Source organism: Ahaetulla prasina, chromosome 2 (genome assembly GCF_028640845.1).
Source record: "Ahaetulla prasina isolate Xishuangbanna chromosome 2, ASM2864084v1, whole genome shotgun sequence".
NCBI lineage: Eukaryota > Metazoa > Chordata > Lepidosauria > Squamata > Colubridae > Ahaetulla > Ahaetulla prasina.
Window position 1 is genome coordinate 61798030 of NC_080540.1, and position 288358 is coordinate 62086387.

General features: G+C 40.9%; 2 protein-coding genes and 2 long non-coding RNA genes across 12 annotated transcripts; 1 reads left to right on the top strand and 3 right to left on the bottom strand.

Annotated features, from left to right (window-relative positions):
- Nucleotides 1-21816: 21816 nt before the first annotated feature.
- NCKIPSD (NCK interacting protein with SH3 domain) lies at nt 21817-170260 on the bottom strand. 8 transcript variants are annotated; one of them, XM_058170187.1, is made up of 13 exons: nt 170150-170260; nt 74055-74167; nt 72855-73050; nt 64756-64843; nt 59675-60273; nt 47817-47987; nt 47073-47159; nt 44019-44157; nt 36168-36248; nt 34257-34385; nt 29818-29910; nt 26387-26559; nt 21817-23501 (listed from the first exon to the last, which is right to left on the bottom strand). In XM_058170187.1, the coding sequence occupies exons 2-13, from the start codon at nt 74099-74101 to the stop codon at nt 23298-23300; spliced, it is 2007 nt and encodes a 668-aa protein (XP_058026170.1). In that variant the 5' UTR covers nt 74102-74167; nt 170150-170260; the 3' UTR covers nt 21817-23297. The 8 variants fall into 8 exon arrangements, with proteins under 8 accessions (XP_058026170.1, XP_058026173.1, XP_058026174.1 ...); XM_058170190.1 differs by having other exon boundaries at nt 170155-170256; XM_058170191.1 differs by lacking the exon at nt 170150-170260 and adding an exon at nt 141900-141917.
- Nucleotides 170261-178308: 8048 nt separating this feature from the next.
- On the bottom strand, nt 178309-184296 carry LOC131191746 (uncharacterized). Its single transcript, XR_009153572.1, has 4 exons — nt 184172-184296; nt 183055-183098; nt 180806-180888; nt 178309-178884 (listed from the first exon to the last, which is right to left on the bottom strand). It is a non-coding gene; the product is annotated as an uncharacterized LOC131191746 (long non-coding RNA).
- Nucleotides 182307-197061, top strand: LOC131191745 (uncharacterized). Its single transcript, XR_009153571.1, has 3 exons — nt 182307-182772; nt 194788-194914; nt 196105-197061. It is a non-coding gene; the product is annotated as an uncharacterized LOC131191745 (long non-coding RNA).
- Nucleotides 197062-240807: 43746 nt separating this feature from the next.
- IP6K2 (inositol hexakisphosphate kinase 2) lies at nt 240808-259953 on the bottom strand. Of its 2 annotated transcripts, XM_058167240.1 has the most exons (7): nt 259821-259900; nt 258132-258200; nt 248059-248356; nt 245711-245933; nt 244928-245103; nt 243011-243186; nt 240808-241598 (listed from the first exon to the last, which is right to left on the bottom strand). In XM_058167240.1, exons 3-7 carry the CDS (start codon nt 248258-248260, stop codon nt 241101-241103), a joined length of 1275 nt encoding a protein of 424 aa, XP_058023223.1. In that variant the 5' UTR covers nt 248261-248356; nt 258132-258200; nt 259821-259900; the 3' UTR covers nt 240808-241100. The 2 variants fall into 2 exon arrangements, with proteins under 2 accessions (XP_058023223.1, XP_058023224.1); XM_058167241.1 differs by lacking the exon at nt 258132-258200 and having other exon boundaries at nt 259821-259953.
- Between the last annotated feature and the right edge of the window lie 28405 nt (nt 259954-288358).

A 288358-nucleotide genomic window follows, 5' to 3' on the forward strand; every position in this document is an offset into this window, starting at 1 on the left:
CTTTTAGTTTTTAAATCTTCAACATGTTTTTTTTTGTATATCCAGTGAACTGTCCTTTTCCAAATCATTCTCTTGCCCTGTCATTTATAGTTCCATATTCTGTAGTTTCTCTATCTTGTCATATAAAATTTATTTCACAACTATCATTCCTTCATTAACAACTTTTAAACATAGTCTATCCATAGAAGCCGATATCACTACTGACAACAGTAACTGATTCTGTAATACTGATTGATATTGCAGCTGTTAACTTCTGGCTTCATTCTTCAAACATGCTTTTTTAATATTTCTGATGTTATAACATTTTGTGTCGTTTTGTAAATCCAAGTATTAACTGACATCCAAATCGTGCTATATTTTCTTATGCTTAAAATCTTTAGTCTCCTTTAGCATACAAGTTCTTAAGCTTCTGATTATTTTGTCTTTTCTTCAGAGTTGAAGATAAACTTACTTGATGAAGATTTTTCCAACAAACAAGAATTTCTCTTGTTTCAAACAATCTTTCTTGTTTCATCTGCTAAAACACCTTGGAAAACCAGAAGCCACCCAGGATCAACATACAATGAGAGGTCACAGAGAAGCATTCTGATCTAAGATCTGTGTAACCATTCATTAAGACCTCAATTAAGCTCTCCAATAGATTCTTGGGGGGGGGGAAACACAAGGTCTCTGAAACCCTTCTGAGACTATTTAGTCACCTATAGCAGACTGTCTCATCTTCCTGTAGAGAGCGAGGAAGCAGCACTGATAAGCCAATAAGCAATCAGAGCATGATGTGATTGTGATAAAGGACTGAGGATTGTGTCCTTCACTTTCAGATCATGTCAAAGTTACACTAAGATATTTTATTTCATTGTATTTATTTATTACATAAATGTACAGTATATAGCCACTCAACTCACACATAGGTGACTCGATGTACCATTTCCATGATTTGTAGGAATCAGCTCTCAATAGTCTGTGACAGGACCATAGTGCCTACGAACTCCAGAACATCACATGAGGACAAATGGAAGTCTTCCAGAACTAACCACATGATGGATTAGCAGGGGGCAGGCAGAGATATTTCCTCACAGTAGGGAGATTGGTTTAACAACAACCCCATCTGCTCTTTAAAACTGAACTTCCATCACAAGAATTCACATCTAGTTATTTTTCGGGGACAGTGCCACTGAAAGCTGTTAAAACTTCCTGATTGACAACTGCTGCTCTGTCACCCCTGCCTTATAGTTGCAGCTGGTACCATGCTTAAAACCTTAGTGGGCATATTTCATAGAGGGGAAAACCCCTCTTCTGGTTCCACCAGGTCTTGGTTATAGACACCAGGTTAGCTCTCTCAGCAACAATGAGATAGTGAATTACAACAAATCTCAGATTCAGCTCCACCACCTCCTGTGATGCTCACCAAGGCTGTGTTCACATGCTGTGATTAGTCACAGTTTACTGAACCAACGTTTGCTCAATTAACCAATTTCCTGAGTTTATACAACATACACCATGTCAAATCTTAAGCACAGACTCTGGTTTCAAATAGCACTCTTGGTTAAAATAGTTGACTAGTTTGTGGTTTAACGTGCTGTGAGAACACAGAGTTATCTTTTGCCATCTTAAAATGCCCAACCTAGAGTTTGAGTGTATGATTGTGGTGGTGTAGTAGGGTATATGAGGTGAGGTGAGAAAACCTTGGAGGTAAAATATAATAAAGGGGCTTCAAACAAATTCTTGTTGCACATAATTAATAAATGTTGCTCAGTAAAGATCTAGATCTGGAAAGACATCAGACAGTTTTGTGCTTTCCAGATGTATTGGTTAACATCTTCAACCATCGTGATGTGGATGATGGTGGAGGTTATCCTGCTTTTCCTGCATATTTCGCATATTTTGTATTCCATCCTTCAATTTTTCCCTACAACCATAATCTAAAGTCTCTCAATAGGCTTCAGTATCTGAAGGTGGATTTGAATGGCTAGTCTAGTGAAGAGAAGGACCAGGGGAGACATGATAGCAGTCTTCCAATATTTGAGGGGCTGCCATAGAGAAGAGGGAGTCAAGCTATTTTCCAAAGCAACTGAAGGCCAGACAAGGAATAATGGATGGAAACTGAACAAGGAGAGATTCGACCTGGAAATAAGACAGTGAGAGCAATCAACCAATGGAACAGCTTGCCTTCAGAAGTTGTGGAAGCTTCATCATTGGAGGCTTTCAAGAAGAGGCTGGACTGCCATCTGTCAGAAATGGTATAGGGTCTGCTTTGGTGGTGGTGGTGAGGTTGGACCAGATGACCTATAAGGTGCCTTCCAACTCTCTTAATCTGTACCTGTATCTGAACCTGGGGTCTCCGGATCCTTATCCCACATCTTAACCACTACATCACACGGCCTCTCTCCCAGCACATTTCAAGACCCCTAACCTGAGGAAGACAGGCATGAAATATCCTGATGAAACTTTGGCATCCTTAATCTGTCTTGAGTGCCTGCATGCTGCCCAGTTTGTTCATTCCTCTCCACTGCTCTTTATACTTACGTTCTGGCAAGCTAGCATGCAAGGAAGATGCCAGCCACTTCCAGGCAAACAATGCGGGTTTAGCTGGAGCTTCTCATTTTATAGTGCTGCAGTTGGAGTTCTCTTCAAAATAGATTTTAATATCATCAGAAGAGATGGGAATGGGTAAACATTAACTTTCCAGGAAGCTCGTTTTTAAATTAAAATAGTGAGAAAATTGCATTTAGAATGACAGTGTTGATTGAACATAGGAGGCACAGTGTTTATTTTTACTTTATTCCTTTTTGCTCACTAAAATTTATATTCAAAAGTAGACTGAATTCAACTCCTTTGGCGTGGTTTTTTTTATGTGGATTCTACAGTTAAGTATTCTCTCCATCCAGAATGATGAAGGGAAAGATAAATACCTGTGCATTTGGAGCACTGAAGATGCAAACAATTTCTGGAGCTTTGCTTATGGCTTACCTGTGTCCAGTATTTCTTATCCCAGGTAAGCCTGGTGCACATGCAAGATTGTAAATTAATGTATACTTTAAACCCCAAAATGAGGAAAATCAATTAAGATGGAAAGAGAATAGAGAACAAATCAGTTACAAAACAGAAATGGGATATCAACCAATTCAATGAGCAAGTGTTCTTGCACACTTAGACACTAATTAGAAAGCAAGAAAATGATCTTCAAAGTGCTTATCATTTTATTTAGCTTGACCAACATTTTTGGACATATATTCCTTTTTTATAGGGTCATTTCCAAAGACAAATGCTTCCTTCTTTTTTTGTTTGAGAACTGGACTCTTATCTTTTTTCATCTATGACATTTTTCATATTGAAACAAGAGCAAGGAGATTCCTCAGCATGGCTGGTGCATTCTACCTAAACTGCCTGGTTCAATCAGCTAAATGGGAAAGGTCTATCTATATATATTGGTCTATATTCGTCTAAGATCCATCCTATCCATACTGGCAATTGAATCTTCCTTTAGTTCTTATAATGCCTTCATTGCTTTGGTGGGCATCAGATAACCAAGAAAACAAGAGGGAAACTAGATGTTTCTGTCCTGTATTTTGGAACTTCTTTTTGTCCTTAGCTTTTCCTCTCATCTTACACCTCTCTCGGTAAAATATAGGATCATTTTTTAAAAAATGTCAATAACAGTTATGGGGGAGCTCTATCTTGGTCAAGACGCGGTGAAGGGGGAAGAAGTTAACTGTTTGGAATCTCAGTACAAATAAACCTCCAGCTACTTTTGACTCTGTGTGTGTGTGTGTGTGTGTGTTTGTGTGTGTGTGTGTGTGTGTAGAATACACTTGCAATCGGTACACCCTCTTATCATTTAGCCAACCAAGTTCTATTCCAATAACTTGGTTGTTAAGTAAAATGGTTGAATACATCTTTGTCTCTGTCTCCGTGTCTCTCTCTCTCTCTGTCTCTCCCTCTGTCTGTCTCTGTTCTGTCTCTCTGTCTCTGTGTTTCTCTTTCTCTCTCTATCTCTGTCTCTCTGTCTCTGTCTCTGTCTCTGTCTCTGTCTCTGTCTCTCTGTCTCTCTTTCTCTTTCTCTGTCTCTGTCTCTCTTTCTCTCACACACACAAACACACACAGACTTATGAAGATCACTGGTAACTGCTCTCTCATTCGGCTACAAAAAGCATTACTCTCATTCTCCTGTCCATTTTTGTTAGGCATAAACAATTTAGTCATGTATTGGTCAGAAAATGATTTTTATTACCCATTGTATTTGCGGATCTAGGGGGGATGGGTGACATACAAGTCTAATAAAGAAACAAATAAATAAAACCTGGAATCACATCTATATCTTATAGCTAATAATAATTAAATTATTATTATTATTATTATTATTATTATTATTATTATTATTATTATTATTATTATTATTAATAATAATAATTACCCAAAATAGCTGGGTCCAGGGAGGGCTTCTTAAGGAGGGGTCTCACCACCGCCTCTTTCAAGGCGGCAGGGAAAACTCCTTCCAACAAAGAAGCGTTGATAATCCTCTGGAGCCAGCCTCGTGTCACCGCCTGAGTGGCCAGTACCAGCCAGGAAGGGCACGGGTCCAGTAAACATGTCGTGCCGTGAAGCCTCCCCAACAACCTGTCGACGTCCTCGGGAGCCACAGGGTCAAACTCATCCCAAATGGGCTCAACAAGACGTGCCTCCTCTCCCTCGCCTGGATCATCCCAAATTCGGTCCAGACCGTCCCTCAGCTGAGCGATTTTATCGTATAGATAACCACTAAACTCCTCGGCTCGTCCCTGCAAAGGGTCATCCCGCACCTCCTGATGTAGGAGAGAGCGGGTCACCCGAAACAGGGCGGCCGGGCGGTTATCTGCCGACGCAATGAGGGTGGAGGCGTAAGAACGCCTCGCTTCCCTCATTGCCACTAGGTAGGTCCTAGAATAGGATCTAACTAGTGTCCAATCAGCTTCGGAGCGACTGGACCTCCAGGTGCTCTCCAGGCGTCTTCTCCGGCGTTTCATCTCCCTCAGCCCCTCGGAGAACCAAGGGGCCGGACGAGACCTACGCCGGGTCAGAGGCCGCAAAGGCGCGACACGGTCCAAGGCCCCGGCCGCGGCCTGTTCCCAGGCCACGACCAGTTCCTCAGCCGTGCCGTGGGCCAGTTCCTCAGGGAATGGCCCAAGCTCCGTCAGGAACCTCTCGGGGTCCATCAGGCGCCTGGGACGGAACCACCGTATAGGTTCCGTCTCCCTGCGGTGGTGAATGGCGGTTCGGAAGTCTAGGCGAAGGAGAAAATGATCCGACCATGACATTGGTTCTGTTACTAAATCATCTAACACCAGATCATTTAACCACTGTCCAGAGATATAAATCAGATCCAGCGTGCCTCCCCCCGTGTGCGTAGGGCCATCATTTACTCGAATCAGGTCCAAGGCCGTCATGGAAGCCAGGAACTCCCGAGCTGCCGTCGATGACAAGCCGACTGATGGCAGGTTAAAATCCCCCATGACTATGAGTCTGGGGGTCTCAACCGCCACAGCCGCGAGTACCTCCAACAGCTCGGGCAGGGCTGTGGTCACGCAGCAAGGAGCCAGGTACGCGATCACCAAGCCCAACTGATTCCTATAGCCCCACCGCACATAGAGGGATTCACAGCCGGCAATCTGAGGAACAGTGGTCTCCCTCGGCTCTAGATCCTCCTTAATAACAACCGCCACCCCCCACCCAACTTGTCCAATTTAAGGACAAGTTTATTGATCACAGTGGGACTTACTTTGGAATCCTCAAATAACTACTCAACATAAAACAGATTTTGAAGCTACCTCTTCAAAAACATTCCTGGTGGTGTGGTGACTGACAAAATTTTTGAGTTTTGGATTTCCCATTCAGATCCCTGTGGGAAGGATTTTGGGTTGGGGCAATCAAGAGAGAAACCAGAAGGTGTTCTTCACCGTATATCAGGGGTGAAATCTAAAAATTTTCCCTATGGTTCTGTGGGCGTGGCTTAATTGGTGAGCATGGCTTGATGGTCAGGTGACTTGGTGGGCATGGCCAAAAACAATAAATAATAAAAATAATCAACAAAGTACACAAAAGAATAAGAGGTACCAAAAACCAACTTTCACACTTTACACACACACAACACAAGACAACATAACAGAACTGACTCACACACAATATAAAAGCAGCTGCACTTCACCCAAAATGGTCCCTGCAACAAGCAGGAACCTCACACAGCCACAAAAAGCTCAAAAACCAACTTTCACACTTTACACACACACAACACAATACAACTGACTCACACACAATGTAAAAGCAGCTGCACCTCACTCAAAATGGCCCCTGCAACAAGCAGGAACCTTACACAGCCACAAAAAGCTCAAAAGCCAACTTTCACACTTTACACACACACAACACAACAGACTCTCTCACACACACAAAATGCCACATACAGCTTTGTGAGATTTTGTGTGTTTCTGTAATTAGAGTGAAACACTATAGAAACACACCAAATCTCATAAAGCTGCACAAATATTTTATTTTATTATTTTATTTTATTTATATTTTAGAGAAAAGCAGCTAAATTTAAAACTTCCTTAACTTTAAATTGCTATCTTAAAAAAATAAAATAAAACTCCTTAAAAAAATCCCAATTAACTTTTTTTTTAAAGCTTCCCCTCCCCCAGTTACTTGCCCAATTGGAGGTGGGCAGATTGAGTTGCTCACCGATAAGATGGATTGCAGGCAGGCAGATTCAGTTGCTAGCTGATGCAATTGATTGCAACAGCTGAAGCAAGGCTTAGCGAGCCCGAAAGAAGCAGCAAGTAGGCAAGTGGGGACCAGGCGATTGGGTGAGCATGGGCAGCGGGGAAAGGGATTTTTGCTACCGGTTCTCCAAGCTACCCGCTGCCATCGCTACTGGATTACCCAATCCGGTCCGAACCAGGAGCATTTCACCTCTGCCGTATATGCTCATCCAATGGTTAGAAACAATGTATAATATTGCTCTAAATGCCTCCAACCTGTAGTTGAGTTGCAGAACTGCAGAACTTTGATTTTTAATCAATTTAATTAAGAGGGGGAAAAATGTGATCATTAGAAACCAAGTGATTTTTCCTTCACTTCTGACTTAGACTAAATTTTTAATCATTCAGTTAAATAGACTATTTGGAAATATATTAAGAATAGGTATAACTAATTCACCATTTTTTCCCCCTAATGTTTTGTCACAAGTGCAAAATGTGTCCACCCACTCTCACCCCCAGATCAACGGAGTGTTGACCCATTGGTTGAAACAGGAATTGACTGACCAGCTTGTTGCTGAGTGTTGTGAGCTGAGAGAGAGAAATTGACTGGCCCAAAGTCACCCAGTCAGCTTTCATATCCAAGGAGGGACTAGAACTTACAGCCTCCTGGTTTCTAGACTGGTGCCTTAAACACTAGGCCACATAAGCTCTCCTTGAATAATTCACTGCGTATTTTTTTAAAAAAACTTATTTGCCTATAGGCTTCAAACCAGGGTGAAATGCTCCTGGTTCGGACCGGATCGCCTGATCCGGTAGTGATGTGGGCGGGTGGTTCGGAGAACTGGTAACAAAAATCCCTTCCCCCCCCCACCCAGCTGTGCCACGTGATCATCAGAGGTTTTTTTTTCTTTTAAAAGCATTTTTTCTTCAGCCCAAAAAAAAAATGCTTTTAAAAGTAAAAAAAAAAAGCTTATGATGATGGCGCGGCTCAGCTGGGATCGCCAGAGCCTTTTAAAAGCATTTTTTTCTGCAAACTCTTCCGCCGAAGAGGTTGTAGAAAAAATGCTTTTAAAAGTAAACAAAAAAAAAGTTGACCACAGTCACATTACCCCCACCCCACCGCACCAAGCCAAGTCCACAGAACCGGTAGTAACAAATTTAGATTTCACCCCTGCTTCAAACATTGATCTCGTCCAAGTCTGTATTCAGTGGAACATGATTTAGATCAGGGGAATCGAATTTGTGGTGTCACGCTGTCATGTGATGTATGGTGACTTTGCCCCCTTTACTAAAATGGGGGTGGGGGTGGCCAGTGCGTGACACATCCAGCCTGTGGGCCATAAGTTTGACACCCCTGGTTTAGATGGTCACAGAATCACCATCGTAAGGAATCTAAGGCTTAGAAGAACATAAAACTGTAGACCAAAAAGCGATTTCTTCCTTTTTTTTTAAATTTACATTTATATCCCGCCCTTCTCTGAAGACTCAGGGCGGCTTACATTGTGTAAGGCAATAGTCTCATCCTATTTGTATATTTATATAGAAAGTCAACTTATTGCCCCCCCAACAATCTGGGTCCTCATTTTACCTACCTTATAAAGGATGGAAGGCTGAATCAACCTTGGGCCTGGTGGGACTCGAGCCTGCAGTAATTGCAGGCAGCTGTGTTAATAACAGGCTATCTTACAGCCTGAGCCACACTGCGGCCCTTTTGACTAAGAAGTCTCCCTCATTTGAACAGAAGCAGTCAAAGCCCCTCCAGATATGCTAAGTTACAAATCTGATCATCTTTTTTATTGATGGTAATGGAAGCTACAACTATTTAAAGGGCACCAGAATGGGAAACGTTACACCTGCAGCTAAATAACAGAAAATCAGAAGAGAGTTCAGACATTCTAAGTCTTAGGCACTGGTTCCTGGATCCTTTTATAACCTCAATGTTCCTGTCCCTTTCTGGCTAAAGCAGCTGATGAAATTGGATTCTGCTGTGCATGAGAGGGTTAATATTCCATTGCCAGTTCCAATGATGGCTTCCAGTGGTACAGCCCTGACCACCCCTGGTTATGGCATGTGGATGGCATGAGCCAGTGCTCAGCTGGCTAATCAGATGCTGCTACAATGATTTAATAGAAGCTGAGCTTATAAGAGAATTCCAAGCAAAGGTTTATTGTCCCCATTATGACTGTGGAAGGGCAACTCTGAGATGCTCATTGTCTGCAAAACTGGGATTGTTCAGTTTAAGGCTGGCTATTATTGCAGACACCCAATCTTGTGAAAAGGCTTGCAAGTTAATTCTCTATCATGGTCACAGACGGGGAGAAAACAAGCCTTCTTCTGAGTGGCATGTGAACACTACAAAACCAGGCAAGCTTTCAACTTTGCCGCAGTGGCAGTAAAACCTAATTATTTGCTCAAGTGAGATAATATTTAACAGGTCTCCAGCCTATTTAATCCTAGTTGTCACTGTTACTTTGCATTTAGAGTTCCATGTTTGAATAATGGGGCGATCTTGTCAACTTACAAAAATCCAATTATAGGACCCCCGATAGAGATTGCTCTGCCAAAGGCCAGCCAATTAACACCACACAAAGTTTAGCACCTGTTTAAGCAGTGGGTCATTCAGAAGAGCAGAAGTCTACTGGAACTTTTCAAATGAGAGACAAGAGCTGCTTTCATTATTTCAAACAAGAGGAGAGAAAACTAATCCACAGAAGCAACTTCCCAAGTAGAACGTGATGGAAATACGTTTTGGCACCAGTCTGACCAAATGGAAATAAGATTAAAGATGTCCAAAAATTACCCCCAACCTCATCAGCTGATAACACAACAAATGTTAACTAGAGCTTATTTAGCTTTCAGTGCCTTGTGCCTTGCTTACAGCTAGCTGCTGGCAGAAGTGAAGCAATTACATGATGATAAGACAAGGAACAGACCTTACTGTTAAGTGATGATCAGAAAAGCAGGACAGAATAGATTATTAGGAGTTGGGAAGAATTAGCTAAGAAAAACCTGGAATGGGAATTCAGAAACTATAGGCTGCTGCTAAGGAAGAGCTAACACAAATGGAAGACAGACTGGTGACCTATTTATTTCGTATGGCTGGACTGGCTTGATTTTTAAAATTTTAATTTAATTTAATGGGTTTTAAATTTCTGTAATTTTATAGGGTGTAATTTGTATTTTAAATTTTCTGACTAATTGAATAAGTTTTTTAAGGGTTGTTTTTAATATTGTATGTGCCTGTGTTTGTATTTTATTTGGTTGTTCCCGCCCTGAGTCCTTCGGGAGAAGGGCGGTATACAAATTAAAATATTATTATTATTATTATTATTATTATTATTATTATTATTATTATTATTATTATTATTATTATTATTGTTGTTGTTGTTGTTGTTGTTGTTATTGTTATTATTATTATTATTATTATTATTATTATTATTATTATTATTATTAATAATAATATTAATATTATTATTATTATTATTGTTATTGTTATTGTTATTGTTGTATTATTATTATATAGGTGAGAGAGGAGAAATGACGAACGTAGGAAATGAAGATCAAAAGCATCTGGGATGGGATTGGAGAGTGGATGTATAGGGTGAGGGAGCTGTGGCTTTCCAGAACTTCAATTTTCATTACTTTCAGCCCATGTACCCAATAGCAAGAAATACCGGGCACTTAAAAAACCATACCAGATGGCTTTGTTTTCCAATAGCAGAAGGTTACAGCTTCCCCATCCTAATCATTACCCCCACTAGTCATATCAATGACAAAACGTTTCTGTTGTAAACCACCCAGTCATTTAGATGAGATGGGCAGTGTAGAACAAACAAACAAAGGAACCAAAATAGCAAGCAGTAGTTGAATTAATGTAATAGTTTTATCTACATGTATAGAGAATCAGTTTGGTGAAGTGGTTAAGGCATCAAGATAGAAACTGGGAGACCTAGTCTTGCCTTAGACACAAAGGCCATCTAGGTCAGCGGTCACCAACTGGTGGTCCGTAGACCACTGGCGGTCTGTGAGAAAATTTTGGTGGTTTGCAAAAAAATTATTTGCATTTTTTATATTGCACTAAATCAGGGGACCTCAAACTATGGCCCCCGGGCTGGATATGTGCAATGAATGTTTGTGTTGCTGCAGAGAATCTCCCCCTTCTGGGTCTTTTTGTGTGGGTTGGAGGGGGGCAGAAATTCCAACTTGGGGTCTGCTTCAGGCTCCAGGGTGGGGCTTTGGACGAAGGCTGGAGGGAAGTGCCGCTGGTGGCAAAGAGCTGGAGGGCCTTATTCCAGTGGGACAGCATCATGGCCAGGAACTGGCTGACCATCTCAGCCTGTTGAGCCTCCAGGCACCAGCACCTGGCTTTGCACTCCTGCAGGTCTTCCCTCTGCTTGGAAAGCTTATGCTTGAAATCCTTAGTGAGGTGCTTCTGCTGAGCTTTGTTCTTGGTTAGATCCAATTTCAACTGAGCCAGCTGTTTTGTCAATTCTTTCTCATGGTGGCTGCTTAGCTCTAGCAACTGCTTCCTATTGGGGTCCTAAGGAGGCTGGGTGGGCAGGCGAGGAGTAGCGAGAAAAGGCTGGCAAGGCACCTCTCAACGTGAGTGACATTGAGTTGGCCATGCCCACCCAGTCACAGGACCACTTTGCCACACCCACCCAGCTGGTTATTAGGCAGATCATATTAGTGGTCCACGGGATTTAAAATTATGAATTTAGTGGTCCCTGAGGTCCAAAAGATTGGTGACTCCTGATCTAGGTGACCTTGGACCAGTCACTCTCTCAGCCCTGAGAAGGAGGCATGGTAAACCACTTCTGAAATCTTGCCAAGAAAAATGCAGGGTTAGGGTTAGGTCCAGATAGTTGCCAGATGTCAACATTGGCTTCAAAGCACTAATTAACCAACTAAAAATCTCTACATTTAGAAGTCAGTCGTTTTCAAGCTGAGACATTCTTCATCACCACCTGATGAAGAACTAAATATTTAACATTTAGTTCTCTACTCTTGAAAGGTATAGATATTTCTTAAACTTCTTAAAGTTTCAAGTTTCAACTAGGTCTTGGCTATTACTTTAAAACTAAAGGTAACTTTCAACTTCTTGGCCGATCAACAATACTATGGTCTGCTTATCTAGGGAACGTTTTGATTTGCAGATTGAGTTTTATGTTATTAGACAGCTGATGGTAAAGACAAGAATATCTGTTTGCTGTCAGTCACATGAAGCAAAAGCCTCATTCAAGCAGAAGCCTTGTTCTCTTGAGAAAGGAAAAAGATGCCAAATCTTAAGGATCTGTCAGCTTTCTCTGCCACTGGCAATTGTAGCTCCATTTTAAACAGTGAGATAGGTATGTGCACATTCATATAATTGGCTTTATAACTTTACACTTTTGATGGAATATCAATTGTAGAAGCACTTAATAGCATCTCTCTTTAGGTTTATCCATGTTTTCTTTTATATGGATTTTATCTCACTTGTAATTGCTGCTCTAGCCATTTTTGTAGCAGGTTATATTTGCAGATAATAGTTGTGTTTGTGCTATTACTTACATTTCTTAATTGTGTTTATGCAATTAATCAAATATTCTGGATTCACATAACCTAACTATATGGACTAAATATGGCAACAAGACTGGATTAAAATGTCATTGCTTAGTATAGTGTGATCAGAGCCAAAATGTTAAAAACTGTAGACATACAAAGTCCCTGGAATATCAGTCTCTTTCAAAAGCTCATGGAAAGAAGATGTTCAAAATACAACTAAATTGATACAGACATGGATTGAATTCTATGTACCTTTTCCTTCTCCTGCCACTTATCTTTTGTTTTAACCATCATGCCTGGTGAATGCTTCTTGGTAGTTCAGCAAAAAAAGAATCTGCTTTCAGGTGACTACAAAAGATACTGCCTTAATTTGAATTCTGGAAAGGATGTAATGCAGCATTTCTTAAGATGGGGAAAATTACCAATTTGCATCATTTAGTTTAAAAAAAGCAAGCCAGATGACAGCCCTATATGAAGATTTTTTTCCCCACTGTCCAGCAAACTTTTGTCATTAGAGATATATTATTTGGCTTCCCATTGTATCAGGTTAGAGAGTTAGAGAAAATGACTGCTTTTTATGGAACAAATGAGACTGTGAAGTCTGTTATGCATGATCAACCCCTGCCCATCAAACCACTTGAATTGGAAAAATGAATTTTAAAAATTCAAATATTTATCTCTATTAAGATGCATGTTCAGTCCACTAGTCTCCTTTTGTTCAACTCTATTTGTCCTCTGAACTGTAAAGATCAGCAATTATGACAAAAATGTTTCTATTTTTTTTTAAATGCCAGAATATTATGGTGCTGTTGTAGAAAAGAAGAGATCATTTGATTAATCACACAGTTTTATAAATAATGCTGCTGTTTGCACATGGATAACCTGTGTGTGTGTCATTTAAGACACACATTAACCAGGCTCACATTACTATATTTTGGCCTTATTATGTGAAGAACATGCTCTCTTGAGAAGTCTATGATGATGGGAAAAGTGAGAGCAAAAGGATAACCAGCAGCAAGGTGAATGGCCTATATTGGAGCAGCACTGGCTCTCCCATTGGAAGAATCAAAGGACTAGGTTGGGGTCAAAGAAAATGTATATATGTGGTTGCTAAGAGCTGACATTGATTTGATGACACCTAATAGCAACAGCACTTAGACTTTATATAGCACTTCACTGTGCTTTATAGCCCTTTGTAAATGATTTACAGAGTCAGCATATTGCCCCCAACAGTCTGAGTCCTCATTTTACCGACTTCAGAAGACTGGAAGGCTGAGTCAACCTGGTAAGGATCAAACTGCTGGCAGTCGGCAGAATTAGCCTGCAATTCTATATTCTACCTAACCACTGTGCCATGGCACCAATCAATCAATCAGCCAAGGCTGGAGGGAGCAATTTTTGTTTTGTTTGTTTGTTTGTTTGTTTCTGTTGTGAGCAGAAACCATTAAAACCCTGAATGGCTTTTTAATGGTCAAGGTTCAAAGGGTCCCTTTACAACATATTCCTATTATCCATTCTGTTGGTCAACCAGGTGTCCAAGCATTTTATTCTGCTATATCAGGGGTCCCCAACCCTTAGTCTGTGGACCAGCACAAGTCCATGGCAGTGTTGTGTCTGCGCCCCCCGAGCCGGGCCTTCTTCTAGAAAGTGACTTGGAAAGTGAGGGGGAAGGGCCATCAGGACTTACCTCGGGAGCACCGGCTTCCCTGGCTCAGCTCCAGGAACCAGAGGCAGGCCAGGTGGAAGAGATAATGAGGCCTCCGTCCCCTGACTCTTTCCCCCCAGGCCACGCCTCCAGACCCAGCTGATGGCAATCAGGCCTGGCTGGACCCTAGGTTTCATAGGCAGGAGAGGCAGGAACAACAGAAGCAGGGGTGGGGCAGGCCTAGGAAGTGCTGAGTCATGGATCCACACCCCACAGGATATAAAGGCAGCAAGAGCTGCTGTGCCTCTTCGTAGCAGGCAAATTAACTGCTTAACTGAGAGCTGAAGTACTGTTTGTTCCTGGGTGACTCATCGGTGTCGAGGGAGATAACAGAGACACTTGGCAGACACTCGCTATTTTGTTGCCAGAGCTGATAGAGCCGGCTAATTAAGCCATCACTCAGACGGAGGCGAGGGGGGACAGAACAGGCAGTCAAAAAACGGTCTGTGCAAACAAGTGAAGCCCCATCCGCAGGATGCGGCAGCACACAAAACTATGCTCCCTCCATTCCACAGAAAAACCTGTCTCCACGGAACCGGTATCTGACACCCCAAAAGTTCGGGTGGGTGTTGATCTATACCCTTTACCACTTTGACATTATCCAGTGAAAATGGGAAAAGGGGCCTTGCTGTTCGTTTAAATGGATGGCATTTCATCAAGGTAAAATGCTCGGGATAGCACAACTTCATTCTCAAGGAGAGATTATAGCTGTATTCAGGTCCCTGAAGTTAATGGTGCGCTAGTGGAAAACCTTTACATTCCCTTACATTCATAGGAATTTAAAGAAAACACTCCACTTGGATTCAAATCAATGCACATCTCTGCATTGTGGTCCCTGCAGTGTCAGGGCATGTTGGCCGAGACTAGGGGGAAAACGCAGATCCACTCTATTTGAAAGGTATAGATTCTTCATACTTTTCCAAGATTTGGGGATATTTTCTATAAACCTGCTTCCTGACTGCAGTTTTGAAAGACAAACACATGATTTCTACAAGCCTTAAAGCTGTAGGGTCTAGATACAGAAGCTCACAGATTATAAATACGGTATACGTACAGGAAAAGTACAGTGATGGAAAATGATTATGTGTTTGGTTGTGCTGTATCCTTAGGGACAAGTGTGGGTAAAACTTTTTTTTAATGAAACCGACATGCTTGGCAATACTCTCTACTGGCCTATTCCAATTTACTTCTCTTCCCTGTATTTTCCCCTACCTCCTCCCAAGTTCTGGACAGATCAATAACTTTCCACTGTAGTTGCTTCAGGTTAATTCTATTTTAGGATTAAGCTGGATATATCCTAGAAAGATGCAGGAATATTTACTTCCATCAGCTCAGAGTCTATACTTGCAAGATAATTATCTTTATATCTTTAAGATAATTATAATTATTAGTTCTGCATCATATCAGCTGCCTTGAAATGGATGTTTATTGCCATCAGGAGCTGGGGTTGGGCAGAACTTGTGCATTTTCTCTTCTTCCAGCTGTTATGAAGAAGCACCTGGTATTTAGCAGCCTAATCTTAGGAGAATACTTCTTTAAAAAGATAAGTTGGTCCTTGTGGCTTTCACCTCCACACCCAGGAGCATTCGGAATATTTCCACGTGAAGAAACGCAGATCCAAAGTCCTTCTGTGATAAATCCAAAGCAAGATTAACCGAAGAAGAGGAATGTTAATACAGACTCTTGGCGTCCTTGCCATGCACGATTTGGCTTATATGAATGCAGAGCCTTGATTTTTAATTTGATTTATCCTCTCCAGGGAAAATAACATCCACATACAGTATATTACAACAGTATCTTCAACTATCCTAGACCTTAGGGAAGAGTGAAATAGCACAAATTTTTCCAATTCTTAATTTGGGGGTTGGAAAGGAAACAGCAACATTTTTCAGTAGTTGAGGTGAATGACAATGTTCTCATGACATAAAGCTAGTTCAGTATCTTTCCACAATAGGGTTAAGAAAAACAGGAGCTTACAGCCTTATTAAGATTCAGTATTAGGTATCAGAAGACAGTATACTATCCAAGCCCTTAATAAAATTATTAATAATAATAATAAAAGGAATAATCCGTGACAGGACAATTGGCTAATCTGTGAAGCAATACTGATAGAAAATCTAGGAAAAGCTATGAGGTGAGAAACATGGAGGAAAGCTAACTATGTAGGAATGGGAAGGTATTACAAAAGAAAGCATTTTGTCGTTGTAGCAGCATGAAACAAAGGCATGTTAGAGGAAAGTAACCAAGCTGGTGTGAGGCTTGTAAGTGGATGGGAGTCTAAGTTCCTGGTTGCTTCTTGCTTTCCTTTCTAAAAGGCAGGACATTTGGAACTGCCAGCTGGGATAATAGCGATAGCTCTGATTACCCTTTCTATTCCCATCTTTTTACAGTCAGCACTCGCTTTTTCCTAATAACAGGCAAGCTTTGCCTTTGTCTGAAATGCTGGGCAATGGGTGAGCTTCAGCTAAAAAAACCCCACCAGCTCCAAAATATGCAGCAATTTCAGTGAGAAAAAAAACAACCAAGGGATTGTGATCAACTTTTTTTTCCAGAGGCTGATTATATCTTATGGTCTATTAATTAGTTTAACGATTTTCAGACTCAATGGGAAGATGAATATATATAGAAGATCTAGCAGAAATAGTTCTTAAAAACAAGATTTTTTGGGGGGGAAAATCAGATTTGATATATTACATTAAAAAGATAAGCTGCTACAAAGATGAAAATGTAAATATACTCTGTTAAAAATAATTATTTAAAATTCTGCCATGTAACTTCATAGAAATCAAGGTCCCTTCATTAAAGAATATGAATGAATCTGAACACAGTTCAGCATTGAAGAGGTTTTACAAATGTAACAGAGAAAAATGCAGCTCTTAGTTACTAATTCTACCTCAGAAGCAATTTGGATCCTGATAATTGCTTTTTTTTAAAAAAAGGCCACTATACAATTTGGAGAGGAAAAATACAAATCGGTGTCAATGATTTACACTGGAACCAGGACTAGAGATGATGATACTACAGCAATTGGGGTCAGAATTCCTGTCACTAAGTGATGAGGTTGTTATCCAAGGACCCACACCTATCCAAGTCATTCTATGCTTGGTTCCTCCCAGCCCTGAGCTTCAGTTCTTCCAAGGTAAGGAATTGCCTCCCCTCAATTCCCCCCAACTCCCTATTCTCCCGCCCCCATCTCTGTCCTTTTGGCCACCCAGAACCATGCCTTGTGGGATGGCAAGCAGCCCCACAACCGGAGCTCTGGGATTGCTTGTCACACTATAGCTCAGGGGCTTTTTGATGCACCCTGGCTCAGGGGCTACAAGAAGGTCCCAAGCCGCAACACAAATCTACGGCTGGTCTTGGAAGCCTCAGCTGCCCCAGACTGGCTCAGAAACATGGTGCAAAGGAGCTTCTTGGAACACCATGGCTCTGGGCTTCAGAAGCTCCTAGGTTGCAGCACAGTGTAAAAAGCAAGAGATGAGGGGAGGGGAGGGAAGTTGAAATGCCCATGTGGTTGTTTAGTGCCAAGCACCCAAACTCTGAATACAAACTGTGAGAACCGCAATGGCTGTAACCCTGGGGAGTAGTTGTAAGTCCCTTCATTCAGTATTGTCATAACTTTGAATGATTGCCGAAACAAATGATTGTAAGTTGAGGACTACCCATATACATCCTTGAGAAAAGGTATCCAACTCATCTATAAATGTCAATCCAAGTACAAATTGTTCTGGAGACTCAGATAACAGAGCAGACTCCGTCTGTTAATTACTAATGTATTAAAAACTTCAAAGTGATAAATTCCTTTCAGATAAAATCCCTTCATTTTGTACATTTCAACAAATGTTGTCTGTGCTGATTTAGCACTTCAAGAAATAGCCAGCGTATAAAAGGTACAATTTTGCAATGACAAAAAGGAAGTCAAGATGTAGTGATATGTGTGTGAATGACCTTGGGAGACAGGAGGAAAAGCTGCAGACTGGACAACCAGCATGTAAAATGTATCTCTGCCCACAGAAGGAGGGAAAGTGTAGGAAGCATTTCAGAAGGGCCTTCCCATTGTTTCCCAGAAAGGAAAAGGGGAGAGAAATGCTTCAATCTTGCATTGGTGTTGTTGATTTTGTTAATGTAATCTTACAATAGAGGTAGAGTTGGTACTCATTGTTCTGCTTCTTGTTTGAACATCCCCAAACAGCTAATACCAAATGACATAAAATGGCTAAATTGCACATTTGTAGGCTCAATGGTGGCTGAAAAACCCTCAATCTATGTATACAAAAATATATAAAGACACCTTTATGTGGACAGTACTTAGGTTTCCTATAGGAAATTCATTGATCCAGTTCAAGAGTTAACAGCATCTCATGAAATGCTGGGCCTGCTCTATTCCAATCAAATTGTTTGGCAAGTTGTCTCCTTTGCTTTCTAACAGTTACAAAGTCATTTATCAATATATAAGCACTTGGCTAAACCTTTTCGTTCTCCTGTACAATATCCTGGAGGAGCCTTATCAGGCACTTCTGCAGCAATATTCATTCTTTCTCAACTTATTGAAAATATTTCGCAGACACAGGAACCATGGTCGGCAGACAAGCACTGCAGGTCTTAGCCAATTTTAAGTGCTAAAACAGAATAAAGGTAGGGAAAGGGAAGATAGTAGTTGCTAGCTATTTAGTATTTTATTTATTCAACAAATTTATACTGTCACCCAACACACACAGTGATTCTGGGTGGCATACACCAATGAAAAGTTTAAAACCCCAATACCTCATCTTGTCCCCTTCCTATGATGTCAAACACAATCAAACAAGCCACTTGATTGGCTCTGTTTCAATCCAGAGTCCCTAAGCCCACTGACAGAACCATATCTTCAGGACCATTTGAAAAGGTAACAAAGTAGAGACCAATCTTAGGTCTGGGAGAATGTTTTATAGGGAGAGAACTACTAGAGCTTTTCTTCTTGGACCAGAAATGTATTTTCTTAATAGATGGGATCCACAACATCAGGGGTGAAATGCTACTGATCGGACCGGATCACGTGATCCGGTAGTGATTGCAGCCAGTAGCAATCACAGCCAGTAGTTTGGCGATCTGGTAGCGATGGCTTCACTCTGCCTGGGTGTCATTACTTCCTGGTTTTAACCAGGAAGCAATGTGTTTTTTACCTTCTGTGCATGCAGAAGTCCCCGAGCTGTTAAGGAAGGTAAGTAGATTTCACCCTGCACATGTCCTGTACTCTGGTGGGCTGGGCAGAGGCAACTGAGGATAGGCTGTCCTTCAAATAATCTGGTCCCAAGACATGCAGGGCTTTAAAGATGATAACCAGCAGCTTGAATTGCACCCAGAAGCAAAATGGCAGCTCCTGCAAGAGGCAACACATGCGCAAATTTGGGCTTTTGGCAAAACTATGTGAGCCACTCCAATTTAAGTCAGCATTTGTGCCATCTGGATACCATGTAGCCCCATGTAGCCCCAGCGTGGGTGACTGTGAGAAGAAATGTGCACTACACAGTTGTGCAAAAACCCTCCTGGCCATGACTGTCACCTGCTCCTTGAACAGGAGTTGGGAGTCCAGGAGAACCCCGATTATGCACATCTGTCTGAGGCAGTGCAACCCCATCCATGATCAAAGATGAAAATTCCCCACGAGCCAGAGCCTCAGCACCCAAAGCCACTCTGTCTTCCTAGGTTCAGCTTTAACCTTTGCTCCCCATCCATACCTCAACAGACTTCAAGCACAGAGAGAGGGCGACTGTAGTATCGCTTAACTTACCTGGATAGAGATGTACAATTGAGTATCGTCAGTGTACAAATGATATATCTCACCCCAGGATGATGGATGATCTCAACCAGCAGTTTCATGCAGTAAACACTGATCCCCATGAGTCTTTTGCTTCTGATCAATACCTACTGGAAACAGCCTTGGAGAAAGGAACTAAACTGGGACAAGAGTGTGCCCTCACTGGGCCCCTGAAGCTGTTCCAGAAAGATACCATAGTTGACAGTATCAAAAGCCAGTGAGCAGTCAAGTAGACCAATGACCCCCATCTTGCTCCCACCAGTTAGTTGCAGCTAACATTGTGAACCAATTTCTTAAATGGAAGAACTGGTACAACAGCAATGGAAAACTGGTCTGGAAGGCAAATGCCTGAAATATTATATTTTGAGCAACCAAAATTCAAAGGCAACAGGTGTACTTATAGCTTTATTTCAGCATGTTGAGATTGTCATCAGTATATCTAAAATAAATTTGGGAGGAAAGGCAAGGAATGGAGTACTTCATTAGTATAGTAACCTCTTGCAGATCTAAGCAGTTCCACAAGGATCTAGATTAATTTCTGCCAGGCAAAACACTGGATAGGTCATTAGTTTGATTCATGGCCATTCCTTCCTTGCACGCATTAAATCTGTGCAAAGGAAATGAGGAATTCTTTGGACTGGAACAAAATAGTATTCAGGATACATTATGCTACTCATACAATATTGGTATTATGCTGTCCTAAAAATGTACAGTTTGTTCATTCGTTCACTTGAAGAACCACTTAACAAGTGGTTAAGGCATTAGGATAGACACTGGGATACTTGACAAAGCACAAAGCTAGTTGGTTGACTTTAGGCCAGTTACTTTCTTTCAGCCCAAGGAAGTAGGCAATGGCAAACTGCTTACAAAAATCTTGCCCTAAAATTGCAAGGACTAGTCGAGGCTGTTGCCAGGAGTCAATAACTGACTCAATGACACACAAACTCACATTCAGTAACAGATCTTTTCTGAATTGATTGCTATACACTGTCCAAAATCAGTCTGTGCTGGATGGCCTAGAAATCCATTATATAACTAAATAAGCTGTCATCTTTAGCTATATATGATGTATCAAATATAACTCATCAATTTCGAAGAGTGGGTGGTTTTCTTGCTGCATTCACACATTTTATACCTGCCAAACTGCTCGGTGTTTTCAAGAGTAAATTTAGAAAGACGGTAAACCACATGGAAATCAGCCTTATCTTCCAGACTCAAAAATTATTGCTTTGCTATCACCAATTACATAGCCACACAACATGGGACAATTCTATTTCACCTTCTACATTGATAGTATGTTTTGAAGTGCAAATTCAAAGCACATCACATTTTTTGCCTGGATATGCAATGTTTAAAAAACCCCACACAACATTTCCATGAGTTTTTGCATTCAGTTTTCTAACCAGGTTGGATTGTCCGGTAGGACATTGTTATTCCACACTCATTTTTGCCCAGGCCATGCTGAATGAATCTTCATATTGTTATTTCTGGATCAGAATTCTAACCGAATGACAAACTGGCCCTTCACTATTTCGCTCCTCTTTGTACAAACGTTGCTGGGGATGGGAAGAAGAGAACAAAGAGAGGATTACCACAGAGTGTTTCTTTTCCTAGGATGAAATAAGTCTAGGCTGCAGTCTCCATTCACAAAGACAGCTGCCCTCAAAATAAACAGTGCTTGTGTGAAACTTGTTACAAGGCCGGCTCTTCTTAAAGTTTGCCATCCCACATTTCTGTTTAAAAAGAATTCTGTGTCACGAATTCCCATTTTTTAGGTGGCTTAAAAATATAGCTACATGGCCTAAACACACTTTTAAACAGGACGAACATGAAAGGGAGAGTAAGGAGATGGCCTGCATCTAAATAAGTAGCACTTCTGTTTTCCTCTTGCTACCTGAAGGTCCAAATAAAAGTCTAAATCCACAATGCTGATGCATTTAGGCTAGCCAGACGGTAGTATTGTAGTGGAATGCAGCCATTCATAATGCACACTCACAACACCCTGCAACACAGAAACGCTCTTGAATGAGACAAGAACGAGAAAATGTTTTTCTCCATGGACTACGTTTATTTAATTCTATGAAAATACAATTCCCTTTCAACATTCACAAGGAATTTGATTCTATGAAAATACAAGTCCCTTTCAACATATAGGCTGTTCTTTTATTTTGGATGGCACATGTATTGATTCTCTACTTGAAAGACAGAAAATGGCAGAAGCTCCCTAGATGGACATGGTTGTCAAACAGATGCCCTAGCCTAAGAAACTGTTTCAAATTTATTTCTGCATCCATTAGATTTATAGAGGTTATCCAAATGTTTCCAGTTTAAATTCAGGCTACTGCTACAGCAACGATTGCAAAGCTCTTATTTACCCACTATGAAGAGCTGTGGCAGCATGCATGTTTATTGAGATATTACAGCCCCAGTCCGTCAAAGGCTCTCAGTGGGAAAGGGAGCAAATAATCCACTTTGCAGCAGATCTGGAGGAATTAGATAAAGAGGACTTCTCCCAACTTGTGCATATTAAGGAGCAGCAGTAGCAGACATCAGGCTCAGGTAGCTTTTCGAACATAAAACAAGGTAAAGCTAGGCAGAACCAATTGCTACTAAGCTCAAGGCAAAAAACACCCGCAGGCTGATCGCGCACTGTGCGTTGCCACTTACAGACACACAGTACTCATACGTGCAGTGCCAGAGGCAAAAATAGTAGCATACACCAGGAAAGAAGCAGTGTTTTTCAAAGAGGGTGCGCCTTTAACGGTAAGTCTAAGTAGCAGGCTGTTTGAAGGATCTCTTGCTGCAGTGCCTGGACAATCAGTATTCTTGTCCTTGTTCGGCGTGCAAGAAACTCAAACGTAAACGCCACTGCATTAAGCATTTAAGACGAGCGGGTGCTTGGTCGGATCGGGGTCATGAATGGAGCTTGGCATGTTGAACCCACATAGGTATACATGGATCAGAAAACTCACTGGGCACGTTAGGAGAAGCAAGTCGTTTTCCCCTCACTAGCACTGTAGCAACTTTGCACTAGATGTTGCGGACACAAAATTACCCAAGCATGTTGTTCAGATCATTGGCCTGCTGCATTTTGTAGCTAGCTGCAGGACAACAACTGTGTGGAGAGACAAATAATTATAACGGGGACTTCTTGCTTTGCGATCCTAAGGACAGCATAAAGTTATTTAGATTACCCTTGTCTTTTTTTTTTTTAGTGCAAAGATCACCGGGGAGATAATAATAATATTCTCCTGCTTTCAGTCAAATCATGCCGATGGTGCTAAAAAGCCAAATCCCCCTCTAATTTGTGAGGTCTCCCCCAACCCCAGTCACAGACCTGGAAATGCCATTTTTAATGCACTTCACACTGGTGGGCATCTATGTGAAAACTTTCTTTGTCATATTTCCTTGAAACTCCAGGGCTCACCTGCAGGTCTAATAAGGCAGGAGCTCTAGTGGAAAGGATGGGAAAGACATAACCACAAGAGGTATTGTTGATTCCACGCTATTTCTCTCCTTCGATCAATTAGCTGGCTCCGGGAGCTATCTCTCGAAACTCTTTATAAATCTCTTGGATTATCATTTTGTCCATCTGGCACTGCTGACTGTCCTCTGCTTCCACCATGATGCGTTGCAAGGTCCCCTGCAGGTCAGTTAAACGGTGTTTATGCTGTAGGTATGGGGTAGTCCGCATGATGGCGTGCATCAGAGACAGGTACTCCATCCGCAGCTGTAAGAGCAGAAGACAGTGGGGAAAAAATTGAGAAAGAGAAGAAATCGAGGTGGGGGAGGGGGCAGCCTTTTGGAAAGACAAATGCCTTGGGAAGAGTCAATCCTTGTGAAGTACAGGAACTCCCTCAGAAGCCATTAGAATAAACTTGAAAGAGTTCTTGAGCTGTTCTTGTTTTCATGTTCATCTAGATAAGTGGTTTTTTCCCTTCAAAGTACCGTATTTTTTTTGTGTGTTTACATTTATACCCCGCCCTTCTCCGAAGACTCAGGGCGGCTTACAGTGTATTAGGCAATAGTCTCATTCTATTTGTATATTTTTACAAAGTCAACTTATTGCCCCCCCAACAATCTGGGTCCTCATTTTACCTACCTTATAAAGGATGGAAGGCTGAGTCAACCTTGGGCCGGGCTCGAACCTGCAGTAATTGCAGGCTACTGTGTTCTTAATAACAGGCTTTACCAGCGTGAGACTATAAGATGCACCGGAGTATAAGACATACCAAGAGTTCAAAGAGGTAAACAAGAAAATAAAGTTTTTGCCTTTCCTGGCCCCCAGGAGCACTCTGCAGGCCTCCCAAACCCTCTGCGCATCCCGTTTTTGCGAAAAACTGAATGCGCAAAGGGTTTGGGAGGCCTGCAGAGTGCTCCTGGGAGTTGGGGAGGGCAAAAACGTGATGCGTGGGGGGTTTGGGAGGCCAAAAATGGCTGTATTCAGTGTATAAGACGCACCAATATTTCCACCTCCTTTTAGGGGGGGAAGTGCATCTTATACTCTGAAAAGTATGGTAGTTTGAGCTGTCTGGCTGGATAGTTTTTCATAATACTTACTTACTGTATGATAAAAAAGGAATCTAAAAGTTATATTAAGATTTCCCTTTCAAGTCCTTCTCTCTCTTTGAAGGAAAAATATGTGGGCTCAATGTCAACTCCCCACTCCCACCCAAGTCCAGTTTTTGGGGCCAGCTGCAATCTTCATGATTCTCCTGTCATAATTGTAGAGTGAGCTCTCAAAACATAGCAATTAGTTGCTTGCATTTATTAGATCCGAAATGTAGACCTTAAAACATTGGAGCTGAATCTGTCAGTTAGAATGTACATTCTTCAAACACATTTTTTTTAAAAAAATATTCCACATAATTTTATTTATGATGCACTCTCTATCATGGAGAGACTGAGAACCAAACAAATCTGTACCCATTTAAGATTTGTTTTGCATGTGCTATGAAAAATTTGAGTGATTTCAAATGCAGCATTCTGAGCTTTAATCCATCTTTAAATCCATCATGACTTCATATTTCAGTGGTGACATCTTGAATTGGCTTTTGGAGGCAATGCAGAATCTATAGCAGGAGTCTCCAATCTTGGCAACTTTAAGCCTGGAGGACTTCAACTCCCAGAATTCTGGGAGTTGAAGTCCTCCAGGCTTAAAGTTGCCAAAGTTGGAGACCCCTGATCTATAGCATTAACATAATGTGCTTCTACATGCCATTACTACCAGAAAAGGTATCTCTGATACCCAGGAAGTGTAACCCTTACAGTAAAACTGTTTCTAGGCAGCAATCATTGCAACTGTGCTAGATTTTTACTCTGAAATCAGAACAGAGTACAACAGGGTTCAGAGGTATTTCACGAGAAGAGTACTCCACTCCGCTACTCACAATAGAATTCCCTATGCCACCAGGTTTAAAATTTTGGGCTTGGACAATTTAGAATCGTGCCGCCTGCAGTCCAATCTAAGCATAGTACACAAAATTGTCTGCTACAACGTCTTACCTGTCAACAACTTCTTCAGTTTTAACCACAATAATACAAGGGGAAACAAGCAATACAAACTCAAGGTAAACCGCTTCAAATTTGACTGCAGGGAATATGATTTCAGCAACAGAGTGGTCAACTCTTGGAGTGCTCTACCCGACTCCGTTGTTACAGCCACAAACCCTCACAGTTTCAACTTCAAACTGTTTACCGTGGACCTCACCCCATTCCTAAGAGCCTGTAAAGGGGGCATGCATAAGTGCAACAGCGTGCCTACCATCCCTGTCTCACTGTTCCCATTTATTTGCATTTACTTCCTTTGTTTATGTTTATGTTCATACCTATACTTGTTATCTTGTACATGTTTGACAAACAAACAAACAATGTATAAGCAATGTATAAAATAATGTAAAAGCCCTTAAAGTTGCTTTATTATATAAATTTGCATTGTCTTTAAATAATGTTTTGAAAAGGGAAGAAAAAAAGAAAGAACAGTTGCCTTATAAGTTCAGCAAGAAATGTTACGACCTGTATCCCAACCACGCCTTCATTGAGAAAAGAAAAAATCTTCTACTGACACTGAAGGAAGCCTCCTTATTCTTTTTAATCCCTCTATCTCAGCTGCATGGGAAAAGTTCAAGAACGGGAGCAAGCAATTTAAACTTCCTCTCCATGTGCAAAGTGGTCTTAATTTGAATCAAAATCCTGTGCTTGTCACTTTAGGTAATTAGGCACATAATTAATGCAATTTGTAGCTTGACTATTACCTACCATAGACATCTAATTTAATTTAAATCTAAATGAGATCTTATTAATCTACTCAACTCTGTAGATATGAGACTACTGTACATGCTTTAGAACAGCCTCTGGCTCTCCAGATGTTCCTAAACCACAATTCCCCCCCCCCTTTTTTTTCATCACTGATTGTGTTGACTGGGAAGCTGGAGTTGTCATTTAGTGATATGGGAGACCATTGATTCCTTTCCTCATTCTATAGCAATAAGACCAGAGACGAGAGAGAAGCTTCTTCTACCATTCTAGCTCATTTATGCCCCAAATATTCATCTCATAATGTTTCCCCTCTTGAGGAGAAAAATCTAGAACTACCTTTCCTCCTGTAGCTTTTACCTTTTCTCCAGGAGAGAGATCCGAAATCTGCCGCACAATTATGTCGATCATTACCATCATGTCTGTGTGGTAGAAGATGCTCGCAGTGTCCTTGCAAGCAAAGATGTCTTGAAGAAATTTCAACACAGAATGTGGAGGCTGGGGCTGATGTTTAAAGATGCACACAGGATCATCTGGTATATATAAAAAAAAAGATAGACAGGGGATATTCTGTCATGCACTGCCATTCCTCATTTAGGTAAAAGGCAATCATTTACTCCATGTAACACGGTACAGGCATTAGGGTAGCATTTGTTCAGAGCAAGCCAGCAAGGATTTTGAAGGAAGTGTGTGCATGAATGAGCAATGCAGGCAGATCAAATACTTCCAAGCCACAGCTTACATTCTTTTATTAAAGAAAATTATTCCAGCGAGGAAACATTAGATAGAGTGAACTGACTCCAACTATAATGACAGCAGATGTATCAATAAAGCATAAAATTTTGTGTGCTTTTTAATTATCCAGGTTAATTGTCTGAAAGAGACTATTTCGGCTCATGAAACTCTTCCGATATTAAAATATTCTGGTGGAAGAAGCTACGTTTACTCAAGTTTCTTCTTGTGCAACATCTCCTTTTTCTATCAGAATCTCTTTGAGATCTTTGACAATTTCTGGGGTATTTACTGATAGCTAGAAGGTGGGCTGAAAAGGGAGGGTTTTGTTGTTTGTAGGACTAGGTTTTGGAGCAACTAAAGAAAATGTATTTGGTGTTGTTTTTGCTGCTTGTATTAAGCTATAATATGAACAATAAATAAATTTAATACGTATTTCATAAATAAAGTAAATAAACTATCATTTTATGTGGTTGGCGAGTCAAATTTTGGCTATGAAACCTGCCTTTGCTTCCTAGCACATAGATTAGGGCAATGGTTAAATCCAATTTTTTTTACTACGGGTTCAATGGGCGTGGCTTGGTGGGTGTGGCAGGGGAAGGATACTGCAAAATCTCCATTCCTACCCCACTCTGGGGCCAGCCAGAGGTGGTATTTGCCGGTTCTCTGAACTACTCAAAATTTCCGCTACCAATTCTCCAGAACCTGTCAGAACCTGCTGGATTTCACCCCTGGATCAGGGGCAGTTTAGAAGTGCAGTGAGAAAATAAGAGTTCTAGGCAAGCCCAGGGTTTTCATTTTTCCTGGCTTTGTTCTCATAGGCTTTTGTGTCCCCTCACAGACATGGAGATCCTTTTATAATTTGTATTTTCTTTTTCTTCAAAATTAAACCATGATCCAATTAATTCAAGATTATCTCTAAAGAATCTGCTGTTTTATGTCACTACCAAAACCCTCTTGATTTCAAAATTATTTGGCTTTCTTCTCTATTTTTTTATATAGGTCTCTGGTAACACGACTTGGTGAAATATGGAGAAGGTACAGAACAGCACGATGGCTTTGTATACTCTTAGGCAAAGAACTGAAGAGCCAGTTTGGTGTAGTGCTTAAGGCACAAGGCTAGAAAACTGGGAGACTGTGAGTTCTAGACCATGATAGGCATGAAGTTAGCTGTGTGACCTTGGGCCAGTCATTCTCTCTCAATCCTAAGAAGGTGGCAATGGCAAATCACTTTTGAAATCTTGCCAAGGCCTTGTCCAGGGAGTCACCAGGAATCAACCTTGATTCTAAAGTATATACACTTGAAATAATTTCTTTTAAATAATTTTAAATAGGTCATAGGATCCCTTAATTCAAATTTATAGTAATACAAAGGATTTATAGGCTGTCAATCCTTGCCTTCCCTGTCAATAAAACTATATTCATTAACCTCTCTCTCTGATACATAATTTTCTACAGCCAGGGCCCTGAGCTTCCCCTCAAATCTGTCCTTCAATTCACATTTCTGAAACACTTTTCTCCTCAATTCCCTTTTCCATTTGAAGCATAAATTGGAGATGCCCTGAGTTTTCAACGTCAGTTCTAGAGTACGATAATCATGTAGGGTGCTTGGTTGTTTCACAGAACCTGCTTTAGAACTAAGGTATTTTTCTTTTTCCTACCTAAAATGATGGAAATCCACAGTACTGGATTAGTGTAATTTTGGCCACTGAAATCTAATGTCAAAATTCTCTTTTTCACTGAACAATATTGGTGCACGTGGACTACTAAGATGTGTAAATGGGCAAAAAGTGGCTACCTGGCCCTTGACTGCAGTAAACCAGTATATGTTTTAATGTATGAACAGATGTAACATTTTATTTGACCAGTAATTGTTTTTCAAAAATAGGTTTTTTTTGCTTTCTATATGAAGAAATATGGTATGAAACCAATGCATATATTCTACGATGTTAAAAAACACGAATTCTTTTCTACTGGGGAAGCAGCACATATCTCTAAGGAGGCTTCTATCGAAAATTTTAATTTGCTACTCAATATTCAGTGGATTCTTCAAAGAACGGACATTTCGGCAATGGAATAAGTTAAAATTCTATCGAGTAATATAAAACTAAAACCAGCTCTTGGCTGGCAATATGAAAAGAACACAATTTTCATATGGAAAAAAAACTTAAACCAGAAATAAAAGAACCTATTAATCTTCAAACAAAATAATTTGATTTAATTTTTCCTTTGTTTCAAAATGAATACACACTTATCTCTTCACACACAAACAAATATAGCCTTTCTGCTCCTAAAGGCATTAAACTGCACAAAGCTTTGTGAGGAAAGCATGGATACAATGGTATTAGGCTGTCTAGAAATAAGGCTTTCCAGATTTTAAATGAAGTGCTTTTCTATAGGCTCTGTAGATTCAGGAGATTTAACACAGGGCTCACTGCTGGAAAAAGTAATCCGTGGTTAAACTAATTGAAAGATGGAAGAGGAAGATTTTTTGGGGTGGGCGTGGGGGGAGAAAAGGATTCCCTAAGAAGCCTAACTGTAGCCTTCTTGTGGCATACAAAGCAGACATAGGGAAATAAATTAAACTATCTGCTGCTCATATCCTGGACTGGGAAATTTCACTGGGTGTGGAGCATTAACTTCATTGGAAGTCAATGACCAAACTTGTCTGATAAAACTTATGAAGGAAGAAAGCAGAATGCGGCTGATTTTCATAACCATTAGGGATGGGTGTTCATGAAGACAAGATAGTCCTCTTTTTGGTTATATTAGGAACCATGATCCCAGTGTTGCTGGGTTGAATTCTACACGGACAAACGATTTAGGAAGCCGTTTAATAGCAGGCCATTTGAATGGAAACCAAGCCAACATTTCAGCAGGTCAATGTCTTGAATGCAGATGTTGGACACATTTTCCTAACCCAGACCTTTTAAAAAGCAGACACCTCCTGGAATTGAGAGGCTGTTTACCAATCGTTCTCTGCCTCTGGTTTCCTAGATCAATTCTCCCATTAGTTCTGTCTCAAATTGGATAAATAATAAAATAGCAAGAGACCTTACCTCCACGATTCAGAAGCAATAGCAGCTTCTCTGTAAATATTTTGATGTTAGAGTGCTTCTTCACAGTAACCATGATCACATTATGCTCTGGAACTAAGAAACAAGAAGAGGGTTATTAGAGATATCTACCTGTCTGCCTGCTTCATTATTTCAGATCCCATCTATTGACTGAAGCACCTCCTGGGCTGAGTTTGAGTCTGAGGTTGTTATTCTGAAGGAAGTGGACAGGTTTCTTGGGTCATCTCAATATCAGATCCTTATCACTCCAGGCTAGCCCAAGTTGCCTGGTGCCTGGTAAGACCTGTGATTTGGTCTAGTTGGCAGTCTTTGAGATCTACCAACTAATCTTTGAGAAGGATCAGTTTTGCTATCCCTTAAGGAGTCAGCAGTCTGTTCTGTCCTCAAGAAGCCATTCCTAGAGTCAACCATTTTGGACTATTTGCACCCTGTTTATAACCATTCCTTTTTAGAGAAAGTGATTGCCTTGTAGCTTCAGAAGGCCCTGTTTCAAATTACCTGGACTCTTTTCAGTAAGGTAGAACTGAAAGTGCATTATTTGTACTTATAGATGACATCTGAAGGGAGCAGAATGGGAGTAGTGGCCTCAGTCAGGTCAGCTTCAGGGTTGACACATTCATTCTCGCTCTCTTTGATCTCCTATCATGATTTCCCATCATGAACCATGGTATAATTGTGGACTGACTCAGAGTAGGTGGGGGTAGGAGTTGGGAATACGGAATTATGCTAGTTCTCCTCCTTCCTCCAAGATCTAACCCATAAATGATCTTATGTGGGATGCTTCATGGCTTGATGAAGCCATGGCTTCATTCTTATTTAACGTCTACATGAAGTCACCAGGTGAAGTCATTCAATAATGTAGGGTGAGATATCACCAATAGGCCAATGATACTCAGCTATGTATGTCCATCTCTGGCCAGTCAAGAGATGCTGCTGAGTGTCTGTCTCAGCGCCTGGAAGTTGTGGGGGTCTGAATGAGGAAGAACAGGCTTCATTTCAACCCTAGCAGGAATGTGAAGTGCTTTGGGGGTTAGCTTCCTCCTGGATCAATGATTTTCCATCTTTAGTTATGGATGGGGTTGCATTATTCCAAACAGAAAACTGTTATACAATTTGGAGAATCTTCTTGACTCCTGTTTGAAGAGCAGATGGCAGCCATGGCCAGGGGTCCTTTATAGTATTTTATGTTGTGTACAGATGGTACTCTTTCTTGGATCAGTTGGTTGTTCATATCCACCTCCCAAGTGGATATGTACTGTATATGGTTCTTTAAAAACCAATCAACGTAATTATGACTACGTTTGAAGATCTCTCAAAACTGCACCTATTCTTTATTTGTACAGCTTTACAAAACAGCATTACTTTTAAAATGTGCATTTTGCCATTATTGCTTCCATACTGATTTTGTTTATTGATACATACCTGAGCATTTTGTTTATTGATAGAACCTGAGCTTTATTCATTCTCAAAAAACAGAAATAGGTAATTGTAAGTTGGAAATGAGATGAATTATAATATTATAAAATAAATTTCATAATAAATAAATTAAAAATAACTTTTATTTTAAGAGTCATAGAACAAAGCACAGGAATCTAAACTACAGAAGCTTTGATAAATTAATGCAAAGTACTTGGGTTTCATTACTGTTTTAATTTCAGAACAGGCTGGTTGTACAATGTTCATCAGGACTTACTCCACACTTCTCCAATCTGAATATGCTCCAGTCAGACTATTTAGAAATTATGGGAATTTTGTACTAATATATCCTTTAAAAATGCTGTTTTGGCAAAGATTGGCTTATGCTATGGAATTGTACTCAAAGACTTAATGTATATTATGACAAACAAGCTGAAATTTCTCTTAACTTTTCAATCCGCAAATGGCATCTAATTAACGAAAGAGTCAAAGTTATTCCCACATATTTTTTAAAAAACTAAGCTCACCTACTCTTTTTTTTTATTGCAGCTGGTAAGAGTTCAACCAATGCCCCACAGTGGTGACCAACTGGTATTGCTTCTCCCTTTGGAATCTATGTTATTATGTCATACATCATGGTTTTCCACTGTATCCCAAAAAGAAAAAAATATTTCCCAAAGCTGGGTAGTCCTGCAGATGTGATTGGCTAATTTCTAATTAAGCCACATAATGAAGGAAGGAAAATAATGACTAAAAGAGCAAAGAAAGTGGACTTGATCACATGATTAATCCTGTGTCTCAGGAAAAAAGACCTACATCACCATCCAAATACTAATGATGTTTTTCCTTATCTATATGACAAGATGCTGATTATAATAAGTGTTTATTTTATTCCTTCCTCCATCAAAATTATGCATTGTGGGATGGCATCATTTATAAATGCATTAAGCAATTAAGATATGACAGCTACCATGTGACAGTATAAGAACTTGCCAAATTGCTCGGAATTAAGAGGCAAAGCGACATCACAGGGTATTCTGTGTCTTGCTTTATTATTATTTTTTTAAAGCTTGCAATCACTACCAGCCAGAATAAGTTAAGCTGCCTCCCAAAAGGTTTTCAGCTTGGCCAGAATATGAAAGAGCAGGCATTCCAGAAGAAAGTACTATCCAATAGAGTATCTTTGGAAAAGAGACTCCAATGCTTCTACAGTTAATGAGATTCACAGGGCACAGCAAGGGATAAGCAGAAAATCTGCCACTCGCAAAAGGAGGAAGATGCCTAGTTAACTGCAGAATTACACTGACAAGAGTCCTGTGAAGTGCTCTCTCCTTGAAAGCAGAGGGTTACTGAAGTTTTAACCCATGCAACCCAGGCTTTTTACACAGCAGCAGGACTGTGAAGTGGTATTATAAAATGGAAGGCGGTCCCGTTATAAGCAAAGCTGAAATCTTATCTCGCTATTACAACTCTTGCATTTCTAGCTGCAAAATGAATGATTATGGGACCCACACGTGCTTTAGTCACAGGGGAAAGCAGCAGAAGCAAGGGGACATCTGATTCAAGATGAATCACTCCTAGGGGTTGAAGTGAAATGAATGCACTGTAATACGTTAATGAGGTTACCATAGTACACGATAGCCTGTCAAAAGGCTAATTGAGAGGTGACATGAGGCTTATAAATAATCATGTGTACAATTAAAATAGAAAATGCTTCTTCGCCCTGCCCTCAAAATATTAGAATATAAATTTATTCCATGAATGTTGGAAAGATTCAGATTAAAGATATGGTTCTTAATTTACAATATAGTTAACTGTAGGATGCGGTGGCTGCCATAGACTTTTAACAGATGCAGGCAAAGTCATGAGGAATGCATCTCCCTAGTTATGATAGTTATGTAATCAAATGCCAGGATTAAAGGCAGTGTGCTTCTTGGGCTCCTTTTACTCCATAAATTTTGTTTTAATTCTGAAGCCTGAGGTAAGCTATACATGTACATCCTTTGCATGAGGAGAAAGTTTTAATGAGAAATTCCCTTAAGAAACAATTTTATATCTCTGGATAAAAATATTTATCTTTGGTAGAAAAGAGATATTTAGGAATAGGAGAGGATGGCAATAATACAGTGTCTGGACTTTGTTCGGGTCTGAGTGGGGGGAAGGAACAGACTCAACAGGCCTGTACTGAGTGCTGTGGCTGTTTGGATCCCTTGGATCTGGGATTTTTTCCCTTTTTGTCTTGGATGGAGTGAGGCTTCACCCAGGGGTGGGATTCAGCCACTTCAGACAAACCAGCAACTCAGTCGATCAGCTGAGAGAGAACCAGTTTGTTCCGACAATCAGCTGGGGCCCCCTCCCCCCTCCTCTGTATTTCTTATCAGCTGGGCCTGCCAGCCTACCCGCCCTGAAACCTACCTACCTTTTGTTTTAAGCTTAGCTGATTGGCGCGGCAGAACGGATTGCCACACCTCAGCTGTTTTATTCACTCTGGATTCGGTAGAAGCAATTTTCGATCATATTGAGCATGTGCAGTAGTGCGTGCGCAGCGAACCGGTTGTTACAAACAGTGAATCCCACCACTGGATTCCCCATTCAAGTCTAGCATGCAACTTGAGGGTCTTCCTGAAGTCACAGCTATTGTTTCAATAGCATTACAAAGGTGCAGTTTTACCTTTGTAGAAATAGGATTACATGGGAGAGGGTCTTTTAGGAAACAATCACAACCTTGCTCAACATTGGAACAATCATCAGTTGTTCTTGGGGCACTGTGCTGCCATACCAAGGTTAGCTGTTTAAGGATTGGCTGGTAAATTCAGGAGAAAAGATTAGCCTTCCTTAAGAATATCTGCCATCTTACTTTCAGAATTCTGAAGCATAGAATATACTTTATTCTACACATGTGCAAATTGAGGCTGTTTTCAAGTTAGTATATGACAATGAAAAGAAGTCCCACATTAATTGAAACCCCAATATAATCTCAATTGGGAAAAACTTCCAGTACTGACCTGGAATGTGAAGATTAAAAGCCAGAAGAACATTAATGAACAGATCAGGCAGCTGGTCTGTGCTATCTGAGGGCAATCCATCTTCAATCACATGTAATAGGAACTGAATAAATTGGGAATTGAGATGCTCTGTGGAAAAAAATAAAGGACAGAGACATTGCATTTTTACATGGAAAGGATTAACTCTAACATGAGATGGGTATTAGCCTTACTGGTTAAAACCAGCCAAACTTGAAGCTAGTTGGCACTTAAGATGGTGAGCTATGTAGGAGAGAAATTCCAATTTATTTGTAGACTTATACCATGAACTCAGATCTCCTGTGGAAGATTTTTAAAGTAGCGGGTGGGGAGAGCATAGTTTGGAAGGGAGAATGATATGCTCTAGAGCAGGGGTCCTCAACCTGTGGGTTGGGGTCCACTACAGGTCATGGTCTATTCGCAACCGGGCTGAATGAGTGATGGGCTGGCTTGTGTGCGCAACCCCACTCGTACAAGTGGCAGGCGCCAGCACTCGCAGCCACACTTGCACAAGCAGTGGGTGTGCATACCCACCACTCACACAAATGAAGCTGTGTGTGTGCCTGCCCCTCACACAAAACCATCCTCCCTTCCCCCCTCACCAGGCCGCCATTCCAGAAAGGTTGGGGAATGCTGCTCTAGAGGGAAGACTAAACAGAGACCACTATTGCTTTTCTTGTATCCCCCATGCGCAGCTGCAATTCCCAGTATCTATTTTTCAATTTGAGAGGAAAAGGATTTGGGGAGATTGAAGGCTAAGTGAGTTTTCCCACTGTCTGCCTGAAGGCCACATTCTAATCTTGTTACTGAAGATTCAGCAAAGACTCCCACTCCAAAATCAAACCCTTCACCACCAAACAGACTTCTTGAAAGCTATCTCTATGTCAGGGATAACTCTCTTTACCTACAACTTCACAAACGCATTTGGACTTATTTACCTGTCCTACAATAGTTTGTCTAGTTACAATTAAGCCTAAACATTAGCCACCCATGTTTGTTTGCTATATCTATTATGAAAGTTCTATAGCTTATGGGAATAAACTGATATTTACAAAAACAATTGTAGGATCACACCAAGATGATGCAGCAAAGTCAATAAAATCAGAGGTCTTTGTTTGCTCTCTAATATTGTCCAGCTTGGCACATGTTGCTCCCAAAATTCCAAGGGAATTGACATCTTCTTTAATACTTTCCTGTTGCCCTAAAGCTGCTATCTGTTCTCCTAGACAAACAATAGTTTGAAGAAACAGGGTTATCTGAATCAGTGCAGGAAGATAAACTGGTGATTTATTACTTTTTACTTGTTGGGTGAAAAAACAAAAAGAAATGCAATCCAGATACTGCATCAGTTTCTAGTTTGGCCTTAAAAAAACCCTCTTATTTCTTTTAGCAAGTTGCCCTACCACACTATAAGCTACCCTTTGCTCTTTCTAAAGTATCCTCCAAATCTATCAGGGTCTTTTTATATCTATTCAATAAAGTAAAAAAACTTTTAGTTCTAATACAACATTAGACATTTATTTTATTTAAAGTTCTTCTGCACTGCTTGATTCTCTTAATGTTTTATATAAATATGTTTATTATATTGATAGATTAAAAATAACACATATATTTGACATACAATGCAAAAAGTTTGAAGAATATTGGGATCTAGTCTATGGCTTGTTCTAGAATCCCTGAAGCCTACCAGATAACCAAGTGCTATCACAACTTTGTATGCTTTCTGTTAAGGACTTCAGTAATTTTATCATACTTTGGGTACTTTCCCAATTAGTTAAGAGATCTGGAAATACAAGAGAGTTAAGAGTAAGAGAGATCTAGAAGTACATGAATTCAGTCCTCTTAAGTGGCTGCTTGCCATCTATTTCTCCCTATGTTCGAAATCATTCTCACCATAGTGATGGTATGGTAGAGGTTCTCCCATACAAAATATCATTGCCAGCACCAGTGCAGAGTAACACATCTTCTGATGGTCTAGGGGGAAAAAATCATTAGCTCTAACAATATTGCCATGGTAAAGTATCATGCATTTATAGTCTCAGAATTCACTGTATTTTTTGTACAGAATTATCTTCTCTGATGGACATCTATACAGCCAAAACAGAAAAGTATATGTAACAAATACGTTAAAAAACCAAACCACATATGGGCATTTTAAATTAATACATATCTTAGTATGAGGAGATAATGTATACTAGCCCACAACAACCACAAAGAAGCCTTGAGTGTAAATGTTCTACAAGTATCATTTTAAAGTTAGTGTATATCAGCATCTTCTCCTAATTTGGTTAAAGCTTCAAAGACATTTACTCTGCTTGTAGCTCCCTTCTGATATATTAGGAAACACTACTCATTCTAGGAACTAGCAATGTCTCTGAGGGATTGACACTAGCTTATGCTATAAAACCAATTATTGAGTGCCTTTTTCTGACACTCTTTCCTGAAGCATTCAGATGGCATATTTCTGTTTTCAGAAAATTGGAAATCCAAAAACTGACAAGACTGGTTAATCTGTAAAATAAGTAGACAGATTTATGACATGGCTAAGCAACTAGGTCATATTCTGCAAATACAGAATAATTAACTTCTTAGCTACTTGTTGGCTGGGCTGAAATTGTGGCCAGTTGGATGGTTGCCTGTTTCCAGATGTATCTTAAAGCTAAAACCCTTATGAATTTATGCACAATCCCATTATAAATAAGATGGGATAGGTGGGGGAAGTTAATGCTCTGGACTGCACTCCTGAGGACAGTATGTTTTATGGCAACAGATGAAAACCTGGCCCTTTAAGAGGTGATTCTGAGCATAGGTTATGGGTTTTTATTTCACTCCTGCTGACAAACCCACCCCCCCTTAGTTCCCACTAACATGGATTGTTGTTGTAGCACATTGACTAGTATTGCCTATTTTTAAACTTAACTTCCAACAGGAAGAAAAGCACAATATTTAAAAATAAATAAAAGTTTAAAATAGATCTCCATATAAAGTACATTTAATATAATACGTACATATCCTCTAGCTATAATTTAAGTGCCTTCCCTAAAACAAGGGAAAGATTTTCTGTAGGAAAGATCAGTCTAAGCAAATGTGAGTGGAAACCTTCTGAGATTCAGTAACATTCCAGGTGTGCAGTTTTGCTTCCCTTCCAAAGCACATACGGATCTCATGCATCAACCTGTCCCAGAGTCTCCTACTGCAGCATAATTTTCACTTGCAGCGTCTATACATGAATGCTCCACAGAATCCCAGCCGCTGCCTTTCCTGAATCTTAATTAGTTGGCATGTTCCAACAGGGGTTTATGTGAGAAATGCTGCATAAGAGGCACATGGACACCAGAAAACACACTTTGTCCTATTTATAATAGATCATCAAGCCATGCAGAAATGTACAAAGTTGTGGTATTATATGCAATAATGAATAATCCAATGAAAGTCATTTAAAAGAGGACTGATGCTTAGGTTATCCATCTTGCAAAAAACAACTAGCATAAATGTATTTGGTACTAGAATAAATTTGTTCGTTTCCTAACCACTGTGTCATTTTATTTCACTCTGGCATGACTATCAACTATCTCCATCAGTTGGCACTACCAGTCACACAAACATATACTAATTGGAAATTAATTAGACTAATTGGACTTTGGAAAAAGTGCAAAGAAGAGCAACTGAGATAATTAAAGGACACAAAAACATATCAAAAACGGCTGCAAGAATTGGTCTAGACTCTAGACAAAGGAAGGACTAGGGGTGACATGATAGCAATATTCCAGTATTTGAAGGGCTTCCACAAAGAAGAGGGAATCAACTTATTCTCCAAAGCACCAGAAGGCAAGACAAGGAACAATGGATGGAAATGAATCATGGAGAGAAGCAACCCGAAATTAAGGAGAAACTTTCTAACAGTGAGAAAAAATTAATCAGTGGAACAGCTGTTGTCAGAAGTTACAGGTGCTTCATCACTGGGGGTTTTTAAGAAAAGGCTGGACAACCACCTGTCTGAAATGGTATAGGGCAGGGGTGTCCAAACTTGGTCCCTTTAAGACTTGTGGACTTCAACTCCCAGAGTCCCTCAGCCAGCAAAGCTGGCTGAGGAACTCTGGGAGTTGAAGTCCACAAGTCTTAAAGGGACCAAGTTTGGACACCCCTGGTATAGGGTCTCCTGCTTGAGCAGGGGGTTGGACTAGAAGACCTCCAAGCTCCATTCCAGCTCAATTCAGATTGATTGAATCAGGATTGGCAGGATTGACCTATGTTTCTTGAAAATGTGAAAAGAGGGCAGAGAGGTCCATGCTTTGGATGCATTCCCTTTGCTTCTATATAAAATAGAATAAGGAAACATGCTCTATAGCAGCATTTTTCAAGCTAGACAGCTTTAAGATGTGTGGACCAACTCCTAGAACACCCCAGCAGCATGCGGCCTTGGGGACTCTGGAAGTTGGAAGTCCACACATTTTGAAGTTGCGGAGCTTGAAAACCACTGTACATCATTCACCCACTCAGTACAGGGTATGCAAGCCATTTTTTAATTGTGACTCACAGGCTGAGAGAAGGGTTGGCCCAAAGTCACCCAGCCTGTTTTTAAGCCTAAAGTTGGACTAGAACTCACTGCCTCCTGGTTTCTAGCCTGGTGCCTTAACCACTAGACCAAACTGGTAACCAACTTTCTGGAAGACTGTGTCATTCTTCCCTCTTCCCCCCTCCATTTGTGCTGAATTTGTTTTCCAGCTTTAGCCCTACAGACTTATCACTGTAGCAGGTGTAACTGTTTTTCAAAGGGAATGGATGACAACTGGCAGCTGACAGACCACATCTGGTTCTTCCTGACATCTTCTCTGAGTCCATTACCTTATGTTCATCTCTACAGGCAAATTACTGTAGAGATGAAAAACCAGGAGTAACTTTGAATTCTAGTCATTTACTCTCCTGGCAGAGGAATGGATGTAGGAGCCTTTGGGCAGTTAAAACATTGCCAGGATTTTTACCTATGGAGTTCATGCTTTGTTTGGAACAAGTCAGGCCTCCATGAACAAATATCCCATGCTACAAAAAGGCTAATTGATGGACAGGTCAACCCCATCATCCTGACTGCCGTTTCTCACCGGAGTGAAGAAAGGCTAATTTTCTCCAATGTAGAGCTTCATGCTTACTGCTTCCAATGTAAGGCAATTCAAGTATAAAATAAAATAAAATTATATTTTGCTACTATTTTACAAACAGTAGCTGTTACTTGCTGAAGAGGGAAAGACCAGGAATAATTAAAGATCTACAAGAATTACATCAAATTCAAAAGATAGACAGCAGATAAGTCAAGCAGATATAAAATTACAAGATTTGTTTCAGTTACTTCAACTAAAGGAAATAAGAGTCTCCCAAGTAAACCATTCTACAAAAAAGGCCATTGTTGCACCACAGGCGTATTTTTTTTAAAAAAGGGGGATTACAAACAATTTTATGGAGAAAGCAACAATCAACTGTATTCCCTTCTGAAGTAATAATACTGCCTGTCTTACCAGGGGACTCTGCAGCCGATGGCAACACACACATAGTAAGCCAGTTTTCAGAAGTGTCTCAAAAAATGCTTTTCCTACAGTTTTGGGTCAACATCAACATTTTCTGAACTTGACATTAAGGTACATCTTATTTTACTTTAATACTGCAAAAGAAAGCCGCAAGGAGGGGAAAGGTGATGTTCAGCAAAGCAGGATTAACACTAAAGCTGTGTGTGTAACTTGCGCCTGTTGATGTAGAGACCAGATTACAACTGTTCTAGTTAACTGGGCCTTGCTGTATCTTATAGAAAGCTTTCCAGAAGGATACTTCAAAGCACTACAGCCAGATGTGTGACAGCAAAGAAACACTGTGGGGCAAATTAAATCATAAAGGAAAACCGGGCAGCAGCCACAATGCCAGCGTCAGCGGAGGTGTTGTATTATTTCATCAAACTTATTTAGAATCTAGTGTTTTAGCATCCTATGTTTCTCTTTGAAATTGGGAAGCTAAAATTGGGACGCTATGGAATAGCTACTGCAGGCTTGGCACCAATCTGAGTTGCTTGAGAGTCAGCAAGGATTACCCGGATCTCTGCCAACCACAGAAAAGGATTAGACACTCTGCAATCTATCAGAAGATGGATCAGCCTCAATTCCCAAGTTGCTAGCACCAGAATAAGCTTCCATCACTATACCATGCAAAGTCATTTTTCATGAGAAATTCTGTTTACAATTCTTTGACAGCAACAGGGAAAAAATATCATCCAAGCACTGAGTTACAAAATAGCTCTCAGAAAGGAATGAAAGCAGTGCAACGTGCTCGCCATCTTTTGCCACTTATTCGTTCCTATAGCGTCCTCCTTTTCCAATGGTTATTTGAAATAAACTGCCATTTGAACATCAGTGAAAAAGGCATGCTAGTTTGGCCAACAAAGAGTACATGTCAATCAATGAAGACTCTCTAACACATTGGCAGTGACACGCATGCAAGATAGATGTAACTCATAGCCATGAAAAAGACAAGCTTTGCTGAGAAAACATGGCAAGAAGCAAACAGATCAGACATTTTTCTGAAACTGATACCTCATTAGCTGGACATGTACAGGGTTCCTATTCTAACTTCATGTGCTCTTCTGCTGATAGAATTGACTTGTTGGACATTGAAAAATGGAATTAAATGTAAGAGTAATAGCAATAGTAAGAAGGTGGAGGTGCTTATAGTGCCGCTCTAAGTTCATGCCATTTAAAAAAGAAATACCAACCACAAAGCCAGCGTTTGACACCAAATAGATAGAAAGTCCTACCTCAAGAGACAACACAATTGCAAAAAAACAACACAACATGCCTATTTTTGTGTGAGTTTAACTGGAAATGCAGGTAGACTTGGAAAGACAGGTAAAGGGCGAAGATAAAGACACAATGAGACTCCCTACTCATCTGGCTGCCAACAAATATAATGGCAAAAGAATATATACATTGAATGAATGACAGCAGGAATTTCTTAGAGGAAATGACTGAATATAGCAGAATGTAACAGACTGACATTAGTGAGGAATGGAAATGAATCCTGCTGTTTAGAGGATGGCAAGCCAGCACCCCTCTTGAAGCAGAGGCAAACATCCTGCTAACATGAAGTGTCAGCATCATTTTTAATCTCCACTATCAAGCTGCAGAAAGAAATAGCTTCCCAAAAGGTCTGCAAACAAATGTAGAAATATTTGGTCTTCTGACATGGCAGACAATCAATAAACTCCTGTGATAAAAAGGAAACTAGTGAGTGAGTATATGTACACAGCCAAATCTCAAAAGGACAGGCATACAAAATTTCATATCCAGTACTTGGATCAGAATGTATTCCTAGAGCAATTGCATTGTTATGTGTAAAGGTGGTTATTACAGCTGCATAGAATTTCATATTCAAAGGATGTATCACATTTGGCTGAGAATTCTTCAACCCAACAAATTTTGCAGAAAAAGGTATAACTATTTCAAACAATTGTAGGAAGGTGCTATATTCATATTTATACCGCAAAAGCACCTTTAAGTCTTTGAACAGGATACACTGCATATCCCTACTAATGATTTTCAACATGACTTTGACACTTATTCAGGATTTCCCTTTTCATTTTGTTAAGGTTGCCTGCCAGTTGCAGAGGAGAACAGTCTTGATGGTCAGATTCAGACCCAAATAGAGCAGGGCTTTGATCAAATGTAAAATGTTCTCTAGCTCAGCCTCTGCTTCTATCGTATTTTTTCTGTTTGCAATGGAGAAAGATCATTTTAGTGTCTTATCAACTTCTTTGATATTTAGGGCAAATATACTGCAACATATTCTCTTAGAAGTTTTTCATCTTAAAGCTTTTTCTTAAAAGGAAAATATACTAAAGCGGTTGATCATGTTTATTAATATGATCTATTTAAATCCTAGATAGAAGTGTCTTTCCTACTAAATCAAATTTTTTTTAGTGATATTTTTTTTTAATTTGAATTTATATCCCGCCCTTCTCCGAAGACTCAGGGTGGCTTACAATATGTCATTTAAAATAAAGGTAATATATCTAATTATAAGATTGAGGGCTTTTTTTTTGTCCTGTCAATAAGCAAATGTTCCATGGGGGGGGGGGAAGGAAGGAGGGAGGGAGGGAGGGAGGGAGGGAGGGAGGGGGAGAGAGAGAGAGAGAGAGAGAGAGAGAGAGAGAGAGAGAGAGAGAGAGAGAAGTTGTGTTCTAACCAATTTCATCTTCATTTCTCCATAACAGTACATAATTGTCATGCACCACAAGGAAAATAGAAATTCCCTTTGAAAATTGCTGCTAAAACTTATTACTACCAAAAAATTAATAGAACCATTGAGTTGGAAAGGGCCATTTAGGGGATCAAGTCAAATCTGCTGTCCAGTTTTGGAATCCAAAACAAAGCCTTTCCAACAGATGTCTTCAGCGACTCTGGGTCATTGGTTTCATTGTCAAATTCTCTTAATATTAAGGGTTTTTTTCTAACATTCTACCAGAATCTATCTTCTTTTAATGTGACTTAATTCAGTCTCCTGTATCCTCAAATGTTAGATAATAGATCTTGACCTTCTATGAGATATCTTTCCAGATATTTGGACGGTGGTTTCATTTCCTTCCTCTCTCTCTTTTTAAAAAAATATTAAACATATTACCAATAGAGCTGCTCTTTGAGGGAGATAGGCAGTTTAGAAATATTAAATATAAATAAATAGTCTTAGTTTGCAGTTGCCAGTCATCCTCATTGCTTTTTTCCAAATCTATGCAAGTTTTTCTGTATCATGGTATCCAACATGAGACATGATCTTCAAGGTAGGATCTGACCAAAGCAGAATAAAGTGAAAACATTACTTCTTATAATTGTACTTCTGTTGGTGCAGCCAACATTAGTATTTTCCTTTTTGCAGCCATATTAAACTAGTGGCTGATACTCAGTTTATTACTCCAATAATTTTTGCCATGTAATAGTATCCACTTAGGTATTCCCAATCCTATATTTACACATTTGATTTTTATTTCTTAAGTGAACCCTGTACTTCTCTCTGTTAAATTTTGTTGTTACTTTCTGTTCATTTCTCTAACTCATCAATATTGTTTTAATTTTTATTTCTGTCTTCTAGGATACTAGCTAGTTTGCTCAAATTTATATAATTCAAAAATCTGTTATATAGTCCACCCACTTCGTTTCCAATTCATTAATGGAACCTTGAAGAATAGAAGACCCAGAACTGAACCTTAGGATACCCCAGTCAATACTTCTCCCCAAACTGATGAGAAATCATTTAGTAAGTAGCCTTGTCTTTGGGAATGAATTTCAAACCAGCTGTATATCTTTTACATTTTCATCCTCCAGTTCAACCTTTACACAGTTTGCCATCAACACATTATGAGGTAACTTGTCAAATACTTCCAGATTTATTACATCTACAGCATTCCTATATTCTATTAAAGAAGTTACTATAATAGTCTTCAGTGTAATTTTCCCCTCTTACTACCTGTATCAGGGATTCTCAATGAAAAGGAAGAAGTTATGATCCGTAACTTTATTACTACATATTAGTTAAATCTATATCCAGATTTTCCACAACATCATGTTCAACACAGACCATCACTTCAATTACTGCAATAAAGCTTTGGAATATATTCCTTAAGAGCCTCACAATGTAGTGACATATCATCAGGAGAAGAAAAATTTGTATTCTGTCTGAGCTATAGGAAGATTTACTGTATAAAATATGCCTCACCTTGGGTATGAGTTTGCATATCTCGGGCTAGCTCCATTGGCAGAACAGAATTAACCAGAGCAGAAATAATAGCAGCATCCAAATTGCACATTGCTCCAAAACATTTCAGAAGCAGCAGGCGTAATGGAACTCTGTGCTCCTTAAGAAGAAAATTGTTTTTAATTAACAAAATACCCAACTATAAATAATGCATGTTTCTTTTACTTGCTATTCAGAAAGTGAAGTATTCCAGGTACACTTCAGAAAATAATTATTCTATGCTGACCACAATAATTTCAATAGGCAAATTATTTTATTTATTTAAAACATTTATACTGTATGGCTGCTCACCTTATATCAAATTCCAGATGACTCTCAATCAACAATTAAAACAACATAAAAATCATATTAAACGATTAAAACTGCAAACATTAAAATAACAGCTGACATTAAGATAGGCTCCTGACAGTCCCCTGATGCTATCCCAGTGCTTTGGGGTAAAGTCAGATCTTTGGTACTTTTCAGAAAGCTAGAAGGAAAGAGGCCTGCCAACTTCAGGGGTAATAATGTTTTGTAGGGCTGTGGCTGCCACCAGAAAAGGCCTGCTTCCTAGCTCTGGTTAAGGAAAGGGATTAGGAGCGTGCCCACCCTATCTAACCTGGTAGGATGGGGAGATGTCCTTAGGGCACGGGTGTCAATAGAATAGAATAATAGAATTTTTATTGGCCAAGTGTGATTGGACACACAAGGAATTTGTCTTGGTGCATATGCTCTCAGTGTACATAAAACTCACAGTGTCACATTGCCGTCATGTGACATATCGCTACATTTTTTTCCCTTCGTGGAACTGGGGTGGGCATGGCCTGCGAGTCATGCATCTGGCCCGCGGGCCACCAGTTTGATGTCCCTGCCTTAGGGAAATGCACTCCTGCAGATAACCTACCAACATAGGGCTTTAAAAGTGATAACACTTTGAACTGTACTCTGAAGTAAATTGTAAACCAGTGCATCTCATACAATAGAGGTTTATATGGGTAAACCTAGGGACACTCATCACTATGCATGCTGCCTCATTCTGGACCGGATGAAGATTCTGGATGGTCTTCGAAGGCAGCCCCACGTAGAACCCTCTGCAGTAATCTAAATGGGAGATGATCAAGCCATCAGTGACCCTGAGTCAGGTCTCCCAGTCCAGGAAAGGGTGCAATTGGCACAACAGACAAATCTGTGCAAACATCAGAAATTGTAAAGATGCCAACGTTTTATCACTGCATGTTTTGCCCTATTTTTTTGTGCTCCCTAGATAAAGATGAAGTGCTTCCAAGAATCATGTCACAGTTAACTTGCCTTACAGTAGTTTTCTTCAGTTTTCTAGTATTCCTTCTAGTATTACTCTAATATTCCTTACAGTTACAGCTTAGCCTATATTCCAGTCTGTTACCCGAAACAGCCCAAGTCACAATTGTCAATGATTCCTAAATGTCGTTCTTTCTTATGCAAACTCAGTGGTGAAGCCAGCAGGGAAGATTGCAAGCAAAGGGGATGGAGGATTTGATGGGCTTGGTGGGCTTCAGGAATGAACCTCAAACCTTTTGGATTTCTGAAGGCAAGAAAAATGTTCTAGGCTAAAAAGCCTAGGAAGGTGAAGAATGGTATCATTCTCATGATCGTTTGGAAGGTCCCGTTTCCAAATTGTGTGATTTTTGAGAAGGACCCTTCCAATGATTGTGAGAATCAGGCCAGCTTGCAGAAGGATGTGAAGTGGCCTTGATAGAAAGCTGCAGAAAAAGGCAAATATAAGTGGACCATAGGTGTGATGGAGTGAGGAGACAGAGCCCTCTCTCCAGTGCTCTGCTAAATGACCTACACAATCACTTAACTACCCCAACTGGTTTATGATTGATGAGCAAAGCGGTCATATAGCCATCTCGCTTTATGACAGCTTCCCTCAATGACCAAGATTCCAATCCCAAATGTAGTTGCAAGTTGAGGACTACCTGTAGCCTAATTTCCAATCCAATACACAGATGTATCTCAATTAACCAAGAAATGGGAACAACCTGCTAATGTTTCAAGACACTTGTGGAAATCCTTCCAATGACAGTAAGGCTGCTACTTCTCTTCCTTAACGCTGCTTTTTAAAAATAGGGAAGGGGAAGCTACATTTAGCTTTCAAATTGCTAGGAAGGACTCTGGTAGTCATTATTTCTACTTTTTTGGGGGAAACAAAGCTGTCAAACGTAGGAAAATTAGGAAGTCCAGGCAGTTTAAAATGAATATAAAGGCTTATTGCCTTTTTATGCTTTATTTATTTTATTTTATTTATTTATTAAATTTTTATACCGCCCTTCTCCCGAAGGACTCAGCCAAAAGGACTCAGCCAAAAGATAAAAACATAAGAAATATACAAGTAAAACAACAATTTAAAACCGAGCATATTAGAAAAAGGCCAAATAAAAAATTTAAAATTTAAAATTAGAAACCCTAAAATGATAAAACCCAGTTAAAAGAATTTTAAAAAATTTAAAAATATTAAAAATATTAAGCCAGATCATAAACTCATGGTCTCTACAAGAATCTGAACTATTAACAGTCAAAGCAAATTGGTAGATAAGAGTCAAAGGAATTCAAGGTAGACTGGACTTAGATCTCTTATGGGCATGAAGGGGCTTAAGTCTAATGACGTGTTTGACCCCTCCCTCAGGCTCAGCCTGATCATCTCTTACAAAAATGTATATTACCCCCAATATAGACAATCCAAAGCAAACTTTGAGAATATCCTATTGTTTTAATGTGCTGACATCAGACTTCCTAATTCAGCCACCGCTGTTATACTTGCGCCACTGGTTGATACTTTAGCATAGGGCTGCTTTGCCTGCTATTTTTACTAATTAGCCAAACTGATTGAAGATACACCTAACATAAGGGAACCTAGAGATTGAGGGTGGGGGTGGAAGAAGAGCATCATTATAGCGATGCTATGTTACTGCTATGTTCAAATTTATTAACATACTAGGAAGAATTAAACTATTTAAGATTTGGTCAAACTTATATGTCCTAAATGCAATGTCATACCATCTGGTAATATGTCACAAGAGATAATACTGATTCAAACTCATTCCTCCTGCACATCTTCTTGCATACTTCTGGATCTGCATCGGTCTGTAAAAATGAATGGGGGAAAAATAATGTTCAGAATAGAGCAATAAAGGCAGAGTTATTCCAAAATCTAGTCTATTTCCAATGTTGGTAGTACTAAAACTGTATGTCCATTAAAACAGACTTTGCCCACAAGAATGTTTCTCTCCCTCCCTCCCTCTGTCTCTTAGGTAACACTTCTATTTTATATACATTCTTACAGGAAGAAATACCTAAGAGCTTTTGCAATAAACTCATAAACAACTTATTTGAAAAAGAGCCAAACCCAGATGAAAGATGAATGTTATTATTCACTTGGAGAGGAGTAAAAATTGTCTAATGAGCTCGACAATTACTGAAACGTTTATTCTGACTACACCTGAGATGAGTTAGCCCAAGAGGCAACAACATAATATTTAGGATCTCATCTAACTTGACTACAGTGTTAGGAATGTTATTATAATCTTAGCTAGAAGGTAACATTTATTGTTCCATTTGAGAATTTTAATCATTTGGTTGGCACCAAAAATTTGAGCGTCTCTTGATTCCAAGGGCCTCTGTTTTGTGAACCGCCCATCCAGGCATTAAGCTATCTTATCACTCACTTTCCATTTATAATAATCAAAGTGCTGAACAAATAAACTTTATAAAGAGCCTGTCTCTGCCAAAGCAACGAATTACCAGAATCTGAAGCAGTTCTTCCAAATAACAACAAATGACATTTTCATCTTCATAGAGGGCCCAGCTGCGCTGTTGGGCATCATCTTTGTGCCGAGCCAGATCTGTAAATATCACCTTCAGTCTCTCTTCATCATGACAAATCTGTCCAGAAGGCAAACCTGAACAAAGATCCTGCAAGAAAAAGAAATAATGCACCATCTTAATAGGAAGTACTACTGCAGATGCTCCAGTTTTCAAATACTTTTCAAATAGTTGCTAATATCTGATGTATGTTCTATACTATCTAGTAATCAGCTGCATCCATTTTTTTTCTTTATGGAAGCAAATTTCTTTCAAACAATATATAGATTTCTACACTTACAGGTTTTCTGAAATATTTAGATGAATAACTTTATATGGAAATCTTAAATTTGCCTTTTTGAAATAAGGCCCATTTCTACAGTTGCTAGGAGAAACAACAGTTTATGAATTTCTATCCCTGCAATACAGGCAGTCTTTGAGTTATGACCATTTTGTTCAGTGACTGTTTAAAGTTGCATATGTATTGAATGGACTTACCACTGGTCCTTGAAGTTCTGGCATTTACAACACCTCCCACCTTCCCCCCTTTGCTCACTCTCAGCCAATAGCATCTTCCATCCTGGGGCCTCTGTGTGAACCAAGAAAAATGATCCTAACAATTAACTAAGCCTTTTTTGGCATTAACTATAGTTTTTTTCCATTTGCATGACATCATTGAAATTAATTTAGAAGATCTTGCAAAATAGCCTTCAAGCAGTTTGCTTGCACAGAAGCTCCTCATTTAGTGACTGCTTCACTTAGCAACCAGTCACAGTTATGACAGTGATGAAAAAGTAACTTTATGTCCAATTCTCACATTCATGACTTTCAAAGGTTTGCAAAACAAAGGAAACCTGAAGCAAGATTATAAGGAATGTCACAGTTTCACTTAGTGACTGCTTTGCTGAACAACTGAGAAGTCAGCCACAATTGTGGTTGCTAAATTGTCAAGTGCAAAAGATCAAGTCCACACGTGAAGATTCAATTAAACTGATTTACTGCTAAAGCCTATAGACAGGAATCTTCTCATCTAATGATAAACACCTGATTAGAGTTACCGTAGATAAGGGACACTCAAGAGGGGTTGGACTTAATTTGCTTGTGGCTATGCAAGGATTCTAGGCCAATCCCTCTTTTCACTCCATCCTCAGGTTTTGCCAATCATTCTCCTACATAAACAAATATTATCTCTACTATAATAAGTGTTCTGCTTTGGAGTTTCTTCATATTACTGTATTAGAGAAGCAATAACCTTATTGTGATTTGGCATTATATTTTGCACAGCAGTTATTATCTTTTTCTCCTTATGTTTGGTTTTCAATAAGTTTAATATTTGGAGGTGCGAGGGGATAATGTTTTGCATTCCAATTAATTCACCTTGCAAAAATACTTTGCATTTGCCTTCTGAGAATGCTTATAATCTACTAAATCTTTTCTGGAATTACCTGTAGTTGGTATGATATTTCAGGCAGAACCAACTCAAATAAAAAAAAACAAACCTTCAAATACAATGCCTGCTTTACAAACATCCCCCCTCCCTTCTAGCCACTCCTTTTGTATTTTTTTTCTTATTTGTATCCTACCTTTATTATTTTTACAAATAGGTGACAAACATGTCCAACCATCTTTCTCCTGCTATTTTTTTGGTTTACAAAGATTTCAAATACTTTCTTTAAAAAAATATCTGCAAATATGCTAATTTAGAACACAGGAGATCAGAACTGCATCTTGAGCTGTAAAAAGCTGTGTCAAATCCACTTGGATTACTGTATGGTGATGACTACTATTACCACCGTATGCACCTTGCCTTTCTGCACGATATAAAAATCAAAGTAGTTGATCTTTTTTCTCATCACTCACAGTTATCACTAGAGGCTGAATGAGGTTAATATCACTTACAGAATACAACAAGAAATATCATTTATAGTAATATCCTGAAAACAAAAATGCCTATTCTATTCAGATTCCTGAAAACAGAAGGCAAATAGGTTTAACAATTAGTTAAGTTATTACAGGGGTATCAAACTCAAGGCCCAGGGGACAGATCTGGCATGTGGGGTACTTAGATCAGGCCTGCAGGGGGGGCCAGCCCACAGTGCCTCTGACAGCAAAAACAGAGCTTGTGAGGACCGCCCGCAGCCCTCATGAGCTCCATTTTCGCTGGCAGAGGGTTGCAGGAGGTCGTCACAGCCGGAAAACGGCGCTCGGGAGCCCATTTTCACTGGCAGAGCTTTCGGGCCGCCACAGGCGCCCCTGACACGAGTGAGGTCAAGCTGGCCACGCCTACCCTAGCCAGACCCACCCCATCCCTCCAAGGTCAAACACAATCCTGGTGCGTCCCTCAATGAAATCAAGTTTGACACCCTTGAGTTATTACATACAAAAGCACTTTCCTTGAAGATCTGTACACCCAAGGTAGTGAAAATAACAGCATAAAATACCTTTTTGTACAGTAATTCCTGTAAGAAAGATGGCAATTCAAAAACCTTAAAACTGATAGCCAGTTACTGACTAACAGCTTTATTTATAACATGACTGATTGAATGAATTCACAATTATAGAAGAATTGTGAACCCATTATTAAATTCTTGTGATTAGGTCACCCTGGAATCTCTTTTTCCCAAGTTTGGGTACTTCCTGTTCTCTCATAAAGTTTCAAACACCAGACTGATTTTGCTCAGCTTGCACAATGTGTTAACAAAGTGCCTGAAAATCTAACTAGAAAAAGGTGCAAACATTTTGCTGGGTTTTTTTTTAAAGGTTTAATGATAATAAGAACCCTTTCCTCTCATCACTCTAGTCATTATAATATGCAAAGTAAACAAGACACTGTTATCTCTATATTTGCTTCCTACCTCCTCCATTTGTTAGGAAAGAGACACTATACTTGAGATGCTGAACTGGAACAGCACTGTCATTACTTAAGAGAAGATAATAGTTTTTCTTCTCGATGACAAATAATGCCTCCTATTTAGGGGCGGGGGAAGGAAGTACTATGCGTGCCACCTTGAGTTCCTGACAGAAATCTGGGATAAAAACGGCTATCTGCTACGCATTTTAACCCTGTCCTAATAAAAATATGATCTTTTAGCAGAAAGAGCAACACATTCTTGCTGTTTTCCATAAATGTCTTGGAAACCACCACCCGAAGAATGAATCCTGCACTCTAATAAGGAACAAGTCATAGGTTATGGTTCTTAATGGCTCTGTTTACGATGGGCAGAAGGTGTATCTCTGGCTGACTTGTAGTCAATCCTGCGAGCCTTTTTGCCTCTCTTTTTTCAGAATCAGAATAATAAAGGTGAGTTTGACTTCTGGTGATTTCATGGAAGCATCCTGGTAACTTTCTTGAAAATAACATGGAGATTGTCACTTTCTGAGGTGTTTCCCAATCTAGCACACAGATCCGGGATTTGCTGTTGTTCTGCGATTTGCTGTTAGTTCTGATATCCTATTAAATCCAAGCATTGTTAGTTTTTAAGCATCTGTTAACGTTACAGTATTCTGATAGCAGCAATGGAAGGAACCAGCCCATTATCCTAAATTATATTGCTGAAATGAAAAAAAAAATGGTATTCAATATAACCAATTTAGGGATGTTTTTGCACAGAAGGGCAGTGAGTTCCATTTAATTCCAATCCTCAAATAACTGCGACCTAATAATTCTTTTCTTAAAATCAGAATTTTCTGCCAATTGTCACTCTATACTCTGAATAATGGATTCCAAAACACAAGATATTCTGCAACCTTGAAATCAGCCTACTTTTGATTTACTAGGAAAAAACCCTGCTGCTTTCAGTCTTAATAACCAAATTGGCTTATTTCCTTTAACATTCCCTTCCTCATTTGCTATTATTCCAAGGATTAAATTAAGCCTGATTTATAAATAAAAACATATGCCAAATACTTGGACTTTGTCAAAACCTTGAATTTTATAATCAACCTTCATGGCTTGCTGAAAAAGACCTAATAGAATTTTACAACATGAAGATTCAATCTGATAGCATTTAAAGTATCCATATTCACTTTTTAACCTAGGATGGTGTTTTATTTATACATTCATCTATATAAAACATTTACACATAGCTAAGGAATGATGGCCAGATGTTAGTTTTACAAACTGCCATGTAGCAATTTTTCAGCCAAAGCAATTTACCATACTTTTAAATAACAGTCGATCACTGACATATTTGCTACAGGAATTGAATTTATTTCTCCAGCTCCATCAATTTATATGCATTAGGAAAAATGAATGATAAGCTAACTGCAGGATTCATTGTGAAGGCCTGCTAGATGAGTCTGCTTCTCAATTTCTTCAGATGTTTGTTCCAAAAAGAATGATTATTTGGGCACTGCCACCAAATAATAATAACCTGCCAATTTGCTTATAACCTCATTAACACTATCACAAAAAGTTTTGATTTCATATAAGGGAAGTTTTGTGGAAAAGAGTGCTCAGGATTATCTTCATGGCCAATTTCTGATGATTTGCTGTGACAGGTTTTCAAAATAATTGTGTGCCATATGAAATACATTTGATTCAATCCCAAATCATCATCCCAGAGTTGTTTTGGGTTTGTTTTTTTTTTTAAAGATTTTCAGGAGTTCTCTTAATAGAAGAGTTTTAAATATTACCAGAGAGATTCTTTCGCTTTTAGCTTTATATATTAATAGCTTCCCACAAGATCTGGCAGGTTCTTCCCTCAGGAACCTTGGGTCAGGTTGAGAATTGAAACATGCCCATCTATATTCGGAATAGTACTCTTAAAGCGCCTTGCAATAGGGGTTTGGGTTTTTTTGCATTTTTGCCTGTTGGTATTATGAGTTTATGCTAAGGTTATGTTATATAATGGATCAGCCATACAAATCTTTAATTTAACTTCTATCCTGCTACAATGTAAACAGATTCCCAGTGATCTATATCATGTGATAAAATAGCAACAATCAAAGGTACAGAAACTTCCAATCAAACATAAAATCTGATATCCCAGCTCAGTAGTGGGATTCAAATTTTTTTACTACCAATTCTGTGGGTGTGGCTTTGTGGGTGTGGCATGGCTTTGTGGGCGTGGCAGAGGAAGGATATTATAAAATCTCCATTCCCTCCCCACTCCAGGGGAAGGTCACTGCAAAATCCCCATTTCCTCCCAATCAGCTGGGACTCAGGAGGCAAAGAATAGAGGCCAGTCAGAGGTGGTATTTACCGGTTCTCTGAACTACTCAAAATTTCCGCTACCAGTTCTCCAGAACTAGTCAGAACCTACTGAAACCCACCTCTGTCCCAGGTAGCATATAGCATCCGACCCCAAATGCCCCCCAGAAAAGCTCCATTTTCATCTCCTTCTGTAAGGAGACTAAAATTGGAGCCCAAAGCTCCAATTCCCACAGGGAGCAATTGCAGAGAGTCTGCCTGACCACAGAGAAACAATACTTCTCCTGGAGCTCCCCCAAATGGGGCACGACCATCATTCTTCACATACTTTTTAGCTTTTTAAGACATCCTGTGGTATTTAATATAAGAACCCTGTGTTGTGTTTGTAGATATTCCTCCAACTTTAAATTAAGCAGATATCTATCCCTTTTAAACCCTAATCGTAAAAATGAAAGAGTCAGTTGTAGACTTACATAGTAAATTATGTAATTAGAATGTTTTAATTTCTCACTATCAGTTAGCTTCCTTTGCTGACATTTCTGGGAGGTGGGGGGAATTATAGTATCTTTCTGTGCCACTTCTACATTGCTGGAATTCCTGGGGAACAGAATACATATGTCAGAACAGGAAAAACATAAAATATGATTTAAAGATGCACTGAAAATGCTTCATCTCTATATGAAGCCCAAGAGATCATAAAAGCCAATATTTTCCAGGAGTATGGCAGAAAGTACAATTTTACACATCTCTGCAAGTAATTTTAGGAATCTAAGAAAGGATATTTGAAAGCTGTCTGCCAGCAGCAATACTTAAAAAGTAGGAAAACTAGGATATTTTAAGGAAACATGTTGGGCTTTTAAAATCAACCTTAAAACTTTTATTAATATGTATGAACCTTAAATGCTCATCAAACATTCAGCATCAAAATTAGTTAGCATACGGTTCTGATGTTTATTATTTAGAGGGAATTAAAGATGAATTTGAATGTAATAACTTCATTTATAATTAATTAATTAATTAAAACCTGAAATAACATTTTAAGTAAGGTTCGTTGCTTTGCTAGTTTTGGGATGATTATTCTCATTCAAATCTATTTTCTTGCTATCCCTCATCCACCAGTTTTCTAAAACAAACTCACCCAAAAACAGTCTTAAACAATATTATTCTATTAGCATGCTTTCTTTTCTGTCTAACTGCTGACATATTATGGCTCAGAGCAGTGGTTCTCAATCTGTGGTCTGTAGACCCTTGGGAGGGGGGGGCACAATGGCATCACACGGGGTCCGTGAAGGCTTGAAAAAATGTTATGATTTAAATCTTGAGTTAAGCCTTGGGAGTCTGTGGCTATGCTATATGGCCATAAAAGTTATTTAAAGGAGGTCCGTGGTGAAGGAAAGGGCTTTCCTTAGGGCTTTGTTTCCCAACCTTAAAAACTTTTAAGATATCTGGACTTTGACTCTCAGAATTCCCGAGGTAGTTGGGATCAGATCTAGCAGCTGGCAGCTATTTACAGTTGCAAAACCACCTGATATGGAGGATCCCAGGAATCATAATATGCCTTTGGAAGTATATTTAAAGTATCTAGTTAAGGCACCGGGTTAGAAAGGAGGAGGCATAAATTCAAATCCCACATTAGGTATGAAAGCCAGCTGGATGGCTTTGGGCCTGTCATTCTCTCTCAGCCCAATCCAGCCCAAAGGGTTATTGTTTGTTGCCTTGAGTTATTTGTAAGAATAACAAAGGTGGGATACAAGCAAAACAACAAACTAAAATAGACTCCACAACATTTGAAAGATCTGTTTTGGGGTTGTTGTTGGTTTTTTTTGTAATAAGGAGTTACTTAGAGAAAATATTTTAATAACAACAACTACAACTACTACGACTACTACAACTTGAATGGATTGATTACAGGAAGGCATCTGACCCTCTGCCACGTGATTGGATAATCACGTGCCTAGAAACGACAAGAGTCAGTAGATATGGAGTCAGAATCAACACTTGGGCAATTGCAGTCATTCAATACACAACTGGAATAGTGGGCTGGATTCAAGTTGAACTAAAAGCCACGGATAGGAAGACCAGAAAAATAATGACAATGAATCATGCCCTTCATCTACACAGCAATGTTGACAGACTCTGCTTACCAAGGAAAATGGATGCACATGGAATGTTGCAAGTAGATCAGATGGTTGAAGAAGAAAAAAGGGCATTGGAAAAATACCTGAAGGATAGTGAAGAAGATGTACTGAAACTAGTATACCAGGAAAGCCTCCTGAGTATTGGAGAGACCACACTGGCCTACAACAAAGACCAAATGAAGACCAGAAAAGAAGAATGGGAAGACAAAGCATTATATGGTCAATACATAAAAAAAATAGCAGGAGAAGCAAATGATAACAAGACCCAGTAATGGCGAATAGCAGGAAAATTGAAGAAAGAAACAGAAGGGCTAATTCTGGCTGCACAAGACCAAGCCATAAGAACAAATGCATACAAAGCTAGAATTGAGAAGTCAGCAACATATGGCAAGTGCTGCCTATACCAAGATTGCACAGACTTACCTACAAACAACGGCAGGACAAAGTAGCAACAATGGTGCATTGGAAGATCTGCAAGAAACACCATTTGCATGCAAGCAAGAACTGGTGGGACCATACAATAGATAAAGTAATAGAAATGGAAAAGCTAAATTGCTCTGGGACTTTTAGACTTCAAACAGACACACACCTGCCACACAAGACTTAACAAGTGTCTATAAGAATGACAAAAAAGAAATTTTTTGTCTGGATAGAGGACTGGAGAAGATAACAAAATACAACAACCTGCAAATAGAAATACAACTGTGGCAAAAGAAAGCAAAGTAGTACCAATAGTAATAGGTTGCTATAGATTGCTTTGGGTGCAATCCCGAAACAACTTGAACCCGATTGGCATTGACAACTTCCCCATCAATCAATTACAAAAGGTAGCTTTACTGGAAACAGTTAACATTCTGTGATGATACCTCTAACATCATCAAACATTCACACCTGCCAATCCCAGGTGTTTGGGAAGGACTCCATAGGTGGACAAAAATGCCAAATCCAGTGTGAACATCTGGCTGACTGTCCGACAAACAATAACAGGTAAAAACCAAAATCTGTCTTCAGCAATTTTGGGTATGACATGTTTCATTTGGAGGGGAACACAATATGCTGAAAACAATCCATCTTATTCCCCCACCCTGAAAATATGATTATTTAGGGAACATTCTCTCTTTTCATTTTCAGTACTAACAGATGGAATGCTTCTACCATTGTGCCAAGTTGGCTGTACTCCTGCAGAAGTTTTTCTACATGTTTTTCTCGATCTTCTTTCTCATTACTCCAGGAGGCAAAGGACCATTTTAAACACGAGCATCATTTTACAACTCTGTAGGAAGGTACGTACAACAACTGGAGTCACTTCCAACCAGAGGAATTAAGAATGGGCAGCATATGATTTCCTTCTTTCTCTCTCTCTGCTGACACTCACATCACCAATGTGTATGATTAAAGTAAGAAAAAGTGTCTTCATCTCATTCCAACCTCAAGCCTGTAGCACAGTTTAACAGTGCCAAGACAGATAGACAGACACTTAATTCAATTTACTGAGCTTCTCTCTAAGGTCATTTCTTTGAAAATTGTATGCAAACAGGATGGAGTAATTACAGGATGTTTTTCTCTTCTACTCTGGAATTATAACTATTACTGAGTAGCAGACATGCTTTATAGAACAATGCCGCAAATGCTTGCAGAAAACAGCAGAATTTGAAAGAATGATATCCTCCTTGCCTGCCACTATTTTGCTACCTTACTATGCTTTCTTGATTTTCAAGCATTTCTACCATCTTTGGGGCTAGCAATCAAACTTTCCCCCAGGTTTATTGGGCAATAATCACTCTTTGTTTATTCCAATCCTATATCAATGACTTACAAATACATAGAGGTTTTTTCCCCTTCCTTGAAGGACAAAGTATCTGCAGGTAAGAGAAGTTCAATTGGGTATTAATGATTACTAAGCCCAAATGTTTATTGCTTCTGTTTCAAATGTGGCAGCCCTGACAACCCTCCTTATTTAGAGTGGCAGCCTGTAACAGGTACCTCTTAACATGTTGCTTGTTCAGTTCCAGGTCTGGTTTATTCCCTTCCATGCAGGCAGTGATGCTCAAAAGAATTCTAGCAGGAATATTTCATATGCACAGAATAGTGCATGAGCTATAACAAGGAAAGTCTGCCTACACTGTATTATTATGACTTTCCATTCAGCTCCACACAGAATTCATAAATCTAAATATTGCATAGAAATAGAACATTAAAGACTTTCTCAAAAGAGAGTTTTGATGCAATTTCTGCATAATTTATTCCCCAACTGAGATCACAGCAAGTGAATTCTAAATTTTAAAGGAAAGCAGAGTCTACTGGGCTTAAGACAAATTTGGGCTCTGCCTTCCATGCCAGTCTGGATAGCAACCAACTTTCCTGAGATGAAGAAGGCAACAGACATTGCAAGCAAAGGGACTGTTGGAATTATACAGAGGAAAAATGACCAAACTTAGAAAATAGGAAAGAGGAGGCAAAAGGATTAACATGAAATTGGAGAGGTGAACATTTCAAACTCCATTCAAACATTCAATGAATACTAGTTTCTGAAGATACATTTCCAAATGCTAAGCATTCCATGCAGCTGTATAAAAGGGATAATCTAAAAGTGTATTGATTAAATGAGGGATGGATGCACGCCTGACATGTTTAGCTATTGGTTGATGGAAGATCCCTGCTTACCTATCTGCCACATTTCTATGTTAATATGAAATGTTAACATTTCTATGTTAACATGCACACAATGACACCTATTCCATGGCTTTACGATCCCAATAATTTATTCCACGTGTTATTAGGCCTTTAGCCACTGGTCATAATGTGGAATGCTATTTTCCTTACATCAGCCACTTGAACTAAAATGTTACTGTAAAAATCAGTGAAAGAGATAAATAGAAGCCCAAAGCACTGGGGAAAGCTGGTGTGCTGGAATTTTGTTCCTATATTCTTGCCATACATAAGAATGATCCCGAACTATCTTGGCTAGCTCATCTCCATTCTTGCTGCATTGAGGTGATGTACGTAAATTAGAGAAGTAGAAATAATAATTCCACTACAAAATGTATGCTAAGGTACCCTAACAGGCTACACACAGCATTAGAGATTGGAATGTATTTTGTCCCCTTTTATCTTTCTAATGCATGCACAGAACCACCAGGCAAATCTCGAGCAATTCATCCTTCAAAAGAGCACACTGGGAATAAGTCTGTAGTAATGGATTTTAAAATTGATTTTGTAAAGTAGTGCTTTGACTTTAAATTTAAAGTAGGAGGACAGAATAAAGGGATACAAGTAATTAAAGAATATAATATGATTCTCCAACATAAGGTGAGAGATTTAGTTCAGAGCAGAGAAAAGCTTTAATCAATGATGATCTCTTATTTCACTTGGAAAAAAAAAGATTAGCTACATTTTGGCTTCCATTCTGCCCAGGGGCAGATTTAACTTACCTGTAAGAAAAAAGTATTCTAGGATGACTATCCACACATTGCATGAATTTGTCAAAAAAAAAAAATCCTCTGGCCAATGTCAGAAATTTGCTTCATTCAAATCTTGTTTCCTATTTGCTATTTAAAAATTGGAGGATCTTCATGACAATGAACTGGCACCACTGGAGCCTTTGTGATCATACAACACTGCTAAGCCCTGATCAATGATGTAATTATGAGAGATATCTCGTAGTATGTGCTTCTATAGGTAACCTAGGAACAGCACCGTATACACCCCCATATACCTGGCCCTGCCATCTCTATTGAGTTGATCAGATGGGAGGCAGAGGGCTGGCTAAAAAAAGGGAATATCTCTTATAAATCTCATATAAAGTTTCAGAGAGATTATAGGCACTATATAATGTTTTACACTGAATTAACAGCCTCCAAAATCCCCTTAAGCACTGAAGATCTTTTCTATTATGACTTCCTTTTTTCTTCCTGCAAAACAAAAACCAGAGTACCTTTTCTCTTCCCCAAACCATTAAGTGAAAATCTTTTTCAACTCATTTCATATCAGCTGAGGAAAGCAAAACAAAACAGAAACCTTTTCTAGACTATAATGTGGAATTACATATTAAGGTCACCCAAATATTCTTTATACTAAGAAAAATGCCTCTTTTCTTTCTTTAGATAGTGAGCATACAAAAAAAAAAAGCAGAAAACAACATATTAGGAGCCACATTTTCTACGTCTACAATATCATATATTCCATTCTTTTTCTTAAGCAACACATTTGTTTCTCTTTCCAAGTTGCAGAGCAATTCCTAAACCATCCAAATTGGTAGTGCTTTATTTATTTGTACATTTATACATTCATTCATTCAATTTCTATAGCCACCCATCTCACTTAATGACTTACAATTCAAAATTGTAATTGGGCCGTGGAAGCGGCGGGTGAGCACACGCACATGTGTGTGTGTGTGATGTGCATGTGCTTGTGCTCACTTGGAACCATCCCCTCTATCCCCCTGGAAAGGTTATGGAAAGTTGCCTTAACATATATTCTATGGAGGCAAAAAGAATCATGTCTCCTACCTTGCTTTCCACCAGTGAGATGAGAATCTGCTCCATGATGCTATTAAGGGCTGGAACAGATGTCTGAATATGCCCAATTACTACCCCTATGGCAACTCTGGAGAGCTCATAGCTGAGATTTGTGTTCCTGCGGATCAACTCTATCAACTCAGCCCCTATCGTCTTTGGCACGGTGGTCACTAGGCCAGAAGATTCTTGCTCCACCTCCTCTGTATTGGCTGCCTTCTCATCTTCCAGGCAAAGAGAACCAAAGTTTTCCACCCCTGTAGATGTGGCTGGTGTGGTCTTCTTTGCTTCTAAGATCTTTTCACCACCCGCATCTGAAACCTCCATTTGGGCAGGAGGTTGTGGAGCAGCCCGTTTGGTCTGGGGGGATCTGCTGGCACTCATGTGCTTTCTTTGTACTACAGGACTAATATCTAAGCTGGAGGATGCCATGGTGAGGGCACCTCTGCTAGGAACAGGGGGAGGAGTGTTGTTTGGGCTGGGTGTAGCAGTAGGGAGACCTGACTCTGTTGAACCTGTGTACAAGGTATCCAGTGAAGTTGTGCTTTCGGTAGAAGTGCTAGAAACTGACCCAGAAGTGAGTCCAGCTGCATCTGAAAGGAAACAATTGACATAACTTAGCAACAAAATCAAAGGAAAAGTGAGTGGTTAAAAAAAATACAACTGCAAGAGAAGAATTCATTAAGAATCTTATTGTGGAAGCTTTCAGAGTAGTTAAACTATTTTTCTTGGTTCATTTATCTCAAAGCGAAACTGTATTAACTGTCCCTTGAGTATTCCTGATCGCCAATCTTTTTGTAGCAAGGGGGAAGTCTGTTCTACAGAAAGGTGTTTTCGTGTTTTTATAGGAAAGTATCCATGCAGGAGTGGAGTATTTTAGGCAATATTTTTTATTCTATGTATACAGATGTTATTTTTGAACAATGCATCATTTATTTGACATTAAAAGAGAGAAAAGAAGCCTACTGCTAAAAAAAAATAACTTGATTCTTTATGCAACTGCTTTCACATCTGGCTGAAAACAATTGGCTCCTCTTCCTTACTCACATGGCCTTAAGACTTGAAGTCTATGTATTCCCTGACAGCTATGGCTCAGATGCTGATGACCCATTTACTCCCAGGAGAGAGAAATAGTAACTCCAAATTCTTCAGCACTAAGGGATCAAGTACAGATGAGGTGTCTTGTGAATGTAACTGAAACATAAACTCATGCTGACTTGTAGCATTGTTTTAATTACATAGTCCAGTTAGCCAACCAATGCATTTTCAACAAGAGTAAACTTTGGCTACAGCAATGATTGCTGCAAAGACTAACCATAGAATACATCTGGGAAGAGCTTCGTTGAGATCTGGCTGTCAGTTCTCTGAGATAGACCAGACAGGAAACACAGCCGGACAAGCTAACTCTACTTTATCATAAAGTTACATTAACAGAATCTTGCAAGTATGACCTTCCCTTGGCTGTGTCTCTTTGGAAGAGGAGTCAATAGTCTCCGAAGGTCATTTCTGCTCACCATTAAACAAAAGGGAATGATATTTTACAGGCTTCCCAGATGCTTCTCCATTATTACCGAGCCACAACTGCCAATACTACCCCAAATTCATTCTTTTCTTTCTGTAAATGTTTACATTAACATGGCCAGCATTGTTAAGGAATGGAAATAATCAGTGAGGACTTTTGCAGTGCATGGACAGTGTGCCTAATAAATCAAAAGTTAATGAATTAAACTTGTACAATCTATTTCTCTCAGCCAACCTGAGGAATATTTTTTTCTTATTTTATATTGTAACAATAAATTGCCATACTTGCCAAACTCTAAGTAAGCAATGCTTATTTGTGAAAACAATCTAAATGCTGAACTGCCTTATTTAAGATTCTGTCTGTGTTTCCCGTGTTTTATTCCTTATCTTCCCATCCCACCGAATACTCAGTTTCTCTCAGCCAGTCTTATGACAAGGGAGATTATTTGAGACAGCAAAAAAGATAGTTTGTTCATCTGCAGGAAAAAAAACACCTCTGCATTCAAATGCCAACAATACTGATACTAACACTTGATTAACTTTGGACTCATTCTCATGTCTTCCTGCCTGCAACATGAACGTGCCCCTGTACAATAACTGTTTATATGACATATCCTGAAGATATTATCTGAATCTCATCCTAAACCAAAGGCTGCTTATATTTAGCTGATCAAACGTTAGTGTTCTCCATCTTCCCCCAATTCAGTTTTTATTGTGAACGTGATGCAGGACACCTTGTTAATAAGGTGGATAATGTGGACAAGATCTGCTCAGTTTCTATTGTCTACTTTTGGCAGATGCTGGAATATCCCCTGCTCTCCAGATGTAGGCACTATACTCTAGTCTATGGCACTTTGCAGCTGGGCTATAGGAGAGGCCCAACATCTGGCTCCTGCAGAGGAATCTGTTCAAGAACAAACTTACGAGTCTGTTCTGAAGCACATGCCAGATCTTACAGGATTTAGCAAGTTTTTGAAAAAGCACTCAACGCATTTTTAAAAAAAAAATGAAGTAGAACTCTGAGCATGTACTATTCCTGAGCTTCACAGATCAATTTAAGATGAAAACAGAGAAGGATTCTCCCACCAATGAGTGTATTGCAAGTGTTCCATTGCTTCTGTCAAAAATGGGTTTCACGTGACAATCTACTATTTTGTCAACTGTGTCATTGAGAGAGAACAGGACTTGGTAATTAGGGCAGCATAACTTTATATACCAGCATACTTTTCTGCCAGTTCATGGACGGAAGGGAAGCATTTTAACAAAGCCATATGCAGTGAGGCCCTTAGGGCAGAAATGGATAGCAATCCCTGGAGATTTTCCTTGTCTCTTTCCTGGGCTCCCTGTCCACATAATTTTTATTTTTAATAAGAAGGAAAAATTAAATGGGAAATTGGCTTCTGCAAATCAAAATACCAGCCCCTAGCATCATCTTTACCCCAGGATCTTTATAATCCAAAATAAACCCTCTCACCACCAGCCCAAAAATTAGCTGGATATAGATTATAAGGAAGGAAAGATACCAGGGAAAGAGATGGTTGGAAGCATTTTACCTATTGGTAAAAGGATGTTTTATGAGTGTCCCTTTAGACCAAGGCAATGTTTTTCTAAATAGGAATTCTCCACCCACAGCAACTCCAGCCCCAGCAGCCATTTGCAAGTCGGGTACATGTCCTCAAAACTCTAAATGTACCAAACAGTTCCAAATGACTACTTATGCTTACCTAGACCACTCTTGTTTCTTGGTGCTTAAAGTATAAAAAAGTAAAGTATAAAGACTACGGTTTCTTAGCTTCAGAAAACGGCCTTTTCATTTTGCGATCTATTTTAAAGGGAGCAATAGAAATCTCTACCTGTAATCTGGTTTTTTGCATGGAAGAACTAAAGAAATAAATAGTATTATGGAACATTCTCTTCCTACTTTGTTCAGTCCCAAAATACAGTGATTAAACATAGACAATTTTGAATGGTCTCTACCCAGAACAAAACAGACGTGGTTTTTCCAGGCATGGACCAAACCATGTATATTTGGCAGAGATGTTCATGGTTGGAGATAGTGGAACATAAGGAAGATTAGCAGAAGAAATGCCCAGGGAAAATTGGGTGGGTAAGGGGATATACAAGTAGTCCTCAACACAACTGAGCCCCAAAATTTGGTTGCTTAGCAAGACAGTTGTTAAGTGAATTTTGCCCCATTTTATGACCTTATTTGCCATAGTTGTTAAGTGAATCACTGCAGTTAAGTTAGTAACATGATTGTTAAGTGAATCTGGCTTCCCCATTGACTTTTTTGTCAGAAGGTGACAAAAAGCGATCACATGACCCCTGGATACTTCAACTGTCATAAATATGAGTTGCCAAGTGTTTGAATTTTGATCTCATAACAGCAGGGATGCTGCAACGGTCATAAGGGTGAAAAACAGTCGTAACTTGCTTTTTTTCAGTGAAGCTGCAACTTTGAATGGTCACTAAATGAGTAGTTGCAAGAATTCAGGTGTGACAAAGGAGGGGCAAGAGGAAGAAAGATGGTGGGAATGTGATTGCATAGGAGCTGGGGGACAGTGTATTAAGATCTATCAACTTTGTCTCACTGTCCCTGCAAGATTGTTCTGGACTCTGCCTTGACGGAAATCCAGAATAATCAAAAAGTTCTGAGTTTCAGTTCAGTTGAACCATGACCTGCCTACAATGGTTTGGTCAAATTTGCACTTTTAATTTCATGCAAGAATATGAATGTTTCACCTCAGATGAAATCATACAAGCATCTGTATCAAGTTCCTTGTCTGTGGTAGTTTGATGCTGTGGGCTTTTTTCCTATTTGCTTTCTCCTGTGTGCCAGAAGGCCACGTTAATTGAAAGTTGGAACAGCAGCAGTCCCTTCCATCATTTATCTTTGAAGAGGAAATAGAAAATTGTGTTTTTTAATGACATTTCCTCTCAGAAACCTGCTCCTAGATATGCTGTGACCAGTTTTAGATCGTGAAAACAAATTTCAGGAGTGCATTATCAGGTTGTGCATGTAAATAGAAATTTCTATTTCCAGAAGAAAAGTTTAGATGTTTCACCTGATGAGCAAATGTACAAAATAAAATGGGAGCTTCAGCCTGACAGTCTGAGTTTATTTGGAATATTACATATTACTGGTCAGACTGCAATTGAATTTAATTAGAACAATTGTAATTCCAAAAAACTCCACTCTGCATGTGCTATTTTTGAAGTACAAATTTTAAGAATTGTGAACTTTTCTGCTGGAGTTCAGTAACCTCTGAAAGGCCACAGGTGGCCCATCTCTGATGAAGTTCCATTTCCTGTCAATTCACTAGTATTTTCTTTTTTATCCTCAAGAGCAGGGGTCTCCAACCTTGGCAACTTTAAGACTTGTGGACTTCAACTCCTAGAATTCCTCAGCCAGCAAAGCTTAAGTCTTAAAGTTGTCAAGGTTGGAGACCCCTGCTCAAGAGCACAAGGAGCCACTTACTGCCAAGCCAGTAAAGCTGATAAAATTTAGCATTCTTTCATCCTCAATAGCACCAACTTGCAGGACAATTTCTTACTTTTAATGGGTGCAGTTGTCTGAACATTCTTGCGTTTCTCTGGTGGTGGAGGAATAAGAGGAGTGGCACGGCATGGCTGTGCAGAAATCTAGAAGAAAGCATTTTAGAACAATCCATGTCATCAGCGAGAGCAATGGTAATGTGTCAGAAACATTTCTTTTCTAGGCAACAGCAAACTTGTCCTAATAGTGCTCTTTTTCATTCAAAAAGATGCCTCTAGAGGATAGCGTTAATAATCAGCCTCCTGTATGAGCCTAGCAGAACCTCGGAATGTGTGCAGCCTCCCTCCCTCCTTTAAGTCAGAAAAAGCTGCATATTTAATTGCTATGTTCAACAAAGTGCCAGACTCTTGTTGCACTGACCTGTCAAACACATACACTCTCTATCGTTCTCAGCCCCTTCGCAGAGGCAGCAAGCCATGTGCACATTACAGGCATTGGGAGTGATCCATGCAACAAATTATCCTTGTAAAAGGATAAAGACAAAAGCTCAAGCCATGCAGGCTTCCTTCTTGTTAATGCATCCAGAGCTTTTTTTTTTTTTACTTAGACTAGGAAAAGCATCTCACGAGCTCTAGTTTTACTGGCAGAGGTACCGAGGCCTGGTCCTTCGCTGTTGGCCTGGTGGGCCAGATTTAAGCACACACACACACACACCCCGGGCCGAATCCGGCCCCCGGGCCTGGAGTTTGATATCCCTGCCCTGCTCTATCATATCCCTGCCCTGCTCTACAAAAGAGATGGATTGCATCCATCAAAGAAAGGGACTGAGTTACTTAGCAATACATTCACAGATTTTCTGGATAAACATTTAAACCGAACAGTGGGGACAGAGAATTAACTGATATAGAAAATTTCTGTCCCCAGCAATCGAAAACTAAAAGGGTTATCAGTGCATGTAACATAGATGTCTGTATGGGTAAGACTATCAACCATGCTATCAAGCAAAACCAAGCATTTAACAGTGAGTGCCATACCATGTGCACTAAACCAACAGGTGGCATGAAAGTAGGGGCAGTCAACACAGGTTATGTAGACAGTAAACACAAGATCAATCCAAATGGACTCAAATGTCTATACACCAATGCACAGAGTATGAGGAATAAACAGGGTGAATTAGAAATCCAAGTAAATGAGGGTAGATATGATATTGTTGCCATTACGGAAACTTGGTGGGATGAAACTGACAAATGGAACATACAGCTAGAGGATATAAATTATTTAAAAGAAATAGACCAAATAAAGAGGAGGTGGAGTTGCACTATATATAAGAAATAACTACATCTCTACAGAAATAGAGCACAACAATGATGAAAATCATCTTGAATGTATTTGGGTCAATATAAAAGGGTGAAAAACGATATTGCCATAGGTCTATACTATAGGCCACCCAACCAAACAGAGGAAGTAGATGAACTTTTGCTAGTCAGCTAACTAAGGTATGTAGGAAGCACATCACAGTAGTAATGGGGATTTTAACTACCCTGACATCAACTGGGAAACAAACTCTGCACCAAGTGGAAGATCCAACAGGTTCCTAACAAACCTAGCAGACAACTTTGTTTCCCAAAAATAGAGAAGGCGACAAGGGATCAGCCATATTGGACTTAATTCTCACTAACAGAGATGAAATGATAGAAGGTGTTGAAGCTACAGGAACCTTGGGGCAAGTGACCACGCAATATTGGAATTCAACATTAAGCAAATACAAGTAGTAGAACAAAGTCAAACTAGAGTCTTGGACTTTAAGAGCTAATTTCAATAAACTTAGAGATCTGGAGAAGGATTCAATGGATGAGAATCCTCAGGGGGAAAACAACTCAAGAAGCTTGGGAAATTTTGAAAAGTGAGATTATAAAAGCACAGTCTAACACAATACCAATGAAGAAGAAAAATAGTAGATCTCAAAAGAAACCAGCATGGATGCATAAAGAACTATCTGACAAATTGAAAGACAAAAGGACAAATATAAAAAGTGGAAAGAGGGCAAATAACTAAGGCAGAATATCAGCAAATAGCCGAGCCTGTAAAGATGAAGTGAGGAAAGCTAAGGCTCACAATGAACAAAGGCTAGCGACAAAAGTAAAAATAATAAAAAGCTTCTTCCAACATGTTAAAAACAAGAAAAAGTCAAGGAAACAATTGGCCCATTGCTGGGAGAAAGTGGCAAGAAGATGACAAGCAACAGGAGAAAGCAGATCTACTTAACTCATATTTTGCATCTGTCTTTACACAAAAGGAAAAACAATCCAACCTATCAAAACAGCACTACAAAAACAGATTAGAAACACAAGTTAAAATAGGGAAGAAAATGGTAAGTGAACACCTGTCTACCCTAGACGAGTTCAAATCACCAGGACGGATGGATTACACCCCAAGGTTCTGAAGGAACTGGCAGGCGTGATCTCAGAACCACTGAACTATATCTTTCAAAGATCCTGGAGCACAGGGAGCTGCCAGAGGACTGGAAAAGAGCTGATGTAGTTCCCATCTTCAAAAAGGAAAAAAACAGATCCAGGAAACTACAGACCTATCAGTCTGACCTCAATACCGGGAAGATTCTGGAAAAGATAATCAAGCAACGAATCACGAACACCTAGAAGCAAACAAAGTAATAACCAAAAGCCAACATGGGTTTGTCAAAAACAGATCATGCCAGACTAATCTTATCGCATTCTTTGACAAAATGACAAAATTAGTAGACCAGAGGAATGTGATTGCATAGGAGCTGGGGGACAGTGTATTAAGATCTATCAACTTTGTCTCACTGTCCCTGCAAGATTGTTCTGGACTCTGCCTTGACGGAAATCCAGAATAATCAAAAAGTTCTGAGTTTCAGTTCAGTTGAACCATGACCTGCCTACAATGGTTTGGTCAAATTTGCACTTTTAATTTCATGCAAGAATATGAATGTTTCACCTCAGATGAAATCATACAAGCATCTGTATCAAGTTCCTTGTCTGTGGTAGTTTGATGCTGTGGGCTTTTTTCCTATTTGCTTTCTCCTGTGTGCCAGAAGGCCACGTTAATTGAAAGTTGGAACAGCAGCAGTCCCTTCCATCATTTATCTTTGAAGAGGAAATAGAAAATTGTGTTTTTTAATGACATTTCCTCTCAGAAACCTGCTCCTAGATATGCTGTGACCAGTTTTAGATCGTGAAAACAAATTTCAGGAGTGCATTATCAGGTTGTGCATGTAAATAGAAATTTCTATTTCCAGAAGAAAAGTTTAGATGTTTCACCTGATGAGCAAATGTACAAAATAAAATGGGAGCTTCAGCCTGACAGTCTGAGTTTATTTGGAATATTACATATTACTGGTCAGACTGCAATTGAATTTAATTAGAACAATTGTAATTCCAAAAAACTCCACTCTGCATGTGCTATTTTTGAAGTACAAATTTTAAGAATTGTGAACTTTTCTGCTGGAGTTCAGTAACCTCTGAAAGACCACAGGTGGCCCATCTCTGATGAAGTTCCATTTCCTGTCAATTCACTAGTATTTTCTTTTTTGTCCTCAAGAGCAGGGGTCTCCAACCTTGGCAACTTTAAGACTTGTGGACTTCAACTCCTAGAATTCCTCAGCCAGCAAAGCTTAAGTCTTAAAGTTGTCAAGGTTGAGACCCCTGCTCAAGAGCACAAGGAGCCACTTACTGCCAAGCCAGTAAAGCTGATAAAATTTAGCATTCTTTCATCCTCAATAGCACCAACTTGCAGGACAATTTCTTACTTTTAATGGGTGCAGTTGTCTGAACATTCTTGCGTTTCTCTGGTGGTGGAGGAATAAGAGGAGTGGCACGGCATGGCTGTGTAGAAATCTAGAAGAAAGCATTTTAGAACAAGCCATGTCATCAGCGAGAGCAATGGTAATGTGTCAGAAACATTTCTTTTCTAGGCAACAGCAAACTTGTCCTAATAGTGCTCTTTTTCATTTCTTAAAAGATGCCTCTAGAGAATAGCGTTAATAATCAGCCTCCTGTATGAGCCTAGCAGAACCTCGGAATGTGTGCAGCCTCCCTCCCTCCTTTAAGTCAGAAAAAGCTGCATATTTAATTGCTATGTTCAACAAAGTGCCAGACTCTTGTTGCACCGACCTGTCAAACACATACACTCTCTATCGTTCTCAGCCCCTTCGCAGAGGCAGCAAGCCATGTGCATATTACAGGCATTGGGAGTGATCCATGCAACAAATTATCCTTGTAAAAGGATAAAGACAAAAGCTCAAGCCATGCAGGCTTCCTTCTTGCATCCAGAGCTTTTTTTTTTTTTACTTAGACTAGGAAAAGCATCTCTAGTTTTACTGGCAGAGGTACCGAGGCCTGGTCCTTCGCTGTTTCCAGGGTGGCCTGGTGGGCCAGATTTAAGCACACTCCCTCCCCCCGGGCCGAATCCGGCCCCCGGGCCTTGAGTTTGATACTCCTGCCCTGCTCTATCATATCTTCTTGTTCAACATCTACCGAAAACCATTGGTGAGATTATTTTGGAATTTATTTAGAACTTTAGAATGGAGTGCCATCACTATGCTTGTGCCACCCAGCTCTTCTTTTATTTAATTCCACATCACCCTTCAACAATGTGAGCTTGATAATGGGCAGGATGAAGGAGAACAATATTCAGACTAAGAGTGGTGCTGTTGGTAAGGAGGAAACTGGATTCAGGGATGGATGTGAGGCTTACTTTGGATGGAGCAAAATGTCTCCCATAAGAGCAGCTCTGCATTTTGGGACTTCTTCTTGACTCTGGCTGTCAAGATATACAAATGATGACTGGATCAAAAAAAAAAAAAGCTATCTACAAAACTATAGCCAACTGGGAGACTCTCTTCTTGAGCCAGTTGGATTTAGTGATTTCGACCTGTTTTCTCAGAAACAGAGTATTAGGTCACAGTATATACTAATGTAACATTTATTTATTATTATACAGTATATATTTGGACTGGGCATGTTTAGTTTGAATCTTTCCTATAAATGTATTTCATGTCTAGAAAAGGATGATGTGTGGCTGCACTAATTATTGGAAAGGGATAGTGGATGCAGATGTAATTTTTCTTCATGGCCTTATTTTAATGTTGGATTTTTATTGCTTTTAATCCTCAGAAGTTACAGCTGGTCCAGAATGCAGTGGTGCAAACAGCAATGAGCAAGCCACAGTATATCCATGGGTTCCCAATGCTTTATGAACCATACTGGTTGATGACTGGCTTCCATATACAATTCAGTGTTTCTATAAGGCCTTCATGGCATAGGGCCTAGTTATTTGTGGGACCACCTGTCTCCAATAGTCTCTAACTGTCCAGTAACATTGGACAGAATGGGTATGCTCCAGGTGCCTTTGATTAAACAGGGTCATCTATCAGCTACCTTCTCTATTGAAGCACCTGCCTTCTGAAACAGCTTCCCCCAGAGGTGCATATGGTTGTCACTCTGCTGATATTTTGAATGTCCTTGAAAACCTGGCTGTTCTCCTAGGTCTTGAGGTAGAATGGTTCAACTGAGTCCATGTTGGTTATTTTTTGCTTGTGTGCACGTTTGTTTTTTCCTGATTCTTTTTCTAAATTTGTTGCTTAAACTGCCCATAATCATCTGGAGTCTAAATTTAAATTTAATAAAATAAATTAATAAAAAGAGAAGCATTAGAGTCAGACAGCATTTCCTCCTGTCCATTTTCTTCTCCTTTAATCAACCCAGTCCAAAAACCCAGATTAGCAGTCATATTTTCAAATGGTTGCAATCTTAAGAACGTGTAATCTCAGGTTGATCGTGTCCCTGTGAGCTAGAAAGGCCTTTTGGGGAGAAAGTGTGTATGTGCGTGGGGGAGGGGATGCCCAAAGGTACCCGGATATCCAAATTGTATTTTGCCTGAATGCATGCTGGTCAAAAGTATATGCATTTTAAACCTATTTCCACAGCAGCTCTTTCTTACCTGAGAAAACTGCCCTGTGTTATCAAAGCATCTGGAAACAAGCATGTGCTTACACATTCTCTAAGCGCTCAAAATTCTTCAATTCTACTACCCTGTCTCAATGATTTTAATAGAAAGAAGGGATTTGTTGTCCTTATTCTTTTCCCAGAAGCAAACAATACTTAATCAATTTAATCAGAAACAGGCTATTTAGAAAGCAACCACAAAGATTAAACCTAAAGCTAGGAAGTCACTTTTCAAATTAGAGGGAAGAGAGTGAAGTTTAAAAATTATATCATCAACAAACACACCCACTCACCCACACTAAATACAAATATATTTCATCCTGATTCTGAGTACATCATCTATTTATCAAAGTGCAAAGCACATTCTATTTGGAATACACTGAAAAGAGATTGGCCATAAATCCTTCACAAACTGGATTATAGGAAATTGTCTTCCCATTATTTGTCAATGCACTGATGCTTTGCTGGAGCTTCACTGATACAAAAGGATCATAACAGGGAATAGAGATGGGCAGAGGAGTTTTGCCTTTCATTTTTCTTCCCGTGAAGAAATCTATCTAGCTTTTATCTTCTTTCCGAAAAAAATGCCCAAAGGCTAAAGAAGTTTATTTCTCTTGGGTGCAGATGTCAACACTCAAAAAGAAGTTATTTTGGAAAGCGACAGGTCCTGTTCTATCAATTTCCATCAGCATTAATTTCCCATTCTCCTGTACCTCCAATCATACGAGCTTGCCTTCATTTAACTAAGGCGTAAGCTTGCCCCTTGGAGAGACTTATTTTCATGCTATATCATTAATTTCAGAACTAACAAATACATATATGGAAAATAATGTTCACATAAAGTTCTGACATTGTCACCCATCTTATCAAAGGCAACTGGATGGGACACAACTGGATGGGACACAACTGGATGGGACACAACAACCATTATAAACAGATAAAAATCTAAAAAAAAAATCACAGCAGTAAATAATAATAAAAACAAAAACACTAACCCTGAGTGAAGGAAGGATAGAAATGCCCCCCTCAGTAGTGGAGCTGACAAGGCCTCGCAGTGTAACCAGGTTTTGAGGGCCTTTTGAAAAATCAAAAGGGATGGGGCCAATCTAATTTCAGGAGGAAGGATGTTTCATAAGACAGGAGCTATAGCAAAGAAGGAAAGTCTCCTGGGATCTATCAGGGACAGATCCCTAGCCAATGGTACTCTCAGCATGCCTTGTCTGTGAGATCTAATGGGACCAGATGATGTAACTGGGGAGAGATGGTTTCTGTCTCACCATTTTTGCATTCAGTTTTTAGTTTAAGTTTAGTTTACATTAGCAACAAAACGTATGTAAGACAGCCTTTCCCAATCAGGTGTTCACAGATGGGTTGAAATTATTGCATTCAGAATTCCCACTCAGTCAGCCATACAGTTATCCCAATGAAGAGTTGATAATCAGTTAAATTCTTCACATTTAACTAAGGCTCGGAGAGTACTGGCAGAAGAGAATGAGATAATAAGCAGTAGCATACTAAAATATTTATTCCTGCAACACAGTCAACTCTTTAAAAGTGTGTTGTGATACTGATGAATATCTTGACAAATACCACTCCTAGAGATATTTACAAAGCAGTAAACAAAATTTTAGATCATCCCAGACTAATCTAACATAGAACAGGCATTTTGCAAAACTCATCTTCTTCAATAATCAAAACATAAGAAGACATCATTGCTGCCATTCATTTTTGACTGGTCTTAGACTGTAAGACTAATGAAAACACTCCAATGGACTGCAAGATATACAAAATTTAGAATAGAACAGAACAGAACAGAACAGAATAGAACAGAATAGATTTTTTTTTAATGGCCAAGTGTGATTGGACACACAAGGAATTTGTCCTGGTGCATATGCTGTCAGTGTACATAAAAGAAAAGATACATTCATCAAGAATCATAAAGTACAACACTTAATGATAGTCATAGGGAACAAATAAGCAATCAGGAAATTTATTTATTAACAGATGTTCACTCTACTAGGTAAAATGCAGCTTTTTACTCATTCCTTTTCCCTATTCAGGATCGATATACAGAGTCAACTAGAAAAGAATGCATCTTAACACCAGCCAAGTCATTGGTCCTGGATGCCTAGGACATGCTGGAGAAAACTTACAAATATGGCAAAGGCCCTACCTGGTAAAGGTCACCTTCTTCCTCCTGGATGTCTTTGTTAGGTAAACTGTGGTGTCGTTCATATCCTGTTCTGCAGACACCATTGGGTTGCCTGGCTAGGTCCAGATGGTGATCACTGGTGGATGGGGTCATTCCTTGAGTGGATGGTGAATGTCCTTTGCGGGAAACTGTTTCCTTTCGATGATGGATCAATTTTCTGATAACATAGCAAAGAACCACATTGAGAAGGTATATGTCAGGAACGTCCAACATATCAGCGATACAACGAGCTAAAATCTGTATATATAATGTGCGTCTTTTTTAAAAAATCAAGGAATAAATCAAGATTTTTTCCTTTACCTATATGGAGTAAGGTATAGGAAACTAAGAAACTCCTTATAATTACCCCTATGCGGAAATTCGACTACAAAAGATTAATGCTACAGGGATGGAGACAATCTGATCTTTTTTCAAATGTTACTGGATTCAGTCTCAATCAGCATGGCTAATGGTGAGGATTGATGAAAACTGGACTTTAAAAGCATTTATGGATTACAGATTCTTTTAGCTTTAGAGTACTACTTTTAGTTTAGATTACAGAGCATCTAGCTCCACTGTAAGTCATCATGTTGTCAGTTAAGAGGATTTTTGAATTAGTGATATTATAATTTGAACAGTCATCGGAGAAATTTGTTTACATCAAATGTGATTCTGGAAAAACTTCACAATCTTCTGCTCTATCAATACATCCTTTCTTTAATTTGACTTTTCCTACAGTCCACTTTTCCTTTTCTTCTATACCTAGCCTTTAATCTCATTTATCCAGCATACTATTGCTTTCTCTCTTAGATTCATTCATTCATTCATTCATTCATCTTGATGTTCAATCATTCACTTCCGCTTTTCAAATAACTCTTTCAAATGATGCTATGCTTTCACAAACCTTCATACTAGTCTGCAAATCAGTATTCAATTCTTTGGAAACAAAGGCACTCTAAGGCACTTTAACCAGATGTTAAAAAATAGAGACATCACCATACCATATGGCTTAAATAAAGTGCTACATGGAGAAAAGATGAATAAAAGAAAGAGAGAGCCAGCTCACTATCTCTTATATTACCCAACATGATTCTAATTATGACAATGTGAAGTTTAATTGCCTTTTCTTTCAGATAACCATATTTTCACACTGTGCTGAATGTTCTTGTTTGTTTTACTTACTGGAGGACATCCCTTTGTTCCAAGTTGTATTTTCCTCCATTCTTCATTGCCTCATTATGAATGGCTTCAATAGCTCTATCAATAGATTGCAGAACCACATCTTGTTCTAGCACCTAAGAAACACAACATATGCCACATTAAGCATATTCATCTTCCCATCAAGGTTTATAAATAACAATATGGAATTGACAAATGTAGCCATCTTAAATCTGTCACACAGGTAGCCTCTGAAATATGCTCAATCCTTTTGTAGTTATAACCTACAGTATTCGTTTATAACAAAATCCATTTCCATTTACTATTGATAAAAGTATTTGTTGGAAATTCTTTTGAAATAAACCGAATGAACCGGGTGGGTTTTTTCCCCCTGGTATACAAAATGGCTTTTGTCTGTGTAAGATTTATTGGTAGAATAGAAAAAACATTTGTTCTGACAGCAATGGAATATACATCATAGTTCTACTCACACATCCTAGGCCCTGGAGTTCCTGCAATTCATTACATGAAGATCAATACCAAAACTTCAGAGCAGCTCTTCAGATCAATTTCACATTCAAATTGCCATAGTGACTCTTCTACATTCATTGTAAGATGGGTGATAATTTTATATTTATTTCTTTTTGCTATCACTGCTCATTTTTGGAAAAACCAAAGGGCTAGATTCCATCCATATCCTAGCAATGAAAAAAATCTAGCAACTAGAATTGTACATACTGTATTTTCCTTCAGGCATTGGAGAGTGTAATAACTATTCTCCAAAGTAAACCATTCAGCTAATGTAAAGTTTATGCAACAGGTGTTGTACAAAATTATTATTTACACTCCAAATTTATATTGAAATAATGAACAGTAATTCTTCTTTGTATTGCCTTCAAGTAATATTGCAAATCTTAATCGCTGAACTTCCTAAAGTGACCCAGCTATAGCCTATCATCAGCCTTCCCTAGTTTGGTTTCACCTAGATAGGTTCAACCTCCACTATTTCTAGACAGTAGGGTTTTATGAGAGTTACAGTTCAGTATATCTTGAACTGAATTAACATCAGTCCTGTATACTCTTTCTTAGGCTAACTGTAAATGTTACTGCTTTGAACTTGAAGATAAGGTTGAAAAGAAACAATGTACAGTAAACAATATTTGGAATATTTGAAAGAAATTATCTAAAACAACTTTCATGGAAAATATACAAATAAAATATTATTGATATGTCATTTTATCTAAACAAAACTTCTCACACTGCTTATAAATCATCTTTCAACTGCATAATGAGATACCATAATTGTTCCATGAAGACCAAGATTAATTTATATGCATGTTTGTGAGTTTATCAGCTAAAATAAACAATATTCAAAATATCTGTGTTAGTGATCGGTTCATCTAGGTTTTCCTTGTTCTCCTACAATCTCACCTGTATTTAATTCATTCATTAAATACTTCAACTGAAATTTCCTTGAGCTGAGTTTCTGTGACACATTGCAAAACAATATGCACACAAAATACTTCCAAACTACTATTACCAGATTAACACAGTGCATCTTTTTAAAAGGTATTATCCTTTCTCTTAAAATTTAATCAACGCTAGATAACCCTGCAACCTGCTGTGTCATCTTTTGACCGAAAAGTAGTACAGTCTGATATGACTGAGATTTGAAGTTGCCATTTGTTTGACCATTTGGACACATAATCAAGGTCTTTTTGAAGGACAGCAGCATTGTTTGGTGGTGTTGAATAGTTTTACATCATCAGCGAAGAGAACGCAGTTGCTTTTAATATGATCAAAAAAGTCATTTATGTAAAGTATAAAGAGAGTTGGTCCTAGAACGCTACCTTGAGGGACGCTGCTGTTAACAGGTACAGGATTTGATAGGGCGCTCCCTATTTTGACCATTTGTTGCCTGTTTGACAGGAACGCAGCTACCCAATTATTCAGGGGTCCAGAAATGCCATAAGATTTTAGAAGTAGTTTGTTGTGTACCACTGAATCAAAGGCTTTACAGAAGTCTATGTAAATTGTGTCTATTGCTTTGCCCTGTTCGAGTTGTGTAGTCCATATGTTTTTGCAGTGTAGGAGTTGCAGATTACAGGATAATTTTTTCCTGAAACCAAATTGTTTGTTAGAGATTAGGTTGTTTGTCTCTAAGTGGAGAGTAATGGATTCGTTTATGATTGATTCCATGACTTTGCAGGTGATGCAACATAAAGAGATAAATTTTGATACGGTTCAGGAAAATACTGTATTTTCTTGAAGGGAAGATTCCCCCCACCCATTACCTTTTAAATGGAAAAAAATTGTCCCAGATTTGCTGACAATATAGTAAGGAAGGCAGGGGCAACTCAACCTAAATTAGAGCTGTCTTGCTTCATCGCACGTATGCTATTTATCAATAGCAAAATCTTTTCTACAACCCAGCCCCCAACCATTTTTCTTTTTTATTCCCGCCCTCCTGTCAATACACATTTTAAAAAATCACTCCTGCAGAGTACTTCTCTAAATGTCATTCTTCAAAACACCATGGTTTTTTAAATGCCAGTCAGATCAGAGAACTTGTTCAGCAGTCTAGAATAATCACATCTTTCAGAAAAGCATTCTTCTAGACAAATGGGATCTTATGGGCTATGCTGACAGAACCAAAGATGGATACAGGCATGCGCTCTGCATGTAATTTACATAGTTAAGGAAATGGGCCTATTACAGATATGACAAATCCCTGAAAAAAATACCTTTCAAACCAAGCTTTTCTTTTCCTTTGGGAAGGCCAGATAAAATGCAATAATATTCCACTTCTTCCTTGTCTCTCCCAATTTAGAGGAAACAGCCCAGACCCAAAGCCATTTCATTTCAAAGGTCACGTAATGAATTAAAAGCAAGATGCTTCTTATGTTGAGGAAAAGGCTTTGCAATAACGTGCCACACATGTCAAGAACAATTTGAATGTTTTCCCTGGCTAGCTAAGAAACAAAAACAGCAAGCGAATATCTGGATTTTTTTTTTAACATGTGCAGACATAATATTTAACCATTATCTGCTCTAAACTTGCTTTGCTGTCTTAACCCCAATTAAAATTTAAATCAAAGTGGCAACTATTAAATGAAACATCCCATTTACTGCACATCACAAAAAATGGTGCTTTATCCTCTTAAATGCCACTTCCTTCAGTGCTTCCAGTTAAAAGGTTCCAGAATTAGGTCATTAGGCCACAGCAGATCAAACGATGAGAATTTTGCCAAAATCACATTAGCCTGATAGAAGTTTCACCCTTTTTATTCTTAATGTAAAACATGGTCCCTTGAATTCATGATTCTGAAACAAAAAGGATTTCCATTCTCCTAACTTGCCTGAGAAAAAAGTTGATAAGAAATTAGTAGTACACAGAGGGAGCCAGCACTTATCTTCATGCATGAAATTCTACTTCTTTCCTGTAGCCATAACCTCAACAGAGAGGGCAATATGAACATGTATTCAGAAGAGAGAGTAAGAGTAATACACTCAAGCTTCTTCTCTTGTGGGGAAATATATCATTGCAGTGAACAATTATTAAACATTAATTAAAATTAATCAGAATATATTAGATTAAAATACCAAATTGTCCCTACTCACTATTATGATAAACTGGAGGCAGAAAGTGCACCAAAGTACAAAGGACACCAAAACTTTTCCAATAAACTGGATTAAATATATTTTACTTTTCCTTTGATAAGTTGATGGTTCATTTATGTAGTTTACATTATTGGGTTTTATGAGAGCCATACATGCATAACCTCTCAGTTATGGTAGTGAGGTCAAGTAGATATTTTACCTTGCTAATCCTGACTGATAGTAAACAATTTTTTTCAAAAACTCTGCCTTGAAATAAATCTAGATAAATGGTGACATTTTGTCTCAGTGAAGTTTTTTCTTTCTGTGGCTATCTGGGTAAGACCAGGTAGAACCATATCGCCAATAGCAAGGATGACATTTTAGTTGAAAATTCACTTTTCAACTGATTATACATAAACTGAAGCTAAAAGAAATGAGTAATACGACCTCCATTCAAAGACAGAAATGCTTTTAAATCAAGATGATGTAAATAAAAATCCCAACATGATTCCCATCAGCCCTTCTAAAAAAATGGATTACTTACATACTTCTTAAACAGCATATTTAAACAGGGTACAGAAAAGCAATTTAAATATTATTTCAACACACAGATCCCAGTTCCTGGAAGAATTAATCTTAGTAAATGGTAAATAGTAATAGCAAACCTGTTACTTAACTAAAACATTTATACTGCCTTCTACTCATGTTAACTAAAAGAGAAAATTATTCATTTGTTAGATTTACATTCATCCTTTCCTTCAGGACATCTTCAATGCAGATTACCATTTCATATAATGGAACAACTTCTATGAAACCTATTAAAAACTAGCATTCTGCACTGAGATTAAATCAGATGATTTATATAAAGCCTCTTACAGCTTCCTTATAAAGCCACGCCTTCTTTTTCTATTCCATCATTGCATGCAAATTAAGACTACGGATGGATACACAGTAAAGCAGAAGCGTGTATTATTTTTCATTTTTAGCAAAAAGAGGAAGGATGCAAAAGGCCATACTTGCAGAAAACATTTCTTTGCAGAACTGTGGTATTTGCCCTAGATTCTTAGATACATGCATGGACTTGACAGGAAAGGAAATGAGAGGAAGAATAAAATGACCTCACTCCCAAGCTGAAACTTGGCTCATTGCTTGATCGATAGCCAACATCAACACATAGTTATGAAAGAAAAGCTGCCCGCCATCACACAATCCCCTGTCAGCAACCAAAATGACCAGCTGCAAAGAGGCAGGCATTGGAGAGAAAGGGATCAATGAAACCAGCGGCGAGGCTGGGTACTTATGAAGACTCCCACATGAAGAAAGCAGCAAAATATCATTTGCAAGTGATGAGGTACATAGGTAAATCTATGTGTATTTTAATAAAATACTAATGATGGAAAGGTACTTATTTGTCACTCAGGAGACAAACAGAAAAGAAAGTGTCACTAGTTACATTTTTTTTCCTAGCTAGCTGTGAGAAAAAATGTACAAAGAGAATGGTAAACTAGAGATCCAAATCCCAAGGATTCTCTTCGCAGCAAGCGGAAGAGAATTGAAGGGCTCAACAGAGCAGTCTGCACGTCTTCCCACAAAGCTGTCATTGTAAAATGTAAAGATATCAGCACAAACTTTAAAGAAACCTTGAGATGTTCTCTGAATGCATTTCATTCTGATCTAAAGGGCCCAGCTTTGCCTTCTCCTATAAGACATGACTATGTTAACCACAGAAATTTGTGGGGTTATTCCCTAAAATGGATATTATTCTGGGACTATTGCTTTCTGATCAAAATGGATGAAAATGAATTATTCTTGAAAGTAATTTCAAAATGCATTTAGAAATAAATCTTAAATCACAATCCCCATGGGTCTGTAGCAAGAGATTTGGGGTATCAATTTTTTTTTGCCCTAAGTGTGCACAGAAGCAGAACAGCTATTGGGGGGGGAAGATTGTATTTGCAAAAAATAGGCATATTGGGGATGTTTTATACCAGACATAAGCCAAAATAGACTGTTTTATTTCAGGTGCAGATGGAAACATAGTTGTTCTGCATAATTCAAAATGTTCTTGTGTAGTTGTTTTGATCAGAAATTGTCTTTTATTACAGGAGGAATTTTATCTTTTGAATCTTCTTATCTGGTGTAATGGGGGAGAAGCCTAGTCATTCCCTTATCTTTTACTTGTCTGACTGTCTGTTAATCTCTCTCTCTCTCTCTCTCTCCTGAATATCAACAGATCAGCTCCAGAATTTTGGCAGTTTGCAATAACATTTATAAATAAAACATCCATCATATACAGTCATAACATAGAAGGTGATCTCCAGGATATTAATAAGTGGCATTGTGTAAAAACATTATTTTCTTTCCTAATAAACCAATCCTATGCATTTATGTATCTTTCTCTCAATACTGCATATGCACATGGGTATAAGCCTGTATTAGAGAACTGGAGCTAAAATGATTACAGTACAGAGGTGAAATTCAGCAAGTTCTGACCAGTTCTGGAGAACCGGTAGTGAAAATTTTGAGTAGTTCGGAGAACCGGTAAATACCACCTCTGGCTGGCCCTGCCCCCATCTAGTCTCTGCCTCCCGAGTCCCAGCTGATCAGGAAGAAATGGGGATTTTGCTGTATTCTTCCCCTGCCTCGCCCAAGCCACGCCCACCAAGCCACGCCATGCCCACAGAACCGGTAAAGTAAAAATTTTTGAATCCCACCACTTTTACAGCGATATGGTATAACTGCTCATTTTAAATGTCTATTTCTGAAACATATGAGTGAACCTCAAAAAGAAGATATGTCCTTTTACAGAAAAATAAGACACAGAAGCCACTTCCATAACTCAGCATAAGACAGAAGCAATTCTTTTTATTAAATACTAAGCTAGCATATTTCTGTTTTTTTAAAGCTTGAAAAGTAATTTTCTACTCATCCATTTTCCTATCCCATTTATTACATTATTGATTTCTTTAATCTATTCTCCTGAGCCCCATATTTCTCAAACAGGCCACTTATCCTTTCCTTGCAGTTAGTCCATATTTGAAAATACATATGATTTGACTTCCGGAGAAGAAAAGTGAAACTGAAGAAGCATAGCCGATGACTGTGCTGAAGGAAAAACCAGAGATTAGGTGGGCTCTTCATAATTCTTCTCCAGACAAGAATTCAGAAATTGCCCACAAGGCAGTGGTGAAATCTGAACCGGTTTGCTGGCTGCGCATACGTGCTGTGCACCAAACACATGATGCATGTGCATGGCACACCAAATGTGCACTGCACACTCGTGTGTGCAGTACACGCCAAAAGGAAGCTTGAGAAGGTAAGTAGAACAGCAAGGGGGGGATCAGTTGTGCTGTGCTATTTAGCTTTGCTAGAAAGCAGGAAATCCTGCTTTCTAGCAAAGCTAAACCATGAGGCACAGCTGATCATCGGAAATACCAGTTCGGAAGAAATGGTAGCTTTAACTACTGGTTCACCCGAACCATTAGCTAATTACCAGTTTGCCCAAACTGGTAGTTTTTAAACTGCTGGTTCAACCGAACTGGTAGCTAACTACCGGTTCGCCTGAACCAGTAGCTTTTTTATGGTAGGTTTTTTTTTACTACCAGTTCGTCTGAACTGGTAGTTTTTATTGCTACTGGTTCACCCGAACCTGAGCGAACCAGTAGCATTTCACCCCTGCCACAAGGGAGCTATACAATTTGCTCCTGGCAAGGAACAACAATGCAAAACAGCATGCTTTGCATTCTCCCTTTTCCCATCACTTTTAGATATTGCTTGTTAATGACTTTTCAACTATGGTGAAACTTTGGATTCACAGGTTTTACAACATGGGGATGCAGATTCTTCAATTCTTAGCCAAAAAAAAAACAAACTGAAAAGTATAAGCATGCATATGTATTCAATACTTGGTTTGGGCCCCTTTTGCATCACTTACTGCTTCAATGCGGCGTGGCATGGATGCCATCAGCCTGTGGCACTGTTGAGGTGTTATGAAAGACCAGGATGCTTCAATAGTGGCCTTCAGCTCTTATGCATTGTTCATTTTCATGTCTCTCATCTTTACAGTTGGGCAGGTGCCAGGTCCTGCTGGAAAATGAAGTCTCCTGGGAGACGGCTGCGTCGACCCTGGACTTAATGAAGCACAGTGGACCAACACCAGCAGATGACATGGCTTCCCAAATTAACACAGACTGTGGAAACTTCACACTGGACTTCAAGCATCTTGCAGTGTGTGCCTCTCCATTCTTCCTCCAGACTCTGGGTCCTTGGTTTCCAAATGAGATGCAAAAGTTGCTCTCATCAGAAAAGAGGACTTTGGACCACTGAGCAACAGGGGCCCAAACCAAGTATTGAGTACATATGCATGCTTATACTTTTCAGAGGTCCGATATTGTTCTATCTATAATCCTTGTTTTATTGATTTCATGTATTCTAATTTTCTGAGATTGTGAATTTGGGGTTTTTATGAGCTGTAAGCCATAATCATCAAAATTATGATAAATCAAGGCTTGAACTATCTCGTCTGCATGTAACGAGACTATCTCATATATTAGTTTCACCTTTTAAGTTGCATTACTGAAATAAAATAAATAAATAGAGAGGGTCTTCTCAGGGTGCCGTCCGCCAAACAATGCCGGCTGGCGGCCCCCAGGGGCAGGGCCTTCTCTGTGGGAGCTCCTACGCTCTGGAACGAACTTCCCCCTGGATTACGTCAAGTGCCTGATCTTCGGACCTTTCGCCGTGAGCTGAAAACACACTTATTTATTCAAGCGGGACTGGCCTAATATTTTTAAATTTTAACTGAGGTTTTATCATTTTAGGGTTTGAAATTTTAAATTTTAAATTTTTTAATACTGGCCATTTTTTCTAATTTGCTTGGTTTTAAATTGTTGTTTTAATTGTATATTTTTTATATTTCTTATCTTTTGGCTGTACACCTGAGTCCCTCGGGAGAAGGGCGGTATAAAAATTTAATAAATAAAATAAATAAATAAATAAATAAATGAACTTTTGCACGATATTCTAATTTTTCGAGTTTCACCTGTATAGATCTTTACAGTACTAACACCGATTTTGAGATACTGTAGATTAATATAATATAGGATTCCTCCTGTAAATATCTTTGGGTGATTTAATTTTCTCAAGTTCACAACAGCCACTTGAAGTTGAGGTGACATTGACTTCCTTCATAGCTAAGGATCCAGATAAAGGTCAGGGTGGACTGTACAAATCTGTTGAATAGTACATATTTCTTTGGGATCCTAATTTATTCTGGATCTTTTTTATGAAATATTCCTTTCCCCCTAACAAGTGGTGTGTGTTAATTTTTCTGTCTGTTCCCAGGAAATGTGATACATTTCTACTAATTTTTAAACCACATTGTTGATAATGATTCAACTCTTCCATCTCATTTCTCATCAAACAATATAAAGACATGTGACATCTTGGAAGGAAAAAGTGAAATTGGGATAGAATTACAAAATGCAGTGATTACCACTGAGTCATCTACTTGAGAAGGGGCAGGAACTACATCTATTCAGCTTCCAAACTGTTAATGAGCTTTCTGTAGCCTTCCCTCCCAGGTGACCAACAAATTCAATCAGGCCCTGTGATTTCCAGCTAGCATGGCCTTTGGTACTAGTTTAGGGAAGGCCACTTTAGAGAAGACAAAAGATACTTGCTTCATTTGAAACTTGACAGCAATTATTATTGCTGTTCTTTGTACTGTTGATTAAGCTGCCTCACCAAATGTATGTTTAATGGAAGGAGGCAAGTCCTACAATTGTAAAGCTACAGCCCTCTCTATAATTATTCCAAACTCCTATATTTCTTTTCCTTTTAGTGGTATAAGACCTTTGCCTTATACAAAGGGTTGCAGTAATAGAAATAAACATGGAAGAAAAACTTGAAATGAGTAATATATGAGAGATTATTATATGTCATAAGTATTAATTGGCTTTCCCACATGGAATGATTCACAGTGAATTTATTCATAAAATGTGTGAGGTGTTATGTATGAACAACCAAAATATAATTGTGCAAGCTCACAATTAAATCCACCAAATTCAATGGAGGAAATGCCTTTTAAAATTCTTTTTTTTAGGCTTATAAAATCAGCCGTAGAGTGTAGCAATTAATTAGAGGAATTATTTAAATGTACATAAATGTTTCTTCATTTATGATTTCAACTCATAATTGTGATTAACTTAATGATTATGTTCTACTGATAGCAATACATAGCAAGCAGTAACTGAATATATTCAAAACATAGATGTTTGACTAACCAAAACATTGCAGCAGTCTTTTACAGCATCTAGGCACATTTGTTTAGGCAAATATTTCACAAGAACTAAACATCTGCAGTTCAATTATATAGCATACTTTAGGTTCTATACAGAGGTGAAATCTACTTACCTTCCATACCAGTTAGGAAGTACACCCACCACACGCATGCAGATCCTCTGCGCATGTGCAAACCCTTCTGCGCATGCAGAGGGTAAAAAACAGGTTACTTCCTGGCTAAAACCACGACTGAGTGGGTGCGTGGAGCCTCGCGCTGCTGTCACTACCGGTTCTCTGAACCACCCACCACCATCGCTACCGGTTCGGCCGACCCACTCAGAACCAGTAGCCTTTCACCCCTGGTTCTATACCTACAGACTCTGGTTCTAAAGAAGTAAAATAAGATCAGATACATATTCACAATAAATTAATACAAATCCTCAAAGCCCCTCTTATTTTTTAGCAATCCAAATTTGTGTGAAGACTGCACCACAGACTCATGTCCTATCTGCTCTGGCAGAGGAGACAGGAAAAGGCAAGGATACAGGTAACTGAGAGAAGAGATAAATATAGTCTAGCCCAGGGGTCATCAACCTTTCAGACCTCAGGGACCACTAAATTCATAATATTAAATTCTGCGGACCACTAATATGATCTGCCTAATGACCAGCTGGATGGGCATGGCTAGGTGGTCATGTGACTGGATAGACGTGGCTAATTTGATGTCACTCAGGACAAGGGGTTCCTCAACAGCCTCTACTCTCCCCTCCCCTCCCCTCCCACCCACTCATCGCCTGCCCACCCGGGCTCCTTAGGGTCCCCACAAGAAGCAGTTGTTGCAGCTGAGCAGCCACCATGAGAAAAGAGTTGGCAAAACAGCTTAGTTCAAATTGAATCTGACTGAGAAGGAGTCTCAGCAGAAGCACCTCACTTAGGACTAGGAGCATAGGCTTTCCAAGCAGAGAGAAGACCTGCAGGAGTGCAAGGCCAGGTACCGGCAGCTGGAGGCTCAGCAGGCTGAGATGGTCAGCCAGTTCCAGGCCATGATGCTGTCCCACTGGAATGAGGCCCTCCGGGTCTTTTCCACCAGCGGTGCTTCCCTCCAGCCTTAGCCCAAAGCCCCACACCAGGAGGCTGAAGCAGATCCCAAATTGGGATTTCTGCCTCCCCTCCGACCCACAAAAAAAGACCCCGAAGGGGGAGACTCTCTGTAGCAACACAAACGTTCATTGTATGTAACTGGCCCAGGGGCCATAGTTTGAGGACCCCTGATTTAGGGCAATATAAAAAATGCAAATATTTTTTCTGTGGACCACCAAATTTTTCTCACAGACCAGTTGGTGACTGCTGGTCCAGCCAACCACATCTAGCTTCTCAGTGTTAATCTCCATAAATGCCACATAATAGAGAGAGAGAGAGCAAAGACTGTTTACTCCAATGACAGATAAAGAAAAATGTATGGGGGAAAAAGAAAATTTTCACAAACAACACGGCCAAAAGGATAAATGTAATACATTCCACTCATTGAAAAGTGGTATCAAACATAACATTGCTCTTGTCCCTTCCCTGATAATCATTTCACACCATTTGTTTAAAACAGGGAGGAAAAAGTAATGTTTGCCTCATGAACAATGCCACCTTCTGTTCTCTTAGAAACTATTTTACAGTTCCACCTTCAATACAAACAAAAGGGGGGGGGGAAAGAAACATAAAGAGATTGTAACTATTTAGGCAAAAGAAAAAGAAAGCCCGACATTTCCTAACTATGCTCATGCATAGGAAGGGCTGGAATAGCTCAGGCTGTAAGGAGCCTGTTATTAGAACACAGTAGCCTACAATTACTGCAGGTTCAAGCCCGGCCCAAGGTTGACTCAGCCTTCCATCCTTTATAAGGTAGGTAAAATGAGGACCCAGATTGTTGGGGGGGCAATAAGTTGACTTTGTAAATATACAATGAGACTATTGCCTTATACACTGTAAGCCGCCCTGAGTCTTCGGAGAAGGGCGGGATATAAATGTAAAAAAAAAAATTAAAAAAAATGCTCAAGTCTTCCTTGATCATACCTGAAATACTTGATTTTACTTAATTGATTTTGCTTCCTCACAAACCAACTTTCCCGCTTAAACAATGCAAAGGACTTTCTTGCGCCTATTTGGCTGCAGAGCCCATTAAAGCAAGGAAGCAAGTCAAAAGATGTTTAGCACATTGTTATATAAAAGGAAGCCCTCTTCACAGATGTGTAATAAGTGGTAGTAGCAAGTCTGGTGTGAACATAATTCACCAATATAATCTGATGATGCCTGAAAAGAAAAAGGGAGTCACATGGACTCAGAAGGTAAGAATAATTAAACTATGCCAGATACAGAAGGGAACAAGAGATGAGTGAATGTATTGAGTAACTTTGAGAAATAGGAGATTATTAGAGTTGGAAAAATATACGACTTGACATTTTGGGTGGCTATTTATGGTATGATAAAGATTAATGTAGATTTTAATAATCACTTCTTTAGGTGGCAATACTGAGTTTGAAATAGGTATAAAGCAAGATTGACTCCCAAGATTCCTTTATGGTTATCACCCTAAAAAGCTTTTTTTAGAAAAGATAGTTACACAAACTTGGTTGACCTATGCTGACTTACAGTATTGACCATTTTTGAAGGAAAACCTAAATTAAAATCAATAAAAATCAAGAGAACAAATAGAAATGGAAGGTCATGCATGTCAATGATTTGATCATGTTCAGTTGACAGAAAAGTTTAAATTGGAAAAGAAGAATTATGATTTTAGAGAAGAAAACTGACTTTGAATTGGATTTGTGAACTAGTGGTGAACATGTTATTGATAATATGCAGCAGCCAACCAGTAATTGTGAGATGGGTGGCATATAAATGTAATAAATAAATAAAAAGATTAAACACTTTTATTGAAAATGAATATGGAAGATAAACATATTAAAAACTGCATGATCAAATGGGCCCAAATTTTGGGATACAATACAGTGCTTTATCAATGGGAGATATAATCCTCAACCAACCTTTATTGCAGGAGTAGGCAATTAATTTTTCTAAGGAGTCACATGAGAAACCAGGATTGTGGTGGAAGGTCAAATCAATAGGCTGTGAAGGCATGTAGGCATGCATGCACATACATACATAAATTGGAAAAAAAAATAGCAGTCACCTTCAAAATAAAAGCTATGCAGCGATATTGTATGTATGGCATACACTTATTAATGTTTGATTTCCAATTTCTGATTGACTTCATGTGGGCTGGAAAGGGCCGGATGTGGCCCAGGGGCCTTAAATGCTTTAATGGAATTTGCTTTTTCAAGTGCCATATTTTTAAATAAAATATTGACAAGTGTAGTCTTATTTTCATTTTACTTTTACAACGTAGGACATCCTTAAGACATGACCGTAATGGAGCATGTCCATCAGTCGTGGGTTTCAATTTTGGCCACTACCTGTTTGCTCGTGCACGCAAGGCTTCTGTAAATGTGCAGAGACGTCTGGGCGGATGGGCAGTGCCTCCCACCACTGCTGCCTCTGTTACCAGTTCACTCGATCTGGGGCGAACCAGTAGCAACCCACCACTGCCATTATGGTTAAATGCTGTGATGGTTGTTACAGGACTCATCTGACCTAATGACTCCCCCCATCCTTGGTCTCCTGAATGAATTATTAAACAAATTCTCGGATCATAAAGTGGAGCAGAGGGAGCCTCAGGGGTGGAGGGGGGCCTTGAAGGCCTAGCATAGGCCCAGGACCACCTGCTATGGCCCTCCCAAGGCCTTCCCCCACCCCACCCTGAAATGCCCTAATCTCTGCTTTCTGCCACTTGGGTCTCCCCCACAAGCCTTTTACCATTTCCACCAGATCCCCACAGGCTTTTTCCAACACCCACCAGATCCTACCAGCCCTAAGGCCCGATTCCCACCCACTAGGTCAAATACAGCCGCCTCCTCAAATTTTGAAGAGCTCCAAGGCCTTTCAGAGCACTGGAATTGATTAGTTTTTTGTGTGCCCACATGGTGCGGTTCTGGAAGTGCCCACACTTCCACACTTTTGTCCTACCTACAAAATGGTGCCTGCATTGGGGTTGGAATGAAATGGCAGCTCCCAGACAAACTGCTTTGTTATGCTGTCTTAACAGGGCCTACACAGCATTGTAAAATTTTTCTGCAGCATTCAGAAATTTCTGCAGCACTTGCAGACCTCATTAAGGCAGCCAAATGAACCAGTTTGTCTAGAAGATGCCATTTTGTCCCTGCCCACAAGGAGGTGAGACAAAATGGCGGCTGCATTTGGGTTGCCTCTGCTCAGCCCAGGTGATGTGGCCTGCCCTCATTCCCCAATATGAAGTCCAGAGAGCTTCAAAAGATAAGTGCGATGGTGACGCATATGGCATGTGGGGCATACAGGAAGAAGGACCAAGCACTGCAGGATGGGGGAGAGACGCAGGGGTTTTGCAGTATCCCTGTGGTCAGTCATAAGGGCAAAAACTACAGGGTGCTACAGCTATCATAATTTTGAAATAGTCATATGCAATTTTGGTGTGTCTGCTGTAACTTTGAACATTTGTTAAGTGACCTGTTTTATCTTGAGAGCTACAGTAGCTGCAATTACATCTGCAGTACCCTGCACGGTGCCCACAATTTGGCAACACCTATGTCTCAAAAGTAGTGTTTAAAACAGAAATTGTTATGAAGCCCCTCTAAACACATATGCCACATTTTTAGCTTTAAACCAAAGGAAAGATATATACATGTATTTTCTTTATGGAATCATTGCTAAATATGCTTGTTCACTGCTACAGTGTTTTTGGGGACACTGCTGTGCAATGTAATGGCTGGATCTGATGACCCATAGGAGCATCCTTCTTGCAAAGAGCATTCAAGGTTGTGATTGGGCCAGATTGACAGCAGCAGTTGCTCTATGACTTATTTTTGGTTTTAAGAGATTATGGTGGGAACCAGCACCCAGCACTTTCTCCTAAAGAGAAGAGGAACTTGTAAATACAAGTTCCATCTGCTGTCTTCAGGCTGGCTAGTGCCTCAAGATACTGGATAACAGCTTTTCTTACTACACTCTGTATGAAAATTGTGCATAGATCCTGTGCCAAGGTTGGGAAAATCCATATTAGCATTAACCCTCATTCTGACAATGTAGGAATCTCTTTCCAGAACAACTTTAATTACTTCTCCTGGAAGACCACATTTCAATAAATGCTAACCATTTCAACAAACACTGAGGCAATCAAATTCCTTTGAATGCCTTCTGTTTCAACTGAGCACAGGGAAGTTTTGTAATTCCCAATGTCATGATAGAATTGAAACATTTATAAAGTTTTTGTAAAACAATGAAACTGAGATACAAGTATTTAACTAACTTGCAAATCTTCATTCAAAGATTTTTAGGACAGGACCCAAGGGAGCCAGAATTTAACTTAGATGTATTAATCTTCATGAATATTAGTCAAGTTTACAGTAATTCAGGCAGATGAAAAGTACTCAAGTTCTGAATGATCTGTGCTGTCTTTGCAATATGAAATAAATTATTTTGATATTGGCTCTTCCCCAGGCTGCATTAATGAGCTCTTCTTTCCATCTTTGAATCAGGAGGAAAATAAAATATTAATAAAACAACAATCACCACCACAGCCTACATTTAATATAGAGTTGAACACTGTTGTTGTCCTCACAAAATTTACTTAAGGCAGGAGTGTCCTTGCTGAGTAATACTGGGAGTTGAAGTCCACGTCTTAAAGTTGCCAAGGTTGCCTGTCTAAGATATGTATGTATTTGAATTTTATCTTACCTTTATTATTTTTAATAAATAACTCAAGATGGCAAACATATGTAATAATCCTTTTTTCTCCTATTGTCTTAAACAACAATCCTGTCAGATAGGATGAGCTGAGAGACAGTAACTAGTCCCAGGTCACCAAATTGTCTTTCATGCAGGTCTGGCCTAATGATAAATTTTTAATTGAGGGTGTCAGTGGGGTTTTTAAGGGGTTAATCCATTTTATAACTTTTACTTATTAATTTTAAATTTTTCAGCCCATTGAATTAGATTTTTAAACAAATATTGTATTTTAAATCTTTTGATACTTATGTTTTATTTCTGCTGTACACCACCCTGAGTCTTCGGAGAAGGGCGGTATAAAAATACGAAAAATAAAAATAAAAATAAATAAATGCCTCAGGCAAGAGTATCGATCACAGTACAGGTAGTCCTCGATTTATGACCACAATTGAGCCCAAAATTTCTATTACGTGAGACATTTGTTAAGTGAATTTTACCTCATTTTGCAACTTTTCTCACCTCAGTTATTAAGTGAATCACTGCAGTTTCTAAGTTAGTAGTATGGTTGTTAAGTGAACCTGGCTTCCCCATTGACTTTGCTTGTCAGAAAGTCACAAAACATGATCACATGACCTTGGGACATAGCAACGGTCATATATATGAACCAGCTGCCTAGTATCTGAATTTTGTTCACATGATCATGGAGATGGTGCAAAGGTTGTAACTGTGGAAAACTGTCACTTTTTTCAGTGCTGTTGTAACTTTGAAAGGTCACTAAATGAACTGTTGTAGTCTTCTGGTTTCCAAGCTAACACCTTAATCACTACACCAAATTAGCTATTAGGGCAACAGTTGGTTGATTCCCTGTATTTCTTTTCCTTCCCATCTAGAGTCACTTTCTGTGATGGGATATTTACTGTCTCCTAAGAAAATGGAAGAGGAAACAGAACTGTGGCAAAAGAGGCACATCTTCTCTAGGAAAGGGGAAAGTGTGAGAAAGAGACTCAGAGCAACTCTGCCCTACCTATGCCAAGTATAAGTATAGTGGGGAAATTGCATTGACAACCTTTCAAGATGCTGTAGCATTACCCTACTACTGTAGCAATGGAGAACTTTCCAGAAATCCAAGTGGTTCTTGTTTCTCAAATCTGAGAACCTTAAAATCTGCCTAAGTGATTGGCAGAATTGATCTGATTACAAAGCAAAAAAGGCCAGACAAGAATCTTTGTGCTGAGGTATCTTTTTTTTTCCTATTCTTCCTCTTGCAGCCAGCACACATACACATTAAACAGCAGAATTCCTGCCTGACAACTCCTTTGAGTTCAATATTCCAGGATAAAGAGAAAAACAGCAGGTGTCCAGTCAACAGCCGAAGCCAAAATAGCCACAGAAATGCTAGACCAAGTAGGTCTCGGCAGATCACTGCCCTTCACTGCCTTACCATGGCTCATTCCTCCACTGATCACAACGGAAGTTTCAGTTCCAAATTAGAATGTCTAAATATGACTCTAGATTTGGGGGGGGGGTGAGAGAGAAGCAACATCCTGAGGATTTATCCTTCAAAAACTACTACTACATTATTTAGAAGCTATAGCAAACAAAATATAAATCCGCTAGTTGCTTTACTAACATAATCAAAAAGAGAGTCAGAGTTATTCCATGTTTCTTGTACCAAAATGAAAGTGTATGAATATTAATAATGCCTAAGGCATAAAATGAATAACAAATAAAGAAAAATCATAATTACTTAAGAGTTACCCTAAACCAATTCAGTACAACACTGTTTTTACAGTAGTTAAAGAGGAGCAACATGGAATTAAGGAGAAATTCCCTAACAATGACAACAATTAACCCAGTGGAACAGTTTGCCTTCAGAAGTTGTGGGTGCTGCTTCAACACTAGATGTTTTTAAGAAGAGACTGGACAACCACTTGTCTGAAACGGTATAGATCCATGTTGGTGAACCTATGGCACGTGTGCCGGAAGTGGCACGCACAGCCATTTCTCTGGGCATGAGGAGCCATCGCCCGTTGCTCTTCCGGGTTCCAGTGCGCTGGCCAGCTGGGTTTCATGCACACCGGCAAGTCGGAAACCAGAAGAGCAGCCGCCCATTGCACAAGCACAATCCAGGAAGAGGATCTTCCTGTTTCCAGAGTGCACATGCGCACTGGGCAGCTAGTCTGGTTTCTGGTGCACATGGCGCGAAGACCAGCAACAGGTGTGTGTGCCAAAAGAGGGGATCCTGGCGGTTGCTTCTCTCCCTTCCCTGCCCACACGGGCTTCTTATGTGACCCCAAAAAATCTGGACCAGCAGCCGGTGAGCTCCAATCATGCGGCTTGCCAGGACTCCTCCTCACTGGGAGGAAGAAGGAGCAGCCAGCTGTCCATCCAGCCATCCATCCAGCAAATGCTGCCCCATGACCTGAGCCAGCCGGTCGCTCTTACCCTTCCCCCAACAGGTGCAACTGGTGGGGCTTTGGCAGCTGCAGGGGGAAGGGCAAGAGCAACTGGCCAGCTCAGGCGCATGGGGCAGCATTTCCTAGCTGAGTGGCTGGCTGCCTGCCCGCTGCTCCTTCCCTGGCGTTGGCTCAGCTGGCGGTGCAGCAGCGGGCATGGCGGGGATTGGGCGATGGGCCCAACTGCAGGCAGCACAGTGGTGGGGGTCAGGTGAGGGTGCCGCACCGAGCCAGCGATTGACGGCTCCCGGCGGGGAAGAGCCCAGGCAAGCCACGCATTCAGAGCTCACCAGCTACTGGTCCACCAAAGCCCTGCCAGCCTCACCTCTCCCTGGCTGGTGGAAGTGCTCTTGGCCCCAATGGGAAAGCTCAGAAGGTGTGGCTTGCTTGGACTCCTCCCTGGTGGGAGCCGCAGGCTGAGCAGGTGCAGCTGGTGGGGCTTTGGCGGACCAGCAGCCAGTGAGCTCCAAACGCACACTTTGCCTGGGCTCCTCCCCACTAGGAGAAGGAGGAAGGAGCAGCAGGCGGGGCAGCCAGCCACCTAGACAGCAAATACTGCCCCATGCTGGTTGCTCTTGCCCTTTCCCCTGCAGCTGCCAAAGCCGCACCAGCCATACCTGCTCGGCTTGCAGTTAATTAATGTTAAAAAAAAAAACACTAAAGTTAATTAATACAAAATTAACAGGACATGTCTCAAGATAGATCCTTTGCTGCGAAGTGCGGATCTGTGGGCATGAACGCCATCTGTAATGTAATGCAGGTTTTGGTGCCATTCAGTACAAAATAAGGATGATCAAGGTTTTTATGCCATGAACAGTAAATGTTATGTTTTGGCCTTTGTGCCGCACCTGCTCGGCCTGCAGGGAAGGGTAAGAGCTACTAGCCAGCTCAGGCACACAGGGCAGCATTTACTGGCTGGGCGGCTGGCTGTCCTGCCCGCTGCTCCTTCCTCCTTCTCCCAGAGGGGAGGAGCCCAGCGCATTTGAAGCTCAGCGGTTGCTGGTCTACCAAAGCCCCACCAGCTGCACCTGCTCAGCCTGCGGCTCCTGGTTTTCCTGGACGCTGAGTACTTACTTAGAGAAGAGCAGCTGGGGAAGCAGACAAGGCGTAGCACTGGTGGCGGGAAAGCGCCAAGGGCAGCACGCACGTCTGGGATGCCCCTCTTTGGGCTTTCTGCTTAGGCGGCAGCGGGCACAGCCAGTCCCGTCCCCATCTGCTCGGCCTGCAGCTCTCAGCAGGAAGGAGCCGAGGTAAGCCACGCATTCAGAGCTTCCCCAGCAACACTCTTGGCAGCGCCATCTCGGCAGCGCCATGTGCTAGCTGGGGAATGGCTGTCTTGGCAGGAAATGGGCTGGTACCTAGTTTTCCTCTGGTAAGAGGTATGCCGGCCCTCTTGGAAAAAGTGGGGGGCATTCTGGGGGGGCGCATGCGCAGTGTGCACGCGCCGGGGAGCATGGTTGTTTTTTTTTGCATGCATGCATAAATGAGAGCACCCAATGCATTATGGATGCCAGCACGCGGGAGCATGACAGTGCTCACGCGCTCAGACTTTTGGCACATGATGGCAAAAAGGTTCGCGATCACTGGTATAGGGTCTTTTGCCTGAGCAGTGGGTTGGACAAGAAGATCTCCAAGGTCCTTCCAGCTCTATTCTAAATTTGAATTTGAAAAAAATATTGCAGGCTATGACCATAATAGTACTTTCTTAGCAATACTCTCCAAACTAATATTTAGAAACATACTGTTTTTGATAACAGAGCTGAAATACAACCACCAAGATTAAATTAATCCAGGCCTCATTTATAACTGTCCAAGTTGATGGTCATCATTAGATACCAGTAGCAAATGCAATTGCCCATAGCCCACAGCTGCAAAAAATGATGGCATGTGCAACCACTAACTGCCCCATAAACTTTCTAAAGTGCAGTTGGCTAGCAGAGAACACATCACTCATCTGTCTGCTAACAGCAGGAAGAAGTCAGTAATACCCGGCAAGTATTACTGGGAAGGGAAGAAAGGTCTCATCTCTCTCCCTCTTAGCAATTTGCTTTGATTCTTGCAGTGTGGTTTCCTCTACTGATGTATTTATTGACATAGATTTTAAGAACATCCAACAACTGAGTGCTTTACATTTCAGAAAGTTAGTAAAATAAAGGCGAGAGGGAGGAAGGGAGAGGGAGGGAGGGAGAGAAAAAGGAATGAATATGCATTAAAAAGAACCATGCAAAAAACAAACCAACTCTTACAGGGGCTCACCATCACCCTGGCCCAAACCTGGGAAAATAATCAGATTTCCAGTACCTATCAGTGTCAGCAGGGTAGGAACCATACAAATCATTTTGTTTGCAACTATCTGTAACTTACAGGCACCAATATCTAGCAATTTTCCTTTACTTTGGGACACAATAAGCGTTTCAGTCTTTGAGTTTGGAGAGCTCATCTGCTCCTCAGTGGAAAAGTTGGAGATTTTCACAATTTCTTCCCTGGGTTTTATTCTAGTATCTGAACATTATAATTTCCATTTTCTACCCAAGGCACAATATAATTTCTGGAATACAATGAATACAACTGTGGGTTAAATTCCAAGCATGGTTGCATCCCAGATTTCTGAACCTATTTTCTAGGTCAGGATATAAACAATGGTTTCCTTACTGCAGTAATCTACTGCCTTCAGCTGATGCTTGAAACTACTGCTTGGATCTTCTTGCAATAATTAAGTATCAAGCTTCTGCCCCCACCTTCCCCATCTGTAATTGGATGATAGCATTTGTAGGTATCAATTTCATATATAATAAATTTTATAAATAATTCAAGCTACTGCTAATGCTGATAATTATGGCATTTCAAAATGCACAAGCATTTTTATATTACAGAGAGTGGGGGGAGGGAGAATCTCTGCAGTTGTTAAATTACTAACACAGTTGTTAAGTGAATCTGGCTTTCCCATTGATTTTGCTTGTCAGAAGGCTGCAAAAGGTGATCACATGACCCTTGAATACTGCAACCATAATAAATACAGGCCAGTTGCCAAGCATCAAAATACTGATTATGTGAGCATGGGAATGCTGCAACAGTTGTACATTAAGTGTGAAAAACAGTCATAAGTCACTTTTTTCAGTGCTGTTGCAACTTTGAACGGTCACTAAACGAATGGTTATAAATCAAGGACTACCTGTATAAAGAACTATAAAAATATTGCTAGTACCTATTAAATCCTTATTTATAAATTATAATTGGTCTCATCACTTTCTTTCAAAAAAACTATACTCCAAATATATAATTTTTTCTACTATATAACATTTTATATATACAGTACATGTCTGTCTGTCTGTCTGTCTGTCTGTCTGTCTGTCTGTCTGTCTGTCTGTCTATCTATCTATCTATCTATCTATCTATCTATCTATCTATCTATCTATCTATCTATCTATCTATTTATTTATTATATTTGTGTACCGCCCTTCTCCCGAAGGACTCAGGGCGGTTCACAGCCAATAAAAACAACAGAAAACATATAATACATATAAAACAGCTAAAAACAATATAGAAAACTTATTCAATTCATGGTCTAAAACTTTTAAATACAAATTTAAAACCCCGTTTAAAACCCCTGATTTAAAACCCCAATTTAAAACTATGTTCACGCTAGTCCTGCTCGTTGAAACAACGATGTCTTCAGCTCGCGGCGGAAGGCCTGGAGGTCGGGGAGTTGACGAAGCCCCAGAGGGAGCTCGTTCCAGAGGGTAGGAGCCCCCACAGAGAAGGCCCTCCCCCTGGAGGTCGCCAGCCGACATTGTTTAGCTGACGGTATCCGGAGGAGGCCCTTTCTGTGAGAGCGCACTGGTCGGTGAGAGGCTACTGGTGGCAGTAGGCGGTCCCGTAAATATCCTGGCCCTAAGCCATGGAGCACTTTAAAGGTGATAACAAGTACCTTGAAGTGAACTCGGAAGACCACCGGGAGCCAGTGCAGACTGTGCAGGAGGGGTGTTACACGGGAGCCACAAGGTGCTCCTTCTATCACCCGCGCAGCCGCATTCTGGACCAGTTGGAGTCTCCGGGTACCCTTCAAGGGGAGCCCCATGAAGAGAGCATTGCAGTAGTCCAGGCGGGATGTAACAAGGGCATGAGCGACCGTGCATAAGGAAGCCCGATCCAGAAAGGGGCGCAACTGGCGTATCAGGCGAACCTGATGAAAAGCTCCCCTGGCGATGGCCGTCATATGATCTTCTAAAGACAGCCGTACATTCAGGAGGACGCCCAGATTGAGGGCCCTTTCCGTGGGGGCCGATAGCTCGCCCCCAATGGTCAGCAATGGAATTAGCTGACTGTACCGAGCAGTCGGCATCCACAGCCACTCGGTCTTGGTGGGATTGAGTCTGAGTCTGTTCCTCCCCATCCAGACCCGTACGGCTTCCAGGCACTGGGACATCACTTCAACAGCCTCGTTGGGATGGTTAGGGGTGGAAATATACAGCTGAGTATCATCAGCGTATACATGACAACTCACCCCAAGACCACGGATGAGCTCACCCAGCAGCTTCATATAGATGTTGAACAGAAGAGGTGAGAGAACCGACCCTTGCGGCACCCCACATAAGAGGCGCCTCGGGGCCGATCTCTGCCCTCCTGTCAACACCATCTGCGACCGGTCGGAGAGGTAGGAGGAGAACCACCGATGAACGGTGCCCCCCACTCCAAGTCCCCTGAGCCGGCGCAGCAGGATACCATGGTCGATGGTATCAAAAGCCGCTGAGAGATCTAATAGGACCAGGACAGAGGAACAACCTCTGTCCCGAGCCCTCCAGAGATCATCAACCAACGTGACCAAGGCTGTTTCCGTGCTGTAACCAGGCCGGAAACCGGACTGGAATGGATCAAGATAGACAGTTTCATCCAGGTACTGGGGCAACTGTCGTGCAACCACACTCTCAACAACCTTCGCCATAAAGCGAAGGTTGGAGACAGGACGATAATTTGCTAAAATAACTGGGTCCAGGGAAGGCTTCTTGAGGAGGAGCCTCACCACCGCCTCTTTCAAGGTGGTAGGGAAGACACCCTCCATCAAAGAAGCGTTCACAATTTTCTGGAGCCAGCCTCGTGTCACCTCCCGGGTGGCCAGTACCAACCAGGAGGGACACGGGTCCAATAAACATGTGGTCACATTCAATCCCCCCAGTATCCTGTCCATGTCCTCAGGAGCCACAGAATCAAACTCATCCCAGATAGTAACACCAAGACCTGCCTCCCCCACTCCGCCCGGATCTACCCAATCTGTGTCCAACCCTTCCCGAATCTGAGCGATTTTATCAAACAGATACTGTCCAAATTCCTCACTCGACCCTGTAAGGGATCCTCCACCGCTCCCTGATGGAGGAGCAAGTGGGTCACCCTAAACAGGGCGGCCGGATGGTTATCTGCTGATGCAATGAGGGTGGAAAAATATTCCTGTTTTGCCACCCTCATTGCCATTAGATAGGTCCGAATTTGAGACTTAACTAGTGTCCGGTCAGATTAGGAGCGGCTGGCCCTCCAGATACTCTCTAGGTGTCTTTTCCGGCGCTTCATCTCCCTCAGCCCCTTGGAGTACCAAAGGACTAAACGAGATCGGCACCGGGTCAGAGGCCACAAAGGCACAACTCGATCTAGAGCACTAGCCGCCGCCCGATCCCAGGCGGCGACCAGAGGTCCAGCCGAGTCGTGGGCTAAATCCTCAGGGAATGGCCCAAGCTCTGTCTGGAACCTTCCAGGGTCCATCAGGCGCCTGGGACGGAACCAGCGAGTCGGTTCCGTCTCCCTGCGGCGGGGGTCGGTGGTTCGAAAGTCCAGCTGAAGGAGCGAATGATCTGACCATGACAGGGGTCTGATAACTAACTCCCCTAATTCCACATCATTCAACCACTGTCCAGAGACAAAAATCAAATCCAGATTGTTTCCCCCGATGTGAGTGGGGTCGTTCACTAACTGGGTCAGGTTCAAGGCCGTCATGGAAGCCATGAACTCCCGAGCCGATGTGGATGCTATCCCCACCGACGGCAGATTGAAATCCCCCATGACCATAAGACTGGGGGTCTCTACTGCCGTCCCGGCGACCACCTCCAACAGCTCAGGCAGGGTTTCTGTCACGCAGCAAGGAGCCAGGTACATGATCAGTAAACCCACCTGAACCCCACAGCCCCACTTCACAAGGAGGGACTCAGATCCAGTTATCTGTGGCACAGTGATCTCCCTCGGCTCAAGACTCTCGTTGATAATAACCGCCACTCCGCCACCCCTACCCTGGGCCCTCGCCCGATGGAACGCACGCAAACCCGGTGGGCACATCTCTACCGGGGAACCCCCCCTTCCGTGCCCAACCAGGTCTCCGAAATGCCAATCAGGTCCGCACCCCCCTCCTGTATAAGATCGGAGATGAGGGGGGCTTTATTTACAACGGACCTGGCATTGCATAACATCAGGCGAAGGTCCAGCCTCTGGGGATTTAAGCCACTCAGGAAACGGGAAACTACCGGGGGACCAGAATGCGCAATCGCTTGTAGATAGCGTGCGCGCACTCCCTGAACCTATGGGCCCCCGCGTCCCCCATACCTGCTCCTCCCACCCACCATGCAGATAGAACCATCCTCATAACCTTGAGCTCTAGCCTCTTCTTCCACCTCTGAATCGATGATGTTTATGCCGCGAGCTGGCACAGGATCTAGCAATGGCTCCGATAGGTATCCCCCTGAACCTAACTTCGCCGTCCCACCCCTCCCCCTAGATAAATTATATAAGAATTTACTATAACACACAGTTAAAAAGCCCCTAAGCCTCCTCTTAGAAGCATGCCACCTCTCGGGATTCCAAAATCTGTCATCAAGGTGGGCCCTCGATAAAGTGGAGGACCATGCCCGCGAGAGGGGGGAAACTCGCAGGTTAAGAAGCTGCGATCGCGAGTACATTTCGGAGTTTATAGAGGGCGGCAGATGGTAACAGTCTTAATCTGGCCAATCAGATGGTCAAAATAAGTTCCGGACAATAGATGGAATTTAAAGCTCCTCCGGTAAAGCGACGCTATTAGATGACAAACGAATGTAGGATGGTAGGACCCTATCGCCGCCGCTGTCGTCGCAAGAACGTCGTCGGCCCCAATCATAACGTCCCAATCGTCTTTAACTCAGTTCGGTCATTCAGACTCCTCCACATGGGGAGGGGGGCCCCCCACTCCGCTGCTGCCCCAAATCGGGCAGGCACAGCCGGCGCCTGAGCGCCCTACCCCCGCCAGCCAGTTCTTCTCAGCCGAGATGGTCTCTGAGGGAGAGGGAAGCTCAACCAAAACGATGCCAGCATCAAAAGAGGCGCCGCTGCCGCTGCTACTAAAAAGTGGTTAAAAAATGTCGACGGCCGCCCGAATCCAGCGAAGAGCTCCCCCCACTCCAGCCAGCCATTCACCTCGGGGGCCAAAAGACCCCCCTTCGGCTGAAAGCAATATCCAAGGAGAAAGGGAAGCTCCCCCGACGACGACAACATCAAAAGGAGCGCCGCCGCTGCTGCTGCTGCTGAAGAACAGCTGAGAACGCCAACCGCCGCCCGAATCGGCAGCGAGGCTGATGAAGAACTCCACCCAGCCCCCAGCCAGCCAGATCTCCTCGGGGGCCCAACGACCCCCTCCTTGGCTGGGGTGGTCTCCATGAAGAAAAGGGTGGTCTCCATGAAGGAAGAACAGCTCCACCGATGGCACTAGCTTCAAAAATGCCGCCAACGCCAACGCTGAACGGAAAGCAGCTGGAACGCCATTGCCGACCGCCCCTAGTCGTCGGAGCCGAACGGACCTCACATAAACCAGCCAAGTTCTTCCCGGGAGCCAAAAACCCTCTCAGTCGGCTGGCAGAAAGGTCCTCTAGCCGAAACAGGGGGATAGCAACGAAAAATCCCCCAGCTGTCCGGGACTGGCCAGAAAGAAACGCCAGCCCCCCGCCAAAATCTCTATTGCACCGCCATTTTGCGCATGCTCAGAGGTTTCTTCTTTATATTATATTATATTTATATAATATATGTTATATTATGTTATATGTTATGTTATATTCTTCTTATAACATATATACAAGATAGACTTATTTTAAGCATACATTTTTTTTTTTAAAAAAAGCAGAGAATGAAGAAGAATGAAATATTCTAATTTCCATGGTGCTCTACAGTAATCAAAAAAACACTGAATAAGTTGGATCATACCAACCTATATTTAGGATTGCTTGGTAACTGCTTATCAACTTTAATTTCATGAATTATGAAACACTACAATTTATAGTTAAGCTATATTCATTTAGTACTGCAGTTATGGAGAGTTAATTATACCAACTGAACAATGCATATCCCATTGGTTTTATTTTTTTAGATTCTTTTAATTTAAAAAAATGAGACATGAGCATGCCACAAAAGAAAGCAACAGCCTCAAGTACAATCTTTATTTCTAAGAATCCTTCCTGATTCTCTACATGCCCCAAAGATACGTTTAGGAATTAAAATGCTTTCTTTGTCAGAGATCCAATAGGTAAATTGAAGTTTTGTGACGGGTCAAATTTACTAGGGCAGCCATTTTGTGAACATTCCCACAACATCATGTCAACATCCATTTGGCCCCAAAATGATCCTTGCTTCATTAAATGATATCCATGGAAATTTTCAATCATCCAGGTCATGGGTGTAAAACTTGATTGCGTCACGTGACGTGTCAAGACATATTGTGACTTTTTTGCCTTTGCGGAGCATGGGTAGCCATGGCCGATGCATGACACATCTGGTCTGCGGGCCATCAATTTGACACCCCGATCCAGGTCATAGTTTTTCCAAAGGGGCTTTTTCCAAAAGGCAACTGGACTTTCTTGGTATAGTAAAATTAATCTCTCTTACTCTTTCGTTGAGTTGCTTTTTGTAAAAAGCCCCTTTGGGTTTACTAAATGATACATTCTTCTAATTTAGCAGATCTCTCATCTTCTTATTTAGCACAATTTCCTTTCGTTTACCCTTATATTTCTCTCATGACTACACATCCCCGCAACTTTCTCTTGCTAGATTCTACTTTCCATCATTCTGCCATTCTCTTAGATGATTCTTTCCTTGCTGATTGGCAAGATTAAAGAGGAAAACAACTCTGAAGGACTAACAGCGCAATTTAAAAAAATTACCCAGTTCATATCTACATATCTCACACTATGCTAAAATATTGCTTTAATTATGGTTTATTGAACAAACCAGGATCAGTTTGTAAATGAACAGAAAAGTCATGATTTGTCTGGTGAATTCCTGGTTTGTTTACTTCTTAACAAGTCAATATCTAGGGAAGAAAATTTTCCCAATTTTCAACAAAGAAAGCACTCTGGAAATTACAAACATGTCAAGCTTAATGTGAATATATGAGTAAAGTCCAAGTCCTTGAGCTCATTGTTGAACAACTCTTTTGTGAATTCTTAGATAGGAATACAATAAGACGCACCATGAGTTTGTCACCCACAAGTAAAACCAGACTAACCTTTACTTCATTTTTTCAGAGTTTACTCAGCTTAATAGATTGTGGAAATAATATGGCAATAGTATACATTAACTTCAGCAAAGCACTTGACAAACTCTGTCATAATATTAATAAAACACTAGCATATTAGCTCAATGATACCATCTGTCAAAGGGTTTAATAACTGGCTGAATGGCCACATCCAGGGAATATTAAATGCTTCTACATCGATTTGTAGAATAGTATCAAGTAGAGGACCACACAGATGAACTGGACCCTGTGCTGTTAATCATGAAGGAAAGGGGATGATAAAGTGATTTATTTATTTGCAGATAACACAATATTCTGAAATTCTCTTTTAGAAGAGAAGCATGAGATTTTTAAAGATCTAGAAAAAGACAACTGAAAAAGTTCTGCATGTGAGTAGGAAAAAACAAAGTATAGGATAGGGGAGACTTGGTTTGATAGCATTATAAGAGAAAAGGATCTGGGCATTCTAGTAGATCACAAATTGAACATGAGCCAAAAATGTAATACAGCTGCTAAAAAGGCAAATGTTGTTTTGTAACCTATTAATAGAAGCATAAAATCCAGATCATGATAAATAATTCTCCCATTCTATTCTGTCTTGGGTATGCCCCACTTATGGTATTCCAAATATTGTGCTGGCATTGCAATCTAAAAGGGGACTCAGAAACTAAAGCAAATTCTAGGAGGGATATTAAGATGGTGAGGTGATTAGAAACCAAGTCCTATGAGTCATAGTTAAAGGAACTTGGAATGTTTAGGTTGCAAAGAGTGAGGAGAAATATAGTAACAGTCTTCAAAGATCAAAAGTTCAGAGCAGGGGTAGTCAACCTTTTTATACCTACCACCCATTTTTGTATCTCTGTTGGTAGTAAAATTTTCTAACCACCCACCAGTTCCACAGTAATGCGCCGTGTATCGTCATCTACGGATGCCTCTCACACATTGTGGATTGGGGTTTGGGCGGGGGGGGGGGCGCTGGCTACCAGCTCTGCTTGTCTGTTACAGCTGGGTGGTGTGGGGGGAGATGTGCGAGCTATTCTGGGACGAGTCTCTTTTGTTTGCGGTCGCACTATAGCGCCATTTAGTTTCATTTACGTAACGTGAACTAAACTTAAACGCGGGCGATACAAATAGTATATTTTCAGAAATTTAAATTGTCACGGGGAATTTTATGAAAACCTAATGAAAATGCTTTTAAATAATGCTATGTTTTTTTTAAAAGTCAATTAAATTTTAAAAAAGGAAAGTGCTTCAGTATCGGGCAAAACACCTACCGCCCACCATGAAAGCTGGAACACCCACTAGTGGGCGGTAGGGACCAGGTTGACTACCACTGGTCTAGAGTCATTCTCTGTTGTTCCAAAAATCAAGATCAGAACCAGTAGGTTGGAACTATGAAACTATTAGGTTAGATAGTAATGACCAATTCCGAGACAGCTGTCAAGCAGTGGAAATGATATGCTTCCATTGGAGGTCTTCAAACAGGGATAGAATCCTACTATTGTATGTTCAAGCATAATCATCATCACAAATGGGGTTCAGTAGATTTCTTAAGAAACAACTGATGAAACACAGAACTACAACGGTTTAGCTCACGCTGGTAAAAGCCTGTTATTAAGAACACAGTAGCCTGCAATTACTGCAGGTTCGAGCCCGGCCCAAGGTTGACTCAGCCTTCCATCCTTTATAAGGTAGGTAAAATGAGGACCCAGATTGTTGGGGGGGCAATAAGTTGACTTTGTAAAAATATACAAATAGAATGAGACTATTGCCTTATACACTGTAAGCCGCCCTGAGTCTTCGGAGAAGGGCGGGGTATAAATGTAAACAAAAAAAAACAAAAAACAAATGGTGATATCCAGTTTTAATGAGTTTCAAAATCATAGAGATGGAAAGGGCCATTTAGACTAGTACAGGAGTGTCAAACTGGATTTCTTTAAGGGCTCGATCAGCATTTTAGTTCTACTCTGTGGACTGGTGGTGGTGGTGGTACAGACACCTCCTGCAGCACCCTGCTGGCAAAAATGGGGTGTTGGGGAGCTGCACGTGCCGCTCCCATGCTCCGTTTTCAGCCTGGACAATCTGTAGCACTTTGTCAGCCAAAATGCCCTGTTTTGGCCAGCATAATGTTGCAAGTGGCCATTCAAGCCAAAAATGGAGGGCGTGTGGAGGGCGTGTGCCCCCCCATGTCCTATTTTCACTAGCAGAGGCACCACGGCCCAGTTCTTTGCTATTTGCAGGCCAGCCCCATAAGCCAGATTTAAGCACCCCATGGGCCGGATCCAGCCTGTGAGCCTTGAGTTTGACACCCCTGGACTAGTAGGTCGAACTCCCTGCTCAGTGCAGAAATCCAAACTAAATTATTCCAAACAGGGAACTGTTGGGTCTCTGCTTAAACACACCCAATGATAGGTGACCCTATCTCTCTGGATAACCAGTTTCAATACCAAACTGATGTTACAGTTATGATTTTCTCCCTAAACTTCAGTGAATCTTTCTTCTGTAACTATTAAATCTATTAGCCTGTCAACAAGAAAGGAAAAGTCCTGACCTGCTTTCAGGTATTTGAAAATTGTTATCCTAACCTCCCTCAGTTGTATTTTCTCAAGGATCTTATTCACAGATCCTATCAAGGATCTTATTCACAGAATTTTGTTTCCAGTTTCCTGATCAGTGTCATTGTCCTTCTCTATAAATTTCTAATTTCTCTGAATTCTCTTGAAATCCCAAACCTCAAGGGCGAGGCTGACCAAAGCAGAATAGAGTGGAACAATTACCTCATTTCACTTGGAAATTATGCTTTTGCTGATGCAATCTAAAAGGACTTTCATCTTCTTTTTCAGGTATATTCATCCTATTGGGTTGTATTCAGTTTGCAATCAACTATAGCACCAATATCTTTTTCTGCATGTACTATTATCAAGCCTTCTGGAGCAATCATGCTTTACAAGTTTCCAGAAGGGCATGATTATTGATTTATTTAAAAGATTTGTATGACTGCCCATCCCAAGCAACTCTGGGTAGCTTATAAGAACTATTGGAACGACTCACTGCCTTGAGGATCAAGTGGTTCCACAGCGCAGGAACTACCACAGAAGATCTCCACTTCTGGAGGCCCTCCTACTATGCTTCTTCAGCAGGCAGATTCTGACATGAGACATGAGAAGTTCACTCCAGACTGGGAAGGAAGAATCTGTTTAGGATAAACAATCTCATAGATACCCAGACCCTGAGCCATATAGGGTTTCATAGATAATTGCCAGCATTCTGAAATACACTATTTTAATAACATAACATAACATAACATCAGAGTTGGAAGGGACCTTGGAGGCCTTCTAGTCCAACCCCCTGCCCAGGCAGGAAACCCTACACCATCTCAGTCAGATGGTTATCCAACATTTTCTTAAAAATTTCCAGTGTTGGAGCATTCACAACTTCTGAAGGCAAGTCGTTCCACTTATTAATTGTTCTAACTGTCAGGAAATTTCTCCTTAGTTCTAAGTTGCTTCTTTCTTTGACCAGTTTCCACCCATTGCTTCTTGTTCTACCCTCAGGTGCTTTGGTGAACAGCCTGACTCCCTCTTCTTTGTGGCAGCCCCTAAGATATTGGAACACAGCTATCATGTCTCCCCTAGTCCTTCTTTTTGTTAAACTAGACATACCCAGTTCCTGCAATCGTTCTTCATATGTTTTAGCCTCCAGTCCCTAATCATCTTTGTTGCTCTTCTCTGCACTCTTTCTAGAGTCTCAACATCTTTTTACATCGTGGCGACCAAAACTGGATGCAATATTCCAAGTGTGGCCTTACCAAGGCATTATAAAGTGGCACTAACACTTCACGTGATCTTGATTCTATCCTCTGTTTATGCAGCCCAGAACTGTGTTGGCTTTTTAACAGCTGCTGCACACTGCTGGCTCATATCTAAATGGTTATCCACTAGGACTCCAAGATCCCTCTCACAGGTACTACTATTGAGCAAGGTACCACATATACGGTACTGGTGCATTTTGTTTTTTTGGCCTAAATGTAGAACCTTACTTTTTTCACTGTTGAATTTCATTTTGTTAGATAGCGCCCAATGTTCAAGTCTGTCAAGATCTTTCTGTAACTTGAGCCTATCTTCTGGAGTGTTGGCTATTCCTGCCAGCTTGGTGTCATCTGCAAATTTGATGAGTTCCCCATCTATCCCCTCGTCCAAGTCATTGATGAAGATGTTGAAGAGTACTGGGCCTAAAACAGAGCCTTGGGGTACTCCGCTGCATACTTCCCTCCATGTGGATGTAGTTCCGTTGAGGACTACACGTTGAGTGCGGTTGGTCAGCCAGTTACGAATCCATCTGGTGGTGGTGCTTCTAACCCACATTTTTCTACTTTATCTAGTAGTAGGTTATAGTCTACTTTATCAAATGCTTTACTGAAGTCCAAGTAAATTATATCGACAGCATTTTGTTTGTTTGTTTGTTTATTTATTTATTTAATTATTTGCAAAACTTGTATATCTATCTTATATTTATTTTATTTATTTATTTATTAAATTTATATTGCCTCCTATTCGCCCATGGCGACTCAAGGCGGCTTACCGAATATAAAAACCACATTTAAAAAATTGATATATGTTGATTCTAGGCAGCTCACAACAATTCATTAAAAAAAAGATTAAATCACCTGTCCTCCAGGTACCAGACTAAATTGCTTCCCAATTCAACCTCCCTTCTAGACCAATGCTTGGGAACATCCAGGTCTTCATGCCTTCTGGAAAACTAAATGATCTCATGTGGAGACTACTCCAAAAGGATGGGGCAACCTCAGAAATCATGCCTCTGAGGTCCCATCAAGTGACAACATTTAAGGGAGAGAACCTGGAACATGCCCAACTTAACCTAATAAGACAGGCTGTCCTACAAATAACCTGGCTTTCTACCATGTAGGGCTTTAAAGCAGGGGTGCTATTCAGCAGGCTCCGACAGGTTTCGGGAGAACCGGTAGCAGAAATTTTGAGTAGTTTGGAGAACCCGCAAATGCCACCTCTGGCTGGCCCCAGAGTGGAGTGAGAATGGGGATTTTGCAGTATCCTTCCCCTGGAGTGGGGAGGGAATGGGGATTTTGCAATAGACTTTCCCCAGGAGTGGGGTAGGAATGGAGAATTTGCAGTATCCTTCCCCTGCTACGCCCACCAAGCCATGCCCACAGAACTGGTAGTAAAAAAATTGAATTCCACCACTGCTTTAAAGGTATAACTGGCATCTTGAATTGTACTTCTAAGGTACAACTCATGGAGCAGCATTGTTACTTGAATGACTCACAGAGCATCCAGAACTGCATGTGCCCTTGCATTCCAAACCAGTTGTAGCTTTTGGATGGTCTTCAAGGCCAACCCAATGTAGATGTGCTGTAGCAATCCAATGGGAGATGAATAAGGCATGAGTGACTATCAGCAAACAATAAAATAGGCAATCAGCACTTAACCCATCAGAGATATTGCAATTGAGTGTGTCCTTGCAAGCATTCTAGCTATTGCATTTTACATCAGTAAAAGCTTCCTGATGGTCTTTAAGGGAAGTCTCAGGTAAAATGAATTATAGCAGCTTTTTATTCCTAAATGACAAACTTGATTCCTTATTTCATTTTGTTATTTTCAGACTATTTATCCCACCAAGATTGTTTAGAATTCTACGAAAAGGCCCTTTAAAACTTAAAAGGCTTCCTATAAATTCATGATCTCATGATTAGTGAACAAAATCTCCAGACTGAAAGCTCCAATTACTGAAAGTGACGATGCTCCTTATAAGCCTCCAAAGCAACACAGGAATGGATATTTTTATGAACCAGTTTAAATGAATCCTTGGCCTGATCCAGCAAGGTTTTTCTGAACGTATGGGGATGCACATATTTAAATGTGCAACTTCCTGAGATTGTGCTGCAGCTGGTAAGGCAGAGCTGCTGTAAGGAGTGGCAGACAATATTATGCAAGTACTATGTACTCCAAAGCAGCCTTTTGCAGTTGAACGCAAAGCACTGCAAGTCCTATCCTGATGATGATCATTCTATTTTTGGTTAAGATGCATCCAATAACAGCAAAATAGTGACATTTTAGAGTAGCTCCATTTTAAAGAAAAGTTACAACAGGCACACAAGCCGAAAATGATCATTTTATCTTTGCAATCTCACTGGAACAAGCGTTATTCCTATATATATCCCACAAGAGTATGCTGTGGGTGTGAATTTCACAGATTGCTTGTTGGCAGACTATTTACTCTCAATTCATTGCATGCCAGGTTATTCTTATGTGAACAAGCAGGCTGGGGAAGAGAGCTTCAGCTATTCTGGCATAGAATATTTTAGCTCCTCTGTCCAGATCTCCTTCTCTGCTATTTCATCCCAACTGTTCAAAGTTATGTCAACATCTTTTCTACATCTGTTCCTTCGTTTTTATGTTATTACTCTTACTAATCAGCCAGGTCATCACATTTTCAGTGATGATTCTCCAGGTCTTCAGGCTGCCTTAGGAACTATTTATCAAAGATACATTGGGTTACTTTGAGAAATGCCCCCTCGACTTCAACCCAGGGGTTTTATCATTTTAGTAATAGGAGACTGATGCTACGAATAACGGTATATTTCATCTATATATAATATGGCATGAACATTAAGACATTTGCAAAGGAGGAGTGGGCTCTTGGGGGCAACAGCTCTGCAGAGCTACAAGAAGAGAAAAGGCAACTTTGTATTTTAAACACAAAGTCAGGTCCAAAGTAGATAATACTGATTCACATCTGAACTTCCTTCTGCTATACATGTTGGCAAATAGCAGCCATCTTGGGGCATTTATTCTGGGTTTTGGCCATGACAAATAATCAGAGGAAGAAAATAAAGATCAGCAACAACAAAAAGTGCTTATCACCAATGCCAGTTGTTAAGTTGCTACAATATTGTTTTGTATTATATTGCATTGTACTGTATTGCATTGCATTCAAAGCTAAAAGATTTGGGAGATGACATTTGGCAACATTTTGGAAAATTGCATATTACCCTATTCCTGACCTAGAAATCATTATTCCTTTGAAATTAAGGCAAGAACTTTTAATTTATCCCTGGCATCCTTTTGTGTGTGTATCTATAACTGACTGTAAAAGCCCTCTGCTAAACTCAAGTGCTTACTTTAATCCTAGAATTTATTTTCTGAAGATACACTCAAATAAGCCTTTTTGGGTAGTACTACTTATCTTAATCTCTATTAATAATTACCATTTCTATATTGCACTTTCATGTATTGAAATTTCTTTATACCAGTCCTGTAAAAGCTAGATTATTTTTATTACCTCAATACTAACTCTTTTTTATTATCTCCTTAGACTGTCAATAGTTCAAGAAGTGTATTAGCCAGTAATGCAATGCTGCCAATTATCCCCACAAAGAAAGAAAGGGATTAATCTGCAAAACAGTTTTTTTTTTAGAACAGTCTTAAAATGGAACCCACTTTTATCACAGACTGAATATCACGTGAAATCATGGGAAAGGGTAGAACTGGTATAATAAATTTATTGGGGTTTTTATGTTTTTTATGTTTTTATGTTATTTATGTTTTTAATTTTAAATGGTTTTAAAATTTCGGCCACATTATAATATTTCTTTTTAACTTCTTTTAATGTTTATATATTGAATTTTTACTTGGCTGTACACCGCCCTGAGTCCTCCGGGAGAAGGGCGGTATAAAAATTGAAATAAATAAATAAATAAATAAATAAATAAATAAATAAATAAATAAATAAATAAATAAATCGAGATGATAGCAGGCCATAATACAGTTTAAAAAAAAATAAATGGAAAACACATGGAAAATACTATGAAGATTCTCAGCCATCCAGTCATGGTTGTCCCAAAAGTGCTTTTTCAAGAGGCAACTGGACTTTCTGAAGAAGCTTCTTGGATGAAAAGCGAAACATCTTTAAAAACCAGAAAGTCCAGTTGCCTCTTGAAAAAGTATCTTTGGGACATGGAAAATATGTTTACGAATGAGGGAGGAAAGTTACTGACCCACAGTGGGAATATTCCCATATCCATACAGAGGGCACACAAAAGCAGCAGCAGCAAATATCCCTCTCACTTGTCCCACCACATACATCAAAGTGATAGCATAGCACTCACATAATCTCATCTCCCATGCTCTACAACTATACCAGAAGGTGCCTCCAAAAAAATGGGGAGGAATGTTCCCACGCTCTCTTGACATTTTACATGGCAGATAGGAAAACTCTGCACTGCTGCTGCAAATTCAACTTGAGCTGTTCTCTGTGAGTGTGCATTTTGCGGGGTGGTTTTCCCTTGCTTTTCTTTTTATGTGCCCTTAAGTCTGTCACAATTCTTGGCAGTCTCTAATCCCTGCAGTTTTCTTGGCAACATTTCCGGAAGTGGTTTGCCCTTGCCTTCTTTCTAGGGTTGAGAAAGTGACTAACCCAAAGTCACCCAGCTGGCTTCATGCCTAAGGCAGGATTAGACCTTACAGTTTCCCAGTTTCTAATCCAATGCCTTTAATCACAACACCAATCTGGCTGTTCTTCTTTTTTCTTATGAGGATTCTTCTTTTAAAATTTTCTGTTTCACTCTGTTGTATTTGTTGGAAGAAATGTCCATCTAGGTTCAGTTCCAAGTGGGGAGAAACGCACTGGAAACATGAAGATTGCTTGGAAAGATGTTTTTTAATGGTGGACAGGACCACATGGTTTGAAGTCCTGGGCAAAAAAGACACATGGGTGAGAGACAGATGTATACCCTCTGTTGGGCTTTGAATTTGAGCTTGTATTCTGATTGGTTGTCAGGAGCCATGGAGGGATAACTGTATAGTTTTTGTTTTTGTTTTATTTGCATTTATATCCCACCCTTCTCCGAAGACTCAGGGTGGCTTACACTATGTCAAACAATAGTCTTCATTCATTTGTATATTATATACAAAGTCAACTTATTGCCCCCAACAATCTGGGTCCTCATTTTACCTACCTTATAAAGGATGGAAGGCTGAGTCAACCTTGGGCCTAGTGGGGCTTGAACCTGCAGTAATTGCAAGCAGCTGCTGTTAATAACAGACTGTCTTACCAGTCTGAGCCACAGAGGTTGTCTGTGTCCCAGGCTTGGTTGAACCTTGCTAGGTGATGATGTAATGAAAGGGCTTTGGGCAATTCTTACTATGGCTCTGTCTGAAGGAGGTAGATCTTTATTATGTAGAATAGACTAGCCCAGGCCTTAATGGCCCATTGACAAAGTGGGGGGGGGCTGATTTTCTGCCTCCCTTTTAGGGGAAATATTCTGCCCTTTTAATATTTCCTAAAATATCTCATTTTCCTAGAAAGGGGTGGGTGCTAACTTCCTATGGTATACTATCCAGAGTTACAAAATCCAGAGTTACAAAAACAAGCTGCGACTAATTCCTGGTGATTAAAGAAAAAATCCATACTGCAATATGGAAGTAGTATGCCCCTACCTTCTTCTGGGATATAACATGACAAGGCACACGAAATAGCTTAACAATAAAGAACATTTTATAGCGTTGTAATTTTTTTAAAAAATGAGCAAATATTCATTGTGCTGATATTCAATAATCAAGTTATAGAATCTAAAAAATTAGGACCATGACCAGAAACTAATAATGATGGTAAGAAAATCTTCAGTTTTTACAGAAAATTGACATCACAGTTTGATGACTGACTTTTAAAACAACCTTACATATGATTGTCCTGGAGGAGACCAACTAAATTTTCTGGTGTCTCTTAGAGCAGGGGTGTCAAATTCAAGGCCCAGAGGTCAGATCCGGTCTGCAGGGTGCTTAGATCTGGCCTGCGGGACCATCCTAGAAACAGCAAAGGACCAGTCTGTGGTGACTTTGCCAGTGAAAATAAAGCACACGGCCCTCCCAGGTTCTGTTTTCGGCTGCAAAGGCCTCCTGCCACCCTCTGCCAGTGAAAACAGAGCTGGGGAGGGGGGGGGTGCACGTGCTTCCCTGAGCTCTGGAGCCTCTTTTCGCTGGAAGAACGCTTGGGCCACCACAGACGCCCCGACACAAGTGATGTCAACACCCACCCTGGCCCCTGAAGTCAAAAACAACCCTGATGCGGCCCTCAATGAAATAGAGTTTGATACCCTGTCTTAGAATCTTCATAGGATCAATGACAAAGGGAAAGAAAAAGGACTTATTCATTTTATCTGAAAGAAGAATGTTAACTGTTTTACTATCCAATCTTAACTCAGATGTTTTAGTCCTCATTTTATACTAAAAAGCTGTGTATGTATGTATTATTGTTGTTGTTGTTATTATTGTGACATCTAATACAAACTAAATTTAGGGAAAGAGAATAGAAAGAAAAAATACACAATGCAGAAATATGATTAAGAATGTATGTGTGTGTGTTCTCCAACCTTCATCACAACACATATAAACGAATTTAACAACTCCACCTAAATTTCAATAGCTTAACAGAGCTGTCAGAGCCAAACTGGATCTTCAGAGGCTTTGATGAAGATAGGAAGACAGAAGAAGGAGAGAGAAGCCTTGAAATTAGATTAATAAACTATAAGGAACAACACCATTTCACTGCACACATTCTTTATCACAAAAACGCTTCCCTTCTGAGGGAATACTAGAGTCTGGAGTATAATAAGGCAGAAGGTACACAGCTTAAATTTAATCACACAAGAGTATGAACTAAGCTAATTAAAAACCAAATCTCCAGTATGAAAATCCAATCAAAAGCCACCAAGCCAATCTCTTCTTTCAAAAAATATTGTCACTTGCAAGTTCATGTCTGATTAAGATATTGGAAACAAGCCACAGATCTGAGTGCTCACTCTCATAACTCTTGTTTTCACCACTTAACACACTTCTCTTTCATTGATTAACTTGCATTTCTGCATATTTGTTCATAAATCAGTTCTGTGACTTTATTTATTATTTATTTGTTAAATTTATTAGCTGCCCATCTCGCCTTGGGGCTGCTCTGGTTGGCTTACAACAATAAAATGGGGTGTGTGTGTGACAAAAAATGTAAACAGAACAGCAAAGGAATAATACGATAAAAATAAACAATGGAAGTACAGCAATATGAAATTAAAATGATGGGCGGAAGAGGAGCAGGAAGTACAGGGTGGAGGTAGAGTCAGCTAATTAGTCCAGTAGCCACCTCCAGTGATGTACTCCATAATCTGTACTCAGATTATGTCTCCAGGCCAACTGGCAGAGCAAATCTACAGGTCCTTGCAGAAGGATAGGAGGATGGGGCCAAACCTCATCTGAGAGGAGCAGGATGTTCCAGAGGAGTGGCATTATAGCAGAGAAGGCTTTGTTAGAAATCAACCACAGGTAAAGCATAGGTAATGTATTTCTTTTAAAAAAACACACTTCTTCAAATCAGGCAACTAACTGCAAGAGCTCATCATCAAAATTTACTTAGTCCTAACAGGCTACTGTGCAATACTAAACACTCAGTCCTGGTTTTTATCTGAGCCTTAACAACTGGACCCAATCCTGTTCACCCCATTTTCTTTAGACTCAGTCAATGTTAGTTTATTTATTGACATTACATTAAGGACAAGTAACATATGCCTTGACTTTAGTCTTCTAATCAAGTTCTTTCTTGACCATATGAGCAAATCCTAATGGAGAAGGATTGACTAATCATATGCCATTTAAACAGAATTTATATTAGAGGAAAAATTACAGTCCTGCTTGTATAACAATATATGCTTCTGGGACACCAATACATTCATTCTTCTGTTTGGAAAGGGAAAAAAATCATTCTCTCTGAAAGAAAGTGACAATCAAAACAGATGGCATATTTTGTAGAACTCTAAGCTTCCTTTCATTGCATTCTAAATAGAGCTCTGTTGGCCAGATCCTATATGTCCAGGAAAGCAAAGACACACTGATTTAAATACCTTGATTTAATCAACACTGAGATGAATATGCCTAGTTTTTCAACTACTTTGACAATGCTGGAGCATTTATTCTGCTTAAATGAGAATGCAGGAGGATAGAAGAGAATGCGACTAGCACAACAGGAAAAAAAATTCTGATAATAAGAGCACTTAATCAATTCAACAGCTTGCTTCCTAGGGTTGTGGATGCTCCATCACTGGAGATTTTCAAGAATACACCAGACAACCATTTGACTAGGATGATAGAAGGCTCCGTCTTGAGAAGGCAGCTAGACTAGAACACCTCTCAGGTCCTTTGTAGAGATGAAACGCCGGAAAAGACGCCTAGAGAGTGGATGGAGGGCCAGCCGTTCTGAATCCGACCGAACACTAGTAAGGTCTTATATTCAGACCTATCTAGTGGTGATAAGAGTGGCAAAACGTGATTATGTTTCCGCTCTTATTGCATTGGCAGATAACCGCCCAGCCGCCCTGTTTAGGGTAGCCCGCTCCCTCCTTCATCAGGAGGCACGGGATGACCCCTTGCAAGGGCGTGCTGAGGATTTTGGACAATATCTGGACGATAAAATCGCTCAGATCCGGGATGGTTTGGACTCAAATTGGGTAGATTCGGACAGGATGACAAAGGTAAGTCTTGATGACATTATCTGGGAAGAGTTCGATACTGTGGCTCCCGAGGACATGGACAGGATACTGGGGAGGCTGAATGCAACCACATGTTTATTGGACCTGTGTCCCTCCTGGTTGGTACTGGCCACACAGGAGGTTACACGAGGCTGGCTCCAGGGAATTGTCAACGCTTCTTTGACTGAGGGTGTCGTCCCTACTGCTCTGAAAGAGGCAGCGGTGAGGCCCCTCCTCAAGAAGCCCTCCCTGGACCCAGCTGTTTTAGCGAACTACCGTCCTGTCTCCAACCTTCGTTTTGTAGCGAAGGTTGTTGAGAGTGTGGTGGCACGACAGCTCCCCCAGTACCTGGATGAAACTGTCTATCTAGACCCGTTCCAGTCCGGTTTCAGGCCTGGGTACAGCATGGAGACGGCTTTGGTTGCGTTGGTAGATGATCTCTGGAGGGCTCGGGACAGGCTATTCCTCTGCCCTGGTCCTATTAGATCTCTCAGCAGCTTTTGATACCATGGTATCTTGCTGCGACGGCTGGGGGGTTTAGGAGTGGGGGGCACCGTTTTTCGGTGGTTCTCCTCCTATCTCTCTGACCGGTCGCAGACGGTGTTGGCAGGGGGGCAGAGATCGGCCGCAAGGCACCTCATGTGTGGGTGCCACAGGGGTCGGTTCTCTCGCCTCTCCTGTTCAACATCTATATGAAGCCGCTGGGCGAGATCATTCGTGGTTTTGGGGTGCAATACCATCTGTATGCTGATGATACTCAGCTGTACATTTCTACCCCCAACCACCCCAACGAAGTCGTTGAAGTGATGTCCTGGAGTCTGGAGGCCGTGCGGGTTTGGATGGGGAAGAACAGGCTTCGACTCAACCCTTCCAAGACTGAGTGGCTGTGGATGCCGGCATCCCGGTACAGCCAGTTGATGCCATCGCTGACTGTTGGGGGCGAGTCATTGGCCCCAATGGAGAGGGTTCACAACTTAGGCATCCTCCTGGATGGATGGTTGTCCTTTGAAGAGCATATGACGACCATCTCCAGGGGAGCTTTTTATCAGGTACGCCTGATACGCCAGTTGCATCCCTTTCTAGACCGGGATTCCCTATGCACGGTCACTCATGCCCTCGTCACTTCCTGCCTGGACTACTGCAATGGTCTCTACATGGGGCTCCCCTTGAAGAGCACCCGGAGACTCCAGTTGGTCCAGAACGCGGCTGCGCGGGTGATAGAGGGAGCAACTCGAGGCTCCCATATAACACCTCTCCTGCGCATGCTGCACTGGCTTCCTGTGGTCTTCCGGGTGCAATTCAAGGTGTTGGTTACCACCTTTAAAGCGCTCCATGGCATAGGACCGGGTTATTTACGGGACCGCCTGCTGCCACCAATAGCCTCCCATCGACCTGTGTGCTCCTATAGGGAGGGCCTCCTCAGGGTGCCGTCAGTCAAACAATGTCGACTGGCGACCCCCAGGGGGAGGGCCTTCTCTGTGGGGGCACCTGCCCTCTGGAATGAGCTGCCTCCAGGGTTACGACAACTCCCTGACTTCCGGACCTTTCGTCGTGAGTTGAAGACGTTTTTGTTTTACCACGCAGGGCTGGCTTGAAGTAATAGTAATTTTAATAGGGGTTTATTATAGTTTTATTATTGTTTTTAAGTCTTAACCCGGCCAAATTGAATTAGTTTTTTAACAGATTTTTTAAACTTTTATGTTATATGTTATCTGGCTGTAAACCGCCCTGAGTCCTTTGGGAGAAGGGGGGTATAGAAATCAAATCAAATTAAACTAAACTAAACTAGCCCTATCATTCTATGAAAATAACACTAGCTAGGGCAAGCAATCTACAACATTGACTGGCTTCCCATTCATATCAAAACTATGCTTACCATCATGTAGCCATTCACCAGAGAGAAAAACAGTCCTAATAGTGGGTAGAGACAAATATAGGGATCAGAGTCACGGGGCAGACAAATCCTTGGTGCTCCAAACCATCTCCCTATCTTAACCCAACATGAACAACTTTTATGATAAAAAAGATGAGACTTGCTATACAGAAATTGGAAAACAGAGAAATGTTTATTGCTGTTAGGGTGCCTTTGAAATATTCCTGAAGGCAGGAAGAATTTTATCATCTTACCTCTCTCCAAATCTAGAGAAAGTATTTTTAAATGACACAGTTTCTTCCCACTTGTGACACCTTCCTGAAATAACTTTAACTAGTGAAAAGTGTTGGGTCCTGCCAGTAATAACAGCCCAGAAATATACCTTAATTGATTGTTGACTCATGTTTTTCCTCATATTATTTGATAATGTTTATGTTTGTGAAAGAATGAGAATGCTGAAGATAGAATATTGTTTATTTTTGGAGATTGGATAAAAATTTAAGAATTTAAGATGGAAATATGAATTATATTTGGGAGACTGTTTAAGGAAGAAAGGTATATTATAAAAGAATTTCTGATGAATACTGGAAGATGGAATATCGTCTTGGTCTTGATTGATGAATATTGGATATTAAAAACTATAAGATTCTGAAGACTTCAGGAGTGGAATGGATTGATATATATTTGGTGTTAACTGATGAAGATTGGATATTAAAAACTATGTATTTTATTGATGAACAGGAAATACTAATTTAATTGGAAGATTCTGAAGATTTTAGGAGTGGAATGGACTGATATATAATGGACTGGAAGAAGAATGTACTTTTTTGTTTCTGGAAGGGGAGTTAAGGTCTTAGAGAGAGGAGTGACTATGGATTATGACATATGTTGTATTTTAATTTATGATTGTTAATCTTATACCCTATACTTTGTTCTGGGAAGTCTCGGGGGGTGGGAGGGAGGAGGAAGGGGAGGGGGAGATGAAGGATCAATGTAAAGGAATGATTGAAGATATGTAATTAAGAAATAGAAATAATTTGAAATGAAATCGGGGCTGCTCAGCTGCCATTTCAGAAGGGAATGGAAAGGAAGAGGAGAGAGTGAAGGAAGAAAGTAGGTAGGAAAGAGAGAGGTAGAAAAGGGGAAAGGAGAGGAAGAAGAAGGGGAAGGAGAGAGGGTTAGAAAGGGGGGAAGAGAAGAGTAGGGAAGGAGGAGAGGATGTAGAAAAGCGAAGGAGAGGAAGGATGAAGAAAGTAGAAGAAAGTAGAGGAGGAAAGGTTTGTTAAGGAAGGAAGTGGTAGCTGGGCAGGTCCGAATAAGTAACAAATGAAAGTTAATGACTAATGTTGAATAAGAGACTGTATATTGAATAGGTTGTTGGAAAATGGAAATAAAACTTTTTTACTAAAAAAAAAAAAAAGAAAGAAAGAAAGAATGAATGAGAATGCTGAGGATAATTTGCACCCAACTATTGAACCACTGTAAGCAAATACAAAATATGTTGGGAGAGAGAACTGAGAAAGCTCAGCTCCTAAAGCCTTGAAGGTTAGAAACAATCAGATGTGTGAATCTCCAGCAGGGAGAATAAGGGGTGGCAAGGTCAGAAAGATGCAAGCCTGGCCCCTTTTGTATATGCATTGCGATATCACATGCAAATATAAAAGGGGTGGAGCTTGCCTTCCAATGCATGCTCTTATCACTTGATGAAAGGAGTACGATTTGGCTGTCAACCAATCCCACCCTCATTTTACTCAATAAGAGTTTTCTCTTGCACTGAAGCCATAAATATTGTTTTGGCTACTTCCATACAGCACTTCAATCTTATTTAAAATTCTGTCCTACTTTTAAAACACAGCATTCCTTTAATCCAAACCTTGTTTGCAATCAAAGATTTTTTTCTTTATTCCTTAATCTCTGAAACCAGAGTGTCTGAAAATAATAATCTTTCAAAGACTCTTTCAACACCAGATGCAGCACCAGTTGCAAACCAATTGAAAGCCTAGCATGAAATAAATGTCTGAAGCTGCTGCTGCTGGAAAAAAAAAAGGAACTGCTCAGGACACAGAGATCCAACAGCTATTATAATAGATCTTGACCAAAGATCTATTGTAATAGATCTTGACCAAAAGATCTTGATTTCAAAAACAGCTGCAATGACAGAGTCACCTGTAATGAGCCACCTGACAGCCAAGTCTCCACAGAGTAGAGAAGCATGAATGATAACTTTCATTTTCCCATAATGCATATTCCCATAAAGAATTAATTGCCTTCACGTGAATTTCCTTCCATATAAAGTGGGTCCATATAATTATGTCACTGTTTACACATATGTGATGTACCGTAGACTTTCAAGGCAAATGAACATTCCCCTCTCCATTTCTTCTGGCTGAACAAGAGAGACTTCTTGGCTATATCAACTCATCTTCATTTAATTCTTGATGACAAGAGTCACGGCAGGCAAAAGTGCAATTTCTTATCTTCCTCTATCAGAAAAAATATATTAGTAGTCTATAAATAGGGCAATATTTTCCCAATATCGTCTTGCAAACAGTGACGGTAAAATAAATAAATAAAAATAAAATAGTTCTTCATATAATACTCTGCCCCAACCAGGCATTTTCCAGTTCAGTTGTACATGAGCTCTGGAGGGAGGGAGGGAAGGAAGGAAGGAAGGAAGGAAGGAAGGAAGGAAGGAAGGAAGGAAGGAAGGAAGGAAGGAAGGAAGGAAGGAAGGAAGGAAAGAAGGGTACATATATGAATAATGAAAACAAAACCAAAATTACCAGCATGCTGGAATCTGTGATGCCAATATTTTTGAAGAGTATAAGATTTCAAATATTAACTTAAAATATGAAATTTGGAACAGATCCAATTTTCCATTTAGTAATTACATGTTTTATTATTAAGATAACGTATGAGCTGTTTAACCTAACCGTAAGACTGTCATTTGTTACACTGGATTTTCTTTCGCATTCAGCAACTATTCTCTTTCTTGACACAAAGAATAAATCCGTTTCTCCCAAGGAAGCTTTTAAATTGATTTTGTTATTACTTCATATATAACTTTTAGTCTCCTACAATAAATTATTCTGTCCCAGATAAAAGCTTCTATTGCAGTTGACTTCCAGAGGAGGTATGGTGAACAAAGATAGCTCCGTGGAGCCAATGAGTGCAGCAAAGACAAAGGAACCAGTCTAGTCACTTGGAAGGGCAGGAGATTGCCTACATGACAATCTATAGAGCCAAGGTAGTGCAGTGGTTAGAGTGCAGTACTGCAGGCTACTTCAACTGACTGCTAGCTGCAGTTCCGCAGTTCAAATCTCACTGGTTCAAGGTTGACTCAGACTTCTATTTTTCTGAGGTGGGTAAAATGAGGATCCAGATTGTTGGGGGCAATATGCTGACTCTGTAAATTGCTTAGAAAGGGCTGTATAAGCACTATGAAGTGGAATATAAATCTAAGTGGTATTGCTATGGGCTCTGGATGGCTGCTTTTTCCAAGGAGACTGCAGGACAGCAATTTTCCATAGGTTTGAGTGCTGGGAGATAACAGAATTCACACACTGTAGTGGAGAATTTTGAAACACACTCAATTCACAAACCTCATATTTTAATAGGCAAATTGCCTATTAAGATTTTTTAAGCTATTAGACCTTTGGAATGATGAGTCTGAAGAGTCTTCATTGGGTTTTCTTCAAGTGTGAACAAAAGACAAAATCAAATACAAGCTTAAGAACTTAAAAAATCTGAAATAAAGAGCAAAACAGCTAAATAAGATTTTGATCTTAGAAAGTTATAAACAGACTGTGGGGCCAGATAAATTTGAATACTGAAACTTTTGCAATAAGATTTTGTAGTTAATTATAAAGAACAAGAGCTTCTTGTGGACAACAAATCTATTTTGGCTTTTGGAAGACATAACAGATATACAGTCATGGCCGAAAGTGTTGGCATCCCAGAATTTTTTCCAGAAAATCAAGTATTTCTCACAGAAAAGCATTGCAGTAACACATGTTTTGCTATACACATGTTTATTCCCTTTGTGTGTATTGGAACAAAACAAAAGAAGGGAGGAAAAAAAGCAAATTGGACATAATGTCACACAAAACTCCAAAAATGGCTGGACAAAATTATTGGCACCCTTTCAAAATTGTGGATAAATAAGATTGTTTCAAGCGTGTGATGCTCCTTTAAACTCACCTGGGGCAAGTAACAGGTGTGGGCAATATCAAAATCACACCTGAAAGCAGATAAAAAGGAGAGAAGTTCACTTAGTCTTTGCATTGTGTGTCTGTGTGTGCCACACTAAGCATGGGCAACAGAAAGAGAAGAGAACTGTCTGAGGACTTGAGAACCAAAATTGTGGAAAAATATCAACAATTTCAAGGTTACAAGTCCATCTCCAGAGATCTAGATTTGCCTTTGTCCACAGTGCGCAACATTTTCAAGATGTTTGCAACCCATGGCACTGTAGCTAATCTCCCTGGGCGTGGACAGAAGAGAAAAATTGATGAAAGGTTGCAACGCAGGATAGTCCGGATGGTGGATAAGCAGCCCCAAACAAGTTCCAAAGAAATTCAAGCTGTCCTGCAGGCTCAGGGAGCATCAGTGTCAGCACGAACTATCCGTCAACATGTAAATGAAATGAAACACTATGGCAGGAGACCCAGGAGGACCCCACTGCTAACACAGAGACATAAAAAAGCAAGACTACAGTTTGCCAAAATGTACTTGAGTAAGCCAAAATCCTCCTGGGAAAACGTCTTGTGGACAGATGAGACCAAGATAGAGCTTTTTGGTAAAGCACATCATTCTACTGTTTACCAAAAACGGAATGAGGCCTACAAAGAAAAGAACACAGTACCTACAGTGAAATATGGTGGAGGTTCAATGATGTTTTGGGGTTGTTTTGCTGCCTCTGGCACTGTGTGCCTTGACTGTGTACAAGGCATCAAGAAATCTGAGGATTACTAAAGGATTTTGGGTCGCACTGTAGAGCCCAGTGTCAGAAAGCTGGGTTTGTGTCCGAGATCTTGGGTCTTCCAGCAGGACAATGACCCCAAACATACATCAAAAAGCACCCAGAAATGGATGGCAACAAAGTGCTGGACAGTTCTGAAGTGACCAGCAATGAGTCCAGATCTAAATCCCATTGAACACCTGTGGAGAGATCTTAAAATTGCTGTTGGGAAAAGGCGCCCTTCCAATAAGAGACCTGGAGCGGTTTGCAAAGAAAGAGTGGTCCAAAATTCCGGGTGAGAGGTGTAAGAAGCTTATTGACGGTTATAGGAAGCGACTGATTTCAGTTATTTTTTCCAAAGGGTGTGCAACCAAATATTAAGTTAAGGGTGCCAATAATTTTGTCCAGCCCATTTTTGGAGTTTTGTGTGACATTATGTCCAATTTGCTTTTTTTCCTCCCTTTTTTTGTTTTGTTCCAATACACACAAAGGGAATAAACATGTGTATAGCAAAACATGTATTACTGCAATACTTTTCTGTGAGAAATACTTGATTTTCTGGAAAAAATTCTGGGGTGCCAACACTTTCGGCCATGACTGTAAGTGATTTCATGATTTATAAACTGGGCACTAGAGAAGACTAAAGATTTAGTTTTTAGTCTGCCAATCAAATGTAAAATATTATGCAAGCCTATCAAATGCAAAATGACAATGAGAACAATATAACAATGAGAATACTGAAGGAGAGTTTTGAAGAATGGAGTGAAAAATTAGTAGCCACAGTACCAACTATGTCAATAGTCATGTCCAAAAGGTGTTATTGAAAAAAATGACAGATGTAGAATAAGTTTTATCTGATAGGTTAGAGTATCAACAATATATTTACTACTGACAAGCCAAGATAATGACTTAGAAAAGGATACTTCACTAGATCTACAAAAGAAATTGGCTGATGTTTTAAAATTCAAAAGTCAAATGCAAATTATAAATGTTTGTGACTTGGAAAATGTTTTCCTATTGAGTTTACAAAGAAGGCTTGTTAAAGCCTTCAATAAGGCTTCCATGTGATGGGACAAAGAAGAAATGAAGAGAAATCAAATCCTACGACAATGTTTGAATGAACTAGATTAAGACTGTCAGAAGTAAAAGGGGTGTTGGTCTTACCTGATATGCTCCTTCTCATTGGGTGGAGATAGCATTCAGGAATGGGTTGACCTCGTCTCCTTAGCTAATTGGACTGAGTCTGTCAGAGCTGTAAGGACACGCCTTTGTTGCAGGGGCTCCCCAGCTTTTGGTGAAGACAAAGTGACAGACTCGACATGTCTTGTTCTAAGACCCTCACCTGATGGACCAAGGACCAGACAGTCTTCAGTGTGGGGCTGGATGCTATCTCCACTCAATGAGAAGAAACGTATCAGATAAGACCAACACCCCTTCTCCATAGTGGTGGAGATAGCATCCTGGAATGGGACATACCAAAGCTGGCTTCTCCTATGAGTGGACTGCAGTCTGGTCCGACGTCCCGTCCTCTGTATGGACACGTTGAAGTACTGACCTTCCAAATGCCACCTCCGCCGAGGCAATGATGTCCAATTTATAATGCCTGATAAAAGGGGTGGGAGAGGACCAAGTCAATGCTCGACAGACCTCCTCTATAGAGGCCTGTATTGCCCATGCCATGGTTGTAGCCGCACTCTGGGTAAAGTGTGTAGTTACTCGGCTAGGCTGCAGAAGGGCCTGCAGTTCATAGGCCTTAGCAATGGTGGATCTAGCCATTGCCCCACATTGCGATGGGGGCAATGACCTTGTTCCCCAACGTGGCAGGCTGGAATGAAAGAAAGAGGGACTCTGTTTTCCTTAGATCGGAATTCCGTTTAACATATATGCCCTCCTTACATCCAAGGTGTGCCACCTCTTCTCCAAGGAGTGGACTGGGTCAGGGCAGAAGTTAGGCAATATCAGTTCCTGTGCCCTGGGAAACCAGGTGTTCACCTTAGGGACAAAGGAGGGGTCCAACCACAAAATTACACTATCTGGATGGAAAATCCAGAGGCCCTTCCTTTCTGACAAGGCCGCCAGTTCAAACACCCGCCTGACCAATGGCCACAAGGAATGCCACCTTATTTATAAGGAAATGCAGGTGGCCAATCTTAACGGCTCGTAAGGGTCCCCGGTGAGGGAGTTCAAGACCCTGACCAGGCCCCATGTACTATCGGGGGACACAAGTTGGTTGTGCCCCTGATGAATCCACGGACCATGAGATGCTGTGTAAGAGACTCCAGCATCCCACACACCAATACTGTGGAAAGGGCTTCCACCTGCCTCTGAATGGTATTGGGCAATAGCCCTTTATCTAGTCCATCCTGGAAGAACTCAAGGATCTGGGCTACTGTGACATCTATGGGAGGAATATCTGCCCTGGCACACCAAATACAAAAGGCCTTCCAAATGGCATTGTATATGCGTTCAGTGGCAGGCCTCCTAGAGGCTTGTATTATCTTGATGACCCTGGAGGAAAAATTGTCCCCCCTCAGAATGTTCCGCTCAAGCACCAGGCGGACAGTTGGAGCCACTGAGGCTCCAGATGGACCAAGGACCTCTAGCTGAGGTAGATCTTGTTCGGAGGGATCCTCCAAGGTCAAGCTACCAATATGGTTATGAGGTCGGCAAACCATGGACTTTTGGGCCAGTGGGGAGCCAGGAGTAGGACCTCTGCCTTCTCCACCAGAACCTACCTTATCACCCTTGGAATAAGGGGAAGAGGAGAGAAGGCCCCGGAAGCCATGGACTGCGGAGAGCATTGGTCCCCTCTGCCCCCGGTGCTGGAAACCTGGTGTAAAGCTTGACTGCTGAGAATTGTCTGGGGTGGCAAACAGATCTGCCACCAGAAGATGAAGCGGTCCATCAGTTCCCAGAATAGGAACAGGTGCAGGTGCCACTCCACGTGGTCAATGGAGGCTCTGCTGAGCCAATCCGCCTGCACATTTGAAACCCCGGAGAAATGCTCCACACAGCTCTCTGTTCCGTTTAAACGGAGCGCAACAACTCCTGACTGGTTCAAAATGTCAGGCGCAGCAGCACAGAGTTCTTCTCAGAGTGCAAGCTCCTGTAATGACTGCCCGACTCTCTCAGGTCAGGAGCACAAAAGCTCTGCTATCTGGCTTCCCTGGCTGTCGAAGATAGGAGCGCAAAAGCTCTGCTAGCTTCTGTAATGGCTGCCCGACTCTCTCAGGGTGGAAGCGCAAAAGCTCCACTATCTGGCTTCCCTTGCTGTCAAAGGCAGGAGCATGAAAGCTCCGCTACCAATCAAGGAGTGCCTCCTGTTACTTCCAAGGATCAATCATAGGGCTAGCTGCATGGGACAGAACCCTCCCAGGTACCCTGACAGCCAAGGATCCCAACTCTCGAGCTGAAGCCCTCACAGCTGAGATGATCCCAGATACCAAATGTTCGGGAGTCAGCTGGTTGAAACACTCATGAATTTGAAGTCTGTGATGGAGAAAGAGATCCAGGAATATTCCTGTCAAAGACTGGAAAAACTCTTGACAAGTCTGTCCTAGCTGAGGGACTGAGTCAAAAGCGGGGGAGTCCTAGCAACAGAGGAGTGTCCTTACAGCTCTGACAGACTCAATCCAATCAGCTAAGCAGGCAAGGTCAACCCATTCCTGGATGCTGTCTCTACCACTATGGAGAAAGAAGGAATATTAAGTTGGTTAATTTGATCAAAGTTAAAATAAAATGTAGTTACAGTACTTCTAGCAACCATTATGGATTTTTTCCTGACACCAGAACTGAAAAGATTAAGCTTTATAGATTTGTTTTTAGATAAAGGATCAAATATTGAATAAAGAAAAATATAGAATAAAGAGATAAGTGTTTGTAACCTTAGAAATGGTGAAGAATCACAAAATTTGTTTCAACTCGTGATGAAGATTGGAAGTCACTTATCTGCATATATTATTCTTATTATATCCTTACTTTTTTCTTTCTTCTTTTTCTTGTAACTTTTACTCTTTTTTTAAGTTTAATTTGTATTGTGTTTTACTATTATAATCAAAATTCTTAAGAAATTATGTACCTAAAAATGGAATTTCCATCAGTCATCAATCTTTTTGCTGTTCTCAATCTATTTAAGTCGCACTGTCACACACTGAGAACTTCTAGCAATTGGCACGCTTCCATTTATTCAGAACTTGTGAAGTTTTTAGGCTACCACAACATCTGCATTGCACTAAGGGGACTAGAAGCATGTTCAATGACTCCAGGCAATTAACTAGATGCTACAGCCAAGGTCACACTTCAAAGTCTCAGCAATAGCACCTGTTAGCTCCACTGTTCCTTCCAATACCAGTTACATCAAATCCTGTTTACAAAATATTGGCTAATACTTCAGGCACAAAAAGTTGGCTTTAAACATTAAACATTGGCAATTTTGCTACAGCTGGAGGAGCTGTAGTTCATTTTATGGTATTTATACAACTCTTTCACCTCAACTATTATGTTGAAGGATATAACAATAAAGGTGCATCTCTATTTTTATCTATTTCTAAAGATGTATATCACAATGGGTGGGAAGGTGCTCTTGGCTAAATCAGCAGTGTTGGAAGAAAAGCAGGCATTTATTCCCTCCCTTAACTATAGAAAGGATGAAAACAGACCTACTGAAGCTGGCATCTGCCCCATGGGGAAAGTTGCTAATGGTTTCCCTCTTGAAAGGAACAGCAGTTTAAGGAAAAGCAATCATTCTAGGGTACCGAATCCCTTTATTTGGCTAATTTTAACTCACAGTATTTAACGAGATAATGCTACAATTTCTTAAGATGTCTAGTGCAACTATGTCAACAGCAAAACATAAGTGTGCCCAATTTTGCCCTGAAAAACAAATATATAGATCTCAAAGGCCTAATGGATAGATACATTAGATACTAGACTTAATAGATACTAGACTTAGTATCTATCCCCTGCTATATCATAATGCTGTGGTTCAATCATCACACTAAACCATAGTCAATTATAAAGGCATGAGCAAGAACAAGTTGCAACAAGCTCACTCTCCTTCTTACTAAGGAAGAAGACATTCAGATTATTTTGCACTCCTGTAAACCACATATTACTGTTTCATCTGGGCTTGGAAATGCAGTGAAGATAAACTATAGTTATTTTAAATATGATAGACTTAATTACTAATGTGGCTTTTCAAAATGAAACATAACTAGCCCTAATTATAGTTGCAGAAAACAAACAAATGGAAAAGGAAAGAAGGTGAAACGAGAGTCCAAGGTTTACTGTGCTTTTTCCTGCTTGCATACACCGCGACATATAGATGCACTGTATAGTTGCATATATTGGCAAAAGATGGTCCACCTTTTTTTACTTGAAGCTAAGAGTGGAAGAGGAACTACGAAACTACAGACCAGCAGGTACATTAGAAATCCCTGTTTAAATGCACATGGCACCAGCAGGCAACGATAGATAGTACTTGAAATGCCTACTGGCCTATTGTGGTCTAAGTACATCACTCCAACCAGGACATTCAGCTTTTGACAGCTTCTCTTCCAACATGTGGCTTTTACTTGGAGTCTGACTCCATTGTTAGTTGCACATTTAATGTTCTTTATCCTATGATGGAAACTCTATCTCCCATGACACTGTCACTGATATTAGATGCAAAGTACTGTGTTCTCACCGGGAGCACAGCAATTTCAACTACCTTTCAGTGTTTTGCCACTGGCTAATATTGAATTATTGAATACGATACATTCATATTCACTGAATATGGTATTCTGAGCAACGCAACAGCACACAGGCTATCTAAAATATCTGGTTAGCTTGCTGGTGCTATAGGGATGTCATCACTTCAACATGAAGTGACTCCGGGTTATCTTACTCATAACGCAAACCAGTCTTTCCAATCCAATGGCCTCCAAAGTGTTGGGCCAACAGTACCCAGGATTTTCCCCTAACATGCAGTTACAAGTTGTTCTAGAAGTTGTAGTTGAGGAACTCCAAAATGGGAAGGCACACTCAAGCAATTCTTTCAGTCTTGTCTTTACGAGCTAGGGTGGTACAGTGGTTAGAATTCAGTATCACAAGTTAACTCAGTCCACTGCCAGGAGTTTGATCCCCATTGGCTCAAGGTTATGTTGACTCTGTAAACCGCTTAGAGTACGCTGCAAAATACTATAAAGCAGTATACAAGTCTAAGCGCTATTGCTATGTGCCCACTGACTGACCCATTTTCTTAAGGGTCGAAAAGTCCTCCTCTTCCTTCTTTGCCATAAGCAAAATCAAGTCAGACACTGGCTTCAGAAACACCACTTCAGTGTGGTTTAAAATTAAAAACGCAAAATATTATAAGGACAAGAGACAATCCTAAGAAGCAGATAAGAATTACCGCATTTTTCGCACTATAAGATGCTCCGGCCTATAAGACACACATTAGCTTTAGAGGAGGAAAACAGGGGGGGGGGAATCTGCCTCTGCCTCCTAGCATCCACCCAGTATTCATCTGGCTAGCATCCTTGCAGCTAACAGCAAACAGTCTATCTCCTCCGTGTCTGCTGCCTTGGCCAGGGAATCCTGGAGCATTCACTATTGAGCAGCTGATTGGCAGTTGGATTGACATCCTGGAATCCACCAATCAGCTGTTCTCAGTGGTGGGGATTGCCCATTCTGTGCCACCTATTCACCACCGCCTATCGATCCCCACTGCCTAGAACAGCTGATCAGTGGTATCTCCACCACCACCACCCCGCCGCAATATTCATTCTATAAGACACACAGACATTTCCATCCATTTTTTTGGTGGGAGGAGTGCATCTTATAGTGTGAAAAATATGGCAATTAAAATCCAAGGAAAAGAAGAGTCTTGCCTCATACTAAAACAGAATACTTTTTGTCCCTACCTCTTTCATTTCAGACTGGAAAAGCTCATGGAAAAACAGCAATAGCACTTAGACTTGTATACTGCTCCACAGTGCTCTACAGTACTCTCTGGGTAGTTTACTATGTCAGCATATTGCCCACCCCTAATCTGGAACCTCATTTTACTGACCATGGAAGGATGGAAGGCTTAGTAAATGTCGAGTCCCATTAGGGTCGAACTCCTGGCTGTGGGCAGAGACAGAAGAATATGCTATTTTTCAGTACTAACAGAGATATTAAGTTTAATTCTAGCCTACTCCACTTGCGCAATTCACAGCTGTTTCCAAATTATAATTTTGATTTTGACATATCAACTGTCTGCCCCCAAGCTTTTCCATTTTCCAAAAACAGGGCCTACAATCAAACTTGATGCACCAACAAAAACACATTTAAGAGGCTTCTCTCAATGTGCAGTATATTTATTTACTATAATTAACATAACATTACAGCAGCTGGAGTTTTAAAAGTTGAAGGGAATGCCATTCAAGAAAACAATGTCAAATTTCAGCTGATTGCAAATTTCAGTTCTGTTAGGTATTTTTTTAACAAATGCATCCTGTATTGATTTAAAGTTAATTTCACATGTCCTTGAAGACAATTTTCATAAAACAAAGAATGTGATGATTAACATTGCACTGAAAGTACTTATTGAAATATATTCTTTGCAATATTTTCTGGATGGTAGGGTAGATAGCCATGACTAAATTAACCAAGTACATCCGTTAGGTCTTGTTAATTGTTAAAGGATTAAACCATATGTTAATATAAAATAAATCAGAATGATTGCGTTTCTGGAGCTTGAACTTCATATCATTAGGTTCCCTTCTATACTGAAGATCAATTACAGTATATTAATTTCTTCAAATTAGAGGGGATCTAGTCATAGAAGCACAACTAATTACTTGAAAATGCATTACGTTAGCTTCCAAGAGAGCTCTCCCTTTAAAACACAATACTAGATATTTCATTCAGGAAAAAAAAAAGAGTTATAGATGAAGTTTTAAAAAGTTATGTCAAGATGGGATGAAATATAATTGTCATTACTGGGGAGAATTTCTGTGATTAAGATGAATGTTTTACCCAGAACGTTATTTTTGTTTTAGATAATACCTGTTTTAACAGCTGATGTACCATTTAAACAATCGCAGAATGACATATCTAAATTTATATGGCAAGGAAAGATATGAAGAAATGAAGAGGATTGGACTTACCAATATATTTTGTTGCATGCTGGATAGTTTGGATGAAGAATGAGTAATGTTAAGAAGTAGAAGAGGTTATTGCAGGGATGAAATGCTCCTGGTTCAGACTGGATCGTCCGATCCAGTAGTGATGGCGGCAGGTGGTTTGGAGAATCGGTACAAAAATCCCTGCACCCTCTCCCCATGCCTAACTGAGTCGCGCGATCATCAGAGTTTTTTTTTTTTTACTTTTAAAAGCATTTTTTCTTCGGCAGAAAAAATGCTTTTAAAAGTTAAAAAAAACCCTCTGATGATCGCGCAGCTTAGCTGGGAAGGTCAGAGCCTTTTAAAAGCATTTTATACAACCTCTTCGACCAAAGAGATTATAGAAAAATGCTTTTAAAAGTAAAAAAAAAAAGTTGGCCGCGCCCACCAAGTCACATTACCCCCCCAAGCCACGCCCACAGAAGCGGTAGTAACAAATTTTACATTTCACCACTGGGTTATTGGATATAGACATTAATGACTTGAGATTTGGATGGTATGGATGTCTATGGTATGATAAAGTAAGAATGAATGTAGACTCTAAAAATCATTGTTAAACAGGCTGTTCTTAGAACATGAAACAAATATAAACTCAGGGTTTGCCACAAAATAACCTTTATGGCTTTCAGTACAAGAAGAATTTAATAGACGAGAAGTGAGTAAATCTAAACCGTTGGTCTACCAAGAGATACTAGAATTTTCTCAAGTGCTTGTTAAATGAAACCAAGAAAAGGTTTGATAACAGAAAGTTATCCTGGTTAAAAGTTTTCTTATGTATGATTAACCAAAAGATCTAACGTGGATGAAATGTTTTATGATTTTGAAAGAAACACGACTGAATTTGAAGTATGTACTAATGATTTTTTTTTTGATGAACATGTTATTGTTAAAAAGTACAAAATTTTGCTAAAATATGAGACTGAATAAGAATTGAAAGAATGCATAATAAAATGGGCTAAAAATTTTGCTACCCATATACAAAAGGACCAATGAGGAAATATGTGGCTGAAAGGATTGAAATTTACATTATGTTGTAGCCTTCAAAGGAATTTTATAAGATGATGTATCATTTGTATTTTTCATCAGAGAAATTGTCTACAATGTATAAAGATACTTTGAGGGACATTTTATCATTTTTGGTGGGCATGCAAAAGCCAAAACATTTTAAATACAATATGTGCATTAATTCAAAAGATTTTAAAGGGTTAAAGTGCAACTGAAACCAGAGACTTTTCTTTTGGGTGTAATGGACAAGCAACTAGAAGAAAGTCATGGAACTTTGTTTTTATAAATGACAACTGCAGCAAGACCATTGCATGATGACAAGTGGAAAGATTCAACACTGTCTAGAACAGAATGGTGATTGAAGATATTTATTTATTAAATTTATATTCCACCCTTCCAACTATTGAAATTAACCTCTGATTAGGGAAAAATAATATTTAAAGTTGACTAGAAAATCCTTATACGCTTTTTTCATAAAACAGAAAAAGTGCACTTATAATTTGTGGTTTTTATGATTAGAAAAAAATGGGATAATAAAAATGTAAGGGGGATTTTTGTAATCATAGTATAATAGAGAATTTTGTAAAGGTACTGATAATTACAAAGGAAATTGGAAGTTTCTATTTTTTCCCCAGTCTTTCTTTTTGCACTTTTGCTTTTCTTTATTGCTTTTGCTTTTTATTAATTTGCATTACTTTTATTTGTTTAATAACAAATTTATTTTAAAAAATAAAAAATAGAAAATTGTTTAGAGACTAATCTTCTGGAAGGTCATCTTCTGTCTACAGGAAAACGGATAAGAAATGTATTCAAGCTTGATAGGAAAAGAAAGCTAAAAACAAATATGATGTTACATCAAAATCTAGACTAATTTTAAGATACACTTCTTTCTTTTTTACTTGGAACTTAAAAATAAATGATGCCTTGAAACTGTTTACTTAGCACATCCTTTTTCCTATGCACTATTTCCAAAATTATGTTCCCTAGGATCCTATCTAATAACTGGAATAACATTGGACTAGATTCTCTCCTACAAGATACACTTAGAGAATAGGGCAGCATACTATAAACAATGTACTACAGAAATTATGAAACTAAATGGGAAGCTTCATCTGCAACCCTCAGGTCAACAGCACTAGGGTTGGTCTACCCTGCAGCAGAATACTGTGCTCCTGTATGGCTTAGCAGCTGCCATATTAGTAAGTTAGACGCCAGACTCAATGACACCATGAGGATTATAAGTGTATGTATTAAAACCACACCAACTAGCTGGCTTCCTGTTCTGCGCCACCAGCTTTATGAAGGCAAGATGCACTAGTAAGAGATTACTAGTAGTAATCTCTTTACTTACTAGTAAGAGACTAGTAAGAAAAATTATGAACTTCTACTGGTGCATGCCAACCTTCCTCATTTATCAGCTGGAAGAATTAAATCCAAGAAGTGCCCCCCCCCCGGCACTTGCACAACGTCTGCCTAACAACTTTAACATTAATTCCCAATGGAAAGCCAAATGGGTCACTGAATGCCCAGACACAGGAAGACATATAAATGACCCCACAAAAACAGTGCTGGGCTTTGAACTACCACATTAGAATGGACAATCTTGACTAGGATTCACACCTCATACGGTGTCTGCCGGGACTCTTTGTATAAATGGGGAATAATATCCTCCTCTCAGTGTGACTGCGGAGTCCCACGTCCAACTGTAGGTCAGGTCCTGACTAGCTGTAAGCTGACGGCATATATGGTCCTGTACCTGTTTTTGTTTTTATATATATATATATATATATATATATATATATATATATATATATATATTTGTTTTCTGAGGTTTTCACGGGTGTTTGTATATAGGTCTTTGGTTGTTCGGGTTTTCTCCCGTGTAAGATTGGAAGTGTCTTGGCGACGTTTCGACGAAGTCTCATTCGTCATCTTCAGGCTTCAGCTTCGTGCTTCTGGGAGCAATGTGTGATCGCAGCTGTTTCTTCCTTTTAACTGCTAGTGGGGGTTTGAACTGATTGGGTGGGAGCTTGGCTGTGCTCTGATTGGGTGGGAGCTTGGCTGTGCTCTGATTGGATGGGGTTTTTTTCTGTGCTCTGATTGGCTGGGGGTGTGTCCTGTGTTGGTGGGGGCTTGGTTGTGCTCAGTCTAGTCTGTGCTGCAGGGGGATTTGAGCTGGTGAGCTGCATAGCTGTTGTTTGGCTTTGTGGTCATGCTACATCTTCATAGTGGGTGTCAGTCTGCTGCATGAATGGATTGGAGGGGTTTGAAATGGCTAATGTTGCAGCTGCGGTCTGGCTTCTGGTCCTTGGTCGTGCTTCATGATCAGTGTGGGTTTGGGTCTGCTTTCTGGGTGGATGTGCGGTGGTGACATCCTGTGTGGACCTTGTGAGTGTGGGTCTGGTGTCATTCCTCGTGTTAGGGACTCGTTTGTCAATAAGGGCGGGTTTCCAAATGGCTGGTAGGCGGAGGTGTCATCTCGCTTGTTCATGCTGTGTGGGCGTTTTCTATCTCAATGGCTTCTCTGATTATTCTGTTGTTAAAGTGTTCAGTTTTGGCGATAGTTCTGGTCTTTTAAAGTCAATATCATGTCCTGTGACTTTAAAGTGTTGGACCAGGGAAGAAGTTGGTTCCTCTTTTGAATGAGTTCTTGTGTTCTTCAATGCGTGCACTTATTCTTCTGTTGGTTTGTCCAATGTATGTGGTGGGGCAGGCGGTGCATGGGATTTCATATACTCCTTGATTTTCTAACTCAATTTTGTCTTTGGGGTTTCTTAGGATGGTGGATATTTTTCTGTTTGTGCAGAATGCTGTCTTGATGTTGTGTTTGTGGAGGATCTTGCTGATTCTGTCTGTGGTGCCTTTTATATATGGGAGGAGGGCTGTGCCGTTTTCTTGTTCTCTGTCTTGGATTTTAGTGGGGGGTTCTTTTTGGATTAGCTTGGTAATCTTATTTGTTTGGAATCCATTGGATGTTAGTACGTTAGTGAGAGTGTCTAGTTCGGGTTTTAGGTGTTGTTCATCAGCTAAGCATTTTGTTCTGGAGATGAGTGTCTTGGCTACGGAGTTGATCTGTGCTGGGTGGTGGTGTGAGAGTGCGTGCAGATAGCGGTTTGTGTGTGTTTTCTTCTGGTAGATGGTGTGTCCTAGGGAGCCATTGGGTTTTCTGTAGACTAAGACATCCAGGAAGGGAAGTTGGTTATTAACTTCTGTTTCCATGGTGAACTGTATTTTGGGGTGTAGGCTATTGAGGTGTGTGAGGAAGTTGTCAAGTTTTTCTTTCCCGTGTGGCCAGATTATGAAGGTGTCGTCTACATATCTGAGCCAGAGTTTGGGTTTGTGATCAGATTTTTCTAGTGCTTGGGTTTCAAAGTGTTCCATGTAGAGATTGGCAATGACAGGTGAGAGGGGTGATCCCATGGGTGCTCCTTCTACTTGTTTGTCTCCCTAGGACACACCATCTACCAGAAGAAAACACACACAAACCGCTATCTGCACGCACTCTCACACCACCACCCAGCACAGATCAACTCCGTAGCCAAGACACTCATCTCCAGAACAAAATGCTTAGCTGATGAACAACACCTAAAACCCGAACTAGACACTCTCACTAACGTACTAACATCCAATGGATTCCAAACAAATAAGATTACCAAGCTAATCCAAAAAGAACCCCCCACTAAAATCCAAGACAGAGAACAAGAAAACGGCACAGCCCTCCTCCCATATATAAAAGGCACCACAGACAGAATCAGCAAGATCCTCCACAAACACAACATCAAGACAGCATTCTGCACAAACAGAAAAATATCCACCATCCTAAGAAACCCCAAAGACAAAATTGAGTTAGAAAATCAAGGAGTATATGAAATCCCATGCACCGCCTGCCCCACCACATACATTGGACAAACCAACAGAAGAATAAGTGCACGATTGAAGAACACAAGAACTCATTCAAAAAGAGGAACCAACTTCTTCCTGGTCCAACACTTTAAAGTCACAGGACATGATATTGACTTTAAAAGACCAGAACTATCGCCAAAACTGAACACTTTAACAACAGAATAATCAGAGAAGCCATTGAGATAGAAAACGCCCACACAGCATGAACAAACGAGATGACACCTCCGCCTACCAGCCATTTGAAACCCGCCTTATTGACAAACGAGTCCCTAACACGAGGAATGACATCAGACCCACACTCACAAGGTCCACACAGGATGTCACCACCACACATCCACCCAGAAAGCAGACCCAAACCCACACTGATCATGAAGCACGACCAAGGACCAGAAGCCAGACCGCAGCTGCAACATTAGCCATTTCAAACCCATCCAATCCATTCATGCAGCAGACTGACACCCACTATGAAGATGTAGCACGACCACAAAGCCAAACAACAGCTATGCAGCTCACCAGCTCAAATCCCCCTGCAGCACAGACTAGACTGAGCACAACCAAGCCCCCACCAACACACGACACACCCCCAGCCAATCAGAGCACAAAAAAAAACAAAAAACCCCCATCCAATCAGAGCACAGCCAAGCTCCCACCCAATCAGTTCAAACCCCCACTAGCAGTTAAAAGGAAGAAACAGCTGCGATCACACATTGCTCCCAGAAGCACGAAGCTGAAGCCTGAAGATGACGAATGAGACTTCGTCGAAACGTCGCCAAGACACTTCCAATCTTACACGGGAGAAAACCCGAACAACCAAAGACCTATATATATATATATATATATATATATATATATATATATATATATAATATGATGTTGTGCTTTAATGGTTAGATTGCCTAGATGCTGGTATTTGAACATAGATCTTTTTAACATATATATTTTATTGTGTTTTACCAATCTAGATGAAATGTTAACATATATTGCTAGTCCATGTATGATATGCCATACGTTAAATAAGTCTAAAATTATAAAACTATTCACCAGATGTCATGTTCATCAAAATAAGTTCCGAATAACTACAGCATGTTACGATAAAACTTTCCCAAGGTCAAAAAGCAAAAGCTTAGTTTTAAACTGTGGCCTACCAAATGTTTTGAACTTCAAGTTCCATAATTTCTACCTATACTGGCTGTAGCTTATATCATTAGATTATCTTTTAAATAACCAGAACATTTGATTTTTAATAAATTTTCAAAGAGAGGAGCTTAAGTCTGGAGGGGTACGGGGAAAGGAATCAAAATATCATTATTCTGTATGCTTATTGGATAAATTCCAACCAACCCTTTGATTATAGGTAATCTTCCTTCATTGAGTTTGGCACAAATGCTGTCAAGGATAGTAAAGCAGAATTTTTTAAAATTACTCTCCTCACCAGAAGGCTATTATTTTTCTATTTCTTATCAATTAAATACAGTGACAAAAGTGCTCATCATTACTTACAGTAATTCTAAAAAGTCCAATTGTGCATTTTTCACAAGGGCCTTAAATCTATAGAATCTATATTTTTTAAATTTACCTCTGTAGTACTAGATTTGGTGTCCATACAAAATTCCATGCTTACATAACTTTATCTTTTGTTTCTCTGAGTTGATGATAAATGAGCTCTAAACATACAATATACAGTAATGGCCTTTTTTTCAGAGTGTCCATATTTTATTTATTTTTCTATTTTAAAATTATCATGTTTTTGCCTGTCTTACGGAAATGTAAAACCACCCAATCTGTTCTGGAAGAGTTCCACATTCAAAAGGCCTCCACTTCAAATGTGAAAAAAAGGAATGTTCTGAGATTACCACAAAATCAGGACACTTCCTATGAAGTCAAAGCAGCAATTTTTAGTTCGAAACAGGAAATTTCTAGCCCCAAATGCTTTGCATTCAAAACATTTTACACATCTCTGCAGAGGCGACTCCACACAACAATAACTACAAACAAAATGTGAAGAAGAAAAGAAAGCATGCTAATAAGTAACACAAAGCCAATAAAAACCAGAAATGAAAGCATAACGAAAGAGAACATTCTTCAAGCAACTACCATGATACCAGTAGAGAAAATAGAAACCTAAAAGTTAAAATAAACCTAAGGTAGATCCGGAGAGGAAATAGTCTCCACTAGAAAAAAACAGAATTCTATTAATATAGATTATAATCAACGATTCTTGAACGCCTAACAGAATTTTCCCTTCCTTCCTCATATGGCAAAGAAAATCAAGGTCCGGCAATGTTCCTTCTCATGTTTTTCTGTTTTTCCAGGCTAAGCTGTGTTCTAATGGTTGCCCTATATTCTCCTACATTTCCATCAATCACTGTTTTGAAAACCTTGAAATGTTATCAGCAAATCTTGAGGAGCATTCAGATTTACAGAGAGCAAGACAAACTAAGGATTATGTTTAGGACTATCATTATGTCTTAAATTACACCCCAAAATGAATGACATCCAGTGTAATTAAAAGCATAAAAGGGGAACCTAATAATAGTTGAAGCATATTGTGGCAATTGAAGTTTTAATTTGGACATGATAATATACAGCAGCTTAATAATTATATATGTAATGTATGTGCAATCATAACCAGACTGAACTATATTGAGCAAGATGTAATTTTAAGGGTAGTTAAACCTCCCATGGTCATAGCTGCCTTCTAGACATCTAATTGTATGGCTCAGACCAAAAGAATTCTTAAATGTGATGCATTACTATTTACAATATTTAAATGAAGCAATTTGGCGAGATACCTAAGTCCAACTTTACAAGATGGTCAATAAGTGGTTAAAACCAGTAGTTGTTATAAAATGTATTCTAGACTAAATATAAATAAACTCCAAAGATATGCATAGGTTTGGGGATGGCACCTCCATCCTATGCAAAAGCTGTCAACTATGGCAGATAGTATTAAAATGGGGATGGGGAACTACTAAGAATATACCTGAAGCAAAGCTCTAGAATTCAATACTTGAAGATAACAGAGCGAAGAAAATTGCCAACTTTTAGGAATATTTTTTCTGAGGAAAAGCTACACAAGCTCATTTCTAGGATAAATTGTCATCCAAAATGGAATAAGCGTAGACTAAGAAATTTCCAGATTAGTGTAGTTCTAGGCAGAATGAAATGTTATGTACATATAAAACTTTAGATATATATTTTTATTTTTTTGCACTGGTGAGGGGCTTGGGATTTTAAGGGGCAAACCTATTTTTTAAAGCTTCACACTGGTTAAAACTGTTGAAATCCCAAAATGGGCCAAGGGCTACCCACCAAGTATAGCTTTTGAGTTGATGTAAGTTGCTCAGTCCTTGCTTTGGATCAGTTTTCTGATTATTCCAGCTTCAAAATTGCAAGAAACTAATATTGGCCTCAGCAATAAATTTAGAAAGGTTCAAGGAATAACCAAAAAAAGTGGGGGATGGGGGGTGGAGGTGGGGGTAATTGGGAGCAAAGGCTAAATTTTCTTTCAGAAAACAGGCAACACTTTTTCTTTCTAGGCAAAATATGTAGACGCTGTATTGTACAATTTAACCAGCAGGATAGTGCATAGTTCTCTTTGCTCTTCAGTTTTCCAAACTAATACTCTACTACTATTGAATTAGGGGCTCTTAAAAAATCAGAGAATACTGAGGGGCATAATGCACAATCTTACCTTGCTTTCTCTTCTCATTCATATTCATTTACATGAACGGCAAAACAAGAACAGTTGTTTACATAACTTAAGTCTCCCTTTATTTCTTTGTCGGTAAATATAAATTCAACACATAACTTAAGGCTAAACTGACAGTGATGCTCGTCATGTAGTTTGCCCATGCATGAATGATTTTCCTTTCTCAAACATCTGCTATGTGGGAGGCAGTGAACTGGATCAGCACTAGAGCAGAGAGAAGAGTTGCTCCTCGTTGTAGCCTGACACGGAAACTGCCTCTTGTTTGTGGGGGAGGAGGACCACCTGCCTAAAGGCAAACTGTGCTCTTCCATTAAGACCCCTCAAACCCAGAAGAAGCATGTCCAATTTGCAGCAATAGGACAAAACACTTTAGCCCAAAGGGTGCCTGATGCAAAGGAGAACCTCATTTCCATGTTTATGCTCTCTTTAGGACTTCCTTTACTAAATATACCCTCACATTAGCAAAGAGGGTGTTATCACTCATCACTCCAATTCCTATTTGGGCTGAAGCAATCTGTTATTTCACTTTCTGTAATTGCAAACTTGTCTGACTTGGCTATAATTACTGCCACTATTGTTACAACATTTGTTCACGCTTAGCCGATTGGCCCCCTCATCAACAGTTGAGCAGGCCTGTTATTAGCCTCTTTCTATTATATTTTACATCGGAGAAATAGACTTGCTACAGCCAAAGCGGCTCTCCTATGCATTTATTACATTGCACTATTTCCACAGATGCAAAACGGCTGCTTCAAAAAACTTCCTCAGAAAAATGCCAAATTATTGGTACACGTGGACACACATATATACGTAGGCATGTACATACAGAAACATAATCAAGTAATGAAGACAACATTCAAGTTCTCCCTTTGTGGGGCCTATCAATCAAGATAATATCTGAGAATTAAGAAATATCAGATTGCCTTTGAATAATTAGAAAGTTATTTTATTTAATGGGGAGGGGGTTGGGAGATGAAAAGCTTTGGATGAGGTTAATTGGATTGGAAGGGAAAAAATTTATTCTATGTTTGGTTTATGTATAACAATACCTTGTGATTGACCCGGGAAGCGGGGGGGGGGGGGGGGGAAGGGAGGGGGGAAGGGGGTTTTCTGGGAGGGAGGGGGAAAAAAAGGGGCGAAAATGTCTTTGTTTTTTTTTTAAACTTTTTCAATAAAAAAAAGATAATATCTGAGAATAATTGCAAGATAGATCCTTCTCTTATCCCACAACTCACAATGTTGCCCCCCCCCATTTTACCCGTGACAATATACCTTCTGCTTCAGTGTGCTACATGGATTTTCCCCATGGCAAAAAGTTGTGTAAGATTTACAGTGGAGTTATAATATGCTGTAAATTAGTGATGGGAAACCATTACAAGCTTTACATTTTTGAATATATCAGGAGTAAATGAGAAGTTATGCCATCTTTCATTTTTTTGCAGATCACCAAGACATTTTGGTAGTAAGCAGCATAAATAAATAATATTTGGTTTGGTTTTACCCATATGTAAATTCAACTTTATAACATTAAAATTAATATCTCTTTGATTCCCCCTGTGCAGTGAAATGTTGGAGTAAGACCTATATCCTTAATTTCACATGCCAGCAAAATAATGCTTAGGATCATCCACTGCAGATTAGAGCCCTCCATGGAAAAAGAGATGCCAGATGTACAAGCTGGCTTTAGAAAAGGCAGGGGAACACTGCTGATATACGCTGGATAATTGAGAAAGCCAAAGAACACCAAAAAGAAACCAGTGTGTGCTTCATTGATTATAGAAAAGCCTTTAATTATATCAACCACTTCAAGCTGCGGAAAGTGCTCAGAAAAATGAGTATCCCAAAGATCTCATTGTCCTCATGAGAAACTTATGTACACCTCAGGAAGCCACAGTGTGGCCAGAACATGGCAAAAAAAAAAATTGACTGTTGAGTGGTGAAGAAATTCGACACCACAACATGATCTCTCTTTCTTTATTCAATATTCTAAAAGTCAAAGAACACAGTGAAAACATGGGATGAAATTAAATATGAAGAAAATAAGGACAATAGGTAGAAAACACAGAACTGACAATGAAGATATCAAAGTAGTGGATAACTTTTGCCTTTTAGGATCAACCATCTACAATAAAGGAACAAGGAGTCAAGAAATACACTACAGACTAGCACTTGGAACAGCAGCTATGAAGGCCTTGGAAGAGATATTCAAATGCCAAATGATGCGTCTATCCCTAAAAAATTCAGAATCATGCAAGTCACAGTATTCCCTGTCACACTCTACTAGCTCAAAAGTTAAGACTTTAAAAATGAAGGATTGGAAGAAGGTTGACACATGTCAACTATGGTGTTGGAGAAAATTATGGACAGGCAAGAAAAACAAACAAATGGATCATTGAACAAACCAATCCAGAATCAGGCTTGAATTATCCTATTTTGGACACATTACGCAAAGACCTAATTCTCTAAAGCTGAGTAAGGCAGAAGAAAAGAGAAGGAAGATGAGCAAGAAAATGGATAGACTCACAATTGCAATCAGTGCACAATTAGGAGACCTGAAATACCAGGTGGAGGAAATCTGTGTGGTCGCTAGAAGTCGATAACTTGATGGCATATAATCAAAATTAATCTGTTCTCTGTTAAATTCACTTTTTCTTTATATGCCCAGCACTATCACAAAAATTTCATCAAGTTTTATCTCTCATTAAAGTTTGTAGAAAGGACTAGATGTTCCCATCTCCCTCTACTTCTTTTCGATACCAATGCAGTTATCAAAATAAGGCCGTGCAACATCCTCTACAAAATATTTGTTACAGTTTAACATATTTGCTTAACCTACAAAGAAGCTCATTGTTCCAGGAAAACATATATGGGAAAAAGTGCATTCCAAGAACAATAATACAACCTCAGAAAATCTGTAACAGTCAGAGCATCAGTAGCAAAGAAGCATTGCAGATTTTCCTTCCCAACGAAGCGGAATATAAAACAGTCTCTCTCTCCCTCTCTCTCAAAATCACCTTTGCGCCTCCTTGTTACTTGAGCCTCCACTGAGTGCAAATAAATAATACAAGCAATTGATCTCCCCTGAAAAAGGCCTGTTCCTGTTCAAAACACCTCCAAACAGTGCACACACATTGTGTGGCTTCACATGGAGGTGAACCATTTTCTAGGTTAGCATGTCTGACTTTGTCTGACTTTCGGAAGATGCACCTGTAAGATGGGCAAATGCCTAAGGTCCTTGTATTTCTCGCATCTAGGTGAAAAGTTCCACAAGATCTTGTCCACCATCTGTGTCAGCCACACCAATAGAGTACCTACCTATGCCATTGCCTAGGCTACTAGCCGTACCTTACATGGATATGGAAATGTGCAATGATGATTGATGACCAGGCTTAGTTCCGTTTTCCATACACAGAGCCGCTCTCTCGGAACAGGATTTTTTTTTTTAAATTAAAAAAAAACAAACCGATGGCTGAAGCAAACCCCTCCAGCCTGGCCGATCTTCAGGCAGGTCCCAGCACGGCGCAGCACCGGCACCGAGCCTTGGCCTCGGACCTGCGGGCACTTAAACCCCGCGCTTCTTAGAGGCGCGCGGTTGCCACCTCCAGAAAAGCAGCAGAACCCTCCAAGTCTATCCTCGGCCACGCCGGTCACCACCGACCCCGCTGCTGCCCTCGCCCGTCCTTTGCCCCCTGCCTGACCTGTAGGCGCTGCAGGTAAGAGGCCGGCACGTAGCCTGTCTCCCCGGAGCCCGCCCGGGTCACCAGCCACCAGTGCTGGTTGCTCCGCTCCAGCAGCAGGAAGGTCTCGCCAACGGCGAAGGCCAGAGAGTTAGGCTCGGCCGACCGGAAGCCATACAGGGCCCGGTACATGGCGCTGGAAAGGGGACGGAGGCGGGCCGGCGAAGAAGAAAACTAGCCGGCAAAACTCCGGTCGGAGACCCCTCCAACCAAGTGGCGGCGCCGGCGGCTCCTGCTGTAAACGCCGCTCTAAGCGCTCCGCCCCTATCCCGGGCCTGCGTCAGCCTCTCGTGGCGCCCGGACGCAGCCTCGCCCCCTTCCCTACCGCGGTGCTGTGGCGCCATCTGCCGTGGCGCCGTTCTGCAAGAAGCGCGGCCGATTGAAACTTTCTGTCCCGGCGGAAACGAATCTGAGGCCCGTGGAAATCCCGCATGCAACTCGGCTTTTGGCCAAGCTGCATTCCCCACACGTGCAAATCGTCTTTGGTTCGCGAGGTCTTTAGCTTAGGGAAGGTTCTGGGTTCGAGCATGTAAACGGCAGTACTATTTACAGTTGTACAAAGTGCAATTCACAAGGGCGGGATACAGATTAACAGAGTTGGAAGGGACTTTATAGGTCATCTAGTCCAACCCCCCCCCCTCAAGCAGGAGACCCTACACCATTTCTGACAAATGGCAGTCCAATCTTTTCTTGAAAGTCTCAAATGATGAAACTCCCACAACTTCTGAAGTTTTTAAGCTAAGATTGTCTACTGTTGACCTCACCCCATTCCTAAGAGGTCTGTAAGGGGCACACATAAGCGCACCAGCGTGCCTACCATCCCTGTCCTAATGTTCCCTTTAATTTCATTCATTTTATGTGTACAATTCATGCTTATATATATATTATCTAATATGTACTCTACAAAATAAATACATACATACATACATACATACATACATACATACATACATACATACATACATAAAGGCAAACTGTTTCATTGGTTGATAGTTCTCACTATCAGAAAGTTCCTCCTCATTTCTAGGTTGAATCTCTCCTTGGTCAGTTTCCATCCATTATTCCTTGTCTGGCCTTCAGGTGCTTTGGAAAACAGCTTGACCCTCTCTCTGTGGCAGCCCCACAAATTGTATCCCTTGCATATATGTATACAATGCTACCAACTGACAGTGGCTCCTTACTTGACTTTTGTCTTCATTATAAATAAAACCCTTTTTGTCATTGGTGAGTTGCTCCCCTGAATTATTTTTTTGGTTCCCTCTGTCTATTTATTTCCAAGCACTCTTTTTTTTGTAATCCTGTAACTGATGATAGACTAAGAAAAAGGCACTCCCTCACCACTTTTACCATGAATGCTTACTTTAGAAATCTTTGGTGATGGACTGTATTAAAAACCTTGAAAATGACAAAGTAAACAACATCTCTTAAACATTCCTATCCCCTTAGAGTTGACGCTGTCCTCAGTCATATAATCAGTCATATAATGGTGACAAGTAGGTCAAAAAACAGCACGGGGTATGCAAGTTCAAGGTCAAGTACTTGCAAGTTCAAGTGCCTTCATTGAAACTGTTCCTCTGTCTCCCAGAAAACATTTCTGCTTTAGAGGTCAAAACCAGCACTTTAAATCATATCCAGGAACTACATGGTAGCCACTGCAAGGCCTGTAACACAGGTAATATGCTCCCATCATTAGTAAGGAGGCAGCTGCATTCTAGCTAAACTATAGTTTCCAAGTAGTCTTTAAAGGCAGCCCCATGTACAGTAAATTGCACTAATCTAATTCAGTGGTTTTGGGGTGAAGAGTTATTGTAGCCAGATCCTCTTACCCCAAGTAAGGTTGCCATTGAAGCATCAACCAGAGCTGCACAAAGATCATTCAAGCCACAGCTTGCACCTATGTCTTGAGTGGAAGCTGTGAGTCCAGAAGGATCCCCAATGGTGAACTTGTTCTTGGAGATAGTGCTTCCCTATCTAGAGATAATATTGGTGTTGATACAGAGTCCCAAAGTAGAAACAAGAATTCCAGCTTGCTTGGGTTCAGCCTGGAGATGTATGTACTAGTGGTGGGTTGCCCCCAGTTCGGACCGGTTCTATAGAACCGGTAGTAAAACCAGCAGGAGGCTCCTCCCATTGACCCAAATATCATCAAAACTCTTCTGCGCGCCGGCACAATGCGAATCGGTAGTAAAGGTAAGTAGAACCCACCCCTGGTATGTACGCTCTGAACAGAAATGATAACAGAGGAAGTAGCTTCCAGGCACCTCTATCACGAATAAGATGTCTGCATTAAATTTTGTAAAAATATAAAAGTTCTTTATATTCTTTATTTATTAATCAAATGTACATGGCTACCCATCTCATAGAAAGTGACTCAGGGCAGCATACAACCATCCAATAAAAGAATAAATATAAAACATTTGTCATCAACTATCATTATAAATTAATAAGAAACATTTAAAAACTATAAAAGCAGAACTAAACAAGACATTTTTTTTGGTCAAAACAGTATATATAAGCATAAGCATGAAAGAACTATACATATATAAGCATATATATAATCATAAGTATGCAGTAACTATATGAAATTAGATAATCAAAGGGAACATTAGGACAGGAACGGTAGGCACGTAAGTGCTCTTATGTAATAATAGACAGAAGGATGTGAATAATAATATCTCACAGGATCACCTGTCCCCAGGCGTGCTTGCATGAACTATCCTGAGAGACCTTCATAAGCTCAGGGGTGATGAGACCAACCTCATCTCTGGTAGGGAGAAGACTCCATAATGTGAATGTGACAGCAAAAAATATTATTTCTATTATTCTTGCAAAAGACTGACTGCTTCACAGTAGCTGCACAAGGGGTACCCTGATTAATCATGATCCATCATACTGTATTTCTTTTTTATTTCTTTTTTTAGCTGCTATCATATCAGTAATAAGGAAAAACTATAGGAAAAATAAGGGGGTAAGAAAAAGAAACAAATGGAATAGAAGAAATAAAGTTTGGGAGCAGTAAAATACATGTCAATTTATAAATTTACGGAGAACAAAAAGTTTTGAAGCACCTATTTTAAATAAATCTATGACAGAATACATAGTATAAGTTAAAAGTTAAGATAACTTATTAGGACATAGCAAAAATAGCTTAAAAATGAAGGTCAAAGCGACAGTTCCTCATTAAAAGAGTTTTGTTCCCAACTTTTTAAAAGTTAGTTGCTTTTTTAGCGGGTGTGACTTCCCATACACAAACATGCCATTCTTCTTCTTCTCTTTGTATTTTGTTTTATTCGTTTGCATAAACATGAATCAAGATATTTATGCAACAAAATGCCAAAAGATTTTAAATATACTTTTCTCAATGTCATTTGCAGCATGAGATATTTAAGCTTGGGATATTAGGGAAGAACTTCAGAAAAATTTGAAGTTAAGCAAGATGAGTTAAAAAAAATCTGGTCCTAATTGCTGAATAAGGGGCTAATAACTATAATTCTTGCTGTCCCTATCAGATTAATAAAGGTATCTACAGCACTATGGGATTTATTCACAAATAGCACAGGAGTTCATGGCTTCCATGACGGCCATGGACCTGATTCAGTTAATTGACGGCCCTACCCACGTCGGGGGAGGTACCCTAGATCTGATTTTTATCTCTGGCCAGTGGTCTAATGATCTGGTTTTAAATGATTTAGTTGTTGAACCTTTGTCATGGTCAGATCATTTTCTCCTTCGTCTAGACTTTCTGACCGCTACCCACCACCGCAGGGAGACGGAACCAATGCGCTGGTTCTGTCCCAGGCGCCTGATGGACCCGGAGAGGTTCCTGACGGAGCTTGGGCCGTTCCCCGAGCACCTGGCCCACGACTCGACTGAAGAGCTAGTTGCGGCCTGGGAACGGGCCGCGGCTGGAGCTTTGGACCGTGTTGTGCCTTTGCGGCCTCTGACCCGGCGTCGGTCTCAACCAGCTCCTTGGTTCTCCGAGGAGCTGAGGGAGATGAAGCGCCGGAGAAGACGCCTAGAGAGTGCCTGGAGATCCAGCCGCCTGAGGTTGACCGACACTAGTTAGGTCCTATAGTAGGACCTACCTAGTGGCAATGAGGGCTGCGGCGTTCCTACATTTCCTCCTCATTGCGCCGGCAGATAACCGCCCGCCGCCCTGTTTGGTGACCCGCCTCCTTCAACAGGAGGGGCGGAGGACCCCTACAAGGCGTGCCGAGGAGTTTAACGGTTATCTATACGACAAAATCGCTCAGCTTCGGACGGATTGGATCAAAATTGGGTAGATCCAGGCGAGGGTTCTGAGGCCCGTCTTGTTGAGGTGTTTTGGGATGACTTTGATCCTGTGACTCCCGAGGACATGGACAGGTTGCTGGGTAGGCTGAATGCCACCACATGTTTACTGGATCCGTGTCCCTCCTGGTTAGTACTGGCTACTCAGGAGGTGACGCGGGGCTGGCTCCAGGGGATTACAAATGCTTCTTTGCGGGTGGGGGTCTTTCCCGCGGCCTTGAAAGTGGCAGGGGTGAGACCCCTCCCCAAGAAGCCTCCCCTGGACCCAGCTGTTTTAGGGAACTACCGGCCAGTCTCCAATCTTCGCTTCACGGCGAAGGTTGTTGAGAGTGTGGTGGCATGTCAGCTACCCCAGTACCTGGATGAAGCTGTCTATCTAGACCCGTTCCAGTCCGGCTTCCGGCCCGGATACAGTACGGAGACAGCTTTGGTCGCACTGGTGGATGATCTCTGGAGGGCCAGGGATAGGGGTTATTCCTCTGCCCTGGTCCTATTAGACCTCTCAGCGGCTTTTGATACCATCGACCATGGTATCCTGCTGCGCCGGTTGGAGGGGTTGGGAGTGGGAGGCACCGTTTATCGGTGGTCCCCCTCCTACCTCTCTGACCGGACGCAGACGGTGTTGACAGGGGGGCAGAGATCGACTCCAAGGTGCCTCATGTGTGGGGTGCCGCAGGGGTCGATTCTCTCACCCCTCCTGTTCAACATCTATATGAAGCCGCTGGGTGAGATCATCAGTGGCTTTGGGGTGAGATACCAACTGTACGCTGATGATACCCAGCTGTACTTTTCCACCCCGGGCCACCCCAGTGAAGCTGTCAAAGTGCTGTCCCGGTGTCTGGAGGCCGTACGGGTCTGGGTGGGGAGGAACAGCCACAAACTTAACCCCCCCAAGACGGAGTGGCTGTGGATGCCGGCACCTCGGTACAGTCAGCTGCAGATGCGGCTGTCTGTCGGGGGTGAATCATTGGCCCTGATGGAGAAGGTACGCAACTTGGGCGTGCTCCTGGATGGTCGGTTGTCCTTTGAAGACCATTTGGCGACCGTCTCCAGGAGAGCATTTTACCAGGTTCGCCTGATCCGCCAGTTGCGCCCTTCCTGGACCGGGATGCCTTATGCACAGTCACTCATGCTCTCGTTACCTCTCGCCTGGACTACTGCAATGCTCTCTACATGGGGCTCCTTGAAGAGCACCCGGAGACTTCAGCTAGTTCAGAACGCTGCGCTGGTTATTGAGGGAGCGCCTCGAGCTCCCATATAACACCTATCCTGCGCAGACTGCACTGGCTACCTGTTGTTTTCCGGTGCGCTTCAAGGTATTGGTTACCACCTTTAAAGCGCCCATGGCTTAGGATCGGGCTATCTACGGGACCGTCTACTGCCGGCTGCTATCTCCCATCGTCCGCACGCTCCCACAGAGAGGACTCCTCAGGGTGCCGTCAGCCAAACAGTGTCGACTGGCGGCCCCCAGGGGGAGGGCCTACTCTGTGGGGGCTCCGACCCTGTGGAACGAACTTCCCCTCGGACTTCGACAATTACCTGACCTTAGGACCTTTCGCCGCGAACTTAAAACTTATTTATTCCGTATGGCTGGACTAGCCTGATTCTTATTTTTATTGGATGGGTTTTTAAAATTCTGTGATTTTACGGGGAAGTACGTTTTTTAATATTTTGGGCATTTAAATTAGTTTTTTAAGGGATGTTTTTTAATTATTGTGTGTATGTATATTTTATCTGCCTGTTCACCGCCCTGAGTCCTTCGGGAGAAGGGCGGTATACAAATTAAAATATTATTATTATTATTATTATCATTCTGTCCGCTTTTCCGAACCCAATATAAACTAGCTTCCTTCTTCATGCAGGTCTCACTTGCTTTCTTCCTTTGGCCTCGGGTTGGAAAAGTGCTGAGTAATCTCTACTAATCAACTGCCTATTGGTCTTTTTTGGTCACTGAAGTTCCATCACAATTTGTCAGGTCGTTGGAGGCACAATTTTTAGTTCTCTACTATTAAAGGTTAAGAATAAACCAGGGGTGAAATGTAAAATTTGTTACTACCGGTTCTGTGGGCATGGCTTTGTGGGGGGTAATGTGACTGGGTGGGCGTGGCCAAGTTTTTTTTTTTTATTTTTAAAAGCATTTTTTCTACAACCTCTTCGGCCAAAGAGCTTGCAAAAAATGCTTTTAAAAGTCTCTGATGATCAGGCAACTCAGCTGGGATCGCCAGAGGAGCCTTTTAAAAGCATTTTTTCAACAACCTCTTCTGCCGAAGAGTTTGTAGAAAAAATGTTTTTAAAGGGTCGTGACGATCCCAGTTGAGTTGCCTGATTGTCAGAACCTTTTAAAAGCATTTTTTCAACAACCTCTTCGGCCAAAGAGGTTGTAGAAAAAATGGTTTTAAAGGGTTCTGACAATCCCGTGATCATTTTTTCGGCAGAAGAAAAAATGCTTTTAAAAGTTAAAAAAAACAACCTCTGATGATCGTGCAGCTCAGCTGGGCAGGGGGGGGCGCGGATTTTTGCTACCGGTTCTCCGAACCACCTGCCGCCATCACTACCAGATCGTGTGATCCGGTCCAGATCGGGAGCATTTCACCCCTGGAATAAACCCATGAGAGATTATTGAGATTAATCCCCTCAATCATTTAAGGATTATTATTGAAATATTGATTCATCATCTATTGATTATTATCAATTATCTATTGATAATAGGACTAGAAGACCTCCAAGGTCTCTTCCAGCTCATTCTGTGTTCTATTTTATATTTTTCTATAGTACAAGCAAGACACATTCTGTTGCTGCACTTCATCAGTATAACAAATAGACGTACTATTCTAGCAAGAAATACATGACTTGGTGTTACTGTAAATTACTAACTTGACGTTTTGCTCATGAGATATCACAAACTTGGTTTCACAGTGTTCCCAGTATTTAAGCAATATCTAATGATTTATAACCAAAAGAGGAAAAAAACCTGCACAATTGAATTGCTGTAAGTCATTCTCTGGTTTCATTAATGATCAGCAGAGGGCGGTCCTTACACATAAAATAGAGCTTTATATATCAGTAAATACCTTTACATAAAGCAGCTTACTTTTCATTCTGTGCTTTGGGTTTAACAGGAATTTGGGGGGAGAAATTGTATTATTTCAGCTTAAAACAAAAAACCGGAAATGCATATCTAGTACTGTGGCATGAACTCCTGTAGAGAATAAGTTGTAAAATTATAGTGACTTTTTCATAAAATAAAAATGGGCTGTAGGTAATATAGTCTACCTGAACTGAAATAAAGACCAATTAAGGATAATTTAGGGCAGTAAGTACGTACTTGAAGCCACATGCGTAGTCCAGTTCTTTGGGACCTCTTTGGATAAGAAGTCAGAGATCACCAACATTTGCTAGTCCTTGACTTATAACAATTCATTTAGTGACTGTTCAAAGTTAGAATGGCACTGAAAAAAGTGACTTATGACCAGTTTTCACATGACCATTGCAGTATGGTCACATGATCAAAATTCAGATGCTTGGCAACTGACTCATATTTATGATGGTTGCAGTGTCCTGGGGGGTCATGTGATAACCTTTTGTGATCTTCTGATAAGAAAGTCAATGGGGAAGCCAGATTTTATTTATTTATTTATTTATAATTTAATTTCTATACCGCCCTTCTCCCGAAGGACTCAGGGCAGTGTACAGTCATATTAAAATACAAAAAAAAATAACAATTTTAAAAAGAATTTAAAAACAAATATTTAACAGGGCAATCAACTAAAACGGTCTTAGACCAACATAAAACTCCTTAAAATTACAATTAAAATACACTTAAAATACACTTAGGCTAGTCCCGCACGATGTAATAATAAAGTCTTCAGTTCCCGCTTGAAGGTCCGGAGGTCGGGGAGTTGGCATAAACCCGGAGGCAACTCATTCCAAAGGGCCGGTGCTGCCACAGAGAAGGCTCTCCCCCTGGGGGCCGCCAACCGATATTGTGGGAGCGCATAGGTCGTTGGGAGGCTATAGGTGGCAAAAGGCGGTTTCATAAATATCCCAGTCCTAAGCCATGGAGCGCTTTAAAGGTGGTCACTAACACCTTGAAGTGCACCCGGAAGGTTACCGGCAGCCAGTGCAGGCCACGCAGGATAGGTGTTATATGGGAACAACACGGTGCTCCCTCTATCACCCGCGCAGCCGCATTCTGGACTAACTGGAGCCTCCTGGTGCTCTTCAAGGGGAGCCCCATGTAGAGAGCATTGCAATAGTCCAGGCGGGAAGTAACGAGGGCATGAGTGACCATGCGTAAGGAGTCCCGGTCAAGGAAAGGGCGCAACTGGCGAATCAGGCGAACCTGATAAATTGCTCCTCTGCTGACAGCCATCAAATGTTCTTCTAAAGACAGCTGGTCGTCCAGGAGAATGCCCAAGTTGTGCACCCTCCCCCTGGGGGCCAATACTTCGCCCCCAACAGTCAGCGAAGGCGTAAGCTGGCTATACCGGGACGCCGGAACCCACAGCCACTCTGTCTTGGAGGGGTTGAGCTGGAGCCTGTTCCTCCCCATCCAGACCCGCACGGCCTCAAGACACCGGACCATCACCTCAACGGCTTCGTTGGGGTGGTTTGGAGTGGAAATGTACAGCTGAGTATCATCAGCGTACAGGTGGTATTCCACTCCGAAACCATGGATAACCTCACCCAGTGGCTTCATGTAGATGTTGAACAGGAGAGGCAAGAGAACCGACCCCTGAGGCACCCCACAAGTGAGGCACCTTGAGGTCGATCTCTGCCCCCCTGCCAACACCGTCTGCGAATGATCAGAGAGATTGGAGGAGAACCACCGATAGACGGTGCCCACCACCCCCAATCCCTCCAACCGCCGCAGCAGGATACCATGGTCGATGGTATCAAAAGCTGCCGTTAAGATTCACTTAACAACCGTGTTACTAATTTAACAACTGTGGAAAGAAAGGTCATAAAATGGGGGGAGTAAACTCAATAAATGTCTCACTTAGCAACAGAAAGCTGGGCTCAGTTACCTGTACTTGCAAAGAGATTGCAGGACAATGAGACAGAAGAGGATACGAAGAGATGAATCAAGGGATGAATCATCAAGTACACAACTGCAGCCAGCACCTTACATTAGGTTTGTTAACTTAGCTTCTAATCACTTTTGAAAATTGCTTATTTAAATATCTTAAGGCTATTAGGGATCTTTGGAATGACAATTACAATTACTTCCGAACAAAAAAAAAGAAGTTTATTGTATACTCATATTAAGTAGATTGTTAAATATACTATATAACATTTAGACTGGAAATATGAACAAAAGTAAAAAGTGTGGATTTACAAGGTAGAGAAGACCCAAAAGAACCCTGATATGGACTTTCTACAGGGTACACAAAAGAAGTTGGTTAAGGCCTTAAAAATCAAAGGATAAATATAAAAGACAAAGCCATGCAATAATCTGGATAATGATTTTCTACTGAATTTATAAAATAAGTTTGTTAAAACCTTGAAGAAGTCTTTGCAATGAGCAAGACTGCATATGAATGAATTAAAGATCAAGATTGTTAGAAGTAAAAGAAATAAAGTTGGATTGTTTGATCAAAGGTAAAACAATACATGTTTTTATAAAGCTCTTTTAACCCTTTTCAGAATTTTTGCTGACACCAGGACTGAGAAGTTGACAATTTTATGGTTTTTCATATAGAGGGATGGGTTATTATGGGAAGAAAAAATATTTGTAACTTGGTAGGAGTTGATGAGCTATTTTGTTTTTACTTATTGTGATGAACACTGGAAGTCACTTCTTTACATATTTTTTTTTCCTTTATTCTACTTGTTTCCTATTTTCTATTTTTTTTCTTTTTCTTTTTCTTCTCTCTTTTGTTCTCTGTTTATTTGTTCTCTATTTATTTTCTCTCCATCTTTTTTTCTGAGTTTGCATCTGCTTTTCTTATTGTGTTTAAAATCTTTAATAAAATTACCTATGTATATATTTTAAAGGTGATTAGGTGGCTTACAGGACTTGTTTCACTCTTATAATCAACCTGTGAAATATATATAAGCTAAGAAATACAGACTGGCCTGTGATAACAGCTTTCTTTATCTAAGTAGAAATCTAAATCAGGATGTTCTCTGTTTTGCTCTGCTGTTTCCTGTTTGGGCTACCTCCTGAAGAGGCCATATGCAAGAGAAAACTCCATGAAATGTTTTAGTTTTGATCCAACATGAGGAGTGTATATAGATAGCTGCTGTTTTATATGCTTATGTTCTTTATCCTCCTATAATGGAACACAGGTATCACTTGTGCCTCTGTGGCTCAGACTGGTAAGACAGTCTGTTATTAACACAGCTGCCTGCAATTACTGCAATTACTGCAGGTTCTAGTCCCACCAGGCCCAAGGTTGACTCAGCCTTCCATCCTTTTTAAGGTAGGTAAAATGAGGACCCAGATTGTTGGGGGCAATAAGTTGACTTTGTATATAAATATACAAATAGGATGAAGACTATTGCTAACATAGTGTAAGCGGCCCTGAGTCTTCGGAGAAGGGCGGGATATAAATGCAAATAAAAAAATAAAAAATAAAACTTAGGAGGTTTTTCTGCTTTTTTGAGCCCATTTTCTGTAGAAGACAACCATTCTAAAAGGTGCTATAAAACAAAAATAAGTGAGTTAAACTAAAACCATCCCTATCTATTGGACCTGATGGACTATGTGCATACTTCTTAAAAGAACTTTCTACTAATATAGCAGAACCCCTAAGCATAATCTTTGGAAAAGCTTTCATGATCAGTTCCCTTCCCAAACTTTGTTCACTAGCCACGGTTATCCCTGTCTTCAAAAAAGGAGACCCCAGCCTAGTTGAAAATTACAGACCAATATCTCTATGCTGTGTCACCTGCAAAGTAATGGAATCTATCATCAACCAATCCATTACCCTCCACCTAGAAACAAACAACCTACTCTCTAATAAACAATTTGGTTTCAGGAAAAAATTATCATGTAACTTACAACTTCTCCACTGTAAAAACATATGGACTACAAACCTTGATCAGGGCAAAGCAATAGATGCGATCTACATAGACTTCTGTAAAGCTTTTGACTCTGTTGTACATGATAAACTTCTCCTAAAACTAAAATCTTACGGCATTTCAGGACCCCTCCACAATTGGATAACAGCTTTTCTGTCAAACAGACAACAAGTGGTCAAAATTGGCAATGCCCTATCAAATCCTGTTCCTGTCAAAAGTCGCGTTCCCCAAGGCAGCGTTCTTGGACCAACACTCTTCATATTATACATTAATGATCTCTGTGACCATATTACAAGTGATTGTGTTCTTTTTGCTGACGACATCAAATTATTTAACACCACCAACAATACAACTACCCTTCAAAAAGACCTTGACTTTGTATCTGAATGGTCTAAAACTTGGCAACTCCAAATCTCAACCAGCAAATGCTCAGTATTACATATTGGAAAAAAGAACCTAAACACTAAGTCCAAGCTTGATGGACATTACCTTACAGATGACTCCCACCCTGTTAAAGACCTTGGAGTTTTCATATCCAATTATCTAAATGCCAAAGCCCACTGCAACTACATCGCAAAAAAGGCTTTAAGAGTTGTAAACATAATCTTACGAAGCTTCTTCTCCAGAAACACTACACTGCTAACCAGAGCTTATAAAACATTTGCTAGACCAATTTTTTTTTTATTTCTTTTTGTCACAACAGTATACACAAACAATTGTCATAGATAAAACAACATATCTTGAAGAAAAATATATATATATATAAGTAAAAAAATATGCATCAACTATATTAATTTGATATAATGAAGGGAACAATAGGACAGGAACGGTAGGCACTTTTGTGCTCTTATGCACGCCCCTTATAGTCCTCTTAGGAATGGGGTGAGGTCAATAGTAGACAGTTTTTGGTTGAAGATTTTGGGATTTTGAGTAGAGACTATGGAGTCAGGTAATGAGTTCCAAGCATTAACAACTCTGTCACAGAAGTCATATTTTCTGCAATCAAGTTTGAAGCGGTTGACATTTAGCTTGAATCTGTTTTTTGCTCTTGTAATATTGCGATTGAAGCTGAAGTAGTCTTTTATAGGAAGGATATTGCAATAGATGATTTTGTGTGTTAAACACAGGTCATGTCGAAGTCGACGGAGTTGTAAGTTTTCTAATCCCAGGATTTCAAGTCTGTTGGTATAAGGTATTTTGTTGTTTTCGGAGGAGTGAAGAACTCTTCTAGTGAAATATTTCTGGACTCGTTCTATTGTATTTATGTCAGAGATGTGGTATGGGTTCCAGACGGATGAGCTGTATTCAAGAATAGGTCTGGCAAATGTTTTGTATGCTCTAGTTAGTAGTGTAGAGTTTTTAGAAAAGAAGCTGCGTAAAATTAGGTTTACAACTCTTAGGGCCTTTTTTGCTATGTAGTTGCAGTGGGCTTTGGCATTAAGGTCATTTGATATGAGAACTCCAAGATCTTTGACAGGGTGGGGTTGTCAGTTAGGTAATGTCCATCAAGTTTGTACTTGATGTTAGGGTTCTTTTTTCCAATATGTAAGACTGAGCATTTGCTGGTTGAGATTTGGAGTTGCCAAGTTTTAGACCAATCGGAAATTAAGTCGAGGTCTTCTTGAAGGGTTGAAGTATTATTAGTGGTATTAAATAGTTTGACATCGTCAGCAAAGAGAACACAATAACTTGAGATTATTCTTGAATATAGCTCGCCTGTCTGGAACCCATACCACATTTCAGACATCAATACAATTGAAAGTGTCCAGAAATATTTTACAAGAAGAGTTCTCCACTCCTCTGAATACAACAAAATACCTTATGCCACCAGACTTGAAATCCTGGGTTTAGAAAACTTAGAACTCTGCCGCCTCCGACAGACCTGTGTTTAACTCATAGAATCATCTATTGCAATGTCCTTCCTGTTGAAGACTACTTCAGCTTCAATCACAATAATACAAGAGCAAACAATAGATTTAAACTTAATGTTAACCGCTTCAATCTTGATTGCAGAAAATATGACTTCAGTAACAGAGTTGTTAATGCTTGGAATACACTACCTGACTCTGTGGTCTCTTCCCAAAATCCCCAAATCTTCAACCAAAAACTGTCTACTATTGACGTCACCCCACCCCAGGTCTATAAGGGACGTGCATAAGAGCACAAAATGTGCCTACCGTTCCTGTCCTATTGATTCCTTTCATTATATTCAATTAATATAGTTATTACATACTTATGCTCATTTATATGCTTATATATTATATAGTTATTTTCATGCTTATGCTTATATATACTGTTGTGACAAAATAAAAAATAAAAAAAATCTTCAAAAAAAAAGAGTTGGCAAACCAGTTTTGTTACACAAATTCAAAGTTGAAGGACACTGAATGAGAAACAATAGCCTTTGGCAAAATCAGGTACTCTATTGGCAGAGAGAAATTATCATCAGACAGCAGTCCAAATGCAAGTATTACAATGTGTCCCAAAAAACTGAATTCATCAGGTGACATTGTTTTGTAAAGCAAATCCCATTAAAGCTGTTGCCAGATCACAATCTAAACATTTCCTCCGTATGGTGGGAATAGATCATCAGGTCACTAGAGATTCTCCCTTAGATCCACCCTTTGCATGTCCTTTTCTTGGCTTTTGTGCTGCAGACCTGGAATCCTGCTTGCTAAGCCAGGCGAACAAGAAAGGCACACAATGGCCAGGACTAAATAAATAGCAAACAAACGAACTAGAGGCTGAAGGTCTATTGAACACATTGTGTTCGGTTGAGGAATGGAAATTTAGTCCAGAGTATCTGACAAGTTCTTTCCATCGCTGATTAAATCTGAAGTCTAATCATCTTTCATTTTAAAAGTAAATTATACCTTGCATGAAGATTATGTACAGAATCTATGCCAGGTGTGTAATATTCTATATATGATCTCTGTTGATATCCTGTGGATGATTTTTTGGACTTTGCAGCCCTATAAATATAAAATATACTTTGGGATATGGAAAGGGCATGATTATAATTTACAATAGTATACATAACACAACTTGGCTGAGCCCAATGTAACACATAAAGAGAAAAATAACTCCAAAATATAAAATGCCTAATTATTTTTTAAAAATGACTTGTCAACCAAATAACTGACACAGGAACAGTCAAAAAGTTACAATAAGTATATGCAATTCGGATGAATAATGTATTATTTTCTTAGAACACTGTATGTTTTTTATTTCCTCTGAGTTGTCATAGCACTTTCCAGATTATATCCAAGTTTGAATGATGCAATTTATTTCTTAGAAAGCTCAGAAAGTTCTCAAAAATGTGTCTTATAACAAGGACACACACGTAGCATTATTTCTTATGCTTAGATAATACTCTTGGTGCAAACATTACTCTTGCATACAGCAAGAGCATACAACATACAGTATACTGCATTTGACTACCTGTAGTTACTGAATTGCCCAGTGATTCTCAAACTAACACAGGCAACAATTTATTGCATTTTTTATCTAGGGTGCAAGTTGTGGAAATGTTAATGGAAAATTACTGAATGATGGCCTTAAGGATATCGCAAGATACACACAAGAACTTCCCATTTTCTCTTGATTTGGGGATCCTCCTATGACTACCTGGCTGGCAAAAATGACAAAAATAATCCTCATTTTTTAGCCAGATGCTCTGAGATTGTTGGAGTCCAAACCTGGAAGTGAGGGTCTAATGAGCAGCTGAAGTCAATGTCAACAGTTCATCTGATGATGGTCACATCATATGTAAAATTGTGACTTGGAATATGAGAGCAATAAGTGGTAAAAGAAAGAATGAAAAAATGAGAGAAAGGGGGGAAATATCTTATATGTTTGTGAAACTAGAAAAAAAGGTGAAAGATCTAAGGTGTCAGCAGGAAGCTGGTCTGATCTTGTGGAATGGACTAACATGCAAGGAACTGAAAATGTAAGTTTAAAGCAATAGCACCTAGACATATATACTGCTCCATTGTGCTTTACGGCAGGGGTGCCCAACTTGGCAACTTTAAGACTTGTGGACTTCAACTTCACAAGTCCACAAGTCTTAAAGTTGTCAAATTTGGAGACCCCTGCTTTACGGCACTCTCTTGAGTAGTTTAAAAATGTCAGAATAAAGCCCCTAAAACCTGGCTCCCTGTTTTATTGACCTCAGAAGGATGGAAGGCTGAGTTATCCTTTAGCCAGTCATGATCAAACTCCTGGCTATGGGTAGAGTTAGCCTGCAATACTGCATTCAATGATGATGATGAAAGAACTAGGAATGAGTTTGGGGAAGAATTGTGCAAGTCTCTGAATGAATAAGTTCCAGAGGAAAATTATTCTGTTAGGTGATGTGAATGGAAAAATAGAAATGAAATTAGGTAATATAGAAAAAGCAGACTAATTCTGATACAGGTAGTCCTCGACTTACGACCACAATTGAACCACAAATTTCTGTTATTAAGTGAGACATTTGTTAAGTTAATTGGGTCCCATTTTATGACCTCTCTTGCCTCGGTTGTTAAGTGAATCGCTGCAGTTGATATGTTAGTAAACCAGTTATTAAGGGAAACTGGCTTCCCCATTGACTTTGCTTATTAGAAGGTCGCAAAAGGTGATCACATGACCCTGGACACAGCAACCATCATAAGTATGAAGCAGTTGCCAAGCACCTGGATTTTGTTCACATGACCATGGGGATGCTAGAAAGGTTGTAACTATGAAAAAGGGTCATAAGTCACTTTTTTCAATGCCATTGTAACTTTGAATGGTCACTAAACTAACTGCTGTAAGTTGAGGACTACCTATACAGAAGGCAATTAGTGGGTTTTTTTAAAGTTTTAGAACTTCTACTAAGGACACACATCTCTTTTTAGATTGCCCACATTTCAGTGATTATATCTCAATTTAATAAACTGGGATATGAAGAATGTTCTGGCTGCCCATGTAATTCTTCCCTTCACATGAAAAAAACCTTAACTTATTCTATTAACGGTAGCTCTTTTTTTTTTTTTTTTTTTTTAGTCTGAAACGGAAATTATAATTAACAGGTCCAGAGCAAGCCAGGTTGTCGGCAATGGCTTCAAAACAAAGCCTCATTTCCAAACTCTCTTAATGAGCATGTTTCCATATCATCCGAAGACCGAAGATACTTTCTGACTCCCCAGCAGCTCTTCCCACGGGACTAACTCCTCCCACGAGACTCTGGTTTGTGTAGTGTAGTGACTCAGCTTTTTCCAGAGTTTAGCACAAGGAGGTACACTTAATTTGACCTCTTTTGTTAGAGTTTGCCCCCCATCCCAAGTGCAGGGATAAAATATTTGCCTTCGATTTTGGCTGATTTTTTTTCATTTTGGGGTCTGCATAGCAATAATTAAAATGGTGACTTAAATCTAGCATAACCTAAAAGAATCATTTCATCCCTTGACCACCAGCTTGTTCCACTCAGTGAGGCAAAATATGGATTTCCCCCCCTGACTTGTTTTAAGAGGAATAATCCAGATTCCTTCGTTCACACATCAAATTTAACAAACCATGGATGAAGATATCCATGTCTGATCACAGGAAAAAGCTGTTGGGCTGAGGGAGTCGATAATCAAGTTCTTGTAATGGATGAACAGACTCAGGATGACTTTGAGCATCAGATTTAACCATGGTAAGTATTTTCAGCAAGACACATAAACAACTACCGGTAGCAAAATGTTATTTTAAACTTGTTCCATATTTTTCTCCCACCATTTTTTGAAAGAGTTAGTTAAGGCTTATGATAAAATAATAGCCTGAGGGGCACTTCGTATCGGCTCTTCTTTGCCTCCAAAGGGAAATGAAATATTGTAAAGAACAGGTATCCCATTCATCAGGTAGAAATAAAACGAAGACTCCCTGAAGATCTCTCTATGTTTGCTTTTCTTTTTCAATTCCTGATAAAAATTGCCTTAACTCAGCTAAGACCCAGATGAGAGGAATATTAGAAATGAAGATTTCAAGGACATACTGATTGTGTGTGTACAGTTCAAACCATAAAGGAGGTGTCTTAACTTTTACCAATATTTTCTTAAAGAAGCCTTATAGCAGCCCCTTTCTTATTGTTTAAAGTCTTAAGGCTTTGAGTAGAGACTGAAACACATCTGTTAGTCTTCTAGAACTTTTTGACTCTGCAATCGTGTTCTATTGGAGCCTTTATGTAGATGCCTCCATCATTCAGAGTAAGGGGAGTATAGATTGCCAGACAAAAATGAACCAGATGTTCACCTACTGTATTTTTCCACACTATGCAAAAATGCACTTTAATCACTATTTTATACTGATCTAAAGCTATGTTCCAGCCTCAAATTAACTGGGATTAAATGTAGACCATTTCAGCACCGAAAGCAGAATGGTTCTGTTGATGTGTAACATGTTGTCATAACTCCAGCAAAAGAGGTCAACATTATTTAAAGGAGACTGAAAGTTGGAAATAGGATAGCATTCTAGAATAGCTGAAATATTTGGCTTAGTGGTACAAAATAAAGCAAGAGATAAGCCTAATAGAGCTCTGCCAAGAACATTTAATATTTATAACAAATACTTTTTATAACAAATATTTTGTCTAATAAACACTCTTCCAATAATTAAAAAATATTTTATAATTGATAACATCAGATGTGCAACAACATCAATTTGACTATAAACTTCACAAGCAGAAATGGATAAATTCTATTCAGACAGTAAAAATCAGAGAACAACTGAAAAACTCTACTGTCTATTCAGACAGTAAAAACCAAAACCTGAAATAGTCTAGTATTCTCTTCTCAACTGGCTAAGCAGATGCAAACGGAATGCCTACAAGCAGGATTAGAGTGCAATTACACGCTCTTCCCCATGTTCTCTGCAGCTGGGATTTGAGGATTCATTGCTTTTATAGTCTGATACAGAAGCAGAATTCCTCAAGTTAGGTATACTATCTAGAATTCTGGAAGTTGTAGTTTCTAATTATGTAGAGCTATTGAGTTGAGAAATTTTACACAATCATATCATAAACAATAGCCTTTATCTCATCCACAAAGTGACCAGACAATTTAAAATGATTTTATCTGTTTTTTCCAATATGTGTTCTGTCTTCTAAAAGGCAGCACACAACTGTTTGACTGCTAACTTTGAGAGCTGCTCTAGTGTTTGTGCTTCATGTGGCACCAATACATATGTTACATCCCAAAAGACTTCAACATATATTGACAAGTATGCTGGCTGTTCAAGTATGCTGGCTGTTCCTCAGTAGAGGTCAACTAACCCCAGAGGTTATATTCCTGAAGTGGAGGAAAAGGAACAGAAACCTCACCTTGGAATCCAAAAGATCACTTGATATTTCAACAAGTGAAAGAAAGCCTTTCTCTCTAAACGGAAAATGGAATAAAATGCATGACCATGATGTAAATAAAGGAAGGAGTGTGGTTCAAACACCTAAGCTACTGCCAAAACGTGCTCAAACCGTTTAAGCAATTTTTTCAAGGCCTAAAAAGTTATACAAGAAACTTAATAGAAAATGCTCTTAGCAGGTATCAGATCAGTTACCTAGACATTTTTCCACTAATTTCCTAAACTTTGTTTTTACAACACATCACTTTGGCTCACAGAATATGCATGTGCAGAAAGAAAAGGTGTTTGGTCCTGTAGATAGCATTCAGACATGCTTTGCCTCCCCAGATACTTTTCTTCTTCTAGGCCTCAGTTTGCAGCAGCTACTATTATTTAAATCAACCTTTTGGACACCAGGGACTGGTTCTGTGGAGAGAGGTTTTTCCACGGATTGAAGGGGGCATGGTTTAATGTGCTGCTTTCATTCCACAGATGGGGCTTCACTTCTTTGCATGGCAGTTGCTGGCATGCCGCAAATTGGTTCTGGTCCATGGACCATGGATTGGGGACCCCTGCTTTAAATGAACTGCATCACAGTGCTTGTCATTCACAGCCCTGCCATATTGTCATCTGTCTACAGGGCTTGTTCTTGTCCGATTCATTCCAGGTATAAAACTGGTCTTCTGCCCACTTATTTCCAATCTCTGAGCTGGGCTTCAGGATAAACACCAATCTGTCCAGAATTCTTTGACTGTGGCACCCTCTTTCTTCCTTAAACTGGCAAAGTTGTATTTCTTATCTTAACCAAGTCTTCCAGGTATCTGGATTGTTCTATCAGGCATGTTTGGTTTTTCTGGTCTGCAGGAAATTGGGTATTACCCATCTCAATACTTACGAGACCGCCTGCTGTTACCTTATGCCTCCCACTGACCCGTACGCTCTCACAGAGAGGGTCTCCTCAGGTGCCGTCCGCCAAACAGTGTCGGCTGGCGACCCCCAGGAGTAGGGCCTTCTCTGTGGGAGCATCAACGCTCTGGAATGAACTTCCCCCTGGCCTACGTCAAGTACCTGATCTTCGGACCTTCCGTCGTGAGCTAAAAACACACTTATTTATTCAAGTGGGACTGGCATAATAGTTTGATTTTAAATTGGGGTTTTATTAATATTTTTAAAATTTAAATTTAAAATTTAAAATTATCAGCCTTTGTAATTTGCTATGTTTTTAATTGTTGGTTTTAATTGTATATATCTTGTTTCTTATCTTTGGCTGTACACCGCCCTGAGTCCTTTGGGAGAAGGGCGGTATAAAAATTTGATAAATAAATAAAAATAAATAAATAAATAGGGCAGAAAATTTGTCCTGTGCATTTTTCCACCAATTTTCACAGAATTTTATGAGGCAAAATTTTCAGGATGTGTATAAATCTCATGCCTTTCATTGAATAATTGTCTCTGGCAAACTGAAACTTCCCTGGCTTCTCACACTACCATTACCATTCCAAGGGAAGACAGCAGAAGGCAATTCCTTCTAAGTGGCTTTTCCCATGACACTATGTCAGCCACTGCTATTGGAGACTCCTGGGAGAAGTCTTTGTCAAATGTCTCCTTCCCTTAGGGAAAAAAAGTCCATCCAATTTCATTGGCAGAAATATTGAAAAACTTATTGCTGGATCTACTTCAATAAAGCACTGGTTCAGAGACTAGTCTCAGCTGATATGGTCAGCCCTGCTTCTGACTCCAACAGGATCACTATTAATGACTTATCGCATCTTCTCAAATTATACAGCCATCATTCTGCTGACCTAACCATAATGCAGACAGCTTTGTATCACCTCAGTGATGGTCAAGTGACACGAGAAGGGGTCCCTAGAGTGAAAATGGCCTCCTATACAAATGACACAGGTACCTCTATGTGCTTCAGACTGTTAGAGAACTCAACAGATCAAATTTTCTGTCTGTTCCTCCCGGGTTCCTCTCCATTCTGCAATCACTGTGCCAATTTCCTTGGCTGTTTTGCATCTCGCTTGGCCTCTATTCAGTATTTCCAGAACTAAGCAACAGGAGGCCATGGCTGCCAGGTGTGCCTGGAACTTCTTTTGTTCTCTGGACTACATTCAGCTGCTGTTTACACTTCAAGCCATGCAGCCATATTTCCATGAAGTCAGCAGCGCAAAAAAAAAGGCCACCAGGATAACACAATACACTTTTCTTGCTAATTGTAGGGCCACAGATGTGACCAAGGTTCCTCTGTCCTTTGCTTGGCCTAGAGCCTAATGGTTTGTTGCGTGAAGAAGGCAAAGCAGGTGGTGCCATGCCATCCCTTTTGTTCCAGTGCTTTCGGGAATCATCTCTGCAGCAATATTGCAAAGCCAGTAAATGAGAAAATCTTCACCGTCTTCTTCCAATTGAACAGCTGGGCAAACATTAGGCATAACTGCATGGTGAAGTCAGCACAGCCACGGCAAACAAAAGGTATACACAAAGAGTTGGTCTGTCAGTGTGACCACTTTAATTAACAAGCTAGTCCAAGCCAGTTAATTACTCCTCAGGCCTAAATCCTTTTTGAAATCTGGGGGAACTACTGCACTAAAGAATAAATAATAATGACTGAGGAGCTAGGTTATATTGTCCTTTGCTTGGTTTTAGTGTTTTACATGAAATTTGGTTTGTAAACCATGGTTTATGGTTTTGCTAACTGTTTGACCCAATAAATTGTGATATGTTCAATAAGTGATTACTAGCCCATCTAAAATGATGCACCACTTCCCTTTGGATCAGAGGTGGGTTTCAGCAGGTTCTGACCAGTTCTGGAGAACTGGTAGCGGAAATTTTGAGTAGTTCGGAGAACCGGTAGTAAAAATTCTGACTGGCCCCAGCCCCGTCTATTCTCTGCCTCCCAAGTCCCAGCTGATTGGTAGGAAATGGAGATTTTACAGTAACCTTCCCTTGGAGTGGGGAGGGAATGGAGATTTTGCAGTATCCTTCCCCTGCCACGCCCACCAAGCCATGCCCACCAAGCCTTGCCATGCCCACCAAGCCATGCCCACCACCTTGCCACACCTACCAAGCCATGCCCACAGAACCGGTAGTAAAAAAATTTGAAACCCACCATTGGGTTTCAATGAACCCACTATACAGTAATTGAGAAATATATACTTGGATTCATTACTGGGTGGTACCCGATTATTCCTGAAATCCTGTACATATTTCATCAGGGATTTCCAAATTCTCCTTTACATAAACCTTAAAGTGATTTTATTACAGATAAAACAATACACATAGATCAATCATTCTCCAATATTATGTAAATAGAAATTTCATCTTCTTTGTGTCACTGAGAAAACCATGCATAAAGATGTGGTAGGATTTAATTTACTAGGGCTAAAGTTTGAAAATGCCGACGAAATGTTTTCTGATTTCTAATGAATCTGAATTCTGTATCACGGCTGACTTGAATGGGCACGAAGAAACTGGGCATAGCTGGGCATCATTAAAGGTAAAAGTAAAGGTTTCCCCTCACACATATGTGCTAGTCGTTCCCAACTCTAGGGGGCGGTGCTCATCTCCATTTCAAAGCTGAAGAGCCAGCGCTGTCCAAAGACGTCTCCATGGTCATGTGGCCGGCATGACTAAATGCCAAAAGCGCACGGAACACTGTTAGCTTCCCACCAAAGGTGGTCCCTATTTTTCTACTTGCATTTTTTACATGCTTTTGAATTGCTAGGTTGGCAGAAGCTGGGACAAGTAACGGGAGCTCACTCTGTTATGTGGCATTAGGGATTCGAACCGCTGAACTGCCGACCTTTCGATCGACAAGCTCAGCGCCCTAGCCACTGAGCCACCGCATCCCTTTTTTTTGCCTCATAGCAAATGGGGGGATTTATTCAGTCATTTTGGATTATCCCAGTTGTCCCTAACCTAGGAATTGGCTAGGAATTGTTTAAATCCAACAGAATTGAGTCTGTTGGTTGGGGAAAGTCCGTCTCTTGTGCCTAGCAGATTCTTTCTCCCTGATCCTTTTAAAAGGAATCTCCAGGGACCGAGGCTGGGATCTTCTACATGCCAGGCAGGTGCTTTTGTCACTAAGTTATAAAGACTCCCTCCACCACTCCATTTCATTTCAACAACTGCACTGGCTGAGAATGTAGCATTCTTTTTTTAGAAACTACCCAATATAAATCACCTAATGTAAACAAGGCGGTTGCAGAGAAAGGGGACTTTACTTCGCATTTCCCCTCAGGGGCCTCTCCTCTCCCTTTCTCATCTTACAGTTCTCGAGCCTGTTTCCTGGTGCTCAGCCTGGCCCTTTTGCTTCCTTTCCCCTCTTGGAATGCAGCTGGCACAAGCCGATGCCTTTAGAGCCACCGCACAAAAAGAAACTGCTCCAGCCAAGAGCCGGGAAAGACAATCCTCGCTCAGTGAGAATAAATCATCTCCCCTCCCTCTGACTGAGGACACTGGGCTCCGTTTTAGCAAGGCGCTGTTAAGGCAAGCCCGACCGGCTGCCAAGAAGGAGAGCCCGCAAACAGAAAACAGCCCGGGCTGTTTCTACCCAGCCAGTGAGAAGTAAACAAAACCCAAGGCAAAGGGCAGTCTGCATCTGGGTGGCTTGCTGGAATCGTTGATCTTTGTAGATACAATGGGGCGTTGTTGCTGCTGCTGCTTGCTTGCTTCCCCTTTTTGAAAAGAGCCGATTACATAACCTGTTGTGCAGATAATTCATTCTATAGCCACCTGGCTAGGCCCCAGGGCCTCTCCCTTGAGGTTGCAAAGAAAGAACATTTTGCTGCTATCAACAGCTGGAATTCCTAGAAGTGAAGTGGGGGTGGGGGGAGAAGGCAAAAAGGTTGCACAAGGACCAGGAACGAGAAAAAGCAACAACATTTTTAAAAAATTAATAATAAAAGGAGATAGGTTCTTAAAAGTTACAACAGGGAGGGGATGGGAGTAGTGTAGGAATTTAGCACCCACCCCCCTCCTAGAAGAATGAAATATTCTAGGAAATATTTTAAAAAGCAGAATATTATACCTTCCTGGATGAGAAATGGAGAAACATATTTTAAAGACAAAGGAGCTCCCTGCAACTTCCTGACTCCCCCCCCACCTTTGTCAATGGGCCATTAAAAGCCTCAGCTAAGCTCACTCATTCTCCCCACCTTTGTCAATGGGCAATTAAGGCTTCAACCAAGCTCACTCAATCCCCCCATGATTTGCAACACAATACAACTGAAACTCACCACATGGCAAGGCTCAAGCAAGCTTGAGAGACAGCCAGCAAGGCTAGCTAAGACCCCCACCCCCTGGGAGTCTGACAACCAATCAGGATACTCTTCCTGTGCCCCAGAAAGGTCAAAGCTCAGAAAAATCATAAAACCAGGGAGCACACAGGATCTCAGGCCTTTTTCTGTTCAGGATCTCAAGCCATGTGATCCTGACCACCATTAAACCATCTTTCCAAGCAGCCTCCATGTTTCCAGTGTCTTTGTCCCCACTTGGAACTGAACCCAGATGGATATTTCTTCCAACAATAGGAAACATAAAAGGACTCTCAGGGGCTTTGAGAGTAATTGTTGCCAACCATGAATTTATCCTGTCTTGATTTTTTCTTCTCAAGAGAAGAAGGACTCCATGACTGCTGTGGCTTGCTGACTAAGCATATACCATTTGTTATTTTCTTTCCTAAAAGAATTCTTCTTCCCCCAATGTTTTGCTTCTCTCCCTCTCTTTTTCTCTTTCCTCCCTCACCCCCCCCTTACCTTGTTATTCTTAAAGCAGTGGTGGTAATTTCAGGGCTGAAAGGAAGAGTTCTTCCCTTCTGAGTGTACAATTCAGGAGAAAAGAGGTACCTTTCTCTTCAAAGGTAATAGTGGTGAATCTGTTAGAACAGTGGTCTCCAACCTTGGCAACTTTAAGACTCGTGGACTTCAACTCCCAGAAAAGAAAAGCTGGCTGAGGAACTCTGGGAGTTGAAATCCACAAATCTTAAAGTTGCCAAGGTGGGAGACCCCTGAGTTAATACTCAAGAATACCAATACAGGTAGTCCTTGACTTACAACCTTACTTACTTACTACTTACAAGTGAGCCCAAAATTTCCATTGCTAAGCTAGAAAGTTGTTGAGTGTGTTTTGTCCCACTTTAGATCTTTCTTGCTACAATTATTAAGTGAATCACTGCAATTGTTAAGTTAGTAACACGGTTGTTAAGTGAATCTGGCTTCCCCATTGACTTTGCTTGTCAGAAGGTCACAAAAGATGATTACATGACCCTGGGACATTGTCATAAATACATGCCAGTTGCCAAGTGTCCAAAATTCTGATCACATGACTACAGATATGTTGCAGCAGTCACAAGTGTGAAAAGTGTCACAAGTCACTCATTAATGAAATGCTTGTAGGTTGAGGACTAATTCTATATTGAAAAATTAAGACCAATGCCGGCTGGGGGAATTCTGGGAGTTGGAGTCCATACCACGTAAAGTTGCCAAGGTTGAGAAACACTGCTCTACAGAATTCTCTTGATCGCTGGTCATGACTTCTCTTCAAGATAATGAACGGCAGAGCCTAAAATGTTTTACACACCTTGAAGCCATTGTTGGACATGTTGCAATATGGTGGGAAATGTTTTATAACATTCAGCTAACTTTGATTTAAAAATATCATAGTGCCTTTTTCTAGTGGCATCTAAATACAACATAGATGCCATATCCTTTTTCTATGGTAATCCCATTATGTTGTTTTTGTCTTTTCCCCAGCCCATGAATGAGATACAATCCTAACTGCATTAATGCTAAAACTTCATTTCCCTTTAAGTCAATAGCATGCAACAGCCCTTACAAAGGATGTACATCAGAGGTGGATTTCAGCCGGTCTGATCAGTTCTGAAGAACCGGTAGTTGAAGTTTTGAGTAGTTCAGAGAACTGGTAGTAAAAATTCTGACTGGCCCCACCCCCATGTATTCTCCGCCTCCCAATTCCCAGCTGATTGGGAGGAAATGGGGATTTTTGCAGGACCTTCCCCTGGAGTGGGGTGGGAATGGAGATTTTACAGTATCCTTCCCCTGGAGTGGGGTGGGGATGGAGATTTTACAGTATCCTTCCCCTGCCACGCCAACCAAGCCATGCCCACAGAACCGGTAGTAAAAAAATAATAATCCCACCACTGATGCACATCAGCTGCTCTCTGCCTGCCACCATTACTGAAAGCACAGTCAACTGACCAGTACTGATGGGATCAGAGTGTGGCTTATTGGGCATTTTGGTTCATATAAAGGCATGGTTCCTCCTCTTTAGACCCTGCTCAGTTCTTGCTGTTTGGATCTCCTTGCTCTAAGATAAAAGCAACTCTGTGCAGCTGATCTATCAAAACTGTATAACACAGGAACTCTTCAGCCAGCAGTACCGCAAGTGCATCAATCCTGGGATCCTTACCAGTCTAGCAAAAGATTGAAATAGCATAAGAGTGAAATGATGGGATTAATTTTTCTCCCTGACTGCCACCAAAACAGAGCATGAAGGAATGGAATGTAGATAGCAGCATAGGAAGGAAGGAAGGAAGGAGAGGGAGGGAGGAAAGGAAGGATGGAGGGATGAAGGGAGGAGGAAGGACGGACAAAGGGAGGGAAAGAAGGAAGGGAGGGAAGGAAAGAAAAAGGGAGGGAAGGAAGGAAGGAAGGAAGGAAGGAAGGAAGGAAGGAAGGAAGGAAGGAAGGAAGGAAGGAAGGAAAATCCTAAAGACAAATACTACTTGTGACTGAGCTCCCTGGGCTACTGCTGCTCTTCCTCCTCATCTTCTTATATCAGGATGGAGGAAGACAGCAAAAAAATTGGCTTAGATGTGATGGAAAAATCCTGATGTATTCCTATCCCAATTCCCCCCCAATGCTGTGATGGATGTGGATGTTTCCCCCCACCACTGGTGATGTGCAGAAGAAAACAGGCAGCAAAGCAAGGGGGCAACAAACAATCTTATTGCTTATTACATGCTGCACACATAAAAAGAAAACACCTGTTCAGTCAAAACAAAATAGAGGATAGTGATCAGCAATGTGGGCAGCAAATTTCATGCCGGCATTATTTTTTGCCTACTCAACATTAGGTGGTTAGCACTTATCTCAGCATTTATTCATGGGCTAGTGATGAGTTAAGGGCAATGCCCATGGGGTCAAGGGGGCAAAATATACCTTAATCTTTGTTTTAAGTTTCATTTGCTACCCGTGGCAGAACTGGGAGAGTGTCCTTGGATGCAGAAGGGAACCAGATCTCAGCCTCTTCCTTTTTCTGATATTAGCATAAAATGTTCCAAAGGCTTTCAGAAATGTTGCTTTCTAAATTATCAGGTAGCTGGTTTAAGTGAAAACGTCATTCTCCTCTATCAAATCTCTACACCTCTGTCAATCCTTCTTTCTCTTCTTTCTCCTTCAGTAGTTGCTTCAGCCAGGAAAGTATGTGCCAAGTTGCCCAAGAACATAAAAGTGCTTTGAAAATTACACCCTAGTTACCTATTGCCCTCTAAGAACATTGCTCTCTCCCAGCCAATGTGTTCTTCCCAGTTTTTGCAAGGGATTCTTCTCTGACCATCAGATACCTTAAGGGGCAAGGTCACGGATTCAAAAATTAAGCTAAATACAAAAAAGATGATCCCAGACTTTGCAGACTCTTCTAAGGGTTCTCTAATGATATCTCCTGGGCCCCAAGAGGGTAATTTTAAGGTTTTGCCCTCATAGACCTGACATTCCACTTCAAAAACTTTCACTGCAGGAGTATAAATTATATATCATCATAAGGGAGAGATGGGGTAACTAATTGGAGGGTGCTGTAGAAGTTTGTATAAACACAGGCCCATAGAGGTGGTATTTTTATCCTTCAAATAATACGTAAAATTATTTTTTTACTGTGCTAGAGCTAAAAAAAGGCAAACAAATCTTTTTTTTTTTTTTTTTTTTTGCTGTTCTGGACATGAAATAAACTCCTGAGCATTTCTATTACGATCCAGTTTTCCCTGTGTGTTTCACCCCCATTCAACTGGCATTAGGAAGCAAAGACAGGCAACGTTTCTAACACTGTGGCCTCCTTCAGAATGCCAGGCTGTCCATAAACATCTGAGAGTGAAAGAAGGCTGAAATGTCCCAAGAGCTTTATAAAATGTTCTTTGCATAAATACTTTGAAAGGCTGAGGCCAGGAAGAGGAAGAGGCAGAGGAGAAGGCAACTCGCAATTCCTTGTTTGTCAAAAAATAAAGTAGGAGTGGCTGAGGGCCAGTGTGCTGGAAACAGCAGCACATGACACAACAGCATTGTGTGCTAAATCAGAAAGATTTAGTAAACAGAAGGATTTAATAAACTTCAGATGAAAAACAAGAGACCCGGCCAAGATTAACCCAACAATATTCATAGCATGATGTCAGAAACTTGCTCTGAAGAAACTGCACGCAGAAGATACATATCTCCCTTCAAATTATGAGATGTTCTTCAGGCTACCCCAGGCATAATTCCCATCAGAGAGTGGGATTCATCTCTGTGCTGAAAGCAAGTTAGCCCAATTCTTCTGCATGTTTGCTATCACTTTAGAAAACGTAATTGTGCGAAGTGATCCAATATTTGCTGCCATAGTAACAGAAATATAATAAATATTTGGGCAGTTTGTTTTTACTTAGCTTTTGTTTGTTTGTTTGTTTGTTCATTTAGCATATTGTTATAGCCTCCTTTCTCATGAAAATGTGACTCTGGGCAATTTAGAAATATAGCAACAGTTAAAAAACTACATGACAAGCTAACATAAATAAAATGAAAAACATAGAATCCAGAAACGTGGGAGAACAACACTCATCTTATTCGGCCATCCTGCAGGTTCTCCATGGGATCTCCAAGGTTGATGGAAAAACATGTTTTAATGACTTTCCAGAAGATGAACAAATGCAAAGCTCACCTCACCTCAGGAGGAATGTTGTTTCAGTAGGTGGGGGGGTCACAGCAGAAAAGGCATGTTGCCAGATGCAGTTTCTTTGGAGATGTAAGATCCACAGCATACTCCTCCTTCTGGGCCTGGTAGACTGGGTAGATGTAATTGGAAAGAAGTGATTGCTCAAATTATTTGGTCCCCTACTGTAGGGGCCTCTCCATGCGCAGAGATGTCCAGGTAGGAGCCTCCCGCTGCCACCACTACCCGTTCGCCTGATCTGGGGCGAACTGGTAGCAACCCACCACTGGTCCTGCTGAAGCTGCTCCACAATCACCTTCTCTATAACTTTCCCTAAAAAGGGGGAATTTGACAACTGGATGAAAATTGTCCAGTATGGTGGGATCCAGTGATGGCTTATTGTGGAGGGGATAAAACAATGCCTCCTCAAAGGGTGATGGAACAACTCTCGAGGGAGAATTAATCTCTGCTAGGATCCAACTACACAGCACCTCCCAGGCAGCCTTAAGTAACCAGGATGGCCATGGATCTCAGCAGGTGACTGAGCTCACAGTCATAAGACACTGGCCACTTCCTTAAGCTCACCAAGCTCAAACTGCTGCCAGATAACTAAGAAAGATTGTACCTCAGTCATATCCCCTGCACCTGCACCAAATGTGGCATCCAACTTAGAATGAATTTGAGTGATTTTTGTCTGACAGCGGTTCTGCAAATTTTTCCAATGGCCTTGTAGGTAAACCTCTGAGTCCCCCTTCCTCAGGAGGGCTTGGAGCATCTTAAACAAGGCTGCCAGTTGGCTGTCTTTAGACACAACAAGGGCAGAGAATGACAGCTCTTAATGATACAAGATAGGCCTTAATAGCAGGAGTCATTTGTGTTTGATCCCCTCTGATGTGTCCTAGACATCTCTCCTCCCATTTCTCCTCCCATAACTCTTTTATAAACCACAGAGATGCATTTAACAAGAAGGGAGAGCTTGCATGGGCATAATCCAGTCCAAGGCCTCAGCTGTCCTCTCATTCCAAGTGATGGTCAAGGCTTTATTTGAATAATGCAGCCATCAGGAATAACCCTCAGTTCTCTCTGGACCTTACCATAGTTCATCAGTCAGTGGGGTTGGACCATCTAATAGGTCCCTTCTCCCTGAGACACAGACAGTGCCAGAGTGGTTACTACTAGGGTATGATCTGACCATTATAGGGTAGATATCAACGGTTTCCCCAATTCAAGATTGAATTACCACAGTTCTGACAAGAAAACTCCTGCATCATAGATGTTTAAAACATTCTTAAGGTTTTGATGACTTTGCACTACAAAAAATAAACAAAAAACAGCATCAACAAAGCCCAAATTTTGTGTAAAGTGTAGTCAAATTATAACCCTCTAAATGTCATTGAATTGCCACTGTAATCAGCCTTAGACAGCATGGACCATGGTGAGAGATCTCTCAACTCCAGCAAGTTGAGCAACATTTAGAAGGCCATAAATTCATGATTCCTAGATTACAGAAGGTGGCATCCAGATCCTTTTATTTATTTATTTATTTATTATTTAAATTTCTATACCGCCCTTCTCCCGAAGGACTCAGGGCGGTTTAGAGCCAAAATAAAACAATCAATATAAAAGTTAAAACCAATTTAAAAGCAAAAATTCAAAGTTGGCTAGACCATTTAAAACCAATAAAAACCCCATTTAAAACCATTAAAAACCGTTAGGCCAGTCCTGCGCGATGAAATAGAAATGTTTTCAGCTCACGTCGAAAGGTCCGGAGATCAGGGAGTTGGCGAATACCCGGTGGTAGCTCATTCAGAGGGTTGGTGCCCCCACAGAGAAGGCCCTCCCCCTGGGGGTCGCCAGCCGATGTTGTCTGGCCGACAGCACCCTGAGGAGACCCTCCCTATGGGAGCGCACTGGTCGATGGGAGGCCGCCGGTAGCAGCAGGCGGTCCCGTAAGTAACCCGGTCCTATGCCATGGAGCACTTTGAAGGTGGTAACCAGCATCTTGAATTGCACCCGAAAGACCACCGGAAGCCAGTGCAGCCTGCGCAGGAGGGGTGTTATATGGGAGCAAGGAGTCGCTCCCTCTATCACCTGCGCGGCCGCATTCTGAACCAGTTGAAGTCTTTGGGTGCTCTTCAAGGGGAGCCTCATGTAGAGAGCATTGCAGTAGTCCAGACGAGAAGTGACGAGGGCATGAGTGACTGTGCATAAGGTCTAAGAACTGGCGAATCAGGCGAACCTGATAAAAAGCTCCTCTGGCGACGGCCGTCATATGCTCTTCCAATGACAGCCATGCATCCAGAAGGACGCCCAGATTGTGGACCCTCTCTGTGGGGGCCAATGACTTGTCCCCTACAGTCAGCGATGGCCTCAGCTGATTATACTGGGATGCCGGCATCCACAGCCACTCGGTCTTGACAGGGTTGAGTCGGAGCCTGTTTTTCCCCATCCAGACCTGCATGGCCTCCAGACACCGGGACATCACTTCAATGGCTTCGCTGGGGTGGTTAGGGGTGGAAATGTACAGCTGAGTGTTATCAGCATACAGCTGACACCGCACCCCAAAACCACGGATGATCTCACCCAGCGGCTTCATATAGACGTTGAACAGGAGAGGCGAGAGAACCGACCCCTGAGGCACCCCACACAAGAGGCGCCTCGCGGTCGATCTCTGCCCCCCCACCAACACCATCTGCGATCAGTCAGAGAGGAAGGAGGAGAACCACCGAAGAACGGTGCCCCCCACTCCTAACCTCTCCAGCCGTCGCAGCAAGATACCATGGTCGATGGTATCAAAAGCCGCTGAGAGATCTAATAGGACCAGGACAGAGGAACAACCCCTGTCCCAGGCCCTCCAGAGATCATCCACCAGCGCGACCAACGCCATCTCTGTGCTGTACCCAGGCCAGAAACAGGACTGGAACGGATCCAGACCCGACTGGAACGGGTCCAGTTTTATCCAGGTACTGAGGAAGCTGGTGCACTACCACACTCTCAACAACCTTCGCCACAAAACGAAGGTTGGAGACCGGATGATAGTTCGATAAAACAGTTGGATCCAGGGAGGGCTTCTTGAGGAGGAGTCTCACCACAGCCTCTTTCAAGGCAGTAGGGAAGACACCCTCCCTCAGAGAAGCATTAACAATTCCCTGAAGCCAGCCTCGTGTAACCTCCTGTGTGGCCAGTACCAACCAGGAGGGACACGGGTCCAATAAACATGTGGTTGCATTCAGCCTCCTAAGTATCCTGTCCATGTCCTCGGGAACCACAGTGTCAAACTCCTCCCAGATCACTGTCTCAAGATCCACCTCCGTCATCCCATCCAAAACTACCCAATCTGTGTCCAGCCCATCCCGAATCTGAGCGATTTTATCGTGCAGATATTGTCCAAAATCCTCAGCATGACCTTGCAAGGGATCTTCCCTAGCTCCCTTCCTTCCCTGAGTAAGAAGGGAGCGGGTCACCCTAAACAAGGCTGCTGGGTGGTTATCTGCCGATGCAATAAGAGCGGAGAAATACTCACGCTTCGTCGCTCTTATCGCCACTAGATAGGTCTGAATATGAGACCTTACTAGTGTTCAGTCAGGTTCAGAACGGCTGGCCCTCCAACCACTCTCTAGGAGTCTTTTCCGGTGCTTCATCTCTCTCAGCTCCTTGGAATACCAAGGAGCAGTCAAGATCGGCGCCGGGTCAGAGGCCGCAAAGGCACGATGCGGTCCAAGGCCCCCGCCGCTGCCCTTTCCCAGGTGGCAACGAGTTCTTCAGCCGAGTCGTGGGCTAGGTCCTCAGGAAGTGGCCCACGCTCCATCAGAAACCTCTCCAGGTCCATCAGGCACCTGGGACAGAACCAACACATCGGTTCCGTCTCCCTGAGGTGAGGGTTGGCGGTTCGAACGTCCAGCTGAAGGAGCGAATGATCTGACCATGACAAGGGTAGAATAACTAAATCCCTTAATTCCAAATCATTCAGCCATTGTCCAGAGACAAAAATTAAGTCCAGAGTGTTTTCCCCAGTGTGAGTGGGACCATCCACTAACTGGGTCAGGTCCAAGGCCGTCGTGGAAGCCATGAACTCTCGAGCCGCAGCAGATGATTCACCGGGTGATGGCAGGTTGAAATCCCCCATAACCATAAGTCTGGGGGTATCAACCACCAGCTCAGCTATCACCTCCAGCAGCTCGGGCAGGGCTGCTGTCACGCTGCAGGGAGCCAGGTACGTGATCAGCAGACCCACCTGTATCCCCTGACCCCACCTCACAAAGAGGGACTCCCATCCGGCTATCTGTGGTACAGTAACCTCCTTCGGTCGTAGACCCTCCTTAATAATAACCGCCACCCCGCCACCCCAATTTTTGCCGATTGCAAAAAGATTACCACTTTCTATTTGTCATCTTCATCAAGACAGGTGATGACCTACAATTGCTAACTGATGCTGCAATATTTGGGAGTTCAGAATGGCTATAATCTTTTAAAGTGAATGTATACAAAGGCAAGACCATAAACATTAGGACTACTTATATTAGGATCCAAATAGTTTTGCTTGTTCTCACATCTCACTGACAAAACCTATAAAGTGTACCCTTTATAGGTCAATAAAAGTTACTTTTAATTGTTTAGTCTATGAATGACTCTAGCTTACGTCAACAGCTCTTGGGGATAAGGGGAATCCATAAATGGTTAATCATTAATGCTGAAGATTTCCATGCCAAACATTTGAAAGAGCCACCTTCACACAAACATAAGTTTTTTAAAAGTGAATTTGTGCTGCCTGGTGATGGTGAAATTCTTGCCTAATGTTGATCAATATTTTATCCATCTATGCTTTGATTCTGTAAAGTGTATTTTTTCATCATTCTGATGCCTTTCCAGGAAGCTGGCGTTGTAACTTCTAGAATGTGGGTTACAAATAGATATTCATGGAGCTATAGTCTAAGAAAATTAAATTGGGAAAGATTGGTCCAGTGTGAACCTAGTCAAGAAAGCATCAGAATCCAGTGAAAGGTCGAGTAGGGATCACTTCTCTTTAAGTGATTCCCTACAACTATCTGCAAGATTCCATCTATAAATATGTTTCACTTCCATACTTTTCTCCCAAGGGAACTCTAGAAATGGCTGTATGCTGAATTTAGGAATTCTATAGTCACAGGGAACTCTTAAAATCCCTTAAATAAAATCATATGGAGAAACTATGCTGTTGCCATCAAAACCAAACTGACTGCAATATAATATTTACAATGTGAATGTTAGGAAATAACTACTGCTAACTTTTCTACTTTCTAGTAAATATTATCACTACTCATCACTGAATGGATAGTGCCTTGTTTGTTCCCTGAAAATACAAACTATTTTTGACATTAAAAAAAACGTGCAGAATATGAAGCGTAGAATCACATTTTAAGATTCCTTCCCCATCTAAACAACTTTCTACATTTTAGCCTTCTGCATATTATACTTATTGATTATTATCCCTTGAGAGGCTGTTTTTATTTCTTCGCTTACAAGAATAGGTAGGAAGGCATCCATGATTTCATAAAATGAAGTTTCCAAAAGAGTAGTTATATATGATGACTGCGACAAAAACAAAGTCTCATGATCCATTAAAGTTAAGTTTATTATGGTTTAAGCTTTTGTGGACTATATCCATCAGACGCACCCTAAATGCAGCCATTATTGCCATTACTCACAGCATAAAACAAATACAAAACGTACTCCCACTCTACTCCCCAGAAAAATCTAATGCTTTTAATGAGTATTATTGATTGTTTGCTTGTTTTAATCCCCTTCCTTTTGACGGTGCATTCTTCTGGATGCTTGATTTATGTTTGTATCCAAATAGCAGCTGTCCGGAACAAACTTTAAGCATAAGAGATAGTTACTAATCAGAAGGGCATATTTACTTTTCACTTATTTTTATGATTATATACTATGTAAAGTATTTTGGAAATTCAGTCTTAGAAGCAGAATGCTAGTACATCCATCTTTCTTTCTTTCTTTCTTTCTTTCTTTCTTTCTTTCTTTCTTTCTTTCTTTTTTCTTTCTTTCTAACACTTGTGAGTTTAGTTTGAAGTTATTGGTATGAGCCAGAAATGGTAAACTGCTTCTTAAAGTCCATTGGTTGATTAATTGTTGTATATTTATAATTATTTTTTAAAAGTCTTGTCATAAATTTGCAAGTCTGAAACCTCAGTTGTATACATTTTGATTTTTTGATTTTCAAATCAGTGGGATATATCATGTCCTTTTGCATTAATTCTCAAAAATGTACACTATTCTTTGGCTGCTCTTTGGCGCAAAAAAGCCTAGAATGATCTGTGAAATGAAGCATAATAAGGTCAGGTCATATTAGCTTACCACATTTTCATTAATGGAGGCCAAGGAATCTTCTATGTTAGGTTTACAATTTTACGAGAACAGCTAGCTTAGACATGGTAATAACTTTCTTGAGATAGTTCCCCAGAAATGTAACAACATCGCCAACGAGAGACAATGACGGAGAGAGGTCCACTTAGTCTCAAATACAACATCAGACCAAAGGAAAATAAAGACTAGCTCATCAGTTTGCTCCCAGACATAGCAAAACAGATTACTTAAACAGCAAAGTTTACATCAAACATAAGAAGTAAACAAAAACTATAGTTCTAGAAATGGCAACCTGTCAAAATCAGTTTTAAGAATATTTTCAGGAAGCTGGCCAACAAACCATTCAATGTTGGAAAAAATATCCTAAGACATTTTCAAATCATCTCATTTTAGAAGTCTATATGACTCTTTATTTCCTGATTTATTTTTGCAAATGGCCACTTGTATTTTCAAGTGAAAGTACTAGCATTCTCTCCCCCCCCCCCCCGCTTTTAGGAACTTTTCTTTCCTTCTGACTTTAAACATAGTATAACTTTCAAAAACACAATTTTACTCTAAGATCATGTATTATCACACAATATACAGTGATATTATGATTAGAAGATGTGAGATTAAATTCCCTAAATTATAATGTGATATTTCCTTTAGATTGTCTATATGGCCTGACTTTTGATACACCATATAAAAAATAATCTTCACAGCCCCATGGTTGGTATGCATATTTCTTAAACTCAGAGGCTTGGGAGTCTGAGAGTTCTATGCAGTTTCTTAGCTGTTCCTCTTCTGGATAGAGAGCTCTGATGTTGATCCTGGTATCTGTTGGAGTCACTTTCCCAAGTGCTCCTATCACTAATGGGATCCTGTTGACCTTTACTTTCCACATCTTCTCCAGTTCCTCCTTTAGGCCCTGGTACTTCTCCAGCTTCTCCTACTCCTTCTTCCGGATGTTGCTATCACTTGACACCAACACATCTATCACTACTGCTAACTTCTGATCCTTGTCCACCACCACAATGTCTAATTAAGTAGCCATTACCTGCCTGTCTGTCTGGATCTGGATCTGGATCTGGATCTGGATCTGGATCTGGATCTTAGCCCTGTTATTCACCATAACTTTCTGTGGAATCTTCTATCTGGACTTGGGAGGATCTGGCCCATTCACTTGTACACAATACCAGTCATTTGATTGTGCCATTCACTGTATGCTATTCCTCCCTACATCTTAAAACCTGACACTGAACTGTCTCTGAAGCCTCTCTGCATAGTCAGCACCTCCGGTACTGTCTAGTATGATATAACCCTGCTTCTATAGATCTGATCCTTAGTGTTCTTGTGCTGCTATGATCAGTGCCACAGTGCTACCTTTTACTCCAGTCCTTTCCAGCCACTGGTAGGATTTCCCAGTGTCTGCCAACTCATCTATCTGTCAATGGTACAACCCATATAGGCTTTTGTCTTGCCATGGCATTGCCTTTGCTTGATCTTTCTCCCACACCTGCTGCTGCCTCAGGCATTCTCTTAGCAGCTCATCATTGGGTGCCCTCTTACTGATGTACTCCTGGATGCTCTGAGTTTCATCCAGGATAGTGACTTTGACACTCACCAGATGCTGCTTACCTTCTTTCTGACTGGTGTACAGTCTCTGGGCATTAGGTTTGTGGTGGAAGCCTCTGTACATGTGAAGAGCTTCCAGGTGTTCATATCATCAGTTCCCATGTCATACTTTGGCCAGATCACTCTACCAGCAGAATATCTGATGACTAGCCTAGCATACATGTTGATGGCATGGAACTTGTTCTTACCATTAAATTGACTCTTCAGGATCTAATTTATCCTTTAATGGTACTTTGATGTTGTTGCCTTCCTTGACTCCTCATTGTGGTATCCCATGTGATTGTGGGATATTAAGGTACTTGTAAGGTGGACTATTTGTCTGCTATGTGGCCTGCTGGTAGTTCTACACCATCAGTTTTTACCACCTTCTCTATCTTGATAAGCATCTGGCCGCACTTCTCCAATATGAATGGCATCCCAGTGTTCTTACTGTAAACCATTGTCAGGTGTTTCAGTGAGTTGACATCTTGTTCACTGTTTACATACAACTTGATGTCATCCATGTAGAATAGCTCCATTCTTGAACTTGTATCCATATTCAGTTCTTGTGATTACCTGGCCGAGGGAGTTCATATATGTATACACATAAACATACACACACAAATCTTCTGCTACCTCATTATTGATCATCAATAATGACTTGGACAAGGGGATAGATGGGGAACTCATCAAATTTGCAGATGACACCAAGCTGGCAGGAATAGCCAACACTCCAGAAGATAGGCTCAAGTTACAGAAGGATCTTGACAGACTTGAACGTTGGGCGGTATCTAATAAAATGAAATTCAACAGTGAAAAAAGTAAGGTTCTACATTTAGACAAGAAAAACAAAATGCACAGGTACCGGACATGTGGTACCTTGCTCAATAGTAGTAACTGTGAGAGGGATCATGGAGTCTTAGCGGACAACCATTTAAATATGAGCCAGCAGTGCAGCAGCTGCCAAAAAAGCCAACACAGTTCTGGGCTGCATAAACAGAGGGATAGAATCAAGATCATGTGAAGTGTTAGTATTGCTTTACAATGCCTTGGTAAGGCCACACTTGGAATACTGCATTCAGTTTTGGTCGCCACGATGTAACAAAGATGTTGAGACTCTAGAAAGAGTGCAGAGCAGAGCAACAAAGATGATTAGGGGACTGGAGGCTAAAACATATGAAGAATGGTTGCAGGAACTGGGTATGTCTAGTTTAATGAAAAGAAGGACTAGGGGAGACATGATAGCAGTGTTCCAATATCTCAGGGGCTGTCACAAAGAAGAGGGAGTCAAGCTATTCTCCAAAGCACCTGAGGGCAGGACAAGAAGCAATGGATGGAAACTAGTCAAGGAGAGAAGCAACTTAGAACTAAGGAAAAATTTCCTGACAGTTAGAACAATTAATGAGTGGAAAACTTGCCTTCAGAAGTTGTGAATGCTCCAACACTGGAAGTTTTTAAGAAGATTTTGGATAGCCATTTGTCTGAAGTAGTGTAGGGTTTCCTGCCTAAGCAGGGGATTGCAGTAGAAGATCTCCAAGGTCCCTTCCAACTCTGTTATTCTATTCTATTCTATTCTATTCTATTCTATTCTATTCTATTCTATTCTAATTTCATATGCTTGCAAAATGGAGATGCCAGACTTTCAAGCTGGCTTTTATGAAGGCCAATGAAGATGAGGCATTATTGCTGATGCATGCTAGATAATTGAGAAAGCCAAAAAACAAAACAAAACCCAACCCACCCAAAAAGTAAATATATGTTTTATTGAGTATAGAAAGACCTTCCATTGTGTTGACTGTGTCAAGCAACGGAGTATGCTTAAAAAAATTGAAGTTTCAGAACATCTCACTGTCCTCATGCAAAATCCACACAAGTTAGGAAGCTACAATGCAGCCAGAACATGGCAAAATAGATTGGTTCAAGGGTTGAAAAAGTTATATACTTATTTATTCAAACTGTATGCTAAATATATATTAAAGGAAGCTGGATTGGAAGAAGATGAGAATGGTTGTAAAACTGGAGGAAGAAATATTGTATCAGTATGCAACTATACTGATGATACTACTCTGGTACTTTAGCTGAAAATGCAAATAATCTGCAAACTCTAGTAATAAACATCAAGCAGCATAGGGAAAAAATATAGGACTAAAATGAAATATAAAGAAAACCAAACTAATCGATTACAAAAGGTAGGGTAACAAACCTTGGAATTGATTATGAAGGTATTGAAGTGATGGGTAGTTTCTGCTCTTTAGGATCAAATATCAACAATAAAGGAACCAGCAGTCAGGCAATACACTACAGATTAACACTTAGAGCGGTAGGTCTTAGAAAAGATATTCAAATGCCGTGATGTTTCTATAGCTACAAAGATTGAAATTGTGCAAGGAATGGAAACAGAGGTTGAAGTTTGAAAAAGCAAAGCAAAAAAGAATATTATTGCTTTTGAACTTTGTGTTGGAGAAGTTTCCTGAGAATAGCAAGTATAAAGAAGAAAAGTGAAACACATAGAAAAAAAATGAGATATACAAAAATTATCACGTCAGTTAAATCTTAGTTGGGTAACCTTTAGCATGAATTACATATGCCATCGATTTGGTATGGATTGTAGCAACCACACAGATAGATTTTTTCTAAGAGGGTCTGTTTCCAATCTAATCCCTCAGGTTTTCCAGTGGTACATTCATCAGCACTGTAATTGAGTTCATTGACCTTGCTGCTAGTTATCCTCTTCTCTTCCATCTTTCACAGCACCATAGCCTTCTCCAGAGAGCTGGGTCTTCACATAATGTGTCCTGTGTATGATAAGTCTAAGTCTGGTCATTTGCATCTCAAATGAGAACTCTGGATTGAGTTGTTCAAAGATCTATTTATTTGATTTCTCAGCTTTCCATGATATTCTAATAGCAAATCCTTCATAAAAAGTATTGCATTACATTCTTGATTAAATTTGATTTGATTAAATAAATTATCTTTCCATTGATTTATAATTTTATGGTACTACTCCAAAAAAAGTGATGTTATTAGCTAGTTTTAGAAAATACACTTTTCCCAAAACGTTTCCACAATTTTGACTACTACTGTAAGTAAACAGCCAGTTTGATGTAGTGGTTTTTTGAAAGCCAGTTTGGTGTAGTGGTTTGCACTGGACTAGAAACTAGAAATTCATGAGTGAGATTGATTTAAGCCATCCATCTGGTGTTAAGGTAGTATTTCTCCCTCCATCCCAAGAATGGATGGAGAATATTTTAATCTCGTAAAAGAAAAGGGACCAGTTTGGTGGAGTGGTTAAGGCACCAGGCTAATAACTGGGAGACAGAATTCTAGCCTCACCTTAGGCACAAAGTTAGCTGGATAATCTTTGGCTAGTGACTTTCTCTCAGTCTTAGAAAAGCAGTCATCTGAAAAGTAGGGTGCCCACATGGCAGTCCTTGAATTTAAGATACTCAGATTTTAAGATTGAGGAGAACTGTGATGAGAGAAGTGCTGAAGTTCATGGATTTCAGGCAAGAGCCTGAGCCTTCAAAAGAAATAAGAAATGCACAAGGTTGACTACCACAATCAGTGGTAGTCAACCTGGTCCCTACCGCCCACTAGTGGGAGTTCCAGCTTTCATGGTGGGAGGTAGGGGTTTTGTCCGATACTGAATCACTTTCCTTTTTTTTAATTTAATTGACTTTTTTAAAAAAAATTATAGCATTATTTAAAAACATTTTCATTAGGTTTTCATAAAATTCCCCGTGACAATTTAAATTTCTGAAAATATACTATTTGTATCGCCCGCACATAAGTTTCGTTCCTGTTACGTAAGTGAAACCAAATGGCACTATAGTGTGACCTTAAACAAAAGAGCCTCGTCCCAGAATAGCTCATGCATCTCCCCCCACACCACCCAACTGTAACAGACAAGCAGAGCTGGTAGCCAGTGCCCCCCCACCAAACCCAATCCACGATGCGCAAGAGGCATCCGCAGACAACAATACACAGCGCATTATTGTGGAACCAATGGGCGGTTAGAAAATGTTACTACTAACAGAGGTACAAAAGTGGGCGGTAGGTATAAAAAGGTTGAGTATCCCTAAGCTACATGATATGAATTAAACTAATAGGTAACACTCTATCCCAGTCCCAGTATTATCCCTTGATTCTTTGGCTTGTTTAACAAGCAAAATCTCTGTCCAGGGTTTCTCTAAGTCTTTCTCAACCTGTCGTGTCCCACTCCTCCGCTGACGGCTGGGTCCGGGAAATCCGAATCAGGCTTGCCTCTGCAGCTCTGCCCAAAGTCCTAGCAAAGTCCTCAGAGCAGGCAGGAGACCAGTAAGTGACTTCAGCAAGATAAGTTTGACTTTTGCCTGACTCAGAGACTGCCAGAAAGTAGATCCTTTATATAGGCCATGGGGTGTGGCTCCATGACTCAGCACTCATTAAGGCCTGCCCCTCCCTTCCCTCTGCAGCCTCCGCCTCTCCAATCTTCTGATGCGAGGGTCACACCAATCAGCTGTTGGTAATAAACCCTCCTCAGGCTCACCTGCTGTGGAGGAGGGGGAGGGGTCTAGCTGCTCCGTTTGCCTGGGCATGGAGTCAGGGCTGGGGCAGGGAGATTCTCCTTCTGCAGTTTGTGGGGGCATGGAGCCAGGACTGGGACCGGGAGGCATACATTCCTCAGTGTGCGGGAGCAGGTAAGAAGGGCCCGGCTGCTCTGAGGGCGGGCAAGACACAACACAACCGCTGAGTTGCAAAAATTATCCTCCACCCATCCTTCCAAGTCAACAGAAATCTACCTTGGCATAAAACTTGCCACCATCTTCCCACTTCAAATCCTGATCCTTCCATTGCTGCCTCTGTGCCCAGTCACGACATACTGTATACTTGATTTCCTTCCAAGGCAGTAAGTGTCTTAACAGATTTTAGGCGCACTGAGGTTGCTCTCAGAGACTGTCAGAATAAGGTGAAAGACTTACTTGAACATTGGTACAGGATGATCTAACACTGTCACAGTCTTGAGCTAGGGATGAGATAAAGACAATATCATGGGGACACAGGACAAAAATGATGTAACGTTTGTGTCATGATCAGACGTATGTGGGGATATAGCTTCTGTCATCTGGATGGACAAAAGATTCTGCTGATCCATAATATTTCTTCAAGACACTTAAAAGTTTCCTAGATTTGCTCCCTGAGCTTCACAAACTGTCCAAGACAAAATCCTCTGAGAAGTAGATTATAGAAATACAGTTACATAAAGCTCTTTACTACTCATTTGGGGCTGCCGACATTAATACCAGGCTAGCTTATTACTGATTACTGACCCAGATCTCACCTTTGCTGTTCCCATTTATACTTTCCATTCTATTCCAAAGAAAGGCTGTTCCCAGCTTGGCTGTCTTCTTTCTTTCCTCCCTAAAGTTTAGGGATTTCAGCTTTCAAAATTTCCAGACAGATCAAGCACATCCAGAGGATGCGCAATTGGGAGAAACTAGTTAAAAGTTTCTTCTGTGGGCAACCTTATTGTATTTCTGTTGTGTGAAGAATCCAAATTCTTCTTGCTTTTCCCAGTATCTGTCTGCAGTTAACACTCCTTGAGGAAAGAACTGTAAGGACAAATATGTCAAACCCCATAGGGAGATTCTTTGTGAATTGGCATGCTCAGCTGAGGCTTAATGTATCTATCAAAGGTGTCCACTGAGCATAGCCCAAAAGTTATGATGGTGGCTATGATGATATGATTCCTCCCATCAGGAAGTTGGAACCAATCCATGTCCATACTTCTGCATTATACACAGTTGGAAGTATGCATGCTGGCTCCTCTGTAGCCTTCTGCAACAGGGGTGAAATCCAGCAGGTTCTGACAGGTTCTGGAGAACCGGTAGTGGAAATTTTGAGCAGTTTGGAGAACCAGCAAATACCGCCTCTGGCTGGTCCCAGAGTGGGGAGGGAATGCGGATTTTGTAGTATCCTTCCCTTGCCACGCCCACCAAGCCATGTCCACCAAGCCACACCACACCCACCAAAGCCACGCCCACAGAACCGGTAGTAAAAAAAATTGGATTTTACCACTGCTCTGCAACCTCCACTTACCCATCAACCCCTTCACAGCATACATATGCAGCAACATCTATTGGCTGTTGCAGGCAACCTTAAATCAGCCTTTCAGGAGCCATTTAACAAGAGACTATTATGGCTACCAATACATCTACAAAAACATGAGCAGTGAGACTATATTAGGATATTTCCCAACCAGCTGGTTTTAAAAGGTTGTCTCCTAGAGCTGAATTGTGGGATTTCTCGGGTATGTCATCCATCTTAGCAACAAGAAAAGGGAGAAACATTTCCTCACAGTGTTCCCTCATAAAATTTCACAAGGCAGCTTTAGTTTTCTTGTGGGTTGTGTGATACCATTCTTCTCCTCCGGCTTTATCTTTACATCATGATTAACTCAGCTCAGAGCTGTTGAAAGTATCCAAGAGAACTCAATGCATCTTTTGTGATGGCTGCCTTTAAGCACCAAGCAGATAGAATATGTGGTACAAGTAGAAAAAGGTCAGGACTGTGGAGTCAAAAGAACAAAGGATCCCACATGTAACATAGAATAGAATAGAATTTTATTGGCCAAGTGTGATTGGACACACAAGGAATTTGTCTTGGTGCATATGCTCTCAGTGTACATAAAAGAAAAGATACGTTCATCAAGGTACAACATTTACAACACAAATGATGGTCAATATATCAATATCAGTCAATATAAATCATAAGGATTGCCAGCAACAAGTTATAGTCAGGGTTAGCTTTCCACATATTGAAGGAAGCAAATAAATTTTTTTTATTTCAAAAACACCAGCACCATCTTAATCTACCCGAGTAAATAAATAAATAAATTGCTAACTGCATCATAGCTTCTAAGTCTGCTTTCTGCTTTCTCCTTGTGGAAGGAGAATTAAGGAGTTGGCTACCTTAATCTAAATCTGGCAAACTTGGAATGTATCGGAACTATCATTCCCAAAACTACAGGTAGCATTTCCTTCAACTGTAAAGGTAGAGAATTCTGGGAGTTGTGGTTCTGACATATCTGAAGATCATTGTGATGGAAAAGCTGCTGAAAGGATCATTTGGCCACTGAGTCTCAAAACAACTACTATGAGTTTTGCTGTCTCTGGTAGAAATAAGGTCTGGAGAAAAGAAATTGTTCAGAACAGTGAGAGGATATCCTCTAAAAAACAAACACAAAGAGAGCTAGGGATTTATTTCCTGCTTGCCGCACTCCTTCACAAAATAGCATTGTATTTCTGAAACAAAAGCTCAGGCTTGTTTAATGATGATATATTGTTGTTGTTGTTCAGTCACTAAGTCGTGTCTGATTCTTTGCAACTCCATGGACCATAGCACAGCAGGCTCCCCTGTTCTCCCGTCTCCTGTAGTTTGCCCAAATTCATGTTCATTGCGACAATGACACTGTCTAACCATCTCATTCTCTGCTGTCCCCTTCTCCTTTTAACTTCAATTTTTCTGAACATTAGGGTCTTTTCCAATAAGTCCTCTCTTCTCATTAGGTGGCCAAAGTATTTAAGATAATATGTAAGTCACAAAGTACAGTAGCTAGGACACCCATAAGACAACTATGTCAATACAATGCAGTGACCCTGATAGTAAACCAGGCATTCTCTGTTAGTGGCTTGACCTATAAAATAAGTAGATTCTATTTCAACATCCCATGTTATCCTGCAGAGAAGAAAGACATGTGTCTTACTACATAATGTTGCAAGATAGGAAACTCTTGCTCAGTATTTCACCAGCCAGTCAGGTATCCTCACCTTTTTCCACGATTTTACTCTATTCCCACTATTGGGTGGGAATAGAAATACTGTATTTAAACAGATTAACAGAGTTGGAAGGGACTTTATAGGTCATTTAGTCCAACTCCCCCCCCCGCTCAAGCAGGAGACCCTATACCATTTCTGACAAATGGCAGTCCAATCTTTTCTTGAAAATTTCAAGTGATGAAGCTTCCACAATATCCGAAGGCAAGCTGTTCTATTGGTTGATTGTTCTCACTGTCAGAAAGTTCCTCCTCATTTCTAGGTTGAATCTCTCCTTGGTCAGTTTCCATCCATTATTCCTTGTCTGGCCTTCAGGTACTTTGGAAAACAGCTTGAACCCTTCCTCTCTGTGGCAGCCCCTCAAGTATTTGGCAGCCCCTCTGTGGCAGCCCCTCAAGTATCATGTCTCCCCTGGTCCTTCTCTTCACTAGACTAGTCATGCCCATGTAAGCATTCTTCATATGTTTTAGACTCCAGTCCCCTAATCTTCTTGGTTGCTTTCCTCTGCATTTTTTCTAGAGTCTCAACATCTTTTTTATAGTGTGGTGACCAAAAGTGGTTGCAGTACTCTAGGTGTGGTCTTACTAGGGCTTTATAGAGTGGTATTAGTACCTCACTTGATCTTGATTGTATCCCTCTGTTAATGCAATTTAGGATTTCATTGGCCTTTTTAGCTGCTGCTGCACACTGCTGGCTCATATTTGGCTGATTATCCACTAAGACTCCAAGATCCCTCTCACAGTCACTGCTATTAAACCTGGTTTCCCCCAGTTTATATGTGTGCTTTTGGTTTCTCTTTCCTAATTGTAAGACTTTACTTTTCTCTACCTTGAATTTCATTTTGTTAGATAGGGCCCAGTGTTCAAGTCTGTCAAGATCCATCTGGATCTTGAGCCTATCTTCTAAGGGTGTTAGCTATTTCTGTCATTTTGGTATCATCTGCAAATTTGATGAATTCCCCTTCTATTCCCTCATCTAAGTCATTTATGAAGATATTGAAGAGTACTGGGACTAAGACGGAGCCTTGTGGCACCCCACTGCTTACTTCTCTCCATGTAGACTTAGACCCAATAGTTATTCAGAATTTTGTAGCATCAGGCATTTACTTGTATTAGGCTTTGCACATGCACACTTTTCTGCACCCCCTTCCAATCTGGAGATGTCTCTGTTTTGTGGATACTATTTTGGCTGTTACATTGTCTGGAGTCGTTTGGCAGCACCAAATTGAATAAAATAAATAAATTATAAGGATTTTGTGTCCAAAGGTTGAATATGAAGTTAGTGCACATAATATATCTGCCAGTGGGCCTGGGGAACTCAGAGTAGGATGGAGCCCATTAAATGGCTGGTATGAGTGTGTGTTGCTGCCAGGGTAGGCCGGTGTTAGAAAATAGAAAATAGAATAACAGAGTTGGAAGGGACCTTGGAGGTCTTCTAGTCCAACACTCTGCTTAAGCAGAAACTCTACACCACTTCAGACAAATGGTTATCCAATATATTCTTAAAAATTTCCAGTGTTGGAGCATTCACAACTTCTGGAGGCAAGTTGTTCCACTCATTAATTGTTCTAACTGTCAGGAAATTTTTCCTTAGTTCTAAGTTGCTTCTCTCCTTGATTAGTTTCCACCCATTGCTTCTTGTCCTGCCCTCAGGTGCTTTGGAGAATAGCTTGACTCCCTCTTCTTTGTGGCAGCCCCTGAGATATTGGAACACTGCTATCATGTCTCCCCTAGTCTTTCTTTTCATTAAACTAGACATACCCAGTTCCTGCATACGTTTTGTGGGGGTTATAGGTGGGGGTTATTATGTTATTATTTATTATTTTTATTTCTTTTATGTTGTGTTTTTATTTCCCATAAGTTGCCTAGTCACCATGAGCGAGTAGGCAGCAATATAAATTTTCCAAATAAATAATAAACATCACTTGTTTTCTGAATATAAAGTACAGTTTCAGTCTTCAACAGAAAGTCTGGAAAAACTCTTGGTATTATATAAAGTTTGATGAGACTAAGTTGCCAGATATCTTGACAGGCAAAGGAGGGCATGAATGGTTGGAAAGGAGGACCATTAAGGGCAAAAGAAGAAGATACGCATAGTATTTAATTTTCTTGCCATCCACAACAAAAATTACAATGAAAAATCAGAAAATATAATTAAGCCTATATGTTTATGAAATTACCTTTTCTAGCATCAGAAAGATTGCTTTTTGAACTGCAATATTTTTTCATCTTTATTTTCAAGAACGGATGCTAGTGAATTAATGATGATGCCCTTTTTCAATTTCTCCATAGAAACCTATTACAAGTCATGTGATCTACAGTGACCATATACTTGAAGGGGCTGGATTGAAGCTGATTGCTGGAATCAGGAAATAACTTAAATAATATAAATCTAGGTTGCAGCTGAGGGAAAGAAAGAAGCAGACAATTTACAAGATCAAAATACATGAACGTTTGAATGACTATTGTTGTGAAAACATTTTAAAAAATCCAAGATATTTAAGACAATATTTTATTTTAAAGCTATTTATTCATCTATTACATTTCGATGCAGCCAATCTCACCAAGGCGACTCTAAGCATAAAGCTAGGCCTATCTGACAGACATGACAGACCAAAAGTCATGAAGATAAAATGGAGGATATTGCTCCTTTTGCCAGATGTCTGGGCAGGGGTGGGCTTCAAAATTTTTAGCAAGGGGTTCTCTGCTCAGTTGCTGGGTGGGCATGGCCATGGTGGGCGTGGCCTAGTCAGCCTCCTGCATCATGATGGGGGGTGGCGTTTTTGCCCTTCCCAGGCTTTCCTTGAGCCTCTGGGAGGGCGAAAACAGACTCCTCACATTCCAGAGGCTTGTTTCCGGCCTTCCCATAGATCTGTTTTTCACCCTCTCCGAGCCTCCGTGCGCGCTCTGCACTTACCTGCATCCAAAACCGGCTGCGTGGGGATTCCTGAAAGGGCAGGGTGGAGTGGGTGGGGCCAGCCAAGAGTGGGATTTGGGGGTTCGCCGAACTGCACAGAATCTTAGCTAGAGGTTCTCCCAAACCCCCAACAGCCCACCAATTATTCCCACTATAGCTTAAACACTGGCTGTTCCAGTGCATGAATTGCTTCCCCTTCTTTCTGATCTGCTGAGAAATTTTGCTGAGCCCTATGATATCGATAAGCTGACCAAGATGGTGGGAGCTCTTGATGTCATGATCACTGTGTGTGTTACTTATTTAACCCTCTGTGTTCTTCTAGAGTTTCTACATCAAACTGAGAAGGGTGAAAGGCATCCAATACAATAATAGCTCTTTCAAATCAGCTTCACTAAAGCTGATCAGCCACCACAATCTTTATGCTGCATTGTGCTACTAATAAAGCTAACTCAGGACCATCTATGAACTCTCTGAAGCAGCTTTCTGAGAAAAAAAAGTCTTTCCCATCCCCACAATCTACAAGTAATCTCTTTTGCCCTGCTCTACTTCTTTTAGCTCTGATTTCCAAATTAAGCCCCTATCTAATCAGCAGTAGAGAGCTATAATTAGTATTTTTTAACATTCCAAGGAAGGGTTTTACAGGAAGGTTTTACAATGATTGTCGTTTCACTTTTTTTTCATTTTAGTATTCAAAAACAGTTTAAAATACAGGACGATTGAGCAAGACAAGAGTACTGATATAGGGAAGTTCACCTTTCTGTTTTCGCCTTAAAAGCCCCTAAGAAAATACTTTTTACTCCATTATAGAATATAAAATATCTTTCCTCCAGGACCTCAGCTGATATCCATGGGACTCTCTCTTAACATTGTCCTCCAGAATAAGAGCATTGGATAATTTGGGCTGAGAGACAATAAATGGTTAGCCTAAAGTTATCCAGAGAATTTTAATGGATGATAAAAACAGCAAGATTCTGCAGATCTCATTGGTCTTCCCCAATCTGGTGACATCTAGATTGCGCGACTTGCAGCATCCATAATCTTTAGTTGTTGTCATCTCTGTTGAGATTTTATGGAGAACTCTCAAGAAGAGAGTTCCCACACAAAAGAACTAATGAATCAAGATATTATGAGGCCAGAAAAACTGCATTCAAAAAGCCGCTGGAGAACAAAATACTTTTCATCTTCTGTATGATCATTTTTGATCCAAAGAATTTCTAAACAATGGATGTGCCACCAAACAGATCTTCCACAATGAATCAAAAAGTTTGATTGCGCTGATGTAACTTTAGGACATTTTGTCTTTGTCGTTTTAAATAATCAAATATGTTATTGTAGAAGGAGAGTTGTGTTAATCTATGATATCAAAAGATGAGGAGTCTGATAGCATCTTTTCTGATTAACACCCTTAATTAAAATATTATTAAAGGTTAATAAAATTTGTTTGCTGGGGAAAAAAAAGTACTACCAGACTCATTTTGATATTTTAGTAAACTCACTGGTGCTATGATGTCAGGTAATCATCTAACTTTCACAATAACTGTGATGTGAAAGGTCATTCTTCATCCATTACCTGTGTTTTCACCTTCTGATTTCACTGCATATTAACTTGCCTTACTTCCAACTAGTTATATATAATTAAGAGCTGAAACTCAGAAAGGTACATCATGCATATGTGAAAATTGCTGTCATAATTGAACCATTGTTTAAGGTGATGCAAGCCTCTTGGTAATGCAGAGACTGAATAGGAAAACAGAGCAATGATTCTCCTGGTCTCTTTCAATGACTTTGTCCCAGTTCGGCTTGTTCCATAGAAGCCTTCTTGCCTTTGGCTGCATATTCACCCTATTATGTGGATTACAAATCCAAGCATTGTAGCTCAGCTCAGTTTGCGTCATTAGTGTGGGCACTCAGTAAGAAGTGACCTGGAGGAGCTGTACCGTCTTGGCAGATGGGTGAGCACAGTCTCCCACCCATCCACCCAATTCAAAGGAATGCTGCTGTTTTCTTCCTCTTTGCCTGCAGCGTAAAGAAGTCTAATGTGCAATTCTGCTGACCCAGCAGAAGGGAGCACAGCAGCCAGGAAGCTGGGAAGAAGGGCTCCTGGCCAAGATGAAGTGGAGAGAGGAAAAGAGACAGAACAAGCTGAGTCTTTGCTTGGGAAATCTATCATATTGGAAGGAACTGAACTTCAGGAAAGATGCCAAGATTTCCTTCTGCCCTGGGATATATTATGGTTTAGCAGTTCGAATAAACAAACAAAACAGCAGCCAAACTGTGGGGACAAAACACTCCACAACAATGTAATGTGGTGATGAGCACACACTTTGCTTAGTGTTGCAAAGTGCAAAGGAGTAAAACAGTTTGCAAATGTACTCTGATACTTAATTAGAAAGTTGTTTACCAAAGCATGCTGATGTGCTCTCTCCTACCACTTGAAGGAATGTTGAAAGGTGAACATTGAGAAGGACACGTGATTCAGAACTGATTTCCTGACAGATTTTCTCTGCAGCACAATGTTGTGAGCATTGTCGTAGGACAGTCTTCCATAATCAAGTATTCCTTGCACACATTGGGGTTTTAATGACAGTTGGTGTAAGCTGTCATTTAAAACAATTCCACTTTGCAGCAGTGTCAATCATTAGAGAGAATCATTAGAGAGATCTGAACTTCTGATCAAGTTTTGACTCTACGGTGTTGTAAACAGAATGTTGCTTCTTCCATAGAGCAGAGGCCTATGCAAAGCAAGTTATGTAATACAAGGACATCATGGTAATTGCATAGCAGAACAACTTCATGAATACCTATGTTCTCTTAGCAGCAAAAACAGTTCAAGTTAGGACATGAAACATACACCCCACCCATAATTTACACAAAACCTATTGTCTTTCTTGTAATACAACATTTCTGACTGAAATATTGCAAAAAGAGCACACCCTCTTTGGGGGGGGGGCACAGAAATATTGGCACTGAACCAAACTTTTTATCTTGAAAGCAAAAGACCATAAACAAATGGCTCATCAGAGAAAAACAATGTGACAATTACCAGAATTCTGCATGGATTTGTCAGGAACAAATCATGCTAGAATAACTTTGTCTCATTTCGCGATCATATAATTTTTAGTAGATGGTGGGAATTTTGAAGATAGAGAATATTTTTACTTCAAACAAAGAATTTGATAATGTTTAGCAAGTAAGTTAAGTATGGGCTAGATGAAGTACAGATACATACATAACTGTCTTAAAAATTATACTTGAAGAATGTGCATTAATTTTCCTCATTAGATTGGAGCAATATATCAAGTGGGGTGCCACAAAATTCACTTCTGGGTTTCTACAATGTTTTCATTAATGACTTGGATGGGAATGCCTTATCAGATTTACAGGTTTTACAGAACTGTGTGTTCTAGAATATGAAATAAAATCCAAGCTTATCTTGAAACATTAGAGTGATTCTTTGAAAGTAATAGAAACTAAAAGGCAAGTGCAAAAATCTTAATTTAGAAACAAAATCAAGGAACAAATAGAGCATGGGGAAAAATGTGGCTAAGAAATGATTTTGTGAAAGCTATATTGAAATAATAGTTGACTGCAAACTGAAAATGAGTCAACAGTGCACTATCGCTGAAAAAAAAGGCAGTGCAATTTTAGGCTGCATCAACAAATGCACAATTTTCAAAGCATTGGGGAGTCACCCTTTATTCTAGTTTGACAGATCCCACTGAATACTGTATCCCGTTCTGAGCACCATAATTTAAGAAGGATTCAGAGAAATTGGAACGAGTTCAGAAAAGGAGAATAAGGATGAACAAGGGAGACAAATAAATTCCTGTGAAGGTAGAGTAGAAAAACGTTTTTTTTTAAAAAATGCCTGGGAAGGGGGAATATTGCATTCTTCACATTTCTGAAAGGATGTCAAGATATTTTCTCTCTCCAGGTTGTCAGATAATGGATTTAAGTTACAGCAAGGCAAGATTTCAAAGAAAAGTGGAATCCATTAATCAGGAAAGTGGTGGGATTCTCCTTGTTGGAATCATTCAAGCAGAGGATAAACATCCATCTGTCTGAATGTTGCAGTAAGCAGGGGGCTGGATTTGATGGCCTAAATTGCCCAGAGGTATTTTCTAGACAGCTCAGTCTAGTTTCCATGATGTAGTTGTCAATTTGTTCCGACTCAACTCGGCAATGTTTGATCAGGGTTAGCAGCTGCCATCAGCAGCTGCACCAAAGCGGCATAAGCTATCAGCCATATTTTGTGTCCAAGGCCCACCTCCTATCGGAGAAGCAGCATAGGCGGCCATAGAGGTGGCCCATTTCTGCCACCTGCAATCCTCAACTCTGTTCTCCTGATTGGCAAGCTGCTTGATATGGGCTCGGTTAAAGGAAAACAGATATTCAACCAACAGTAAAACAATCTGCCACAATGCTTTCATCAAATTGACACCCCACCCTCACCCTATTGCGCCTTTCCACCACTGCCCCAGAATTCTGAACCTAATTTTGGGTCTTTTTTTCCTGAGCAAACAAAAGACAAGAGAAACAAGACTTTTTGTGGCTTATTTTGTTGAGCCTCTAAAAGAATTAACTCCAGTGACTGATTGACTAATTATGTGCCTTCAAGTCAGTGTCATCTCTAAGTGTCCAGGTAAATAGCAATAACACTTAGGCTTATCTACCGCTTTATAGCCCTCTCTAAGTGGTTTAGAGAGAGTCTACATATTGCCCCCAACAATCTGGATCCTCATTTTACCAACCTTGGAAGGATGGAAGGCTGACTCAACCTTGAGCGGGTGAGAATTGAACTGCTGGCAGTCAGCAGAATTAGCCTGCAATACTGCATTCTAACCACTGCGCCACCACAGCTCTTGATTTTCTCTATGATAATCTGGCCCTAAGATGGTCTTTCAGGTCTTCCAGCAGTCACTGTAACTGAGTCTACTCACTTTGCTGCTGGTCATATTCTTCTTCTCTTTCCTTCCACCTTTCCCAGCATCAGCGCTTTCTCCAAAGAGCAAGGATGTTGTAGAATGTGTCCAGAGTAGAATAATACAAGCCTGTGTATTGGTGAACCAGCAGAATTGTACAGTAGCATTGGACTTCTCAGAATTATTTTAAGGCTATAACTCTATAATTTTTTACTCATTTAATGCAAGGCTAAAAAAAGAAATCAGTCGAATGAAGGAAATTCTGCCCTCCCCCAAACAAACAAGGAATCTGAATGTCAGCATCTGTTGTCTATATAATGAAAGGAAAGCAACGGGAGGGAACTTCTAAATAACAGCTCTACTTGTGACTCAGCTCATTAATTTGTCTTCTGTTTTAGAAAAAAAACTTGCTCTTAGAAGAAGAACCCAGGAAGGAGCTTAAAGATGATGGACAGAATTCATCAATCAGTTCTGCCCAATTTTTCCTTTAGCATTGAAGCTGGTGGAGGAATCAACTTGCTTATTGTGTGTTGCACATGCAAAATAAAGACAGCATCATTCGCTATATGAGCTTATGATCTGTATCTCTCTTCATTTAATTTTATTCGGGGTGTCCTTCAGTTGATTTATGATTTTGTTGATTTTCAAAACATCTGTCCTAAATTGCTGAGGATGTTAAACATGCCTCCTCCTATAATGTCCCCATTTAATGAAATAACTTTTTTTTTCTTATTCAACATGTTTGCTTTGTTTTTCCCATAGCCCCTAAGACCAAATGTGGTGGGTCAACTTCTGCCAGACTGTTCCTCCCTAGCTATATTAGGCTAGCTTCAGAGGCCAAGTAGCTGGAAGGGAAGGGAATTGTATCCAAAACATCTAAAGGACTTGGGGAAATTACTGAAACTCTTCTGTCATCTGCGTTGTGGATATGGAACAATGGCCTTTTAACAGTGGCTGCATGGGATCCAATACATTAGCAGATCCAGAGCTGTTCATGTAAAAAGGGCTGATCTGCTTTTATTATTTCTGTCTTGCGGTTTAGAAAAAAGAAGGAATGGAGGAAAACAGTGGAAATTCCTTGTCTTTTGTCCCTGCTCCTTCATGTTACCCAAAAAGCTTCCGTTTCCATCTATTCTCCACTGTGATTTCAGCCAAGAATAAAGCAGAAGGTAAGGAGCTGTATTGTGAGAAAGAGATTACTGTAAGCATTCAGTGAAAGCATCTATTAAGAAAACAAGATTGAAATTCCAGGCCCTGGATATAAATAGGTTTTTTGTATAGGTTAACATTATGTACTGTATATAGAGCATTTCTATCTATTGCTTAGTTATTTAAGAAAGTGTAATGTTTTCCTAAGTGACGTTGAACTCTTACCATATGGATCTATAGATAGATCCTTTATTTTTCTCCCATGGAGATTATCTGCTTTGACAGCCCCCTTTGGAATAAGAATTTAAAACTGTGTAGATACTTAACAAATATCTCTGTCCAAAATTCAGAAGAGATAGTAATTTGCTACTTCACCATCTAACATAGTAAAGTGTGCACAAATCCAACCAACTAAAAATTAAACATTTAAATATTAAAATGGCACATAATGTCACTGCGTGCATGAAGCCGAAATAAAAGCATTTGAGTGGTGAAGCATAAGGACAAAATAATACTTGTAAATGTGGGTGTGTTTGTATAGATGTATAAAAGGAAAGCTAGATAGTATTCAACTTCAGAAATGTCATTCCGTAGTGATCATTACCACTGTGAATATTTTCTTTTTAAATTCCCAGCACTCAATTGTTTAATCTCCAAAATCAATTCAAAATCAGAAATAGGGAAAATCCAGTCCAGGTTCCTCCCGTGTTAAATTGGATGATCTGGTGGGTCGGTTTTGGCCCATTAAGCTGTAAATTTCCCATCTAAAGAATTGGCACCTTAATCAGATGTTTTATTTACATTCATATCCAAGTAGCAAGAACAAGACTCACGTTGGGTTGTTCCTGGGTACAGAGATATAGAGTGGGTGTGGCCAGGGTGGGCGTGGCCAGCTCGACATCACTCATGTCAGGGGTGCCTGTGGTGGCCCGAACGCTCTACCAGTGAAAATGGAGCTCCACTTTTGCTGGCAGAGGCACCATAAGCTGGTCTTTTGCTGTTTCTAGGGCAGCCCTGCAGGCCAGATCTAAGTATCTTGCGAGCCAGATCTGGGCCCCGGGCCTTGAGTTTGACACCCCTGGTCTATGGTCACTGGCCTTCAGGTTATCACCAAACTGAACTTTGTTCATGAGAAAGAATGCATGAACCCCACAGAAATGTGTTTTATGTTTTACCAGCTTGTGAAGGGCACTTTCTGTTTGTTTACCAGAGGCCTTCATTCCTGTTCGAGATTCATTGGGAAATGACCAACTTACACACTAAAGGACATATGAGGGAGAAGACAGCATATCTAGGACACAATGAAAGAAGAGCAAAGAAAGAAATGATGAGTTTTGGCCACAATCCCAACTGATAGCTCCTGACATAAGCAACCTAGAGAAGAAAATGTTTGAAAGCCAAACAAATGTTAGGTAACTTTTTCCTCCTACTCCAATAATGTTGTTGACCAACCCTTCATTCCACAATATCAGGCTATTTGCTCTACTCATAAACATCCTTAAACCTTATGTACCAACCGTCCATACTTATCTATTCTTCAGCAGCTACAGCTTACTTGTTTTGAGGCCAAAATCTTCTGTCCTAGAATAGTCCTCTTACTAGAATCACCTCTAGCTTCAGAAGGCATATAATTCAACTTTCTCTGATGCAACAAAGGAAAATACTGTAAAACAGTGTTTCTTAACCTTAGCTGTTTTAAGATTTATTCTAATATTCATCTTTAGATTAATTTAAAATTAATACTAGCCTAGCGACTAAAGAATTCCGATGTGTGTGTGTTAAAATGGCCAAGGTTGAGAAACACTGCTGTAGAGGAAGTGGATCTCTATAGCGACCTATGCACTTATCTGACTTTAGATGAACTTAATGGTGTAAACAAAGACTTTCTGAAGCTTAATTGTGGGCCTGCTAAATGTAGATACCTTCTGCATGATTAGAATGCCACTCCTGTTGATCTGGGGTATGCTCTAAACTTTGACGAAAGCCCAGGTGGATAATATTGAATATATGTATCTATTTACACATACTGTATAAATATTTCAGAGGAGGGAAATTATGTAAATATTAATACACTCAAAATGTATTCTATGAAGATTTAAAAATGTGAAGATTCACAATCACCTTTCACGAACGTATCTCCCAGACGTAATTGTCAAATAAAGTGAATCGTGAAGAGATGGTAATAAGAAGGATTTGGGGCAATGGGAAATATTTCATTTTGATTTGAAAACCAAACAAGGTTGAAAAGGGAGTAAAAGTTTCATGCTCTATAAACTATAACAAAGAAAATACAATTTCTTGCTGTATTGGAATGGCATGACAACACCAGCTTCTGATTAAATTACATTAATATGAACTTTGGCTTTAAATGAATGAGGAGAAAGTATGAACTCAATCGTGTGATTTGATGATCTCTTGCAGGGGTATTTTATTTCTGAGGACTTGGCATATTTTCTGTTAAACCAATGGCTAACCAAGGATTGTCTACCTCATTGTCTGTGTATACAGGTAGTCCTCTACTTACGACCACAATTGAGCCCAAAATTTAGGTTGTTTAATGAGAAATTTGTTAAGTGAATTTTGCCCCATTTTATGACTTTTCTTGCCACAGTTGTTAAATGAATCACTGCAGGCATTAAGTCAGCAACATGGTTGTTAAATGAATCCGGCCTCCCCATTGACTTTCCTTGTAAGAAGGTTACATACAACAGGTGAACTACATGACTCCAGGACACTGCAATTGTCATAAATATGAGTCCATTGCCAGGCATGTGAATTTTGATCACATGAATATGGGGATCCTGTAAAAATCGTAACTGTGAAAAACGGTCATAAATCACATTTGTTTTAGATTAATTAACTTCTTTTCATTGCCACCACTATCCCAATCCTTTTTATTAAATAAAATGCCCTAACACTATTGAATGGGCTCAGGTCACATGATTTTCAGCTCAGTAAACTGAACAAATGTTTATTGCAACCTGAACTATGGACTACAACAAAGAGAAAGGCAAGACTTCATTGGAGTAGGCCACATCTCACTATTTGTTAGCCCCTCAGTCATTTCCAATGGACTTCTTGGGGAAAAATGATGAACTAAAGATGGCTTCCCTAAAAGCAGAGCTGATAATTGCAACTGAATGAAGACCCAGTTCATTTGTTTGTTTGTTTTGTCAATAATATTTATACATATTATATATTATTATAATGTATAATATATATTATTATAAATATATATAAATATATATTAGATATATATTAGATAATATATATAAGTATAGGCATGAATTAAATACATAAAATGAATACAATTAAAGAGACATTAGATCAGGGACGGTAGGCATGCTGGTGCTCTTATGCATGCCCCTTACAGACCTCTTAGGAATGGGGTGAGGTCAACAGTAGACAGCCTTAGGTTAAAGTTTTGCGGGTTTTGGGATGAGACCACAGAGTCTGGTAGTGCATTCCGGGCATTAACAACTCTGTTATTGAAGTCATATTTTCTGCAATCGAGTTTGGAGCAGTTCACTTTAAGTTTGAATCTATTGTGTGCTCGTGTATTGTTGTGGTTGAAGCTGAAGTAGTCATTGACCGGAAGGATATTGTAGCAGATGATTTTATGAGCTATGCTCAGGTCATACCGAAGGCGGCGTAGTTCTAAATTTTCTAAACCCAGAATTTCAAGTCTGGTGCCATAAGGTATTTTGTCGCGAGCAGAGGAGTGGAGGACTCTTCTTGTGAAATATTTCTGGACCAATTAATAGACTGGTTCTTTGTAAATCCACTCTGGACAAAGAGAAGACTTGAAATTGCCCACAAGTGCTCCATAGAGTTGCTCCTCATACAATGACCACAAGACAGCAGTTTCTACATCAGGTTTAAAGCTCTGGGAAATGAGGGAATAGCTATCTTGTTCAACTCACCGTCATCACTTTTAAAAGGACACTGGGCCTGCATATTTCCTATTCTAATCACTTTTGGAAATTGCTTGTTAAGTGCTTTTTGTTAACTGTATTAGGAACCTTTGGATAGACAGGTTTTTACAGGATGGGGAGTTTCTTCAATCTTTAGCAAAAGAAGTTTTAAATGCCAGTTTAACTATTTAAAAAATTCTGGAATAAACAGGATGATTAAAATCTTGATTTTAGGAAGTTATAAACAGGTAAATTTGAAATAAGTTTAACAGTTTCCCCTGTCCAGGCATGACTGACCCAAAGGCGTGGTGCTTTCCTCTGATTCTCAGTCAAGGGAGCCTGTGTTGTCTAAGAGATGCTTCCATCATCATGTGGTCAGCATGAAAATATGGAATGCAGTAATATTCCCACCTGGTACTTATTTATCTACGTACATTTGTATCAGGGGAGGATTTTAATACCCGTTGCTACCAATTTGCTCGTGGGCATGGGCACAATTGAATGTGTGCGCAATGCCTCTGCGCATGGGCAGAAGCGTCTGCACATGCGCAAAAGCATCCCGACAGGTGGGCGGAGCCTCCCGCCACCACTGCAACCGGTTTGCCTGATCTGGTGCGAACCGGTAGCAACCTACCACTGATTTGCATGCTTTTGAACTGCTACTGGCAGGAACTGGGGCAAGTAATGGGAACTCACCCCAACACACAGCACTTGGGTTTCAAACCAGGGTATTAACTTTCCAGCTGACAAGCCTATCATCTTAACCACTGAGTCATCGCACCGTCTCTTAAATTTGAAATAAGATTTTGAAATTAATTATACGAATTCTTCCTGTGGGAAAAATACTTTTGTTTTGAATTATTTTAAAAAAAGCAAACATGACAGGAACTTTGAATGTTGGATACTAGGAGAAACGAGAAGGAATTAAAGATTTCAATTAAAGGAGAAAACTTAAATTTGATGTAGTAATACAGACTGGAACAAAATATTTTGACATTCAACATACTGAAGGATATTTTTGAACAATGGACTCAGAAGTTAAAGATTTGTTAAAGCTTTGAACACTTTTGTGAGAATGAACACGGAAAAAATGAAAAGTAAAGTTCTAGGATATTATATGAAGGGACTAAAGATCAAGATTGTTAAATATAAAAAGAAGGAATGTAAAGTTGGTGTCGGTTTATTTGATCATGGCTAAAATAAATGTCATATGTTATCTTTGGTAACTCTTAATGGGCATTAGAATAGAATAGAATAGAATAGAATAGAATAGAATAGAATAGAATAGAATAGGGTAGAATTTTTTATTGGCCAAGTGTTATTGGACACACAAGGAATTTGTCTTGGTGCATATGCTCAGTGTACATAAAAGAAAAGTTACCTTCACCAAGGTACAACATTTACAACACCTAATGATAGTCATAGGGTACAAATTTTACACTTAATGATACAACACTTAATGATAGTCATAGGCTACAAATAAGCAATCAGGAACCAATCAATATCAATAAAATTGTAAGGATACAAGCAACAAGGTTACAGTCATACAGTCATAAGTGGAAGGAGATGGGTGATGGGAACGATGAGAAGATTAATAGTAGTGCAGATTTAGTAAATAGTTTAGTGTTGAGGGAATTATTTGTTTAGCAGAGTGATGGCCTTCGGGAAAAAACTGTTCTTGTGTCTAGTTGTTCTGGTCTGCAGTGCTCTATAGCGTCATTTTGAGGGTAGGAGTTGAAACAGTTTATGTCCAGGATGTGAGGGGTCTGTAAATATTTTCACAGTCCTCTTTTTGATTCATGCAGTATACAGGTCCTCAATGGAAGGCAGGTTGGTAGCAATTATTTTTTCTAATTATCCTCTGAAGTCTGTGTCTGTCTAGGTTGCAGAACCAAACCAGACCGTTACAGAGGTGCAGGTGACAGACTCAATAATTCCTCTGTAGAACTGGATCAGCAGCTCCTTGAGCAGTTTGAGCTTTCTGAATTGGCGCAGAAAGAACATTCTTTGCTGTCGTTTTTTGATGACGTTTTTGATGTTAGCTGCCTATTTAGATCTTGCGATATGGTAGAACCTAGAAATTCATCTGCCTTCAGCCTGCGAAGGAGATTTGCCGTAGCCGGAGATATTTTTAAGAGTTTTCCACATGTTTGCTGGTTCATTTGTTGAAAACTGATTAGCTGATCAGGACTGAAATGATAAGGTTGACTCAGCCTTCCATCCTTTATAAGGTAGGTAAAATGAGGACCCAGATTGTTGGGGGCAATAAGTTGACTTTGTATATAAATATACAAATAGAATGAGACTATTGCCTTACACAATGTAAGCCGCCCTGAGTCTTCGGAGAAGGGCAGGATATAAATGTAAAAAAAATAAAAAAAATAAATAAATAAGTTTTCAAGGATTTGTTCATAAATAAGAGTTGGGATATGAAAAGAAGAGGTAATTTGTTTTATTTTGAGAGAAAGTGATAATTTATTAAAATTATTTATATCTGTGATGAAGGGGGGAAAGTAATTTCATTATATATTTGTTTTCTTTTCCTTTATTGTACTTATTTTCCCTTTCTTTTTTCTCCCCTTCTATTTTTTTTGTCATTTAGTTTGTTTTTTTTATCATTGTAGGTTTTTTAAAATCATTTTTCAGTAAAATTACTATTACCGTGTTTCCCCCAAAATAAGACATGTCTGGATAATAAGCCCAATTGGGCTTTTCAGCGCATGCGATAATATAAGCCACCCCTGCAAAATAAGCCCCTCCACCAACTACTTACACGCATGCACAGCTGGTCCCGCCCTTTCCTCTGGTTGCTTGCTGCGCAACCAAAATGAGTTGAGGAGGTGAGGCTGGAGGAAGGGGGAAGGGGGGGACATGCCCTCATTTCCCTGTTCTTCATGCCGGCCAAGCAGCCCAGCACATCCCACCCCACCCCAATGGCAACAGCAGCCTGGCTGCTTCTCTTCCCCGCCGTCTCTTTTTTGAGAAGGGTGGAAGGTCAGGCAAGGGAGAAGTAAGACGCGTGGAGTGAGATGTGGCTCCCCTTGCCATCTCTTCTCCCCCCTTCACCGGCCATAGCAGGCCTTCTGTCCCTTGCTTAGCCACCCGCCGCCTTTAGGGATGCAATTTGGGGGTGGCAGGTGGGGCGGGCGAGAAGCGGGACGCAGGTCTTACCTTTCAAGCTCCGTTGCTTTCCTCACCATTGTGTCCAGAGAAATACACTGTAAAAGAAAGCCTTCCTGTGAGTTCGAGAAGTTTGATTGAACTCGCGAGGCTTTGTTTTACAGTGTGTTGCCACGTCTCGCTCCATGTGTCTCACTTCTCCCCTGCCCCGCCTGCCACCCCTCTCGATAAATATACGGCGGGGAAGGGAAGCAGCTGTTGCCATCAGGGTGGAGTGGGACGTGTTGGGCTGCTCGGCCAGCGCGAAGAACAGGGAGGGAAGGCGACAGCAGTGATGGGACATCCAGTCCCATGCTCGCCGCCTCCTGCATCTCCAAAATAATAAGGTCCCCCAATAATAAGACCAAGCCCTTATTTGGGGGTCAAAAGAAAATAAGATCCTGTCTTATTTTCGGGGAAATGCGGTAGAAAACGCGCATCAGTCATTTCAGGAGGGAGAAGGAGGGAAGGAAGTGGCATTCCCCTTTACTCACCATGGGTGCCAAGCCCAGACAGAAAGCCTAAAGGGTGTGATGACCTTGCCTCAAGAAGGGTTGGAAAGTCACCAATGAGGAAAAGACGAAGAGAACAAAATTAAGCCAGTGTAAATATTTGATTCCTAAAGGATAAGAGATGTGGCACATTCTCTAGAAATGATGCCGTAATAAGCAGTCTTAGAATACCAATCAAGTTGTTTTCCATGTGGTGAGCTGCTTTTTTTTTTTTTTAAGCATATTGACATTGGGCACTGATCACAAAGCATTTATTTCAAAATAACAGAGCAGACCCTTTTGTGTGTCCTTCAGAGGTTTTTCAAAATAGTTGGGAAATGTTGATGGGCTGTTCTGTCTAATGGCTGTAGGTGTTCTGTCTACTTCGGTAAAAGTCAAAGTGTAGCTAATTTTACACGGGCAAAAAAATGTACTGGGGTTTGAAAGCAAACGGCTTCATTGAAATGCACTTTGTAAACAATATGAAGCAAAACTGCATTCCAGGTCAGCATTGCTAAACCTGAACTCACACAAAAAGATGTTGTCATATACCAAGCTGCCCTTTTCCACTTCCCTGGGGCTCTGGTAGGTTTACGACATATAATAATCTGCTGTGCTTGGCTGGTTACCCTCCTGAGATACCTGAGATTTTTTTTTTGACACCCTTGACTAGCTTTGGGTCAAGTTCTCACCACCTTCTCTTATCATCTGTTCACAAAACAAGCATATTAACTGCCCTTTATGAGTCTCCCACCTAGGTCAGGGGTCTCCTCAGTAAAGCTGGCTCAGGAACTCTGGGAGTTGAAGTCCACAAGTCTTAAAGTTGCCAAGTTTGGAGGCCCCTGACCTAGGTTACACAAGTGTCTTCTCTGCTCTTATTTGAATAAAATATTCTTGATCCCAAGGGGGGGGACACCCCCCCAAAACCAAAATAAAATAAAATAAAATAAACCCCTAGTACCTAACCAATTTCTCTCTGTTGATATAATTGCTATACCCTGTATAATCCTTGAATGTTCCAGAATATTAAATGCATTCATCTGCACCTTCAATATCTTGGAAGGTAGACTACTCGGAGAAGAAGATGGGCATTATTATCTTTCAGTGGCAGCTGTTTGTGGTTCCTTCTGATTCCAGAAGGAGAGAGTGAAAAGTTTTGGGGATCCATGACCATCATGCTTCGGACTGATGGACTTCAGCCTGGGCATTGAGTTGACACCTGTTAGAAAATAGCCAGCCAGATGAGGCAGGGAGGAGGGCTCTAGCATGGATATAGCCTCGAATTCTTATGCAGCTGCAAGAGGTCCAACACACACACCCTACACACACACACACACACACACACACACACACACACACACACACACACACACACACCTGAGCTCCAGAGAACTTACCTATTCCCAGGCTATGACTGGCAGTATGGGGAAATTCTTGTGTAATAGACTGAATATAATAGTGAGCATGAACCTTACATGTGTAGATCTGATTACTTGTGCCTGACAACACCAAGATTCAAATATTGATAATCTTCTTTGAATTAAAAAGCAATTTTAAAAAAGGGGTTAGCACACCAAAAGGAAAATGTTTCCTTCCTCAGTATTCAGCCACAACTATCTATTTGGAGATCAAGCTTTACGGGAACTTAGATTTCTTCTTGTTCCTTCATAGGTAAATACAGAACCAAAACAAACCAGTTTGAAGTTTATTTTTAACAGTTATAGGTACATCCAAAACATTGCTTCATGTTTCATTCTTCTCACTTCCTTGAGCAACAGAGAAAGTGTGTGTTTACATAAGAGAGAAGGAGAGACCGAGAGAATCTGAAACTTACCTGGTTTCTGAAATACCCATGACACAGAATAGATGGGAGAAGTAGAATAGAATAGAATAGAATTTTTTATTGGCCAAGTGTGATTGGACACACAAGGAATTTGTCTTGCTGCATATGCTCTTAGTGTACATAAAAGAAAAGATACTGTTAAGTTCGGGCAATAAAGAGGCAGGAGACCAGTGAGTGACAACAGCTCTTCAGTTTATAGTGAACCCAGCAAAAGACATCCGGCAAAACCCCTCTTTATATACAGTTTTGGCTGAGGCTTCAACCAATCAGCAACGTGCTTGTTCCCGCCCAAATTTCCCTCCAAAACTTTAAAGATACATTACACTCCTTCCCTCCCAGAACGCATTGTACCCACATTTACATGAAATTAGCATCTTATTTCTCTACGTAGTCACGCAAGTAGACAGGGCGTCTCCTAACTCTTTCGGACCTGCGCAATTCATTTTCTGGGAGTGAGTCGAGCTGGCCGGAGGGACTGTTAGTTCCTCCCAGCTCCTCCTCTAGGCCATCCGGCCCTGGATTATTGGCAGAGTCGTCCCTGCTGTCTTCAGGAGGAACCAGTTGGCGTCGCTGGACTTCATCGGACTCAGATAAGTCCCCCGTTCGCCCCGGGTTTGAGTCAGCTGTAAATTCAAACATTTGGTAGTCAGGGCCTGGCTGCTTTGTTTCTGTTTTACTTGCTATTCGTTTTCTTATTTGGTCTATGTGGCGTCTCCAAACCCGGCCATCCTCCATATCTACTAGATATGATTTCGGCCCGGTTATTCCAAGAATTGTCCCTTTTAACCATGTTGGGCCCTCGCTATAGTTGTGCGCCCACACTGGGTCACCCACTGTCATTTCTCTAGTTTTACCGTGTGCCCCCTTGTACCCATCTGGGGTGTAGGTTGGGTTTAGGCGGTCTAACGGGCACCTGAGCTTCCTACCCATCAATAGTTCCGCCGGGCTGCGGCCAGTTGTCACACAGGGGGTTCTATGTTGGACTGCTAAAAAGGTATCGATTTTTGTTTGCCAATCGCCTGGCCTAATCCTCGATAGCGCTTCTTTGGCGCTCCGAACGAAACGTTCTGCAAGTCCGTTCGTCGCCGGGTGGAAAGGCGCCGAGAGGACATGTCTGATGCCCTCCTCCGCCAAGTACCCCTCAAACTGGGTTGCCGTGAATTGCGGGCCGTTGTCGGAAACTAGGGTGTCGGGCAACCCATGGGTTACAAATAGGTGCCTCAGGACTGAGATGACTGCCTCGGCCGTCGTGGATCTCATGAGGATGATTTCTAGCCATTTTGAGTAGGCATCTACTACTATTAAAAAGGTTTGCCCGTGGAATGGCCCGGCAAAATCGATGTGAATCCTAGACCATGGCCCCTGGGGTTTCTCCCACTCTCTAATTGGGACCGTAGGGGGTAGTGGCCTTGACTCTTGGCAGGATTGGCATTTCCCTACCCTGTCGCTAATTTCCTTGTCCATCAAGGGCCACCACACATAGCTCCTCGCTAAACCCTTCATTCTCACGATCCCCGGGTGGCCCACATGCAGAAGTTCCAATACATTTTTTCGTAATTTCTCCGGGATCACCACCCTATCCCCCCATAACAGACACCCCCCTTGAACCAATAGTTCTGCTCGTTTTTTCACAAAGTCTTTGAAACGCTCGCCCGGCGCAGCGGGCCATCCCCTTTGTACCCAACCAATTACAGTCCTTATTGTAATGTCCTTGTAAGATGCCCTAGCCACCTCCTTGGATGTGACTGGGCCAGAGTCCAAAGAGTCAATTAGCAGGACGGGTGTCCCCGGGGTTGGGTCTTCGATAGTCTCTGGTAACGGGCACCTACTCAGAGCGTCCGCATGCCCTAAGTCCTTTCCTGGGCGGTGAAGCAATTTGTAAGAGTATGCCGCTAGGAAGATAGTCCATCGGGTCAGTCTGGGCGAAAGTGCAACGGGTGTTGGGCGGTCGCCCGCCAATAGGCCCAGTAGGGGTCTATGGTCCGTGACTATTTCGAAATCTCGTCCGAATACATATTCGTGGAATTTCTTAACCCCGGAGACTATAGCCAATGCTTCCCTATCTATAGTTCCTCTCGGCCGAGGACATTGTTCGGGAATAATATGCTATAGGGGCTTCTGTTCCATTTGGCAATCTGTGGCTGAGCACAGCCCCCACCCCATAGGGAGATGCATCACAAACTAGTACTAATGGCAACGTGCCATTGTATTGAATAAGGAGGCTATCGCTGGACAAAAGGTTTTTCACCCCTTCAAATGCCTTAGCTTCTGCCTTCCCCCAGGACCAAACAGCGTTCTTTGCTAGTAATTTGTGTAGCGGTTCGGCTATAGTTGCCTTGTTCTTTAAGAATACCGCATAGAAGTTGACAAGTCCTAAGAAAGCCTGTAACTCCGTTTTATTTTGGGGAGCTGGGGCCTTCCTGATGGCCCGTACCTTGCTCTCAGTGGGGTGAATCCCTTCCCTGTCTATTCGGTAGCCCAGGAATTCTACGGATCCTACCCCGATCTGGCATTTGTTCAGCTTAACTTTAAGCCCGGCAGACCTGAAAATGCCCAAAACCTTCCTTAGTCTTACCCCTAGTTCCTCTAAATTTTCAGCTGATACCAATACATCGTCGAAATATGGTACCACCCCGGGTAGACCCTGCAATAGTCGCTCCATTAGGTTCTGAAATAACCCCGGAGCCACACTAACTCCGAACTGTAGCCGGGTGCATTTAAAAGCACCCCGGTGCGTGACAATAGTCTGCGCTTCGGCTGTGCTGCTATCTACGGGTAACTGCTGATAGGCTTGAGCCAAATCGAGTTTGGCGAAAACCTGTCCTTGTCCTAACGAGTGCAGCAAGTGTTGCACTACTGGGACGGGGTATGCACTCTTCTGCAATGCTTTGTTGAGCGTTGCCTTGTAGTCAGCGCAAATCTGGACCGATCCGTCCGGTTTGACTGGGGTGACTATAGGTGTCTCCCATTTTGCATGGTCAACGGGCACTAGTATTCCCTGGCTTACTAGTTTGTCCAATTCCCAGTCAATCTTGGGCTTTAGGGCGAATGGAACCCTCCTAGCCTTTAACCTGATAGGGGCAACTTGTGGGTCTAGATTGAAAGAAATAGGGGTCCCCTCGTACTTGCCCAGGCAGTCTTTGAAGACGTCCTTGAACTCCTTCATCAGTTCATCCTTGAGGTCGACTTCATTTCTGAAGACCCCGGTCACTCCCATGCCCAAAGCTCGGAACCAGTCCAGTCCTAGCAAACTCGGTAAGGTTCCATCCACTATGGTGATTGGCAGGGTTTTCTTGAACTGTCCATACTTGACTTGGACGGACGTTACCCCTCGAACAGGGATTCGATTCCCTTGGTAGTCCTGCACTCTCAGCTTCTGGGTTTGTAGCTTGCGCTTCGCGACGGCTGGCAAGTCTCTCACGAGGGTGTCCCAGGACATAATTGTGATTGATGAGCCGGTGTCCACTTCCAGTTGGCACGGCACCCCTTCAATGTAAGTCTTGGTAAAAATCTTTTTTTCTAGTCGCGTCGATGCGTGGCCCACTCTCACGGTGGTCTGGTTTAACTTCGCGCCCTTTTTGAATGGACCAATCCCGGGCCGCTTCGCTGCTCCCGCACTCTGATTGGTCGGTTTGAATTTTTGGCGGGAAGGTTGGGGGGCTCGACAGGCCTGCGCTATGTGACCTTTCTTTTCGCACCGCCGACAAACCGCGTCCTTAAACTTGCAGTGTTGTCGTTGGTGTTGGCCCCCGCAACTCACGCATTCGCTCTGGTCCCCTCTCTCCGGCCTTCCAGTGTGGAAAACCTCTTCCTCTTCCTCACCTTCCGACTCGGCCTGGACTTCCTCATTGTGGACCGGTGTTGTTTTTGCTCCGGCCCCTGGTGCGTTCGGCTTTTGCAGGGTTTCTGCCGCTTTGGTAGACATCTCATGAGCCCTGGCCTCGTCCAAGGCTATTGCCAACGTCAGGTTGCTTCTAGACAGCAGCCGCCTTTGCAATCGGATGTCCCTGACCCCACAAATGAGTTGTTCGAGTAAGGAGTCCTCCAAATCTCTGTACTCACAGTGGTTCGCGGCTTTTCTCAACGCCGCCATGTACACACTTATCGATTCGCCCTCACGCTGTACCCGCTGCCTCAACTCGAACCGTTGGATGAACTTTGAGGGTACCGGTGCGTAGTGCGCTCGAAGTGCCGTTTGTAGTGTTTGCCACGGTACTGACTGTACCGGCGTTGGCTCTGAAAGTGACTCCGCAGTATCGAAAACTTCTGGACCGCAGTGGCTCAGGAAGTACGCTCGCTTCCGATTATCCGAAACCCCTTGTAGTTCGTTTGCTTCGAGGAAACACTCGAAACGAGCCATGTACGACCCCCATTTCTCCTTTGCTGGGTCAAATGGCGCTGGCGGCGTGTAGCTGGACATCGCTACTTTCCGCCCCTTACTGACTGGGTTTGCAAATTCCTGGTTACTTCAGCTCTTTCTTTTAATCTCGCTGCCTCGATATCCCACCTTCGTCGCCAATGTTAAGTTCGGGCAATAAAGAGGCAGGAGACCAGTGAGTGACAACAGCTCTTCAGTTTATAGTGAACCCAGCAAAAGACATCCGGCAAAACCCCTCTTTATATACAGTTTTGGCTGAGACTTCAACCAATCAACAACGTGCTTGTTCCCGCCCAAATTTCCCTCCAAAACTTTAAAGATACATTACAGATACGTTCATCAAGGTACAACATTTACAACACAATTGATGGTCAATATATCAATATAAATCATAAGGATTGCCAGCAACAAAGTTACAGTCATACAGTCATAAGTGGAAATAGATTGGTGATGGGAACGATGAGAAGATTAATAGTAGTGCAGACTTAGTAAATAGTTTGACAATGTTGAGGGAATTATTTGTTTAGCAGAGTGATGGCCTTCGGGAAAAAACTGTTCTTGTGTCTAGTTGTTCTGGTGTGCAGTGCTCTATAGCGTCGTTTTGAGGGTAGGAGTTGAAACAGTTTATGTCCAGGATGTGAGGGATCTGTAAATATTTTCACGGCCCTCTTCTTGATTTGTGCAGTATACAGGTCCTCAATGGAAGGCAGGTTGGTAGCAATTATTTTTTCTGCAGTTCTAATTATCCTCAAAATCTCAATTATTTTCAGACAGGTTTCTCAAGCTTTATTCCACCAGTCAGAATCTACTTTGTACTGTGCTGTCTTGCTTTTCCTGCCCACCTAGCCATTTAAAACGGTTCCTTTTGACCAGTGGTGGGAGTCAAAAAAATTTACTACCGGTTCGGTGGGTGCGGCTTGGTGGGCATGGCAGGGGAAGGATGCTGTAAAATCTCCATTCCCACCCCACTCCAGGGGAAGGTTACTGCAAAATCCCCATTCCCTCCCCACTCCAGGGGAAGGTTACTGCAAAATCCCCATTCCCTCCCCACTCCAGGGGAAAGTTACTGCAAAATCCCCATTTCCTCCCGATCGGCTAGGATTTGGGAGGCAGAGAATAGATGGGGGCGGGGCCTGTCAGAGGTGGTATTTACTGGTTCTTCAAACTACTCAAAATTTCCGCTACCGGTTCTCCAGAACCGGTCAGAACCTGCTGAATTTCACCTCTGCTTTTGACCCAGGTCAGGGTACATGGTATGTGACATAAATTCTAACAGTTTGAAAGAACTTACTGGCATCCATGTTCTATTAATGGAACATGTTGGCCACCTGCCAGTTTGCTATTTTTACTACTTGCTTCTCTTAGAATAGATAAGTATGCTACAATTGAATTCTATGCGTACTCAGCACCACTCAGTGTGATGGGAAGTATTTCCAGATAACGGTGTCCATATGCCATCCCCAAACTGCTCCCTTCCAAATAATTGGAATTCATCTCCCAAAATTCCCAGTCAATCACACAGTGGTCCCTGCCCGCTCTTGTGGTGACATGGTATTTTTAAAGATTCTGTCAAAGAAGAAGGAGATATATTTAGAGGAGGAGTCGGTCACCTTTCGAATGCAAAAGATTTGTGCAAATATTTTTACAATGTCTGAAAGCATCAAGAAAGTGCTTGATCATAATTAGTACAGCTGAATCACATGAGAAAATAAAGTTTTCCCAAGTTCAAGTTTCCCAGGTAGAGTTACAAAACTGTGGTTTAAACCCCTGGATAGCTGCTGTAAGTCAGAGAGGGTGCTGACCCTAATAATACTAATAAACCAGGAAATTTAAAGCAGTTCAGTGCCTATGAACTATGAATTTTGTAGCCAAAATGCAACTATCTAAGCAAAAGGGGTAGAATCAGCAAGTTTGACTTTCTGCCAACATCTGCATGAATATTAACAATGTATTTATGGGATGGTGATGATAACCAAATAAGAGCATGGGGAAAAATCAAAACCAAGCCTGTTGTGAATTAAATATGCTTCTTGGCATATTTAGGAGAAGCAAGATGAAATGGATAAAAATCATACATAGCCATACAAGGAGTTCCAAGTGTCTTCAACAGGTAAAATAGAATGGTCACTTGTAAGGACCTCACTTGTGGAAAATTCTCCCCCAATGAAATAGACATGGCACTCACAGGGATGATCTTTCGGGATTAGGCTCCCTATTCCTCAGGATTGCTATAGGTTTGCTGTCACAGTTTAATTTTAAGACAATCTGGGATACAGAATTATTTTATGATTTCTACCACTTCTGTGGTGTTTATTGTTGGTGTTTTAGTGTTCTGCTCTTCTATTGACTTTTGAAAATGTTTTCACTTACTTCATGATCTGCCCTGGGAAGTTTGGTTTTTGGATGGATTTACAGTATAAGAAATACTGTTTCTGCAGTACAAGAAATGTTGCTTGGCAGCCTGACATAAACAGTCCATGCTAGGGTGTTTGTTGCCGGTTTCCCTTGACCTATATCAAATATGTAAATTTTTAGACACTACACAGTATACAGACTACCATTTTCTACACTCCAAACTTCGAAGCACCTCCTGAAATAGGAGACAATGATGGTGTTTTCTTTGTACATCTTTAATCCAAAGAACAAACATTCTCTTACAAATCTGCAAAGATAACCTGTTACTTATTATATGAATACATTCTTTCAGCTAGGTGTAATTATATGGGTTGGCCAAGGACAGAGAACAATGAACAATGACCCTTATGAATAAGAATACTACCGGGGGGCCCCAATTTCACTTGCGATACCTTGGTGAGTCCATAACACAAATCAATCGAATGCATTTCATGAGAATAAGCACTTCAATATTCTGCTCCAATTTGGTCCCTTCCATATGACTATAACTTCCATAATCTGCATTCCAGACTTGTTGGGAATTCTGGAAATAGTAATCTAGAATGTCCAACAGGTCTGAGCAAAGCTGAGTTTAAAATATCTTGATGGTTGTAACTTATTGGAAATGCCAGCCATTTTTATAGCTGTTCACTCCATGTACGCATTTATTGTTTCCCTGTTTTTAATATTCAAGTTTCAATCCTAAGCACGTACTTCACAAAGCACACTGACCGTCTAGAGCAGTGGTAGTCAACTTGGTCCCTACCACCCACTAGTGGGCGTTCCAGCTTTCATGGTGGACGGTAGGGGTTTTGTCCGATACTGAAGCACTTTCCTTTTTTTAAATTTAATTGACTTTTTTAAAAAAATTTCATAGTATTATTTAAAAACATTTTTATTAGGTTTTCATAAAATTCCCCAGGACAATTTAAATTTCTGAAAATATACTATTTGTATCGCCTGCGCATAAGTTTAGTTCACATTACCTAAGTGAAACTAAATGGTGCTGTAGTGCGACCGCAAACAAAAGAGCCTCGTCCCAGAATAGCTCGCGCATCTCCCCCCACACCACCCAGCTGTAACAGACAAGCAGAGCTGGTAGCCGGCACCCCCCCCAAACCCAATCCACGATGTGCGAGAGGCATGCACAGATGATGATACACGGCACATTACTGTGGAACCGGTGGGCGGTTAGAAAATTTTACTACTAACAGAGATACAAAAGTGGGCGGTAGGTATAAAAAGGTTGACTACCCCTGCTCTAGAGCTAAAGACTTGAATCTGCATTCAGGCAACATGTTAACATAAATTTGGCAACTGTTAACCATTGTTTGGTTTATGGTGGCTCATTAAGTCCTAAAAAAGGTCTTTTTGTTTACCTTATAGTTCAGTACATTGGTCACTCCAGAACATGGATTCATTAATTTGTTCAGTAACTGGCCTAAGATGTTAAATGAACGTAGGCATTATTTTGAGTTAAGATAGCTCTGAATTATCTAGCCAAAGAGAAAAAGAGAGCATAAACGTTTCAGTGCCCGGCCAAGTAGGGTCAATCATCTCTGCCATGATGGGTCCTCTCTACTTGGAAGGGTGGGAGAGTGGGGAGGTTGGTATTTGCAGTTTCTAAGCCCAGGAGAGTGGTCAAGGGCAGGGAGCCACTCTCATCCCATTGCAATCTTGCTGCAAGAAACCTTCCCTATCACTCACTGGTTCAAGAGGGAATCTTCCCCCCTCCGGGTGCTGACCCTGCTCCATTTTGTTTTACAATACAGTAGCAGGGAACAAGCCATCAGTTACCTTAACTTCCCTTAAAGCAGCTGCCTAGACAAACATGTTTTTTGCTCCTGGTGCTTTGTACCAGACAAACAGGTTAATATTTCACTCGTGCTTGAGCTAATGAGAGAAAGCCTCTAATTCTAAGACAATATAGTCTACAGGTTCCTGCTGAATCCAGCAGTTTCCACAGGCCAAATATTACAGGGCAGATACCAAACAGGCACCTGTAGTGGGGAACTCCAAAAACACTGTTTGCTTCCTTGCCAAGCCATCTTCATATACCTGTTGTTGTTTTTAAAATGCTACTCCTGTGAAACTCGGCTTCCGGAGCATCCTAAAGGGGAAGAAAAGAGCTAGGCACAGTCAGCATACTCAGACTTTCAGAAAGAAAGAGCTGGAGTTTGATCACTGGATGAAAAGATTTGGCTTCTAGTTTGGCTTTGAGCAGTGGTGTCCCCGTTCCCCACCCTAGCCCCGCCCGCCCTTGTGAGAAGAGTCCTGGCCTCCAGCACCTATCTGGAGTTATGTTCTCTTAGAAAGAGGTCGCTGGAGATTAATGGCACATTGGTGATTACGGTTTGGAATTTCATAGTATTAACATCCTGGGGGTTCCTGCTGTTCATCAGGTTTCTTGATGCCACCCATAGTGCCCATGTCCATGAATTATTTGCAAATAGCAGAGCAAGTTCTTGTCCCATTTCAGACCAGGTCTGTATAAACAGAGGGATAGAATCAAGATCACATGAAGTGTTAATACCACTTTATGATGCCTTGGTAAGGCCACACTTGGAATACTGCATTCAGTTTTGGTCACCACAATATAAAAAAGATGTGGAGACTCTAGAAACAATGCAGAGAAGAGCAACAAAGATGATTAGGGGACTGGAGGCTAAAACATCTGAAGAACAGTTGCAGGAACTGGGTATGCCTACTTTAATGACAAGAAGGACTAGGGGAGATACGATAGCAGTGTTCCAATATCTCAGGGGCTGCCACAAAGAAGAGGGAGTCAAAGTATTCTCCAAAGCACCTGAGGGTAGGACAAGAAGCAATGGGAGGAAACTAATCAAGGATAGAAGCAACCTAGAACTAAGAAGAAATTTCCTGACACTTAGAACAATTAACCAGTATAACAACTTGCCTTCAGAAGCTGAAAGTGCTCCAACACTGGAAGTTTTTAAGAAGATATTGGATAACCATTTTTTTGAAATTGTATCAGGTTTCCTGCCTAAGTAGGGGATTGGACTAGAAGATCTCTAAGATCCCTTCCAACTCTTCTCTTCTCTTCTCTTCTCTTCTCTTCTCTTCTCTTCTCTTCTCTTCTCTTCTCTTCTCTTCTCTTCTCTTCCCTTCCCTTCCCTTCCATTCCATTCTGTATTACACACATAGTTTCAAAGTATATATGATAGAAATATATATATATATATATATATATATATATATATATATATATATATATATATATATATATATATATGTATGTATGTATGTATCTCATATCATATCATATATATATATATATATGATATGAAGGGGGAGAGGAGTGATGCAGGATGTTCAAGAAGTTGCAGTAAGGGTTCTTGGTGCTCTCTTGCAGATGTTTCATGAGTGCACTGATGAGGTTACCTAGTTTGATAATAAACATCTACAAGAAAATAAGATCAGAGAGCACCAAGGACCCTGCAGGTCAAACCTGTGCTACAAATTTTCTCTTCTATCAGAATTTGCAGGGCTGAGAAAATACCCTAAATCCAAATAAAAATTGCTAGGTTCTATGCAGGAGATCCAGTTCAATGGCTTTCAAACGAAAAATAAACAACAAATGTTCTGGTTCTAGTTCTGAATCATTGTTAAGTTGATTTTAGCAACTTTTTGTTATGCATCAAGAGTTTATGGTTTAATATCTACAAATCTGTCCAGGGTAGTGATGGGGAAAGGCTTCCATAAAAAATTCAGGCATCCAAACGTCACCGATGATCTTCTCCCTTTTTATTTTCGTTTCAGTGATCGCTGGTGATGAAGCAACATTTTCTTGTAAGCTAATAGCCCTAAATAAAAAATAAAAACAATAGGGTTTGTTTTGCTTTTGTAGCTTGGCAAGAAACCACATGGACGTAAGTTATGGGGAACAGAACAGTAATGCCTTGTGTTTACAGCAGGCACTAGCTAAAATAATTGCGCAGACACATTTAAAAAGCATGCATGCATCATCCGCAGGGGATTGCTGTGGTTTGAGGATAACATTTCTGTAAAGGGAAAACTTGGTGTAATGTTCAAGCAAATCTAATTACAAATGAAGTTCAGGTCTATCCAGCTTCAGACACATTTCGCCTTCACTCCTACCCTCTTTCCCCCCACCCTTCTTCCAGGTTATTGACTGCAGCTTGCAGGAGTGGGAATATTTAGAACATGATAAGATCAGATCCTGTACTGCTATTACTTACTCTTACCAGGAAGAGCTCCAGGCAGGGCAAGGGAGGAAGATTACTAACAGCCACAAATGTCCTTTAAAATGAGAAAACAAAGTAAACATGCTTTGGAGACTGTGAGTCTGTAATGTGGCTATTATTCAAAGGCACGGCTACTTTTACTTGGATTGCAATGATTCTCAGCCCACCTCTTGGTTCCCCTTCCTTAAATAGTCCCATTGTTTCTTTCCCCCAAAATATTAAAGCACTTCTCAGCCTCACCCAGCTGCTTGTCACTCAGATTAACAGATTAACAGAGTTGGAAGGGACCTTGTAGTTCATCTAATCCAGCCCCCTGCCCAAGCAGGAGACCCTACACCATTTCTGACAGCTGGCAGTCCAGCCTCTTCTTGAAAGCCTCCAGTGATGGAGCTCCCACAACCTCCGAAGGCAACCTCTGTTCCATTGGTTGATAGTTCTCACTGTCAGAAAATTTCTCCTTATTTCAATCTCTCCTTGATCAGTTTCCATCCATTATTCCTTGTCTGGCCTTGGAAAACAGCTTGACCCTTTCCTCTCTGTGGCAACCCCTCAAATATTGGAACACTGCTATCATGTCTCCCCCGGTCCTTCTCTTCACTAGAGAAGTCATGCCAAGTTCATGTAACTGCTCTTCATATGTTTTAGTCTCCAGTCCCCTAATCATCCTGATTGCTCTTCTCTGCACTTTTTCTAGACTCTCAGAAATGCTCTCAATATCCATATGGAGAGATGTTGTCCTTTTTGCAGTTTCAGGGGAATGAAACTTTGAAGTTATTCACTCCTGCAGAGTTAGATTAGCACAAGGATGGCAGACTTTATGGCACAGGTATTAGAAATGGGGTCAACATCATCCCTTCCCAGAAGAGCAAGAGAACAAACCATTATGGTTATGGCACATTCTTGGGGTTCTGTCGATCCCCTTTGCTCCTACACTTTAGAAAGTAGATATCAAATGATTCCCAAGGCAAGGGGAAATGGCTGGATTGTCATCACTGTCCATTCTAGAGAACATGTATTAGAACCATTCTGTCTTATGTGAGAAAGTGCCTTTGGCCTTGATGGAGGCAGTGGTGTACTGGTTTCTCAAGATACCATCCTTGGATGTTGGACAATTATTAGCCTGTCTCCAACCTTTCCTTTTTTTAGGGAAGATCAGTGAGAAGGTGGTGGAACTGCAGTTGCAGAGAACTTGGGAGGAAATTTATTATTGTTATGGTTGATCCCACAATCAGCTAGAAGTTTAGACTGGATTTGGCATTTCCAAATCCAAGTTCTTCCCAAGGACCAGGGATATGCAGATGTTGTTATTTAATAAAGTAAAAAAATATCACCACAGGATGGAAGTTGTTCTAAGTAAAATCATCTTTTTCAATTGATTGATGGTGACTTTGTTAATGCCACTAATGTTCAAGGGGTGCTGCAGGTATTTGGAATTGCACCCAAGGCATTCATTACTATTGGTGCTATCTTTGCTTTCCTTTGCCATAGTTGTTCTACTGTTATTTGCTTTGTATTTTATAACTTTTCTCAAGTTCTTTTTCTTCTGTTCTGCTATCTCCATGTACTGCAATCTCCACTACAGTGGTGGGTTGCCCCCAGTTCGGACCGGTTCGCAAGAAACGGTAGTAAAACCGGCAGGAGGCTCCACCCACTGACCCGGACATCATCAGGAAGCTTCTGCGCATGCACAGAAGCGCGCGCGCATGTGGCCCGTTATAAACCGGTAGTAAAGGTAAGTAGAACTCACCCCTGTTCCACTATCCAGGTGTTTTGTCTTTCTTATTGACTATTGTTAAATCTGATGGCTTGTGTGGCAGGTACTTATCTATCTGAATTCTAAAGTCCCAGATCACTTTGGCAACTTTATTTTCTATTGATTGTCTATTTTGTCATGCTAGCAGTTCTTGCTTGCATTTTTTGCAGATGATGATCATGATTACGGTCCTATTTGATGTGGGTTTATAAAAATGTTTTCCAAATCAGTGATGAGCATGCTGTTCTGAGCACAGTGTGAAATCAATTCAGGAATTCCAAACTTGAAGGGGAAAAAAATCTGGTTTTCCCCACTTCTGCAGTGCAGAAATGGCTCAAAATTCAGGCTTTACATGCTGCTTCCAAGAGATTCAAATTTTAAGGATCAAACAAGGCAGAGAAATGCATGTCTGTCCAATCAACTCCCTCCACAAATCAAACAACACTAGAGAAGACAGTTGTATTTCAACCCAGGTCCAAGAAACAATTTGAGAAAAATTCTCCAGACAAAAATAGAAATTAATGATCTGGAAAACTCATGTAATAGATGGAGATGTCAGTCATAGTAACCAATGAGAGTCTAGGCTGCATAGAAGAATGTTGGTGCAAATACCTACACAGCAGTCACACCTGGTGTGCTAAGCAGTGAGCACAGGTGTGCAAAATCTCATTTTGTATCCTGAATTTTGATGAGAAGTGCCATTTGATTCCTAAGACAGCTGAGCCTTATAAGCTTGATAAAACTGTTCTTGGAACTGAGTGATTATACTGGCTTTCAGTATGCTGTCATATTACATGGTGTTCACTTTATTCCTAGATTTAGAATTCAGGAAAGATCTCTTTTGGGCGCAAAACTTTTTTTTTTACCATTGGGACAAATCAATAACTTGATGTATTAATTAACATCTTCGTGTATTCATTCACAATCCACTCTATTCCCTCTTCGGCCAATCATTCATTTTGCTAGGTATCTATCCCTCATATTCCTTGACTCTTTTTCCAATCATTCTTACCATCCTCTTGAGCTCCTTGATATTTCCTAAAGTGATGCAGTGTGCAGTTTGTCTATAACTAACCTAGTTTCATTTCTTGTATCCAAAATACACTTGTATGCCAACATTAACCTCTGGTGGCTTAGACTGCTAAGACAGTCTGTTATTAACACAGCTGCTTGCAATTACTGCAGGTTCAAGTCCCACCAGGCCCAAGGTTGACTCAGCCTTCCATCCTTTATAAGGTAGGTAAAATGAGGACCCAGATTGTTGGGGGCAATAAGTTGACTTTGTATATAATATACAAATGGATGAAGACTATTGCTAACATAGTGTAAGCCACCCTGAGTCTTCGGAGAAGGGCGGGATATAAATGCAAATTTAAAAAAAATTAACCCTTTCCCTCCAGAAAAAGGATGTTGGTGAACATTCTACATCACAGAAACTTTGGTAGGAACCAAACAAAAAAGTATCTGTATCAGGGGTAAAATGCTCTCAGTTTGGACCGGATCGGCTGATCTGCTAGCGATGGGGGCAGGCGGTTCGGGGAACCGGTAGCAAAAATCCATGGCCCCTCTGCCCATGGCCATACAATCACCCGGCCGGCCGCTTGCAGCTTCTTTTAAAAAATGCTTTTAAAAGATTAAAAAAGAGGCTCTGACGATCACAGCTGAGCCACGCAATCTTCAGAGCCTTTTTTTTTACTTTGGCCAAATAGGTTGTAAAAAAAATGCTTTTAAAAGTAAAAGAAAAAGATTGCGTGCCACAGTTGATCACCCCACCCCACCCATGCACGCTGTTCTACATACCCCATCACTCCTTTTGGCGTGGACTGTGCGCACACTCCTCACATTTGGTGCATGGTGCACATGCGTATGCACAGCACACATGCGCAGCCAACGAATGCTTCTTTGCTGGAGGGGGTCTTTTCGACCGCCTTGAAAGAGGTGGTGGTGAGGCCTCTCCTCAAGAAACCTTCCCTGGACCCAGCTGTATTAGGTAATTATCGTCCGGTCTCCAACCTTCACTTCGCAGCGAAGGTTGTAGAGAGTGTGGTGGCATGTCAATTACCCCGGTACCTGGATGAAACTGTCTATCTAGACCCGTTCCAGTCCGGCTTTCGGATACAGCACTGAGACGGTTTTGGTCGCGTTGGTGGATGATCTCTGGAGGGACAGGGACAGAGGTTATTCCTCTGCCTTGGTCCTATTAGACCTCTCAGCGGCTTTTGATACCATCGACCATGGTATCCTGCTGCACCGGTTGGAGGGATTGGGGGTGGGAGGCACCGTTTATCGGTGGTTCTCCTCCTATCTCTCTGATCGGTCGCAGACAGTGTTGACAGGGGGGCAGAGGTCGGCCCCGAGGCGCCTCACGTGGGGTGCTGCAGGGGTCGATTCTCTCGCCCCTTCTGTTCAACATCTATATAAAGCCGCTGGGTGAGATCATCAGTGGCTTCGGTGTGAGGTACCAGCTGTACGCTGATGATACTCAGCTGTACTTCTCCACACCGGGCCACCCCAATGAAGCTATCGAAGTGCTGTCCCGGTGCCTGGAAGCCGTACGGGTCTGGATGGGGAGAAACAGGCTCAAGCTCAATCTCTCCAAGACAGAGTGGCTGTGGATGCCGGCATCCCGGTACAGTCAGCTGCAGCCGCGGCTGACTGTTGGGGGCGAGTCATTGGCCCCAATGGAGAGGGTGCGCAGCTTGGGCGTTCTCCTGGATGGACGGCTGTCCTTTGAAGATCATTTGACGGCCGTCTCCAGGAGAGCTTTTTACCAGGTCCGCCTGGTTCGCCAGTTGCACCCCTTTCTAGACCAGGATGCCCTATGCACGGTCACTCACGCTCTCGTGACATCTCGTCTGGATTACTGCAATGCTCTCTACATGGGGCTCCCCTTGAGGAGCACCCGGAGGCTCCAGTTAATTCAGAATGCGGCTGCGCGGGTGATAGATGTGACACCTCTCCTGCGCAGACTGCACTGGCTACCTGTGGCCTTCCGGGTGCACTTCAAGGTTCTGGTAACTATCTTCAAAGCGCTCCATGGCATAGGGCCGGGTTACTTACAGGACCGTCTGCTGCCACCGAATGCCTCTCACCGACCCGTGCGCTCTCACAGAGAGGGACTCCTCAGGGTGCCGTCGGCCAGACAGTGTCAGCTGGCGACACCCAGGGGAAGGGCCTTCTCTGTGGGGGCTCCCACCCTCTGGAACAAACTTCCCCCAGGACTCCGCCAACTTCCTGACCTTCCAACCTTTCGCCGCGAGCTTAAGACACATCTATTTATCTGCGCAGGACTGGACTAGAATTTTAAATTTTGAATTTGGTTTTAATGGGGTTTTATTATTTGTATTGCTATTTTTAAATATTCGGCCTTATGTAATAAGTTTTTTAATTGATGTTTTATTTTGTATTTATATGTATGTTTTATCTGGCTGTAAACCGCCCTGAGTCTCTAGGGAGATAGGACGGTATAAAAATGCGAAAAATAAATAAATAAATAAATAACCGGTAGTAAACTGGTTCAGGTTTCACCACTGATCTGTATGTACATAAACTCATGTGTATATGTATGGAAAGTACTAGATCTCCCACCTCACAAACCTGTCTCCCATTATTTAGCCCTGAATTAGCATTGATCAGGGCAAGCCTAATTTATTGGCACCTAAAAAGTTTACATCCTTGAAATACTAACAAATATGCTTTTAAAAGCTAATGGCTTTAAAAGCTTGATTAATCAATAGCATAAATATACAAACATGTTTATATTATAACGGAAATATTGGAAATCTTTTGAAATAATTAATGAAGATATGATCAATTACATGCAGTATCTTACTTCAGAAACATTAGGCAAAAATCCAGCTTTCTGGAAAAGGCTCTAATGCTGAGAAAGATGAAAGGAATTTGAAGAAGAGGACCAAGCAAGGTGAATGGACTCGCTTACAATGAAGATTATTTATTTATTATTTAAATTTTTATACCGCCCTTCTCCCGAAGGACTCAGGGCGGTGTACAGCCAGAATAAAAATAGTACAATATACAAATTAAGACAAAAGTTAAAATAACATATTCTATAAATGGCCGAAAATTTAAAACCGTCAAATTTGACCCATAAAATTCATAAAAATACCCCAATTAAAATTATTAAAATTCAAAAAGTTTAAAAATTAAGCCAGTCCCGCTTGGATAAACAAGTACGTTTTCAATTCACGGCGAAAGGTCCGAAGGTCAGGTAATTGACGCAAAACAGGGGGAAGTTCATTCCAGAGGGTAGGTGCTCTGACAGAGAAGGCCCTTCCCCTGGGGGCCGCCAGCCGACATTGCTTGGCGGACGGCACTCTGAGAAGACCCTCTCTGTGTGAGCGTACAGGTCGGTGGGAGGCATAAGGTAACAGCAGGCGGTCCCGTAAGTACTCGGGCCCTAAACCATGGAGAGCTTTAAAGGTGGTAACCAACACCTTGAAGCGCACCCGAAAGACCACAGGTAGCCAGTGCAGACTGCGCAGGAGCGGTGTTACATGGGAGCAATGTGTGGCTCCCTCAATCACCCGCGCAGCTGCATTCTGAACTAACTGAAGCCTCCGAGTGCACTTCAGGGGTAGCCCCATGTAGAGAGCATTGCAATAATCCAGACGGGAAGTGACAAGAGTGTGAGTGACCGTGCATAAGGCATCCCGGTCAAGGAAGGGCGCAACTGGCGAACCAGGCGAACCTGGTAAAAAGCTCTCCTGGAGATGGCCGCCAAATGGTCTTCAAACGACAGCCGTCCATCCAGGAGAACGCCCAAGTTGTGCACCCTTTCTGTTGCGGCCAATGACTCGCCCCCAACAGTCAGCTGCAGTTGCAGCTGACTGTACCGGGGTGCCAGCATCCACAGCCACTCCATCTTGGAGGGATTGAGCTTGAGTCTGTTTCTCCCCATCCAGACCCGTACGGCTTCCAGGCACCGGGATAGCACTTCGACAGCTTCGTTGGGGTGGCCCGGGGTGGAAAAGTACAGCTGCGTATCGTCAGCGTACAGCTGGTAACTCACCCCAAAGCCACTGATGACCTCGCCCAACGGCTTCATATAGATGTTGAACAGGAGAGGCGAGAGAATCGATCCCTGAGGCACCCCACAAATAAGGCGCCTCACGGTCGATCTCTGCCCTCCTGTCAACACCGTCTGCGACCGGTCAGAGACATAGGAGGAGAACCACCGATAAATAGTGATTCCCACTCCCAAACTCTCCAACCGGTGCAGCAGGATACCATGGTCTATGGTATCAAAAGCCACTGAGATATCTAACAGGACCAGGGCAGAGGAACAACCCCTATCCCTGGCCCTCCAGAGGTCATCCACCAATACGACCAAAGCTGTCTCCGTACTATATCCGGACCAGAAGCCGGACTGGAACGGGTCTAGATAGACAGCTTCATCCAGGTACTGGGGAAGCTGCCATGCCACCACACTCTCTACAATCTTTGCCACAAAGCGAAGGTTGGAGACTGGACGATAATTTCCCAAAATAGCTGGGTCCAGGGAAGGCATCTTGAGGAGGGGTCTCACCACCGCCTCTTTCAAGGCGGCGGGGAAAACCCCCTCCAACAATGAAGCATTTATAATTCCCCGGAGCCAGCCTCGTGTCACCTCCTGAGTGGCCAGCACCAGCCAGGAGGGACACGGGTCCAGTAAACATGTGGTGGCATGTAACCTCCCCAGTAGCCTGTCCACGTCCTCGAGAGCCACAGAATCAAACTCATCCCAAACAACTTCGACAAGACGCGTCTCCGTCATCTCACCTGGATCATCACAATTTTGGTCCAAACTATCCCGGAGCTGAGCGATTTTATCGTATAGATAACCACTAAACTCCTCGGCATGTCCCTGCAAGGGGTCATCCCGCCCCTCCTGATGTAGGAGAGAGCGGGTCACCCGAAACAGGGCGGCTGGGCGGTTATCTGCCGACGCAATGAGGGTGGAAATGTAGCAACATTTCGCCTCCCTCAGTGCCACTAGGTAGGTCTTCGAGAAAGACCTAACTAGTGTCCGATCAGCCTCGGAATGGCTGGACCTCCAGGTACTCTCTAGGCATCTTCTCCGGCATTTCATCTCTCTCAGCTCCTCAGAAAACCAAGGAGCCAATAGAGATCTGCGCCGGGTCAGAGGCCGCAAAGGAACGACACGGTCCAAAGCCCCAGCCGCGGCCTGTCCCCAGGCCGCAGCTAGTTCTTTGGTCGTGCCGTGGGCAAGATCCTCAGGGAACGGCCCAAGCTCCATCAGGAACCTCTCAGGGTCCATCAGGCGCCTGGGACGGAACCAATGCATTGGTTCCGTCTCCCTGCGGTGGTGAGCGGCGGTCTGAAAGTCTAGGCGGAGGAGAAAATGATCTGACCATGACACAGTTTCCGTCACTAAATCTCTTAATACCAAATCATTAAACCACTGTCCAGAGATATAAATCATGTCCAGTGTGGACCCCCCAATGTGTGTAGGGCCATCAGTTACTTGAATCAGGTCCAAGGCCATCATGGAAGCCTGGAACTCCTGGACCACTGTTGATGACAAGCCGGCCGATGGCAAGTTGAAATCCCCCTGACCAAAAGTCTGGGAATCTCAACCGCCACTCCAGCAAGCACCTCCAGTAGCTCAGGCAGAGCTGTAGTCACGCAGCAAGGAGCCAGGTACGCGATCAACAGACCCATCTGATTCCTATGGCCCCACTTCACAAGGAGGGATTCACAACCGGCTATCTGAGGCACAGTGGACTCTCTCGGCTCCAGACCTTCCCTCATCACAACCGCCACCCCTCCACCCCTACCCTGGGCCCTCGGTTGATGGAATGCTCGGAATCCTGGAGGGCACAGTTCGACCAGGGGTACACCCCCTTCTGTGCCCAGCCAGGTCTCCGTAATGCCCATAAAGTCCGCGGACTCCCCCTGAATAAGATCGCAGATCAGGGGGGCCTTATTGACCACGGACCGAGCATTGCACAACATCAACCAGAGGCCCAAGCTCTGAGGATCTTGACCTTCCGGGGAACGGGTAAGGACTAAGGGGCCGGAGCACGTGATCGCTTTTAAACAGCGAGCACATGCTCCCAAAAAATGATACGGCCCCTTGCTTCCGCCATATCTGCCCTTCCCACTTACCATACGGATGGAACAGCCCTCAACACCTGGAACACACCCCTCCCCCCCTGCCCTCGGACCAGATGAAGAAACGCCATGAACAAACCCCGGGACTGGACATTCCCTCCCCAACGGGTTTTTCCCCCCACCCGTCTCTTCCCTCCCCCCCTCCCGTCCCTTAAAATCCCCATTAAAACTCCCCTTAAAAAATCTGTTAAAACAACTAATTAAAAAACCCCTAAGCCTCCTGTTTTTGGCATGCCACCTCTCGGGGCTCCAAAGCCCATCCTCAAGGTAGGCCCTCGATAATGTGGAAGGCCAAACCCGCGAGAAAGGGGAATCTCGCAGGGCAAGAAGGTCAGCCGCAGTAAACGTCCGCATAGCAGAGAAAGTCCGGCAAGAAGGCCCATCCTGGGCTGGTAAGATAAGTGTACTGTAGGAAGATTTGAAAGAACAGTTAGGGATTAGATATATCTATGTGGTCACTCAGTCAAAAACAACTTGAGGGCACATAATCAGTCAATCGCAGAGGTTATTATGAACTACGATACAGGGGTGAAATCTAAAAATTTTCCCTACCGGTTCTGTGGGCGTGGCTTAATTGGTGGGCATGGCTTGGTCAGATGACTGGGTGGGCGTGGCCAATAACAATAAATAATAAAAATAATTAACAAAGTATAAAAAACAATAAGAGGTACCAAAAACCAACTTTCACACTTTACACACACACAACACAACACAACACAACTGACTCACACACAATGTAAAAGCAGCTGCACTTCACACTTCACATAGCCACAAAAAGCTCAAAAACCAACTTTCACACTTTACACACACACAACTGACACACACACACACACACAAAATGCCACATACAGCTTTCTGAGATTTTGTGTGTTTGTGTAGTTAGAGTGAAACACTACAGAAACACACCAAATCTCGGAAAGCTGCACAAATATTTTATTTTATTATTTTATTTTATTTTATTGTGGACTTCAAATCCCAGAGTTCCTCAGCCAGCAAATCCAGCCAGTTGATCACCGAGGAAATAGATTAGCTAAGCGATTGATTCTGTCTGGGCTGAAACTGAAACTGCTTTCGGGCTGTGGCCATGCGTTCATCAATAATCAGGTAAGTGCCTTAGAATCTCTACTCTTACTTGTAGAAAACATGTTTTCTACAAGTAAGTGTACAAGTAAGGTTCTGCTGATGAGGAACTCAGGTGAGATCGCCAGAGGAGACTTTAAAAAAAAAAAATTAAGTTTAAAGTCTCTGCCGATCTCAGCTGAGGGGTGGGATCCTCAAAGGCTTTTTTTTACTTTTAAAGGCCTGTTTGGGCTGAAGCAAAACCGGCTTTTAAAAGTAAAAAAAAACAAACTCTGCAGATGGTGCTGCTCAGCAGAGGCAGGGGGGGCGGGGCCAGGGATTTTTGCTACCGGTCCTCCGAACCAGCAGCCGCCATCGCTACTGGATCGCGCGAGCCAGTCCAATCCGGGAGCATTTCACCCCTGCTCTGATATGCTGATATTTTATAACAAACTTAGTTTCTCAGGTGGTATGTTTGCTTTATTGTGTTTCCTTACCATTTCTATAGTGCGAGAGCTTGATCCAAAACACTGGTACTCCAGTGTGAACATGCCCATCCAATAACTGGTGGCCCATGGGCCAGATGCATCAGGCACAGGCCACGCTTACCCCACCTCTGTGAAGGGAAAAAATCATCATGAAACATCACATGACGGCAATATGACATGCCGAATTTGACACCGTCCAATAGAGGATTCTTGCTGATTTCATTGAATTTCAGTGGTTCTCTTTGCTGAAATTAACAGAACAAGCTTTGCCTGGGTCAAGATCAGGGGTGAAATCCTGCAGGTTCTGACAGGTTCTGGAGAACCAGTAGTGGAAATTTTGAGCAGTTCAGAGAACTGGCAAATACCACCTCTGGCTGGCCCCAGAGTGGGGTGGGAATGGAAATTTTGCAATATCCTTCCCCCAGGAATGGGGAGGAATGGAGATTTTGCAGTATCCTTCCCCTGCAACACTCACCAAGCCACACCCACCAAGCTACACCCACAAAACCAGTAGTAAAAAAAAATTGGATTTCACCACTGGTCAAGATCTTTGTAGGACTTGCAAGTTGTGGTTCCAGGTCCCCAGAGCCATTCCAAAACTGTTGACAGGCAAATATTGATGTGGAATGAGGAGAATATTAATTACAAAGGCAGTTCATTTCAACTAAAATGAAATATAATAAAATATAATACCTAATATTTTAGACAAATATCTTCCTCTTATCTCTTCCATGAGATGAAGGCAACATGGGCAGGATAAGTGGGGAAAGGTATTGTTTTTTAAATATTGTTCCTGTTGCTTCCAGACTTAAATAGTACAATCTCAGATGTCTCTCTTGTAAGAGAACATTCTGTGAAATAAATATCAACCATAATTCCCACCATCTATTCTGCTAATTTTTTTTAAAAAAAGATTTCACAGGTTCATATTCTATGTCTCCCTCCCTGAGCACTTGCAGCCACTCATATCTTCCAAATTGGGACATTTAGTTCATATTAGAGAAGCTGAAAATTGTAAAGTCCATTGCCAATATTGAAAATTGTACATTCCATTGCCAATATTCAATTACGTTCATTTACATTCATGTTTCCTAAACTTGGCAACTTCCAAAGGTGTGGATCTCAGCTCCTAGAATTCTCCAGCCAGTAAGGCCATTGATCGGGAAACGCAGATCTACATTAATAAATCTGCTCTCAGTGCTTAACCACATCGAGTTCAGTGATGAGAAGAAGTGACAATGATTTGAAGAAGTAACTTGAAAGGAAATAAGGTTCACAAACATCCTCTTTTCTCACTCATGAAATATTAGAAGATGTGGGCATGAAACTTGGGAATGTGGGTTTACTCACAAATAGGTCATTTCCTGGGGAAATCACATATTAATCAAGTTCTTAAAGATGGTGTGGAGGGAATATGCAGGCTGCAAATCCATACTTCACACTCCGAAGTTTCAATTACTGCAAAGAGGAGAGATGTTCTTTCTGTCACGTACAGAAAGACAGATTCCCCCTTGGTATTATTGTTTCTAGCTTGTATTTTTCCTATACAAGTAGGGCATTCTGTGTAATATTTGGTTATGGACAAGCTTTATTTTAATTGTTTATCACTTACTGAGCTGAAGTCTGTTATGAATGCAGAGATCCTACTACCCTAACAATTATAACAAACTATCACCATTTTGCGGTCTGTTGAGGATATTGTATATGTTTTGTAAATCAAAGTGTGGCACCTCAGGGTGCCGTCCGCCAAACAATGTCGGCTGGCGGCCCCCAGGGGACGGGCCTTCTCTGTGGGGGCTCCCACACTCTGGAACGAACTCCCCCCGGGCTTACGCCAGATATCTGACCTTCGGACATTCCGTCGCGAACTGAAAACATATCTCTTTATTCGCGCGGGGCTGGCTTGAATGGAATTTTAAACTCAAATTTTTAGCAATTTTAATGGGGTTTTTGGTTTTATGGTAAATTTCTTAAATTTTTCAGGCTCATTTAATAAGTTTTTAATTGATATTTTAACTTTGTATATTGTTCTTTGTTGGTTTTATTCTGCCTGTACACCGCCCTGAGTCCTTCGGGAGAAGGGCGGTATAAAAATCAAATAAATAAATAAATAAATAAATAAAGTTTCATATATCTTTAGTATTTTTATTTAAATAATGTTTCATTTTGTTCATTTCTTATGAGAGTGGTCTATTTCCCCAATGCCAGGAAGACGTTCTGATTCTTCTAATCACATATATTTATACTACAGGGCCTCTGGTGGCTCAACAGACTAATGCAGTCTGTTATTAACAGCAGCTGCTTGCAATTACTGCAGGTTCAAGTCCCACCAGGCCCAAGGTTGACTCAGCCTTCCATCCTTTATAAGGTAGGTAAAATGAGGACCCAGATTGTTGGGGGCAATAAGTTGACTTTGTATATAATATACAAATGGATGAAAACTATTGCTTGACATAGTGAAAGCCGCCCTGAGTCTTCGGAGAAGGGCGGGATATAAATGCAAAAAAAAAAAAGAGGCTGTACTATTAGGGACTATTTATTTCCATTTTTTTGGTATTACTCTTACATACTCTAGAAGACCACTAGCGGTTGTTGGAGCCTTATATCTTTCAGACAAGGTTGGGAAAGGATAGAAGATAGTCATTATTGCTAAACAGCTACAACAGGACAGAAGTTGGAGTCAGAGAGTCTAGAGCAGGTGTGTCAAACTCACTGCCCGCAGGATGCATCACATGCTCTGCCCCTGCCCAGTTTAGCGAAGGAGGGAAAGTGACACCACCGAGTGAGTTTGACACTTCTGAGTTTCTGAGAAAGAGGTTTGGAACCTCCAGTTTTTCACCTTCCAGGCTCAAACCTGCTGCTGCTCATTCCAATAATTCAGATTAGAATAGAATAGAATAGAATAGAATAGAATAGAATAGAATAGAATAGAATAGAATAGAATAGAATAGAATAGAATAGAATAGAATTAAGTTAGAGTGTAGACGCAAACACAGTTTAACTGGATAGACTTTCCAAGCTCAGTTTTGTGCCAAATTTATTAGCATCTAGTTTGTTTCTAGATGCAGGGTAATAGGCAAAATGGATAATGCTGTTCCTCAAGTTCACCTCTGTATCCTCTGCTTGAAAGTGTCCCATTGATTGGAATGTAGAGCTTAGTTAAACTACTGTACATCTCTTCTAATTATACAAGTATTATGTCAAAGATAAGAAGAAGAATGTTTAGACATGGCTGAACTACAGTTCCCAGCAGTCCAAAATAGGAAGGCCAGTACTAAACATCTTGAGCAACAGAGCTTCTCCATTCCCTCTGGTTTAGGATTTACAGGAATAAAACTTTCCATTTAGTAGATTTATGAGAAGGGCTTTCTAAGACTTAGCAAAAGGGCAGCTGCATTAATGGCATTCTGATTGTGGATGCATGCATACACACACACACACTTGTAAAGAAAAGAGGTAGGAAGGTCTCTGACTAAAAGAAGCGATTTTTTTCCTACAGTTGGTCCTGAGAAGGAAACCAATTTGGTTCTGCAAAAGATTTAGGGAGTTTTCCTAGAAATTATGATGTGGGGCAGTGATATGAATCCTCATTTTATAACACTGATATTAATCTCTCTGATTTCTGCCTGGGAACTGGTGCTAATTTCTCACTATTACTTAGAAATAAGGTAGATGAACATCACACCAAATAGCCTGTATCTGTGCTGAGCAGTGTAGCACCAGGCTAGCTAGTCTGAGCTTGTGTATATCAGCTCTCAGTTATTACCTCATGATGAAAATACAAACCATCCGTTTTTCAAGCTTTTGAAGCGACACTTCCTGTAAGCCCACTTTGGAGATTGGTGACTCATTATGGCAGCCGATGATCTCCAAGCAAAAGCCGAATTTAGAATTTAATTTTTTGATTGCCAGCGTTTGAAATACTGGGTGCAGCAGCTTCTTCTGCTGTTTCAAAGCTGCCCAAGGGATTAGCAAACTGAAACGAACATCTGTGCTTGCAGCTAGCCCTGACCTTTGTGGGTCTTTTTGTCTCTCTGCTTTCAGTTTATGTTAGCTCTGCCTGAATTCTTTCCCAAGGGGAATAGATGTTCCTTACTTAAATGCCCTTCCAACAGTTGGGCAAATACATTGAATTCATGTATCTCATCTGCAACATCAAGGAACAGCAAATGGGGGGGAGGGGGGAGAATGCGTCTTAAGCAGGCCAGCCCTTGATAAGGCTATGAAACAAATATGCAAATACATGGGATAAGCCTTTGAAGACAATATTCAAACGATCTGCCAGGTGCTTGACTTTGGTCAGAAGAAAAACCACTGGGGGAGGGAGAGAACAGGTATTGCAGTTATATGTTGATCTGTGGAAGCCCTATGCAAACTTTCCCAGATGATACAAAACTCTGTGTATATCAGCATCCAAAGATCAGGGACTCACACAATCTCCCCACCTCACCCACACACACCCAGCACAATTAAGTGGTACTTTCCTGCATACATTTTATTTTTGGACCTATTCCATTATATGAGTCACACTTGCCCTGCAGTAATTTCATGTCCTCTGCAGTGCTTCCAGTGAGCAATTGGATAGATCAGAAGCAAAATATTTCCTTTATCTTCCTGTGCAAAGCATACATAGAGGTAGAATGTCCTTCACAAGGATTTTGATAAGGACAAAAAAAGTTTTTAAAATTATTGCATTTTTTAAAATTAGGCATCCATTAGATAAGGGGACAGGATCTCCCACAGATCGGGAAATGGCCAAGGAAGAGGAAATGAAAAGTAGAGATTCATCCAATATTCTGATAACCATGGCATAGTAACTATTTTTAAAGTAATTTTATTTATTTAGAACATTTGTAGAGGTACCAACCTTAAACCAAAATCTGGGTGACCCATAATCAAAAATAAAACCACATGTACAAAATGAAGCCCAATAAATAAAACCAATAACTCAAAAAACAGAAAAACCTGGTCCACAGCCACACTCTCCAGATGCAACCCACATGTTCTCTCCACCACGTCTCCGTAGGCCATTCCCACAAACAGGAAGATTATATTTGTATTTGTTAAAGTAGTATTTTCCATCTTATCCTGATACAAATCTCAGGTGGACCCAATTTATTGTATTTCATTGACGATATTGGAGATGATACTTCCAGAGGCCCTTCTCAGCTCCTATTGGCCGCTTTCAGCCACAGTAGGCGTGTTGCCTTCCCTCCAATCGCTACGCACTGTGCCTCGTGGTCATTTTGGCTTGGCCTGCAGATATTCGAGGTAGACCTGGACAGATGCAAAGCAATGAATCAGGAAGGGAATAGACAGCTTTGTAAACAAACCACAGGTGGAAGGTCTAAAAGCAATCCATTCCTCCTCTCCCCCCAACTAAAAAATACCCCAGAATAAGAGACACGGTATATGAATATTGAGGAACACAACACATGTAAATGCAATCAGATTCATCCTTTTTAAAAGTTTCTATTCAATTTTCTGCAATTGCTTGATTCTGCAGTAAAAATCCTGTCTAAGTTACCTCTCCACAGAGACTCATTTCCTATAGGCGAGTTCCAAAACCAGGCTTATATGCAAAGGGCAACTATCTGAAAGCAGGAGATATTGAATACCAGGCATTCATAAAGGGCTCTACCTGACTCATGCTTCAGAAATTAATGGTCAGGCAATATGCAGGTTCTTTATATACACATTTGTAGCCCTTTTTTGAAGAACACTAGAAAGTGTCTAGAAAACAGAACTAGCACTTCCTCAGGAGACCTCTAATCTTGTGTTATATAGGAGATCTGGTTACACTGGTAAAGAGTTGCATTCTGTTAGCTGTGTGCTTCTGATTGGGTACTAAATAAATATAGATTTTCTGCTTCTGACAAGGAGCTCTAACTGAGCACACTCACAACTGTTAAGGACTTTTGCCTTGAGCTAGATGGATGTCAGGCCTCTGATTGGAATGCATATATTAGTTGTATGCTTGATTGTTCTCTCCGAACCTGAGTGTTCTTTTTCCCTTTCATACACACACACCCACACACTATTTTAGTGTAATATGCTGCCCAGAGTCTGTCATCTGCACCTCTATAACTGTCTGGTTTGGTTCTGACACAGACTTCAGAGGATAATTAGAACTGCAGAAAAAACAATTGCTACCAACCAGACTTCCATTGAGGACCTGTATATTGCACGAGTCAAAAAGAGGGCTGTGAAAATATCTACAGTTCCCTCACATCCTGGGCATAAACTGTTTCAACTCCTACCCTCAAAACGACGCTATAGAGCACTGCACCCCAAAATAACTAGACACAAGAACAGTTTTTTCCTGAACGCCATCACTCTGCTAAACAAATAATTCCCTCAACGCTGTCAAACTAGTTACTAAGTCTGCATTACTACTAATCTTCTCATCATTCCCATCACCCATCTCCTTCCACTATGACTGTATGACAACTTTGTTGCTTGTAGCCTTACAATTTATATTGACTGTTTCCTAATATGATTTGATTGCTTATTTGTACCCTATGAATATCATTAAGTGTTGTACCTTATGATTTTATGTACACTGAGAGCATATGCACCAAGACAAATTCCTTGTGTGTCCAATCACACGTGGCCAATAAAAATTCTATTCTATAATAGTTGTGGAGCTAGGCAACATTATACATTTGATCTATGCTATGCTGGTAGTCCTCCATTTACAACCACACCAATCGAGCCCAAAATTTCTGTTGTTAAGCAAAACAGATGTTATGTGAATTTTGCCCCTTTTTACAACCTTAAGTAAATCACTGCAGTTGTTAAGTTAGTAATCAGGTTGTTAAGTGAATCTGGTTCCACATTGACTTTGCTTGTCAGAAGGTCAAAAAAAGTGATCATATGACCCAGGATACTACAACTGTCATAAATATGAGTCAGTTGCCAAGAATCTGAATTTTGATCGCATGACCATACAGATGCTGTAATGGTTGTAAGTGTGAAAAATGATTGTAAGTTACTTTTTTCAGTGCCGTTGTAACTTCGAATGGTCACAATTGTTGTAAGTTGAGGACTATCTGTACTATACTATACTATACTATACTATACTATACTATACTAAATTTCCTAAATAATACACTAAATAATAGAATTAATTTTCCTTATGCTGCCCCTGTAAATTTAGGTTCCAGATGAATTAATCTTTGGACCGGATCGAGGTAGCTAATTTTTATTTTCTTATGGTGGACTATCCTGAGGAGAATTACCTATTTTCTTCTCATTGTTCTTGAAAATTAACCCATTTTCTCAGAAAGCCGATCTTAAATTTGGGTTTTAGCAATGTCAGCCATGATAAAGTTGCTTCAACAGGGGAGAAGGAAAGACTGCCAATTTTTAAAAGATTGGCAAAGATGGGTGGGGAGCTAAGTGGAACTTTCCACTCTGCTGTCCCTTCAGAAGGTTAAATACCATGAAGGCATGAGAGATTGGGGATTTTAGCCAGAGCCAAACGTTCTCAGGAGCTTAGCACTAACAGCATTTGCCAACCAGGAGTTCAGATTACCACTCATAGCTGTTTGCAGATATTAATATTTTTCCTCTTTCTCTTCCATTCCCACCAGCTGGTTGATAAGCCAGTTCTTTTCCAGGCAAATTAAAAAACAAAAAGAGCTTTGCCTTGTTTTAGCTACGGCTGTATCATATTCCATCCAAGGGGGACCCAAATGAACTTGTCACCAATAGAAAAACTGATAGACCAGCAAGAAGAATTTACATAAATACCAATGCAATGCAATAGTTACAAAGTCAGTGGATGGTATCCAAAATTCTCCCTACGAATAAGACATACCCCTTTCAAGGCCATCGGTAGACTTTGCTTGCTTAGGAATTCTGGGAGTTGAAGTCCACAAGTCTTGAAGTTGCCAAGGTTGGAGATGCCTGGACTAAGGCATGCTGGCTGGAGAATTCTGGGAGTTGAAGTCCATACACCTTAAAGTTGCTGAGTTTGAGAAACACTGGTCTAGAGCACAAAATTTGGCTGCACCAGTCAAGGAATACTTCTGAAAGTGAATCTACATTACTTTGATTTTCTTTTTGCCTTATATTTGCCTGTGAAACACACACACGCTTCTACGTATAATTTGCTGTGGTATCTAACATTCAGAGGTGGCTATCTATAAATTGATCCCTGGCACGGAGCCGAATTGACTATTCCTCATGGCACAGCAATGGAGTTCTGGCTTATGACCTGGAACAACTTTTGTTAAAAGGTTTCCATAGCCACAGAACTAAGTCACGGAGCAAGCCTTTCTGTTCTCAAAGTTAAAGAACCAGTCATGTGGTCGAGGGCAGTTGATTGTGTTCTCAGTAATGCAAAAATGGACTACTCACAAAGTTTGCAAAGCAATAAAAATAATAATTTCCCCCCCCCCATGCCAATTTTATTGTGGCTTCCAGTAAACTGACTCAGCTCATAAAGAGGCACGTCATGAGTTCAGTCAGTTTAGATCATATTCTGAAGAAATGTAAATTATGGACGTGGAAGTGATATGAACTAAAGCAGAAGTTATAGTTTCATTTTACTTCCTGAAAACTATGACTTGTGATTGCAAACTATCCATTCATTGCAAAAAAAGTTTTTGTTCATCCACTTTTTCTCTTCAAACATCTCACCACTCACCTGATTTATCTGAGCATTACTGCCCCAGTTCCTGTTTAAATCCTGTTTCTAACTTTTTAGTTCAGGGATATAACTTAAATCCCAAACTGTTACCCTTTGGGGACAAATATGACTATTCTTCATCCTTGCCAGTGAACTTTTTTCTGTTTCTCTTTAAAAAACGGACAACCATGAATCATGATCCATCCGATAACAAATGATTTAGTTATTTCATAGAGTACAGTTTGGAAAAGCAGATTTGGCTGTGGGACATATCCAATCAAATCTGAACACATTTAGAAGTCTTGATGAACGTATCTTTTCTTTTATGTACACTGAGAGCATATGCACCAAGACAAATTCCTTGTGTGTCCAATCACACTTGGCCAATAAAAAAAAATCTATTCTATTCTATTAATAAACCTCCAATGAAGGCAAAACTGTGACACCCCATTTTTGAAGGATTCAGACTTGCGGACTACCAAACTGGTTTCTGTTGGATCGAAGTATAGAAGAGAGAAATCAAAGGGAACCGAACCCTAAATGGAGCACTTGTAAACTCCAAAGGTAAACAGTCCAGCTTTCCTGCCTCTCAGCATGTCAAAGTCCCACATAGGACTTTCAGTCTCCCAGACAGCGTTATCGATGGGCTGTAATGCAAGTGGCTGTGGCTGTGGCCTGACTTCACCTTTGCAGGCCGAAAGATAAGCCTTTCCTTTTCCTTTGCAACCGACGGGCACCTGACGCAGCAGTTTTTATCTTCTTCCTCCTCCCAGGCTATGAGGTTGTTTTCATTAGCAAACAGGCCCTTGGCGCAGCATTAAAATGAACCTTACAAAGAATGGTTTCGGCTTTCTTTGCTCTCTTTTGTGTTTTGCAGTACAGTATGGAAAACTGTGGTCTAAGGCTGTGGAACTAGAGGTGTGGATCTGAGACAACTCTGCATCGTGCAGGATTGGGGGATAAAATTGGGGTGGCTAAGTCTTCCAGTTATGCCACCAAACCTAAAGAAAAATGCCCCTAGATATGCACTTATAGGGGGAGTGGAGCTGAATGAATGTCAGAAATGCATAGTCTTCAATGGAATGATCAAGTTGTTGTTTTAAGGCATTGTGAATATGACAAGTTGGAGAAAGCTGAATTCCCTACACAGTTTTGTAATATTCAATGCTTTCTCCTATTTTGGTACTGTTTACAGATCTGCTTTGTTGCAAACAGATCCTTGAAGTGGAATTTTCCCATTCTGTCTCCAAAGTTGCCTCCAGGCTTTTGACAACTGATACTCATTTGCTTCGAACTCAGTACCTCATGAATTATCAACTAGCGGCTAGGAATCTAACCTGCAATTTATAGTGACATGCAGCACAGAGGCTGGGCCCGGAAATAGAATTAGAGAGCTGTCATTCCAGAAAGATGCAAGGCCTGGAATACGGATGTTGGTTTTGATTATATATTCCTCTGACATTCTCCCTCCAGCTCCACGTAGTCTCTTGGCACAAGGCATGGGCAGTGGTGTGGTTGCAGCTGCGTGAGCTGAAATGAGCTCCTTCTCATTTACGCAATAGGAATCGTTGGTGCCAAACATGCCTGAAGTTGTCCAAAGGAGAGTTGGTAGCCCTTCATCCTTTCTGCTGAGATACTGAATGATGGAACTAAATAGTAATAAATTCTGGTGCTGTTTCATCCATTCCTACCACCCTTAGTCAAACATTAATGCTGAAGTGCTTCTTGAAATCATAAAGCAAATGAAATTCAAAAGCTTTCTCTTATCCTTCTCATTTCCTAGTTTTGGAAACTCTTGAGGGCACGGTCCTTTTCAGCTCCAGAATTGTTCCCAAAGTTCAGAGCAATTGTCCCATGGGCTCTGCTCCCAGTCAGAACCCTGGACAACCATCCCTGATGCTTGTGGGATGCGGATTCCATGATTCATGCCATTCTCCGTCCCTCCCTTTCTAACAGCTTGTGTCAGTCCTAGAGACAATTTGTGCCACCCGGATTCTTGTGTGATAAAAGTAGACATTATTTAAGCAATCACATTCTGTACTGCCACCCACAGACTCATGGTGCCTCTCTGAAAACTAAGATGCAGTTGTTATATAATAGACATTCTGAATACATGGGAGTTCAGAGACAAAAAACAAAAAACAAAATCTCAGTAGAAGAAACAAGAAAGAACAGCAATCTTGTGTCTGCAAGAATCTTCCATGATGTCATTTGCCACTCTCCTAGTCCTACTTGGATGGAAATGAATTTGATTCTCCACTTATCCCTTCTGCTTTAACATATCACGTCTTCTTACCAAACGTAGACTTGCACGACAAACCAGATCTTCTTTAGTTTCATTCAAGAACACAGTTCAATACATAACAGTCAGTAAATATTAAAGAATCAGTAAATAGCCATGATCAAGCAATGATCATTCATAGAGCTCAAATATACAGTTGCAGCATACCAGCAGGTAACAATGGTGTAGTGTCCCCACAAACCATAATTCAGCTTTCCTTAAGTATATTGGCTACAGAGTCAACCAATCAGGATGCAGGATGATGCAATAGAGTCTTAAAGCAATATAATACCTTTCTTACTGCAAACATACATAGTTGGTTTATATATTGCCTGACCAACTAGTTAGACAACTAGCAATTTCCTAACAAGCTCCTGTACTTTATATAAGTTCATCTGGGAGCCATTGTCCTGGAGTGACATGCAACATCCAATTTTCATGACAAGCATCCAAAAAGAATTAGCAAGTTGCAGTCTTCGGACACTGTTCTCTGTGAAATCCGACATGATGAACTGAGTTATTCATGAGGAAGAAATCAGGGCCTAGACTTTCAGATGAAAGGTATTTCAAAATGGCATGCGAGTAGACTTGAGGTAGTCCCTTGCTTCCAGCAAAACTCACATCATCCACAAGTTCCAAATGAAGAGGAAGGGTTAGTTGTGCAATTGTTGTCAAAACAGGGGCCGGTTTAGCTCTGCCTGGTAAGGCCTGTTATTAAGAACACAAAGCCTGCAATTACTGCAGGTTCGAGCCCGGCCCAAGGTTGACTCAGCCTTCCATCCTTTATAAGGTAGGTAAAATGAGGACCCAGATTGTTGGGGGGGCAATAAGTTGACTTTGTAAATATATACAAATAGAATGAGACTATTGCCCTATACATTGTAAGCCGCCCTGAGTCTTCGGAGAAGGGCGGGGTATAAATGTAAACAAAAAAAAAAAAAAACATACACCCAAAAAAAAAATTAAAAGGGGATGGGCCTTGTGGAAAAATACTACATCTTTTGAACTGATAGATTTCACAGACATAACACAAAATAGATTGGCTGTAAAGACACAGAATTTTATGTAGCTATTGCTGTTGCAAAACCACCAAATAACTCTAGTAAACTCTCCCAGAGTCCGTTGCAGAATTCATTGGACAGGGTCCAGGCTAAAATAATTGCACTTGATGCTACTGAAATCTATGGAACTTAACGAACTTTAGCAAATCAATGTTCCATTAACGTGGAGAAAAATTAAATGAAGGTTTTCCATTGATGAAATTGTTTTCCATCATTGGAATTGGGGATAGATTAATTCCTTGTATTGTGGCTCTCCCACCTACCAGCAAAAATATGAAGGAAGAAAACCTTATTCATGGATATGCTTTCACTTGTACACCCTAAGTTTGTACATTTGTTCTAGTTCCAATTGTTATATCTAGGACCCTGTTTGGATTATTCATGTAATCATAAAGAACTAACTTATGAAATTCTCTGTTGCAAGATGCTACAATGCCCGTTTGTTATGGGCTTGTTATGCTTGGTTTTTTTAAAGATGGAAACTTATGTTAAGATAACATAATGTAGTGATTTCTGCCTCAAAGAATGAGAAAATATGCTGTCTATGGCACTTAGCATCTCCTAGACCTGTAACGTTCTCAGATTTTTGCACCTAATCAAAAACAGAATGAGAAATAGCGGTGTTAATAAAGTCAGCTAGAGAGCCAAATACATACAAGATGTTCAGAATGAGATATTTTGGGGGTATTTTCCTCTACTGATTTTTTTAAAAAAGCAAATTTGATAGGAATGAATGGAACAGCATTGGAAAACCTTCAATATATCAATCAACAGAAAACTAATATCCTTTGCAGCAAGCTGATTTTCAGTTAGATCCTATTATTTGCAGCAATTCCCCAACTTTTCCACTTTGTGGACTGGCAGGGAGTGGTGGAAGAAGGGATGGTTTCACGCAAGTGGTCACACAAATAGAGCATACATGCACACGCTCACCCACAGTTTGCACAAATGGGGATGCATGCACATGCTTGCATGTCGCTTCCACAGCCCGGTTGCAAACAGCTCATGACCTACTAGCGGGCCACAGCCCAGGGGTTGGGGAACCTGATTTACAGTATCAACATGGAAAGGTATTTTTTTGTCTGTATGAGATTGGCTAAGATTTATCTCACCTAAAATCCTGCCCTTTTCATTGAAAGCAGTTCCACCCATACTGAGTCACAACATTTTAAGCAACAATGTGTTGGGATTGCAACAAAGGAGAGCAATGGATATATGAAATGGTTTGTCTAACCTGTATTTATTTGCATGATTTTCATGGCTGTTGCAGGCCCAAGTGGGAAAGTTTTATTGTAATAAACAGGGAGATAATGAGAAGCAAAATAATATCTTGTTCTAAGGTATCATCAGGCCATCCACTCAGCCTAATCTTACTTCTTGGATTTTATAGATGCTGCCAGAGAACAGATAAGAATTCTCCGTCCATCTACATCAGAAGCTAATAATACATAATTAATTAAGCCATTGAAGATAATGCCAGTGGAATATATGGGCCCACCAAAAACTTATGGCTACGTTCTATTCTGTATTTTTTCATTATGTGGACCTTATTGAAAATACGTATTTCTCTCCCTTCATGACCTCTTTTTAATAAGATTTCATAAGGTAGCTAAAAGAAAAAACCCTCAATAACTGAAACTATATTAAAGGTCATAAATGTCAACATATCTTTCCACCAATTTCTACTACCGGTAAAATATTAGCTATATATCAATAAACTACGAGAAAAATGTAAAAAATAGTACAGATCTCGCTGTATTGCGGGGATTTTTTCTGAGATGTTTTTTCTCTGCAACCCTGAGTTGGCAGATATGGCAGATTTTCAAACTCACTCTTTTTTTTACCAGTTTCTTCCTGCATGTCAAATTTGGTTCCAGAGTCCCAAGACACTTTGTACAATTTCTTTCTAAAATTCCATTGCACTGAAAAAAAGAGCTATAATTACACCTGATAGATTTTCACAATTCGCAGCAGATTCACAGCTATTGACCTATATTATTTCTCACAATAGGCAAGCAGTAGTTAAAACTGGAAAATGCTGAGTACCACACAGCCATTCTCTGAGATATCTTCCAGAGCACTGAAGGCAATGGGAGTTACAATCTGTATATCAAGAATGAAAAGCTGAGCTGAGTTTGTATTTATATGGTATATTTAAAACGATATAAATGGTTCATACGGTTTTTAAACCATACTTAAATGGTTCAAAAATATTTTTAGTCAGTAAGTGGTTTGACAGCCTCTACATGGCTGCCCACCTTCTAAGACTGGCAAGCTGAGGATGCTGCTTTACAGTGATTCATTTTTGATCTGTCAAGACACTTTTAAAAGAGGGGATGTGATCCCTGTTGTATCCACTGAAAGGAATCCCGTGGAGCGGTTGTGAAATTTTCACTTTTAAAAATCAATGTGGATGCTTTGGTTCAAAAAATTCAGTATACCCTTAATTTTTCACCAAATAATAAAGCAATAGTACCTTGAGCTAATGGATGCCATTATGGACAATTTCATAAATCAAATTCAGATGAGACAGGATGCCTAGTTTTGGAGAATTGCATGGTGAGGATAGTAAATTGCCTATACATGCAGAAGTCCATTGCAAACAGGTAGCGTTAAATTTCCAATAGACCTACACAAAGTTCCAAAGTGAGGGCTAAGAATGTTACTTAGCTGAGCAAAGCAAACTTCAAAAATATTAACCAAGAAGAAAAAGCATGAAACAGAATTATTAGCAAGATCAAGACTATGGGCATAGGCGGAAAGATCAAGACTACAGAAACACCGATAAAAGTGACACCAAGTTCTAATATCTATCTGCACGATACAAAGCCCCAATGCTTGGTATTTTAACAAGAACATGAGACATTCTACGTATTAACCGATTACACATCTCACTTCCTAGGGAGGTGGGGGGAAAGTGTCAATTTGTTTTACTATATTTTTTGTGACCATGTAGAAGGCCATGTACTAAGAATACATTAGCATTGTGTTTTAAAAATAACTGTTTATTTTATGAGGACCTCAATTTAAATTTAGTGTGTGTAATGTAATAGTAATTTTAATAAATGACTGACAGATTAGAAAGAGGACGTCATCATTTACAATGAACAAAAATATTTTATTGATACATATACACAGAGGAATAACGGAGGTATCTGGATAATCGAATATGGAATGTTTACGAGAGTTAAAATAAATAATAAAGATACCCAGATGTGTCAGTGCTAAATCTAGCACCGCTAAATGGAAATGCCCTCTTTTGAACAGCTCCAACTCTGATGGGGCTATCCCAACACAGACTGTACAGGCTGCTACCACAAGAAAGTGGTCAGTATTTCTGGAATACAAAGAGTCATTATAGTGCTTTCTACAGTTTTGCATTCTAAATGTTTATTCACTACTTTCGTCCCTTATTTCTTTAATAATAAGTATTAAGTTTTGAAGTCCAAAAACATAACCCGTATCTTGGCCTTCATGCACCACGCTATCTTCTCCGTAATATCGGCATGTAGTGTGGGCAAAGTCTATCATTCGAACATCAACGGAACTAATTGTAGGCTTGTAGGCATATGCACATGCAGATTCATCTGATGATTCTTCTGAAAGACCTTCAATGTCTTCTGGGTCTGAGTCCACCACCACATCTTGTAATTCCTTCCCATCATAAATAATCAGCAAAGAGCTGGAGTAAAAGCGGTAGGATTCCTGCTTCTCTAAGACTGATTTTAATTCAGTTAGTTTCTTTAGAACAGATTCAAAGAGTTCTCGTCGCAGATATTTGCCATTATGAAAAAACTGGTAAAGTGCTTCTTTAAATCCTTGGACTGAAAGTTTTCTCCCATGATATTTATTCATAAACATTAAGTGGCCAGAATCTGGCTGATAAACCTGTAGAAAGAAAAAAAAAGGATCTGTTAGCACCATACAGTGGTAGCACTGAAATAAAATGATACAATATTAACTGGTTTATTACTCTGCCACAGCTGAAGTAAAGTGGAGATTATCCCACTTGCTATCAATTCTGCAATGCATTTCTTCCCCTGCAAAGTAATTTTCTCAGATCTACATTTTTTAAAAATGAGAGATATAACCAAATAATTTAAGTAGGATTATAAATATGTTTGCCCACTGTTTTGAAAATCATGTCCTAGCATGCATAATGTCACTCCATAACTCAGTCCATAAATAGAAGTATCACGCCTGTGCTTGTTAACTCTGTTGGCAAAGTTACTGGCTCTTAAGTACTACTGCTTAGCATACTCAGTGGCCTATCCATAAAGGAGAAAAATAGTATTTAAAATTATAATCACATGGTGGTCTATATCAAACCTAAAATAATACACAGGAGAAATCTATAGTTTGAAAGAATTGACCAGAATGCAACGATTTCTTCTATTTTATTACAGTGAAGGCAGACTAGTCAGCCCATATAGATCAAAATGTAACTCATGTCTTGACCTCATGCATCATACTATCTATCCACTGTAATTTCATACAATAGGGACAAGGTGTATTTTGCAGCACAGCTAGCTGAAGGATCCTGCATCTGTTCAGAAAAGAAGACGAAATAGTTCCATCATCTCTCTATGCAGGAAATATATGAAAGAACAATCTCTCTACAATCAAAAAAATGAATTGAAAAGTATGATACTATTTCACAAAAATGTTATTTGAAATTCTAGTTCAATTATACATGCAAATTGGCCTAAGTGCCTATCCAAATGATTAGAGTCATATGGCCATCTTCTGGAGCTTTCTTGAACAAGATGAAGAAACTATCAATTAGAAAACTATGAAGAGGAGGGATTATAAAATTGTGTAGAAAAAATATAACTGAATTACTGTGTAGTTAGGAGTCAAGGCAAAATTATTTTCAGATTGCCCAGAAATATTAATTCATACTCCCCTTCATTCAACTATTTCATGCCAGCTGTAGCTCATGTTTCTCAAACAAAACATGTAGTGAACTAAGGGTGAGGGTCCTTGGTGCTGAGTGCTAGTCTGATGATGTTACCTAATTTGGATAATAAAACGTCTGCAAGAAAACAGTCAAGCTCAGAGAGCACCAAGGACCCCTCATTTCTACCCTGAGCTACAAATATTCTCCTTTACTGAACTAATAGTACTATAAAATTGATTTATTTTTATTTATTTTTCACATTTCAAAACTGCCCATCTCTCTCACAGAGGGACCCTGGGCGGTGTACAAATACAAATAAGTAGATATTGGTTTCAAAGAGTCACTTCTAATTGCAAGTTGTTCATACCGAATATGAATTATTCCTCTGTTTAAAACTTACCTGCATACCACACACACGAACTCCTATAACTGCTGAAGTACTTTGCTGGCATTTCCGGATCTGATTAGCTTTCTTTTCTTCAGATGCATCATCTCCATGCTGCCGGGTTCCCATCTTGAGATCCAACACACAAGGAACCTCATATCGTGAGGTTAGGTTTTCCAGTAAAATAAATTCTATTTAGTTAAGGAAAAGTGATATAACTAGTAACCTGTTTACACTTGAAATAAAAATAAATCCTGTAAACCATCGATTCTGAACCTGTGGTCCACAGACCACTGGGGGGCAGCGATATCATCACAGGAGGTCCGGGAAGGCTTGAAGAAATGTTATGATTTAAATCTTGAGTTAAGACTTGGGGATCCGTGGCCATAGTCTGTGGCCACAAACGGTATTTAAAGAGAGTCCGCGGTGAAGAAAAGGTTGAGAACCTCTGCTGTAAACAATGACAGGAATTATCAATGAGTGAAATCTAACATGTTTGATAGGACTTTCTCCTCTTTTTGCTCCCTCAAAATCAGTTTTGAAGCTTTGGGTGACCATCTCTGCCAGGGGAGAGATGGGATCGTCTCTCTGTGTAATTTGTCTTTAGAACTAATCCACAGGGTTTGACTGAAATGATTTACTGTTGTGCACCACATAGAGTGGAGCCCCTCGGTGAGATGAGCAGCTAGCTAAATTTGATTAATAAATAAATAAACAACTGAAATATCTTGCCTCCAACTTAAGCATGTTTATTACATTACATTACAGGACTACCATTTTAAACTCAACTGGCTGCACATAAGCCATTTACAACCTAATGTCTTGATTGCTAAATTGTATAAAAATGTCCAGTGAAATGAAAGATGCTAGAACAGAATCTTGTTCAACAATTGTTCTCAAATCTTTAAAAAAACCTCACAGATTATCAACTAAAATATTATGTACAGACACTTCAACCAACCAACCTCCCCCCGCCCCCCATCAAAATGTGATCAATTTACATAAACTGGGTTTAAGAATGAAATGAAAAGCTATTTCCTGAAAATATAAAATGGAGTAAACTCAATAGCAAATAACTTCATTTAAGAAATGTGTGCTTGTATCGTAAGGTAACGTAAAGGTTCCCCTCGCACATATGTGCAAGTCATTCCTGACTCTAGGGGGCGGTACTCATCTCCGTTTCAAAGCCAAAAAGCCAGCAGCACTGTCTGAAGACGTCTCTGTGGTCATGTAGCCAGCATGACTAAATGCCAAAGGTGCACAGAACGCTGTTATCTTCCCACCAAAGGTGGTCCCTATTTTTCTACTTGCATTTTTTACGTGCTTTGAACTGCTAGGTTGGCAGAAGCTGGGACAAGTAACGGGAGCTCACCCCATTATGCGGCACTAGGGATTCGAACCGCTGAACTGCCAACCTTTCAATCGACGACAAGCTCAGCATCTTAGCCACTGAGCCACTGCATCCCTTGTATCATAAAACTATGCATAAAAAGGCAAATTGATCTTTGTACTGACAAAACCCAAAGCAAAACTGATGTGAAGTTGTTTGGATGACAAGTTAATGCCTCTGATGGCACTGAAAGAGTCAGTTCGTAATCTAGATTTGAATTATAGCATATTCTTAATTTTAAAATGAACTAATATAAACAGACAACTGTCTTGGAATGCCTTCTGACCTGATATAGCTAATTCTTTATTGCAGAAGCCCACATGATAATCGTGTCCTCAAACAAGAGAGGACACACGCTAATCACAAGTAGCAGCAAAGACAGCTGACTTGCAAGGTCTGCTAATGGATACCTCCTAAGAAATATTACAACAGCCAGAATGCTCAATACCAGAGTTTGAATTGTACGTCTGCTTTAAGTAATTTAATATTTCCTAGTTTTTTGCAGTCTTCGTACAAAATAGTATAAAACACACAAAGGATACTATATTGATTTCGATGTTTTGCGTTTTCCTTCATTTGCTGGAGTTGCTGCTGATGGCACTTCATACTCCAAGGATTATGAGGCTTAAACTGTGAACTGACATTCCCCTTTTTTTCCACACTATAATACAATAGTTCCGATTTCTTAAGCAATTCAAATTCTTCCTCTAGCTTGTGACTGAAACATAAAAACAAACGTTTGTGGTCAAATGCAAGTATCAAATACTTTCAAATATAAACTGAATTGTGAATTGAATAAGGTGCCAACCTTTATTTTTTTCATAATATATTTATAACTGAGTGATAACAATCAGTGGTATTATCTAAACAATTTGCTCCAATTTTCTCTCAATCAAGATTTCACCATTTTTTTCAAAGAGCACTTGCATCTTATCAAGGGTGGACAAGCCACAAAAGTTATACCGTAAAATATGTTTTATAACTTTTAAGTGAAAATATGCTCTTTTCTGAGCATCAGATTGATGTGATAGAACCCACAAATTTAACCCTGTATATAGTAATCTGATATTGCAAAAATTGTTAAAGAGCATTTTGTTTATATTATAAAGCATATTTTATGACATAAATCAATTGTCATAAAATTCCACTGGGTTTATTCTAAGTAAGTACTTAATATGCTCTCATCCTGCACAAAATTCCTAGATATAAAACATAGGTTTATGCTCCAAATTAAATGCAGGTGAATCTGCTGCATGACTTTTATAATCAAGAAGTATTAAGTATATATTTTCAAAAATGAGGAAGCAGAACATTCAGTCAATTACCTTTTCATTTTTTCTTCTTTTCTATGCTGCCTGACCCATTCTTTAGTTATCTTTTCATTTTCTAGCAAAACAGTCTTTTTATTACTCCACCGCAGCAATTTATTTTTGGGTTCACAATCAGAATTATCTATACTTTCCAAGTTATCATGATCTCCATTTAATGGATAGGCTATTAGACACAAGTCTCCATCTTCATCCTCTTCAAAGCTTACAGATACCACACCTTAAGAAGAAACATGAGATACTCAATTAAGAATAGGAGAAGTAAAAATAAAAACATCACAACACAACATAATTTTACACTAAGAATATAGCAACTTTGGTTTTTCTCTTACCCCAAATCCTTAGTTTTTTATCTTGCCACAGGCCAAAACTCATCTGTCAACCTAACAAATATCAAAACATCTAGACAAAGTGACACCTCACAGAGAAGACAATTTATCATGAAGACAACACATTAATGATACAGAAGGTTCTTCTCTTTCTTGTGAGCACAGTAAGACTCAAATAATAACAGGAGACATTTTCAATTATTGAAAATTTTTATTATGTTTTAAAAATCTGGCTTATCTGACCCTAGGAGAGATGTAAAACATTGCATATTTACATCTTGCAGGGGGATATGCCCTGCAGTGAAACACCAAAAGCTTCAAGTTTTGCTCCATAGCAAATCTAAAAGCATTCATCCAAAACACAGGCTTTTGGGAATATTCTTAATAGATTCCAGAGAAAAGGAAAAGCTTGCAAGAGTAGAGCAAAACAAGAACAACATCACACATTACAACAGACAACTAATTCAAAGGCTTCCACTCAGAATCACCACGTTTAATTTACAATGGTTTATTTTTCCTCTGGGGAATATATTTTATTGGTTTCAGTTATGTAGCATCTCATAAATGAAATAACAAAATGAAGTACAAAACAAATTTAACTCAAGATACATCAAAACATGGTGAACCTTGAAAGCATTTTTGCCTCCTCATCTCAAAGTCTCTAGAGCACTGTGTTATGTTTTGAGAGGACAGTTCTGACAGGAATGTAGCCCCATGCCATATAGGAAAGTTACGGTAGAAGTTGTAACAACTGGCTGAATGGGGTATTTTTTTTTCCTCAGTTCTCTCTCTTTATCCTGAAATCAATCAATCTGCACATTCTTGCCGCTCATCACTAGAGTTCGTGGCGAGAGGCTGGCACTTCTGAGCAGGGCAGGCAGCTGTGGGGCCTACAGGAGCAAGGGTAGGGAGTGCAGAAGCTCTGACTGACAGTCCTGCTGCCCATACGAGAGAAAGAGCTACAGGAAAAGGGGGGAAGCCAGCTAGAAAATGGCCTTTGGCTTTATCCTGGAAAAAACAACAGAAACGGACCAAATAAGGCTCCCCCCCCCTTAATCCCTCCCATACATCTCCACAAGAGAAAAACCACATCTGCTAGTACAATTTATTACATTTAGTCAATATCATAAAGCACACATTCATCTATTAATTCTGAAAGTTCATAATAAAAAACATTTAAATGTTCAGTAAGTATGAATGCCATTACAGAAATACAGCTAAAAAGCATTTTATCTTAGTCTTTGGTCCAAATAATATAAAACAATTGGGAAAAGGTGGTTTATTAAATGAAGAAATAGAATACATTATCAAAACTTCAGAATTTCAAATTCAAGTTATTGTTAATTAAATTCCTGTACGATGAAAAAATAAATGTCTTGGTCAACTAATACAATGGTAAAAAGAACTGGAATATCCACTTCCACATACCATCATCTTTTACAGCCTCATCACAGTACTTCACCTTTTGCCTACCTATTGGGTGCAGTATTTTTTTCCCCATTTCTTTAAGGTTAAAAACAAGCTGATTATGTTTAACAGTGATTTTTAGTTTTCATTACTATGACAACTTGTTTATATAGCATGATCATAATGTAAGCAGTAGAGATCATCTGAAAATCCTTGTTAAGCTTACACTAGGCAGCATGCCTTATGCAGTTTATTTAATACCAGTTTTTTTTAAAAAAACATATGGTTTAAAAATCAGAAAGAAAGAAAAAAAGATTATTACTGAAAACACTTACAAGCTGTTATCAATATACTTACCTACCTGTGCCTAAGGGCGATTTATAGGCTATCATCAGCAGTGTTGTTCTACCCTAATGCTGTTAGTCAGCCCAAAGACCCACTGGCAAGCATCTCCACCCTGCATCTCCACAGCCTGGCTCAGACAACATCAAAATATATGAAAAGAAATCCCCTAAAATCTCTTATGCAAAAGAGATTTTAAGGACAAAAAGAACATTGGACTTTACTAAATGGATTAAACCCAGCCCCCTTCTAAAGGTGGCAACATACCTTCATACTGAGGAGTGAATTTACGCATTTCAGCAGGAAGAGTCTCATAGAACTGATGTTCTCTCTGAATAAGGGGCTTACAGATGGTCTTGTCATTAAACCGGAGGACACAGGAGTGACCCCCAACCTGATGAACAAAAGGCTCCAGGAGGACGCCTTTGGAATAATGCTCCACTTCCATAGCTCCAAATGCCGGACTCATCCTTGTAGGACATTAGATAGACCAATGGGACGGTGGTGAAAGCAACTCACACAGAACTGTTCCTCCAGAAAGTATTTATTCCAGGTTAGTAAGTCTCTAGAAAGAAAAAAGAAAAAAAAATCCCCGTCTTTATTCTATTTTGTCTGGAACACCAAAGCTAAAGATTCTTTCGTTGCATCAGAAAAGAAGCAGAAGTGAAACTCTCGGCACAAAAGCTGAAACTGAAAACAGACAACCGGATCTGAGCACTGAGACAAACAGGAGTGAGGTCATGCAAAAGTCTGCATACCACGCCCCACATAATATTAGCCAATGAGCATTAGCAGAGAGCTACTAGGTGGGTCTCTTGCAAAGCAGGGAGAACGTCAGCAGAAAGAGGGGAGGAAGAATGTTACTCACACTTCTTTCAGTGTTCATATTTGCTTTCAGCCAAGTTTCTTATCACACAAAGGCACAGGGCAAAAGGAGATGTATTACCCTTTTCTACGTTTTTCTCTGTATCACATTAGAGATAACAAGCTAAAAAGCATTGTAGCCTAAAGTTTCCATTTATTTTTTCTCTTTATCATCTAATACGTGCACATAGACATTCACATACTATTTAAAATAAAATTATTGACTATATCTAAAGCAGCTCTTACAAAGAACCAAAAATATTGCTTAAATAATAGTTTTCCTTTAATTCCTTGATTTTTCAAAGTGGACATCAGACAAAAATACAGCACAGGACAAGAAGTAACAGATGGAAACTTATCAAAGATAGATCCAACCTAGAAGTAAAAAGAAATTTCCTGAGCATGAGAGCAATTAATCAGTGGAATGGAAATCATGGGTGCTCTATCACTGGAGATTTTAAAGAAGAGAGTGAGCAGCCATTTGTCCAGAATAATATAAGGTCTTCTGCTTGGGCTGGGGATGGGACTGAAAGACCTCAAGGTCCCTTCCAACTCCATTATTTTGTTATTCTTACTAAAACTTCTTAAGTCAAGCTATCAACTTCAAAAGTAAGTTGAAAAAGAACCTTAACTTTTCCAAAGATACTCTATGAAAGCAGCCTTGGGGAGAAAGTCATGCATCGAGGTCACATTTAAAAAAAGAAATACAGATTTCCTCATTTTTTATGACTTCTGAAAATCTTCATGTAGTTTCACAAATATTTTTACGACTAACAAAGATGTCCAAAAAAGCAGAAAAGACAATTTTAAGTTTTAAACTAGCAAGAATTTATGTATATGCAAGCAAATGTTTAAATTTTAAATAGTACAGTTAAAAATTCAGAGATGCACCGTATTACTCAATATATTATCTTTGAAAAAATAGAAGATAATGTCTCTTAGCAGTAAATATAAGGGGCTTTATACAAATTAACCTACTGATTTTATCTTTTAATTTATCTATCTAAAAACAACTTGGTGCTTAATTGCAGAGTACTAAAGAGCATTACATGAATAAGAAGTCACTTAATTCTAAGAGACCACAAAGTGTTCTAGGTCACAAACCTATTTTTAGACCTACTTAAATATAAGAGCACAATGTAAAACAGCACAGAGCATGTTAAGTCAAAAACAAATCTCACAGAATTAAGTTATGTTTATTTCCCAAAAAGTCCACACAGGATTGCAACTATCCTGTAACTAATGCCAAGAGATTACAAAAGCCATTCATTATTTTGTTTATCAATAAGTACATTTACAGAAGCATAGGGAAGAGGGTGAGAAAGGGAGGCTTTCAATATTGCATAACCCAATCTGCGTATGTCAATTTAGCAGATCATCATGATACCAAACACTAGAAATTCTACTATGCAAAATATATTATTTAAATTTATTGAAATAAATTAAATGGAAGAATGCTTACTGTAGCATAACATTCATCTAAAAGGTAAGTAGTAAACATATTTAATATTTATTCTTCTAGCTCAGAGGTTCCCAATCTTTTTCGCCCGCGGCTCCCCCGGAAATCCGACCTGCAACTGCGCATGCGCACCAGACGCGCCCGCGGCTCCCCCGGAAATCCGACCTGCAACTGCGCATGCGCACCAGACGCCCCAGAAATGGCGCATCAGCGCCGGACCCAGCGGGCGCAGATATTCCGCGGCGCCCCCATGACGATAGCGCGGCTCCCTGGGGAGCCGCGGCTCACAGTTTGGGAATCACTGTAGCTGGTTCTCAATTACTGCATCAAGTTCATTTCTGTAACAAAGAGGTGTCCAGAAGGTGGCACTGTTATTTTTCTGTCAAGGCAAAGAACTTATTCTTAAAATGCAAGCGCTATGTGGTAAATCAAACATAGCCTGGTAGAAGGTAATGGGAAACTATTTCCATATTAATGCCAAGAAAAAAGCAGACTTATCCTTTAGTTCTCTAGGACTTAAATTTAAAATGAAGAAGACTTTATTTATGCCTAATCAGCTGCAGCATAAACACCTGATGGGTCTTATTTTCAAATAAGCAAAGATCTGGTGTTTTTTTTAAAAAAAAACCAATTTACATTTAAAAGTTACCAAATTATTGTTCAAACAATTTTGCCATAACATAAAAACACACATTGAAAGAGAGGCAGAGCACATCATGTTATCCAGTAAAAATACCAAAATCATATCCAGAACTCATGTTCTTCACAGAACAGCATACTATTCTCATCTCACCATTATCCCTTGTGAGCTCATTATAACTTGTTTTCTTTCAGCATATCAAACAACAACCATAGGGAATTTTGATATCTGTGAATTTACAAACCTGAAGTCTCTTGTGTATTAGCCAGGGCATGATTCAACAGATCTGCATCTAAACACACATAATCATTAAAGTTCTGTCTTATGCCTTGGTAAGAAAAATTATCCATTTTTCTCAGAACATTGGTAACAAGGTATTTTGCAATATTCTAGTTAATGTTAAGATTGCCCTTGAAAATGTTACATCTCCTTCATGACGGAAAAACGTGCATAAGGACAATATGACTTAAAGAACATAAAACAGACTTGCTGGGATGATTCTTCGGAACTGGAATATAGGAACTGAAGGATATAATTTGTTCAAAAAATACAGAAACAATAGGAAGAGAGCTGTTGCACTAATGTTAAATTGTCTAGCACTGATCAAGAATCCAAGTAAATCAATGTAGCAATATTGTAAAAAAAAATCTGGGATAAAATAAGTGGAGAGCAAATAAAAATACTGTTGTTGAGATCTGTTCTTATCTGCCTAATGGAAGAAAATATATGGAGTATGTTTTGAAAAAGCAAAATGCACTTTTTTTAAAGAGGCATGAAATATACTTTTTTTTTTTACTACAATTGGAAGACACTCTGCCAGTTATGATTCTCCAGGAAATCCCTGACTTGTTTTCCTAACGATTCCGATTAGTCTCAACACTGTTACTTTAAGAAGGCTTTGAAAACCTGAATGTTACTTTGAGTGTTGGGGCCAAGATATTGATAAGCTCACCCTGTGAGGTATGATGATGGGGCATTGTAATTGTTCCATTGTTGTGGCTTTTTTTTGTTATTCTTATCGGTTTTATTATGCCTGTTTTTATCGCTATAAACTAGCCAGAGTTGCATTTTTGTGACTTTGGCAGTCATGTAAATCCTGTAATTAAATAAGTAACTTTTGTATTGTTCTTTCTTTTTTAGAGAATGAAGGAAGGTACAAGAGGATCAGCTTGACCTGATATTAACTTTAGTCTATGAGGGAAAGAACAAATATGTGATTGTGTAATATTCTCCAGATTTCAAGGGAAACTAGAGTTAAGAATGGTCAAACATGTATTTTAGATTTTAATAACTTCAGAATAATTGAATTATGGAAAAGAAATACATCTCAAGTTTTAGATCAGTGGCCCCCAACCTTTTGGGCACCAGGGACCGGTTCTGCGGAGAGGCGCTTTTCACGGACTGGAGGGGGTGTGGTTTTGCATGCTCCTGCATCCCACAGATGGGGCTTCACTTGTTTGCCTGGCCCAGTTTCTGGCATGCCACGAACCAGGGATTGGATGACAACAATATAGTTTTTATTCCAAATAAGTTTTTTTACTCTAAGGGGAATAATTTTAATTCCAATGTCCTTTTATATATGAAATTTCTCCTCTACCCACCTCTCAAGAACTAGAGCAATAAAAGCGATTAAAGGGAAAAGCTCTAAGTCTCTAACATAGGAAGCATCTGTAACAACCCATAACAAGATCAATTCCTCAAAAACATCTTGTGTTTATTCTTAACCTCTCCAATGGAATAATAAGAGAAGCTTTGGCTATAAAGAATTGCCATGACTTAGATCTAGGTTGATTCAGTACGTCTGTTAAAGCTAAATCCAAACAAGTAAATCTGCCCAGAATTACCCTGAGATAAGATGGATGGCCTGTAATATTATTATATTTTTTATTTATTTATGTATGTATGTATGTATATGTATGCATACATATGTGTGTGTTCGTGTATAAAAATGTGCAGTAGATAAAGAATGTATTAAAAAAGAACACTTACTGCATCCTTCTACAAAATTTTACGCTGGAGATAAATATGCAAATTACTTTAAATTTTAAAAAGTTATTGTTAAACATATATGGAATTAAGTGCCAAGACTTATCAAATAAATTATATGGGAACATGATTATATATCTGAAATTTACAAGAGCACTAGTTTTTGTCTACCATCTCAGATAGCTCTCTTAGCAGCTACATTTATGTTTTTTTGTAGCCTGCAGCCCACCCACCTATTTAACATATAAGAATACCTCTATGGTCTATGTAAAACCCAGAAACATTTGATATGCAAGGTTGGTGTTTTGTCTTTAGCATGGCAGCTTTCCATTTTTTATCATTATAAGGATGTCAATAAAAATAACAGGTGATGCAACAAGTCTGGCAGGCCCCAAGTAAAGTGTCAGTGGGCACTATAGACTCTTCACTGAGGAATCAGAAATCATTCGTTGAGATTATTTTTAAATTCTTTCTATGAGTGTTGAAATCTTCACTACACCCATTTACTTCAGGAAAACTGTAATAAATTATGTGATATTAAAGCTGCAGCAAAACAGATCCACTTGATATATTTGTGCAATATTCGTCTATGCGCCAGCTGCGCCCTTTTCTGGATTTTAAGGCCCTGCACTTAGTCACTCATGCCTTGGTCTTCTCTCATCTGGATTAGTGTAATGAGCTCTACAGGTCAGCTACCCTTGAAGAATATTTTGAAGCTATAATTGGCCCAGAATGCAGTGGCATGAATAGTTCTGTAGGTCCCTAGAGCGGCCCATGTAACACCACTATTATATGAGCTGTTATGCCAACGGGTCCAATTCAAGTTGTTGGTTATCCCCTTTAAAGCAGTGGTGAAATCGGAACCGGTTTGCTACCGGTTCGCTGGTGCCGCATTTCCACTGTGCGCCACACACTGCATGTGCATGCATAGTGCACCCCAAATGCACAGTACGGGCCAAAAGGAGGTTTGGGAAGGTAAATAGAAGTGAGAGGGGGGGGATCAGCTGCAGCACGCGATTTAGCTTCACTAGAAAGCAGAATTTCCTGCTTTCTAGCAAACTAAACTGTGCTGTACAGCTGATCCCACCCCCCCACCCCCCGCTGTTCTACTTACCTTCCCAAGCCTCCTTTTGGTGAGTGCTGCACACACATGCATGCACAATATGCATCAAAAGGAGGCTTGGGAAGGTAAGCAGAACAGCAAGGGGAGGGGATCAGCTGTGGTGCGTGATTTAGCTTTGCTAGAAAGCAGGATTTCCTACTTTCTAGCAAAGTTAAACCCTGCTGCACAGCTGATCGTTGAAAATACCAGTTCGGAGGAACCAGTAACTTTTTTTTATCACTACCGGTAGCATTTGACCCCTGCTTTAAAGCCCTTTATGGTATAGTCTGAGGAGTCATTTTGACCTATGGGACTGCCCTATCCCACTCATTCTGGCAAAAGGGGCCTTACAGCAGATCTCCATCACACAAATAAGTTTGGCTGGAGGAGTCTAGAAGAAAAGTATTTTCTGCCACAGTCTTTAGAACATCTTGCCCTGGAGGTGAGATCCATCCCTATCCTTTCTGGCCTCAAGAAAAGGCCTTAAAAGGTGCCAGTTAAAGTGGGGACTCAATGGAAAAGCTGTAATCTGGAGGTAGTTGCAGGGGTGGGTTTCAAAACCCATCACTACTAGTTTGCTCATGGGCTCGTGCACTGTCATGCGCGTGACGCTTCTGCGTCAGGCAGCTGGGTGGAGCCTCCTACCACCGCCACTACCAGTTCGCCAGATCTGGGGCAAACCAGTAGCAACCCATCACTGGGTAGTTGGTGCAGTGACAGAAAAAGCACCAACCTGTTCTGTTCTGAGGCCATGATTTTTTTTTTAGTTTGTATTTTATCCTTTTCAATTTCACTTTTCATATTTCTAAATTTTTATATTTCTAGTTTTATTACATTGTAAGCAACTCAGTCATTTGGAAAGCGAGATGGGCAGCATATAGATTTAACTACATATAATTAGTATTAGTAGATGCATACACAATGCTACATATACAATGTTATTGTAGATATATATTAAGTTTAGGCAACAATAGGGGGTAATGACTGGGCAAGCCCGACTAATTATATATGACTGTACATTAAATATGTTATTGGATATGAAGGTAAAAATAAAACTTTTTCATTAAAAAAAAGTTTAGGCAATAATGATGCTATTATGGTAGGCTTCTATCCTTCTCAAGATAATAATGCCTCATTAACCACAAGCCTTTTTTATATTTCCAAATCTATGCATCTTATCAGCAGTCCATTCAGTTTCTGCTACATGTAAGGATAGCCAACATTATATTAATGCTAATCGTTTAAATTACAGTAAAAGGAAGAAAGTAAATCAGACTTCAATATTTCAAATAAGTTATAAATGTCAATAATGACAGTATTAAATTGGTATTTAGCAGGTGTACAGCATCCTGATGTAAGAAAAGCACAGTGTGAAAAACCCTGGATAAGGGCCATTTTCAGGTTAGATTTGAGCATATAAACAATACTTGTCAGATCAACATTAAGTTTATCAGGTAAGTTGAATTAGTAAAGTGAAGATACTGATAATAACTAAAGCTATCCCATCATACATTTTAGTTACATTTTAGTTACTTTCTTCCAATGGTTTTCATTTACCAAAAAATCTGAACTTCAGTTAAGAATGTGAAACACCTATACAATGCATATTTTTAAATATGTGGAATCAACCATCCATTCTTTTTCTTACAGTCCTTGATACAATCTATTACAGCATCTAATAGATTCTAAGAGCTCGTCTTCATATCCTTCTAAGTGCAATATAAAGATGTCTTGCTATTTTAGAAATCATGTCCTCCTCATTTCACCTTCAAATGACACCTGGCCCAGTATAGAGGCTGCTTAAATGTGTATCTAACTTCAAAGGATCATGTGAAAATCCTCCTTGGGAGAAAACAGAAGTGATACCTATTTGTCCCACTTCTGTTAGCATTTCACCTCAAAAAATAATAATCACCATTTTGCAGTGAATATCTAGAATAGAATCAGTTGAAAATAGGTTCCTTGTGGATGGCTGAAAATGGCCGAGGCTGGCCAATAAGAACAGTATCAATTTTCCTATTGCATAATTGTTAACTACTTACATTTATTGTTGATCTAAGACTTAATTTCTGAAACAGATGACATATAGGAAAGACTTTCACTTGCAGACTTTATTTGTAGAAATGGCATAAAGAATATAATCCAGGGTTGACTCATATACAAGGTACTGACTATAAATAGAACACATGGACTGGATTTGCACAATGCATTAGACTAAAATTTCACGGTCAGGTTTGTAGTTTAATATGCATGAAATCATAAAATATGTCAATTTGTCGAGGTTTCTATAAAGCAGAAAAATTGTTGTGTTTTTAACTCAGAACCAACCAGGAAATTCTGGAAGAAAGCAACAATACAGTATAAGCTTTCCCTCCTCTCCCAAATTAACATAATCCCCACACAATTATTTTCCTTCCCTTCTAAACAACCAATGTTTAGATATCCTACAGACCTGCTTGCCACAATCATCCCAAGGCCTTCCCTTCGCTGTACGTACATGGAGCCATGGTGGTGCAGTGGTTAGAATGCAGTATTGCAGGCTAATTCTGCTGACTGCCAGCAGTTCTGTCTCACCGGCTCAAGGTTGACTCAGCCTTCCATCCTTTTGAGTCAGTAAAATGAGGACTCAGATTGTTGGGGGCAATATGCTGAGATTGTAAATCACTCAGAGTGTTCTATAAAGCACTATGGAGCAGTATTTAAGTCTCTAAGTGCTATTGCTATAGTCATGCCTATGATCCAGAAAGCACCATTCATTCATTTCTTCAAATTCTTAAAGTGCATCACACATATGCTAAAAGTACATTCTAGAGCAGTGGTCCTCGACCTTTTCTTCACCACAGACCCCCTTTAAATACCTTTTGCAGTCATGGACCATTGCCATAGACCAAGACTTAACTCAAGATTTAAATCTTAACATTTCTTCAAGTCTTCATGGACACACTGTAAGGACATTGTGACCCCAGGGCCCACGGACCACACGTTCTACCACTGTTCTAGAGCATAGTCCTGCAATCTGGTATCCTCCAGATATTTTGAACTACTACTCCCATAATTCCAAGCTTGCATGCTTAGTCATGAAAAACTGTGTCATGATATAATGAATTGCTCACTTCCATAAAATAACATGATTAATAACATGATGAATAATGCAGGAAATAAAGTTCTTTTTAGAAATGGGTTATTTCTTGCCTCCAATTATTTTGAGAGGTCTATGTGCACAGATTAGCATCATCTGTGGATCTATGATGCAAATAAAATTGTTTGATACAAAGGTAATTTATTGCATATCCAAATATATTCTCATCACTTTCTTTATTTCTCAGAATTGAACTTTTAGATCCACTGAGACTGTTTACAATTAAAGCTTGCTACCACAGCTTTATCTTGTTTGAACAAAATCTTGACACATCTCTTTATCAATACCAGTTATTTCTGTGATTCTGGCTCTAAGCATGTATCAGCTGCAATACCTTCTAAGCTTATCTAAAAATGGCTAGCTTAAGATATTCATGTTTTTTCTGTCCACTGGATAGATCAAATCAATAAAGCACATTCTCTCAACATTGTGGAACGAGCAATTGTTTTTCAGTTCTATTAATTCTTTGCAACTGATAAATGCAGCAATACTTTACCTGCTCATTACATCACCATCTTAACCACCTGCTCTTTGCAAGAGTTCAGATTAAACTAACAGATGATTGTGCTGTCCTTTTACCTCTAGTAAAAGGGTATTAGCTCTTTTATTAAACTACATGGAATGTTTTGCATTTCTCAATCATATTTTAGCCTAGCATACAGTACAATCACTGTGTTTATTTTATGGTGCACAGTGATCTAATAAAGCTAAACAATATTCATTAATATTTGTATAGGGACCGTTATAAAATCCCATTATAGGAAAGAAAAAAGACAGCCCAGAAAGACAATGGAAAACCATTTCTGAATTGTTGCCAAGAAAATGACATGGTTTTGTCCAAGGAATTGAGCTCAAATCAAGGGGTTTTTTACTTTTATATCATGTAAACACAGGCAATACTAGGATAAGACCAGAAATTAAGTTGTCATGTTTCTACACTGATCACATCTTTGATTCCCTGAATGAACTGCAGTTCCCGTACATTATTTTTACTTATTCAACCTGTAATTAAATCCATGTAATTTTATTATTTGTTAGCTAGATTTATATCCATCAGGATTCAAAGTAGCATACATTCCAATTTTTCTTAAAGTAACATCCATGAAAGGCAATATATTTGACATAAATTAATTAAGAGATAACTACTTACCTGTAAGTCTCATAGTGAATTTCTGTGCCAAGATTGTTCTTGAATCTAGGTTCCCTGGTTCTACTCCACCTAAATTATACATGATAGTTGCTTTTGCACTACTGGTTACCACACTGAATCACACAAGTACTGAGTTGACAAAACCAATTTAGTGGTTGAAGTAATAATAATATATTAATCTTGTATGGCACTCAACTTTCAATTATTCTGAAATTACTGGTATTTGGTGAACCCTAAAATGTATTTTTTTAGCAAGGTGTCTTCTACAGCACATTTTGAATACTTTATTAAGTTTGAACTTTATTGAGTTGATCCCAAATACATGGCTGAAGGAGATTCTATTATTTATAACATGCTTATATTACTAAATATGTTATGCACCCCAAAATATAGTTCAGACGAACCTATAAAAAGCAAAGTCAGTTTTAAAAAGATCAGAGTAGAAATACAATCATTAATGTCAGCAGTGTATAACAAACGATCTAATACCAAAAAAAGGCAAATATCTTGTTTTTATTTAAATGCAAAGTAGTACATTCGGATAGTCGAGGTGGTAGAGTTGGCAGAGATGCCCAAATTAAATTTAAATCTTTTAAAATCATTTTAGTTTAGGAGTCCATCAATGGAGAAGTCAATTTAAAGTTACACACACCAGGGGGAAAAAGCTTTGCACTAAACAGCTTGGAAGTGTTTTAAAACAGGGGTCTCCAACCTGGGCAACTTTCAGCCTGGCGGACTTCAACTCCAGGAATCTGGGAGTTGAAGTCCGCCAGGCTGAAAGTTGCCCAGGTTGGAGACCTCTGTTTTAAAACACAAAGCGCAAAATGTAAACACAATAGAGGAAGTGAGAAAGAATGGCATATGTGCATCTTTTAAAAATCCCCCAAGTAAGGAGTCATCTATTTTCTATTACAACAGAAACTTTGAAATTCATCGTGCAAATACACGTTTTAATTAACCCATCATCTTCTGACCTGCTGCTCCAAAAGCAGAGATTTTATCCTCCAGATTGTACCAAAAGGCTAACTTTCAAAAACTGGGTAAGGAGGCTACTTCTTTTTCTGCCGGCTATTATTTTGAACAACCCCCCTCCCCCCGCATAACCCACCCACTCCGTTTCCTAAACGCCTTCGGTGCCCTTTGCATCCCGCTCCTGAGCCGCCGTATTTGAATGGAGTTGCAAAGCCAATTCTTACCGGCTGGCCAAGGGAAAGAAGGCCGGCCTTCAAGTCCTAAAGGTAGTCGGGCAGCCGAGAGGAAGACACAGGCAAATCGCTTTCTTAATTGCAACATCCCACGCTCACGCTTTAGACTTTCCCTTGGGAAGGATAACGTTTTGTACGCCCAGAATATTGGGATTTCACCAAACCTTGGGATCAAAAGCGGGTTATCTCAAATGGGTTTCCCTCCCCTCACACACACACGCCGTGAAGTAGGATGCGGGTGACAAGAAGGAGCCAACGGCTTTTACTGCCTTCCGTCAGTCAAAAGGGGGTGAAAATGGTGCCCCAAACCGCTGCCAGGTTACAGTATTTTAAGATGTACGAAAGGCAGTTGCTCTATTACGACTCTGGCGCCCATTGCGGGGATCAAGGGCACCGGTTACGATGCGGCTCTTTCGGATTTGCCACCTCGCCGGGCGAACCCAAAGAGAGAAAGAAAGAAACAAAAATAAAGCCTCCTCATTACCTTCCAATCAGCTCCAAACCAACAGCCGCCTCTCAACTCTTTTGTTCCTCACAGGCCAAAATGGCGGTACGGAGCGGGACAGCCCTTCCCCCGCGGATAGAGTGGTAAGCCCCGCCCCGCCCGCCGCCATTGGCTCAGGGGGAGTCAGCCTCTGCTGATTGGAGGCGAAGGAACCAGGCTCTGTTACTAGGGGAGCCGAGGCGGGCGGCCAGACATCGTGCGCCGCGTGATGATGGGGAAGGGGAGGGTTGGAAGAGGAGAGATGAGGACTTGGGGAGACCGAGAGAGTGAGGGCGGGAGGGGCCGCGCAAGAGTGGTAGCAACCGCAAGTGGAGGGGAGAGCGGGAGGATGCTGCCTAAATAAATAGTAGCCTGAAAGCCACGAGAGTGGGGAGTTGTTGGGGCTAGGCTTGCATTGAGACCTTCAGCTGTTGCCGATGGTATTCTCCCTTTTGATCATCAACATATGTCACCGTGGGCAATGTCTCATCTCTGTTTTCATACCTGGGTCCAAACAAATTTGACGTCGGTTTCCTGTTCTTTTCCTAGAATAAAAAATACTAGAAGTAATAAAAATGTAATTTTCTATATATATGTTAGAGTCCCGAATTCATTGAGGTGGTTAACAGGAAGAAATTTCTAGGCCAAAATCTACATTTTGGGGCAGCCCAATACAGGTGCAGCCCAATAAAAGTGCCAGATGGAGAAGGTGCTTGATCTCTATTTGCCTGCTGTTATTTGTCCCTAGACTGGGAGATCAGAAAGCTGATGCATTTTTCTTATCCAGATTGCAGCACTGGTTGATTGTTAAATTTCCATTCCCCTCAAACATCACAGCTCACAGGTAAAGCTACCCCCCCAACTTAAATGAAAGCCAATTTCCCTTATCATGCAATTGACCCCAAGGCCATAGCTAAGTCACATTGTCAATTGCAATGGTGCAAACCTACCCATTTTTAACAATAGTGCCGAACATTGCCCTTTTGTACAGAACTTCCTCGGCAGATACACAGTTTCCAATATGGTTTCCTGATGGGACCATATCTGCAGGTTGTAATGGCGATCCTTGCTAAACAGCGATATAGTCTTATTAGCTCCTGAAGTCCCTCAGTGCTCTAAATTCCAAACGCAACAAGGCTTCCCCAATGCAATGTGCTGCCAACCCAGAGAAAGTATGATTGGTAGAGAGTGCTATTATTGCATCAGCCTGCAGATTCATACACAGTAATTCAAGAGGGACTTCAATTGACTCTTTTGCAAACACCATGGCAACCACCCCTTGCCCATTAGCCCCCAAGGTTCCCAACCAGAAGAAAGTTGTGGGTGACGGTGACCAGCCATGTTGGAATGACTACCAAACTACGGATATTGACACATGTGCCCAGCACTGATCCTTGTGACATAATATCCTCCTCCTGCTCTATGCCACAGGCTACTCCGGTCTTCCTTCAACTCCTACTCCAATTTAAATTCCCCAGAGGTGGTTTCTGTGTGTGGAGATAATGTATGTGTTATGCTGCACAGCACAACTATTCACTGGCATGTACCCAAGTTGCCCCTCAGCCCTCATGATAATGAGTTTGCCTCCTCCAAAGTGTCAAGATGGCAAGACAAAAGGCTGGTGAAGCCTCAGGTGCTGGATGGGCCGAGCAGGCAGATCTATATGGCAGGATGAAATAGGTGGCAGTTCTCCTTATGACTGTGCATTCTCACCACTTCCTTTCCTTTTGCAAGCCACCTGGAAGGTGTTGAGCCACAAGAAAGACAAGTGGACTGTTCAGCAGATAGCACACTCGTATGGTGGGGGGAGTCCTTCTTCACCTATTCATTGGTTCTCAATCATGTCTGGTTTGATATCATACGACCATTTCTTTCCTGGGTTGGACCACTGTGCAAAAATGCAGGACTGGCTTCTCTACCAGCACAGAGCGATCCTTCATAAGAAGCAACAGAAGCCCAGCTATGGATTGCCAGGAGACAGTCATCAGCCAAGGTAAACAGCCAACTATAATCCATGACATAATCCATTATTGAACCTCCATTTTATTTAGTTAGTGGTCATGTGCGATACATTAGGAAAACGTGCATGTTGTGTTATCAAATGTACAAATTGTCCTTTGCTGTTTTTAAATAAATGTTAGGGGACTAATATGTACATTATGCAGGAACTGAAACCATTCCAAGTGGTGTGGTCCATGTATGGGAAACTGCTGAGGAACTAGAAGCAGCAGAAATTACAGAAGCAGTCAAGAATCCAAAAACAAAGTGTTCCCACTAAACTCATTATACTCCAACACACTGAAGATAAACTACATAAAGCTTTCAGTTCCAAGCAGACAAGGGCTGAAGAAACACTGAAAAAAAGAACATATCATGAATTATGATGTTTTAGGGGGAAGCAGAAATTCTTACATAGATCCTTTTTAGAAAGTGAAGTTTTCCATGCATTTGGGTCTTCTTAAAGGACTTATAATGGACTTCTTGAACTGTTTTGTAAAATAATCAAATTGAGGCACCGGTGTAGACCTATATACTTGGTGCTTAGGTATTCAGATTGTAATGTATTACTGTAAGTTTTGGCGGGAGTTTTAGGCGGGAAGTATCTCGCTTCTGATTGGATGCAGCCTCTGGCTGAAGTGTATATAAGGAGAGGTTTTTCTCCAGAAGTTTTGCTGGGTCACACTATATTAAAGAGCTGTTGTCACTAACCTGGTCTCCTGCCTCGTCAATACCCAAACATAACATTGGCGACGAGGATGGGATCTTGAGGCAGAGCACCAGAACAGAGCTGAACTCACTACGAGAATCAAACCCAGCAAGGTGATAGCGAATGCAGCGATGACCGGCTACACGCCACCCACTCCGTTTGACCCTGCCCAGGAGACATGGGGAATATATATGACCCGTTTCGAAAGTTTCCTGGAGGCAACGAGCTACAGGAGTCTCCGACAACCGCAAACGGGCTTACTTCATAAGCCACTGTGGGTCCGCAGTCATCGCCGTCAGAAGCTCTAGCGGAGCCAACACCGCTACACTCCGTGATCGTGGCAGACCCTTCAGACCCTCCTGAAGAATCACTACGCACCAGCCCCGTCCAAATACGCTCGACGGTACGAGTTTGGGGAGCGCAGGCAACAAGAAGGCGAGTCTATCAGCGACTACATGGCAGCCCTGAGACAAGCCTCCAAGCATTGCAGTACCGCGATCTGGACGAAGAGCTGCTGGAACAACTTATACGGGGGTCAGAGACATCCGTTTGAGGAGACGGTTGCTAGCCAAGAGCAACCTGACATTGGCAAACGCCTGGACGAAGCCAGAGCCCATGAGATGTCCAACCATGCAGCAGACACCTTACAAAAGCGACTCACGCCGATGGCGGGCGCAAAGCCGGGCACAGTCCACCACGAAGAAACCTATCGTGAGTCAACCAGCGAAGAGGAGGAAGAAGTCCACTACACCGGAAAATCGACAAGGAAGACCCGGAGGAATGCGGAAGTTGCGGGGGGCGACATCAGCGCCAAAGATGTAAGTTCAGGGACGCCATTTGCCGGCGGTGTGAAAGGAAGGGGCACCTGGCTCAAGTCTGCCGAGCACCCCAACCTTCCCACCGAAAATTCAAATCGGCCAATCAGAGCGGCTCTGAGTCAGAGATGCAAACCCCACATTCCCGCCGAAATTTCAAACCAGCCAATCAGAGCGCGAGATCGGCGAGGCGACCAGCGATTGGCCAGGAAAGAAAGAGCGAAGTCAAACCGAATGACTGTTACCATAGACCACGCAGCTACCCGCATCAAGAAAAGATCTTCACAAACCCGACAATTGAAGGCGCATCGTGCCGACTGGAAGTAGACACAGGATCAGCTATCACAATCATGTCCTGGGACACTTTTGTGAAAGCCTTGCCGCACATCGCAAAGCGCAAGCTACAGAAACAACGGCCCGGGTGCAGGATTACCAGGGCAACCGCATCCCTGTTCGAGGGACAACGACCGTCGAGGTCAAGTACGGGACATACGAAAAGACCCTGCCCATCACGTTAGTCGAGGAACCTTGCCAAGCTTGCTGGGGTTAGACTGGTTCAGGCGTTGGGAATGGGGTGACTGGCGCCCACCGAGCGGATGCAACCTGCAAAACGCCTAATGGAGGAATTCGCAGACGATTCGAGGACCGTTTAGGCAAGTACAAGGGACCCCTATCTCCTTCAATTTAGACCCCAAATAGCTCCCATTAGGTTAAAGGCAAGGAGGGTTCCTTTGCACTCAAACCTAAAATCGACAAAGAGTTAGATAAATTAGTCAGCCAGGGATACTAGTGCCAGTTGACCATGCCAAATGGGAGACGCCAATCGTCACCCTATAAAACCAGACGGGTCCATAAGAATTTGCGCTGATTACAAGGCTACCTTGAACAAAGCATTGCAAAAGAGCGCCTACCCAGTTCCAGTAGTGCAACACTTATTGCACTCACTAGGCACGGACAAGTTTTCGCCAAATTAGACTTGGCACAAGCGTACCAACAGCTACCCGTAGATGCTAGCACAGCTGAAGCCCAGACCATTGTAACGCACCGGGGTGCCTTTAAGTGCACCCGGTTACAGTTCGGGGTGAGTGTGGCCCCGGGGCTATTCCAAAATTTGATGGAGCGGCTCCTACAAGGGTTACCGAGTCGTACCTATTTCGATGATGTGTTGGTATCAGGGAAGATTTAAGAGAACTGGGGTAGCGGTTAAGGAAAGTTTTGGCAATTTTTAGGGCGGCAGGATTAAAGGTCAAAGCAAGCAAGTGTCAGATAGGGGTCGAATCTGTTGAATTTTTGGGCTATAGAATAGACAAAAAAGGGATTCACCCCACTGAGAGCAAAGTCAAGGCGATAAAGAGAGCCCCAGCACCCAAAAACAAGACAGAACTCCAGGCTTTCCTGGGTCTGGTAAACTTTACGCCGTGTTTTTAAAAGACAAGGCAACCGTTGCTGAACCGCTGCATAAATTGCTTGGAAAAACACTGCTTGGTCGTGGGGAAGTCAGAGAATAGGGCATTTGAGGCAGTAAAAGTTTGCTATCAAGCGATAGCCTGTTAATACAATACAACAACAGACTGCCGTTAGTATTGGTTTGTGATGCGTCCCCTATGGAGTAGGAGCTGTACTTAGCCACAGACTCCCAAAGCGGCACTGAAGCCCCTATAGCGTTCTATTCACGACGATGTCCCGGCTGAGAGGAATTACAGCCAGCTAGATAGGGAGGCTCTCGCAATAGTGTCAGGGTGAAAAATTTCATGAATACGTTTTGGGAGAGACTTTGAAATTATCACTGACCACAGACCGCTATTGGGATTACTGGCTGGCGACCGCCCAACGCCAGTGGCACTATCACCCGGCTGACCAGATGGACTATTTTTCTGGCCGCCTACTCTTACAAACTGCAGCATCGACCTGGAAAGAGCTGGGGCATGCGGACGCATTGAGCAGATGCCCATTGCCGGGAAATCGAGGACCCTACTCCGGCACCCCGTTCTACTAATTGACTCTTGGGACTCTGGCCCAGTCACATCGCAGGAAGTGGCTCGGCCTCCTACCGGGACATTGTTTTAAGAACTGTAATCGGTTGGGTTCAAAGGGATGGCCGCTCGCCGGGCGACCGTTTAGAGAGTTTGCAAAGAAAAGAGGGAATTGTCTGTGCAAGGGGTGCCTGCTCTGGGGGATAGGGTGGTAGTTCCAGAGAAGCTGAGAAAAAGTCCTGGAACTACTGCATGAGGGTCACCCAGGAATTGTAAGGATGAAGGGCTAGCCAGGAGCTATGTTTGGTGGCCCCTAATGGACAGGGAAATCAGTGACAGGGTTGGCCGATGCCAGGTATGTCAGGAATCCAGACCACTACCACCACGGCCCCAGTGTTGGAGTGGGAGAAACCCCAAGGCCCTTGGTCCCGCATACACATTGATTTTGCCGGCCCTTCCACGGCCAAACATTTCTAATTGTGGTGGATGCATTCTCCAAATGGCTGGAGATCATCTTAATGAAATCCACAACCGCTGGAGCTGTCATTGCAGCACTAAAACACCTTTTCGCCACGCACGGGCTACCGGACACCCTCGTGTCCGATAACGCCCACAGTTCACCGCAGCATTATTTGAAGGGTACCTGGCTGAAGAGGGCATCCGACATGCCCTCTCAGCGCCGTTCCACCCTGCGTCGAACGGCCTTGCTGAACGCTTTGTTCGGAGTGCGAAGAAGCGCTATCACGAAGCGGCCCGGCGATTGGCAGGCACAGATCGACGATTCCTAACCGTCAACACAGGACCCCTGTGTGGCCACCGCCGCAGCCCAGCCGAGCTATTAATGGGGCGGAAGCTACGGTGCCCGCTAGACCGGCTACACCGAACTACGTGCAGGACGGGTTCAAAACAAAACCAGATAGAATCCGGGAATTAAACATAGGAGACTCAGTGTGGGCACATAATTACAGCGACGGCCCAAGCTGGAAGAGGGGATAGTCATAGACAAACGGGCCCCAAATCTTACCTAGTGGAAATGAGCGATGGCAGAGTTTGAGGCGCCACATAGATCAATTAAGAAACAGATTGAGCGATAAGGCAGAATTAGGCGAGACCAGCCCTGACTATGATTTAATTAACCCCACAGCTGACTGGAGCCGAGAACAAACAGAAAGCGTGAACCAAACAGAGACTTATCTGAGTCAGGCGAGGTCCAGCGACACCCTCCGGTCCCTCTAGAGGACAGCAGGTCCGAGCCGGCAATAATCCAGGGCGGATGGCGGGAGGAGGAGCTCAGAGGAACGAAAAGCCCCTCCGGCAAGCTCGACTCAACTCCAGAAAGTGAATTGCGCAGGTCCGGGAGAGTCAGGAGACGCCCCACGTACCTGCGGGACTACGTAGAGAAGTAATATGTAAATATTGGCAAAGTGCCTTCTGGGAGGGAAGGAGTGTAATGTATTACTGTAAGTTTTGGCGGGAGTTTTAGGCGGGAAGTATCTCGCTTCTGATTGGATGCAGCCTCTGGCTGAAGTGTATATAAGGAGAGGTTTTTCTCCAGAAGTTTTGCTGGGTCACACTATATTAAAGAGCTGTTGTCACTAACCTGGTCTCCTGCCTCGTCAATACCCAAACATAACAAGATATTTTAGATTTCAGTGCAAAGCATGGAGTCTTCCTTGTTTATGTTTATGTCCTATGATAAATTCTTCTAATTCATAAATTAGTATTGTTGCATTTCTAAAATGCAGTCATATCTTATTGGAATCAATGAGTCATACAAGTACACGTTCTAGGGACTGCAGCTGACATATGGCATTTGGAAATACATAGGATGTTTAAAACATGAATTATGATAGAGTTGATCATTTTTTAGATTAGATTTTAGAAGCAAGGTTGCCTTCTTGAAAGCCAGATTTTGAGCTGTAAGGGACAGAGGGACCCAAAGCAGCATTCCTGAGGCAATCATCACCCCACCTTATGCAGATGTAATTAGCAAAGTGTCTGCTGTCTGTTATGCTTGAGTACGCAGGCAAGAGAACTGTACAGTGCACAGAGGAATGTTTCAGTCCTGGCCATCACATGACACCACCACCCTGACAGATCACAGCAAGAGTATGGTGGAGGAGGAGAACTCTGGCTTGAGGGGAAGAAAGGACATGATGTTGCTTCCTTCCATGAGTGTCTAGTCTTGCATTGGCAGGGAGTGTATAGGGAGAATGCCACAGTTTGTGTGTCTTCAGGCTGAGCGCTCCACCTCCCTGGCACCCTGTTTACGCAGTAGCCAGCGAATAGAATCCAAATTTTAAGCAGAGTAGTAGCAATAGCACTTAGACTTTTATATCACTCCACATGCTTTACGGCCCTCTCTAAGTGGTTTACAGAGTGGCCAGCCGGCAGCAGGAGGCTTGCCTTCGCATCTCTCGGCTTGCCTTGTGGCCTGTGTGGCACATCCAGATTGCCTGCCTTCTCCCCGAGTCTCTACCTCTGTCTGCTGCCAGTGCCACCTCACAAAGATGAGCCTCCAGCGGCCAACCACTCACTCTGGACCACCAACTCTCGGCTTTCCCATGGACCGTGTGGCATGTCTGGGTCGCATGCCTCCCCCTCCCCGTGCCTCTGCCTCCATCTGATGGTTGGACAGGTAATCAACTCACCTGCGCTGCAGAGGTTGCATAGCCCCAGAATGCACTGACCAAGGGGCTGGCAGGAGTTGCAGCAGCTGCCAGACACCATGGGCCCCCCACACGCTTGCCTCTTCTTGTGTGCGCAGGGCGAGGGGAGCAGAGCGCCCAGCCAGGATGATCACCCTGATAATCATATTTCCCCAAAAATAAGCCCTAAAGCTTATTTTGTAGCCCCCCCAAAAATATAAGACCAGGTCTTATTTTCAGGAAAACATGGTAGCTACAAACCTCCCTATGAATTGTTTTCAGATACAAAGCCTTCCACTGCATATATACCACAAAGCACTTAACAGGATGGTTAGATAAATGATATTAACTGGATGAAGGAGAAGTCACATTTTACCAGGCCACCGAACAGCTGTGGTATATGAGTTGCTAGTATTGATGAAATGATGGAAATGATGAAGATATGTGCCTATATGGTTGTTCCTTATTACTGAGAGGGGTGTTAGTTGAGCATACCTCAAGATGGAAAGTTCCTACCCATTACTAATTAAAAAGCTTGCTAAATTACTTCAAACTTTTTTCTTGGGGGTGGACTAGTGTTTTTTAATTTGCCAGTAAGGGAAAAAAAAGAGAAATTGGTGATTGGCTTCCAAATGAATTCTGGAGAATTCTAGTGAAAACTGCATGAATACAAAATAAAAGCCTTATCTGAAAGCTTCCTGAACAGAAAAAGTTGCAGGAATATCTTTTGCCCAGTCACATGGCCTCCAGTTTTTTTGTCTGTTTTGTCTATTTCCAGTTCCTGCAGGACTACCGAATCTTGTTTCTGGTGTGCTTAAATTTAGCATTCCCATGAACAGAATTTTATTCATTCTGGAGAAAAGGAACAGGAAACTATTTTTTACCAATTACTCCTAATTTTACCCCCTAGAACCATGTGAGAAACAACAAAAATTGCTTCCAGATGGAACCCTTGCTAAATTGCAGTATTTTCTGTTAACAGACAATATCCTTGTATCCATTGCCAAATTCATGAGCATCTGAAGAGGACAACAGCAGAAGTGGAGGAGAATGTGAATCATGATGTCATGATGATATCATCACAAAATTTAATATGTGATTGCATCATTTGCTGAATTTGTTCATGATGTGAACAATTAATCAGTGGAACAACTTGCCTGCAGAAGTTGTGAATGCTCCAACACTGGAAATTTTTAAGAAAATGTTGGATAACCATTTGTCTGAAATGGTGTAGGGTTTCCTGCCTGGGCAGGGGGTTAGACTAGAAGACCTCCAAGGTCCCTTCCAACTCTGTTATTATTATTATTATCACTTGATGTTATCCTGGCTTTTATGGACACTGCTATAAATCACAGTTTGCAGGCCCCAATAGTTGCAGCCATATAGCATTCTAAGCCAGAAACAACAGTATTACCTCAGTCTACATTCAGCCAATATGTTCCCTACGCCCTGATTTTTTAAATTATTTGCAACTCTTTTTAAAAAACCTCAAATTCAGCTGCAACTCAGTGGCTGAAAGAAGGATTTTAAAAACAGAGCTCACTAGTGGCTATATTAATATAGAGTAATTATATACTAATAACATCCTTAATTCTTGTATAATTAAAATATCCCTGCCATTTAATTCCGTGCAGCATTAATTAATTTTTCATTACCCTGGATTTTTGTATCGATTATACAGGCTCATCCGCCAATTCTTTCTACCTCTAAGGTCCTTATTGGTTTAAGGAAGATGCTCATTTTGATACAGGCAGACGCGGATTAATCTAAAGGTCATCATTTCATCTGTCTGGAACCCACACTGCATATCAGGCATTAATACAATTGAGAGAGACCAGAGATATTTCACAAGAAAAGTCCTCCACTTCTCTGCTCACAATAAAATACCTTATGCCACCAGACTTGAAATTTTGGGCTTAGACAACTTAGAACTACGCCGCCTTCGGTCTGATCTAAGCGTAGCACATAAAATTATCTGTTACAATGTCCTACCTGTCAATGACTACTTCAGCTTCAACCACAACAATACACAAGCACACAACAGATACAAACTTAAGGTAAACCGCTCCAAACTGGACTGTAGAAAATATGACTTCAGCAACTGAGTGGTCAATGCCTGGAATGCACTACCTGACTCTGTGGTTTCTTCCCCAAACCCCCAAAACTTTAACCGTAGACTGTCAACTACTGACCTCACCCCGTTCCTAAGAGGTCTGTAAGGGGCATGCATAAGCACACCGGGGTACCTACCATCCCTGTCCTAATGTCCCTTTTTATTCATGTCCATTTCATGTATTCATAATTCATGTCTATACTTTTATCTGTTATCTTATATATGCTTGACAAATAAATAAATAAATTTCTTTACTTTTTAGTTTTACATTTCTTGTGTTAATATATCATTGGGCTTAGCAACAGCTATTATTTGGGGATAGTCAGAGACATCAAAAAAAAATTCATGAAAGATGATGGCTACAACCATGCCATCAAACATTTAAAAACATGTGTTTGTGAGGAATGGCTTTTATCCTGTAGCTACCATTTGACTTTTTCACTTCTGGGAGATGCTTGTGGGAGCAGTCATATAATAGGCTGCCCAACCATTGTCAATTTATATTTTCCCTGCCGTTTTTCTGTCTTTTCTTAAAATGCATAATTCCTTTCCTCCTAGCCCTGAAAGACTGGAAGAGAAATTCAGCCTCCACACATTTCAATTCCTTCATGCTAGCCTTTACATCTTTTTTTAAAGGGCAGGTTTTCACATGGCCAGTGACCAATCGAGAAAGCTAACTTTACCTCTCGTTTATGTTGGCCCTGTATTGTTAGCCCTGTAATATAGGGGGACTTCAAAGCGCACCTTTTAATATACAGTCTTCATGTCTCCTTGGTGTAATTGTGCAGAAGAGTATGTCCAAGTGATGTCATTTTTTTCCAGTTTTCTCTCTCTCTCCTGTTTTCCGTCTATTTATTTATTATTTTTTTGTTTGTTTTTGTCTTTCCTTTGAAAAGCACTTGTGAAGGAATAGCAAGGTTGAAACTCTGTCAAATGGTGATACGAAAAAAATGAAAACCTAACTGTTACCTCTTTTCAGATGCTTTTCTGACTAGGAAAGCACTTGAAACTCAGCCTGGAGTTCTCTCCCCATCCAACATATTCTCAAGTACAAAGGGATGGGTGGATGGGTGGATTGCATATGGGATATCAGCAATAAACCAAAGTAAATCTAATCTAGAAGTGATCAAAGCAATCGCCTTTTTTATTCCAGACTGTGTTATTTCTGTATATATTACAGACCCCTCACATCCTAGACATAAACTATTTCAACTCCTACTCTCAAGAACGATGCTACAGAGCACTGCACACCAGAACAACTAGACACAAGAACATTTTTTTCCTGAACACCATCACTCTGCTAAACAAATAATTCCCTCAACACTGTCAAACTATTTACTAAGTCTGCACTACTATTAATCTTCTCGTCGTTCCCATCACCAATCTCTTTCCACTTATTGTATGACTGTAACTTTGTTGCTTATATCCTTACAATTTATATTGATATTGTTTCCTGATTGCTTATTTGTACCGTATGACTATCATTAAGTGTTGTACCTTATGATTCTTGATGAAGGTATCTTTTCTTTTATATACGCTGAGAGCATATGCACCAAGACAAATTCCTTGTGTGTCCAATCATACTTGGCCAATAAAAAAAAATTCTATTCTATTCTATTCTCTATTGAGGATGACTCACATCTTGGTCAGGACTTCTTTATCCTCCTACTATCGGGAAGGAGATATAGAAGCATAGCCAGCCGCACAAACAGGCTGAAGAACAGTTTTTATCCGTGGGTTGTCAGACTCCTGAATGCGAAATAACATCATAACAACGTAGTACGATGGACTTGCAGGGCTGGCGCAATGTGTAACATGTTCACACTGGTGTAATAGGATTGGGTGTTTGTTAATATGACTTATTGAGTTAGGGATTTTCTGTTTCCACTATGAGTTGTATTGTGGGGGTGCCCTGAGGGAGCTCCACCAATCTCACTGTACATATGTTGGACAGTGACAATAAAGGTTATTAGTATTATTTATATAATTAATTCTCTTTTTCTTAACTTTTGGCTGTTGATGTTTGCACGATCTCTGGAATAAAAGTGAATTTATTTCCTTTTGTTAAAACGTGTTGGGTTTGTTTCTTTCGAAGTTCTTTTAATGCTCTATTATTCAAGTCTTCTTGTGCACTTCTTTCTCACCCATCACTCTTCTCTATAACCACTGTCACTTTGATAATGGGGGTTGTATATGAAGGTGTTAAATATGCTATCCTTCCTGAAACCATCTGACTATGTACCAGGTCAATGGAGCTGTCCTAAACAGCAGCTGCAAATATTACAGTTCCACTTGCCAAGTGGCAGGAATTTTGACAATTAACGTAATTACCACCCAATTAATCATGTTCATGGAATTACTAGCTTTGTGGGCTAATATTAAACATCTCCAAAGTCAGCAGGCTAAAAAGATAAGACATAAAAATATAAATATAAATATATTAAAAAAATATAAAAATATAAACATATAAACATAAGAGCACAAAAGTGCCTACCGTTCCTGTCCTATTGTTCTCTTCATTATATCAAATTAATATAGTTGATGCATATTTTTTTACTTATATATATATATATATATATATGTAGGCCTTTGGTTGTTCGGGTTTTCTCCCGTGTAAAATTGGAAATGTCTTGGCAACGTTTCGACGAAGTCTCATTCGTCATCTTCAGGCTTCAGCTTCGTGCTTCTGGGAGCAATGTGTGATCGCAGCTGTTTCAGCTGTTTAAACAGCTGCGATCACACATTGCTCCCAGAAGCACGAAGCTGAAGCCTGAAGATGACGAATGAGACTTCAAACGCCGCCAAGACACTTCCAATTTTACGCGGAGAAAACCTAATAACTAAAGACCTATATATATATATATATATATATATATATATATATATATATATATATATATATATATAGGTCTTTGGTTGTTCGGGTTTTCTCCCGAACAACCAAAGACCTATATACAAACACCGTGAAAACCTCAGAAAACAAATATATATATATATATATATAAGAATATATATATATATTCTTCAAGATATGTTGTTTTATCTATGACAATTGTTTATGTATACTGTTGTGACAAAAAGAAAAAAAAATGGGCTGAAGCAAAGAAATTTCCCTTCTCCCTTGTGGAAGGTTTAAAAATTCTATCTGATCAGCAGCAATATTGAGACATCTTGAAGTATTTGCAAAGAACTGCTGTATGAGTCAAACATGAACTGGTGCTGTATAGCATGTTTCCAAATTTTAGAATAGAATAGAGCTGGAAGGGACCTTGGAGGTCTTCTAGTCCAACCCTCTGCTCTGGCAGGAGACCCTATGGTACCATTTCAGACAAGTGGCTGCCCATTCTTTTCTTTAAAATTTCCAGTGATGAAGCACCCATTACTTCTGGTTAATTGTTCTCACTTTCTCCTTAATTCCATGTTGCTTCTCTCTTTGATTAGTTTCCAACCATTGTTTCTTCTCCTGCCCGCTGGTGCTTTGGAGAAGAATTTGACCCCCCTCTTCTTTGTGGCAGCCCCTCAAAATATTGGAATACTGCTATCATGTCGCCCCTAATTCTTCTAGCCAGACTCAAAACCTGCAACTGTTCTTCATATGTTTTAGTCTCCAGGCCTTTGATCATCTTAATTGCTCTTTTCTGAACTTTTTCTGAAGTCTCATCATCTTTTTTGTAGCGTGATGACCAAAATTGGTTGCACTATTCCAGGTATGGTCTTACTAGGGCTTTATAAAGCTGTACTAATACTTCACGTGATTTTGATTCTATTTTAACACAAGACGGCCAGGAGGAAACAATTTTTTTAAAAAAATTAATCAAGAAAGCAGTCACGGATGCAAATTGAAGCTCTGCCATTTTTTTTCTATGTGGTACAAATAAGAGACTGCAAAGTGGGGCAGGGCTTCAGTTATATGGCCATGGCCATCATCTTGACCTTCCCCCATAGAAGCCAATCTGGGGAAACTGCAAATGTTTTATCTAGGGAAAATTAAAAATAAGATGACTTGGATAGCTGACTTTTCAACAATAAATGTCAAAAGAAAGAATAGTTTGTCACTCCCTAAATAAAGACAAAAAGGGTGTAACAAAGGCTGATTTCTCGTTAGAAATCCAATAAAAGGACTAAGATTGTTTCAGATGTCAAGTAGGAGATGGAAGATGGGCTGCTTAATAGTCCCCAGAGTCAGAATATTTGTGTAGTTTATTAATCAGCGAAAGACCTTCTGACATCATAAGATCTGAAATCTGGAATCTCACTACTCAGACATTAATCCAGGTCATCCCATAGTGTTTTGTGATCGTCCAAATAATGTATTATTTATAGTTCAATCTGAAGACTTTCAACTTGCAGATATATTATGAATGCTGATATAGGTCCATTACTTGTAGTAGGCATGAGTTGAGATGATGCTACATTTGGTAGATTCCATTTGGGAGAAAATATATAGCATAAAGCAGTTAAATATGTGGTAGTTTAGCTTATAGAACGTTGTTAATTCCATGATTACATCTTTAAAAATGGAGGGTTTCCAGGTTGTCTGGTGTAAGCAGAGCATTCTGGTACATGAAAAATCAAATTGCTTGGCTAATTTAAACTCTAAAACAGAGTCCACAAACTTGGGAGCTTTAAGACTTGTGGACTTCAACGCCCAGAATTCTCCAGCCAGCATTGAAGTCCACAAGTCTTAAAGCTCCCAAGTTTGAAGACCTCTGCTCTAAAAGGTGGTGGATGGATTGGTCACAGCCACATTGTACTACACTTGGAATGATTATGCTATATGAGGCAGATTAAATCAGTGTTTCTCAATTGGATTAAAGAAACTTCTATTCTGTAAATCAAAGAACCTGAGACATCTCCCCATCCTTTCAAGTGCTTCTGTTTCATGGGTCATCCATATCAAGATACTAACAATGATGAAGGCACTGAAATAGACCATATCACAGCTACTGCTTGGTTTTTTCTCTTTTTCCCTTTCTTTTCTATTCACCTTCTACAGTTCATGCCTTTTAGAGGTCACTGAGAGAATTCAGTTTAAAAAAAAAACTTTTGGAAGAAGAGATTGCTCTTTTTGTTTTTATTTGGAAACATTTTGTACTATGGCATGCCTCAGGATTCATCTAGTTGTTGTTGGCATTCAACCACATGACTGTGCTGTTTACAGAAATAATGATTGCAGCTATGACTATGGTCCAGAAGCTACTTGAGAAAATAGCTCTGGGATTGAAGCATGTATGCATTCCTGGCTTCCTGACAGATGAAATTCTTTGCTCTTCCCATTTGGCATTTTAAAAAAAAACCTAACTACAAAATATTTAAATGAATAAAGATCTGATTATTTATTATATCAGATCTGTATATAGATCTGATTATTTCCAGCAAGAACCACTACCTCTAGCTCTCAACTGTCATGGACCAATATGTTATAGTTTAAAGACTATTTTAAGATCTTCCTATTCTATTAGACTATTTTTGTAGAAAAGAGGTGAGCACAGGGAGATGAAGCTGATTATTGATCCTTGTTGACTGGATGACTTTGGTTTGCTTTGTGCACACGTCCTTTTTCTTCTTTATTTTGTATTTAAAAGTACCATTTGGTACAGTACTTATTTATTGTGCGGTATTCAGTTAGTTTCCTTCTGTCCATGTCTTAATGCATGATTAAGTATCATTAGCGCACTTATGATACTTCATCCCATGGTGGTTGATAAACTCACCCAGCAGCCTCTTGTAAATATTAAATAGGAGAGGAGAGGGCACCAAACTCCAACATAGTAAGGGCAGGAGCCAGCTCTCTTCCCCAATCACCACCAATTACTGTATTGTCCCTGGAAAAAAGGCAAATCAGCACAATGCTGTCCCACCCATCTTCAATCCCTTGAGCTGATCCAGAAGGATGCCATGATCAATGGTATTGAAAGCTGCTGAGAAGTCAAATAGGTAAGGATAGATGCACAATCCCCAGCCCAGTTGCCAGAGGTCATTGAAAAATGCAACCAATGCCATTTCTCTCTTGTACGTAGGCTTAAATCCCAACTGAAAGGGATCCAGGTAATCTACTTCTTCCAAGGCCCTCTGAAGCTGCTGTGCAACCACCTGCTCAACCAACTTCATTATATCCAATTAATATAGTTATTACATACTCATGCTTATATATATGCTTATATATTGTATAGTTATTTTATGCTTATGCTTATATATACTGTGTGACAAAATAAATAAATAAATAAAAAACTTCTCCCAAGATGGGAGGGGAGATACTGGCCAAAAATTGTGGAGCTCAGCAAAGGCTTCTTTTGTGGAAGAGGTGAATCACCGTTCAGTAAATTCACTTTGAAAATTATCAGATCTTATCCCATAGACATCTGCTGTGACCTTGTTTGAAGACTCTCTTTTCCGCTTCAGATTTTGCATAACAATGTGTGCTATAAATATTCTGTTACTATCTTTGAACCTGAAGATCTTACTTTACTGAGCCAAAACTGAAATGAAGTGAGGGCATGCATTCACTCACATTCTGCATAAGCTCTTAGTCCCAGTTTATAATGCTGTCTTTACAGAACTATAAATTAAGTAATCATCCCAAAGTGTTCATTTTGTTGTCTTCAACAATTAGTGGAAGGTGAGCACTAAGTTACAGCCCTTTGAAGCCATTATTGGAAGATAGGTGATTATCTTACTCTCCCATATGGCTTAGGATAATGATCACATTATTATAGTCATATTACATTTCTTCAGACCTTACTGCTTTTTTTTTCTCATGCTCATCTTAATTAGCAAGGTGAGATTCAGTTCCAGCTTATGCGGGTCATTTGCTTTGATCTCCCATGCTTACTGATGATCAGTTTATCTACTGCTGTAGCTGGAATGAAGAAGATGAGTCAGCCCTTGGTCCAGAGATCACCATGCTTTCCAGTTTGCCCACCATCCTCTTGTGTTCTTTTTCCAAACAACTATCCTTTTTCTCCTAGAACAGTTGGGCTGATTTGTCAAGACTTAGCCATTCCAGGTTACCCTCACACAGGGTAATTATAGCATGACACTGCATTAATAGAGTAACTTTCGTAACTTTGAACCCTATATCTTCCTTGGGGCTTATCAGTATATGAAGTATGTTACTTCTCCTGGAATGCTGGAACTGGTGTATGGTTAGCAGAATGTAATGGTGTCAAAATGTTGGTTGGTCTGTCTGTATGTATATGCCTGTCTGTCTAAAGCAGGGGTCAGCAACCTTAAACACTCAAAGAGCCACAAAGGTCCTAACCAGAAGCCCCCATTCAATGCTGGAGCCGACCAGAAGTCCAGTTCCCACATCATAGAGTCTCCTCGTAGCGCGGCATCTTTTTTCCTCTACCTGTCCTAACCAAAAGCCCTATTAATTGTGGAGCTGACCAGCAATAGGGAACCACAGCAAAGGGATGAAAGAGCCACATGTAGCTCCAGAGCCTCAGGTTGCTGACCCCTCATCTAAGGGGTCTATTATATTTTCACTTACCCACTCTGGGGCCTTTCCATTCATGCTTAAGCTCACAGAAGACTACTCTGGCAAGACATTAACCTCCTACCTTTATTGCTTCTGTAATATTCTGACATACTGGTATGTGAAGCACCTACCAATCACAACACAAATGGTGGCTGGATTCTGTCACCTCTAAGTTCCTATGCCCATGCTTCTGTTGTAATCATTGTGTTGTAATCTAAGATTAAAGGTCTTATGGTTTACAATTTATGTTTTATCCCTTTGTTGTATGTACGTACACTGAGAGTTTATGTATGTACACTGAGAGTTTATGTTTGTATGTATACTGTATGTTTGTATCTTGTATGTTTGAATGTACACTGAGAACTTATGTGCCAGAGACAAATTCCTTGTGTGTCCAATCACACTTGGACACACAAATTCCTTGTGTGTCCAATCACATTTGGACACACAAATTCCTTGTGTGTCCAATCATACTTGGCCAATAATTATATTCTGTTCTGTTAAAAAATGGACATCAGATGCCATGAATAAGACTCAGTCACAAATTGCATTCTTATTTAGGATTTCTCTCTCTCTTCTTCTTCTTCTTCTTCTTTTTGTTACAGAAGCAACATATGTTGACTTGCTACTAAGCAGTCTAGCCCTGCTGCGCCATTCTGAAGATCACTACTGTACCCAGGTTTTTAGGAAGATAATTGAATAGTATTAGACTAAACTGACTGGAAACCAGAGCAGAGTCCAAAACAGCCTATAACTACCAGTGATCCCACATACTATCTATCACCTGACTTCACTTCACTTCATAATAGGTGGCAAAGTATAACCAATCATACACACCTTGCTACTGTCGGTAGGGAAAAACATTATTATAATAACACTGCAGTTAAGGATGACTTGAGGCTGTCTCCCTCATGGGCTGTGAAGATGATGGCAGCAGCACCATGGGGGACTAAGCAGGAAACAAAAAGAAGCTTGTGCTACGGTTCAATGCAAGCAGAGAAAGGCCTTAAGTGTCTTCAGCAAGTATAATCCGCAAACCAATTGAACTACAACTTCTAGCACCCTTTACTCTTCAGCTGTTGGCTAGTGGGGGTGATTAGAGTTGCACTTCATAACACCTGGTGAATGATCCTTCCTCAACCTCACATTTGCAATGTGAGACGGATAATATTTATTGGCTTCTCAGAGTTTTTGTAAGGATGACTATAAAGTAAAGCACATTAAGTTCTTGAATCATTGAAAGGATTATAATAACGCTTTGTATTTGCAAATGCTTGACTGCTTCCCTTTGTATAATTGTGTTGCTGATTTAAAGTACTCTTAAGGCATGTCTTCTAGGCATTTTTTATTCAGCAAGATTAATGCTTAATGAACTCCCATTTAAGGATTGCTTTCCTAATGGATATGCCACTTTTGTGCTTATATTATTTGTGTTGTTTTATGCTTTTAAATTATTTTTGTGTGTGTTTTAGTAAACCATTTTGGATATAAATAAATGTGTTAATGTCCTATGGATCTGCAATTGGCAGCCACTATAAAATACAATTTTTTTCTTTTCTCAATGCTTTTCTCAATTTTTTTCTTTTCTCTATTGTGAGTGCTTGCAGAAACTTTTCTGATTGCTCTGGATCATTTCATTTTGCTAAATTGTTGCTTCAAAGAGCTAGAAAATAACAAGAAGAAGAAGAAGAAGAAGTTGGAAGGGACCTTGGAGGTCTTCTAGTCCAATCCCCTGCCCAGGCAGGAAACCTTATACCACTTCAGACAAATGGTTATCCAACATAACCTAAGGGCCGCGGTGTGGCTCAGGCTGTAAGAAGCCTGTTATTAAACACAGCTGCCTGCAATTACTGCAGGTTCTAGTCCCACCAGGCCCAAGGTTGACTCAGCCTTCCATCCTTTATAAGGTAGGTAAAATGAGGACCCAGATTGTTGGGGGGGCAATAAGTTGACTTTGTATATAAATATACAAATAGAATGAGACTATTGCCTTACACAATGTAAGCTGCCCTGAGTCTTCGGAGAAGGGCGGGATATAAATGTAAAAAAAAAAAATCTTCTTAAAAATTTCCAGTGTTTGAGCATTCGCAACTTCTTCAGGCAAGTTGTTCCACTCATTAATTGTTCTGTCAGGAAATTTCTCCTTAGTTCTAAGTTGCTTCTTTCCTTGATCAGTTTCCACCCATTGCTTCTTGTTCTACCCTCAGGTGTTTTGGGAAATAGCTTCACTCCCTCTTCTTTATGGCAGTTCCTGAGATATTGGAACACTGCTATCATGTCTCCCCTAGTCCTTCTTTTCATTAAACTAGCCATACCCAGTTCCTGCAACCGTTCTTCATGTGTTTTAGCCTCCAGTCCCCTAATCATCTTTGTTGCTCTTCTCTGCATTCTTTCTAGAGTCTCCACATCTTTTTTACATCATGGCAACCAAAACTGAATGCAATATTCCAAGTGTGACCTTACCAAGGCATTTAAAAGTGGTAATAACACTTCACGTGATCTTGATTCTATCCCTCTGTTAATGCAGCCCAGAACTGTTTTGGCTTTTTTGGCAGCTGCTGCACACTTCTGGCTCATATCTAAATGGTTGTCCACTAAGACTCCAAGATTCCACTCACAGTTACTACTATTGAGCAAGGTACCACATATACTGTACCTGTGCATTTTGTTTTTGTATTCTGATACCTTAGCACACAGTTGCTTGAAAGTGGAATTCCCTTGGCCCGTGCATCTTAAACAGCCATGTAATAAAAACAATACTGGTTTGTAGCATGCAAATTACTTTTGCTAGCCTGCTAAACTCAGGTAACCTGAGATTTCATTCTGAAAGCATGGGGCAAGAAGTCCCTTCCTCAGCAACTGTAATGTATCTTTAAGAGATTTGGAGGGAAATTAGAGCGGGAAATAGCACGTTGCTGATTGGCTGTTGCCTCTGACTGAACTGTATATAAAGAGGGGTTTTTCTGTTGTTCGCTGCTGGGTTCACTATAAACTAAAGAGCTGTTGTCACTCATCTGGTCTCCTGCCTCGTTATTGCCCGAATCTAACACTGGCGACGAAGGTGGGATCTCGAGGCAAAAGAGCGCCAGGAAAGAGCTGAACTAACCAGGAATACGCGAACCCAGCAAAATAAGGGCGGATAGCAGCGATGTCCAGCTACACACCGCCAGCGCCATTCGACCCAGCCAAAGAAAAATGGGGGTCATACATGGCTCGTTTCGAGTGTTTCCTCGAAGCAAACGAACTCCAGGGGGTCTCCGACAACAGGAAGAGAGCGTACTTCCTAAGCCACTGCGGTTCGGAAGTTTTCGACACCGCAGAGTCGCTTTCGGAACCAACGCCGGTACAGTCGGTACCGTGGCAAACCCTGCAGACCGCCCTTCGGGCTCACTACGCACCGACGCCCTCAAAATTTGTTCAAAGGTTCGAATTGCGGCAACGGATGCAACGAGAGGGCGAATCGATTCGCGTGTACATGGCAGCGCTGAGAAAAGCCGCCAACCATTGCGAATATCGAGACTTGGAAGACGACACTCGACCAACTCATTTGCGGGGTCAGAGACATCCGATTGCGATGGCGGCTGCTGTCCAGAAGCAACCTAACACTGGCAGTCGCCTTGGACGAGGCCAGGGCTCATGAGATGTCCACCCAAGCGGCAGAAACCCTGCAAACGCCGATCGCGCCGGGGACTGGGGCGAAAACAACCCCGGTCCACAATGAGGAAGTCCAGGCCGAGGAGGAAGGCGAGGAAGAGGAAGAAGTCTTCCACACCGGGAGGCCAGAGAAAGAAGACCGGGGCGAATGCGCGAGTTGCGGGTACAACACAAACGACAAGACTGCAAATTTAAGGATGCGACTTGTCGGCGGTGCGAAAGGAAGGGACACATAGCGCAGGCCTGTCGAGCGCCCCAACCTTCCCGCCAAAAATTCAAACCGACCAATCAGAGCGCGGGAACGATGAAGAGGCCCGTGATTGGTCGATTCAAAAAGGGCGCGAAACTTAATCAGACTGCCGTGAGAGTAGGCCAAGCAGCCACGCGCCATGCACCCGGTTACAGTTTGGGGTTACTGTGGCTCCAGGGTTATTTCAGAACCTAATGGAGCGGCTATTGCAGGGACTCCCCGGGGTGGTACCGTACTTTGATGACGTACTGGTATCCGCCGACAATCTAGAAGACTTAGGGGTACGGCTGAGAAAAGTTTTGGGCATTTTCCGTCCGCCGTCTCAAAGTCAAACTGAATAAATGCCAGATCGGGTAGGATCCGTGGAATTCCTGGGCTATCGGATAGACAAGGAAGGAATCCACCCCACTGAGAGCAAGGTTAGGCAATCAGGAAGGCCCCAGCTCCCCAAAACAAAACGGAGTTACAGGCGTTCTTAGGTCTGGTCAACTTTACGCGGTATTTTTAAAAATAAGGCGATCATAGCCGAACCGCTACACAAATTACTAACGAAGACAGCTGTGTGGTCTTGGGGAAAGGCGGAAGCTAGGCATTCAAGCAGTAAAAACCTTCTGTCTAGCGATAGCCTACTGATTCAATACAATGGCACGCTGCCATTGGTGTTAGTTTGTGATGCATCTCCCTACGGGTGGGGCTGTGCTCAGCCATCGGTTACCAAACGGCACAGAAGCCCCTATAGCATTTTACTCCCGAACAATGTCATCGGCTGAAAGAAACTATAGTCAGCTAGATAGAGAAGCGTTGGCCATAGTTTCCGGAGTAAAGAAGTTCCATGAATATGTATTTGGCCGTGATTTCAAATCGCCACAGACCATAGACCCCTACTAGGCCTGTTGGCAGGCGATCGCCCAACGCCTGTGGCACTTTCACCTAGACTGACCCGATGGACTATCTTTCTGGCTGCGTATTCTTACAAATTGTTGCATCGGCCAGGAAAAGAGTTAAGCATGCAGACGCTTTGAGCAGATGCCCACTACCAGAGACTATCGAAGACCCCACTCCGGGCACACCCGTCCTGCTAATTGACTCTTTGACTCGGGTCCAGTCACTTCCAAGGAGGTGGCTCGGCTTACAAGGACATTACAATAAGAACTGTAATTGGTTGGGTGCAAGAGGATGGCCGCTGCGCCGGGCGAGCGGTTTAAGGAATATGTAAAGAAACGCGGGGAGTTGTCGGCTCAAGGAGGGTGTCTGCTCTGGGGGGATAGAGTGGTGATCCCGGAGAAATTACGGAAAAAAGTTTTGGAACTCCTGCATGAGGGCCACCCTGGGATTGTGAGAATGAAGGGTTTAGCAAGGAGCTATGTGTGGTGGCCCTTGATGGACACGGAGATTAGTGACAGGGTAGGAAAATGCCAAGCCTGCCAGGAGTCCAGACCACTACCACCAACGGCCCCAACTCGGGAGTGGAGAGACCCCAGGGCCCATGGTCTAGGATCCACATCGATTTTGCCGACCCCTTCCACGGGCAAACATTCCTAGTGGTAGTCGATGCCTATTCCAAATGGCTGGAAATCATTCTTATGAGATCCATGACAGCCGAGGCCGTAATCTCAGTCCTGCGGCGCCTATTTGTAACCCACGGGTTACCCGGCACCCTAGTTTCCCCCAACGGCCCTCAATTCACAGCGACCCTGTTTGGGGGGTACTTGGCAGAAGAGGGCATCCGCATGTCCTCTCGGCGCCGTTCCACCCTGCGACGAACGGCCTTGCAGAACGTTTCGTACAGAGTGCAAAGGAAGCATTGTCCAGAATCAGGCCAGGCGATTGGCAATTAAAAATTGACACCTTCCTAGCAGTACAACACAGAACCCCCTGTGTAGCAACTGGCCACAGCCCAGCAGAGCTACTGATGGGCAGGAAGCTTAGGTGCCCATTAGACCGGTTAAACCCAAACTACACCCCAGACGGGTACAAAGGGACAAACGGTAAAACAAGAGAAATGACAGTGGGAAGTCCAGTATGGGCACACAATTACGGAGAAGGCCCAAATTGGGTAAATCCTTGAAACAACCGGACCCAAATCGTATCGGGTAGAGATAGAGGATGGCCGGGTTTGGAAGCGCCACATAGACCAATTAAGAAAAAGAACAACCAAAAGTCCAGAAACAGGCCCTGACTATCCAATGTTTGAATCCACAGCTGACTCAAACCGGGGCAAACGCGGGACTAATCTGAGTTCGATGAGGTCCAGCGACACCAACCGGTCCCTCCTGAAGAAAGCAGGGACAATTCTGCAAATAATCCAGGGCCGGATGGCCTAGAGGAGGAGCTGAGAGGAACAAACAGTCCCTCCGGCCAGCTCGACTCACTCCCAGAGAATGAATTGCGCAGGTCCGAAAGAGTTAGGAGACTCCCAGTCTACTTGCGTGACTACGTAGAGAAATAAGATGCTAATTTCATGTAAATAGGGGTAAAATGTTTTCTGGGAGGGAAGGAGTGTAATGTATCTTTAAGAGATTTGGAGGGAAATTAGAGCGGGAAATAGCACGTTGCTGATTGGCTGTTGCCTCTGACTGAACTGTATATAAAGAGGGGTTTTTCTGTTGTTCGCTGCTGGGTTCACTATAAACTAAAGAGCTGTTGTCACTCATCTGGTCTCCTGCCTCGTTATTGCCCGAATCTAACAGCAACCAACGCAGAAACACTAGCTTTGTTCACATGAAACACCGGGACACAAATAGCCAATTTCTTTTTATTCTGGCATTTTACTAGAATCTAACCCACACATAGTTTGGTTTAGATTTAGTATATTGTAAGGCAACCTTTTGCTCAGTGGAGTTCAGCTGTTGGGTGCATTGCTGCCACCATGAGGTTTGCTTGGCAGCAGTGTGGAAGTGGTTTGCCATGCTCTCTTCCACTGACTTTCTAATTTAGACCTGGCATTTCTTGGTGCTCTCCCCTAACCAGGTCAAATCCTACTTAGCAATTTTAGTTCATCAAAGATGAACTATGTGTGGCCATACAGATGAGCATTTCAGTTTATTTTGTGACCCCAGATAATTAGTTTGAACAAACCATGATACAACTAAACTGGATCATGCATTAAGTCTAGTCATTAATTATAGCTTATTTTTTTATTTATATCCCGCCTTTATTATTTTCACAAATAACTCAAGGCAGTGAACATATCCAACACACCTTTTTCCTCCTATTTTTTCCACAATACCAACCCAGTGAGGTGGATTGGGCTGAGAAAGAGTAACTGGCCCAGTTGGCTTTCACAGCTAAGGTGAAGTTTGAACACACTAGCCGGTGCCTTAGCAATAGCATTTAGACTTATATACCGCTTCAAAGTGCTTTACAGCCCTCTCTAAGCAGTTTACAGAGTCAGCATATTGCCCCCAATAATCTGGGTCCTCATTTTATCCACCTTGGAAGGATGGGAGGCTGAGTCAATCTTGAATCAGTGAGACTCGAACTGCCAAATTGCTGGCAGACAGCAGTCAGCAGAAGTAGCCTGCAGTACTGCATTCTAACCACTGCGCCACCATGGCTCTTAACAACTAGACCAGTAGTGGTTAGACCAGACTCTCATAATCATAATGTTGTGTGAACTCCCCAAACTGTTGTTTATTCAACAAAACAAACATGAATTTTAACACAGGCAAAGGACAGTTGATTAAGACTATGCTCCTATCAAAAATGATTAAGTGCTTCAAAACTTGCATGAACATGGCATTTCTGTTTTTAGTTAAAGTAGTCTGTTGTTATTTTTTCCCCCAAGATTTCTATGGAAACCAGAAAAAAGATGCCACTCTAGTTCTGCACAAGCCTAAAAGGTCTCTTTGGCAAAGCCTGCAAGACATGTTGCAAAACTGTGGCTTTTTTCAGGGTTTTGGCCTGATTTTTTAAAATTTTTAATTGATTTTATGGGTTTTAAATTTATTAGTTTTACTGGGTTGATATTGTATTTTAAATGGTGGCCAATTGAATAAGTTTTTTAATGTTTGTTTTTAGCATTGTATTTGTTGTTTGAGTCCTTTGGGAGAAGGGCAGTATACAAATTAAAATATTATTAGTATTATTATTATTTATTTTATTTAATAAAATTATAACTCCATTTTGGAATTCCCCTTAAGCAGGAGAGGGAAATGCAGCTGCTCCTCCCAAAGAGTTAGTGGGAAAGAAATCAACAGGTGTTGAATTTGTACTTTTTGAGCTTAAGGCTATAATTAATGGATGATCATTACCTAACTTGAAGTTCATTTTAATTTGGCCTAATCATATCTAGCAAAACTCTAATTAATATTTAATGTGCAATTTAAGAAGTATTTGTTTTGCAAATTACAAACTGGAAAAGATACAGTGCTTTGAAATGTATACTCTGTGTGATATCAATTACACAAATATGAGATGGCTCAGCAAGCTGATAATAAGCAATGGAATTTTTGGTTTATCTAAAACATCAGTTCAACTGGGGGGGAATGTTTTCTATGTTCATGGTAGCAGCTCCTCTAAATGATACACTTGAAATCCGTGATCCTATGTGAGTGTATATTGGATGACATAATTCTAAGGAACTAATCAAATGCAGCAGGGGTGAAATCCAGCAGGTTCTGACAAGTTCTGGAGAACCGGCAGCGGAAATTTTGAGTAGTTTGGAGAACCTGCAAATACCACCTCTGGCTGGCCCCAGAATGGGGTGGGAATGGAGATTTTGCAGTATCCTTTCCCTGGAATGGGGTGGGAATGGAGATTTTGCAGTATCTTCCCCTGGAGTGGGGTGGAAATGGAGTATCCTTCTCCTGCCACATCCACCAAGCCATACCACGCCCACCAAACCACACCCACAGAACAAAAAAAAATGGATTTCACCACTGAAATGCAGCTATCAGTGTAAGAGAACAAAGCCCAAGCATGGGTTCATACAATGCAATGAAGGGTAAACTACAGCAGAACAGAGAATTACATAGAATAACAGGATAGAAGCTCTTTATTTTATTATTGCTATTATTGGTTTTATTAGTGTTAAGTAAATTTTATATTTAATATACTGCAGTTGTGGGATCTGGCTTTGGAAAAAATCCAAGTTTTTAATCTCTTCTTTCATTTTCAGCATTTGATGTGATGGGATATGTAGATTACTTTGGGGGACAAGGGAAAGAGATGCTGCCTAGGAAACAATCAATCAAGGGAGTCAGGAATTCCCAAGAACTTAGTGGTTTTGGAGTTAATGGTTTCTTTCAGAGAAACTTAGGAAGGAAGGACCCGCCCTAATTGGTTCAACTGTTAAAAGTGTAAGTTCAAAGTTTTACCTTCAGACCTGCAAAAGTCTGTTAATGTAGCCTTACAATAAAATAGATTTAGCTCATCTAGTCAGGTTTCTTGCCTAGTTTATTCAGGAAGGCTGATACCTATTGAAGTTTTAAAGTTGTGTTGGTTAAACAATGTAAGGACCAACGGACATTTTGTTGCGACATTACTTAAGGCAGGGCTCTCAAACTTGTGGCCCATGAGCCGGATGCATCACACGCTGGCCATGCCCATGCCTGGTTTAGCAAAGAGGGAAAAAAATCTTCCCTGCCGTCTTCCCCAGAAAGTCAGTGGGGAAGACAGCAGGGATGTTGCAAACTGCCATTGCCTGCTGAAAGGATTCCCTCTCGTGTCGGATAGGCTGAAAAAGCTGCCTGCTCGGGACAACCTCAACTCCATCTGCAGCTGAGATTTCCTCCCTTTCCCCAGGCTGAATTTCTGGTCCAATGAAGGATTTCCCCTCCCTTCTGCCCACTGGGGGGAAATTCTTCATTGGGTAGCAGGAACTGAGTTAAATTCATTCAGTATATTTAACTCTGTTCCTGCAGCCCAACAAAGGATTTTCTCCGAGTGGATGAAGGGGCTACATTGGGCTAGAATGTCAGTTTTGATTCAATTTTGACTAAAGTCATTGGGCTACAGTCAGTTTTGACTCCTAGTAACTGCATGGAGAAATCCCTACAGTTTTCTCGGCACAATTTCAGAAATGATTTGCCATTGCCTCAGGGGTGAAATCTAAAAATTTTTCCTACCTGTTCTGTGGGCATGGTTTAATTGGTGTGCGTGGCTTGGTGGTCAGGTGACTGGATGGGTGTGGCCAATAACAATAAATAATAAAAATAATAAAGTACACAAAACAATAAGAGGTACCAAAAACCAACTTTCACACTTTACAAACACACAACACAACACAACACAACACAACTGACTCATACACAATGTAAAAGCAGCTGCACTTCACCCAAAATGGCCCCTGCAACAAGCAGGAACCTCACACAGCCACAAAAAGGCCAAAAACCAACTTTCACATTTTACACATACACAACACAACACAACACAACTGACTCACACACACACACACAAAATGCCACATAGAGCTTTGTGAGATTTTGTGCATTTGTGTAGTTAGAGTGAAACACTACAGAAACACACCAAATCTCAGAAAGCTGCACAAATATTTTATTTTATTATTTTATTTTATTTTATTTATATTTTTAGATAAAAGCAGCTAAATTTAAAACTTCCTTAACTTTAAAACTTCCTTAACTTTAAATTGCTATGTCTAAAAAAAAGTGATAAAACTCCTAAAAAAAACCCCAATTAACTATTTTTTAAAGCTCCCCTCCCCCTTACTTACCTAATTCAAGGGAAAAGGCAGGCAGATTGAGTTGCTCACCAATGAGATGGATTGCAGGCAGGCAGATTCAGTTGCTAGCAGATGTAATTGATTGCAGCAGCTGAAGCAAGTCCAGAATAGCGAGCGAGACTGAAAGAAGCAGGAAGCTGCCAAGTAGGCAAGTGGGGACCGGGCAATTGGGTGGGCATGGGCAGGGGGGGCAGGGATTTTTGCTACCGGTTCTCC

What these genes read in the sequence shown, in the direction of transcription:
- NCKIPSD (XM_058170184.1), bottom strand. Translation starts at nt 141,706, where the DNA reads ATGTACCGGGCCCTGTATGGCTTCCGGTCGGCCGAGCCTAACTCTCTG. An exon ending in GAACAAAGGGATGTCCTCCA is followed by an intron (nt 73,051 to 74,054) that starts GTAAGTAAAACA and finishes CTATGTTATCAG; the next exon opens with AAAATTGATCCATCATCGAA. An exon ending in TCTCACTGGTGGAAAGCAAG is followed by an intron (nt 47,988 to 59,674) that starts GTAGGAGACATG and finishes TTTTTCTTGCAG; the next exon opens with GATCTTTGTTCAGGTTTGCC.
- IP6K2 (XM_058167241.1), bottom strand. Translation starts at nt 248,260, where the DNA reads ATGAGTCCGGCATTTGGAGCTATGGAAGTGGAGCATTATTCCAAAGGC. An exon ending in AAAGAAGAAAAAATGAAAAG is followed by an intron (nt 245,104 to 245,710) that starts GTAATTGACTGA and finishes TTTATGTTTCAG; the next exon opens with TCACAAGCTAGAGGAAGAAT. An exon ending in TTCGTGTGTGTGGTATGCAG is followed by an intron (nt 241,599 to 243,010) that starts GTAAGTTTTAAA and finishes TTCTTTCTACAG; the next exon opens with GTTTATCAGCCAGATTCTGG.